Raw genomic sequence first — 249,409 nt, 5'->3', positions numbered from 1 at the left:
ATAGCAGCAATCTCTCTCTCCCTCATTAGTCTAGCAATCTCCCTCACGTCACCTAGCCCACATTACACTGTTACATCATAGTGACCTCCCCTCCTGCATTCTGCAGGAGACTCCCTGACATAGAAGCGATCTCCCTCTCTCCCTCATTAGTCTACCAATCTCCCTTATGTCACCTAGCCCACATTACACTGTTACATTGTAGTTACCTCCCCTCCTGCATTCTGCAGGAGACTCCCTGACATAGAAGCAATCTCCCTCTCTCCCCCTCATTAGTCTAGCAATCTCCCTCATGTCACCTACCCCACATTACGCTGTTACACCATAGTTACCTACTCTCCTGCATTCTGCAGGATACTCCCTGATATAGCAGCAATCTCCCTCTCTCCCTCATTAGCCTAGCAATCTCCCTCATGTCACCTAGCCCACATTACACTGTTACATCATAGTTACCTCCCCTCCTGCATTCTGCAGGATACTTCCTGACATAGCAGCAATCTCCCTCTCTCCCTCATTAGCCTATCAATCTCCCTTATGTCACCTAGCCCACATTACACTGTTACATCATAGCTACCTACCCTCCTGCATTCTGCAGGAGACTCTCTGACATAGCAGCAATCTCCCTCTCTCCCTCATTAGTCTAGCAATCTCCCTCACGTCACCTAGCCCACATTACACTGTTACATCATAGTTACCTCCCCTCCTGCATTCTGCAGGATACTCCCTGACATAGCAGCAATCTCCCTCTCTCCCTCATTAGCCTAGCAATCTCCCTCATGTCACCTAGCACACATTACCCTGTTACATCATAGTTACCTCCCCTCCTGCATTCTGCAGGAGACTCCCTGATATAGCAGCAATCTCCCTCTCTCCCTCATTAGTCCAGCAATCTCCCTCATGTCACCTAGCCCACATTACACTGTTACATAATAGTTACCTCCCCTCCTGCATTCTGCAGGATACTCCCTGACATAGCAGCAATCTCCCTCTCTCCCTCATTAGTCTAGCAATCTCCCTCATGTCATCTAGCTCACATTATGCTGTTACATTTTTGGGGAAAAGGAATGAGAGATAGATACAGTTACATTAAATCATCAGCACCATTTCCCAGCAAGTATAGAAGTTCTCAATAACTACTTTGGGGCTCATCTATATTTGGATATAAGTCTCAAATGGAAAATGTGGTAAAACCCCGGTATCGGTACCTTTGGGTGGCGATACCCTATAGAAGCCTATGGGCTTCTTTTCGCCGCCCGCCGCGTCGCCGCAACCTAGCCGCCTCGCCGACCCCCCCACCCTTGGGCTTACCTTCTTGCAGGTCCTCCTGGACCCCGGAAGGTAAGCCCTTCCTCCCCCTATCAACGCAGCCAGACGTCCTTCCGGCTGCAGGGGGGAGGAGGAAGCGCCGGGGACAGCCTGCTTAGCTGTCCCCGGCGTGAAAGCAGCAGAAGCCGGCTGGGATCTGACGGAGACCCCCCGCAGACCACAGTACAGGTATCGCGGGGGGCCTCCGTCACCGCATCGCGATGCCAGCCACATATGTTAGTACATATGCGGCGGCATCGCGGCGGGGGGGGGGGGCGAAGGGCGGCGATGTATTTTAATACATCCCGCCCCATATATGGAACTAGACACACCCTATGGGTGGAGCATGACACACCCCCTCAGTGGGGCACGGTGCAAAATTCTACTACCAACTATAATCTCCCTGAAACTAGTTTTCAAACTAGGCAAGTATGCTCCATCCCCTCCAACCGCTGTGTTCAGTCCCCACAGTCCTCTCTCCCCTCCAGCCGCTGTGTTCAGTCTCCCCAGTCCTCTCTCCCCTCCAGCCGCTGTGTTCAGTCCCCACAGTCCTCTCTCCCCTCCAGCCGCTGTGTTCAGTCTCCACAGTCCTCTCTCCCCTCCAGCCGCTGTGTTCAGTCTCCACAGTCCTCTCTCCCCTCCAGCCGCTGTGTTCAGTCCCCACAGTCCTCTCTCCCCTCCAGCCGCTGTGTTCAGTCCCCACAGTCCTCTCTCCCCTCCAGCCGCTGTGTTCAGTCCCCACAGTCCTCTCTCCCCTCCAGCCGCTGTGTTCAGTCTCCACAGTCCTATCTCCCCTCCAGCCGCTGTGTTCAGTCCCCACAGTCCTCTCTCCCCTCCAACCGCTGTGTTCAGTCCCCACAGTCCTCTCTCCCCTCCAGCCGCTGTGTTCAGTCCCCACAGTCCTCTCTCCCCTCCAGCCGCTGTGTTCAGTCCCCACAGTCCTCTCTCCCCTCCAACCGCTGTGTTCAGTCCCCACAGTCCTCTCTCCCCTCCAACCGCTGTGTTCAGTCCCCACAGTCCTCTATCCCCTCCAGCCGCTGAGTTCAGTCCCCACAGTCCTCTCTCCCCTCCAGCCGCTGTGTTCAGTCCCCACAGTCCTCTCTCCCCTCCAGCCGCTGTGTTCAGTCCCCACAGTCCTCTCTCCCCTCCAGCCGCTGGGGTTCCAGTTGATAGATCTACAGGTTGAAATTGACTAAGCTGGGAGTTCTATTTCACATGGGATGTTGCTATGGATAACCAATCAGTTTCTATTATCTTCTAGAAGGTGCTAAATAAATAAGTACATGACAGGGTATTGTCTAATCGCTGTGACCCATACTTCCTTGACCCCACTTACCCAAAAATGACACAAACACTCCTGTTGGATAAAATTGGCCACAGCGGCCATCTTTATTGAAACAAACAAGTTTAACAATAACCAAAGACATTCCCAACGGAGGTGGTCCCCGAGGCCCCCAATAAACCTATCCACACGTTCAAGCACTTCCAGGAGTTCTTACCCCCAGCCGATAGCGATTGGCTCGGGGGCACCAATTGTCAACACCCAGTGCTCATTACTTAACCTCACCCAGGGGAGTCCAGCCCCCTCATGGTGCCCTCCCCGCCGCATAATTAAGCCTCAATGTCACTAACCTCGAGGACCCCCCTCCGCCCAGGCCACTGTGACAAAAGGACATCCTATAAAATTATCTACCTAAAACCTTATAAAAACAGGGAGGGTGGGTGGGAGCTGCTGTAACAAATCACCCAGTGTCCCCTTTTCCCGCCTGAACCCCGCTTATAAACCCCTCCAACACCCTGTTAAGCCCCTCCCGCTATGACCCTCTCTTCTGACAACCCTTCTATGACTACCCTGCTAATCAGCTCCCTACAAACCCTGTCAGGGGAGCCTACCCCTAGGCTTTGCCTCAAGTCCGGCCCCTACATGACAGGGTATTGTCTAATCGCTGTGACCCATACTTCCTTGACCCCACTTACCCAAAAATGACACAAACACTCCTGTTGGATAAAATTGGCCACAGCGGCCATCTTTATTGAAACAAACAAGTTTAACAATAACCAAAGACATTCCCAACGGAGGTGGTCCCCGAGGCCCCCAATAAACCTATCCACACGTTCAAGCACTTCCAGGAGTTCTTACCCCCAGCCGATAGCGATTGGCTCGGGGGCACCAATTGTCAACACCCAGTGCTCATTACTTAAACTCACCCAGGGGAGTCCAGCCCCCTCATGGGGCCCTCCCCGCCGCATAATTAAGCCTCAATGTCACTAACCTCGAGGACCCCCCTCCGCCACCAAGCACGGGATTAAACCCTTAACCCCGTGCGCCCCCCCCACATCCGGAACGCTGTTTCCACTCCCTCTTGTAGACCCAAAGACCAAATATCTATCCCTACAGCATTCAGATGTACACCGTCCCCTCTCCAAAATGCCCCAGCACCGGACTCAAGTTCCCTGTGCCTCACCACCACTGCCCCATTCCTGGCCATAAAACGCCCAATCGCCCTGTTAACTTTAATCCGTGCCTTGTTGAGCTTGTCAGCCGACCTTGCATCCCTCCAAAATTGACGTGGCACAATATCCGACCAAACCGTGATCACCTCCGGAAACATTGCCCACAAACGCAGGAGATCAAACTTGATATCCCGTATCAATTCCCTAAATGGTCTGCCCCCAAGGTCATTCCCACCAACGTGTAACACCAATATATCGGGAGCCCTATCGAGCCGAACAAAGCGGTGGAACTCTTGTAATACTCCATTCCATACCATACCGCGCTTCCCCAGCCAGCGGACCACCGCCTCCTTTCTATCCAAACCCAGCTGGCGGCCATTCGGTCTCACTTCAGCCCGTAACGCTCCCCAAAAGACATATGAATGTCCTAAAATCCAAACCAGGCACGGAGGCCGCCCTAGAACAGAAAAACACACAGTCAAACCTCAACAATCCCCTAAACGCACATAAGAACGAAAACGAGATGATTCCCACCGCCCAATACGCTTGATTAACTCATCACCAAACCCCATTCTAGCAGCCTCTGTTGCGGCCCCAATGCGGAAAGAGTGCCCAGCGTATTCCTCCCCTTTGAGGCCCAACGTCCGCAGGACTGCTCTGAACACACTTGTAAATTGGAATCGCGACAAAAAAGACCCATTTGCATGCACCAACAAAGGATCACTTCCCCTGCCAACTCTGACTTCCCTAAACTTCCTCAGTCGTGCCACCGGGCACATATCCGACCCTGGTACAGAGAAGAGGACTACCCGCTTCCCCCTCCCTAACTGATCCGTCTTTGACCTCCTAACCACTAGTTCGACCCTGTCCGAATATAGATCCACATCCTCTTCCAACAAGCCCCCCGGCCTGGACACGCTTGGACTCACGAGCTCCCCTATCCGCATTGCCCCGAAGAAGGCAAGCAAAAAGGCTGCCCCGAACAACCTTTCCTCAAAACTGGAACTACAAACCGCCCTTAACTTCTCGCCCATATTTTGCAACAACTGAAAGGAAACCGGCCTTCTCTGATCCTGGACCACGTGGCCTTTCCTCCACCCTTTCAATGCTTGCAAAATCAGAAAATTCTTCGTGACATCCGGCCTACCACCCGAGCGGAAACCAAAAGCCAAACCCGCCATGCAGCGAGTGATTTTTGCCACTGACCACCAACCTCCTTACAATGGCCTATATATAATAGAACAGCCAATTCGTCATCATTCTCCAGCAAACCTGCCACCTCGCGCCATTCCAACCAATTCCGCCAATCCTGATTATACGCCGACCATGTATTCAGGGCCAGCGACTCCCTGATGAGCTGGTCAACTACCCGTCCAGCAGATCCCAGAGCCGACTCGGGCACTCGGTCCCCTCCCTGTCCGCATCTGGCGCCAGCTCCCGGAAACGCTCCCACTGTGAACGAGATAAAGAATCCGCCACACCGTTAGAGACACCGGGGACATGCCTCGCCACCACCCACAAATTCAACGCCAGACATTCCAAAACTAACTGCTGCAAAATAGTGACCACCGGCGGGGAAGAAGCCGACAATTGGTTGATGGCCATAACGACCCCTAAATTATCGCAATGAAAACATATCTTCCTATTGCGGAACAACTCCCCCCAAATCACCACTGCAACTAGAATAGGAAACAACTCCAACAGAGCCAAGTTTTTTACCATGCCTCTCTTTACCCAAGACTCCGGCCACAGGCCCGCGCACCAATGTCCCTGGCAATATGCCCCGAAACCGACACTCCCAGCCGCGTCCGTGAAGAGGTCTAGCTCCCTGGCCACACACGCGTCTGACATCCACAACGCTCTGCCATTAAAAGCCTCCAAAAATGCTGCCCAGACACGCAAGTCCCCTTTTAATTCACTACCTAACCTGACAAAATGATGAGGAAGAACCACCCCCGCTGTCGCTGCTGCCAGCCTCCTGCTGAATATGCGGCCCATAGGCATAATGCGACACGCGAAGTTCAATTTACCCAACAAGGACTGTAACTCCCGCAATCTAATTTTTTTTTCAACAGCAATGCCCTCCCTATTTCAGCCTTTAACCCCACCAATTTATCCTCGGGCAAGCGGCACTCCATATTCTCGGTATCAATGACAATACCCAAAAAACTGATCACTGTAGCGGGGCCCTCTGTTTTACCCGGTGCAAGCGGGACCCAAAAGTCCGCCGCTACCCTTTCAACCGTCCTTAAGAACAAGTCGCAGACCCCGGTCCCCCCCGGACCAATACATAAGAAGTCATCCAGGTAATGAATAACTGAACTGCACCCAGAGACATCCTTAACCACCCACTCCAAAAAGGAACTAAAAGCTTCAAAGTAAGCACACGACAAGGAGCAACCCATCGGTAAACATCGATCAACAAAAAACTCCCCGTTCCAACAACAACCTAACAAACGTAAACTGGTCGGGTGAACCGGCAGCAAACGAAATGCCGATTCAATATCAGTTTTTGCCAACCGGGCCCCCTTTCCAAACCGCTTCACCCACTGAACGGCCGCGTCAAAAGATGTATAAATCACCGAACATATGTCGGGGTCAATGCCATCATTGACCGACGCCCCTTTCGGAAAAGACAGATGATGTATAAGACGAAACTTGTTCGCCTCCTTTTTAGGCACCACCCCCAACGGTGAGACTATCAAATCCGGCCATGGTGGAGACCCAAAGGGCCCAGCCATACGACCCAGCTGTACCTCTCTAAACAGTTTATCCTGAACCACCTCTGGGTGCTCCCTTGCCGACTTCAAATTCCTCTTAAAGACCCCTGAGACCCGCACTTCGGAAGGTATCTTGAAACCTTCACCAAACACCTCCTCCAACAATGCGGCTGTCTGCTGATCAGGATATCTACGCAGATAACCCAGCATCCTTTCCAGCCGTACCGGCGTCTCCCCCTTTGGAATTACCATCCCGTGACTTCCCCCTGAAGCATTTATTCGCACCATGGGTCCCTCCACATGAGGAACATTCATGCTTAAATTTACATTTTGCCCCAAACCGGCATGACCCGTCGTTGAAGGCAAAACAGAGTCCCTTCTGCATGGCCGTTCCATTTGTAGCCTCCCTCGGCCCCCCCCCCCATCCCCACGAAAGGGCTGCCCACTTTTCATGGGCGCCGTAACCTTCAGCCATAAAGCTATGTCCTTATGGTCCCAGCGCAAATTAGGACGCACCGCCTTCCTCTGTCTAAACTGCTCATCGTACCGTAGCCAAGCCAGGCCCCCATACACCCGGTACGCCTCCCCTATCGCATCCATGTAACAAAACAAACCTGAACAATTTTCAGGTGCCTTTTCCCCAATCACGCTAGCCAAGATAGCGAATGCTTGTAGCCAGTTCGTGAACGACCGCGGTATCAGCCGATACCGCGGCCGTTCTTCCTCCTCCTTCTTCTCCTCCTTACGGGGCCTATACAGATTAAAACGCTCCAAAGGGAGCAATGAAAATATATCCACATACTCCCCTTTCCAAATCCTCTCCCTCACTTCCTGCTTTAAGTGGGCCCCCAAAGGCCCCTCAAACCAGACATACACCTCCCCTTTTGCAGTGTCACTGAGCCTCCCTACCTCCTCTTGCGTCTCCCCACTGCTCCCTTGTGCCCCCACACTACTGCTGATTAGCGCAATACCGGCTGCCGGCACCCCGCTGCTAACTGGCACCCCACTGCTAACCGGCACACTACTGCAAACCAGCCAACCAATCTGCAAAACCACTCAATAATTCCGTAAAACCCCTGCTCATTTCCCCCTGGAGGGCTGACCCTCCCACCCCCTGACTCTGCGCTAATGTATTAACAGACATAGAGACAGACTCACCAAGCTGCCTGGGGGCTGTGAACCCAGCAGCCGCAGTTCCAGCGTCCTGCCGAGCCCCAGCATCTGTGGAAGGACCAGGTACTTCTCCGTCTCCCGCTGTCGATGTCATCTCGCTTCCCCTGGCATCGCGACCCTCAGGGACAGCGCCAGCCGGCGTGACCTCATCGGAGGCGGAGCCAGCTGGGCGCTGCTCGTTCCGTGTACCAGGCCTGCGTTCCTCTGCCCGTACTTCCACTCCCCTGGCACGGCTCACCGCGCGCCGGGCAGCAGCATGCTCCGCATGCCCCACCGCTCCAGGTCCAGTACCCCGCACCGCCGGATCTTCTTGCACGGGGGGGGAATCCCCCCGCGCGGAGAGTTCCGCCTATTAGCCGGATTCCTCCCAGACCTGGTCCTGCGGGCGGAAGGTGCCCGGCCCGCAGCCCGGCCTGGAGGGTCCCTGACGGGGCTCCGAGAACGGCGCTGAACCCTAGGGGACACAGATGGGCTGAAGCGCTCCGGAGGCCTAGACCTCCGAGGCCGTGCACCCGCTGGAGCAGCCACTTGTGCTGCTGCTCCCAGTCCCCCCAGCAGACCGGACAACTGCTGCTGTAGCCATTCCGCCCCTTTAGTGCCCGCTGCCTCCCTAAGGGAAGCAAGCGCAGCGGATACCCCCGCATCAGCATCGCCTGGGGAAGCCATGGGGAGATGCAAGCTGCTGTAACAAATCACCCAGTGTCCCCTTTTCCTGCCTGAACCCCGCTTATAAACCCCTCCAACACCCTGTTAAGCCCCTCCCGCTATGACCCTCTCTTCTGACAACCCTTCTATGACTACCCTGCTAATCAGCTCCCTACAAACCCTGTCAGGGGAGCCTACCCCTAGGCTTTGCCTCAAGTCCGGCCCCTACATTCTGATTGGTTGCCCATAGCAACATACCATGTGAAATAGTAAATCCCCCCCTTCCCACAATGTCACTGTTGTGAAACTACAAGTCCCATCATGCCTTGCCACAGTTTTGTTATTAGGGAATGCTAAAACGATGGCAAGGCATGCTGGGATGTGTAGTTTCACAACAGCTGGAGGGCATGTAGTCGCATTCCGTTAGTAAATATCCGCATCCTGGAGGCAGATGCATACGGAGCTATATACTGACACGCTGTATACAGACAGTGAGTCACATGACCCATTTGGGGACTGTGTGTAGCCTCCAGCAGAATTCTTTCTAAAACCAGTTTAACTATATTGAGCCCATAAATCACTGTGTCTATATAGTGGTAGTTATGGCGCTGTCATAGCTGGTCCCGGAACGAGCAATGTGGGGGGCTGCGCCATCTATTGGGCAATTTTTGGCCCAAAAAATAGTATGTAACAAACCACTAGCGCATCATTAGAATATTATTGCGTGTTCCAGCAACATGTCACCGGTAACATACAGATAATTATTTTGGTCATCTTTTATATACATATTTTTGTTGATGTCAGCAATAAGATGAGTGGGTGCTGGATAATATCATCCCAGTAAATGAATACTGCGCCTTGGGCTTATTTATGACAAAACAAATATTGATTATTGATTGATTGTTATTGCACAATGCTGAGTTATTTCCTGAAACTAAATTATATAGCTGGATGATGTATTAAGGCACAGCAGGAGCAGAAGCGAGGGATCATGGGAAACCTACTGTATGCACACAATAGATGCCCAGGAGCGTCCAGTAGGGTTAACCATCGGTGAGTGGGCAACAAGGAGAGCTGGGGGCGCCTGGAAGCATGAGACAAGGGCAGGCAGCAGGAAGGGTGGGAGATTGGAGATTGGAAGCAGACAACTAATCAGCTGGGCATCCAGCATGGTTGCTCTGGAGGGCAAGAGGCTTGTGAGGAGAGGCAATGGAGGGCCCTGGCCACCACCTGCCAGATTATGGGCAAGAAAGGGGCCACCGCACCTCTGAATCAGCCGCCACCATATACTCAGCCTCCTCGTCCCAGCAGCGGTTCTCCAGTCGGTGCATCTGGCTGGTCAGGGGCAGCTGCTGCCTATTCTTGGCAAGCTTGGCCTGCAGGCCCCTAAAACCTAACCCTAAGCCCAATACTTACCATTGGGATCCATCAGGATTCGGATCATGGACCTCATTCAGGGCAGACCTGCCGATTATTGATGACCACACATGTGCATAGTAAGCATGTGCGTCCATGCGAAGACAGCCAGTGATGGATGACTGACACCATGTGACCATTTGGGGGCAGTAACCCAGCGTGTTATGGGAGTGTTCCAGAAAACGCAGGCGTTTCCCCAGCTGTTTGGAGAGAGGGCCACTGACATAAGTCCTGGCTTTAAACAGAGGGGAAAACTGTGGTGGGTGATTGCGAATGGTTTTCCCCTCATCTGCACGACTGGGAACACGTGGGTGGGAATCTGTGCGTGAGGGGAGGCGTGGGGTGACATTTACTTGCTCGCAGCCCAGCCTTCAGGTTTGAATCGGACCCCCAGGCCGGTTGTTTCTCATTGGTGATGGCCTCTGTCTGTGAAAAGTGGGCGTGTCCACACCGCATACTTGCCTACTTTGGAAAACTAGTTACAGGGAGATTATAGTTGGTAATAGAATTTTGCAGAGCGCCCCATTGAGGGGGCCTGCCATGCTCCACCCAAAGGGTGTGGCTAGTTCCATATATGGAGAGATTGTAAAAAGAGATTGTGAACCTGGCACCTAGAAGCGTGGGTGTGTACTGCTACATCTGAGGGGAATCTTTTACAATGACTTAGATCCAAATGTAGATGAGCCCCAAAGCAGTTAGTAAGAGCCACTATGATGTAACAGTGTAATGTGGGCTAGGTGACATGAGGGAGATTGCTAGACTAATGAGGGAGAGAGGGAGATTGTTGCTATGTCAGGGAGTCTCCTGCAGAATGCAGGAGGGGAGGTAACCATAGGCGTGCGCACAGGGGGTGCCAGGGGTGCACAGGCACCTCCTAATGACAGCATCCCCCACGAGTCTTGACTGTCAGCAGCAAGGAGGATGCAGCTCGGCCTGGCTGGCTGCTGACCAGTGTTGCAGCGAGGCCGCCAGTGGCGGAAGAACCGCTTGTACAGATGGTGCACCGCAGATTTAAGCTTTTATTCTTAAGTGTGATGCCAGCGTGAGTGCGCGGGTATGCAGCGGGATGCTGATAACAGACCTGCGGGCAGGATGTTCCTCCTTTTAGTCGACATAGCAACAGGCAGCCAATCGCGAGGCTGCCTGTTGCTGAATGGGGGGCAGGCCAGAAGACACTGCTCAGGCACGAGTGATCTGAGCAGTGAGGAGCCTCATAAATGACGCTGGGAGCAGCAAGTCCAAGCCAGTGACATAGGTACAGTAAACTATTTTAAGGGTAGGGGGAACGGGGTACGAGGGTTGTGCAGAAATATCAGACCATATGATGTAACCGAAAAACTGAATTATCTGCGGTGGGGTGGGCATCACAATTGTGAGGCGCAATGTGTAATGGGCATTACAGTGTGTGGCATAATGTGTAATGGGCATCACGGTGTGAGGCAGAATGTGTAATGGGCATCATAGTGTGAGGCATTATGGTGTAAATTTTTGGCGCGCACTGTCCCTCATTTATTCTTAATTGCATATACATAAATAAGTCACCGTTTATTAAGTTTGCATTGATGCGCTGATGGACACGCCCAGTAGGCGGTGATAGACACACCCCTCCAATTGTGCACCCCCTAAGAAAATAGGCTGCGCACGCCTATGGAGGTAACTGATGTAACAGTGTAATGTGGGCTAGGTGAAATGAGGGAGATTGGTAGACTAACGAGGGAGAGAGGGAGATTGCTGCTATGTCAGGGAGTCTCCTGCAGAATGCAGGAGGGGAGGTAACTATGATGTAACAGTGTAATGTGGGCTAGGTAACATGAGGGAGATTGGTAGACTAACGAGGGAGAGAGGGAGATTGCTGCTATGTCAGGGAGTCTCCTGCAGAATGCAGGAGGGGAGGTAACTATGATGTAACAGTGTAATGTGGGCTAGGTAACATGAGGGAGATTGCTAGACTAATGAGGGAGAGAGGGAGATTGCTACTATTTCAGGGAGTCTCCTGTAGAATGCAGGAGGGTAGGCAGCTATGCCACACCGTTTAGAGGGTGGGAAGAGGACAGGGACCTTCGCTGTAGGAAGGGAATTTCCTGACCTCTGGCACGACCACAGGGGTGCCGCAAGCCGTCCGATGGTGTCATAATGATCCTAGGACGCAGGTAGGATCATTGTGCAGGAAGTGTCTGCTTATAATAGGTACCCCCTTCTGCATTTACATACCATGGGTGCCAATAAACCCTGCACCGGCCCTGTCTCCTGAACCACTTCTGCCGTCCTCCCATGAGATCCAGTTTGTACAATCTGATCGTGGCGCTGCTCAGGGCATTTGCTGCCCGCTGCAAACACTGTGGCCACCAGGACTACCCCAGCTGCCAATAAATACATGCACGCTCATTGCTGTATTTTCTGCAGGGATACCAAGGTCAAATATGGAGCACAATATATAACAGGAATATATGACTCTTTTGGCAGCAAATACCTGGTGTAGAACATGTCACAACGATTTCTCCTTCACTAAAGGGGAAGAATTTTATTTAGCAGAAGACAATGGGGGCACTGTGTATGGCATTCACAGCTGTAGTGAAAACATTGTTATTACTTTATTGTGTGGTTTTTGTATTACAAGGTCGATGCAGCTCAAGGTCACAATGCAGAGGGGCCAGGAGCCTGCTGTCACAATATTTAAAGGGACCCTGCTCTAATCACCATGGCTGATTTCTCATTTCTGTCCTTATGTGTAAACATGGATTTTACAGGGAACCTTTTTTTTTTTTAATTTACTAGTCCACCCAGCTGGTTAATTGATTAATTTGGGAACTCTGGCTCGTGTATTTCTTCACACAGCCCTGCGGGGTTATAAAAATAACATGTGAGTTGGGGGCCAATGTAAATGTGGATTATTTATTATGACTGTACTTATTCATGCTGCCAACAGGCTTGCAGCTACCTGAATTGCCCCAATCTGTAGAAGAGATAAAGTCCCTGGCAGTCAGCCCCTAACTGCCATGCTCCAGGATTTGTTTGGAAAGGGGCTGCCACTAACCCTCTGCATGAAGAGGAAACAGCCATCAGCCTGAGTCCCTGCACCTTTGAAATGGATCCTGCAGGTGCTGGGTCCAGCGCATGGGTACACACCACTGTGTGACTTTGCATGCACATACCCCCAGCTTTTATGGACTGCACCGATCGCAGCCCATATAACCTGTCTAGTGCTGCATGGTAATCCACAGAGCGGTGTCCTACTGTAAACCAGCTCTCTGCTTATAGCAACCTGGACTAGCAGTCCTGGAGGCTGCAGGAGTGAAGGGTTAGTGTGTGTGCGGGGAGGAGGTTAGGGTTAGGCTGCAGGGAAGGGGGGGGGGGGTAGGGATAGGTTTAGTCTGTTAGGGGAAGATTAGGGTTAGGCTGCGCAGGGTAGGGGTGTTAGGCTGCGTGAGGGGCAGTTTAGGGTTAGGCTGCGCAGCAGGGTAGGGGTGTTAGTCTGCGTGAGGGGCAGATTAGGGTTAGGCTGCGCAGGGTAGGGATGTTAGGCTGCATGAGGGGGACGTTAGGTTACGCGGAGTGCTGGGGACATTAGGGTTAGGCTGCGCAGGGGGTTTAGTCTGTTGGGGGGAGATTAGGGTTAGGCTGCGCAGGGTAGGGGTGTTAGGCTGCGTGAGGGGGACGTAAGGGTTAGGCTGCACAGGGTAGGGGTGTTAGGCTGAGTGAGGGGGACGTTAGGGTTAGGCTGTACAGGGTAGGGGTGTTAGGCTGAGTGAGGGGGACGTTAGGGTTAGGCTGTGCAGGGTAGGGGGGTTTGGCTACGTGAGGGGGACGTAAGGGTTGGGCTGCACAGGGTAGGGGTGTTAGGCTGAGTGAGGGGGACGTTAGGGTTAGGCTGCGCAGGGTAGGGGTGTTAGGCTGTGCAGGGTAGGGGTGTTAGGCTGAGTGAGGGGGACGTTAGGGTTAGGCTGCGCAGGGTAGGGGTGTTAGGCTGCGCAGGGTAGGGGTGTTAGGTTAGGCTGAGTGAGGGGGAAGTTAGGTTAGGCTGAGTGATGGGGACGTTAGGTTAGGCTGAGTGATGGGGACGTTAGGTTAGGCTGAGTGAGGGGGACGTTAGGGTTAGGCTGCGCAGGGTAGGGGTGTTAGGCTGCGTGAGGGGGACATTAGGGTTAGGCTGCGCAGGGTAGGGGTGTTAGGCTACGTGAGGGGGACGTTAGGTTAGGCTGAGTGAGGGGGACGTCAGGTTAGGCTGCGTGAGGGGGACGTTAGGTTAGGCTGAGTGAGGGGGACGTTAGGTTAGGCTGCGTGAGGGGGACATTAGGGTTAGGCTGCGCGGCGAGTTTGTCTGCAGTAACAGAAGGTTGGAAGGTACAGTGGTAAATTTACCCCTATGACTTTCACCTGCTTTCTTTTACAGCATTTCCGTTGTGCCCTATTGTTCTGTGACTTGGCACCGTGACAACATAGAATAATAGGGCACTTGATAAGGTATAGGAGAAACACTTTTTGGATTTGGGCTGAATTTTGATTTATGTGCTACAAAGTATCATGTACAAGCCTCTATTAATTATTTGGCTTGGCAATTAGTCAGCAATGTATGATATGATGTCATGCACAGTGCATAAGGACCCATGATATGATGGCATGCACAGTGCATAAGGACCCATGATATGATGGCATGCACAGTGCATAAGGACCCATGATATGATGGCATGCACAGCGCATGAGGACCCATGATATGATGGCATGCACAGTGCATAAGGACCCATGGTATGATGGCATGCACAGCGCATAAGGACCCATGGTATGATGGCATGCACAGCGCATAAGGACCCATGATATGATGGCATGCACAGCGCATAAGGACCCATGATATGATGGCATGCACAGCGCATAAGGACCCATGGTATGATGGCATGCACAGCGCATAAGGACCCATGATATGATGGCATGCACAGTGCATAAGGACCCATGATATGATGGCATGCACAGTGCATAAGGACCCATGATATGATGGCATGCACAGTGCATAAGGACCCATGATATGATGGCATGCACAGTGCATAAGGACCCATGATATGATGGCATGCACAGTGCATAAGGACCCATGATATGATGGCATGCACAGTGCATAAGGACCCATGATATGATGGCATGCACAGTGCATAAGGACCCATGATATGATGGCATGCACAGTGCATAAGGACCCATGATATGATCCATTTATTTTGCCAGTATTGTAATATTTGATGTTATTATTATTATTGTACTTGCCTACTCTCTGCTCAAGCCCCCACAGAAATGTAGGCATATCACCTGGTTAACTGCAGCCATCCTTAAAACTGCAATATTTATAGTCCCACCCCCTCTACTTTACAATGTCAGCGATCTGGTATTGAACAGAAGGGGGCAGGAACATGATGGCACCCCCCCCCTCACTCCACCTGATCTATCCACTTGTTGATATCACGCCTCCTATTTCACGACTTCTATATTAACTGCGAAACATACAAACTTCACACAGATGGAACCCATACCTCCTAGCCCCTTGCCAATGGTATTATTTACCAGCATGATTCACCAAACAAAAGTGTGCCTGTGTGGCGCTGCTGTGCAGTGGGTCTCCAGGGCATTTTACACAGCACCGCTGTCAGAGTCTCTCAGCCTGCAGGGATGCTATATGAGGAGAGAGGGGGGAGAGAGAGGTGGGGGGGGGGGGGGGGGGTGTGTCACAGTGAGTGTTGAGTTTGAAGTACCAACCAATCGTCTCCTGTAATTTAGAAAAATGTCAGTTAGGGGCTGATTGGCCGGGACTTCATCTCCCACCACTTCGTATGTCTCCAGCTTTGTTACATATGCCCCTCAGTGTGGCCCTCCTCTTCTCTCGCTGTTTCTGCTGCGCTTTCCAGAATCCTTGGCGCAGGTCGTGATCTCAGCAAACACCGAGCCTACTCCATGTTCCCTACAATGTGCGCGTACAGATGGACAGGCAATTAGCATCTATGGGAGCAGAGGGTGCAGTGTGGTCCCCCTGGAGCTGAGGGCTGTGTGCAATGAATATCCTGCAACCATAGGTGCGCGCAGCCCATTTAATTAGGGAGTGCATCATTGGACGGGTCTATTACCGCCTACTGGGCGTGTCTATCACCGCCTAATGGGCGTGTCTATCAGCACCTACTGGGCGTGTCTATCACCACCTACTGGGTGTGTCTATCACCGCCTAATGGGCGTGTCTATCACTGCCGACTGGACGTGTCTATCAACGCCTACTGGGTTTGTCTATCACCGCCTACTGGGCGGGTCTATCACCACCTAATGGGCATGTCTATCACTACCTACTGGGTGTGTCTATCACCACCTACTGACAGGGCCCGATTAAGATTTCTGGGGCCTGGGGCACTTTAGACAGTCATTACTGGCCACAAACTGCACGGGAGAATATTACTGTCAAAACACAGAGTAAAGGCAGTATAAATTTGGTCAATGGGTAACTGCAGGGGGAGGGGGATTAATATAAACGTACGTAAATAAATAAATGTAATATATATATAAATATACCCCATGAAAAGTCTGTGTTTGTCCCTCCTAGATAGAGGGGGCCCCCCCCTTAATCCGTCCCCGCCTACTGGGCATGTTTATCACCGCTTACTGGGCATCAATGCAAACTAAATGGAAAACGACTTATTTATGTTTATGAAGATCAGAATGAATCATTGCCCCCACTGCCCCCATATACACATAACTGGTAATAGACAAATCCATAAATAAATGAATCTGATGATGAAGAAGTGATGAAGTAATGAAGAAGAGGATGATGATGGATTAGAGGATGTGGTGGTGAGAATGATGATGATGATGATGATGGAGGAGCCTGTCCCTTTAAGAGCCAGGAGCTGTGCGTGTCTCTTTAAGAGCGGGGGCGTGTCCGGTCGGTGAGTGACGGAGGCGGTGCCTGGCTGGGGCTGGGAGTAGAGCGGCAGCAGCAGCAGCAGCGCCGGAGCCGGGAGCGGGTCACTCGGAGCTCTCATCTCCCGCACACATTCCCCGGGGCCCGGAGCTGCACACCCCGGGGGGAACACCCACAGCCGGCCGGGGTAAGTGTAAGCGACACCGCCCTCACTCCACTCCCCACCCCGGGCAGCACATGTACTACAGGGAGCAGCATGCCCTGCCAGCTCTCAGCCTGCTGGCACCTGTAGTCCCACTACTAGTGAGTATAGAGGAGCATAGGGGGGTGCAGTGCAGTACAGACTGTTCCTCTATTAGTGTTCTAGTGCACAGATAAAGGGCGAGCCTATGGGGGTACAGTGCAGTATAATATGTTATAGTGCACATATAAATGGGAGCCTATGGGGGTATAGTGCAGTATATTACGTTCCTATGTGTGTGTATAGTGTCAGTGCACAGATAAAGGGGGAGCATATGGGGGTATAGTGCAGTATATTATGTTCCTATCACTGTGTATAGGGTCAGTGCACAGATAAAGGGGAGCATATGGGGGTATAGTGCAGTATATTGTGTTATAGTGCACAGATAAAGGGGAGCATATGGAGGTATAGTACAGTATATTATGTTTCTCTACCTGCACTATAACACTAAATGCACACAAAGGGGCGCATATGGGGCTATAGTGCAATCATAGATAAATGGGGGAGCATATAGTGGTATAGTGCATAGATAAATGGGGGAGCGTATAGGGGTAAAGTGCATAGATAAATGGGCGAGCATATGGGGGTAGAGTGCGGTGTATTCTGTTCCTCTATTTGTGTGCACAGAGCTATAATGCACACATAAAGGGGAGCAGATGGGGGTATAGTGCAGTAGATTATATTCCCTTGTGTGTGTGTGTATATAGTGGGGGACAATATGTGGGTGCAGTTTAGTATATTATGTTCCTCTGAGATAAAGGGGAGCATATGGGGGTGAAGTGCAGTAGATTATATTCCTGTGTGTGGGTGTGTGTGTGTATATAGTGGGGGACAATATGTGGGTGCAGTTTAGTATATTATGTTCCTCTGAGATAAAGGGGAGCATATGGGGGTTAAGTGCAGTTCATTCTGTCCCTCTATCAGTGTGTGTGTATAGTGTGTTACATGGCATATATAAAATTGGAGTATATGGAATCATAGTGCAGTATAGTCTGTTCAGCCCGTTGTACAGTGCACATATAAGGAATGGGTATATGGGGCTACAGCACAGTATTTTCTGTGAAGTATATTCTGCTGTAACTACAGTACTGTAGAAGAATATCCTGTGAAAGGGGGCATAGTGCAGTATATTATCATCAGTGTGGCACTTGGGCCAGTATAAGGGGGCATAGTGCAGTATATTATTATCAGTGTGGCACTTGGGCCAGTATAAGGGGGCATAGTGCAGTATATTATCATCAGTGTGGCACTTGGGCCAGTATAAGGGGGCATAGTGCAGTATATTATCATCAGTGTGGCACTTGGGCCAGTATAAGGGGGCATAGTGCAGTATATTATCATCAGTGTGGCACTTGGGCCAGTATAAGGGGGCATAGTGCAGTATATTATCATCAGTGTGGCACTTGGGCCAGTATAAGGGGGCATAGTGCAGTATATTATCATCATCAGTGTGGCACTTGGGCCAGTATAAGGGGGCATAGTGCAGTATATTATCATCATCAGTGTGGCACTTGGGCCAGTATAAGGGGGCATAGTGCAGTATATTATCATCATCAGTGTGGCACTTGGGCCAGTATAAGGGGGCATAGTGCAGTATATTATCATCATCAGTGTGGCACTTGGGCCAGTATAAGGGGGCATAGTGCAGTATATTATCATCATCAGTGTGGCACTTGGGCTAGCATAAGGGGGCATAGTGCAGTATATTATCATCAGTGTGGCACTTGGGCCAGTATAAGGGGGCATAGTGCAGTATATTCTGTTATAACCAGCGTGGCACTTGGGCCAGTATAAGGGGGCATAGTGCAGTATATTCTGTTATAACCAGCGTGGCACTTGGCCGGTATAAGGGCACATATTGCAGTATATTCTGTTATCATTAGTGTGGCTCTAGGGCCAGTATACGGAGGCATAGTGCAGTATATTCTGTTATCACCAGCGTGGCTCTTAGACTGGTATAAGGGGGCATAGTACAGTATATTCGGTTATCAGCGTGGAGCTTAAGCCGGTATAAGGGGGCATAGTGCACTTTATTTTGTTACCAGCGTGGCGTTGAACCGGCATAAGGGGGCATGGTTCAGTGTATTCTGTTATCCTCATCGTGGCACTTGGGCTGGTATTATGGGGCATAGTGCAGTGTATTGTTATCACCAGCGTGGTATAAGGGAGCATAGTGCAGTATATTCTGTTATCACCAGTGTGGTGCCTGGGCTGGTATAAAGGGGCATAGTGCAGTATATTGTTATCACCAGCGTTGTGCCTGCTCCGGTATAAAGGGGCATAGTGCAGTATATTCTGTTATCACCAGCGTGGCGTGGAACCGGTATAAGGGGGCATAGGTCAGTGCTCTCATTCTATGACTGTTTCTCTGATCACTGCTGGTAACTTGCACAGTAATGACATCACTCATGCTCTGAGCTCTGGCCATGCTTACACACCATCCTATACAACGCATGACACTACGAGTGCTTGGGCCGGTATAAGGGGGCATAGTGCAGTATATAGTTACCACCAGCGTGGCGTTGAACCTGTATAAGGGGGCATAGGTCAGTGCTCTCATTCTATGACTGTACCTCTGATCACTGCTGGTAACTTGCACAGTAATGACATCACTCATGCTCTGAGCTCTGGCCATGCTTACACACCGTCCTATGCAACGCATGACACTAGAAGTGCTTGGGCCGGTATAAGGGGGCATAGTGCAGTATATAGTTACCACCAGCGTGGCTTTGAGCTGGTATAAGGGGGCAAAGGTCAGTGCTCTCATTCTATGACTGTACCTCTGATCACTGCTGGTAACTTGCACAGTAATGACATCACTCATGCTCTGAGCTCTGGCCATGCTTACACACCATCCTATACAACGCATGACACTACGAGTGCTTGGGCCGGTATAAGGGGGCATAGGTCAGTGCTCTCATTCTATGACTGTATCTGTGATCACTGCTGGTAACTTGCACAGTAATGACATCACTCATGCTCTGAGCTCTGGCCATGCTTACACACCGTCCTATACAACGCATGACACTAGAAGTGCTTGGGCCGGTATAAGGGGGCATAGTGCAGTATATAGTTACCACCAGCGTGGCTTTGAGCTGGTATAAGGGGGCATAGGTCAGTGCTTTCATTCTATGATTGTATCTGTGATCACTGCTGGTAACTTGCACAGTAATGACATCACTAATACCCCGAGCACTGGCCATGCTTGCACACCATCCTATACAACGCATGACACTAGGAGTGCTTGGGCGGGTATAAGGGGGCATAGGTCAGTGCTCTCATTCTATGACTGTATCTGTGGTCACTGCTGGTAACTTGCACAGTAATGACATCACTCATGCTCCGAGCACTGGCCATGCCTGCACACCATCCTATACAACGCATGACACTAGGAGCAGCTGTGCGTCCCCAGCCAGCAATGTGACTTATTGCATTGCAGAGCCGGCTTTGTCACTCGCAGAGGTTATTATTAATTCCCAGTATCCTGTGCACGCAGGGATATTGCCTATTCTACCACACGTGACGCCATAAATGCTCGGCGGGCACTGGGGTGGATGCCACTATATGTTATTAAATAGGTTTCATTCACTAGACAGTTGTCTGGAGGATTTCACTGTCCACGTGCTCCGGGGGATTATCTGCTTCTAAATATGTACCCAGCAGGGAGAATGTAAGGTGATTCTGCAAAGCCCAGGGCCAACCTTGCCATCAGGAGGCTGCTGCCGGTGCTGGACACTGTTCCCCTTATGGCACTGTCCGGTGACATCTCCTGCTGTCTGTGAGCTGCTGCAGATAGCAGCTGGTGTCCTGTAGCGTTCTCCGCTATAATGAAGAAATTCTCTGTCCCAAATATACTGTAAATGCACTTTTCTCCAGGCTGAACTGATGCTGAACAATCCGAGTGCAGAGAAACCATTGTCCTCTGGCGCAGGGATATTGGTCCCGTCCAGGGTAAAGGTGACACCCTGCGGGTACGTTGCCGGGAGGGGAAAAGTTGAACCTTGTGTCGTGTTATCTGCTTTTCCATGTTAAATATGGGAATTGGTGCATTCAGTTGTTGTATGATACTCTGGGTATACGTTATAGGGTCGACACAAGCACTAGGTCAATAATGTTGACAGCGAAAAGGTTGACATGAGTTTTTTTCCCGAATGTGGACATGGACACCGTCAAAGTGTACCACTTCCCCTTGCATGGGTCGCTGTGCTTGCCATGCTTCGGGCACGATGCCACGCTACGTTCTATTCTCCCTCCATGCCATAGTGCAGCATCATGGGGGGTGGGGCGTGGGTGAAGTTTTGCTATCTGTATAACCATGATTATCTCACATCCATTTACCACACGCAGAGATCGTCAGTGGTGGGCGCGACGCGTTTCGCTGAAATTTCTTCTAAATCCTGCGACAGGATGGTACCCAGTTATTGTGAATGTCTATAAGGAATACAACACCTCTTACCATAGAATATACCGGATATTAGAAGTCACCATCGGACCTTCCGCTATGTGCGGTGCATTCCGTTCTGTATGGGCGCCGCGGCGCTAGATACAAATTTACAATGATCTATTCGCTTCTGATCAATGGGGAAGGAGGCGAGAAAGCCGACCGCGCCAAAGATAAATGACTTGCAAAGACTCTGAGAATACATTTCTAGGGCTGACGCGGTTCCGGCGGTGAGAGTGAGAATCGCGCTTCCAGGGAACGTGTGAAATGATATGGGAATATGCTAATCTCCCTTATATACCTGTTATAGCTTTATAAAACAACAAACAAAGCCCCATCATCTGTGTTCTGTGCTGTTTGACTCGCTCGTGGCAGAACGTGGGTGGGTATCTGCTCCGAATGTCCACAGGTTCCGAATTGTTATGGTCAGAATCTAAATGGTGGAATTAAGATCATTGAGAAAGATGTCAACATGGTTAAGTTGCATGTTCAGAATGTCTACATGTCGACAACAGTGACGTCACTGACTGATATCGTGCGTATGTACTAGATCGTTCTTCTGCGGCGCTGCCAATGTAGTTAACTACATCGCCGCCCGCAGGAATTGCCCACTGCACACAGAGCATGGATGTCAGCGTTCTGGTATTGACATATTCGTGTTGACTATCGTGTTTTGCCGGGTCGAGGCGTAAAAACACCAAACCTAATAACCCAGGTAGACCAACCTGGTAATTCAACCCGGGATATAAGAAGGGTTAAACCCGGGTTTGTGAAAGTGCCGGAGGTCCGACGTGGAGATGCGCTGTGAAAGCGGTATACCTGTGCTGGTTTGTATTGCCCTACCTGATGTTCTGATCATCCGGGTGATATCTGCAGTGTAACTTGATGATCTGTCGACCCAGGAAAAAGTTGACATGAGTTTTTCACCATTTTTTTGGGGGGGGGGGGAATTTTGCAAACTTGAACATTCACGTGGACCCGAAGCATGGCGCGCTAATCGCCACACTAATTGGGGGTCCATGTAGACCAATAATATAAAAAGTGAAAATGTCTTGTCGACCTAGTAGTGTGTGTCGATCGTTCCATCCGCACCCTAGCTGGACACTTGCACATAGGACGGGCACCCACACGGCTGTCCCCTACGGTATACCCATTATTATCCCGCTGTAGAATGCAGATGAGGCTCTCCGCAGCGCCGCGATGTCCCATTGGAGGGTTTTGCAGCGGATGGAATTATATATCCAACATGTTGAGACAGTTCCTCAGCAAGCTGCTATTTATAGCCGAGTTAAACGTCTGCTCCCTGGGTGTAATGTTTAATCTGAAGGCCGCTGCTAGGCTTTGGCAATATATGCATATATTTTACATTTCTCACTTTCCTCTGTATATATTGCGGCGCTGCGCTGCCGAGGGGCCCCGTAGGATGCTGCAGGGGGGGGGGGGGGGGTTCTGCAACGATTCTTCATTTATTGCGTACAGCGATTTTATATAAATCGGGCAAAGCATGGTTTTCTTGTTCTATTTTGGATTATTAAAATTCCTTCTGACCTTCGCTGTGAATCTGCTTCCCGACAGTCAGTAGACCGGGGGGGAACGTCGGCCCCTCGAGGCTGCGTCTGACAAGTTTTAAAACGCCGGCCAGAAATCGGGTCCGTGTTATTAAGCCGCTGTTGGCCCAAGAGACCGGTTCTGTTTTTGCTGAATCCTAGGAGAAAGGGAAAGAACAGCGCTCGCCCCATTTAGTATAATGTCTCCCTAAGAGGAGCTGTCACTTCTGTGCTACAGAAATATCCCCCCGGGGCGCAGCTATCTGCCTGGTCAGGCGTCACTGAGCACGCAACTGACGGAGTGCCTGGTGGAACACGATATAAACCTTATTAGCCGGCGTACTGCTTGGAAATTCAGCCTGTATATAGGACATGGTGTCAAATAGATTTTCGTCCCACGGTATCCCAAGGAATTTTGTGGTGCTTTTAAGGTCTGCAGGGAATCTCTGGGGCTACCCCGAACCGGTTGGCAGTGCCCATTGCAGGGGGGCTGCTGTATTTGGGTCTCTATCATTGCCTGTCATGGAGGATAAACATTACACCCCATGGGGCATTGGCAGTCTAAGCAACATTGAAGGTACACTTCAGAGGTGCTTCTAAGTTTCCTTCATCCCTAGACAGATGGTTACAGCGTACGCTGCTTATCTGTTATATATGACCCCCACCTCTATATAACTCTACATGAGCAGCTGCTGCGCATTGTATGCAGTATTTTCTTCAAGAGAAGTGGTGCTGTGCATTTGCCCATATACTTACATTACTAACTGATGGCAGAAGTGACACCTCGGCTACAGAAGTGGTGCTGTGCATTTCCACATCCTCCACAATAGTTGTACTGTGCCATTATGGTTGTTAAGAATGGACAACCACTTGCAGAAGCAGATCATCCCAGCCTGCAGCTGACCTTGCAGTAATATAATTCTCTTTATATTGGTTATAAATGACTGGAGTTCTGGGCCATCCTGGCTGGTACATTACATTACATAGATCATTTTGCCATATAAGTATTCTGTTGATCAATTGAAAATCTCTGGGTGGTGATTCTCTCCCCCCCCCCCCCCCCCCAATTCCAAATTTAGACGAGAGGAACCCCTGCATAAATTTATATAGTCATGTCATTTGTGGGGTGGGGCCCCCTGAATTGCTCTGAATACCTACTTGAAGGCACCACAGTGCAACGATTATCTTCAGCACTTTATAACACTTCTTTTTAATCCTATGTAACATTTCACACCTTTTCTCCCCTGTAGCACTCTCCTCGTGTAGTAACTGCAACTTACCTAACACTCCATAACACTTAACTTTCCCCTACACCCTACACTTGAAGCCCTAGATCGTTACTGATGTTCCCTATATATGTGGTTACTGGGGCATGGGGGGTAAGCTGGTAATTTTGCAACAAACCTCTGTTTAATGGTAACACTTATTGCAAAATTATTATTATTAGAAAATGATGAAATAGTGCACCTGCATTCATTCTCTCTGTGTGTGGCACTACAAGGCTCAGCAAGGTGTCAGTCGATGGCCACTTTCCCATATAAGCTCTTTAAGAGTCCTCACTACTTACATTTAAGCTGTAATGTGTATTGATCTGTGGCGCTCTTTATTTGTACTGTATTTTTGTTATTTATTCAATGTTATGCCAAGTTTTGTCTCCCTGTATTGTTCCTTTGTACGGCGCTGCGAAACACTTGTGGCGCCTTTTTATAAATAAAATTCTAATAATATGGCCAGAAACCTGCACCTGACTACCCACGGGACAAACATCATTGTGATGTCACTTGCGGTTTGTGGAATGGGTATGTAATACAGGTGACTGACCGTCCCCGGAACTGTCCCACGCCTTGTTACATGTGAGAGATATGAGATGATCTTTCCTCTCTGGGATGTGTCTCTGTAGAACATCAGCCCGGACAGAGAGGGGATCTAACCAACGGATGAGCCCCCTTGTCTGAGTAACTGCTGGTCAGTATACGGTATGTCCCAGGTTATATGTTGTCTCCTTCCATCGGACTCCCCCAGCCTCCGTGTACTTGGCGGGCTCATTCTGCCTGTAGTCAGCAGCTTGTATGACCGTAACACGCGTGGGATGTATGACTGTAACACGGAGAGCTGACAGCAGCAGCTTGTAATGTCCAGTTATCCCCTCCTGTGGCTCTCCTCCTATGTGGTGGGGAGTGAAAGTAATGTTCCTCTTATTTGTCTTGTCTTTGCTTCGTTCAATGGCAAAAGGTCAACATGGGGTGGTCAACACATGACAGTGTTGACACCTGAACTCGCGGACCCTAATTTGTGTAGCGCACGACTCCCTTCGCTCACCATGCTTCCGGTGAGGTGCCTCGCGTCGCTCGGAACCCTTTATTGTTCATGTGGATGATAAAGCGTGAAAAAATCATGAAAAACTCGTCAACATTTTGCATGTCGGTCTATCATCTGGATCATCTCACCCATGTTCTATGGCATGGTATGTACGGGTTACTCTGCCACTGCCTGCAGAAGCTTCAACGCCCGCCTTGCCAATTGCCGCCTCTCCGTGCTGCGGTTATTGGTGCGATTCTGCCCTGTCATGGGGATCGCTGACCCTCAAATGTCTATATCTTACTAGCTGAGTGAATGAATGCTATTGGCTGGCACTGCCCAGGTGGCCAGCGCATTGGGTAACAAGACCCGATCCCTGAAGGGGAAATAGTTTGGCAAGCGAGGTACTGCATGGGTGGTCTGGTCACAGAATTTAAATGACCTATTTCTGAGCGGGCAGCTGGAGGCTGGCACTAACTGGTGTCACCACAGGGCATTGGGAGTTGTTTATGCTGAACATGGTTCCCTAATGGCAAAATAATAAAATGCGCACCTCTCTGAGGGTTATTCCCTCCCTGCGGCCCACGGTGGGACTATATGGTTATTTCTGGAGACAGCCACTGGACATGTCGGCTTGTGTTTGGCTTGTACTGCAGCCCGCGTCGGCCAGGACAATCCTGACGTCTAATAAGCCATTGCTGGGTGTAATCCGCAGCTTAAGCTTTCTTCTAAACTGCGCGTCAATAAGTCTTCAGCGCACATTGATCTGCATGTCCCAAGGAAGCTGAGTGTTAGGGTACTGATATAGCCCGTCCCCGCAGCCAGCGCGGTCCTGCCCTTCCTGAGAGCGCCGCTGTATTTTGCATTTTAATTATCTGCAGAATTGGGCCTAGCACAGGGGAACATAAATATCAGATGGAGAATCCCTGCAGGCATTATAGAAGGGTCTTCTCCTGGTCCCCCCTGGGGTGTGCACCTAATGAGCATTTCCATGTGTGACTGCTGCAGGCAGCGCTGGTACCGACATGACGTGGACGCGGGTTATAAAGTCCGTTAGCAGGTTTATTCCGGTATATATACTCTGCTATGTTTTATGTGAGCCAATTAGAATGGCTTTGTTGGACCGCTTTAGGAGGAGAGAATGCGGAAGAGAAGGCAAACTATGCAACTGCACTGGATGCAAAGTAGCATTCTGAGTACCTTTCTAGGGAACGTGCTCCACAGGCTACCCTGAAAGCAAGTTTTATTATGCCGGGACCCTCGTTCGGGGTGTAGTTGTGCATTATGCCACAGACCCTCGCCCAGGGTGGAGTTGGGTGGCGTTGTGCCCGGGACCCCCACGTACAGGTTTTCCACATGGTCTGTTCACCTCAGAGACCATATTAGTTACCAGGCATTGCTGTGCGTCATGCTGGTGATATGGATGTGTGATCCCCAGGAGAGGCCTCAGCAGGAGGAGACCTGGATATGAATAGTGCCGCTGGGGACATTTGCAAGGGAAATGTTGAGGTGTGAGAGGTAGTGCGGCGCCTGCTCCCAGCACTTGGCTATTGCAGAGTTAGGAAACGTGATTCTTTGGCTGACAGACCTGTATCTGGGGTGTGGGCGGCAGTGCATATGTTGTCTTGTTTGTCACATCTCTAGTTGCAGTTTATATATCGGTGGATTAGGATATTCATGGTGTTCTATTCCAAAAATGTATTTTTCTAAAGACTCTGTGCATTGGGGATGCGGTCATTTGGTCTACAGCATGATTGTTGACACCATTAGGTCGACATGGTTCTAGGTCAACGGGTCATTACTTCGACAGTGTCTAGATCAGGGCTGGGCAATAGTGGCCCTCCAGCTGTTGATGAACTACACATCCCAGGATGCTTTGCATCAGTTTTGCTATATGGCCATGCTGAAACTGATGCAAGGCATGCTGGGATGTGTAGTCCATCAACAGCTGGAGGGCCGCTATTGCCCAGTCCTGGTCTAGATCGACAGTCAAAAGGTCGACATGTGGTTTTTCACTTTTTTGTGCCGACAGGCGGTATTTCATGCCCTACCATCCACTAGGGCAGGCATGTTCAACGTTGGCCCTCCAGATGTTTTGAAACTACACATCCCAGCATGCTTTGCAATAGTTTTAGCATTCTCTAATAGCAAAACTGTGGCAAAGCATGCTGGGATGTGTAGTTGCACAACATCTGGAGGGCCAATGTTGGACATGCCAGCACTAGGGCATTGTGGGATAATAAAATAGTGTAGCGAGGCACCGTGCCCGAAGCATCGCGAGTGCAGCGGTGCACTTTAAACTGTGTCAATGTCGACTGTGTTGACATTCGGGTTAAAGAAAACCGTGAAAAACCCCATGTCGACCTTTTGACTGTCGAACTAATGACCTTTCGACCTAGAACCATGTCGACCTTTTCCCATGTCGACCTAATGACTGTCCACCAATTGATCCCAACCCGTGCAGTGGGGGGGGGGGGGGGGGGGCCCTTCCTCCTGAGGCCTGGCGGCTCTGTACAGTGGGGGGGCCCTTCCTCCTGAGGCCTGGTGGCTCTGTGCAGTAGGGTTCCTTCCTCCTGAGGCCTGGTGGCTCTGTGCAGTAGGGTTCCTTCCTCCTGAGGCCTGGTGGCTCTGTGCAGTAGGGTTCCTTCCTCCTCAGGCCTGGCGATTGTGCAGTAGGGTTCCTTCCTCTGAGGTTTGGTGGCTCTGTGCAGTGGGGGGCCCATCCTCCTGAGGCCTGGCGACTCTGTGCAGTAGGGTTCCTGCCTCTGAGGCCTGGTGGCTCTGTGCAGTAGGGATCCTTCCTCTGAGGCCTTGCGGCTCTGTGCATTGGTGGGGGGTTCCTCCTCAGGCCTGGCGGCTCTGTGTAGTGTGGTGCTCTCCCCCCGATTTCCAGCAGCCTTGTGTATTTGGGTGCACTAAGGCCCTGGCTCTCCAGAAAAATGAGTTGGTATAACAGAAGCATTGTCTCATGGGAACAGTGACGAGAGATATAAGACTGGGCAGGAGCCAGGTAGCCAAGGCCCCTAGATCATGGCCGTTGCCCTTTCTACTGATCCCAGTGGGTGCACCCCCACTGTATTAGGCAGACTGGCTTCTGTGTTGCTATTCTGCTTTTCTAGTTTGTGCTTCTTCCTTTGTATTCATTTTAAAGTAGAATGTAAAATACAAATATAATAGGAAAAGGCCTTGAAAATCCTCTGCTCTGTTTACAGCTTCAGATTGTATTCAGGGTGTCAGCCAGATGCCTGTTCTCCTCTGGTACCGCATCAGGTTCCGTTATCCTCTCCCACGTTGCACCCCATGACTCGCACCCATCCGCTGCCACTTGGGAATTTAATCTGTGCGACTACACGTGGTTTCCTGTCTTGCCCACCTAATTAGTACCCGTCTTACACCAGCCAGGTGCATCCAAAACGGAAGTACCGTGCTGTGATTGGGTACAGACGTCGGTAGGCACACCTATGGCACAATTCCATGTCTGTGTGATTGCTTGGTCGCCACCGCCCATAAACGCCCATTTATCAGATAGCAAGGTACGTGGACAGAACATTTGGCGTATGCGTAGTATTCGGAGACCCGTACGCATTGCGATTTTAGTGCCCCTCAGAATCATCCGTATCGGATGTGACTCTGGATTGTGCGTTCAATACTTTTCCAAAAGATTTAAGGAATTCCTTCGCTGTGATGCGACAAAAGCGATTCACGAGACTGTATTAATATACCTGCTAAGCGCCACTTGTGTGCGACCGAGTGAATATGTACGCCTGCGTTCTATCCCGCCCAGTTCCATTGTGCTTTGTATACGGAATCCCTTGGGCGCTGATATATACGTGTCTCATAGCAAACGAATTGTGCAGTCCGGTGATACGGTATCATCGCCCTGTGTGTAAGACAGGCGCTCTGTGCCAGCGGAATCGCCCGCAACCTGGCAGGTGCATTGTGGGACTGCAGCAATAGTGTATAACACATCTGTGTACCCTCGTAGGGTATTGAAGAATTAATGATACATGTAAATATTTGAGACCATTAGACCAGTCGTTTAAAGGTTCATCCCAACTAGCACCCCTTCTGGCGTCGGTTGGATTCCACTATAATGAGTTCTGTTATTGTAACCAGATAACGATTTTCCGTTTTCGCTCTTCAGTGTTCTGCTGAGCGAGTCTAAGCACCGTTGTTTCCAGAGCCCGTACATATTGTACTTGATCAAGCAACATGAAAAACCCCCTGAACAAGAGAGCATTGAATAGGTTTCTGTACAGCTCAGGTTTTCCACAATTGCCGGCTGCAGACACGTGACCACACCACAGAATTCTCCTGACACTGTGCGTGCATACAGCTGTGCGACAGCAGCGCGAGACCTCTGCTCACCTATTCACTACAGCGGACAGGTGAAATATGTCCCCTTTTCTGCGAAAAACCCTCTGATGACCCACATACATCGCTGTGTGAGAACACGGGGTTGCGTTGTGTGATGGAATGCCGGTTTATAAATAAACCCAAACTTTCAGGTCATTGAAATTCACGTTCCTGAGGTAATTACGTTTCTCACTGACTAATGGCTGCTGTGAGAGTTTATAGGAATGACAGCTGGAACAATAAGCCGCCTGTGTTTTCATGGATCCCGAATCTGCTGTACCTCAGCGTCCCCGTCTCCTCCACACACACACACACACACACAGTGGGGGCAGATGTTTTGTGGGCTAAAGCAAATTTCTGCGTATTCATTAACTAGGTACAAAATGACATCGCCAAAGGGTTATTCACATTAGACCATAAGATGACTCATTATATACTGGTCATTGTCACCTGGTGAGGCCACAGGTTTTGTCATCCTTTAGGGCAATGCACGAGCCCTCCCAGTCGGGCGACGCATCGACCATGTTTAACAGTATCCTGGTCAATGGTCTAGTTTGACTGCTAAACTTGGTGGATGACGTCTAGATAGACAGTGGCACCATATCGACGTAAGTGAAGGACCGACGGGAACGTGGTCGACAGCAACAATGTCGACACGAGTTTTTCAGTTTTTTTTTGGGGTGCCGGTCCACTTGGTTCCGACTTTACTATAAATGTGGAGATGGTTACATTATAATACTGTGCTTGAAGGATGGCGAGCGCAGCGAGGTGTCAACCTTGCTACTGTCGACCACATTCCCTTTGAGTGTTCACTTGTGTCGACCTAGCTCCACCTGTGATCATTTTTTTATTTTTTTTAATGTGTCAGTGAATGAGTGCACCTGTCAGGTGACCTGGAAAATGTGCACTGTTGAGGTTACTTGGGGACCGAGGTTGAGAACCACTGGTCTAACTAGCGGCCATCGGCCTAAACATGCTCGTTCCTCTATCCCAGAACCCCTCACAGCTCTCTGTGATGCAGTTTTTGGCTGAGAAACGGATTGCGGTGCTAGCACACAATCCATAATCGCCAGGCCAAGTACCGTGTGACTTTTTTTTTTATTTTTATTTTTTTTTGTTCTCAAGGGAGTTTTTCATCCAATGTAGGGTAAAGAAGAAAATGGAGGACAGATAATGAGCTAAACTCGGGCAATGGAAAATAATAATGCAACAGTGTGTGGATGTAGAAGGGGGGACAGAGATGAAATGTATTTAAACGTAAATTGTAGCACCATTCTCCTCATGTAATACCCATGCCGTGTGTGCTGGTGACCATCGCCAGGTGGTCCTTCCTCCCTCTCTCTCTCCCTCCCTCTCTCCCTGTATAACGCAACCTTATTTCTGAACCTCTGCAGCTGATGAGACACAGCTCCTGATTACTTTAATGACTCGCGTACGTTTCGTATAAAGAAGCCAGCAGCCGGCCAATGACAGCTCAGCGTGTACAGGGCTATAATTTGCCTGTTCCTCTGATTCCGATGTGACAGATGAATGGGCCACGCGGTTCACTGAAGAGGTTTTCAGGTGGTAATAACGGGCGCTGTAGTAACAAGTGTCTGCCTGGGAACGGGAGCATTAGTCGGAGTAATGCGGAGTTATTACATAGACATTATTAATGCCATTACCATCCGCTACGAGTTAATGTTGTGTGTTCAGGGGAGATGGGGAATTGGAGCATTAAATTTGCATAGACTGGCATCATGTTAATGTCTTTTTAGTAAATAATATGGTAATGAGGTTTTGATGATCTTACAGTTGTGGGTCGGGGGCTGGCTGATCTTCCTCTGAGCTAAGAAAATGGTGTCCTCTGTGTATAGAGTGTAAGCTCTTCTGGGGAGGATGTAATATGCTCTCCTTGCTGTCCCCTTCCGCTATTGTTACCGCTGCTTGGTACCGAATCTCGAACCTCCTCTATATACTCGTTTTACCGTTCTTTATTGCAGCGATCTTTTATGGGGGGAAAAAAACCTCTGACGTCAAGTGGCTTCAAAATCCAATATCCTAGGTACCAACCTGGGGATTTTGGGTAATGTTCCAACATGTTGATGTGGTGACGACGTCCCTAAAAGTAGCAATTGTTTTTCCGAATTTGGACCCTGTTTTACGGTGCATTCCCCCTGCCGAGCGATCTTGGTAATGGGGTTAGCGTCTCCCAATCGTCTCCTATCCCAGTGTGCCCCAACGCCATCCTGCGCACGTACCGATAGAGGTCACTGGTTGGCTTATCAGGGTGAGTGGAATAATGGCCGTCATCGTGCTCCATGACCCAGCTTCCAGCTGGCCTAACCGTAGTCCTTTCGGCTAAGGTTTACCTATGACTTATACCACAGGTTCTCAAACTCTGTCCCCAGGATCCCCACACACAGCGCATGTTCCTCACAGAATCACAAGTGAAACACTTAGCTCCACCTGTTCCTCTTTCAAGATGTGTCAATGAGTAATGAGTGCACCTGTGCAGCTGCTGGGTGAACTGTGTGGGGTCTTGATGACTGAGTTTAAGAACCACGGACTTATTCAATTGAACCGTCACAAACTGTAGGCCGACCAGCAGAACTTCCCTAGGGGACACTGCAGATCTGCAAATAGCTATGCCCCCAGGGTCCATTCCGCAGATGTATTTGTGGTGGTCCTAGAGGGTGTGAGTTATTAGGATGACCACTATTGGTCAACACATGGTCTAGGTCGACATTGAAAAGGTCAACACTGGAAAGGGAGTAAGTAGGTTTTAAGAAAAATCGTGAAAAACTCATGTCCATTATTGACCTTGTTGAGCATTTGCTTGTGTCTACCTTTTTGTCAATATCTACCTACTGCCTGTTGACCCATCAAGCGGATACAGTCATAGATGACGCACAACATTCATTAAAGAAAGCGGTGATGTACTGTATTTTAGGGTTACCCTGCTCGCGCCCCCCCATTACATACAGACATTTTCACATGTTCGTCATGCCGACATGCAGCAAGTCAACACGCTTATACATTTCTATGGTAATGCTTACGAGTATTGACATTTTCACTATGGTGCTATATCACACATTTTGGTGTCGACAATATTAAAATGTTGACGTGTGTGTCCTCTGTCCACCCTGTCATTCCCTTTTTTTATTTTTTAACCCTCCTCTCCCTGTGTCATTTCATATGCATGCTACATGGAAATCGCCGGCATGCCGACTGGCGTGTGATCCTGTCATATTGCGGCCTGTGTAATGTCCCCCGGGGGGTCCCTTTGGCACAGCGGGGGGCTGGAATAGCTGTCCAGGACTGTAACGGGACCTGGGATTGTGGGTGTTGATAAATGAAGGCGTATATTTACCTAAGATTCTAAAACTGGTGTTCATGTCGACTTCCGGGACAAAAAAACATGAAACCGCATGTTGACCTTTTGACCTTCCCATTGTCTAACTAATGCTTGACCTTCTGACCCTGTTGACCTTAGCCGTGTCAACCTTTATGAAGGTCAACCACTAGTGTCGACCCGATGACCCATACTCGAGGGAGATACTCTCCACCATATGGCAGGGTTCAGTGAACAACTAATATGTCTCTCGGTGAGCAGCGAGTGCAGTGTGTCCAGCACTTTGATTTATATTGTAGTTCCTGGGGAGAGGGGGCCGGCGTCTCCAGCTGTTCCTCTGTTGTGGGGGGGGGGGGGTTTCTCCGTGACGTGCAAGTGACTTCATGTTCCTGTTGGCACCCTGGCATCTGCCAGGGGGCGGATTAACAAAGCCGAGAGAGGAATCTTGTAAATGCCCTTTTTCCTTGTGGAGGTGGAAATGTAGGATTAGCGCAGTGCCACAGCATTAACTGTTACTAATGGCAGAAGGTGGAAACGTTCAGTATACAGTATGGGAGAGATAACGTACCGGCCTACCCACTCCTATCTGACACGTCACAGGTTGTGTTCAAAAAACTGCAGGAGCTGGTTGGTCAGTGATTAAACAGCCAGCCAATCCGCTCCGAACTGCCATGTTACAGGCTGGGTCTGAAAAATGACAGTTAGGGGCTTGTTTGTCACTCTCCGCAAGGCTTAGTACATCTGTCACACCGTGAGGTCAACATATAGAGTACTAGTTAAAAGCCTGTTAAACGCTGGGGGGCCATGAGTTTGACACCACTGGCCTACACCGAGAATTGCCAACGATGGGAATTGCGTATTGCTTTAATTTAAACCCAATATACAGGATAGTTTTGTTGTTGCAAATGGATGTAGCAAACTGGAAAGGGGTATGGGGTTATTGGATCAGCCCATTTTAGTTCACCTCTGTATTGGAATATGCCCTGGACATGGGGAACAGTTGTGATGGCTTGCACAAGAAGTGCATGAACCTTATTAATTAAGGACATGGAGGGTTAAACTGTAATGAGAGTATAGGCGGAGGAGATTTGTTTGCATTCTATTAGTCAGACTATGGTAATCCGTGCTATGCTTTGCAATTTCAGCTTTCGCTGCCTGTGATATTTGCTAGTCCTTTGGTAAAAAGAAAGCCGTCTTCCAGATTTCAGGTGAATCTGTCCTTTTGTGATTTACCGTTCTTTTATTCCCTAACGTTTTCTCTGAAAATATTTACTTTTGCGTTTTCCTTCATACTCTGTCGTTTTTTAAGCGCTGAGCTTGCGATACTTTATTCTGTATCTGACAGCCGGCTAAGGGTTTGTGTTGCTTGCGGCTGTGCGGTGAGTAACGTATGATGTACTTGGCTGGGTGGTCTGCACTAAATCTCTTAATACAGTGGAAAAATCACTTTTTATTTCAATACATTCCAGAGAGAGGAATGTTTCCCGGCTGCATGGTTTTTTGGCTTGTCCCTAACACCATGTATTGTAGGTCAAAGTTCCTACTGAAGTAGCAGGACAACGAGCTGAAATAATGAAGCCGAGTCTGTCAGTAATGCGTTCTCACTAAAAATGCCTTAGCTACAATTCTGCAGTTGTCTTCTGAAATTCTGCATCCTCTTGTCTGAAATGGATGCTTCTACCTCACGTCGTATTGTAGAACTGGGTCACAGTAGTTCAATACATATATAATGATATATATATCTATCTATTGTCTGGTTCTGTTAGATTCTTCTGTTGTGTTTGCTGTCTAGGTCAATAAGTGGATCCATCTAACAGGCGGAAGCTGTACGATTCCTTGGCGCATCTGGCGACAATGGGAAAAGGGGGTGAACGCTAGACAGTGATTGAAGTCTAATTGGATCTGAAATTGCATTTGGAAATGAAGTTTAAAAGGAACCTATTTTAGGAAGCTCTGTGAAGCTATTACAAGGAGAAATGGTTAGGAAATATTAGCAGGAAATGCAGTAATTTAGTGTCCTTACCATTTCCCACAACACCCCCAACCCCCACCCCCCCCCCCCCCCCCCCCCCCCCATCGCAGTGCGGGCTGAATAACCGGTGTTTTGTCCTGTGAGGCGACGCACCTGTCATGTTGGAAGACCGACAATAATGAAATCTCTCACCGACACTGATACTCCTGCATTCTCTTGTTTTTCATGTAAATTTGCATGTTATGCAGGATTGCAAATGAGCCCACCCGGACCGCGCACTTGCCAAAGGTGGCATCTGCCAATTTATGCTTTGGGAGCAGACACTAAATTCCAAAACAACACATTTTTATAATGAGGCAAAAAAATGTCAATTTTCCAAGTATATTGTTTTCATTGCAGCCTATCAAGTCGATAATGACTAATAACCTCACCACGGTACCTCACGTGGTACAAGGTGGCTTACGCAGCGGTATGCCCGCTGTGAGTGGGTACATTAGTCTCTGCTACCTAGGGCTTGAGTTAGAGGGGGGCGTAACTGGATGCAGTGGGTCTGCTCAAATATGCTAATGAGACAGACGCAAGGATTTGTGCAGAGATTACCCACAGGTGGCGACTCTAATTCGGTGCTTGCGTACAGAGATACAACATTGGTCGCACCATCGGACAGATGTTCCGTCGCAAGTAAACCGCCAAAGTCTTTAACAACCACCAAACAAAGATTCTGACGTACGCCCCTGAAACGGTTGCACCCTGACTGCGTTTGACTCTCCACCCCTGCTCCCCATTATACCCCACAAACGCTCACTATCAATCAATGCACAAATTTGCTGTGTAACAGAAATCGCAGGGCCATTAGGAAGCGTGCGCCGTGCAACATTTATTCTCCAAACTGCACAAACATTTGTATTGCACACGCTGTTGTGTCCACATCAGAATCTGGCACTTGGTGGACAATTACACCACCCGATTCAGGTCTGTTAGGCTGCAATTTTTGCAGATGGACAAAACCATGCTGCGCTGCAGATGGGGGCAGATGTAACCGGTACAGAGAGGGTTAGATTTGGGTTAGGGGTGTTCAAACTGAAATCTATATTGCAGTGAAATAATCAATCAGCCAGTATTTGCTCTGCACAGAAATAAAATAACCCCGCCCTCTCAATATAACTCTCTGCACATGTTACCTCTGCCCCACCTGCAGTACAGCACGTTTTTGTCCTTGCCAACATGTTTGATCAGGCCCACTGTTACTAGGATCCACCACTTTCTGCTTCATTCAGATGTTAGACATAGGGGTCTAAGTACTAAGCCTTGGAGAAAGATACAGTACCAACCAGTCGGCTCACAACTGTCATTTTTCAAACCCATCCTGATTATCTGGTACTTTATCTCTCACCAATGCTTAGTACATAGCCTCCTTTGGCTGCACTAGCAGCGTGGCTGGCTGAGTCGCCCACTCCAGAATTATTCTGAAGTAATTGCTGAAATAGAGAGTTCTTGTGCCGGGAATTAGTAATCTCTCACTTCCACCTACACAGAACATGGTGACACAGGAAGCAGGAGTTGGGGTGGGACTGTCCTATGTTTTCTTAGTTGGGGTCCTTCTCCCGTCACCAGATATGTGGCAGGGTCACATGCAGGGATATGTACGCGGTGGTACTCTGCTGGCCTCTGAAGTGGTGATGCTCTCAGCTCCTGTGATGGCGAATGGTAGTGTTACTGCAGGCGTGATGGGGGGAGGATGGAGCTGCCCATTTGTTTTTTTTAGTATGGTTTGCCCAAATTCCCAGTGTGGCCAGTCCTTGTAAGCTCTTGACCCATTTCTAATAGTCCCCTGATTTTTTTATTTTTATTTTTGCATTGTTTTTTTTTATAAGCCCATGATTACACATGAGCATTAGTGACGGGTATTTGTTTATTGTTCAATATGTACCTTTGCAGACCTATTTATTAATTGCCGATGGTCGTCAATTACAGTCTACAATTAACATAATTTGCTAAAATGATGCCGGGCAGCTGAGTGATTCCCAATAATGCATTCTGACAATACAGTAATGCTGCACTTATTGCTACCAGCCTTGTCTGGATACAAGTAACTCTGTTATTTACTATATAACAGTCTGTGGCTGCTCCCTCCATTCCCCTCCTCACATCATGTCACTGCCCCTGTCACATGCAGCCCTGTCCTCACTGACACATCACTCATCTCCTGACATACTCTGTGCTGCTGGGGACCCTGCTCCTCCCACTATATAACTCAGCCTGTGGCTTCCTGCGGCCCTCATTCCCAGCCTCACATCATGTCACTGCCCCTGCCACATAGAGCCCTGTCCTCACTGACACATCACTCATCTCCTGACATACTCTGTGCTGATGGGGACCCTGCTCCTCCCACTATATAACTCTCAGTCTGTGGCTTCCTGCTGCCCCCATTCCCCTCCTCACATCATGTCACTGCCCCTGTCACATGCAGCCCTGTCCCCACTGACCCATCACTCATCTCCTGATATACTCTGTGCTGCTGGGGACCCTGCTCCTCCCACTATATAACTCAGCCTGTGGCTTCCTGCGGCCCTCATTCCCAGCCTCACATCATGTCACTGCCCCTGCCACATGCAGCCCTGTCCTCACTAAGGGCGGGATGTATTAATAAACATCGCCGCGATGCCAGCGCATATGTACTAACATATGCGGCTGGCATCGCGGTGCGGTAACGGAGACCCCCCTCGATACCTGTACTGTGGTCTGCGGGGGGTCTCCGTCTCCTCCCTGCTGCCTACACGCTGGGGACAGCTAAGCAGGCTGTCCCCGGCGCCGCCTCCTCCCCCTGCAGCCGGAAGGACGTCCGGCTGCGTTGTTAGGGGGAGGAAGGGCTTACCTTCTTGCAGGTCCAAGGGAGGAGAAAAGGGGGGGTCGGCGAGGCGGCGGGGTTGCGGCGAGGCAGCGGGCGGTGAAAAGAAGCCCATAGGCTTCTATAGGGTATCGCCACCTTTGGGTGGCGATACCCTGCCTGGCGAAATCCGTGCGGCCGGGTAATAGTAAATAGGAAAATGCGGTAAAACGGGCGTTTTACCGCATTTTCCCTTTAGTACATCCCACCCTAACACATCCCTCATCTCCTGATATACTCTGTGCTGCTGGGGACCCAGGTCCTCCCACTATATAACTCTCTGTGGCTTCCTGCTGCCTCCATTCCCCTCCTCACATCATGTCACTGCCTCTGTCCCATGCAGCCATGTCCTCACTGACACATCCCTCATCTCCTGATCTACTCTGTGCTGCTGGGGTACCCTGCTCCTCCCACTATATAACTCTCTGTGGCTTCCTGCTGCCTCCATTCCCCTCCTCACATCATGTCACTGTCCCTGTCACATGCAGCCCTGTCCTCACTGACACATCACTCATCTCCTGATATACTCTGTGCTGCTGGGGACCCTGCTCCTCCTACTATATAACTCTGTCTGTGACTTCCTGCTACCCCCATTCCCCTCCTCACATCATGTCACTGCACCTGTCACATGCAGCCCTGTCCTCACTGACACATCACTCATCTCCTGATATACTCTGTGCTGCTGGGGACCCTGCTCCTCCTACTATATAACTCTCAGTCTGTGACTTCCTGCTACCCCCATTCCCCTCCTCACATCATGTCACTGCCCCTGTCACATGCAGCTCTGTCCTGACTAGTGATTGGTTTCTCACCCTCTTCTATCCAATTTCCCACAAAAGTGTTTTCTGACCATTGGCGGATGCATAAGGGGTGCAGGGGGTGCACACACCGCTCACCCTGCAGCCATTCACAATACTCCACTCTTTGTAGGAGCAACAGATATCACTGGGAACGTGGCACAGGCAGCATGGATCTGCAGAAATAGCTGGGAAAATGGTGCCTGTACCACTTTCCAGAGAGGTGCGTGCACCACAGTGAAGCGTGTCCGTGGAAAGGGCACATATGGCAGCGAGAGAGGGGGTACTGTACAGAGACCGCCCACGTCACCACCTCTCTCCCTTGATCCACTCCAGGCTCTGACCACAGTCAAATACTTTTTTTTTTTGGATTTTATTTAGTTGTGAACATGTATTTATCATTTTAAATGCTGTTTGGGAAATGTGTCACCAGCAGTAATTGGAAGAACTCTTGGTACAATGGGACCAGCAGTCGGCTGAGGCCGCGACATTTGCAGAAAGCAGGAACCTGTTTACTCAACAAAATCAGCTTTTCTTTCCTCTCTTCCTATCAGGGTTTCCTCCCCACAGCCTGTTCCCACCAGATTTAGGGTTTTAATCTGGTTCACTCGCAAAGGCACAATCGCTCTCTAATGGACAAAGCCATATGCAGTGCAGGTGGGGCTGATGTAACATGTGCAGAGAGTTAGATTTGGGTGTTTTATTGTTTCTGTGCAGGGTAAATACTGGCTGCTTTATTTTTACACTGCAATATAGATATCAGTTTGAAGTACAAACCCCACCCAAATCTAATTCTCTCTGCACCTGTTACATCTGCCCCACCTGCAGTGCGCATAGTTTTGTGCCTTTGTGAGTGAACCAGAATAATCCCCTTAGTGTGTGTACACTTAAAGCGTCTGACATTTATTGTCGCACAATAAATATGGATACGGCCTTTATTTCATGAAATCGACATTTCGCTCTCGCTTGGCTCCCAATATGCAATCATTTCATTGGATTTAACATTTGGCGTAAGTTGGATACACACTGGAGAGACGGGCATTCGCTCCGACATCTGATGCCCTAGTTTAGGACCGAGCGACCGCGTTCTGTTCTTCATTAGCATAAACAAGTTTGCTAGCGTTATCAAATGTAGCAACGCAAGTACGTATGACTATATTCTGCCCTCACGGTACCTCCTGTTAGGCTGTATGGGAAACGGTCATCTTTCAGAAGAGACTTAAGTCGACTGTCATTAGGTCAACATGGTTTTCGGTCGACATGAGTTTTTCACAGTTTTTTTGTGCTGACAGGCGGTATTTCATGCCCTACCATCCACTAGGGCGTGGTGGCAGAATAAAAAAGTGTGCTGTGCGTAGCGAGGCACCGTGCCGAAGCATAGTGATCGGCTGCGGTTCAACTCCAACTGTGTCGATGTCGACTTTGGCGACATTCCGGTCAAAAAACAGTGAAAAACCCCTGTCGACCTAGACCCCTGCCGACCTTGGGGCCAGTCGACCTTACGGGGTGGACCTAATGACTGTAGACCTAAGTCTGTTCTAACAGATGTACCGATTCTGGCTATATACGATAACCTGCGACATTGGGCCAGGAGCGGGGCATCTTGTGCCTCAGTTGTCAGCGTTTCTATTAATAACCTTTTATTTTAAGCTGCGGAAACAATACACCGTTGCCCAATCATGCCAGGAAGCGGGGACACAGAAATCAGCACCGATATTGATCAGACGTTGCGTCACCCGCTCCGTGCAATGCCCTGTAGGCTTCCAGTAAATAGTTTGTGTTTTTTTTGTGTCTTTGTGTCAGCCGTAGCGTCTCCCCAGTGTGGCGCAGTCAGCAGGAAAGTGGCACAAGTGGGAGCTGTCGCCTTCCCAGGGATGATGTTTCCACCGCCTGTCATTGTATGGATGATGGGAGCCTGGTCCAGGACACGTGACCCATCCGAACCAGGGATCTCTAGGCATGCATACTGGTGATACAGCTGTCTCCAGTACACCTGCATTACCCCAGATTCTGGTATTATGGGAGAGGAGATGGGTCGGCGAGATCAGATCGGACTACAAAGCACCATGTAGTGTAAGTTGCAGCCAGCTGCCCATCAATGGGACTTTGGGGCTCATTTACCCACAAGTGATTAAAACGTTTTTGTGAATGATAAAACTAATTCCGTATGAGGGCTCCATCCAATCTGCTCCCATCTGTCGTGTTCAGCTCCAAACTGTTGTGTGTTTGAAAAATGACAGTTGGGGGCTGATTGGCTGAAGCCCCGTTTATCGTAGAGGAGTTTTTATCGCGCATAAACCGTTCTATCACTTGCTGATAAATAGGCCTCTCATCGTTTTCGGCTGCTCGTTATCAGATATTTGTAGCGCAGGTCTCCTCGCCTGCTAACAGTGTCGTCCTGATTTAAGAGGTTGGGAAAAGGGTTTAATGTGATCTCAGAATCCTTCAACAAATAAAAGTATTGATCATGAACTGAATTTGGCATAACTTCAATAGACTGTCAGGAACCAATGCACGCCAGCAGCGCCTTGTGGATCTAATCTTTACAATCCAGCGTATGGTGTCTGCGGATCCCTCAGTGGGCATTCCTAGCGCCCGGGTCGTCTTCTATATTGGCACTGTAGACGAGGCTTAGTGCCCCGCTGTAGTCAGACTGTGACCCCACATAGTCACCCGCACCGCAGCAAAGGGTATTTAAATGCTGCAGATGTAGTAACGTGCGATCAATACCGGGAATGGTCAGACTAAATGCCCGCTCGGAGGAGATGGAAAGGGCACCGCCGTGCTCGGAAAATGCTGACATTTATTACTAAACACATTAAAGAGACTCCTGTGCGGTTGCCTTAGGTCTAGTTTGAACTTCCAATTTCAAATCTATTAAAAATTTTATTGAATTTTTATTTTATTTTTTATTTTGCACATGTTTATAAAACCTAATAAACCCCACAATGAGTACAGCGTCCGCTCTTCCATAGGTCAAATAGTAGTTTTCTGTGGACTTTGTTTCTCGGTTGCTGATGATCATTAACTTTTAATGCTGCCCTATCACATCTGTACCGGTGCCAGTAAGCGGGATTATGATTTAAGAGATTGGTTCTCCTGCTTAAACCCCTCCCCCCTTCTTCCGCCACCGTGTTCCAATTAAATTGATTTGCTGATTATGGCAATGTTCCGGGAAATGCAAAGTCCTGTGTTAAAAACCGCCAAACTTAGATGTGTCCTCATACATCATAGCGGCTGCTGAACCAAATATCTGCGGACTTTTCCCATGTTAATTTCTGTTGTACAAGTATCGCATCAAATTACACATTTTCAAGTTGAAATATGTGCCAAAAATGGCCGGTGTTAGCAGAACCGCACGGTAGCTGGCGACTGACTCGTGTCCCATGGTGTATTGAAGACTTATCTGTAAATATTCAAACCAACCCCTCCCCTCCTGCCTCCCCAAAAACACAAAATCAAAACAAATGGTTGAATAGATTTTCTACTGGCATATTGAGATTTTATGGGACCTTGTGCCCAGGGAACCAAGGCGCGCAGCCAAGATGGCCGCAGCCCCGTCATTTAATGCAGACTTTAATTTAATAGTTGGAACTGGATAGAAAGAGCTGCTGTGGCCCTCATAAATATACAGTATACCATCTTGTACGTCGTGGGGTTTGTGTGTTGATACCACCTGTATGTTGTGACACTCGTCTCCTTTAGCGATGTACTTGGAGCAAAATCACCATCTTGCTTTATAAGCCGGCATCTGCTCGTATCCCGCGACCACTGAATAGCGCTGTAGACTTGCGGTTGAGCGCTGTGTATCCGATGCAGCACTGGTCTATAGTAAGTGACCAGTGGGTGATTGGCTGTCACCACGGGAGGGGTTACAGCTGTGTCCACACAGATGACCGCAAGTAACAGTTTGAGGTGATGGGGATTTGGGGGAACAACAACGGAGTGGGTGCCTGGGGGAACAACAATTGAATCGCACCAGTACAGTGTCTGGAGTTCCACACAAAGGCGGCGGATGTTCTGGTTTGTAACGTATATAAATATCCCTGTTCGGTATAACAATGCTATATTGTTTTATATTTCGCTCAGAGCTGTAGCACGGATTGATTATGCAACGTGCTGGGTTTCATAAAAAAATAATCGTCCAAAGGAATAATAGCCAATAATCTAATATTAAAGCAGTCTTTTTAAACTGGTTTTCATATCCTATCCAGGCAGAGAGGGCGATTCTGGTTGGTTTGCAAAATCCTTCTTTTAATGTGCAAAACCGTGCTGCACTGCAGGTGGGGCAGACGTAACATGTGCAGTGTGTTACATTTGGGTTATTTTTGTTTCTGTGCAGGGTAAATACTGGCTGCTTTATTCTTACACTGCAATTTAGATTTCAGTTTGAACACACCTCACCCAAATGTAACTCTCTCTGAACATGTTACATCTGCCCCACCTGCAGTGCAGTGTGGTTTTGTCCATTAAAGAAGGAGTTTGCTTTTGCACACCAACCAGAGTCTGTTGCAGGTAGTGGGGTGCTGTGTACGGTGCAGTCAGTGGGTGGGGGTAGAGTATTCTGTATATACAGGTTGTGAAGTCTTCCCTGTCTGTATATAACATAAGGCAGCGTTGGGGTACAGCTTGTGTCTGTATATAACATAAGGCAGCGTTGGGGTACAGCTTGTGTCTGTGTATAACATAAGGCGGCGTTGGGGTACAGCTGGTGTCTGTGTATAACATAAGGCGGCGTGGGGGTACAGCTTGTGTCTGTGTATAACATAAGGCGGCGTTTGGGTACAGCTTGTGTCTGTGTATAACATAAGGCGGCGTTGGGGTACAGCTTGTGTCTGTATATAACATAAGGCGGCGTTGGGGTACAGCTTGTGTCTGTATATAACATAAGGCGGCGTTGGGGTACAGCTTGTGTCTGTGTATAACATAAGGCGGCGTGGGGGTACAGCTTGTGTCTGTGTATAACATAAGGCGGCGTTGGGGTACAGCTTGTGTCTGTGTATAACATAAGGCGGCGTTGGGGTACAGCTTGTGTCTGTGTATAACATAAGGCGGCGTTGGGGTACAGCTTGTGTCTGTGTATACATAAGGCGGCGTTGGGGTACAGCTTGTGTCTGTGTATAACATAAGGCGGTGTTGGGGTACAGCTGGTGTCTGTGTATAACATAAGGTGGCGTTGGGGTACAGTCTGTGTATAACATAAGGCGGCGTTGGGGTACAGCTTGTGTCTGTGTTTAACATAAGGCGGCGTTGGGGTACAGCTTGTGTCTGTGTATAACATAAGGCGGCGTTGGGGTACAGCTTGTGTCTGTGTATAACACAAGGTGGCGTTGGGGTACAGTCTGTGTATAACATAAGGCGGCGTTGGGGTACAGCTTGTGTCTGTGTTTAACATAAGGCGGCGTTGGGGTACAGCTTGTGTCTGTGTTTAACATAAGGCGGCGTTGGGGTACAGCTGGTGTCTGTGTATAACAAGGCGGCGTTGGGGTACAGCTTGTGTTTGTGTATAACATAAGGCAGCATTGGGGTACAGCTGGTGTCTGTATATAACATAAGGCGGCGTTGGGGTACAGCTTGTCTGTATATAACATAAGGCGGCGTTGGGGTACAGCTTGTGTCTGTTTATAACATAAGGCGGCGTTGGGGTACAGCTTGTGTCTGTTTATAACATAAGGCGGCGTTGGGGTACAGCTTGTGTCTGTATATAACATAAGGCGGCGTTGGGGTACAGCTTGTGTCTGTGTATAACATAAGGCGGCGTTGGGGTACAGCTTGTGTCTGTGTATAACATAAGGCGGCGTTGGGGTACAGCTTGTGTCTGTGTATAACATAAGGCGGCGTTGGGGTACAGCTTGTGTCTGTGTATAACACAAGGTGGCGTTGGGGTACAGCTTGTGTCTGTATAACATAAGGCGGCGTTGGGGTACAGTTTATATGGCTCCTGCATAGCAGTTATCAGGGTTATTAATATGTTATCTCCTAGATGCAGTGACCTTATCTTACAGATCCTCATCCTCTGTAACGCCGCTGAGCGCTTCGTGTGGCCCCGTAGCGGTGTCTGCTCTGGGCCCAGGAACCGGTAGATCTACATGGATAATCTCTGCTTCCCCGGGAGGGTTATGGATCTGCCAAAATAAACAGGATGTATTGCCAAAAAGAACGCTCCCGTGGGTACATACCTCTGGCACCACGGATAGATGACGAGCACCACGGATTAAGGCCTATTGTGTACATATGGGTTGTGTCTGTGTGTTCCACGATGTCCTATATAATAGTGTATACATACTGAATATACGGAGATTCAATAGTAATAATATAGATTGTGTGCTGGATGGGGCGCAAGGATGCCTCTCATTGCCAAATACAGCCGTGTGTGCTTCCGATGGGATGCGGTCATTTGGTCTACTGCATTATGGTCGACAGTCATTAGGTCGACATGCTAAAAGGTCGACATGACTCTAGGTCGACATGGGAAAAGGTCGACATGATTCTAGTTCGAAAGGTCATTAGTTCGACAGGTCATTAGTTCGACAAGGTCATTAGTTCGACATTGTCTATGTCGACATTCACAAGGTCGACATGGAGTTTTTCACTGTTTTTTGTGCCGACAGGCGGTATTTCATGCCCTACCATCCACTAGGGCGTGGTGGGAGAATAAAATAGTGTGCCGAGCGTAGCGAGGCACCGTGCCCGACGCATAGCGAGCGCAGCGAGCGATGCGAGGGGATGCAGTGCACTTTAAACTGTGTCCATGTCGACTGTGTTGACATTCAGGTAAAAAAAACAGTGAAAAACCCCATGTCGACCTTGTGAATGTCGACATAGACAATGTCGAACTAATGACCTTGTCGAACTAATGACCTGTCGAACTAATGACCTTTCGACCTAGAATCATGTCGACCTTTTCCCATGTCGACCTAGAGTCATGTCGACCTTTTAGCATGTCGACCTAATGGATTCGACCTAATGACTTTCGACCATAATGCAATAGACCAAATGATCCCAACCCCTTCCGATGAGGGAACTAGATTGTAAGCTCAGCTGGCACAGGAAGTCCTATACCTAGATGATTCTCCTGATCTATTCTGTGGTGATACAAGAGGGGATTTATGTAACCATTGGGGAGAGGTAAAGTACCTACCAACCAGCTCATAACTGTCATTTTTCAGTCTGTAACATGGCAGAGACGAGCGGATTGGTTGGTACATTATTGCTTTCGACTTCACCTTTCTTCAAGCTTCTCCACCCCTCCCCCAATGTTTTGAACCCGTGGTGTTCCAGTGTGTTGGATGGGATTTATTTATAATCTGGGTTCTGGGGAATAGTCTGCAAAAAATAATCCGCGATAGAGCGACAATACCTGAGAGTCCGGGATAAGTTCTGGATCCCACGTGTTACCGCTGCTGCGATGGCTGCAGGTGCCTCAGACACCCACGGCGTAATCCCCAATAAGTGCTGCATATGGGATAGTAGCTTTCCCCTTTCCCAATCATTGGACTTTTACGATAAAATGGGTTTAGATCCATAAACACGGTGGCGGCCGGAGCGACGACTCGGAGAAAGCGGATACAGATGGAACAAATGGTGCATGGAATTGTTCGGGTTAAGGCGCCCACACGCAGTGTGATTATCGCGTGTATTTGGAACTGTTCAGATCACAACGCATCACCATCACATTGCACAGCGTTCTTTGGCCTGTATGTGCAGGCAATATCACATCTGGTTCAGATCACGTGGTGTTTATTGTGCCTTACGATGCGCGCTCCTGTGTAGTCCGTATTGCGAGGAAGAATAGTACGCACAGATTGGGATCTATAAACTACATCGTATCGTGTCCAGTTCACATCGCACCCTGTGTCGGGAATCTTATGCGATTTATGTACTTTACATATTGTAGTCTAGTCCAAATTCTTATGTAGTTCAAATAGCACAGTGTAATCAGTCCAAATTGTACAGCACGTATCACACATCTCACTGTGTGGGCACCATTATGCTGTGTGAACACTGTTGCGATTTGTGCCATCGATTTTGACTAGCGTAGCGCATAGTGCAAATCGCACCGTAGAATGCAGCACCCGAACCAGATTCTATACCGATATGCAGCATCCGAATCAAATGTCGAAATAGACCGTGCAGCACCGCCTACTTCTACTATCTCAGAACAAAGGCCCCGCTCCCCTGCCGCGCCGTCCCTCCCTCCCCTGCCAGCCAATGACGGCAGCCCATCATGGCGGTCACAGATATCGAATCGTTATCGGGTGCCGCTTAGCCAACGAAATGACCCAACACTGTGATTGAAGAGAAATGATGCGTATGTATTAATGTGCGTTATATGTATCCTATATAATAAACGTCTGAACTCCTCACCTCTATGGGGGGAATTCAAGTGTAGTGCGCATCGACTGCTGCAAGAAAGCGCCTGGTGGAGCAATTCACGTGTTTCTCTGTTCGGGACGTGCAGACGCTCAGCGCACTATTCTCTTCTCCCGCCATCACCCTAGTGCAGGCATGTCCAAGCTGCGGCCCTCCAGCTGTTGTGTAACTACACATCCCAGCATACCTTGCCATAGTTTTAGCATTCCCTATTTGCAAAACTGTGGCAAGGCATGGTGGGACTTGTAGTTTCACAACAGCTGGAGGGCCATAGTTTATACACACCTGCCCTAGTGGATGGCAGGGCACGAAATACCGCCCACCGGCACATGTCTGCTCAAAAAAAAGCAAAATCACTTGTTGACCTTTTGACTGGCTTCGATCTAGCCATTGTTGTCCAAATGCTTGTATCGACCTTAGCCGTGTCGTCTTATATCGTGTGTCGGCCTTCGGGGTCTACCCAATTCATGTCGACCTAACCGTGTGTATAAAGTGTAGGCTTTCAGAGAGAAGTACCGTGATTAGCGTAAGTATATGCTGTTACTGTGCTTGGGTATAATAGGATATATTTTTGACTTCAGCAACAGTTGGCTGAACAGATGAACTTCATTATAAAAAATGATTCAGCCAATTTGTTAGCAAATTAATTGGCACATGAGCGACACTCACCCACAGCCGCTGACAAGAATTCCTGGCGGAGCGTCTGTTCCGGGGGATGAAGGCGGTCTGTGCACAGATACTGTATCTGCCCAGTACAGGGGGGAGCATGTACTGGAGATAGAACGGCGTATTCTGCGGTATTAGTGACCTCCGAAACCTGTAATAACTGTATAATGATTCAGCGATTCCGTGCAACAGCGATGAAGATGTTCTCCCCCCCCCCCCCCCCCCCCCCCCCTTTTTCTTATCTCTGTGCATTATTTAGGCTACAAGGCGGCATTGTCTGTGTGCCTCTTGCTGGGGATCATCAGGTGCTTGAAATGTTTACTCTTCCTATTGAGCAACGTGATCTTCTGGCACAGCTCTCTCCTATTGTGTAACGACATGCGGAGGAAATGGCGCGTCGGTGATAGGGACGGAAGGAATTCCGAGCATGTGACTGATATCTCTCCTATCTGGAATCTGGGAGAACAGAATGCTAATGGGTGTCTTACGCTAATGACGAGCCTGGAATCTGCACCGTTCCACCTTGTGCTGCCATTGCTTCGTCCTTGGGATGGTTTTATGTTCTAAAAAAGGGGCATTTAAGAGGTGGCGAGTCGCCTGTTCCTCAGCTGCGACATGCAGAAAGTCCCACCAGGGTTCCGGCACTCCCGCCTACGACTGTCCTTGTTATTGACGTGAACGCAATTTCCGATAATCCGGTGTCTGAATACCTTTAGCCGGTCATAACGAGAATCCTTGCTTGCAAACTTGTTATTGCGGTGAGAAAATAAGTTTACATTAATATAGGATTATATATTGTGGAAAGGATCACATACGCGGGGATTCAAATGAAGACTTTGAGGTTTATTTTGAACAGCAGGTCACCGCATACCAGATTAATGCCACAGGCAAGCGTAGTTACAGGCAGCAGCATACAGGTAATCCAACATAGACGCTCCAGTGGTCCCTACCATTGCCCACACCCCGGCCTATTGCTTGGGCAGATAATCCACCATCAAAGGCATTTACCCTTTGCCCTGGAAACCCTTTCATAAGGCAATCACAGGTGCTGCTGATTACCCAACCTTGCTCCAAAACCCGGTCTGGATCCTCCACATTACTCTCATGGTAGTAGATATGCTGTCTCTGCCGCGATATGCTATACTATATTACTGTGGCCTGTTTACTGGTCAGTGAGGGACTTGCTAAGAAGGGGCTATTGTGGGGGGGGGGGGGGGGGGGAGTGTACTTCCCCCCCCAATGCTGACATTTATCCCCCAGGACTGAATGGCCTCTAAAAGTGTCCCTCTTTGCCCTATAAATATGCCCTGGTGGCCTAGTGGGGGTGCGGATGAACCAATCGGTAGCCATATTGCTTTCTGATAACGCGTGTCATCGTGATCACCATAGTGATGTTTCCATAGTGATGGTCACGTGATCAGGGAGGCCACGAGCACTTCCCATAGTGATGGTCAACGTGATCAGGGAGGCCACGAGCACTTCCCATAGTGATGGTCACATGATCAAGGAGGCCATGAGCACTTCCCCTAGTGATGGTCACGTGATCAGGGAGCCCATGAGCCCTTCCCATAGTGATGGTCACATGATCAGGGAGGCCACGAGCACTTCCCTTAGTGATGCCCATGTGATCAGTGAGGCCACAAGCACTTCCCATAGTGATGCCCATGTGATCAGTGAGGCCACAAGCACTTCCCATAGTGATGGTCACATGATCAGGGAGGACACGAGCACTTCCCCTAGTGATGTCCATGTGATCAGTGAGGCCACGAGCACTTCCCATAGTGATGCCCATGTGATCAGTGAGGCCTAGGGTTACCACCTAGTCCCTTTAATTCCGGACACATATTAATTACACAGGTTCTGTGGCTGGCTGACTTCAAGACTCCACTTCACCTGATTTTCTCCTACCGCAGCAGGGGACACTGCAGTACTGACGTATGAGATAGAGTGGGTGCGTAGGAGGAGTCGGCACTTAAGTGAGAATTTCGTCTGTGGCTGGCTCCTCCCCCCTCTATCTCCCTCCAGACCCCAGTCTTAAAAAAGTGCCGGAGGAGTCGGTCTCCTCGGCAAGGTCTCCTCAGGGAGACTAGGTTTTTATTTGATTATTTTATTTTAAATAGTTGCGTTTTTTAGTGAATATACAGGCAGTCCCTGGACAGGGTGCCTGCTTTACTGGAGGCTCTGGAGGGTCTGGTCGGTACTGCATGCAGCTCCCTTCCAGTACCCAGCCACCGGAGCATCGGCTCCGGGGACCCGCCGCAGCTGCTTGCGGCTAGCGTTACGGGTCCACGGCGTTTTCCCCCGCTGTCCAGAGCAGGAGGTGCGAGGCACCATGCAGGGGGCGGCCATGGAGCGCGCTGGCCGGGCAGTATCGTCGCAGCGTCAGCGCGACGATGACGTCATCAGTCTCCGGCGGGCGCGGGAAGAAAGGCTTGTGGGAGGTCCTTCTTCCACACAGACGCCATCGCAGAGGAGAGGTGACTGCTGCTACAGAGGTCTGCAGGCGGTTTTCTACTTTCCTGTGCAGTCTTCAGTGAGCGCTGTCTTCCGTTTCTACAGGGGTACTGTAAGTGACGGAGGATTTTACACACACACGCATTGGGAGGGTTGTGGCTCCTCTCTCCCTATTGACAATCCAGGCCCTAGGCTTTCTCATTCAGGAGATTGTGCTCTAAGGGGTGTTGTTTGTTTCTGTGTGTGTGTGAGGGTGAGCCTGTGTATCTTTGTGTTTCACTGGGACACCTGTACTATTATGGCTGGAAAGGGTACTTCTTCCAAGGCAGCTGTTAAGCTGTATGCTTGCAAGAGCTGCAAGGGGCAATATACACAGCACACTAAGGGTGTTTCACTCTGTGCTCCCTGTTATGATTTATCAAGGGCTTCTGCATCTGTAGTTTCTCCTCAGGCTCCACAGCCTCCTGTGGATCCCATTCACAGTGTGTTAGCAAGTTTAGCTGCTGAACTGGTGGCCTCTAGGAAGGACAGGGAGCTGATGCAGTCTCAGCTTTCCAGCATGGCTGCAGCAGAGCCTGTTTGGGCCAAGACACTTATTTCTTCTGTGGATTCTCTGTCACAGTCACTAGCTGGCACTTCACAGAGGAAGCCTCCTTCACCGGTAGCTACCAAAAGGAGGGCAGGGGTGTCTTTGGCTATTCCGCATCATTCAGATGATGATGATGATGGGCTAGAGGTTTTAGAGGATGGTGAGTATGTAACTCCACAATTTCAGGAGTCTCCTCAGGAGTTTTTAGATGAGGAGGACGCTCAGGGTGTAGACGGCCTTATCAGGGCAGTTAGGTCTACTTTAAATCTAGAAGAAACGAGGGCTCCGCCTCAGGTTTCTATTTTTGGTCGGGTACAGAAGACGCCAGTGTATTTTCCAGACTCGGCCGAGCTGGATAACCCGCTGTTAGATATCTGGAAAGTTCCTGATAAGAAATTTCAAATTTCTTCTCGCATTAAGTCTCTCTATCCTTTTTCCCCTGAATCCAGGGAAAAATGGGAGGCTCCGCCTACTCCGGATGTGTCTCTTTCTAGGCTTTCAAAGAAGTCGACTCTTCCAGTCCCGGGGGCGGTCGGCCTGAAGGAGGCGCCAGATCGGCGGTTGGATACTACCTTAAAGTCTATCTTCTCCACAGCGGGGGTTTTGTTAAGACCTGGGTGGCTCGGGCCATGGAGGTATGGGCCTCTCAGCTTGTGTCTGGCTTAGAGCAGGACAGTCCTAAGGAGGATTTATTGTCCTTGGCTGAATTCATCAGAGACGCGTCCACTTATATAGGGGAAGCGTCTGCAGACGTGGCGTCCCTTGGAGCAAAGGTTTCGGCTTCAGCTGTTGTGGCCAGAAGGGCCGTTTGGCTACGGCCGTGGCAGGCTGAGGCTGAGATTAAGAAGGCGGTTGAAGCTCTGCCTTTTTCAGGTGATATGTTGTTTGGTGCGGAACTGGACAAACTTATCGCCCAGGCTACGGGGGGCAAATCAGCGTTTTTACCCTCCTCAGCTCCGCCTCCAAAGCGCCAATTTGTGGCACCTTCCTTTCGTGCCTTTCGTGGCCCATCAGGTTTCAGAGGTAAGGCAAGAGGGGGCTTCTCTTCCTTTAGAGGCCGTAGAGGAAGAGGTGCCAGAGTGGCCCCTACTGCGGCCGCCACTGCCCGCAGGCCAGATCCCAAGGCCACTGACAAGCCAGTGGCATGACGGTCTCGCAGCCCACGTGGGGGATCCCATTGTGGGCGCGCGTCTGTTGCAGTTTGTGGAAATCTGGAGGTCCCACTGCAGGGATGCATGGGTTCTGGAAAGCATCTCCCAGGGATACAAACTGCAATTCGCGTCGCCTCCCCCCTCAAGATTTTTTTCGGATAGGTCTGCCAAGGAAAGAGGAGGAAAGTCAGGCTCTACGTGGATCCATCCAGGGTCTTTTAGACGCAAGAGTAGTGGTTTCAGTTCCTGCATCACAGCAGGGCAGAGGTTTCTATTCCAGCGTCTTTGTGGTGCCCAAGCCGGACGGCTCGGTGCGTCCTATTCTAAACTTAAAAGACTTAAACCTCCATGTTTGTTATCAGCGGTTCAAAATGGAGTCCATTCGGTCCGTGGTGGCGTCTCTAGAGAAGGGAGAGGTCTTGATGTCGTTAGACATCAAGGATGCATACCTGCACGTTCCAATTTGGGAACCCCATCAGTGTTTTCTGAGGTTTGCAATAGACGATTGCCATTACCAGTTTCGGGCTCTTCCATTTGGCCTGTCCTCGGCTCCCAGAGTTTTTACAAAGATCATGGCGTGTATGATTGCAGCACTCAGACTCCAGGGAATAACAATTATTCCGTATTTGGACGATTTGCTGATCAAAGCGCCAAGTCGGGAGAAGCTGGTAGAGCACGCCATGGTGACTTGCAAATTTTTGGTAGACCATGGTTGGGTTCTAAATTTCAAAAAGTCTCATCTAACTCCGTCAAGGAAGCTAAAGTTCCTGGGGCTCATTTTGGACACAGAAAACGAGACTGTCTCGCTTCCCTTGGACAAGGTGCGAGCAATTCAAAGGATGGTGCGACACGTTTTGTCTTTGAGAAGGGTGTCAGCACACACATGCACGCGTTTACTGGGAATGATGGTAGCCTCTTTCGAGGCTCTACAGTATGGTCGTTTTCACACAAGAACTTTCCAAGAAAATCTTCTGTCCCAGTGGTCGGGGTCCCACTTGGAGATCCACAAGAGAATTCTGCTTTCAAGGGAAGCGCGTCTGTCTCTGAACTGGTGGCTCTCAACTTCTCATCTTTTGAAGGGCCGAAGTTTCAGACCCTGCACTTGGACTATTCTCACAACGGATGCCAGCCTGAGAGGTTGGGGAGCTGTGACCCAGGGCTATACTTTCCAGGGCCGTTGGTCTGTCCAGGAGGCCAGGTTATCGATAAATATTCTGGAGCTCAGGGCCATCAGGTTGGCATTCCTTCAGGCCCAAGTCCTGCTCAGGGGTCTGCCAATAATGATCCAGTCGGACAATGCGACCGCGGTTGCTTATATAAACCGTCAGGGCGGGACGAAGAGCAGGGCAGCAATGAAGGAGGTTCGTCCGATTTTGCAATGGGCAGAAGCTTATGCGTCCAATCTCACAGCAGTGTTCCTTCCGGGAGTGGAGAACTGGCAGGCAGACTACTTAAGCCGCCAGGATTTCCATCCAGGAGAATGGACCCTAAATCCGGAAGTTTTCCAACTCATCACGCGTCGGTGGGGGACTCCTCAGATCGACATAATGGCGTCCAGACTGAATCACCAACTTCCTCTTTACTGTGCCAGATCGAGAGATCCGGGAGCCTGGGCGGTGGATGCATTCTCGATCACTTGGAATTTCGACCTCATCTACATCTTCCCTCCGTTTCCCTTGTTAGCACAGGTACTCAAACGGATAAAAAGAGGGTCAGCTTCAGTGATACTAATAGCCCCAGATTGGCCGAGAAGGGCTTGGTATTCGGACCTGAAGCTTCTTCAAGCCGACGTTCCATGGCGTCTTCCTTTCAGGGAGGATCTGCTGCAGCAAGGACCGTTCGCCTACCCAGGCTTGACGCAGCTACGTTTGACGGCGTGGCTGTTGAAGCCGACCTGTTAAAAAGGCGGGGTATTCCAGTGACAGTAATCCCCACCATGCTCAGGGCTAGGAAGGAGGTGACTTCCAAGCATTATCATCGTATTTGGAAGTCTTATGTGGCATGGTGTCAGAGGAAGAAGGTGGAAAGAGCGGTTTTTCAGCTGCCTCGCCTTTTGGAATTTCTTCAGGCAGGTCTGGACAAGGGCCTTCGGTTAGGTTCTATTAAGGTCCAAATTTCCGCCTTGTCTGTTTTTTTCAACAGAAAATTGGCACTCATTTCGGAGGTGCAAACGTTTCTTAAAGGAGCGTTACGGTTGCAGTCTCCGTTTGTTCCTCCGACTGAGCCTTGGGATTTGGAGCTCCTGTTGGAGTTTCTCAAATCTGAGTCTTTTGAACCACTGGATTCAGTGGACTTGAAATGGTTAACATGGAAGACCCTGATGCTCTTGGCATTGGCTTCGGCCAGGAGGGTTTCAGAGCTGGGGGCTCTGCTTTGTCGTCCTCCTTTCTTGGTTTTTCACAGAGACCGTGCAGAACTAAGGACTAATCCTAAATTCCTTCCCAAAGTAGTCTCTTCCTTCCACGTGAACCAGCCGATCGTGGTTCCGGCCCTGTCTGGGTCTTCAGAGGATTTGGATGTCGTAAGAGCCTTACGCATTTATGTGGATAGGACTGCTTCTTTTCGGAAGACGGAATCTTTATTTGTTTTGTTTGGGGCAGAAAAGAAGGGTTGGCCAGCGTCGAAGCAGACTCTGGCCAGGTGGTTGTGCCTTACTATTAAGGAAGCGTACGCAAAAGCCCGCGTTCAGGTTCCTCCAAATATCACTGCCCATTCTACCAGATCGGTCAGTACTTCCTGGGCGGCTGCCAGGGGAGTGTCACTGACTCAGGTTTGTAGAGCTGCCACGTGGGTAGGCTCCAACACCTTTGCTAGGTTTTACAAGTTTGATAGGTTTGCCAGGGAAGATTCTTCCTTTGGCAGAGCTGTCTTACAGGATCCTCAGCGCTCGCCCTCCCGGGTGTAGTGGCTTTGGTATCATCTCATACGTCAGTACTGCAGTGTCCCCTGCTGCGGTAGGAGAAACAAGGAATTTGGTACTTACCGATAATTCCCTTTCTCCGAGGCAGCAGGGGACACTGCACGCCCGCCCAGCGCTTTGGTCCCGTTTAGCAGTCCCGATCCTGCCATGATTGTTTGGGGGTCCTGCTAGTTCTGTATTTTTACAGATTGTATTATTTATCTGAGTGTTTGGTTTCTAGAATGCATGACTGTTGGTTGAGGTGTTTACCTAGTATTCTTTGTTTTCCAGTCTGTGGTTCCGCTTTGCCTGTCCCCTTCCTCTCTCGGTCACGTTTTTTAAGACTGGGGTCTGGAGGGAGATAGAGGGGGGAGGAGCCAGCCACAGACGAAATTTTCACTTAAGTGCCGACTCCTCCTACGCACCCACTCTATCTCATACGTCAGTACTGCAGTGTCCCCTGCTGCCTCGGAGAAAGGGAATTATCGGTAAGTACCAAATTCCTTGTTTAAACTGCCACAGAACCTGTGTAATTAACATGTGTCCGGAATTAAAGGTCCTAGGTGGTAACCCTAGTGAGGCCACAAGCACTTCTCATAGTGATGGTCACATGATCAGGGAGGCCACGAGCACTTCCCTTAGTGATGCCCATGTGATCAGTGAGGCCACAAGCACTTCCCATAGTGATGGTCACATGATCAGGGAGGCCACGAGCCCTTCCCATAGTGATGGTCACATGATCAGTGAGGCCACAAGCACTTCCCATAGTGATGGTCACATGATCAGGGAGGACACGAGCACTCTCCACAGTTGCAGTATATTATACAGTGACACTCTGTGGAAATGGAATTAGTATTATCCCTGATTTGCAGTCAGCTGGAGAATTGTCTTCGCTGCGGCTACAGAGCTGTTTGCCTTTTGCATCCTGACTAATTCATGGCTGATTATTGCCCTGTGTATTGATACGTTGTAACCGGTTTACAGAAGCACATTACGCCTAATTACTACTGAAACCACATTCCCTTCCTGCCTAATGAGCACTAGGGAGAAGACACCATGGATTTATTGGCGTGTTAATTTGCCAGTAATTGCACATGCTCCGCTAATTATTTTCCTGTTCAAGTGAACCCTGTAAATCCAGGGGTTTTGTGGTGATTGAATTATTCAGGACTAAAATGCGAAGAATTTCCGTTCGTGAAAACGGCTGTAACATAAGCTGACCTACATATAGGGGCTTCTAACCAATCGGAGCCACTCTCTCACACGGCCCATCTCCTGGCCTGCCATTCATTATGTTACTCTGCTGTAATTGTGCTTTCTGGCAGTGGCCTGATTTTGACTAACCCTTCACGCCCGCTCTTTAATCCGTTATTTGCTTTTACAAATATTAAATGACTGTTTGGATGACCTTGCTCCACCAAGCGATCAGATTTATGTCTCACTGGCTGTTACTGGTGACTCCCATTGGGCTGTGGGTGGGTCCCTATCTGGCACCTGTATTCGCCTACTTCTGGGTATGTGTTGGTGCAGAACACACCCCCTAGGGGTCGCTGGGCTCAGTGCACAAGAGCTGGAGAACCGAGAAGCATTTAACGTTACTCTTGGTAATGGCAGGGTGCTGAAATCACCCCGTGTGTATGCCCCTTATACTAAGCTGGCATCTCCGGAGGCATAAACGGGTCCTGTCGCTCTCCTATCCCGCCTACCGGGTGTGCCCAGCGTTATTCCCCCTCTGGGCACAGAATTCTGCCACGGCCTCTCTGCTTCAGCAAATGTTTTCGTTTAAAAATGAAGGAGGTCTGCGTGACCTCGCCACCTAATTAGAAGAGTAATTTGTATGCAAATTAGGCTGCCCATTGAAGAGTAAAGGAAGATGGGGACGATCTATCCTGAAAGCGTTCTACAAATAGACCTGAAGAAATCTCTGTTATAATCAGAGAATGTTTTCTGTAAGTGCATATATTAAACGTCTTCTTGTACCGTTAGCTTATTTTTAGACTTTTTTTTTAAATAAATGAAAATAGTTGATCTCTGTGCAGCTGAGGCGTTTTTTCCCCTGGTGGCGGCCATTTTGGGGCTTTACTAATATTCAGCCTATGGGTTCACGAGCAGCTACGTTGAGCTTTCATGATGTCACAGGCTCCTAATGACTTCATGGCTATACCCTAATGTGTAGATACACCTAAATGGGGAATCTACACATTATTCTTCTCAATAACGTTGCCAGTATATCCTCTCGGTAGAGGCCCTGACAAGGTAGTTGCTCTGGGGCCCCTACAAACCTTAATCCAACTCTGTTCGGGGTGGAAGGACCCAGTGATGTAATATTCATGAGTTCTTGATTGATTAAAGTTTTTTTTAAGTCTAGACATTGGGAGGGGAGGTTTTGTTTTTGAGACAGGGTTAGGCTGCTGGAGAGGAGTTTTGGGTTAGGCACCAGAGGAGGGTTAGGGTCAGGCTGCGGGAAGGGAGGTTAGGGTAAGGCCCCTTTCACACGCTCCGGCTCCTGCCGGGCGGCGAAATCCAGCACGGCCAGAAAGACATGAAGTTGATAATGGACATGATTGTGTCCATTCGCACGGGACGACAGCCGGATGTCACCACTGGAAGGGACGGCTGCTGGGCTGTGGCCATCCCCACCATTCTAAGCGTCAGTGTGCGGCACGGCTTCTGAGCCGGAGTGCGTGAAAGGGGCCTTATGCTGCGGGAGGGGAGGTTAGGGTCAGACTGCAGGAAGGGCAGTTTGGATGAGGCTGCGTGAAGGGCGGTCAGGAGTAGGCACTATTGGGGGGGGGGGGGTGTGGACGGTTTAAATGCACATTTAGTTATTGTTTAGTTATTACACTAGGGCCACTGCTTTCGACAGGTTATATGCAATTATTATTATTATTATTTTTTTAGCTCTTTATTTATTTATTTATTTACTCCCAACTCTAAATCGGCCCAATAGTTTTAATCATACAATTAGAAATCACAATTAAACCTTCTTTATGTTCTGTTATTAAATCGTTTTTTTAAAGTATTGAAGCCACCTGTTAAGGAACCTTTTAGTATACGCCCACACTTTTGGATAGCGGTTTCCCCCATTGTGGTATCTTGTTTGACCAGTGATAAAACCTTTAGATGTTAATGACCGCCTTGTAACGTGTCCGCATTCTGTTTGCAGCCGAGAAGGCCCTGATGGATGTTTAATGCGCGGATGCTGAAGAGCTGGCGAGAGTATGATAAAGCACCAGCCGCTACAGTACTACGAGCCTCAGTTATGCCTGTCCTGCCTGACCGGGATCTACGGCTGCCGATGGAAGCGGTACCAGCGGTCACATGACGACACCACCAAGGTCAGTTCTCCGTCCGGTCACCATGGATACGTGCGTTACGGTCTGTGTCTGATGTAAATGTGGGTACAGCTGGGCATTGAGGGGGACTGCGAGCTAGGGATGACCATCGATGATTCAAAATTGATGCTTCATGGGCGATATAGAATAGTTTTGACATGAATGGGGGAGAACTAGATGGTTTCCCTCCATCGATGTCCAGCATAAACTAATCGCCCGTGAAGCCCCACCCCCATATTTTGATTGGCCCACAGGCCAATCAGTCAAAGAACTTTAATAACCGTCCTTTATGCACGCCGCCGGTGGCGGTTTCCTGCAGCGGTTGGTGTGGGGGGACAGCGCTAGTAGCGGTGACAGCGGGCGAGAGGCTGATGCCTTTATATCTGTATGTTAGGAGCAATGTGAGCACTCGAGGTGTATGGAAGATCTGATAGAAGTGCGATTACTGGGCAGATGGTGCAGTAGTTGGCTGTGATTTATCCATCTGCAGTGTGATCAGAACCGGCCGTGGATCACCGTGTAATTGTCTCTAGGTGACGTACTCAGCGGCTACAACGAAATAACCTGACAGATTGTCTGCTGATCGCACGGGGAGACTCGGAGCGCAGCAGCTTGTGAGATGCTCTGAGGAGTCTATGGCTGAGGGCCGGAGCCCACGGCCGCCCTGTGTCTGCTGTGTTTGAGGTCCGTTACCGCTTCCAATTCTCACGCTTCGTCCTCAGTATCTCAGTGCCGGCTTCCCATCCTTACCTGGGCCTCCTTCTCCTGGGAGACTCCGCAGTCAGACGTGTCTATGGTAGAGGGGGCAGTGAGCCATCAACTTGTCGCTTTGATTCCCATTTAAATATATGCGGATAGAGCGGAAATCCCAGTGGTCAGGTTTGCGGGCATCGGAGCTTTATACATTTTGTATCATTATTTTTATTACTAGATAAAAACCCGTCAAAATGACAACTTCTGCAATGTGCTGTCACTTTTGAACTGTGACAGTTTTTACTTTCACTTTGAGCTGTGACCGTTTTTAGCCCACAAACTCTCCACCCCCAGTCCCTACTTGTTTCTACCTCCAATCTGTCTTGACAGCTCCCTCTCTCCATACGCAGCAAGTTTGATACAGATTAGTGTCCCTGCAAAAATTGCTTTCACTTTCTGTTAAGACATCTTTTAGGAATCAAAGAAGCAATTTGGTCCATGGATTTATTAAATCTAATTCTCATTTATATTTATTAGCATTATTTTATGAGCGTTTGATTTATTAATTTATTTGTATCCTTTTATTTATCGATATAGTGTGTGTGTGTGTAGATGGGCCACACACACCAGTACATCTACATACCCCCGTGTGTATGTACAGTGTTGGGGCCTGTTTTGAGGGGCAGCAGGCATGAAATGTATACTCTGCATGTTCCCAGGCTCCTCATATAATTGGCAATCTGTTATCGGCACCAGCGCTGTGTGACATATAATGTTACTGTGTACGGACATTCTGCATCCAGCCTTCTAGGAATGATCCCACACCGGTCATGCTCACTCCTCCTTAGTACCTAGGGGTCAGTGACTAATCAACATGGACTGTTCGTAGCCGATTCAGTGGTACAGACCGGAATGGGTAATCCCTTATTGGGCCGTCATTGGCTTATGGGCCGCTTCCGTCTATATCCTCATAGAACATCTCTAGGATAATGGTCGCAGCACAAAATACTGCCTGATACTATGCACGGCACTGCTGTAATACTGCCTGCTGGTATGCACGGCACTGCTGTGATACTGCCTGATACTATGCACGGCACTGCTGTAATACTGCCTGCTGGTATGCACGGCACTGCTGTGATACTGCCTGCTGGTATGCACGGCACTGCTGTGATACTGCCTGCTGGTATGCACGGCACTGCTGTGATACTGCCTGATGGTATGCACGGCACCGCTGCGATACTGCCTGATGGTATGCACGGCACCCCTGCGTTACTGCCTGATGGTATGCCCGGCACCGCTGTGATACTGCCTGGTGGTATGCATGGCACTGCTGTGATACTGCCTGCTGGTATGCATGGCACTGCTGTGATACTGCCTGATGGTGTGCACGGCACCGCTGCGTTACTGCCTGATGGTATGCGCGACACCGCTGTGATACTGCCTGATGGTATGCGCGGCACTGCTGTGATACTGCCTGCTGGTATGCATGGCACTGCTGTGATACTGCCTGATGGTGTGCACGGCACCGCTGCGTTACTGCCTGGTGGTATGCGCGGCACCGCTGTGTTACTGTCTGGTGGTATGCACGGCACCGCTGTGTTACTGTCTGGTGGTATGCACGGCACCGCTGTGTTACTGTCTGGTGGTGTGCATGGTGCCTCTTTCATTATTAATATACAGGTTTGCATAATGCATTAGCCACATATGAAAGTGATCATTTTACCCGAATGTAATAAGAAGCCAGAAATGATTGATTACAGTCCGGCTCTGGCAGATCTCATTGGATTATATATTATAATGCGCTGCCTTATTCTGGAAGGTTATTAACCCGTCCTTGTTATACGCACAGTAACGTGCAATGTCCCTGCCTGTAATAAATGGTTCCCAGTATCCGGAGTCTGATTCAGAACGGTATCGAGACGTGACCTCACTCGCCATACAATGGTGCACGCTACACTTATTGGGGCCCAACATACGCAGGTGTCCACATTGAAACATAAAAATATGGAAAACTGCATGCCGGCCTTTTAGTGTCAACCGATTCACCATCGACCCTTCAGTCCACACCAAGATTCCTGTTAGGAGCATTTCTATCTATGACACGCATTCGCTAATATATATTAAGCTGTCAGCTGCCGCCGATAGGATGGGCCTAGCACTGATTATCAGTCAGGACCCCGGCAGGTGATCGGTTTACAGATTAACACCTTGTGCGCCCCCTGAGCTGCTTATACCTAAACCCAGGGTTTCTGGTAAATGTAGTCCGTCATAAATGCATTATCTTTTTTTTTTTTTTTTTTTTTTTTTTCATAAACCCACTTGGCAATGCCGGGTGCACGCTGGGGAAGGATCTGCAATGAACCCTTTCAGGTTCAACGTCTTGTCAGGCTCAACAGCCCTAGCACTAGTAGCAGACCCAATGGTGGGAATAAGAATGTTAACATCGTTCAACATTGAATGTAGACCATTTTTTTATAATAATAAAAAATTACAATTAATTGAAACCAAACTATTCAAGTTACAAAAAAAAAATTTGGACGGCAAAGGGTTAAAGAACCTAATTTCAACCACCAGTAATGCTACATGTGAGATGCATACATGTAAGACCTATGGTTTCATATGTACCAGAGATTATTAGGTCACTCCTCCCACGGAGGCAGCAGAGTGGGGGCAGTGCCACTCAAATCCAGGGAGTAAAATCTGATAGTTGTTCTGTCCAAGGCTGTAACGAGTGCCCATTGAATGCATGCCAGTAGCGGTTCGCCCAGCTTCTCCTTCTTTGCCAGGTGCGCTGCTTCTAATATACATTGCAGCGGGCAGTAACTGCCATGTTCTCTGCCTCTCCAAGCTCCCGCAGTGTATGCAGGACAAAACCTCCTAACGCCAAGAGTCCAGACTCCCCCACACTGTGCCCTGCCAAGGAGACACTGCTTTGGTCAGAGTGGTACCCCTTCTGTGTGGGGATAATGTGTAAAGGACACTACAGCTGTGCGGGTAGAATTTGTATGGGGCACTACTACTACTTCTGTGGCCATAATGTGTATTAGGAGTACTACTATGCGGTGTAATTTGAACTAGAGGTACCATTGTGTGGCCACACCCCTTACACATAAGACCACACCCCCTTTCTGTGCTATGTTCGGTTGGCACGGAAACCTATGAGGGATGCGGCTGTGAGCGGAGCAGGAGGGATCGGTGACTTGTGCTGCGATCCCTCCTAGATCCATATCTGCGGCTGACCCGGAAAACTGTTATTAGCTGCAAATATCCTGTAGTAACTGGGCCCTATCACAATTCTACAGTAACCGGTGATATGACGGCAGGTTTCCCCCTGTAGCGGGAATATCCGTATTGTCTGTGGTGTCTTCCATCTCTCAGACGCGGCTGCCTGCACTAGTAACCAGCCTGCCGTCGGTCCTTAGGGCTAGCACCGCCGTCTGCTCATCATCTTCTCTCAGACTTGGCTGTATAATTGCACGGCTGCAGGGCACAGCAGCGGCGCGCCGGTGTAATTACTAATTATCGGCACAATTGTGTTTGCTCAGGAAATAAAATGTGCTGTTATTGATGTAGGTATGGAAGAGGCCTCAGCCCGACATCCTGGGCTAATCCACCCACATGCAGATATATTCACTGCTGACTACGGGAGTAATGCTGTCCTCACATCTATGGGTGTGTACAGATGTGTACTCCTGCCTTATTGCTGCACTCACACCAAACCGCCCCTCTTGGTACCCCAGGTTTCGTGAGACTCTGCCGCCGCCTCGCTTGAGTGATATACCACCCATGTGCACAGCTGAAAATGCAGTCGCAGCCGTGCGAAGAGGGGGAAATTCGTACGATTATTTAATTCTCCCCCCGCCCCCCTCACTCCGGTAACAACTGGCGTTATGGGCCTAAATGCCTGCCACCTGTCAATCAAACTAGCCATCGTTGGCTATGATCGCAAGGATTTGGCTCCTGGATGCGCACTGCGTACATCGGAATTGCTTGTGCCTTATGTACTAAGCCTTAGACCAGGCCTGGCCAACCTGTGGCTCTCCAGATGTTGTCAAACTACAAATCCCATGATGCCTTACCACAGTTTTGCTAAGGGAGTGTTAAAACTGTGGCAAGGCATGCTGGGATTTGTAGTTTCACAACATCTGGAGAGCCACATTTGGCCTGTCCTGCCATAGACGGCGCTAAAGCACCAACCAATTGGCTCTTTACTGCCATTTTTTCAAGCACGGCTTGTAACATGGCATTGTGCATCTGATTGACCGGTACTTTATTTCTCTAAACTTGATTACACTTAGTAAATCGACCCCAGAGTTCTTGAATCCCTGTACGTTTTTTTGCACACAAAGTTTGTTTGTGCTTTTGTGTATACTGACGCATTGGCGCACACAGGTACTAAAGTGTTGCGTCACATTAGTCAGTGCAGTCGTCTTGTGCGTCCTAGTCAGGAATTTTCAGGTGAAAGATGAAAACAAAAGGCGCCCGGACACAGCAGAGGCGCACAGGACATAGTTCTATAAGGGCACATCTGTGTATTACTTGCACTGGGCGTTTGTGTTAGTCTTCCCATATTATTGTATTCTCTGGTTTCTGTCACATAAATCTCCTGTAAAATGGCTGCCATTTTCTGTGTTGCACCAATACTCTGGAGAAATCCATCACCGTCCTCACTAGTGATGTACCACAGGCATGAATCACTTTGTGTAGCTGTCGTTACCAAGGAGACTGCAAGGCATCCATATACAAGAGCCCTGTAGACATTTTTTCTTTCTGAATTTATGACCAGTTTTGTCATTGAAAAAGAACAACGTTCTGCTTTATTAAAATGCTATACCCAGACTGTGCCCAGATGTTTGGGTGTGCCGTCCTTTTTAATAAAGGTGAAGTAATGCTGCGGCTTGCGCTCAGCGGTGATTTACGGCGCAGGGCTCACCGCTTCCATGCAGATCTGATTGCGCAGCACAATTGCCGCGCAGCGTACTTGCCGAGTGATCCTTCAGAACACTTAACGCTACGTGTGTTTGCAGAAAGAGCCGAAATACGCTGCTAATAAAAATTGATTGGCGCGCGGGCAGTAACGGGCTGTTTATTTCCCGGGACCGCTGCCAGGGCAGCGACTTGAAGCACTTTGTATTCCTGCGGAGATCTGGGCCAGCAGCACGTGTTCCCGGCCCCTGTGAGGACAGACACATTGAATAGATTTATTCCACAGCGCCCCTACGGTGGCAGAGATGGATGAGGCGTCACAGAGTTACATCGCTGAACGGAGGATACTGGTTCCTCCGACCACACGCTGTGTTGGCTTGCCCACCTGCCGGCGTCGTGTATACCCCACGGTGCTCCTGTCACCGTGTCCCATCGCTGCACATCCAGCTGGACTTTGTCAGTTATATTAATGGTATTCTCTGTGTATATCGCACGTGCGCATCAGGTGCTGTTACATGTGGAAGCAGATTATTCATACCGGCAGCGGTTCTATTATTCATAATGCCTGGTACTCGCAGTGCTCTGCCGGCGGCTTTCCTTTAATAATTTGTAGCATAAGCCTAAAATATACTAAATGACATTTAAAAACGATCCCCGTAGTACAATATACTAGTTCCCAGCATGTCAGAACATAGCAGTGATGTCCGCGCCGGTGGCTCTGTGCGGCCGAATGGAGGAAGTCTTTCATCGCTCCCACAGACGCCATCTAATGGTCACCAGCGCACAAAACACTTGAATTCTCCCCATAGAGGTGAGGCGCAGCGTTGCCCTTTTATTATATAGGATGCATTGTACACGGAGAACCTTGTGTGTATTCCCTATTGGGTGTGAAGCTATTGGTGTGTGGTGAACCGGACAACACTGACCACTGCTACAGTCTCTGTGCCCGAGGTAAACTTACCACAGCTTCTAAAAATGAAAGTGGGGAGGTTTCCCATAGCAACCAGATATTGCCCAACATTTCTTTATGCATCCTAGAAAATAATAGACAGGAATTTGATTGGTTGCTAAGGGCAACATCACCCATCAACCCCTTTTTTTTTTTTTTTTTAAAAGCTTTAGTAAATCTACACCTCCAATGTTTATAAGGGAGCAGAGTGGGCCACACGTGCACACTGTTTTTCATATTTGTAGGGGTACGGTCGATTGGTCGACAGGCTGTAGGTCGACACTTGAAAAAAGGTAGATATTGACAAAAGGTTATCAGGAAAATGGTTGACGCATGGAAAAGTCGACATAAATTTTTCATGATATTTTTTCTTTCTTAAACCACTAACTTCACGATCCAAGTGGGCATAGATTTTGACACCCCAAAAAAAAAACACAAAACATTTGTATGTCGACATTTTTGACTATGTTGACGTAACCAATGTCAACCTTTTTCCAATGTCGACCGATAGCGGACAACCTATTGACGATCTAATTAAGGTCAACCTAATGATCCGCATTAGGCCACTTCGGTTTTGTGTGTGTGAATAATACACATTGGAAAGGGAAAGTGGCCCGGGGCACAGGGAGGGGCTGCTTGCTGCCACAGAGGTCACCGCTTATGAGGACACCGCCGTCCTATCCCAATGGTCATGTTAGTGACACGCACAGATCTGCATGCCTGACATGGGCCGCTCGTATTGCCTCGGATGGGTTTCAGATATGGCGACCGCTCAGATAATTGCGTTGTGGATTCCCGAGGATCATGCATCCTGCTGGAACATCCTTTTTTTCATTAGAATTGCGGAATACGGTCATTTATCAGGAGGTATCGACAAATCCTCTTAAGGCTCCTTTCAGCGGGGAAGGTTTAGCTGCGTTACCTTCTCTCCTCCCGCATCATGTTAAACAGGGATTTCAAATCCACACAGAGCCATCTGCCAGCGGCTCATCTGGGCATTTCCGCCTGGGATAAATCTGCAAGTGATTGTTCAGTATTAACCTGTTGGGCTCCGGATCCTGCTTGTGCCATGTTCCTGTGCTCGCGGTGCCCTGGTAGTGCCCAGCTTTCAGTTCTCGGACATGTATGTGATATTATCTGCAAGCTGCCGTTATCTGTTCATTTTATATTGAATGTTATTTTTCGTCCTGTATAGTGATCTCAACCATGTTTCCCATTTGTGTTCTGCTCACCTTGTGTGTCCATCATAACCCAGGGGCATAGACTATATGATATAGACCGCATCAGTAACCATAGAGTTCTCCTGTGACCCTAAGCATATACTGTAGGTGTGTTCACCACTGATGAGTTTCCCAGCCTACAGGCAGTAACTTGGGACCTACAGCCATAACCTGGCTGGAGCCCCAGGGGGCGAGGGCCTGCGCTTGCTTGCCCTGGCTGGAGCATCAGAGGGGGCAAGGGCCTGTGCCGGCTTGCCCTTGCTGGAGCCCCAGAGGGGGCAGGGGCTGCGCCGGCTTGCCCTGGCTGGAGCCCCAGAGGGGGCAGGGGCTGCGCCGGCTTGCCCTGGCTGGAGCCCCAGAGGGGGCAGGGGCTGCGCCGGCTTGCCCTGGCTGGAGCCCCAGAGGGGGCAGGGGCTGTGCCGGCTTGCTCTGCCTGGGCCTAGGTCTCTTGGCACCATTGGCAGTTTTTTCACCTCATGTGCCACATGCCCCATAACTGGCCTGTGTTGGTCAATTTTTAGCTCCCACTAGAAAGTTCGGCAGTATGACACATTGTCAATCATATATAGATTATACCGACCATCATCTCTTAAGCACACTGGTTGAAATCTTTTCACTTATTGAAGCCGTACATACAATGAAACCTGTTCTGTAAGCAGAAGAGATGGATGATAAATGGCACATTATGTAATGGTTGTATTTAGCCTCTGTGGCTGGTCCTCCCCCCGGTGCTGCTGCAGAGGTCAGCGCATTGCATGGCCAGAACCACACCACACGTGCAGAGGAAGCGCCCGGCAGGTGGCCATACCTCCTCGGTATCCCACTGCTGCGCTTGCTGTTCTAGAACCCTTTGATCTCAGCGAGGGAGTCCGTTAGCACAATAATAACCAGAGGATTTCCTGAGTACAGCGCTTCTGAGAAAGGAATGGGGTTTTGGGGAAGTCAAGACGCAGGAAGTGGGGGAAAAGTTCAAACTCTGCGGCCTGATGGAGGAGATCTGGTCCTGCTCTGTACTGTACAGACAGTGCATGGAGCCGGGCAGCCTGATCTGTGTACTCACCGGGGTGTCTGTTGCACCCCAATCCTGCTTGTACCCATAGCCTACGATTCTGCTGCCTACACAAAGACCTGCGTCCTAAAAATGGCAGAGCCGCAAAGATCCGGTGGTGGCAGCTTTAACGTTGGGTGACCTCAACCCTACAAAATACTTTTTTTTTTTTTTTTTAATTCAACCTGTTTTTTTAATGGTGTTGGAGACACCTGGCTGGGATTTAATTGGTTTTGTATGGCATCCTACTGGTTAGGAAATGAACCAATTATAATTTAGTTCTGTTGTGATGTCTTTAGGCCGTCAAGGTCGACAGAAGGTTTTTTTTTTTACAACTTTTTTCTTGATTTCTTAACCCCATCGACGTAATGATGGCCTAGCTAGACCATGTAGATCTTTGATACCACACCCGGATTACCTGTGTGATAGAATCCCTTGGTATCCAGTTAGCGATCCGATCTGTGGAACCGTAGGGCAGGGTTTGTCTTACTGGGGGCTCCGCTGCCAGATCCGGATCTACAATGTTTGCGTTTTAGCCCCCAGTTTACCAGGACGCCTACAGGTCAGACGCCTCTTCATTTGTGTTTGTGGGTTTTTATTTAAAGGATTGATGTCTTTCAAGCCATAGTTGCCATTTGGCCCTGTTCATACAGCCCTACCGGGTGTGGATTTTTTTTTTTATGGGTCCCGGGACTGATTTTTTTGTCTGGGCCCCCCCGGGCACCGTGGATGAGCTGTCAGTGCAGGAGGTAGCGCGTGGACCTCAATCTCTTCCCGCCCCCCTTCACTTACCACCTGACTCAGCAGGTCCCAAAGCACAGCCTGGCTTCATCAATGCAGGACGCCGGCGGCCAATTAAAATGCAGCACCGGCGGGTGCGCCACTCATAGCTCATGTACCAGCTAACGGTACACAAGCTCTGATTGGCTCAAAAGCCGGTGCAGCATTTTAATTGGCTGCCGGCTTCCTGCATTAAAGAAGCCAGGCTGTGGTTCGGGACCTGCTGAGCGCAGGCAGCACAGAGCGGAGGGTTGCTGTGCGCAAAATGGGCTGCTGGGGCCTGGGACAGCTGTAGATACAGCACCACCCTGTCGGCAGCCCTGGTATCAACCTAGTGCGTGTCGACATAGACATTCTGTGGCATGGTATAGTGCTGCTATCTGTGACAGAACTGACCTTTGTTGTGGGCAGTAACAATTTACTGTATGTACACAACGTGTTTTATCTTCTGCACTGGGCAAAGTTAAAGCCCCGATTTCCTCAGTAATATCAGTGAAAACAAAATGGCCAACCATGCGTTCAACAGTATAGCGTCTCATAGCTGCACTGGAGGGGGAGGGTTCTTAAGAATCCAGTCACAGCTGTGTTTCATGAGGTAAATCACTCTGGTTACCTCGTACCTAAGGGAGGTACGAGGTAAAACTCCGTGCCAGCAGGGTGCAATATGCTGCTCCGGTACAGCCAATATCATCAACGTATGGGATTGAATCCTTTCCATGGAGGCGTTAACTTTTCATATACAGCTTTACAGATTTTGGTTACCATGGTAACCACAGTCAGCAGGCATAAAGCGGCAAAATACAGGTACCTAAGGTTCACAACTGAGAGCTGAAGACCAATTCTTTTTCTGTAGATCATAGGTTATAATTTACAGCAGTAAAAACAATAATGCACCCACATTATTGTTTGTATAATATGACCTGTGTTTTGAACCCTGAAATGATGACCTCAGGATATTATGGAGAATTGCAATGCAAAAATATAAGCATATTAGAAGTCACCAAAGTGTTTTGTATCCTACTGTATATAAAGGACAATATAAGTTCTTTACGGAACCTGTATTATCTGTTTTATTTTGCGGCACAACGTAATTATTTCTTAACCTTTGAAATATATATGGATTTGAAGTCAGTCAGTATTTTCTTGCCAGCTTCCCAGATGTCTCTACACCGCAGCTCAGTAAAATGTATTTAAAATAAACAAGATTTTAATTCTAACATTTTCCGTGAGCAACACTTGACTGACAACAGCGAGGATCTGACGGAGCGTGTAGAGAAGTAAATAGAGCAGTTGAAAGGATATATTTAGTCCTCATGAATATGTATCGCGCTGCAAACGTCCTCCCGTTCATCAGGGGCAATTCATCGTTTTTCCAGGCCAAGAGGAGATTTCTCATTAAGGAAATTCTGAGTCACATAATTGGTGGCAATAAGACGGATTAGCACGTGCTGGCACATGGGGAAGATGACAAAGCTCTGCGGCTGGCGCGGTCTGGCCTTGTGCCGGCGTTACACGCAGGAGGCAGAAGCACTCACCTCTCCTGTCATCACTACTGTCCACAACCCACACCTTGCCGCTGTGTCACTATACAGCCTGCCACTAGTGTATGTAACAGTACTGTGGTAGGTGTGCTTAGAGCAGGCATGTCCAAACTGTGGCCCTCCAGCTGTTGTAAAACTACACATCCCAGCATGCCTTGCCATAGTTTTAGCATTCCCTAATAGCAAAAATGTGGCAGGGCATGATGGGACTTGTAGTTTCACAACAGCTGGAGGGCCATAGTTTGGACATGCCTTATTATACATGAACAAGTTTGGGGATACAGGGGGGATCCCAACGCAGCTCAGAATGGGAGTTCACATTGCATGTGCCGTTCCTAGATAAAGTTCTTGAAAACTATACACCTTTTATATTTGGAAAGTAATGAAGTCACTCCCCCTGTTTCTTATGTGTTTGACAAGTGCTGTTTCAGGAGTACTGAAACGCGTAACTGTTCATGAAGGTGAAACGCGCCTTGATGTGAAGTTTACATTGAATAGTTTTGTTTAAAAGTGAATAATTAGCTCGGATAAGGACTAATGCTGCTCCTTCAGTGACCTCTGATATATAAGGGACCCCAGAATATGATCCTGAAATATATTAGAACATTTTTATATTTGTATATTTTACAGTAGGACGTTAACTGTGCTGCTGGTTATTGGCAATTGTGTCTGGTATTCGGAATCCTCCAATACTTATTTCATTGTTGGCTGGTGCTGGCCATAGGAACAAGTCACACGTCTGCTTTTATTGGCTATAGAACCGCAGGTACGTTGTGACTCCGGTTGCTATCGGAAACACCACCTTTATTTCTAAACACTAGTGCAAAAATAAAAGACTTTCATTGTACCAGATGTTAGACTGCTGGATCGAAGCATTGTTTAATGTTTTTTACGGTCTCTCCTGAACAGTTAACGTTATACTGGAGGTTGGAAGCAAGCCTGGATTTTTATGTAGGAAATGAGGCACTTGTCCGAGCGCCTCCCTCCCCGTACGCCTGTTATTGCAAATTGTCAGCAGCTTGCATTTATCAGAGTTTCCACCCGTGGGCTTCTTGTGTGTAAAAACAGCCCCCTTCCCCTGGGACGGGAGGACACGCTTGTAATGTGCACACAGAATTAATGGGCACATTTTCTGCAGTTTTATGAGTTATATCATTTAATAATAGTTCTCGTTAAATGTTTCCCGTTGATTAAAAAAGAGCGCTCTGTTCATCCAAATGCTGCTTTTATGTGCTCGACTTTGTAACCGAGATATTCTAGCGTCTAACACTCACCACGAAGACGTCCAATGTTCTGTTCTAAAAATTGCTGCATGATACACAATGTGGGGAAAAACAACGCACTTCATCTGATCTATAGGCGTGTGTATCGTGTTCTCAGGGGGGCTGTGGCAGAACATTGGAACCTCTTATTTAAAGGGCTCCAAGGAAATGTGGGTTGTTTTTTTTACTTTTAATAGTTTTACTAATACTAATCCCCCCCCTCATCCCAATAAATAACACTAAATAAACAATAAATAATAATCTTATGCCATTGATTGAACTCGGCCCAGTGACTATAAAGAACTGAAATTACAGCAAAATGAATCTACTGATATTGACCAAAGTTCACGCGTACAGATTGTTTATACAGATGTGTCCACCTACATGTTGCACAGTAAACATCCCTTTTTAGTTATTCCGAGAGCCATGAACATAAGATGCACAAGCAGCTTTTGCTGATTAAAATATGCAGCATGCCTATTTTTCTGTGTACGACCGTGCCTGTATTTTACTGGAAAACCATGTAACCTTCGATTTTCATATGCAGAGGTCGTACACAGAATGTTTCTTGCCGCATATAATTTTAATCAGCATATGCTGCTTGTGCGTTTCATTCAGGTAGCAATGCAATGAAGATGCATTTTTTTGGCAAGAAAGACGCCTGATTATGACTGAGTTGCATGGGGACCTGTTGGCATGTAAACCGTGTTTTTTTTTTTTTTTATAAGAGTATATTAAGAGTTAACTCAAAACCTAACATTGACATTCTGAATGTTGGTATACGTATTGCACACCCTTTTGGTAAACTCTCTTTAAAAACCCGATCTGCTCCCGCGTAGTGCAAATAGAAGTGCTACAGGTGATGTGATCGAAGAAAATCGTGTGCTACGCTGCCAACACTGACGGTCGGCACCCTACTAGCGCACCATCCAAGGCCCACGTCTGCCTGTTCTGCAGAAAGAACCTCCGTTGCCGTACAGGAGGCAGAGACTGTCTGTGGGATTCCAGAATGAATCCGCCGTTACTTCTGCTTTCCTAGAGATGGTATCACTGTATTCCTGACACATCTGCCCCTTTGAAGATTATCATTGTTTTTGCTTACGAACGCCGCCCCTGGCATCGTCTTCTGAAAGTCCTTTTGTGAATACTCCTCGCACAACTGAAATGTTGCCTAGTAATAATTCATTGGTTTTCCGTGTACTGTTCGTTACCGGATACTCGCACGTGGTGGTTTTGTTACAGTAAACTAGGAAGACTGAATTCATTAGGACCCCAGTAGTGCGTTCCACCAGGAATTCCCCTCACGTTCAGCGGTCACCATAATATGGCTGCGGCCTAGATACAGGCAAAATGCTTTAGAATTGAGGTTACAAACCGGTTTCTAGAATGCGGGCCGTTCATTTTGAAGGATCTCCAATTTAAGTGACTCGGGTTTTTTTTTTTTTCCGGAAAAAAACAGGAGATGGCAGGACCAAAAACCCAAATGATTAACCCTAGTGTGTCAGTGTGATGGTAAATAGGGCCTGGATTTAGATTTGTACCCCATTGACATTGTGGTTTTCTAGGCAAAAATAATAAAAATAGATGGCTCGAGTAGGTCTACGGCTGCGCAGGTGGGATGTAGCGGTGGATGAGCCGTTCTCTCCACACAGCTGTGTGATCGCAGTGGTCGTCATAAGTCCCCTAAGCGGTCACTTCCTGTTACTCGCTCAGCAATGAAATCCTCCTTGCAAGCTGACTCTATCAATTGTTAAAACATCAGCATATCTTGCAACACTGAATTAGGCCTATAGATTGTAAGCTCCAGTGGACCAGGGACAGATGTGAATTCCTGAAATATGTTCTGTATAACACTGGGATGTGCGCATCTGGATAACCCAGAAATAATGGCTGTCCAGGTCTTCTAGACTAGACGTGCACCACCAATGGTGGCCTCCATCAACCCATATCTGGCTCTGATGAAATACAACAAAGTATTAACCATCCGGTGGACCGGTGTCCGTCTACGTTTCTACTTCAGGAGAATAGAGGAACAAGCAGATCGACAATAAGAGGTGGTGAAGAATGTATGGTTCAACGCACAGTATCGCCATCTTTCCAAATAATTCAATAATCGGCTTAGATGGGGTCAGCTGCCAAACCGCTGCCAACAACTGGAGGCTTAGATGGGTGGGCACCTCAAGAACTACAGCAAGATGGCCTCCGTTGTCACTCTTGCCCACAAAACAATGAGTGCATTTGCAATAGGTGGGGGGTGGGAACTTCCTAAGAGGCAAGAGAACTCCCAACCAGGAAATCCTAATTATATACCCACAATTCTTCCCCTTACCTGTAATAGAACTACACACCTGTCCACCCTCATCGCGCCCACAAACGGGCCGTGTGTATGCACGAGTTGCCATTGCATGTAGCCGCGACCTGTTCACCTGTGTGTGCAGTGCATCGGCACACCCGTGGTCTCACTGCTCACCGCAAACGGGTTGCGATTTTGCTGTGTCAAGAGGCAAAGATTATCTTAGACTCCTGTATGTCAATCTGACCATAAAATGTGGCTCTCGTTAAATGGTAAACCCTTGCACCTAAATGTCCTCTGACGCAGCCTAGCACCTTATATTCCTCCTGGCACATCCTATTCCTCCATATGTCGTGCAACCAGTCAGCCTGCAGGCTGGAATAGTCGCCGTGTGCACGATCGTGATCCGGATGCTCAATGCATGGTTACTAGAGGGCAAGCGTGAGGTCATTACGTGGATCGGTTATGCTGGGTACACACCTATAGATTTATCCATCCAATCTAACTGGTGGGTACAAAAACTTGGAAATGTACAGTATGGGAGCAATAAGCTGGGTACACACTAGTAGATATATCTGCAGATGGATCGGGCAGTGCGCTCTCCATTCATACTGCCCGATCCGTCGGGACAGGCTTCACAACTGGGCGAGTGCATTTGCAGGCGCCAACCCACTGCCAATTACTGGCAGCTCCTGGCATGGCTCTACAGGCGGTCGGCAGATCGCCCGTACACACAGCACGATGCACTGATATCTCTAGATATATCGGGCATCGGCTGTGTTGCAGAGTTAACTCACTATATCGCTATTCAGATATATCGCTTGCACACACTGGCCGATGGTGCATTGATATTTCTGCCATCTAATGAAATTGCCACTATACCGGGTATCGTGTATGCACCTTTAGGTGTTTAGCACGTGATGGAAGCATCCCTTATCCCAACGTTGTACAGCAAACCTGGATTTTCTGCACGGCGTAGACTCGTACACCGTGGTGACTTACGGCGCATCATAATCACGTACTGTACAGCATTGTTTGTGATTCATGTCAGGATTTCACAAGGAGACCGCAAGTAAGAGTTCTGATAAATGAGATTTTCCCAGTGATTTAGTGCGACCTCTGCTGCCCTCTGCCAGAGTTCAGGGACTGCTAATGGCTTACTGTATGACGTAGCCGCTTCCATCCCTCTCACTGTAAGGCCACTCGTACCATAATCTCACAGCGTTTTGCAATAAATTTGGTTTTATTTCATCCAGAGACAGTTTTTTTTTTTTTCTATCTTTAGAGAGAAAACGTCCTTGTGTTGTCCATTTTATTTATTATCTTATTATATGCAGAACCGGGGATGGAGGTGATTTTCTCCGGCCGCTAATTGTGCACCTGATCTTGCAGATTGGTTATGTGCTTCAAATAATGTCTAAGGCAGTGGTTCCCAAACTGTGTGCCTAGGCTCCCTGGGGTGCCTCAGGACACTTGCAGGGGTGCCTTGGGTTGGTGGACCAAGATCAATTCATATTATAAATGGTAAATATAATGTAACAGGTAAAACCAGTGCTGGTGGCTGCCAATCATAATATATGTGGACAAACAGGAGCAAATCCTATCTCTAACCAGATAACTGTGACATATAAACACAATGCACTTCATTCAATATTTTTTTTAATCTAAATTTCTCAATAAGAAACATTTGGCCTAGGTGTGCCTTGAAAACTTTTTGATGCTCTAGGGCGCCGTGATTCAAAAAAGTTTGGGAACCCCTTTTCTAAGGTGCATAGGGGGTCTATGTACGAAGCACTGGAGAGAGAAATTGTGGTAGGAGATAAAGGGGTAGCTGTAAGATACTCTGTTATGGAGGGGGGGGGGGTGGTAACGGCGTTCTGGTCGCTGATATTGCTTCTTCTTCATGTAGAACCGCAGTAAACTCCAGAAAATGACCGGGGTGCTACGATCTTTAAGGTAATGACTGTAGGAACGGTCATTGACACTGAGCGCTACACCCCAGTTTGTTGACAATTTGGACTCCTAGATCCTTTCCCAGTTCTGATTTACCCAGTGCCACCCCACTTAGGTTATGATTAGCGCACTAGTTATGTCTCCCTTGCATTTATCCACATTGAACCTCATTTCTAATTTTTTGCCTCCCCTTCGAGCTTTAGATCTCTCTGAAGCGTGGAGACATCCTCGTCTGTTCTAGTTACTCTGCTCAGTTTCGTGTCATCAGCAAAGATGGGAACTTCGCTGAGTAATCTCCCCCCAATATAGTTAATGATTATACTGTGCAGCTCTAAATGTTTTTGGAAAACATCCCTTAAAATTCCCTCAAATAATTTACCCATTATTGATGTTCAGCTCACAGGTCTATAATTAGCTGGGTCGTCCCTTTTTTCCCTTTTTAAATAATGGTACTACCTCTGCTATTCTCCAGTCCTTAGGCACCTTACCCACGAATGTCGACCTAGTCAACATGGACACCATCAAAGTGTTCCGCGTCCCCTAACATGGCGTGATGGGCTCGGTATCTTGCTACGCCTTAATAGATGGTAGGGCGTGAAATTGTCGACCTTCCAGCCCTGTTGACCTTCGCTACGTCAACCTATTTCACGTGTCCTCCTAAGCAATGTCGGCCTTCAGTGATTGACCCAATGCATGTCGACCTATTCAGGTCAACGTAATCCTCATAAGACATTATTATTGTGTAACCCTTCCTCCCGTGGGTCTGTAGGTTTTTATAAAGGGCAATGTTTATAAATGTTTGGGAACCTCATAGAAAACGGTTACTAATAAGTCTTTCATTTGTTTTATAATACCCGTAATGGCATTTGCTGCTGTTTAATATAATCTATTTTAGAACCTGAGTAGAAGTACGTTATTAAGTGTAACGATTATATTACAGTGAAATCTGCTGCGCACAGAAACCGGTTTCTCAGCTGAATGTCAGCAGCCGCGCTCGCGTCTCCATTCATAGGCAGCAATTTACGTCGGCAATTTCCAGCCTCTCAGTTAAATGACTGCGCTCGGCTCCTGGAGAGCCGCTACGTGTTCGCGGTGTGCTGCTCACTGGCATTTATGTGCCAAACTGATGCCTTTCTATGTACACACGGCGCAGAATCTACCATAGGGATCTGCATGGTAACTATCTGGTATTATTACAGACTTCATCAGTGGCCTGGATTATGGCCGACTGGGCTGACCTGATCAATGCTCTGCGATCAGACAGCCGCACGGTCAAAGTGAAATTGCAGCTGCACAAGTCCATAAAGACCTACATGCCTGCGCAGCTGCAAACAACTGTGTGTAGTCCAGGACTGGCGGCTACAGAAGCTGTCCAATCGGAATGTCACTAGGTTGACCCTTTGCCATGTCCACCTATCTCGATCTAAGCCATGTCGGCACATACCCAAATAACCACCAATGTTTGACCTATGTAATGTAAGATGTGTTTATTATTTAAGATCAATACAAGCCTGTTTGTACCAAGGACCATACGGAGAAGACTGGAAGCTGGGACATAGGGAGGGGATCTTTACTGTAAAGGCGTTAAGCTGTGAAATTCCTTACCCCTCGAGTTGGCAATGACAAATTAACAAACCGTGATATTTCTATTGGCTGCTTTCCCTAATACAGAGGGGACCGGAGCAATTATCCAGGGAATTATCCGATTACAATTTTTTGGAGGGCTGGGAAGTGGTTTAAAAAAAATAAACAAAAAATGTATATTTGCAGAGTCCCGCCTGTCACCCGGTCAGTTACGATTTCCTGTGGTGCCTACAGACCTGTGCTTGGATCTGTTTGATGCCAGCGCGACACCTCTTGCGCAAAGTGGCGTGCTCTGTTACTGACGCCATCTCGTTTTGAGGTTTCACAAGTTTATTTTCACACCGCCGCGCTATTCTTGGCATAACACTTTGAAACGTGAACATTTTGCACACAAGCGGCGAGAAACTTCAACAGATGAAAGAGTCGCTGATTTATTAGTGAAACGGCAGCAAAGATTGCGGGCAGTCAGTGCCACGCTCTGTCCGTAAGGCCGGCAATAGGGTTGTTGGCCATGTATGGTCGTAGATCGCTGCCTTCTGTCTGCAGTAAGACTCTCCCCTGGTGTTCCTGCATCGTTTTGGTTCTGGATAGGCCATGTGAGAACTAACTAATCCTGATATCAGTACAGTACAGTATATCTTGCTTTAATTGCTATGATATATAACATAGACCCTAAAAATTTAGATTTTTGAGGCAGCCTATATACATAATAGATCCTTCTTTTTTTTTTTTTTACAATCAACTTTATTGACACATTGCACCAAGAGCATTCAAACGTTTCCAGGACATCTGCTTTTTAAAAAAACAACAATGGGCACTGAGTGTCATTTTTTGAGACTTGGGGAATGTTTGCCACCGATATTTTTTTTTTTTTTTTTAAGGGGGGTGGTATTGGAGAGCTCCCCCTCCTGTGTTTGGATGGACATTCTCTTTAAAAACTTCATAGTAATCATTGCAAAGAATTGCCATCAATGCAGTGGTTAGTATGGCAACCACTGAGGTAAGGGGTGGAGCTTAAAGGAAACTCTTCTCGTTAGGGTCAGGGATGGGGGGACATTTGGCTCCCAGCTATTGTTGAACTACACATCCCAGCATGCCTTGCTTCAGTTTTGCTATTTGGCCATGCTAAAACTGTTGCAGGGCATGCTGGGATGTGTAGTTCAACAACAGCTGTGTGCTGGATGTGCTGGTGTATACCCTTGCAATGCAGTGAAAGCTCAGGCAGCGATTGCAACATCCCAATAAAATATATTTTTCAGATTCCGTTACAGTATATGTTGTGCCTACATCTGGTGTTCTGTGTCCTGCTGTATTACTCGCTCTCCAGCCTTGTGTATCCTGATACCCTGTAACTCTCTCCCCGCGGCATTGTGCTGGCTTTCCCCTCTCCTCCGATCACTTTCACTGAGGCCTTTATGTCCTTGCCTCTTTCCCGGAGCCTTTGTTTCCAGTAGGGAGACGTCAAACGTCGCCTGATACGAGAGAGTGAGTCCGCGGGCTGCCGACACGCTGGCTGAGCTGTGTAAACACTTCCTGTTGCCGCATCTACCTCACGATTCTGCCGGCATTACATGACTATATAAACATTGAAAAATCAGAGCACGTTCTCTTAATGTATCGCGATTTAGTTCTTGCTGTATGAGATGCAGTCGGACGGTCGACAATAAAAAGGTAGACAATCAATAAACTGACCACTGTCTGTCGTCATACCATAGTTTGACACATGATAAATGACGACATACTTTAGGTTGGCACATGGGAAAGGGCGGCATAAAAAAGTTAGTTTTTCAAATCCCCCCCCCAAAACAGGTGGTTTTTCATAGTTTACTAACCAAGTAGGAGTAGAGTCAGATTAAAATAGCTAATGTGCCGGAAGCATGGCGAGCGAAGCCTACACTTATATGGTGTCCATGTCGACAGGTAACAAAAACCGTGAAAACCTCACGTTGACATTTTCCGGGTCAATTTGCATGTCGACGTATTGCTAGTGCATAATTGTTTGTGAGGTCACTGGTCCTTGGTGATTTTACGGACCGCAGGCAGCCCACAGAACGGCGGCCTCTGTTGTAAGCAGCGGGTGCGGTTTTAAATTAAAAAGTCAGCTCTTAATCTTTCTGGAATGTGCGTTTTGATATGCTGTATTTATGTCTTCTTGTGCAGCAAGTGGCACTAACGTAACGTTAATGAATTGTGTTTTTTTTTTTCTAAGCATTCCTTTTAGCGTTAAACCCAAGCAAATCATCGGAATAAGGACTCATTTCCTAGCTGTGTAATCGCAGGGAGCTGTACAGTCCTGACTCAGCACATGAGACTAATTAGTCCTTGGCGCGATCTGCCGGTCGGCTGCGTTTCCTGAGCAGCTAGCTGACCCGCCTGGCCCAAGTGCTCACAGCTGGAAATAAAGTGATCGTTTAATGGCTGTTAATTACAAATAATCTTCCTCGGCAATAACATACAGTGAAAGGCAGCTAAAGAGACCCGCAAGCTGAGCGTATTGGCATTGTATTGTGAGGCTTATTTCTGGCGTTCAATCCAACATGCATAGAATTATCAAAGTACAAAATGTTCCTCTTCATGTGAATTTGCTGCCTAAACGTTACTGGATTATGAGCGCCGTATTTTTGATGCATTTATTGATCAATTTGTATAATATATCTATATCGCTGCAGCTAGGGATGCCAATACCAGTATCGGCGGGATCCCGGGATTGGATCCTCCAATCCGGGGGTCAGGAATGAAATGCGCAAGAGTTTCTGCTGAGCTCCAACAGCGCTCAGATAAGGTGCTGCCCGGAAAACGTGGTTGTGCAGCGCGATGTTAGATTTCATGCTGGCCAGCCATGCACCGGCCGCCCCCTCCACCAGCCCTCTCTCCACCATGTGTTCCCTGCCGTGTCCACCTGCCCACCCTCGGCTGCTGCTTCCACCCAGCCTCCTCATCCGCTCACCGAATGTCTGCAGTGTCAGATGGTTAATCCAGGATTGTAAAAAAGGCAGAGGATTGGCCTTCCTAAATGCAGCACTCCTGGAATTAACCATAGAATGAACACATTAGGGTAAATTTACTTGTACCGCTTTCTCATCACAAATGCCTGGTCACACCTGGGATTTGGACAATGGTCCGCTCAGGGGAGATCTGGCATTCACGATGTTTTGCGGGTGACGTCAGACGGGGCGGGGCATCAGGGGTGTGTGAGAATGCAGCAGTAGGAGCTGACAGTGTCTCCGAGTGCTGCCGCCTCCATAGTGTGAACAGGTCCCAGGATGCTCGACTTGGGTTACCCCTTTTACACTGCACAGCAGCCCGGGTCCGACTTGGGATCAACCCTTCTTTTAACCCGGATTGGAATGCCAGGTTGCTGGAACCGGGAAATGTTAAAAGGCCCTTTTTGAATGACCTGGCAGAGTTACTGGGGTTACAGTCCATGTCGGAAGATACATAGCACATAATGACATGTTGCTGAGTGACCTGGCAGAGATACCAGGGTTACAGTCCATGTGGGAAGATACATAGCGCATAATGACATGTTGCTGAGTGACCTGGCAGAGATACCGGGGTTACAGTCCATGTCGGAAGATACATAGCACATAATGACATGTTGCTGAGTGACCTGGCAGAGATACCGGGGTTACAGTCCATGTGGGAAGATACATAGCGCATAATGACATGTTGCTGAGTGACCTGGCAGAGATACCGGGGTTACAGTCCATGTGGGAAGGTACATAGCGCGTAATGACATGTTGCTGAGTGACCTGGCAGAGATACCGGAGTTACAGTCCATGTGGGAAGGTACATAGCGCGTAATGACATGTTGCTGAGTGACCTGGCGGAGATACCGGGGTTACAGTCCATGTGGGAAGGTACATAGCGCATAATGACATGTTGCTGAGTGACCTGGCAGAGATACCGGGGTTACAGTCCATGTGGGAAGGTACATAGCGCGTAATGACATGTTGCTGAGTGACCTGGCAGAGATACCGGGGTTACAGTCCATGTGGGAAGGTACATAGCGCATAATGACATGTTGCTGAGTGACCTAGCAGAGATACCGGGGTTACAGTCTGTGTGGGAAGGTACATAGCGCATAATGACATGTTACTGAGTGACCTGGCGGAAATACCGGGGTTACAGTCCATGTGGGAAGATACATAGCGCGTAATGACATGTTGCTGAGTGACCTGGCAGAGATACCGGGGTTACAGTCCATGTGGGAAGATACATAGCGCATAATGACATGTTGCTGAGTGACCTGGCAGAGATACCGGAGTTACAGTCCATGTGGGAAGGTACATAGCGCATAATGACATGTTGCTGAGTGACCTGGCGGAGATACCGGGGTTACAGTCCATGTGGGAAGGTACATAGCGCGTAATGACATGTTGCTGAGTGACCTGGCAGAGATACCGGGGTTACAGTCCATGTGGGAAGGTACATAGATACACCATTCAAGCTCCTTGAGTTGTTTTGGAGAAAGAGCTCTACTATATAAATAAAATTATTATTCGCCCATAATAAAAGGTAACTGCTCCATCTGCTACCAGAATACATACTGTAAATAGGAATAGGAAGGACACTTCTCAGGGCGCACAGGAGACAACTTGAACTTCCTGTATCAGCGATGATTATCTTTTCAGAAAGTCATTTTCTTTTAAAGAGGGTTTCCTGGAATGATGACTTAGTTTGCATATGACAACATTTTTTTTACGTGTATTAGGAAAGTTATTCCTGTCCCATAGAATAAAAGGAGAACTGGTGTAAAGAGATGTTGGGCGTACCAGTCCCACAGTAATTAAGGATGACTTCAATCTCCTAATGGTTTCTTGAGTCAACCGGAAATTATTTTTCAATGTTCCGTCATCCCGGCAAAGTTCTCGAATGGTGCTCCAAATATAAGAAGAAATATAAACGATATCCAAACGATGTGTAGATTAGTTTGAGACGTAACTTAACAGTGAAGATTACGTGAAGCAATTCATTTGGAAGTGTTGCTATCCACTTCCACAGTGTACCTCAATCACCTGCTGTGGTGCAGAGGAAAGTGTATAAAGGTATCTTTATCCAAAGTGCTAAAAAAACAAATGGTGGGCGTACCCCAACTCACATGTTCATATAAGGGTTTCTTTATGATCAGTGTATTCCTTTCGTGGACGCCTGTGTGCCTGTATGAGATGGTTCTCTGTACCCTATGTGTTCCACTCGTCTTCACCCCTATTTCTCTATCATTCATATGGTATACTGGGTCCTCAATACATTGGGGAAGAAGAGGTCCTCCGCAGGAAACAGGCACATAGAACTCTTTACAGTGGGTGTACTGGCTCCTCCCCTCTACTTCCTGCTCCACATCCTCAGTTTAGAAAAATGTGCCCTCGGAGAGGCTGCAGTTACAGAGCTCCTGAAGAGCATTTTTCTTCATTTAATTTTGTTTGTTATTTGGGACTAAACCGCTTCATGGGAAGCCAGGGGAGGGTTACAGTTGCTGGCATTTCAAGTTACTGAACTGTCCCTGCTTCAGGACCACTGTCCTGTGTGGGTGATTGTCGTGGCGGACATTGAGCTGCAGCGCTTCACACCCCCAGCTTGCCGCACACCCCTGGCTCAGTCTGAAGATGTCTGTGGTGAGTGTTACCCGGGGTCTCCTCTAGTGGGGTACCCCGGTTGAGGTGCGGCATGATGGTGGCAACGGCGGTGTCCCTGTACGGGATCCTCACAGCCCGCTGTCCACACTGGATGCTTTACACTGACTTTGGACCATCAGGGCAGGTGTTGTGTTTGCTAGGAATAGCACCAGCGCCATTGTAAGGGGCGGGCTTAACTCAGAGTGGGGACACAGCTCTCTGGCACCAATTCCCTGCTTCTCTCTGCATGCTTCGGGCGCCATTATACTGCAGCAGACACTCCTCAGCGGCGCTGGCAGCTCCAGACTGGGTGGAAGTGAACTTCAGCAGAGACAGCAAGTGAAACTGAGCTTATAAAATGCTCATTACAGTTTTTATAGCCCTGCACATACTTATATAGATATTTACTATCTGTATTTATATCTATTACTGATCACCAGCTCCTCAATCTGGGAGCTCAGATTAAGGGTGTGCTGGTCTCCCCAATATTTGAGTCCCTTTACCACTTGCTTCTTAAGCATTACTGGACACACATATAAGTGTTAGAGACTTCACATAGCTTCTATACACTTCACACTGACTCTGATTATTTGGTGGTTTACTGTGTGTGTGTGTGTGTGTGTGTTGTGGTGTGATACCTTTTTCTAAAATGGTTTTGATTTGCAGCACTAAGTTTGTTCCTGCATCCACTGTACAAGTCAGTTGTGAACACTGTATGTCACCCCAGACTAGTGGGGGGTCTCCACAGCTCAGTGGTATCCCCACACAATTGTGTGGAGGATCACAGGGGGACTCTCAGGAACCTGCCTGGGCAAGCAGCATTAAAAGTATGCTGGAATCTGTGTCCACTAAGCTGACTGCAAATACCCTGCAGACTCTGGGGTAGATTTATTATCTGGCGATCAGGGGAATACTGTATGCGCTATCCCCGTGCCTTAAGGCAGGGGATAGCGCTTCCCCTGATCTATCACACCTGCTGGCCGGGTACTTTATCGGCGGCGGTGTGGGGCAGGAGGCATAGCGCAGCTACGATATTTCGTGCTGCGTGCCTGCCTCCTGTCCCTGCTGCTGGCGCTGAGCTGCACTGTGAGTAGCGAGATCCTGCTCATGTGAGTAGCGAGATCCCGCACATGCGCAGTCCAGCCGGCGGGGGGGGGGGGGAGAGGAGACAGCGCGTCAGTGTTAACTGACGCGCTGACAGCTGGAGGGGACATCGTCGGAGGGGGGAGTTAGCGCTCCCCCGCTTCGGCGACAAGATCTTAGTAGATCTTGTCGGTGTCCCCTTCTGCTTCGCCTCGCTAATGCAATAAATCTACCCCACAGAGAGTGCAGCAGGATGTAACTGTCCTTTCTGCCAGGGTGGACATTCTCCCGTGGGTGGCTTGTTACGCAAATGTGGTTTAGCTGCTATGGAGCCTGACTTTGAGGAGGAGGCTGTTGAAGATGGGGAGGATGTGGATGATACATAACCAGGTTTTCAGGGGTCTCAGTCGCTGTTACAGGGGTCTGAGTCTTTAATACTGGTCATAAGTCCTAGATCTCCCTCTGGCTGCACCTGTTGATGGAGATCCTTTTTTGTGTCTCAAAAAAGGCAGGATGTGGTATTCCCTGAACAGGCGGATTTGGAAGATGCTTTCAAATCTGCTTGGAAAAATCCTGAAAAGAGATTTCAAGTGTCCAAATGCTTAAAGTCCACTTTCCCCTTTGATGCCACTGGCAGGCGGGTGTGGGAGGAGCCTCCAGTTGTAGATGATTCCATGTCCGGTTTTTCAAAAAAGATGGTACTCTCAGTGCCCGGGACTTCCACACTCAAGGATTCAGTGGATAAAAAACTAGATGGTACCCTCAAGTCTATGTATACGGCCAGTGGGGCGGTTTTGCGCCCGGTACTTGGTAGTTGCTGGATGGCAAAGTCCATTCATACCTGGGCGACCCAAATCCAAGAGGAATTGCTGGGCGATATGTCCACGGCCCAGGTGGCTGATTCACTGTCACATATAAGATGTGGCTAAGGTGCGTTGTGAAGCAGAAAAGGAGGTGGGCGATATTAATGCGCGTAACTTAGCCATGGCTGCAGGGCTCTGTGGCTGCGTCAGTAGTGTGGAGAACCTTCCATTCACGGGAGAATGCCTTTTTGGTAAGGAGCTAGAGGAGTTGTGTTGATTTCTGCAGGTACTGTCTTTGCATGGGTGGATTTTGAATCTGCAAAAGTCCTCACTGACCCCATCCAGGCGTCTCCAGTTCTTGGGGATGATTCTGGATACAGTGGAATAGAAAATGTTCCTGCCGGAGGAAAAGATGGTGGCCATTCAACTGCTGGTAGTGGCAGTCCTTACACCGGTTCTGGTGTCAGTCCATCAGTGCATCCAACTACTGGGGAAAAATGGTGGCCTTCTTCAAGGCGCTCCAGTTCGGGAGGCTCCACTCCCGGACTTTCCAGTTGGATCTTTTGGCCAAATGGTCGGGTTCCCACCTGCATATGCACGTGCAGATACTTCTGTAGGCCCAGGCAAGGCTGTCCTTGCAATGGTGGCTTTTCTCCCGCAAAACCTCTTGGCCTGCAGACGTTTTGGGATCCAGGATTGGGTCCTTCAGACTCCTCAGCTGGGGAGCAGTGACGCAGGAAGACGTTTTCAGGGAAAACGGGCTCTGTGGGAGTCCAAACTTCACATCAACTGTTTGGAACTCCGAGCTGTCTATTATGCACTCCCTTGTTGCAGAGCCTGACAATCCAGGTTGTCAGACAACGCAATGACTGTTGCGTACATCAACCAATAGGGGGGGACAAAGAGCAAGTCCTGGATGAGTGAGGTATGCAAGATCTTTGTTTGGGCGGAGGCTCACGCCATGGCTTTGACGACCATATTCATTCCGGGTGTGGACAACTGGGAGGCGGACTTCCTCAGTCGTCACAAGTTGTGTCTCAGTCCCCAGGTATTTGCACAGATTGTGGATCGGTGGGGATTACCACAGATCGACCTGATGGCGTCCAAGATCCACAAAAAGGTGGACAAGTATTGCTCCAGGTCCAGGGACCCCCAGGCAGTGGCAGTCGATGCACTAAAAATGATTTGGTCGTTCAACCTGGTTACCTGTTTCCTCTCATTCCCTTGATAAGTGGCGTGCTAAAAAGAATTCGAGGCCAAGGAGTGGATGCAATTCCGGTGGCCCCTAACTGGCCTCGAAGGGCATGGTACACAGATCTTCAGGGTCTGTTGTGGGGACCCCATAGCATCTACCTCTCATAGTCGACTTGCTCACTCAGGGGACCTTCGTTTACCATGACTTACGGCGGCTTCGTTTGACGGCCTGGCCTTCATTCTTCTGTCATTTCCACTGTGACCCAGGCTAGGAAACCGGTGACGGCTTCCCATTACCATAAGATCTGGAGAAAGTATGAAGGCTGGTGCAAAACTAATTTGTTTCCACCTGCGGATTTTAAACTAGATGGTTTTCTATGATTTCTGCAGTCAGGCTTGGACCTGGGCCTACGGCTAGGTTCCTTGAAGGTACAGATTTCGGCTCTTTCCATTTTCTTTCAAAGGAAATTGGCTAATATTCCAGAAGTACAGACTTTTCTCCAGGGGGTTTTGAGGATTCAACCCCCTTTGTGCCATCTACTGCTCCCTGGGACCTTGATGTGGTCTTACAGTCCCTGCAGTCGTCCTGGTTTGAACCAATGGCGTCAACTGATTTGACTACCTCACATGGAAGACTGTGGTGCTTCTGGCTCTGGTGTCGGCTAGACATGTGTCCGACTTAGGTGCTTTATCTGGTGTTTCACGCAGATAGGGCAGAACTGAGAACAAAACAGCAGTTCTTGCCGAAGTTTGTTTCGGCTTTCCATCTGAACCAGGCTATTGTGGTTCCATCTTGTGTGGGTCACTCTGGGATTCTGGAATCCCTGGATGTGGTTCTAGTGCTGAAGGCCCATGTTGGTAGAACGGCCGGGCTATGCAAGACTGATTGTCTTTTGTGCTTTATGATGCCCAGAAAAAGGGTTTGCCGGCCTCGGCCTCAAAACAATCTATTGCACGTTGGATTTGTGCTACCATTCGTCAGGTTTATGGAGCGGCTGACTTATCGGTTCCACCTCTGTGAAGGCTCATTCCACGAGAGCGGTCGGCGCATCCTGGGCGGCTGCTCGCGGTGTGTCGCACGTATTCCCCCCTTTCTGGAAGCTTTGGGACATCCCCAATGTTTTGAGAACCCAGTATACCATATGAATGATAGCGAAAATACGATTTTAATACCTACCGGTAAATCCTTTTCACAAAGTTCATATGGTATACTGGGAACCGCCTCTGTGCGGAGCTGTACTGCATCTGATTGTCACTTCAAGGTGTGATGTAGTTTGGCTTGTTGCCTATGTTGTCACTTAGGTGATATTTGCTTGTAGTGTTCTACAAGTTAACGGTTTTATTTACCAGTTTCAAATGTTTAAGGGTGTGCTGGTATGAATCTCACCGCACTCACATATACTTATATCCTTACCTCACATACGTTCATTCTCCTCGGGCACAGTTTTTCCTTAACTGAAGATGTGGAGGAGGAAGTAGTGGGGAAGAGTCAGTACACCCACTGTAAAGAGTTCTATGTGCCTGTCTCCTGTGGAGGACCTCTTCTTCCCCAATGTATTGAGTACCCGGTATACCACTTCGTGAAAAGGATTTACCGGTAGGTATTAAAATCCTATTTTTACAAACCTGATGTCATTTCCATTAAAGTCTGCGGGATACATTTATTAAAGGTTCTTACTTATTCTAGGATGCAATAAAAAAAAATGATAGCTAGAATTTGGTTACTATGGGCAACATCTCTACTTAGTATATTATTCTTGACATATCTGAGTGTATCTTACCATACCAACCGCTGACCCAGCTGAAGCTCCCACTGAGCTGTCCAAAGTGCTGATCACCGGCCACCTAGAGTTCCTGCTTGCGGTTGCGGTTGTGCAGCCAGTAAATCACTGGGGAAGATGGGTACAAGGCACAGGCACATCTGTAGCCTTTCAGGGGGGAAGTGCTGCTGCAGAGCCTTAGTGCTGAGCCATATAATTACATGGCATTCGCTGCTCTGCCGGAAAAACAGATCACTATAATTCCCAGGGTTTTTCCTGTTCATTGTACTGAAGGCATCTGCATCTGGATTACTACGGGACAAGTCACTTACTGTACATTCATCAGTCAGCAGAATGTTCCATGACAGGCGGACGTTATGTTCCAGTCGGGATGTCCGGTATCTAAATTGAAATTGAAAACTGAATAAGTAAAATAAATGCATTTATTCATAGGAAGGAACGTGCAATGTAAGCTTTCACTATTACAGTACAATGAAAGTGAATATTGTAAGGTTTTGTATTTCTGTATTATTGAGGGGTAAAATTCTCTTATTTTTTCATTTGTGAGCTGCCGGCCCCATCCCTATCCCCATCCCCATCCCCTCTGTCTCCTGTGAACCTACATTGGCCCTTATTCTTGTTCACTGGCAAAGGCAAATTCCTTCTCAAATGGACAAAACCATGTGCACTGCAGGTGGGGCAGATGTGCAAAGAGAATTGGATTTGTGTGGGGTTTTACTTCAATGGGCGGGATATACTAAGGGAAAATTGCCACATTATACACGCATTTTCACAAGGCTGGGTATCGCAACCTTTGGGTGGTGATACCCTTTAGAAGCCTATGGGCTTCTATCGCCGCCCGCTGCAGACTTCTATCCCCCTCCCCATCCTCCATCAAACTCCTCCTCCCCCTAGCAGTATGTCAAAGCCGGATATCCTTCTGGCTGCAGGGGTGGAGGAGGTGCCGGGGACAGCCGCTGAGCTGGGGATGTGATGGAGACCCTCCCTCACATCACAGGTATCGTGGGGGGCCTCTGTCACAGTTTTCCCTAATAAAAATGCCCTAGCATCGCTGTGGCGGGGCGGCAATGTATTTTAATACATCCCTCCCAAAGTGAGATCTATATTGCAGTATAAAAATAAAGCACTATTTTCCCTGCACAGAAACAAAATAACTCCCCCAAATCGAACGCTCTTTTCCTCGAATAATATTTAGGGGGTAATTCAAGCCTGATTGCTGCTGTGCGAAGTCACAGGCCGATTATCGAAAGACTGCTTGATGCAGTTCATAGAACACGTGGACGAGGCTAAACCACAGCAAAAATCAGTGATTACTCTATATGCAACCCATTCGTAAGCTAATTGACAGGAAGCCGCTGTCTGGTAAACGGACATTTTCTGGAAGTGTCAGAAAACACAGGCGTGTCCGAGCCGTTTCAGGGAGGGGGTGTGATGTCCGCTCCGGCCTCGACCAACCTGATTCTGTTGCACAGTTAGAGCAGGTTCTGGGTTACACACAGGACAAACCATTCGATAGTGAGTTGCATATGGATATGCGCAATTCCAAATCGGGCCCTTAGTATCTTCTCTGACAACACGATCCTAAACGTATAACACATACAGGCGCTTTCTGTTAGAGTCCAAACCAAAGTTGGGCTCTGCAAACTAAAAAAAAGTGTTTGGATTTGCATAATCCGCATAATTAAACTCCGGATGGGAGTCACTGATTTGATGGTCCAGAAGGAGCTGACTTACAGAGGTTTTTGCATTGATGAGGCGCTGAGAGGACCCCTCTGTGAGCAGTCACTTCCTCCGCAGCCACTTGAATTCCGGCACTGCACAGAACATTAATCTAAGTGAGCAGTCTTAAAGCAGCTTTAGGCGGCCTCGCCAATCCTGAGAACAAGTGTCTCGCCATCTCCGTGCCAACCTCATTAAGTCCAGCAGCTGGAGATTCTAGTAGGCTGCGTGTTCCTGGCCTCGCTCCAGCCAGCAGATGGGAGTCGCGGGCTCCAGACCCCACTCGCTGATGATAGATATTCAGCCAGTGGTGTAAATGGTTAATAAGATGTACTGTATGTATGTATGTATGTATGTATGTATGTATGTGTGTGTGTGTGTGTGTGTGTGTGTGCTCAGTAATAGATGTTTTGTGTCAGCTTTGTATGAACAGATCATTATAATATTATAATATAGGGTAACAAACTTACTAAGATGGGATGTTGCTACGGGCAACCAATCAGCATCTACTTTTTTATTTAGCACCTTCTAGAGCAGGCATGTCCAAACTGTGGCCCTCCAGCTGTTGTGAAACTACACATCCCAGCATGCCTTGCCACAGTTTTAGCATTCCCTGATTGCAAAACTCTGGCAAGGCATGATGGGAATTGTAGTTTCACAACAGCAGGGAGGGCCATAGTTTGGACATGTCTGTTCTAGAAGATAATAGTATCTGATTGGTTGGCCATAGCAACATCCCATCTGAAATCAAATCGGAAAAAGGAAAGCAGTCACGCAGTACCGCGGACATCCTGTGATGGCGCTGTTCTGAGTGCTCCACTATAAGCAAGGTGCTGATCCGTGTGGTTCAGCAGCAACTAGTGAGTGGGGCGTCTCCTCGCGCAATCAGTGTGTGCTGTGTGCAGCCACTGGCACGTGTGATTCCGTCGGCTGCTGTTGTGTCAGCACCTCCGAGATGTCAGTGCTGGGGTATGCAGTCCCTGGGTCGACAATGTCTATGTCATCCACTAATGGTCGACACCTGGAAATGATCAACATACCATAGTTCAGCATTGACAGAAGGTCGATGCATGCTTAACGTCGACATGGATGTGGTCGACACTAGTTTTTCACGGTGTTTGGTGTAGTTTTCATACTTTACTTTCCAAGTTGGCTTAGAGAGAATATAATGATGCCTGAAGCATTGGAAGCAGACGCTGTCGACAGAGACAACAGAAAAGTGTTGACTTTAATCTTGTCGATCTATGGTATGTCGACATTTTCAGGTGTCGACCCTGTCACTTTCGACCATAGTGACTGTCGCCCTAGGCATTATCAACAGTCTATACCGTAACCCAGCGCTGGAATGAGCGGAAACTGTAAACCCCGGCCCTTCTTTAAAGAGCCCCTTAAGTATCTCTCCTGCATCCGTTCTCTTCCTAATTGGAGTACAAGCAGCGGGACTCTCAGCGCCGCGCATAGCGGTTGCACAGATTTGCTTGTTAGCGTGCCCTGGAAAGCGCAGTCGGGAATCGTTATTAGAAATAGGAATCCAGCATCCAAATAAAAGCCAAGCGGCCTAATCCGACTCTAGGTGAGAAGTCCCTCTCTGACCTCTGAATTGTTCCGCTTATTTCTCCTCCAAGAACGGTTTATCCTGATTGTTCTGCAACCACAGAATTCTGAAGGTTATGGCATAACTTGTCGACACAAGCAAAAGGTCAAAGATTTCATCACGTGGCGTCCCCTTGCGCGTAAGCCCACGTGTACAGTAAAGTATGAAAAACATTTTACTTGTGTCCGTGACGACATGACTATCGACTGGACACCATTCTGAATGACACTGGAGCATTCGTCGGCCCCAAATTTTTGGGCGCATTTGCAATGAGCTGAGATCCAAGCGACTCAGAATCCAGCGCTCTGTATTGTGGAGGAGCGGTCCAGTGTTTCTCCGTAATCACCCGGTTGGGGAAACCTCTCCTACAGAGGAGGCTTTGTGTATCGCTAAGCTAAATATTAGTGGATGGCACTAACCTTCGTGTATACTGTCCCCTTAGTTTCCACACACTTGTCAGTGTACAGAGTTGTGTGTACAGTATGACATTACTGATGACCTAAAGCCGAAAGTGCAGTCTCCCCTTGTTTACGGATGAGCGATGGTGGGAGTATACGGCTCGTGTAGGGTTTTGGCCGGCACACTCATTGCAGCAGTAAATGTATATACAGTGGCTGTATAAAAAGTTCTTGCACGTTTTATTCTCTCATGTTATGACCGGTTATTTGGTCGATTACCTCTGATTAACACCAAATCCGGCCTTTAAAAAAATAGAATTGGCTGTTTTATTACAAATAAAAATACTATAATCTATAACTATCATAGATTATATAACCATAATCAATCGCTTAAATATTCCCCCCTTGTAACCCCTTCTAGTCACAGCACGACACATCTGGGTACCCCAATTTAAGTCTTCTCTGCAGTCGTCTTCCACCTCCATAGAGCTGGAGATTTTGGTGAGCCAGAAAGTTATCCCACGGGTCACTCCAGGATTGGTTAGGATTTGGGCCGAAAGCTTCTCCATTGTGGCTTTTTGCTGTATGATTTGGACTGTTCTGTGATTGGGGCACACGGGTGCTTGTGGCGTGTACCCATGTGGGAAATGCATTAACTGTGTGAGGTCTGTTTGGGATAGGGCCTCCTGACAGACAGGAGTACTTCTTTTTAAATCACTTCAACCCATTTAATTAGTAGACTTTAAACCATGGGTCTTCAACCTGTGGCCCTCCAGATGTTGTGAAACTACATGTTCCAACATGCATTGCCACATTTTTTCCTATAAGAGCATGCCAAAAAACCTCAGGGCATGCTGGGACATGTAGTTCCACAACATCTGAAGGGCCACAGGTTGAAGACCTGTGCTTTAAACTGTGTGATCCCGGATGGTGAGTTGTGTGTACCTTTTTTGAAGAAAGAGGTAAAAAAATTCTACCATAATGTTTATTTTTGTATGCTTCAATTTTTTTTCTTTCTTTTTTTAAGTATTCTATTTAGCAGTTTGTGTTTGTATTAGGAGTATAAAGCACTGACATATATATCTTGCAAGTAAATATGATCTGAACTACTACAGAGGTCAGTCCTTATAGCCATTATATACAGTATATTGATACTACTTCTGCGGAAATGAAGATCTTATCCTCTGGAGATGGCCTTTAGCCATACTTCTGCCTTCTCCGCTCTCTCCCATTATCCTTCATATCCGCTGCTATGATAACGATGCTGGACAGAAGATGTTTCGATTTCTGCGCATACTATATCTCATTCTGTCGGGGAACGCTACTCCTACAGAAGCTGATATTCCCCAGTCCGCCCTACAGCATGCACAGTTACAGTAACGATAGACGTGATTCTTATCATAATGGAGTCCTTTTCTATTTTGAAAACAGGGACGTTTCTAGCAGAATCTGCAGGCCCTTGTATACATAGTAACATAGTAATTAAGGCTATCAACCTATTTGACTTGTAACTACTGACTTGAGTAAGTAGGATTCCCTTAGTGGCCAAAATTGCATCCAGTTTTGATTTAAAATCATTAACAGCAGTTGCTGTAACCACCCCACCGGCAATGAGTTCCAGAATGTTACTGCTCTAATGGTGAAGAATCCTCCTCTTAATTCAGTAGGAATTTATTTTCCTCGAGCCTCAGTACATGCCCGCGTGTCCTAAGTATAAGCCTGTTACTGATCAATCATCTCCCAGTTCCCTATGATTCCCAATCCGATATCTGAACATAATAATCATATCACCTCTAAACCTCCATTTCTCCAGTGATAATATATTCAGCCTGGTTAGCCTATCTTTGTATTCTAGTGATTCAAGACTTAAGGCCCCCATACACTATACGATTTGGGCACGATTTCACCCGATTCGGATGAATCGGGCCATGAAATCGGGCCAAATCGCATGGTTTGACAGCCCCCCCGATCCGATGCGCGGTCCCGTGCGCATCGGATCGGAGTCGGGCAGTCGGACCGGCTGCACATAAGATTTCCTAAATCTTGTGTGCAGCCTCCGGGCGGGGGACGCCAGAGCCAGGCAGGGTCAGAGCGGGCAGCGTCAGCGGTGACAGACGCTGGGGAGGGCGATGCTGGAGAGCCGGGCTGGGGACACAGGCAGCAGCGGGCGGGGGTGGACGCCGGTGAACGGAGCTGGCCGGGCGCAGCATGACCGGGGACGGGGAGAACGCTGCAAGAAAAAAAAAAAACATTACAAATGAATTGGAAGCCAGTGATTGGCTGAGAGAGCTCTCTCAGCCAATCAGCAATTGGCTGAGAGAGCTCTCAGCCAATCACTGGCTTCCAATTCATTTGTAATGTTTTTTTTTTTTCTTGCAGCGTTCTCCCCGTCCCCGGTCATGCTGCGCCCGGCCAGCTCCGTTCACCGGCGTCCACCCCCGCCCGCTGCTGCCTGTGTCCCCAGCCCGGCTCTCCAGCGCCCCCCCACCGCCCGCTGCCTATTTGACAGCTACAATGCCCGGCTCCCCCCCTGTTGCTCCCCAGTGTCCCTCACCCCGCTCTCCCCCTGCAGCTCCCCGGGAGTTTTATATGATAAATCGCATGGCGATTTATCATATGCACAACTTGGCACATCAAGTGCCTTATCATGATGGAAACCTCCCGGGGAGCTGCCGGGGAAATCGGGTCCGACTTGTCCCTAGGACAAGTCGGGCTAATGTATGGGGGGCCTTAGTCGCCCTTCTCTGTACCTGTAATTGATGTCCCCTCAGATCCGATGCGCGGTCCCGTGCGCATCGGATCTGCGTCGGGTGGTCGGACCTGCTGCACGTCCGACCACCCGACTTGGGACCTAGTGGGGCGGTGGAGGGAGCAGGGGGGGCTGGGGACGCTGCGGGGGACACGTCTGTGTCCCCCGCTGCTGGGGACAGCGTCTGTGCGGCGAGAAGGTAGAGGGAGCAGGGGGGGCTGGAGACGCTGCGGGGGACACAGGCTGCATAGAGCCGGGCAGGGGGAGCCGGCCGGGAGCTGTCAGAGTGTCAGTAATGAATAAAAAAAAAAGCCCATACAATGAATGGGCAGCCTGTGATTGGCTGCTGAGCGCTCTCTCAGCCAATTGCTGACTGGCTGAGAGAGCGCTCAGCCAATCACAGGCCGCCCATTCATTGTATGGGCTTTTTTTTTTATTCATTACTGACAGCTCCCGGCCGGCTCCCCCTGCCCGGCTCTATGCAGCCTGTGTCCCCCGCAGCGTCTCCAGCCCCCCCTGCTCCCTCTACCTTCTCGCCGGTAGCGGTTTTGGCTGGTTGAGGGGTATCAATGCAATATTAGTCAGAAGATTTTGACGTTCTGGCTGATGGGTGACGATAACCTCTCTTGGGTGGCCATATGGTGGCGTGAATTGTAACATTTATCTGTTTTAGGAGTTGGATTTCAGGATCTGACTGCGGCCCCCTTTCCCATGTATCTGCTTTCCTGTTGGTTTATATTTAGAACCGGGCAGTATATGCTCTATTCCCATACAACAGGGGGTAGCTGGGGAGGGATGATTTGATTTATCAGACGATGAGATGATACCAGGGAGGTCAGCAGTTCAGATGACAGCCGGTAAATCTGTGCCGCGATCGGGTAAATAAGAGATGACGACCCGTCCTACTGTGAATTATGTTATTACAATAAATCTGCCGGATGCCGGTTCCCGGTAGAATATTGCATGCCTATACTTTATATTTCTGGAATGTGCAGCTTCAGGTCCTTGGGGAACAATGTAACAGAGATGAGGTGGTGATCTCAGCCTCCCAATCTGTTTCCTAACTTCTCTTTTAACTCTTTCTTTGTAAATAAGCTGCTGTTTTATTCTTTGTGTGTGCAGACTTACAAACTACAGGAGGTATCACAAACATGTCATGGGGGGGGCATTGTTCTGATACATTGTACACTCCTACAGTACTGTCTCCCATGAGTGTTGAGCAGGGCTGGCCAAACTGGACCTCACTGTTTACCAACAGTCCTTGTTTCCAGTCCACCTGTAGATCTGTAGAATGTGTCTGTTAGTAATGAATGCAGCAAATGTTTGAAAATGTGAGTAAGTATTGTCTGCATCTGTGCCCCAGCTAGTTGGTCTGGGAAACGTGACAGTAATGACTGCACCTGTACACCAGCTAGGCTCTCTGGGAAATGTGACGGTAATGACTACCCCTGTGCACCAGCTAAGCTGTCTGGGAAACGTGACAGTAATGACTACACCTGTGCACCAGCTAGGCTGTCTGGGAAACGTGACCGTTGGTAATGACTACCCCTGTGCACCAGCTAGGTGGTCTGGGGAATGTTATCGTTTTTAATGACTGCACCTGTGCCCCAGCTAGATAGCCTGGGAAATGTGACAGTTAGTAATGATTGCACCTGAGCACCAGCTAGGTAGCCTGGGAAATGTGACAGTTAGTAATGATTGCACCTGAGCACCAGCTAGGTAGCCTGGGAAATGTGACAGTTAGTAATGATTGCACCTGAGCACCAGCTAGGTAGCCTGGGAAATGTGACAGTTAGTAATGATTGCACCTGAGCACCAGCTAGATAGCCTGGGAAATGTGACAGTTAGTAATGATTGCACCTGAGCACCATATATTATCATAAATAATCTTATGTGGGTGCAATTGGTTTAATATAGTTGAGTGTAAAAATAACTTTCATGAAAAAATATATACATTTATTTTTTTTTTTTCAATTTGTATTCTAGACTTTTATACGTCTGGTGTTTGTTCACCAGTGTTTTTTATTTGTATATTGAGGATGCAGAAACAGTGGTTTGGGCCTAAACCGCCTTTCCTCCTTTTTACTTTCTGTTTTTCTTTATCCTTAAACCTTTGCTGTCCAAATTTTTTTGCAATTCAAACAGTCTGGTTTAAATTGTAATTAAAAAAAAAAATTATTAAAAAATAGTCTACGTTGAACGATGTTAATGTTTTTATTTGAAAGTGACTCCCCATTGGATCTGCTACTAGCACTAGGGCTGTTGAGCCTGACCAGACATTGGACCTAAAAGGGTTAAAGTTTTACCCTGTACGTCTGTACCCTACTATTGGTGCACATTGCTTTGTGGATCTCTTATATCTTCCACCACTTTTGTTGTAATTTTAGTTTACAAACATTATCTCCTTGAATAAGTGAGGAGGCGGTGCCACAATAGTTTTGGGAAACGGTCATTTGGTCTACAGCAAGGTGGTCGTCAAAAGGTCGACATGGGGTTTTTCACAGTTTTTTTGAGCCGACGGGGTATTTCATGCCTTACCATCCACTAGGGCGTGGAGGGAGAATAAAATAGTGTGCTACGTTTCAGTGTCCATGTCCACTATGTCAACGTTCTGGTGGAAAAAAACAGTGAAAAACCCCATGTCGACCCTTTGACTGTCGACCTAGACCCATGTCGACCTAGTGGTGTTGACCTAATGACTGTCGACCATCTTGCTGTAGACCAAATTATCCACACCCATAGTTTTGGTGCCTCATGAACAGTGGTAACAGTTACGCCAAATGGGGCTTGGGTGGGTACATGACGGGGGGGGGGGGGGGGGGATAAGCAAATATTAAACAAACAAGTTTTGGGTGCCTTCTACTGGGTGTATAAATGAATGGGTGTCTATCTGAGCAGTTCGGTCGGGTGCCTTGTACTGGGTGTATAAATGAATGGGTGTCTGTCTGAGCAGTTCGCTCGTCCAGCTCAGGATGCAGCAGACTGTATTTTGGTGCGAATAACGTGTAAATCGTATGGGAACTTTATACGTTTTGCCGCATTGGGCAGTGCTTTGACGCTCATTAAATACCAATGGCGCCCATTTGTACAGATGACCAGCAGGGCCTTTCCACAGTCAATCGCACCAGCCCTATGGCAGGCACAGAATGGCCGCCAGTGCACCTGTTACCTAGAGCACCCATGTCAGTCCCCCGGCAGTAGCCATCACATACGCAGCGGGCACTTCTGAATGAGACCCGGTATGAACAGTCAGACTAGGGATGAACAACCGCCGGCAGCGTATCGATAATCGGAATCGATATGGGATCGGCACATGCAGATCAGACGGGCTATAATTGTGCTTCCATCTTCTCTGCCGGCGTAACACCCTGCACACAGAACCATTGTGTCACGCCATAGTCTATGGTGGTGGTATGTAAGGTGTAATGCACATATGGCACTTCTGGTCTCTGTTCTGGGAAAGCCAATGTCCTGCACCATCGGTCAATGGGATTTATCATGGACACAATTTAGCCTTCATTACCTGACAGGAATAATTCATCATTGATATAAATCGATAATGAAAATGGACAGACTGGCCGAGGGCTGTGGCTCTGTCAGTCAGCAGGATGACTGTATCTCGGGGTGAATGAGGGGGGTTGGATCCCCAATAGTAATGACGTGTGACGAGACATCGCTGTGTCAGGGCAGCGGGTGGGAGAGAGGGAAAGGGAGATATTCGTCTGTCAGCCCCGCTTCAGTGCTCCTGCTGACAGGCCTCCCAGAGCGACGCATCTCCAGCTGTCAGCAATGTCGGGGTAGCGTTTCCTCGGGAAGACCTTGGCGGATTCCTCCCAGTCTGCAGAAAGTGACAGTCCTGGTGACAATGCACGATTCAGGGGGTGTTGTTGCTGGGGGGCTGCGGAGGGTGCCCCCCAGCAATGGAAATGTAATATTGATATTTCAGTCGCTTCTCCATTAGACTTAACACTCGAGCTTCCCTGAACTGTGTTTCCAAACATCTGTATGACTGGAATACCACACACTGCTGTGAAATGGAAATTTAAAATGGTCTACTATGATGGGAAAGGCAGGTTGGTGTATTGACCCCTTCACGGAGGAGGATGACTGGAGCGCATCTGTCTGACCTCGGACAGTAGAGAACCAGACCCACTATCTCTCCCACTACCTGTTTCCTTCCCAGCATTCCATTCACCCATCCTACCTGCACCTGTAACCTTGTTAGGACCCATTAACTCCCGACTGACTGGGCCAGGATCCTGAGGGAAATCCTTAAGCTCTGAGCTCATTGGCGCACCCCAGGTGCCTGCACTGTAAGCCGCTGCCCCCCACCCACCACGCAGGGGTCAGAAGTCAGTGTGGGCTCACTGAACGAATGAGTAATGAGGCGGCACTAGTGGGGGGTCCCGTGAAGACCACTCTTTGTGCAGGCAAAATGCCAGAGGTGAGCGGCTGGAAACTGCTGGGGTCTCTTCCTGAGGTGTTAGAACTATGCCCTAGTGTCATTGGCATCCCAGCACCGAATCTGTGCAGGTCCTGAGCTGTCGCTATCTGCTGTGGTCTTCTAGCACAGGCTGGCCTGTATTTCAGCTGAGATACAGGTTGATCTGTGCTAGAAGCACCAAAGCAACCCAGGCAAGAAAGAGGAACTGTGCAGGTTTTTGAAAGGGCGCTAGAATGATCACTATGTCCTCCTCGCATTGACTGCCTGGTCGACATGAGTGACTTTTTACATGGACTACCGCTGCGCATTTTATACATACACCTGACTTTCAGCCTAGATGCTGTAGAGGGATCGTCTGGATATCCTGCCATGTTGTGCCCTTCCAGACGTGAGCAAAGTCTGGGTGCATATGCCTGTGCCCAGTGTTCTGCCCATGTGCAGTGCAAAATCTATGTGGGTACGATACACCAGCAGGTGGCGCACTTGTCCTGCAATACCCCCGAACAGTGGGAAGCTTTTTTAATTTGACAATATCACCCCCTCCCCTAATACAAAGCCCCTACCTGCCACACTCATCTGTTCCCTATAACATACCTCAATCACACACGCGTACGGTTCACTGCTGACCATAAGGTCAACGCCTCCTGAAACACACTGTGCTGCAGTGAGCATTGTAGCGATTTTATCGATTGCTGGTGGTTCCGTTGTCACCCACTACAAAACTAGAGACTCTGATGAAAAGGAGATGGATCGTGGAAAGGTTCTCGTCAGCGTCTGTGCTGTACCTGGTACATTAGATCACCAGGGTGAGATTCTCCTCCTCCTGCTTCCTCTCCCTTCCCCGTATATAATGATCTATACACAGCGCGCAAAAATGTGACTTCCAGTTTCAGATCTCTTTATGGGGCTTCATTCTGCCCCCTGTGAAATGCCACATCTGGCTCATGATGTTAGAGATGTATACGGACGGGGATGTTACTAAATGGATGTATCACTAATTACACTCAGGAGTGAATTGTGAGAGGCGATTAATGCAGCGAACCAGGAGCTTCTCGATAGGGTGTGTGAGCCATTTATTGAAGACCACAGTTTTTAAACCTATTTTGAACCGTTTCTATTCATGCACCGCCCCCTTCCCAAGTTGTGTTCATAGGTTGCTATGGCAACCATAGCATGTTTTTTTGGGGGGATACGACCATTTGGTCTACAGCATGATGGTCAACATGGGAAAAGGTCGACATGTTTCCAAGTTGAAAGGTCGTTAGTTCGACAGGTCATTAGTTTGCCAATGTCTAGGTCGACAGTCAAAAGGTCGACATGGGGTTTTTCACTGTTTTTTGAGCCATCATGTGCCGACAGGCGGTATTTCATGCCCTACCGTCCACTAGGGCATGGTGGGAGAATAATATAGTGGGCCAAGCACAGCGAGGCACCGTGCCTGAAGCATTGCGAGCGATGCGAGGGGATGCGGTGCACTTGAAACTGTGTCCATGTCGACTGTGTTGACATTCAGGTAAAAAAAGTGGAAAAACCCCATGTTGACCTTTTGACTGTCGACATAGAAATTGTCGAACTAACGACCTGTCGTCCTAGAACCATGTCGAACTAATGACTGTTGACCATCATGCTGTAGACTAAATGATCCCAACCCGTTTTTTCTGTGGGGTTATATATAAAAAAAATAATAAGAATTGTATCGGGAAAGTCCAGAAACTCATTAGTGCTGGCTTGACCAGAATGCTGTTTTTTAAATGGAAATTGTTTGTGACCACCGCGGAGGACACATTGACAATTATAGCTTCCGTCAAGTGATTTACATCTCTGCCTGGTAACTAAATATCGCACTAACTATTCTTTCTAAGTACTGCACCTGTCAAACCTTCTGTCATTACCAGCTTTGGAACTTAGGGCCTGATACTTAGGGTCCAATGGTGGAGGAACTGCGCACTTGCGGGACTCATTCTGCGCATTTGCTGGACGGGTCCTGCGACTGCATGATAATTGCATAGAGAAATTGCAAAGGCTACTGCGGCCAATGGCTGCGATGTTCCTTTTTAAACTGTCATTGCATCGCAGTTCCTCCTTGTATTTTTTAAGGACCGCATATGCTAATTGTGGGGGCGTCCATTTTGTGGCAGTGTAGCTTGTGCATTCGCTGGAGACCATTACTTCCGAAAATACTTTTTTTTTTTGAGGCGATACACTGTATTTTTAGAGAGACGTTCCAATCTCTTCATATGTTTTATCAGCGCAGTCCGTGAAGGCCGCGGATAAGAGCGTGTGTTTTGCTAATGCAATGTAACCTCGATTTCTTATCTTAATGATGTCCCGGTCAACTAAACGATTGATATCTGTGCTTGTAGAGACGGAAAAGAATGTTAATTTCAAGTTGCTGAAATATTTCACATCCCGTCTGACGTCCTACAAAATTGGGGTCACATTCACAGAGAGCCGAGGCTTTCCGCCATTAACCCTCTGTTACTTGCCACCTAAAATGTGGTTTTATTTTGCACATTTCTTTATTTTAGAGTGTTTTATTAATGACTTCCTCCACACGCGCAGATATTTTTTGCTTTTTCTATCTTCCCAGTCAGTTCAGGGTTAATATGCTCCATTTTGGTTTAAATACAGCACTTCTCAATTCCGTTTTACATGTCTTTGTACCATTTTCTATTTTCTTTGTCAACCCTATGACCCCTACCGGCCCTCTGTCAGCCTGAAGATCATCACTGCTGATTTAGGGATTGGTCAGCGTTAGGTTGTAAAGTGTTTAGCCCTCTTTAAGAATACAGGCAGTAACATTGGCAAGTGCTGGATTTTAGCCATATGGAATCTGGGATTTTTTTCCGATCAAGCTGAGAAACGCCTGCAGCCATTGCTAGGTGTAGTGGCAGGCCAAGTCAGTACCGTCCATTCCACTCATGGTCATTTTCATCTCTTTATACCAACAGTGGGAACGTCTGTGGTTTGTGATCCTCACCTTCACCTTCTTCCTCACCCTCACCTGGTTTTATTTCTGGTGGGCAGTTCACAATGACTACAATGAGTTCAACTGGTGAGTACATTTACTGCTTTCATCCCCTGTACGCCATAACTTTACATCCGGCAGAGGTAATACACAGTGGTCCGCTCCTAGGGGGCGGTGGCTTCGGTACTTGTTTCCTAGCACGGCCACAAATCTTGGCCATCGGGGGTAATTTGAGTGGCCTGCGACGCGACTGACGCGATGCCCCCGATTTTTCCATTGAAATGCATTGAAAACAGTGAAAAATCGGGTCGGTCGCGTCGTGTGCGCCTAAAAATGCTTAAATGGTCCACCCGCGATGGCCGCGATTTCCCCATAGGGAACAATGTTAAATACCTCAATTTACCCGCGATGACCACGATTTCCCATAGGAAACAATGTTAAATTGGTCAATTTACCCAAATCATCATAGGGAAGAATGGTAAATGGGCCAGAAAGCCCAAAAAAAAACCCTGACCAGTGAAATGTCCCCCCAAAAGTAGTTCACGCCACCCCGCGTTGAACGTCAACCCGAAGCGTGGCGAGCGGCGGTACGCGTCCTCCGACCTTTTCATACCCCCACTATCCACTAGGGCATGGAGTGAGAATAGAATAGTGTGGCGAGCGCACCGAGCCCGAAGCGTGGCGAGCTGACGCGGATACCTTCACAGGTAAACGCGTCCCTTCGCGGGCTTCACAGGTATCCGCGTCCCCTCGCGGGGCTCGCTGCACTCGCCACGCTTCGGGCTCGGTGGCTCGCTGCACTCGCCACACTATTCTATTCTCACTCCACGCCCTAGTGGATAGTGGGGGTATGAAAAGGTTGGAGGACGCATACCGCCGCCCCTCGCGGGCTTGATGCGCTCGCCACGCTTCGGGTTCACGTTGATCGCGTGGTGGCGTAAACTACTTTTGGGGGGACATTTCAATGTTCAGGGGTGTTTTTGGCCCATTTACCATTGTTCCTATGATAATTTGGGTAAATTGAGCCATTTCACATTGTTTCCTATGGGAAATCGTGGTCATCGCGGGTAAATTGAGGCATTTAACATTGTTCTCTATGGGGAAATCGCGGGCATCGCGTCTGGCCCATCGCACCCGATTTTTTTTGCGCATGCGATGGCCCCGATTTTACCCCCGATGACCGCGATTATGATCGTTGTGGCCGTGCTAGGAAACAAGTACCGTGGCTTCTATATGTTCTAGCTCAGTGGTCGCCAACCCGTCGCTCGCGAGCTACCGGTAGCTCGCGGCAGCGATCCGGGTGGCTCGACCACTCTGCCCCTGCCAGCCGCCCGCCACTCCCATTATCCAGCCAGCTGCCCGCCGCCCGCCCATTCCTTCTCCCTGTCTGCTCTGAGGGGAGGAGAGCGCATCCCGCGTCTCTCCTACCCCTCACTGTGGATTCCTTTGACTGTGCCGTCTGCGGATCAGAACTCGCGGGCCACCAGCCAATCAGGAGCCGGCGCGCGAGTTTTGATTGACGGACGCCCAGTCACAAGGAAGTGAGGGGAAGGAGAGTCGCTCGGTGCTCTCCTCTCCTCAGAGAGGAATCAGCAGCAGCGGCGGCGGCGACGACGACAACGATGACACGATGACACCGGACACAGCGGACTTAGACAGCAGCGGCACAGGGGGACAGCAGCACTGGTGAGTCTGCTGGTGCTGGGAAACTGGCACTGTGGGGGCATACATGTTCCTGGCACTGTGGGGGCATACTTTTTCATGGCACTGTGGGGGCATACTTGTTCCTGGCACTGTGGGTGCATACTTTTTCCTGGCACTGTGCGGGCATACTTGTTCCTGGCACTGTGGGGGCATACTTGTTCCTGGCACTGTGGGGGCATACTTGTTCCTGGCACTGTGGGGGCATACATGTTCCTGGCACTGTGGGGGCATACATGTTCCTGGCACTGTGGGGGCACACTTGTTCATGGCACTGTGGGGGCATACATGTTCCTGGCACTGTGGGGGCATACATGTTCCTGGCACTGTGGGGGCATACTTGTTCCTGGCACTGTGGGGGCATACTTGTTCCTGGCACTGTGGGGGCATACTTGTTCCTGGCACTGTGGGGGCATACTTGTTCCTGGCACTGTGGGGGCATACTTGTTCCTGGCACTGTGGGGGCATACATGTTCGTGGCACTGTGGGGGCATACTTGTTCGTGGCACTGTGGGGGATACTTGTTCCTGGCACTGTGGGGGCATACATGTTCCTGGCACTGTGGGGGCATACATGTTCCTGGCACTGTGGGGGCATACATGTTCCTGGCACTGTGGGGGCATACTTGTTCATGCCACTGTGGGGGCATACTTGTTCATGCCACTGTGGGGGCATACATGTTCCTGGCACTGTGGGGGCATACATGTTCCTGGCACTGTGGGGGCATACTTGTTCCTGGCACTGTGGGGGCATACTTGTTCCTGGCACTGTGGGGGCATACATGTTCCTGGCACTGTGGGGGCATACATGTTCCTGGCACTGTGGGGGCACACTTGTTCATGGCACTGTGGGGGCATACATGTTCCTGGCACTGTGGGGGCATACATGTTCCTGGCACTGTGGGGGCATACTTGTTCCTGGCACTGTGGGGGCATACTTGTTCCTGGCACTGTGGGGGCATACTTGTTCCTGGCACTGTGGGGGCATACTTGTTCCTGGCACTGTGGGGGCATACTTGTTCCTGGCACTGTGGGGGCATACTTGTTCCTGGCACTGTGGGGGCATACATGTTCCTGGCACTGTGGGGTATATGTGTATACCCTTTTCCTCTGTCTTCAGTGTTGGGAGGTATGTTTTTGACACATTGGACATTGCAGTGTGTGGCATAATGTGTAAAGGGCATTTTTTGATTATTATGCAGATTTCTTGTTTTTAAAATTTTTTAGTAGCTCTTCAGGCGGTTTATTTTGTCTCGAGTAGCTCCCGCCCCAAAAAAGGTTGGAGACCACTGTTCTAGCTGGTCATTGGGCGACTTGTCGAGATGGCTCCAGCTGACGTCCTCACTGAGGCCAGGAAGAAGAGTTTCCTCAGCCTCTCCTTTACCCGGCCTGTACATCGATAGAAGGACTGTTTGGGCCTTTCTTGGGCTCATCAGTATAAGGTTGGCTGCATAGGACTTCACATATGAGTGGAACCCACAGTGAGGGTCTTTCTGAAGGTTGGCGTTCTGTCCAGCTGTGGCCCATGTTATGTGATGCCGACCCATATTAGATTACCATCCATTGGGTCACACATGACATAGGTAGACGGTGGTGAGGTCGGGTTGGGATCATTTGGTCTACAGCATGATGGTCGACATCATTAGGTCGACATGGGTCTAGGTCGACATGGGAAAAGGTAGACATGGTTATAGGTGGAAAGGTCGTTAGTTCGACAATGTCTAGGTCGACATGTTTTTGTTTTTTTACCTGAATGTCAACATAGTTGACATGGACACAGTTTAAAGTGCACTGCTGCGCTCGCAATGCGTTGGACATGGTGCCTTGCTACGCTCGTCGCACCATTTTATTCTCCCACCACACCCTTCTGGATGGTAGGGCATGAAATACCGCCTGTCGGCTCAAAAAAACAGTGAAAAATCCCATGTCGACCTTTTGACTGTCGACCTAGACAATGTTGAATTAACGACCTGTTGAACTAGAACCATGTCGACCTAGACCCATGTCGACCTAATGGTGTCGACCTAATGACTGTTGACCATCATGCTGTAGACAAAATGACTGCATCCCGTGAGGTCGACCGGGTTGGAAGGTTGACACAAGCATTCGGTCGACAGTCAAAAGTTCGACCTGAGTTTTTTCATGGTTTTTTTTTGTCCTGAATGTTGACATAGTCAACATGGACACAGTCAAAGTGTAGTGCGTCCCCTCGCCATGCTTTGGGCACGGTGCCTCGCTGCGCTTGGCACACTATTTTATTCTCCCACCTAGTGGATGGTAGGGCATGAAATACTGCATGTCGGCGACAAAAGAAAAAAACACGTGAAAACTCATGTCGACCTAATTATTGTGTCGACCTTGGAACCCTGTCAACCTTTACCCATGCAGACTGATTTTATGCGTTGACCTTAAGTGGTCATCCAAAATACCTAAATAGGTTCAACCTAGTGACCCTGTCCTGTTCTGGATGCCCATTGGAGGTACGATAGGATGCCTCTGTACTGTGCGGGTGTTTCCTGCTAGCAGTACCTAGGTATGGCCGGTCCGGATGGGGTGGGATGTAGGTACCCGGATTCCTGCTAGCAGTACCTAGGTATGGCCGGTCCGAATGGGGTGGGATGTAGGTACCCGGATTCCTGCTAGCAGTACCTAGGTATGGCTGGTCCGGATGGGGTGGGATGTAGGTACCCGGATTCCTGCTAGCAGTACCTAGGTATGGCCGGTCTGGATGGGGCGGGATGTAGGTACCCGGATTCCTGCTAGCAGTACCTAGGTATGGCCGGTCCGGATGGGGTGGGATGTAGGTACCCGGATTCCTGCTAGCAGTACCTAGGTATGGCCGGTCTGGATGGGGCGGGATGTAGGTACCCGGATTCCTGCTAGCAGTACCTAGGTATGGCCGGTCCGGATGGGGTGGGGTGTAGGTACCCGGATTCCTACTTAGCAGTACCTAGGTATGGCCGGTCCGGATGGGGTGGGATGTAGGTACCCGGATTCCTGCTAGCAGTACCTAGGTATGGCCGGTCCGGATGGGGTGGGATGTAGGTACCCGGATTCCTGCTAGCAGTACCTAGGTATGGCCGGTCCGGATGGGGTGGGGTGTAGGTACCCGGATTCCTGCTAGCAGTACCTAGGTATGGCCGGTCCGGATGGGGTGGGATGTAGGTACCCGGATTCCTGCTAGCAGTACCTAGGTATGGCCGGTCCGGATGGGGTGGGATGTAGGTACCCGGATTCCTGCTAGCAGTACCTAGGTATGGCTGGTCCGGATGGGGTGGGATGTAGGTACCCGGATTCCTGCTAGCAGTACCTAGGTATGGCCGGTCTGGATGGGGCGGGATGTAGGTACCCGGATTCCTGCTAGCAGTACCTAGGTATGGCCGGTCCGGATGGGGTGGGATGTAGGTACCCGGATTCCTGCTAGCAGTACCTAGGTATGGCCGGTCCGGATGGGGTGGGATGTAGGTACCCGGATTCCTGCTAGCAGTACCTAGGTATGGCCGGTCTGGATGGGGTGGGGTGTAGGTACCCGGATTCCTACTTAGCAGTACCTAGGTATGGCCGGTCCGGATGGGGTGGGATGTAGGTACCCGGATTCCTGCTAGCAGTACCTAGGTATGGCCGGTCCGAATGGGGTGGGATGTAGGTACCCGGATTCCTGCTAGCAGTACCTAGGTATGGCCGGTCCGGATGGGGTGGGATGTAGGTACCCGGATTCCTGCTAGCAGTACCTAGGTATGGCCGGTCCGGATGGGGTGGGATGTAGGTACCCGGATTCCTACTAGCAGTACCTAGGTATGGCCGGTCCGGATGGGGTGGGATGTAGGTACCCGGATTCCTGCTAGCAGTACCTAGGTATGGCCGGTCCGGATGGGGTGGGGTGTAGGTACCCGGATTCCTACTTAGCAGTACCTAGGTATGGCCGGTCCGGATGGGGTGGGATGTAGGTACCCGGATTCCTGCTAGCAGTACCTAGGTATGGCCGGTCCGAATGGGGTGGGATGTAGGTACCCGGATTCCTGCTAGCAGTACCTAGGTATGGCCGGTCCGGATGGGGTGGGATGTAGGTACCCGGATTCCTGCGGGTTTATGCTAAATACATCATTGCCACAATAAACAGACTTCAATCCAATTCTGCGTTTGGAACAAGTAAGCGCTAACGGACTATGGGGGTCATTCTGATCTGATCTGCACATGTAATGATTTATGTTCCTGTGCAGGCTCTCTTGGCAAACGGATTGGGCGACTTGCATAGTGACCGGGCCGTTCGCACGGAGCAGGGTGTGGGGGCGGCGGGCCCAAGTCGCATCCATGGAAACACCCAGCATTTCATGAAAACACGGGACGGTTCCCATGGGATTGTGGGCGGGAGGAGGAGTGGTGGGGGCGGCTGATCGTCACATGACATCAGCCTCCCACCCTGTCTTCGTCCCACTGCCCACAAATATACATGCGTCTCCACGGACTTATATTTGCGAAGGCTGGAGACCGCATTCGCTGCGGGCACATGCGAGGGGATACGGCGGGCGGCAGCGATGCAGGCCCTCAGTTTAGAGTCCACCAGAATCAGGTCCTTGGTTCCCTCCTGGTGATGTTATCGGCTGAATAGCCCCAGTTCAGCCCACACAGCGTCCTCTGTCATGGGACGCAGATTATAATGACATAAAGGACTATTCTCCCCATTTGACACTGCAAAACGACTCTGAAACCCTTTGTCGGTCATACAGCCATGATATCTTCCTATCTATAATATAACAGATGTGGGGGGGGGGGGGGGGCTTCCTTTCTTCCGCTGGTCTCCTCAGTCTGCCCTCATTTGCATAAAGTGCCTCAGGCACTAGGACCATATTCATAAAGTAACGATTTGCTACAACAAGGCAGGTTAGTGATACTAAGCTAATGAATTAGACGTTTGATTACACTTTGCATGAGATTAATTCTCTATCGTAGTTACACTGAGGTGGGGTTTTTAATGGTGCTGATCAGCCAGCGGCGCGCTCTGCGTGGTATTACGACGGGAACGCTGTAGATTGAGCTGTGATATATATATAGAACGTCAGGGGTGCTCCCCAGCGGAGATGGCGCTGGCTTCGGATGAGTGATTGGGAGATGGATGGGGGCTGATTAATATTCAGACACGCCGGCCAGCGTTGCAATAACCGGTGAGTGATCTGCAGCGAGCGTCCCTGAGGAAGGCAGGACGTGGCAGCAGACGGGGCAATGCCGCTGGGGGTGGATTGTTGTATAGTGTAGGCACTTTTTTTTTTCTGTATTTCTGCCAATTGCAAAACTTTTATTCCTGTTGGGAAGTAGGCAGCATCTAGCAATAAACCCATCAAAACCATTGCAAGGGGCACGTTCTTGCTATTGGCACACATGAAAGAGGCCTAAAAAAACTTGAAGCACTGCAACTCCCAGCATGCCATGTTTGCTGAAGTTTTTTTTCCCATTTTGATATTTATTTGCCCTAAGGCCTAGAGCAGGCATGTCCGAACTATGACCCTCCAGCTGTTGTGAAACTACAAGTCCCATCATGCCTTGCCACAGTTTTGCTATTAGGTAATGTTAAAACTATGGCAAGGCATGCTGGGATGTTTAGTTTCACAACAGCTGGCGGGCCTAGAGAATGGCAGCTCACTCACAGAACCGGGTGGTCACTACTAGATAATAATAGGGGCCATACAGCGACTAATCTTAAAATGTGGGTCTACCCCTGAGAATCGGGACTGTTTTATTCCTCTGAAATTCTGCGTACGTTTCCCCAATCTGGTGGCACCTTTAGATTCTAAGGGGTTTATTCACCAAGATGGGAGTTTTCAGGTGGGTTTTCACTATGGGCAACCAATCAGAATCTACTTTATTTAGCACCATCTAGAAGATAACCAATAGAATCTAGTTGTCCATAGCATTTGTAGTCCAGCGCTGTTTTGGTGATGCTCAAGAAGAACTTTTTTTATTATGAAGGCAAAAAAAATTAGCCTAGTGTATACAGTATGTGTCTGTGGTAGGGGATATAGATTGCAAGCCCCCTGGGTCAGGGTCTGCGGTGAAATACTGACATATGGTCTGTGAAGTGATTATGGTAATGTTTTGTATTGTTAGGCGCTGCGGAACCCTTGTGGCGCCATGTAAATAAACCATGATAATTGGGCATATTGTGTTCTGTTCTGTTGATGTACTGTTAATAAATACGAGGTAATCACACTTTAATGTATCCTAGAATCACATTGACAAACACGCTCTATGGCCCTTATTCAGATCTGATTGCAGTACAAATTTGTTTGGAAGATGGGCAAAAACATGTGCACTGCAGGTGGGGCAGATGTAACATGTGCAGAGAGTGTTACATTTGGGTGGGGTGTGTTGAAACTGAAATCTAAATTGCCGTGTAAAATAATGCAGCCAGTATTTACCCTGCACAGAAACACAATAACTCACACAAATCTAACGCTCTCTGCACATGTTACATCTGCCCCACCTGCAGTGCACATGGTTTTGCCCATTTTCCAAACAAATTTGTACTGCGACCAGATCTGAATAAAGGCCAATGTCCGCATATAGATTACCTGCGGGTGCATCGCTGGCGCCAGGTTACAGGAGCTACCGAAATCAGTGAGATTGTACGCTGGGCATGTGGTTTGGGAGAAATTAGGTATTTAACCAATCTCGCACCCCAGAGCAGTTGTGTTTACAATCGTTTTACAGAGATTAGTGTGAATGTGCTATATGTAATACGGCTATTACACAGGGGAATAAGGTGGTGTTTGTACGCAAGTTACGTGGACACTCCTGATATATTCCCAGGTTAATTAACAAGCCAGCCAGTCATCAGGGACTTGGTCATGAGTACAGGGGTATCTGCTAGGAGCGCTGTATAATATGTCTGCCCTATATAAATAGCAGCTAACCTCTGACTGAAAGGTACCGCACTGCCATGTGCGATTCGGCGACCAGTAACTCTGCTCTTGGTTATACCCGGCTGTCCTCTGTCAGGCCCACAGTGACACAAAATAGGTCTGCTGCGTTCCAGCCCTGGGACATTCCTGGAAGCCGCATGTTCAGTCACACTATGTATACAACGTGTCCGTAACCGCTGGGCTGCACCGCAGAGAAAGGGGGCGGGACAGGGGACAGACTGACCTTGTCCAGGCCTGTTTACTAGAAGATTAAATTCCACCCAGGGCCCATTTTAACAGAGCATCATTTTTCGCTCTCACCGGGGAGAGATGTTACTGACGGAGGTTATGAGCGGATCTCTGACCCCAATATACAAATTATGGATTTTTCAATAAAAAAGAAGTCTCGTGAGTTTTTTTCAGAATCAACGCGATTCAGAATTTACATATTAATCTTTGTTTAGCGCGAACATATTAAGGTTGAGTTAATTGATGTAGAGTTTTTAGAATGGGACCAGTCAATCATTCAAGTCGACTCGCCTCGGCCTGAAATGGCTGATAACAGGGAACAATAGCTTGCATTTAGATGCACGACAGCTGTAAATACAACAAAATGCAGAAGGTCTTTATGCAAATCCTCGTGATCAGCGCAGACTCCTTGATGAGGAGTCTCACAGGGCCCTGCTGTGCCGGGGAGGGTGGATTGGCGCGACCGCAGCAAGGTCACCCTCTCCGCAGCATTCCACGGGTAGTACATCTGCGTGCACAAGTAGAAAGGTAAGAGGTGACGTCCCTCTGCGTAATGGGGACACTGGTTGTTATTGTCTTTGTGTGACAGAACACCAGACACCTGCAGCGCCTGATCCCCTGGCTGCGTGCCGGGGCATATGCCAGACTTGTTGTTTTGCTGGTATTTTTATATATATAGAACAGTCACATGAGTGTGCGCAAGACACGTAATCCTGACAAAGGGAACAACACAATGCATTTGTGGCCTGTGCAATAATAGCACAGGGTGCTCACGTGCTACCCACATTCATAGCAGCCAGAGACAGGTCTGTTCTGTCACCATCTGGAATGTGGAGCTTTGGGGTAAAAATGTATGAAGCGTGGAGAAGTGATGTCTATCCCCCATAAAGAACAAGGTGATCATGCACCAGCCAATCAGCTCCTTACTGTCAATTTACATATTGGTGCTGATTGGCTGGAGCATGGGGGGTGTTATACTGTAGAGTCAGTCACCATGTAGTGTATATTATTATCAGGTAATATTTCATGTGTCCTGTGCCCTTGTGCCGGCAGGAGCCCAGCAACCCTAACCGGAAATGTTATGCATTGCGTTGTAATATAAAGACTCCGAGCGGGGAGGGTGTGGTGTAGATTAGGTCTGTAAAAAGTCGACACATTAAAATGTCAACATGAGGTTTTTTCACGTTTCTTATTGTAAATGTCAATGTCCACACCTGAGCACGTGGACCCCTGATTAGTGTACCGCAACCCCTTGCTATGGGCCATGTGCCTTGTTACCGTTCCCAATAGGAGGCCACGTGGATGGTAAAAAATGAAAGAAATCCCAAATAAAACTCATATCGACACTTTTGCTTATGTCGGCCATAGCCATGTCAGTATTTTGCTTGTGTTGACCTTATGGCCACCGACCATATGCTGTCGATCTATTGACAGTCGTATGTTGAGTATTAATGGCAGATATGAGTGTTCCTCTGCAGCATATTTAATGTCCGTTGAAGTGTGGCAGCACGGTGGGGACTTGATTTGATTCCCACCTGTGTAGCGTTTGTGTGGTTTCCCTGCATGTCCTCTAGGGGCTGCTGTTTCCTCTCCATCACTGGTATTTGAACTCCCAGTTGACACCTCCACTTCCTGTCAATCGCTCATTGATGACATCATTGTTGCGAGACTGCAGTGGCAAATTTGTGCGTTGTGATTGCAGCACAGGAGCGGTCTGACGATTAAATGCTCCGTTGCATGATAATCGCCCATTGCATACAAACATGAATTAGCCCATAGTTTTGGGTGTGAATAGTACATTGAAGGGCAGCTCAGTGGTCAGCATTGTTCTTTCACAGCACTGGGGTCAGGAGTGTGGTTCTGACCAGGGCCCTATTTGTGTTGAGTTTGTATGTTCTCTCAGCGGTTTCTCGCAGGTGCTCCGGGGTAATCTCACAGCCAAAAAAACACACCGGCAGGTTTGTCGGCTGCTAACCCTTAACATATATGTGTCTGTTTGGTATAATTTTGTCTGCAGACCCCAATGGGGAGAGTCTGAGGTAAATTATCTCATTATATGGTGTAAAGCGCTGTTTATGATGACGCTATATAAATAAGCCACCATAATATTGCCATTTAAAATTGGATTATAAAAACTTTTTTTTTTGTCATTGCCCTGAACTTGATGATATATTTCTGTCTTCTAGGTTTTTATATAACAGAACAGGACACTGGGATGATTGGTCCATTCCAATACTGCTAACTACTGCTGCTGCGTTCACCTACAACACAGCGCTCCTGGTAAGTCCGCCTGCCGTGCCTGCCCTGTGCTTGCCGCTGTGGGTGGGGGTCATGGGACTTGTAGTTGTCCCTTTTCTCTATACACAAGGGGTGTTTTATTTATATTCGGTCGGTACCAAAAGGTCAACATGCACAAGTTCAAAGTTGGGTAAAGTTTGACACATGAAATTATTATTATTTTTAAAAGTGTTATTATTGGTGTCATTGTCGACACCTGCACAACGTGGAGCCCCAGTGCACCGTGACCGCTACCAATCGGAGTCCACATATATGGTAAAGTGTAAAATAAAAAAATACCTTTCCTTGTGTTGACCATAGTCATGTCCACCTTTTCACCATGTCCACCATGTGTACATCGTTGTCGCAAAAGAGAAACATTTCGTAGACCAGTGATTCCCAAACGGTCTTGAGGTCACGCTCAGCGTTTCATTCTACGGGACTTATCGGCTACGCGCTATATATTGTTAACGACGCATGCTCCTGTGGGTCATTATCGAAGCCCTCCGTCACCAATGACCGCACATTCCGGGATGTGGCCACTGAACGATATCCGTTTTGTATGTCTGCTGTATCGTTTCTCCAAGAGTTCCAGGCAGAAGGGAAAACTTTAGCAAGATCGTTTTATCTTTTTTTTTAGAACATTTTTAAAAAAAATATTAAAACTAAGTAAATTCAGTAAATTGCCCCTGCCACCCTTATGCTGGCTGATGGATCGGGCCGATAAATTGTTCTGTTTTTTTGTTTTTACATTATAAATGTGTTCCCCCATGGAAGTGCTATACGCAGCGTCATTCCTTACAGTGATAAATAACATCCACGTATTTGAAATAACATTTACTTTTTATTTTGCTGCGCTTGGACCTTGAAGCTTATTTAATCGTTAATATTTTATATTCATATAATGTTCAGCAATCTCCTACTGTAATTATTCTGCCTTATTTTGTCTCGGGGGCTTGACCACGGCTGGATTAAACCTTTGGCGGAAAACATTTTTAGGTACTTATGTAGTATCTAGGCTGCCGATTTAGAAATCGGATCGGATCGCATCGCATCGTATCGCATGCGACCAAATCGTATGCGATGCGATGGTCAAGATTTTTCCATAGGATTCAATGTTAAAATGGTCTGAGTCCATTTTAACATAGAATTCAATGGGAAAAAGGGGTCCTTTTCCTTTCCCCACTATCCAAGTGGGCATGGAGTTGGATATAAACCTGTGGCGAGCGTAGCGAGCCACCGAGCCCGAAGCGTGGCGAGCGTAGCGAGCCCCGCGAGGGGACACAGAATACTTTTTAAGAAATATGCGTCCCCTCGCGGGGCTCGCTTCGCTCGCCACGCTTCGGGCTCGGTGGCTCGCTGCGCTCGCCACGCTATATAAAATCAACTCTATGCCCACTTGGATAGTGGGGAAAAGAACAGGACCTTCTTAACATTGAATCCTATGCAAAATCGTATCGAATCGCATCGCATCGCATCGCATCTGATTGTATGCCTTAAGGTAAGGCATACAATCACAAAATCGGCAGCCCAGATACTACATAAGTACCCATTTTTATTAGAGCAATTCATCAGCCGCTGTCATAAATATTCATGTGATTATTATGGCTGCTCACATGGTGCGTTTGTATCTGATTATGGCTATTGGGGAGGGTCCCGAGGAATTGGAGGAACACGAAAAGGTCACTGTATACCGAGAGATTAATAACACTTTCCGGGTCTTACCATATTAAAGTAAGCGTGCTGCATTTTGCAACACTTAATGATTGCAGTACCTGTGTGCATCCTCTAGGAGTGCTGCACAGCTATCCTATGGTGCTGCACAGCACCCCTATGGATAATGTGAGGGTACTGCAGTCTGTTGGCGGCATAGCGCTACTATGGATCGAGTGAGGGAACTGCGGTCTGCTGGAGGAACAGCTCCCCTATGGACAGGTTGGGGGTACTGCATACTGCTGGTGGCACATTCGATGTAAAACCAGCTTTTAGGAAGAAAGCCTTTTCTTAAGTTTTGAATGGTGAATTCTAATCGGAGCGCTCCATATATTGTCAGTGCTGCTCGCTGGTAGGTTTGTGCTAGTTGTGTGTGTTTTTGTGTTGCAGATCCTGGCACTATGTCACGTTGCTGTGGGGCAACAGCTGAACCTACACTGGCTTCACAAGGTAATTCTCTGCCTGGTGGAAGCGATCAGGAAAAACTGGTAATTTATCACGTTAGCCATTAATTCCAGCTCCTAAGAAGCAGATCAGTCACTGACGTCACCACCGAGCTGTCCCATGCACTACCAATATAGGACATATTATTTTGTACAGTAATACGCAGGAAAAAGCACGCAAAATAAATATTTTGTAACCTACAGTATAAGTCTAAGTGGAGAATAGGGATGTCACAGTATTCCGTAGTACAGAGGTGTTTTCCTACATACTTGCTGCAGATGCATAAGAAAAGCTAAGTTAGTTGCTTTACTAGAAAAAAAAATGTAGCATAGAATTTCATATACATATTCATACATATACATATATAGGCATGCTGCATATTTTAATCAGCAGTAGCTGCTTGTGCTTCCCCCTTTTTATGGAGCTTGTGAAAAGCGTGCAGGAGATGCATAGACCCACTAACCAGTAATACGTTGCCACATACCTTTCTTGGAGCTTGTGAAACGCGTGCAGAAGATGCATAGACCCACTGACCAGTAATATATTGCCCTTCGTACCTTTCTTGGTGCTTGTGAAATGCGTGCAGAAGATGCATAGACCCACTGACCAGTAATACATTGCTCCTCGTACCTTTCTTGGCGCTTGTGAAACGCGTGCAGAGGATGCATAGACCCACTGACCAGTAATATCATTGTCCCTCATACCTTTTTTGGAGCTTGTGAAACCAGCACTGACAGATGCAGACGTTTCACCATAAAGCCCTTTCCTCAGCTGATTTTCTGTCGTGTTTTGCAGGCTTGCGTTGTCGTTATTCTGATTGCCACGGTCATAGCCATGGTGTCTATAGAACAGATGTGGCAAGAAGAGTGGGGAGTCCTATTCATTTCCTTCCAGGTAAGTTCTGTGTACACACCAGATAAACCGGAGTAAGACAGAAGAACCTGGGGCACCGGTCACATAGAATCTCTGATCCCTTCCAGTGTCATGTTGTCATGGCTACATCTCCCATAATTGAATGGCCCCCTGGGTGACTTTATGTATGTTTGTGAAACCAGACAATTATTTGTGACAACTGCTGTTATATTGTTTCCTGCCCCCCCCCCCCCAAATAAGTGGCGAGTAAAGAGAGCTCTGTTTCCTTCTAGGCCACCGCGCCGTTCCTGCACATAGGGGCCCTGGTCGCCATCACTGTGCTGGCCTGGATCATCGCTGGTCAGTTTGCAAGATCAGAAAAAGCCCGTGAGTATGCAGCAGTCATTAACCTTCCTCTAGGCGCAACGAACTACTCACAGGGTGGGATAAGAGTCTAGAGCAGGCATATCCAACGTTGGCCCTCCAGATGTTGTGAAACTACACATCCCAGCATGCTTTGCACAGTTTTGCTATTAGAGAATGCTAAAACTATTGCAAAGCATGCTGGGGTGTGTAGTTTCGCAACAGCTGGAGGGCCAACGTTGGACATGCCTGCTCTAGAGCAGTATGAGCGCCAAATGCTGTGGTAATCTGACGACTGTATGAGAATGCAGCCGATTCACTAGGCCCGTATCTCATCCGTCACACAGCCTTTGTGTCTCTGCGATTATCATTACTTCCCTTAGCATTGGTTGGTTGTGTATTGATGGTGCCCTCACGTATTCTACCGCAGGCCTGGTCAACATGGAGCTCTGTTGTTCAACTACAAGTCCCAGCATTACCTGACACTGTCCCAGCAAACCTGTATCAGGGCATGCTGGGACTCGTAGTTGCACAACAGCTGGAGTGCCACATGTCTGACGTACGACGTGCAGGTGACAGACGCGCAGTAATCTGATATTAATGGTTTGTGCAGTGACAGACATGGTGTAATATGTATATTATATAATACATTATCCGCTCTCTCCAGTCTTCCAGGTCTGTCTAATCCTGGCGTACTTGGCTGTAGTACTTACACTGTATTTCATTCCCCTCACCATATACTCGCCCTGTATAATGCAGAAGTACGAGCTGGGGCCCAAACCTCGGATTATTGGTCATGGCGGCGCACCTATGGTAAGTAACACCTGCTCATTAGGAATGACTGAATGGCACATCCAAACTTAAAATGATAAAATGGAGAGTGATTAACAGGCAGCCAATCAGCTCCTCCCTGCCATGTCACAGACTGAGTTTGGAAAATGTCAGGCAGGAGCTGATTGGTTGGCTGTTGATCACTCCATGTTATCAGTTTTGAAGCTTAGTGCATCTGGCCCAGTGTGTTTATACAGAAGTAAGTCGCACTATGCAACAAAACGGCAAACTATTGCTCTAATGTCACAAACTAGGGTTTTTCAGGAGATACCGGTGATATCTAAGTGCACAGGAAGGGTGATGGTGCCACCTAGAGGGTGTGGTATGTACTGCAATGTAAAATTAAGTTGGCGAGTTCAGCCTTAAGGTGCCCCAACACTAGTACGGTTTGGGGTTTTTCTACAAAAATTTGACACATAAATCGTTTGAAAACTGTCAAATTTTATGTCATTGACTTACGATTCCAATCCAAAGATACATCCTATCCTGGAACCGTGGAAAATGACCCCCCGTACCTCAACATAGTGTATGAGGGCGTTTAAAACCAGGGCTATTAAATGTGTGTTTCCCATTGTTTCCCTAGAAACACACAACCTATATTTGGTATCTATTGCATTTGTGACCTGTTTTTACACCGTAGAAGATATCTTATCCCAAAGATATCTTCAACTATTTCCCTTTAAACTTTTGGGCAAAATATATAGTGCAGACACACTGAACGCTGTTAACGATATTGTTAAGTGACATCATCCTGTCACACTCCACACATGCTGTCATTGACCATATAGTCAAAACTGATCTTCATGTACAGATTATTGTTTATTTCTTTACAGTTTATTATATAGCGCAGCAGATTCCATTGTGCTTTACCATTGGAATCAACAGTGATCAGACAAACTGGGTGATTACAGACAGACATAGAGGTTGGAGGGCCCTGCTGCAAGCTTACAATCTATAGGGACATGGGCCCTTATTCAGATCTGATTGCAGTACAAATGTGTTTGGAAAATGGGCAAAACCATGTGCACTGCAGGTGGGGCAGATGTAACATGTGCAGAGAGAGAGTTACATTTGGGTGGGGTGTGTTGAAACTGAAATCTAAATTGCACTGTAAACATAATGCAGCCAGTATTTACCCTGCACAGAAACAAAAAAACTCAAACAAATCTAACTCTCTCTGCACATGTTACATCTGCCCCACCTGCAGTGCGCATGGTTTTGCCCATTTTCCAAACAAATTTGTACCGCAATCAGATCTGAATAAGGGCCATGGCGCCGATCCTTGTGTATTCTTCCTATCTATAGCAGTGATAGCCTTGACACTCCAGCTGTTGTTGAACTACACATCCCAGCATGCCCTGCATCAGTTTTACTATTTGGCCATGCTAAAACTGGTGCAGGGTATGCTGGGATGTGTAGTTCAACAACAGCTGGAGTGTCCAGGTTAGCCATCACTGATCTATCGCATAGCAGTCCCAGCTGATTGCAAAGAACAGTCCTGATTGGATGTAATTATAATGTATCACAGATGGCTGAGGACGATGTTAATGATGTTGAGCACTGGACGATATTACAGACTCTATCGCTGAGAAGGGCCAAAATGAGCGATATCTTTTGGAATATCACTTAGTGTGTAGGGGGCTTGCTATGTATTGTTGGTAACCATGTTGTAGAGTGCAGCCCAGAGCTCCAACTAGATGTAAGTGTAAACGCGTCTCCACTCCTGTAACTTCCATGGTCTGAGCAGGACGAGCTGGTTCCCTGTAGTGGTTGCCCGGAACGAGCCGTGTTGGAGGACTCTGAAGTCCTGATGATTTAGTACTCAGCCCTGTCCCTGGTTTATATGTTCTCCTAGACACGGGCCACCTGTGCGTCCCCCCAATTGGTGGCGGCTGCGCATCGCGTTCCATACAGTGAAAGTCGCAGGCCTTGGCAGTGATCTAACACCTATGGTGCTCAGGGCCGGTGCAAGGCACCGGAGCGCCCCAGGCGAGTCGGGGTGGGGGCGCCCCGGTGCCGGGGGGAGGGAGGAGGGGGGGTGGTACCTGTGTAAAAAAAATTGCTGCCCCGGCGTCCCTGCAGTGCTGGGGCGGTCAGGGGTGTCCGTGCCGTAGGGGTACCTGCGGCTCCGTCATGTGTATAAAGCTGGCTGCGGCCGGCGGGGTCCCTGTAGTGAATAGCAAATAACTAGCGCTTCCCGCGCCGCCGCGCGCATAGTGCTAGTTATTTGCTATTCACTACAGGGACCCCGCCGGCCGCAGCCAGCTTTATACACATGACGGCGCCGCAGGTACCCCTACGGCATGGACACCCCTGACCGCCCCAGCACTGCAGGGACGCCGGGGCAGCAATTTTTTTACACAGTTCGCTGGGGGTGAGGGGCGAACTGCCGCCCTCAAGGTGCCGGCGCCCTAGGCAAATGCCTAGAGCTGCCTAGTGGTGGCGCCGGCCCTGAGGTGCTACCACACGCAGCTCCCAATCCTCCACAAAGCAAACTTCTGACAATACAGCACATGAGTGTTTTCCACCGCGGGAACCGAGGTTTGTGACCCGTCCTCAGTGACGTCGCTCGTTCCTAGTAAGTTATTAGGCTGCGTCTCTAATTGGCAGCCCCCAGTGAGAGCGTTTTCCCTCTATTTATAGACCCGAATATAAAGTGACGGATGCCACAGTGGATGCTAGGAGGTTTTAATGAATTTTAAATGATGTCAGCAATTAGCAGCGCGCGGTTGTACCGCAGCGCGTGTGTTCTTGATACAAGCCTCAGGGGAGAGCCAGCAAAATGCCTGTTTGATTTATGTGGATGCGTTCCCCGCCTCCTGCAGCCTGCTGGGGAAATGATTGTCTGAGCCGCACATCCAGGGACCGGGTGCTGAGAGCCGCAAGCGCTGGCCGGTGACTAAGACTAATGACACCATGCACTGTATTGCCACTGGAGCGAGGTACGTATCCCATATACTGGGGTCTCGCTGTCACCCAGGTCGCTTCCTGCACCCGGCGCAGTGCTCTGTATTTTCTGTTGTCATGGGACAGTGCTCTTATTGCATGGTTTTGCCCCAAATCTGTTAAACTCTGCTATCCCATAGTCCTGCCTGCTATGCAGTTATCATACTGGAAAAAAAGTAAATTAAGTTTACAACTGTCTCAACTCCACAACATCTCTAATTTCCCGGCCCTTTCTCACACCTGATGCCACCAGCACATCCTCATGCTCAGCCTCTACCGCTGTAACATCCTCCTCTCCCACTTCTCCCTCATTCACCTGTTCCCCACTGTGTTATACAAACGCTGCTGCAGGTCTCCTTTTCCTTTCTACCGGTCAGCTGTCCCCTTAGCATGTAAGCTCTCGCAGGCAGGGCCCTCTGACTTCGTGTTTTTCCAGTCACTATCCTGACTTCCTCTCCTCTAGTGTTCAAGTCCCGTTCAGTGACTCCAATCCTGTGTTCACTAGGATACCGTCTCATTGAGTGCTGAGCGCACGTCCGCTCACGGTGACTCGCACCCACTCTTCCGTTAAGATGCAGGGAGTTCCCCAGCCCCCTCACCTTTCTCTGCGTCCCGTATAGTCTCTGTACTGTTCTATAGCTTAGTTACCGTACCATTTCTGTTCAGTTTTGTGGTTCTAGTGTAAATACCATATACGGCGCTGCAGAACTTTGTGGCGCCTTAAATTTAAAAGCTACTGGCCAACTGGAGACTGAAAGGAGTTTTGCACTTTACGCGATCAGTCTTCAGTTGGCCAATAGAGTATTTTTATAGAATAAATATAAAACACTTGGTAACCCCAGATCTCTATTACATGCGTCTAAAGGTGCTGCGGGTAATAGACTTTTATGTACCATGCAGAAATGGCCTGTATGCTAGGCCAGTGGTTCTCAACCTTAGTCCTCAAGGACCCCCAACAGTGCATGTTTTCCAGGTCACCCGGCAGGAGCACAGGTGCATTCATTATTCACTGACACATTTTAAAAGATCACAGGTGAAGCTAAGTACTTCACTTGTGATTCTGTGTGGAGACCTGGAAAACGTGCACTGTTGGGGGTCCTTGAGGACCGAGGTTGGGAACCACTGTGCTAGGCTACAGATGTCCACAGTGGTGGCTGCTTTCATCAGGGATGACCAATGGTTGTAGGTGTGTAAAGATGGTAATCCTTTAAAAATCAATAGTCTTCATTAGCCTGTCTGCATTTACCAATAGATATCATTAGTGCCAAACACACCGTGATATAGGACCAATCGTAACACAGCGTGCGCTGCGCTTTTATACATTCTTCATCAGGAGGGCATCCTAGCGGCGCGTAAACCGGAAACTTCAATTCAAATCTATATTGCCACATTTGAACCGAAGCCTCTGTTGTAATACTTCAATCCTGACCCTAGGTGGCACCATCACAGGATTCCAGAAATTCTTATGTCGGCAGATTTCTGTGTCCATTTACATCCTTTAGTGCAGGTTTTATATGATGACGTCCAAACACGCTTTGTGCTGCTTTACTTTCTCAGTAATATTACATTAGAATGAATTGATGGAAACTCTCCGACACTGGGGGTTAGTACATCCCTATGGGCCAGGGCAGATACCATACATTGCATTTAAGCTTATTTACTAAAGTGGAGAAGTATGGGTCATTGGGTCGACACCTGAAATACGTCAACATGGTTGGAAGGTCAACACAAGCATTAGGTCGACAGTGGGAAGGTTGACATGAGTTTCTCGTTTTTCGGATGTCGACATAGCCGACATGAACACTGTCTGTGTCCCACGTCCCCTTGCCATGCTTCGGACACACTATTTTATTCTCCCGCCGCACCGTAATGGATGGTAGGGCATGAAATACCGCCTGTCGGCTCAAACAAAAAAAAAGACTTGAAAAACTCATGTCGACATTTTTGACTGTTGCTCTTCCCCTTGTCGACCTTCCGACCCTGTCTACCTATTCCAATGCATGTCAACCTTAATAGGAACTTATGACCGTATCCCGATGGGAGTTCTATTGCAGATGGGATGTTTCCCATAGCAACCAATCAGATTACTTATTTTGCACCTTCTAGTAGGAGATAGATCTGATCGGTTTCCCATAGCAACATCCCATCTACACTAGTACTCCCATCTTCTTAAATAATCCCCTTTGTGTATTTAACTATAGAAACGTATTAGTCTGGTGGAAGCCGCCATATTGCGAGCTGGTCTTGTAGACTGACTTTGCCGAATGTCCCCCCAATATGTGACGTACCCCTCTTCCTAATGTCTCCCCGTTCTCCTCCGTTGCAGCTCGCACCAGAGAACACGTTAATGTCTTTCAGAAAGGCGCTAGAACAGGGGACGTCGGGGCTGCAGACAGATGTCATGGTAAGGTAAGGCAGTACATCCAGCGTGCTATACATCCTATAATACTACGCAGTTCTGTGTATGGCTATGTCTGGTATTTCACCCATACACACAAACAGATGGGAGTATATGGGCGCCCGCTCTGTACGTCACCGCTGCACAAGGATAACCGCCTCTCGTCTAGTCAGATTAGCGCAGGCGAATGATGACCACAAATCCTGGGCATGCCAGCTGTGATGTCATTTCTCCTCACATTTCCCCTGAATCTTCCTCCCCCTAGTGTCAGTGCATGTCCTCGTGTTCTGCTGCTCCTCTTCCTGTGACTAATGTCTCCCACCTGTACCTTCCTCCCTCTAGTGTCAGTGCATGTCTCCGTGTTCTGCTGCTCCTCTTCCTGTGACTAATGTCTCCCACCTGGACCTTCCTCCCCCTAGTGTCAGTGCATGTCCCCGTGTTCTGCTGCGCCTCTTCCTGTGAAGATTGTCTCCCACCTGTACCTTCCTCCCCCTAGTGTCAGTGCGTGTCCTCGTGTTCTGCTGCTCCTCTTCCTGTGAAGAATGTCTCCCACCTGTACCTTCCTCCCTCTAGTGTCAGTGCGTGTCCTCGTGTTCTGCTGCTCCTCTTCCTGTGAAGAATGTCTCCCACCTGTACCTTCCTCCCCCTAGTGTCAGTGCGTGTCCTCGTGTTCTGCTGCTCCTCTTCCTGTGAAGAATGTCTCCCACCTGTACCTTCCTCCCTCTAGTGTCAGTGCATGTCCTCATGTTCTGCTGCTCCTCTTCCTGTGAAGAATATCTCCCACCTGTACCTTCCTCCCTCTAGTGTCAGTGCATGTCCTCGTGTTCTGCTGCTCCTCTTCCTGTGAAGATGGTCTCCCACCTGTACCTTCCTCCCCCTAGTGTCAGTGCGTGTCCTCGTGTTCTGCTGCTCCTCTTCCTGTGAAGATTGTCTCCCACCTGTACCTTCCTCCCCCTAGTGTCAGTGCCTGTCCTCGTGTTCTGCTGCTCCTCTTCCTGTGAAGAATGTCTCCCACCTGTACCTTCCTCCCTCTAGTGTCAGTGCATGTCCTCATGTTCTGCTGCTCCTCTTCCTGTGAAGAATGTCTCCCACCTGTACCTTCCTCCCTCTAGTGTCAGTGCATGTCCTCGTGTTCTGCTGCTCCTCTTCCTGTGAAGATGGTCTCCCACCTGTACCTTCCTCCCCCTAGTGTCAGTGCATGTCCTCGTGTTCTGCTGCTCCTCTTCCTGTGAAGATTGTCTCCCACCTGTACCTTCCTCCCCCGTGTCAGTGCCTGTCCTCGTGTTCTGCTGCTCCTCTTCCTGTGAAGATTGTCTCCCACCTGTACCTTCCTCCCTCTAGTGTCAGTGCATGTCCTCGTGTTCTGCTGCTCCTCTTCCTGTGAAGATTGTCTCCCACCTGTACCTTCCTCCCCCTAGTGTCAGTGCGTGTCCTCGTGTTCTGCTGCTCCTCTTCCTGTGAAGAATGTCTCCCACCTGTACCTTCCTCCCTCTAGTGTCAGTGCGTGTCCTCGTGTTCTGCTGCTCCTCTTCCTGTGAAGATTGTCTCCCACCTGTACCTTCCTCCCCCTAGTGTCAGTGCCTGTCCTCGTGTTCTGCTGCTCCTCTTTCTGTGAAGTCTCCCACCTGTACCTTGTTAAACCCTTGATAAATGTGATAGTTTTCTATCATGTTCCACACATCAAACTATACATATTGAGACTTTTTAGTCTTTCCTGGTACGTTTTGTGATGTAGGCCATGCACCATTTTAGTTGCTCTTCTTTGTACAGTCTCTAATGTATTTATATCCTTCTGGAGATATGGCCTCCAGAACTGGACACCGTACTCTAGGTGAGGTCGTACCAATGACCTATACAGTGGCATACTTACTTCTTTCTTTCTACTGCTGATACCTCTCCCTATGCAACCAAGCATCTGACTTGTAACCTCACAGCACTGAGGCCATGAGCTCAATTCCCAGCCATTACCCATCTGTGTGACTAGTTCAATTCACAGCTATGACCCATCATTAGGGTAATTGGTTCTTTTGCCTGCGTTAGAACTTCACATGTCAGCGGGACGAAGATTATTTACCTCACAAGTTATGACAAACACGGACTGTGTGAATTGATAATTCTGTACTATGTAACCCCGCCAAAATACCACTACATCCATTTTGTTTTATTATTTACATTATTTTTAGTGCCTTCTGATCTTTTAGCTCATGTTTCTGTATATAATATACAATAAGAAAGCTGAATATTGTGTTGCGGTGCGATGGGTCTGTGTGCTGGGGTTCTAAGGAGCCCCTGATGGGCATTGTGACACTGTGTGAGCTGATAACACAACCTCAGGGCCTGTTCTGTCTTTTTCCTGTGTCCCCAGTCTTGACGGAGTCCCGTTCATAATGCACGACGATACGCTGCGGCGGACCACAAACCTCGCACAGGCCTTTCCCGAGCTGCTCTACCAACCCTCCTCCATGTTCAACTGGACCGACCTAGAGAGGCTTAACGCCGGGGAATGGTTCCTGAAGGTAAGAGACTTGTATAAAACCCGTCATTGTGAATATTTATTTTATTAATAAGCCACCAAGAAATTGCAGGCATATAAATAGTTTTACCGGCTACAAGAATTTACGGTAACCTGACCAGTCATAGCTGCGTGTGTGTTTTTTGCAACTTTATTTATACTGTGTGCGCATACATTGTATTTTTAATTGCAACACTGATCATGGGACTTTACAGTACTGTACATGTAGATTTAGGTTTCTGTGTCTCCTTCGTGTCATTAGAGTAATGCATAATTTGTGTTGCATTTTCCAAATCTTTCCATACATTTACACTAAGGAACCGAAGCTGGGAATACAGAGCATGTGCCCTGCTGCATCCCTCGTTTCTCTTCACGGCCGTATATGGCTTGTTCCTAAGCAACCGACTGTCTCTTGTTGAGGTTCATCCCTGCAGAATGGGGCAGATTGGCCACCATTTGTACTGTTCCGTGATCACAGGGGTCTTGCTTCTGCCTGTGACAAATGCGGTCCTGAAAATGTGACAATCCTTGTTCTGCATCGTGGCATTATTCATCCATAAGGCCTTGTCTGAACTGCGTATCCTCAGATAGGCCTGATTCATAGGAAGACACCTGGCGTGACTGAGACCTCCCCCCACGACACTGGTAGACACGCTTGATGTTCTAGAGCCTGTTAATAACCTTTTACTGTTCTCCCAAATGTATAACACAAGCCATTCTATATTTTGTACTCTAGACCGACCCTTTCTGGACCGCGGGGTCACTCTCTTCAGCAGACGCCACTGAGGCCGCAAACCAATCCATCTGTAAACTTTCCGATGTGTTAGAGCTGGCGAAGGAACACAATACTTCCATCCTGCTGAAGGTCCATCCGCTACCGGCCGACCACCCGCAGTACGGCAATTACATCAACCTCACCGTCCACACCATCCTGCAGTCCACAATATTACAGCACCAGGTGGGGCCTGCTGCTTATTCTGTGCACCAGAATAAGGTGTTGGAGTTGCTTGAAATGTGGCGTATTGGTCTAGCCACATGTGTGGAAGGGTAGGCTGCCCGATAAAGGGTTATCAAGGGACACAAGATGGCCGCACTCTGGCTGATATGACATTGCCAATAATTTTACCATTCTAATTAATACTTTATAAAGCACCAGCCAGCACAGCAGTGTATCGGCAACTCTGGCAGCCAGTATGTGGTGCCTCATTGTAACCTGTCCTCTCTTACTCTGTGCCACTGTATGGTTACATTGAGTGGTTATAGCCTGATAATCCAGCTTTCCGTGGGCGCCATTATTGGCCATGTTGGTGGATGAACACGATGGGCCTGGCACAGTGTAGGTCCCGTTGTTAGAGTCCCCGGTATGACCGATGTGTAATGTCTCAGTAGCACTGTCTCTGTTCCCTGCAGGTGATATGGCTCTCGGACCACCAGAGACCGCTGGTACAGAAGCTGGCTCCAGGCTTTCGGCAAGCCTCAAGTATCAAGAGAGATGCTAAATACGTGAAGGGCATCAGTTTACTGAGCCTGAGGTACACGGAGATCGTCCAGGACGAAGTCAGGTAAGGAACCTGTATTCCTCCAGGGAGTTTCCAGTCTCACCATATCTGGGGGCTGTCTGATTATTCAGGGATGTCACAGGGAGAATTGTCAGGGTCATGTCACTAGGACTACGACATGTACTTTACTCTGTGTGCGGGATGCAGTTATAATCCCAGCTGGCGCCAAAACCCAGACAGTTGGAACCTGAACAGAAGTCTGCCGGGGAAGTGTGGGAGGTGTTAAGGTGGCCATAAACACACAGATTTATCTTCAGATCTGTCTGGTTGGAGCAAAATCCTAGTAATGGATGAGAGCAAATGACAGTTGACCATTTGCTTGGAAATGCTGGAAAACTGACAAACTGTAACTCATCCATAACCAGGTTTTTGTTCCAACCAGCCAGATCTGAAGATAAATCTTACTAGTGTATGGGCACCTTTAGGATAAGGCACTTAGGGGGGGGGGGGGGGGATTGGGGGGCTTAGGCTGCAAAGGGGGGTTAGATTTAGGGGATGCGGTCATTTGGTCTACTGCATTATGGTAGAAAGTCATTAGGTCGAATCCATTAGGTCGACATGCTAAAAGGTCGACATGACTCTAGGTCGACATGGGAAAAGGTCGACATGATTCTAGTTCGAAAGGTCATTAGTTCGACAGGTCATTAGTTCGACAAGGTCATTAGTTCGACATTGTCTATGTCGACATTCACAAGGTCGACATGGAGTTTTTCACTGTTTTTTGAGCCAACATGTGCCGACAGGCGGTATTTCATGCCCTACCATCCACTAGGGCGTGGTGGGAATAAAATAGTGTGCCGAGCGTAGCGAGGCACCGTGCCCGACGCATAGCGAGCGCAGCGAGCGATGCGAGGGGATGCAGTGCACTTTAAACTGTGTCCATGTCGACTGTGTTGACATTCAGGTAAAAAAACTGTGAAAAACCCCATGTCGACCTTGTGAATGTCGACATAGACAATGTCGAACTAATGACCTTGTCGAACTAATGACCTGTCGAACTAATGACCTTTCGACCTAGAATCATGTCGACCTTTTCCCATGTCGACCTAGAATCATGTCGACCTTTTAGCATGTCGACCTAATGGATTCGACCTAATGACTTTCTACCATAATGCAATAGACCAAATGATCCCAACCCAGATTTAGGCACTTAGAAGGGGGGTTAGGCTTCGGGTGGGGTGTGAAGGTTAGCGTTGGGCACTAGCGGGGAGAGGGTTAGGGCCCTTACATAGCCCCTGTCAGGATTCTCCGCAATAGTGTCGGTCTTTTGACCACCGCCGAGATCACGTATGTATCCCATGTGTTTGCCTTATACGGGTACAAAACGGCACGGGTCCTTACTGTCTTACAAATCTGAGTGTGCCCAGCCAGATGAGAGCAGGAGATATTTCCGCCCTTGTCATGGCTCAGCTTTCCTGCAGGTGTAAAACATTTCTTTTTTTTTTGCAGAGTCTAGTGATATGTTCTATGACCAAAACCATGTTGTTGCTTCCTCTGGGCAGTGTGCCATTATCACTAGCATGTGTTGCTCTACAAATGTGTCCGATGTGTTTTGCGTACGCCGTGCACCATTTTCTGGGCCTAATATCGACGCTGTGTTCCGTCTCCCCGGCAGGGAGTATACGTCAGAGAACCTGACAGTCAACACATACACCGTGAATGAACCGTGGCTGTACTCGGTGCTGTGGTGTTCGGGGGTCCAGTCTGTCACGTCCGATGCATCTCAGATCCTCAGTAAGGTGCCTTTCCCCATCTGGTTACTGGTAAGTGACCGTGTGTGCACGGCTGTCCTGTCAGAGTAACGTTACTGCTGTGCCTGGGAGTAACAACGTTTCCTCCATTCATAGAGTGTGTGACGGCAGCAGGAAGGAACTGCTAGTCCCTCATATTACATAACAAATGTAAAATGGAACCAGTAGGCATTCTCGTATAGGGGGGAGAGATGGTGTCAGCCAATCAGCTTCTAACGGTCATGTTACAGGCGGTGTCTTAAAAATGAGCTGCTCTAATTGGTAGTTTCCACGTTCTCACTCTCCAAGACATAGACACCTGTGCCTTCCATCTCCTTGCAGGGAAGTCTGTTCATTGCTTGCAGTTCCCTCCAGCAACCAGTAGGTGGCACCCAAGGACACGATGTCTGTGTACAGCCCTTGTATAGTGCAGCCTTACCTAATGTATATCATTATACCTTGTATAGCACAGCCAATGAACTCCCAACTGTCTTTTTCAAACACAGCTGATTGGCTGGTACTTTATCACCTTTTACCTTTTCTCCGCTTTATCTCCAGTTTATCTCTTCCCCAAGCTTAATAAATCTGCCCCTGAGTGTCTGGCAGTATATATGGATACTGGCAGGTGACAGGAATATTTACAGACTAGTCCCTGGCCTGTCACAGTGAGGGGACACCATAGCAGTAATATCAGCGCCGCCGGCTCTGCGTGCTCCGCCTGGCGCACAAACCCCTTGAATTCACCCCCGTAGAGATGAGGAGCAGCCTTATCTTATTATCTTATAGAATAATGTGGGCTAAGTACTAGGATAATTAGATATTTGTATTTATATTGTATATTATAGTAATGTGACAGTTTGTACCTAACCTGCGCTCTCCCGGTTGTCTCTTTCAGTCTCCGGATGAATATTCGATTATCTGGATTACGGCTGATCTCATATCATTCACTGTAATTATAGGAATATTTATACTGCAGAAGTAAGTGTCGTATTATGTTATTCCTATTATCACGCTACATTTGGGGCATTTATCTCTGTTTCCCGCCTAAGCCGGGGACCTGTTCTGTGTTGGTTCATCTGGTACAGCTCTTGGTGTGGCCATAACTAACATCGCCTGTACCTGTAGCGCTTGTGTATGGCAGGTTCCTTATATTCTGCTTACATTATATAGCCCTGCGGCCTACTACACCCATCGTGCCCTGTTAGCCTTGGATTCAGGGCTTCTGGCTGGCAAAGCATGTTGGGATTTGTAGTCCACCTACAGCTGTACAGCCGCGGTCTGCCTGCGTCCTCTATAAATCATTGCACTCTGTGGTGTTTGTGTACAGTAGGTGTTATAATAGTGTTAGATGTGTGTACTGTTGTATACACACCTATGTATGCGTTATACTCCTGTAATGGTAAGAATACAATGTGTCCCATACAAGGCGTATAGCCGCAGGGACCGGACGGGCCAGATTACCTACAAGGGTACGGCGTTGGCAAAATCCGCCGAATCCGTTTCCGTATAGAATTCTACATACTGTATCTTTCACCATAACAGAATAACAAATCAGAGATATTTGGGGCGCACCCATTGGTCATTTCCCAAACTGCGCAACTCATTTGTGACTAGCTTCACGCACATTAACCCGTAACGAACTATAAATGGTGAGCCGTTATTGAGGCAGGGTGGAGGTTTTTGGCGTTAAGGGTTCTCGGCCTACCTGAAACCATTGTTCTCGCAGCGTGACGGCTCCTGGACATGGCGACATATTGTAGACTAACTCTCTGGAAGTTCAGTAACATCTACAATACAACCCTTTCAAGGGTTCTGGGTTCGGAAGGCTTCCAGCCAGTGGTATTCGTACCAGTTTCCATTGCAGTTGTTCATTTAGAAATCCTCTTTCTTTATAGATGAAAGGAAAACAAAATGATGACTTTATTTTATTAACCATGACTATGAAGTCCGGCCTCATAAATATCAGATCGGATCTGGGTGAGGCCCATTGATAGGCTGGACAGACACCCGGACCCTCATAAAATGCTGCCCGCACCTGGCAGACAATCCCACCTGACTTGTATATAACATAAGTAGTAAACTGGCCCAGACTGTGTAGACAGAGATAGGATCAGAGGGAAGTGGTTCGTTGTTATTCTGCTAGTGCCCACCCACAACGATGAGAACGTATAAATGTCTCTGAGTATAATTACCGGGGGGGGGGCGTAGACACAGTGAAGCTGCTGAATGGTTCTTTCCAACGTGGCTCGGTTCCTGTGGCTGAGCCTGCTGCAAAGCTGGAGGATCTACTAAAGGGGCGGTCCTTTAATACATTACCCAGACATGCCGAAGGTCACTGATGGCAGCAGGGTGCAGCCTATCCTATTTACCCCTGGGTCATGTGTTGTCAGGTGGACCAATTGTGAAGATCTTCCCAAGCATTTTCCAAAAGTTTCCAAGCCTGAATAACCCCACCACCACTTCCAAGGCCATAGTTTTGCTACTACTACATATTATGATCAGACATTTTCCTGGTCCACTTGACCCTCAATAACTCCCCATTTGGTTTACGTACTTTCATTTTTAGAGAGCCAGTGTCCATTTTATTAATTGTCCTGTCTTGCCGTAAGGGGCTGGTAGTCCTCTTAAGCTTAGGAGTCAGACCACTGTCCCCATTTAACCACCCACCAATTTACAGTCTATCGTCCTTTTCCTCCCTACGCACACAGTTACCCAAATCACGTCTGTAAGAATCTCAATGTCTCATTAATAATCTGTATAGCGCATTGCTTGAACGCAAAGCTGACAATCATGAATTGGGTGACTCTCCCATTCCCACTACCTTGACTCTAGTAGATAAATGCAGTCCCTCAGCTTTTCCTTGCACGTTTCGCAATCTGACTCAGATTGCACGTTTCACCGTGACACCCCTGGATCTCTGTCGCTTTACTCGCTCTACAATTAGTGTATCATTCTGGAAGCTCCTGTATATTGCATCTAAACTCCTCGTTACGGGAATGGACACTTGCCTGTTCATTATTATTTTTTAAATTGTAATTAAAGGAAGAAGCCTTAAAAAAAAAAAAAAAAAAATCTTTAAGAAAGAAAGACTGCACACCCGTTTCTTTTACACAAAAGCGGGCGGATTCTTAGTCAAAAGTGGGCAAACAGATTTATCGCTCTACACTAAAGCCGGATTCCTTACGCCTTTAATCATGTAGTCCGCTGTGGGCTGGTGTCTGACTCGGATTAATACTTTGATTTTTTTTTTTTTTTTTCATTTTTGTTGCATTTGAGAAGTATAATATTATGTATGATCTATCCCCTTTTATACTGTAACGGTTACCACACAACCTCTTCTGATTGCCTTGTGATTGTTATATAATGTTCTGGGAAAAGAATCAGTCTTGTGCGCAGATATCCAGAACAGCGATTGGTTGATCACTTCTAAGAATATATTGGGTCCATTCGTTGATCGGCCTTCTCGTCAATATATTAATACAGTTTCTTCCATCTGAAGCGGCCATTTTGTCTGCTTGAACAATATCTGTAGGGATGGAGGCTTTTAGTGCAAGGAACTTCTGATATCTCATTAGTACTTCCCAGAAGCAGCATATTCCCGGGGCATCTGTGGGGCCACTGGTTCTCAGTGACCCAGCAGCCATCTTCCCATGAATATTGGCTCAGTCTACAAAATGGCTGCCTTTGCTGTAATACGCATCAAGTCTACTTGTAACCAGATCAGTTTGTTGGTTGTACTTTGGTTATCTGTAATGTATTGTGAAGTATATGGCAGCAGATCATACAGAAATCGTGTAGAAATTCAGACTCCTGTCTCAAGCATTGTATATTATCCACCTCTGCTTTCTACTTGTTCCATGGTCCGAGGGCGTAATGTTATAAGTACTACTAATCTCTTATTATTAGCGTGTTTTCTATCATAACACTTTGCATGTTCCTCCTTTCTTTCTCTGCTGCATTCTGGCATCTCACAGCTATCACATAATCAGGTAATTCTGCCGTCCTGCTCCTCCGTCCACCCCTGTCTGTCTGACTCTCATCCATCATGGCGGAAGTGCAGGAAGAGGGGGCTCTGTCTCTTTAGAATTAATGGCTGACAGGCCGCCCTAACTAATTTCAATTCAAAATGCGTCCAGGCAAAGGGTTTTTTGTTCATCATAGGGATTACCGCTATCCGTATTAACCAATCGGTGCACTACAATGCAAGTCTCATGGGGCAGGCAGCCATTTTGTGAGGGAAAACCATACACAGGCCTGAGGGAACAATGGCTGCCTGTGCTGAGGGGACAATGTAGGGTTTAAAGGCTATTGTAAATAAAGAAAACACGTCAAACCTAATTGTGTATATATATGATCATGTATAAAAAAACACTGATGTGTATTTTTAGAACCTGTTTTGCATTTGCGACATGGGGATATGTATGGTCTGTAAGTCATACATTGGTCACACATGACGCAAATGTGGCGCTTTTGTTGATGGCATTGTAGCATAAGGTGCCTGTGGCACGGCATGCTGGGAGTTGTAGTTTGAGCCCAGGAGGAAAGCCACAGGTTGGCCTGGCACAATATGATGGACAGCTTATACTTCAGCTGAACATTTATTTGATTGGTTTTTCTGTAGAAATGTTTCTCGTTCCTTCTCCCAGTATTGGATTTCCAGTAGATTCCACCTGAGCAGATCAGAATTACCTCACTACAGCACCCAATGTGGGCAAACGTGGGCCTTAATGAGAACAGAGGGATTCTGAATGATAGAAATCATCCATAAACCCATTTATTAATGTTCCGAGGACTCGTTCTCGCCTGGTATGTTGGTTGGCAGGGCATGCTAGAGCATGTGGTCGCACAACAGCTGGGGGGTCCAGTCTGCATGGGGTTCTACAAGTGGTAAACTCAGTCCATTCCTGATCAAGGAGAACAGACTTCTGGGAAATATCATTTGCATGGAAGCCACCTTGTGTCATTGTACTGCTCACTGGGGTTATGGTGTATGGCATGCTCCTGTACTGACACAAAAGACTGTTTCCCCCCTTGCTGGGGCTCATCAGTGCAGGAAAGGATTCTCCGGCCAGTATGGGACTCACTGAAGAGGTTAGACCTCAAGGCCGTTTCTAAATAGCAAGTGGCATAATTTATCAAGGGGATACCTGAGGAAGATGTAAAAATTTGCTTCTGTAAATCACGTTGTCCCCTAAACAACCTGAAGGGTTCTTGTTGTGTACATCTTGCTGTACGTGTCAGGACGCAGTCTGCCCATTGTCTGCCTTTTTTTGTTTTTTAATATAAAAAATAAAAACAAGGAAGTGACCGGAATCAGGATAGAAAGTCATTTTTCCAGCATATATCATTTGTATAAAATTGGTTACCATTCATTACCAGTAGGCTCATACGTGGCGGTCACAAAATGCCACACATTCTAGATAGGAGATGGACAATAAGCAGCCCTCCCAGCTGTTGATGCACTACAGATCCCAGAATGCCTTGCCTTAGTTTTGCTATTTGGCCATACTGAAACTGATGCAAGGCATGTTGGGATGTGTAGTTCATCAACAGCTGGGAGGGTCACTTACTGCCCACCCCTGTTCTAGAAGTTGCTGTAACGAGTTAGATGTGATATCGATCTCCCTAAATGGTGTTTATTTTACCTCAGGCAGCCACATAAAGGCTGCTCCAACTGCATGTTCAGACTGATTGCACGCCATGTTTATGTGTGGGGCACCTCACATTTAATGTTGCTATGTTTGCATGTAATACAAAATGGCGTCCTACAGCTACCAAGTGACCTATATGTGATGTCTAGAATGACTAATGGCTTGGCTGGGATTATACTATGGTTTCTGCGTAATAAGGATGTGCAGCCTTCATTGTATTGTCCGAGGTTATGATGACCATAAATTCGTAAAAGAACATGGGGATTATTTGCGTACAGAAACTGGTTCCATGTTGGATTTGGGCAATGAAGCCCAGTTGCCTGATGTATTGGTATATCACCACAGAGCTTATTGCTGTACCTGACAGGAGCATGCTTAAATTCCAATATTAAAGATTTCACCTTTATTGTATGTCCCTATGTGACAGTCTGGGCTCCGACTGTTGCGGATATAACCCATAATACTGATGCAGGGTTATTGCTGACAGCAATTGTGTGACTGGTTATACAGCACCTTGGAGGCTAAAATACAAAAAACAGGATACAGGTGCCACTAATCAGGCAGGTCCATTAACAGAAAGAAACTGATTCCAGGCTGCAGGTGTACGCTGGTACTACAGCGGTACAGAACCTAGCCGTGTTACCTTCAGTGTACCCAATATAAGAGCCCTGCACCTTGCACCCCAGTCGGTCACCCATCACTTCTCCCGTACCCTCTACTGACCCGTCCCATCCCCCACGTACACCTGTACCCTCGCAATCCTTGTGCACTGAACCTGTTTACTTGTAAATCAGCCTAAACACCTAGTTTGTGATGTTCCTAACTGACCTTGTCTGCTGTGTTCTGGTTCTGACCCCTCTGGAAGGCTCTATGTTACCTGACCAACGCACGCCTCCTAACCACAGTCTACCTAACCGTTTTTTTATTCCCCAGATTGTGGGACGGAGTTTCACAATGTTCGTTTTGTTGCAGGTGGCGACTCGGAAGCATCCGGACTTACAATCCTGAGCAGATAATGCTGAGCGCCGCTGTGCGCAGGTCGAGCCGCGACGTCAGGATAATGAAAGAGAAACTCATCTTTTCCGGTGCGTTGGTTTGTGTTGAGCTTTCTTGGGCCTGCACAGCTTAGAAATGGTTCATGTTATGGGTACGAGCGCATCTACTGATATTGTTACTCGGATGGTCTTCTGTTGGCCTACCTGTCTGATATTGGCCAGTAATAAAGGTCTATGGGTGGAATGTAATAAAAAAAAAAAAAAATGAAGTAAAAACCCTTTTTCTGGAGGTTTTTCATATTTACTAAGCCAGGGTGGCCACTTACCGCTGCGGAGGGTAATGCTGGTGTTACCCTATAGAAGCCTATGTAGTTCTTCCACATAATGCCACTTCAGCAGCCCAGCACCGCTCACTGTTGCCCCCCCATCCTCCTGGATCCCCCCACCGCCGCCTCCCCTAGAAACACAGCCAGCTGTCCAACCCCAACTTTCTGGGTGCAGGGAGGAGCCCGGGAGGAGCTGCAGATGTCACCACCAGGAGGCTACCGGTAATAGGATGTGGAGGAAACCCCGCAGACACCCTCTCACCCGGCGGCTGTGGCTTTGTAAAGGGCTGTTCTCAGATGAACTGTCCTTTGTAATACAAATGGCGTATGTTTAGTATAAATGTGAAGTTTGCCGGAATGTACTCCGCACCCTTTGTACATCTCACCCTATGTGCGCATCCCCAAGCAGCGACATTCTCTTCCCACCAACCCAAGTGCTGGAATAACTGACTGTCCAATGTAATATGCCATAGATTATAGAGATTGACCTGGATATCAGGCTTCATAGAAGACGGTAGGCCTAATTTCCGTGAGCTTGGCCCTTTTATTATGTGACCAGGATGTAGTCAGAATGTGGACATTGCAGAGATGGAGGTAGGGCTATCACAGTAGAAAAACGTGCCAGAACTGAGCACGTTGCCCTTCGGAATGTAAATATTTTGTACCATGGTGGAGACATACGTTGACCACCATTGGCTTATTTATTTTATTTTCCCATCCTCTAACTTGTGACAATGGGCCACTATACCTCAAGGGATGGGCCCAGTATAAGCTGCTGGACACCTTTATGATGCAGCTAATTGGATCCTAATAGAAATAATACTTTCCTTTTTATTCCTCTCATTATAGCCAGGGCTATTTTTATGTTCCTGTACTATAGTCTCAGCTGAATTGTTTCAGTGGTCGTTATTAGCAAAAACAAAATCTAATTTTGTGTGATAAAATGGCCTAGAGGTAGTTTTGGATGCGATGTGGATGCTGAGGTAAAGTTCTTTTAAAGTATATTTATAAATAGTTTTGAACATTAAAATGCTATAGTAAAGGGTTTACTTATTTTATTAAAGCCTGCCCATCATCTCAACATAGTAGAGGCAGCCATTTTGTGGGGTGAACCTATATTCTGCCTTTTGTTTCCTCAAGAAATGGTAATGTCACTGGATGTAAGGGCAACACAAAATGGCCGCTTAAGCTATTTTGGCATTGAAGTGTATGTATGTTTAATTCCTGTACTTTGTTTTCCATTAATCTACCCAACAGAAATCAACAATAGCATGGATACAGCTGACGATCTTTCCCTGTGTTCTCAAAATCGATACGACTGTTTCGCCAATGATGCCATCAGTCCAACACCAGATGGGAAAACCAATACGAGCTAGAGATACGGCGAGACGCAACAGAACAAAAGCGCTACAACTTTTTACAATGAAACGCAGAACCTCTACTGATGTCTACACTTCCCAAGTTTGGGACATTTTACGGGACTACTTAAAGCCAGGATTTTTTTTTCATTATTTTCGATTTTAGTTTTTTCCTTGTTGTATAATCTGGACTGTGAGTTGTATATATGTAGAAACATATTTGATCCCCCTTTTTTGTTTGCCCTTTGTGTATTTTTTTGTGAGTAGGACACAAGCAAGTTCTTGTGTAAACTTTTTGAATGGGCCGAGAGAATGTTGACCATGCAGCCTGAGGAAAGTTTAGTTTATCGTTGGCCACATTAGCTGGTCCCTATTTGCTTCACATTTTTTCTAATGTACATACCTTGCACTAGGAGCTTTTTGTTGTCTGTAAGAGGACCGGTGTTCTTCTCCAACCTGAGGCGGCCATTTTGTGTGCTGAACCAATATTCCAGCAAATTCAGTTCGTCCCTTCACCAGGAACTGCGGCATCGCAGATCCACAATCTCTCTGACTAAATATTTCTGGTACTAGTACCTAGTGAGTCGTGGGCCGCATTCTAGCGGATAATGGCTCACACAAAATGGCTGCTTACACTATTTGTGTGTGACTGGTGCTAATTAGGGAAGTAGCTGCAGCGTTTTCCCTCACAGGTTAAGCTGTATGTGGCCCAAAGACTGCACTTATTCACAATACTGAAATTCACAGAAATGTTCTGTGACTCTATGATTTTAGACCTTGTATTTCCCACAGGCCACTGACCTGTACTGTACAGTGACTACTAATATTCCTGTATGGTATAGTAAATGTATACCCTTTATAACGCGTGTATGGGATATTGCAATTCATACATTATGGATACTAGGGGGGCTAATTTGTTAAACAGCGGCTTGCAAATACTACCGCTACCCAACCTGTTTTGCTATAAAAAGGATGTTCTTTTTAAATTTTGGGCTTTAACGCAGAACCCGCCACTTGGTAATTGAACCTCTTAAAAGCCGCCATGAAAGTCATTTGAGCATATAAAATCCCAAATATTCAAATATCCCTATAAAACCCCAAACTGATGACATCACACTCACGAGTATTATAACTTTCCAACCACCACTTGATCTCACCGGTTTAGAAGTATAATAAACGGTAAACGATAACAAAACCTTCTGTTTAGTTTTATTACCTTGTGGCCTATCAGTATGTATGCAATAAGGAGGCCCCGCCCATGGTTAGGATGACCTCACACACCGCGCTCCTCTTTCGGGTTTCTATACCTCTGCATTTTATTTCTCGCAATGATCCGTTAAGGGAAATGCACTACTTTTTCTTTCATGATTCCTATGAACTTAACAGGCACCATTTCCGTGATTTCTTCAGTGGGCTTCAAAGCACGCGGAGATAGCCGTTGCCCTTGGTAACCACTAGTCTTTCCCAAGTAAGTTAGATTGTGTCATATGCTGTCCCTTCCTCCTGTCTGTTTGCGTTCACAATGTAACCAGTTAGTAATAAGATAATAAAAGGTTGTGTAATACTACTGGCCGAATAGTTTCCCAAAAAACTGTTTTTCTGTCTCAAAATCCAGTATAAATAAATGTAATGTCCGTGTTATTTTAGGCTCTCAGCACTTCTTACACTAAGGGAGAGCTAAAGTTTAACCCTTCGATGTACATATAATTTATAAATTTAGGCAAATAAGGCCTGAGTATTTACTTTATCAGTTATGTGTTATTATCCGGGAGCCTGGGATTCAGAATGCAAGAGTACCCATCGTCTGCCACATGGTGGCGACAAATCTCAATGGTGAAAATGAACAGCAGTCCAGTCTAAGAAGATACATTTACTGTACAGTGATTTTGAATGACCAGATCTTTATTAACAGTTTAGGGGACGTTAACGGATACAAATTTACTCTCCCTGTCTGTGCTGGCACTGAAAGGGTTGATAACCAGGATTTCATGTTATTACCCAACTTTGCTGCTCTCACCTTATTGCCCACGGTTTATGCCACCGTCCATTACTGGGCTAAGGCCTCGTCACCGTGTTCCCTGGTCTACCTGCAACTATCCGCAACCGTCCTTGCAAAACAGTATTTATTTCGGTGTCTTCTTGAAACAGGCTGTATGTAAGATAATGTACATGTCGTTGTATTTTATTGGAGAATAAATGAATTTCCTATGGTTTCCTACTATCATATTTGTCTTTTTTTTTTTCATTGGTCATTCATTTTGTTCCGGTTACAAAATCTGGATCATGATGGATAGACAGGAGTTCCAAATGTTGCACTTGGAACGGAAGTACACCCCCCTCCTGCTCTGTAAACCACAGATGTGGAGACTGGCAATCGTCACCACACTAGCTATATGTGGAGAATATTGGGAAACGCTTCTGGTGCAACACCTTTATCCGAAGCAGCGATGTAGTATCGGCATAGGCACAGGAGAGAGTAGTCCAGCCTACAATGATCCTTCTTGGTGCAAAAATGATATAAAAATACATTTAAATGCAGATATATCAATATCCGTTATTACTGACCTAAATAATATACCCAACATGACCGAAAAGTGCTATAAAGACCACACAACTGTGAACATAACTTCCCTGTCTCAGCTTTATTGTTTCAGCTTTTTGTCCTGTTAGAATCACGTACAGGTTGCATTAAAACGGTGTATGGTTACTGCTGTGGGGGTCTGAAAGGGAGTAAATTCTGAAAGATTTAGCAAGGTTTTGGCCTAGATCAGGCTCCCTGATGGCGAATTCACGGAGGGTGGTGAATGTAGGGTTCATTGAGAAGAAGGTGTAGATGAGGTCTTGGAAGTGTAGACTGAACAGAGGGTGAATTGAGGAGTTCAGTGTTTGCAGACGGCTAGATCCTACTAGGTGACTTCCCTTGTGAGTGAGGACCCCAATTGACTTTGCGGTCGGCCTCATTTGCCGGTTCTGACCATAGACGTCTATGTTAAAACTTTAACATAGGTTGTACTTCTCTTCCTGACAAACCCTAAGCACACCTTGACTCCACTCTTGAATATCATCCAAGAATTTTCAAGAGTATCATATTACAAACTGAATACAAATAAATCTGAAGCTCTTCCACTGAATCTCGAGCCTAACCATCGAGATTTTCTGAAAGAAAGATATAAATTTAGATGGAAAGAGAACTCTTTGCAGTATTTAGGTGTCCAATTGGTATCTAACGAAAAGAACCTGATAGATTTTAACTATACCCCTCTTCTCCACCAATTAAACACAAAAATTAATAACTGGATGAATATAGAAGTATCAGTATTGGGTAGAATTGCTATGTTACAAATGTTCTTCCTCCCCAAGGTACTATACTTATTTTGCGCCATTCCAAAAGTACTCCCCAAATATTGGGTGGCTAGATTTAATAGCATATTCAACAAATATATCTGGAGGAATAAACGTGCTAAAATAGCGAAGAAATATTTAATGCTCCCTAAAGATAGAGGTGGCCTTGGTCTTCCGAACCTAGAAATATACCAATCGGCTACGTTAATTGACCAAATTAAGTCAGTGTGTGGTCCTATCGGACAACATGCCACTAGTCCCCTTCGATTACTTACTATGGCTCCCGCCTTCAGTTGGAAGCCGTTGTAGCGAGTTATCGAAGGGTATGAGAGACATACTCCAGAATTGGTATAAATTTCTAGAAACAATAAATCTTTTGGGTTCCCCGATAGGCCACCTACCTTGGGTGCCTTAACAAAAATAATCCCAAATCTCAATTTGGAATTATGGGAAAAGCTTTCTATAAAAACACTTGCAGACTTGTTTGATAATAGACAATTAATGTCATTTGATCAAGAATAAATTTGGAGTCCCAAACGCAGATTTTTATAAATTCCTGCAGATTAGGCACTGCTTACAATCTGACATCTTTGCCTCAAGTGAACTGACATCACTCCCTATAGAGTAGGTACACCATATTTATGGGTTGAAGAAGAGGGGAGGAATTACCTTTTGGTATATATAGACCCCTAACACAAGAAAATGGAGAGTACAAGAGGAAAACTATATGGCAGCAGAAGTGGGGAAAAATAAATTGAATTTTGAATGGGACATTTGGCAATGGTCACAATTATTTAATACAGTTAATCATATGTCCAAATCCATATTGCATATCGAAAGGTACTTTAAAATTTTCTATCAAACCTATAATACCCCAGCTAAAATCAATGGTTTCTCTCCGGATCACCCAGATGGGTGCTGGAGATGTGGGGAAAGAGCGGATATAAAACACATCTTCTGGTCTTGTGTGAAACTAAAAGGCTTTTGGGCTGATATTAAAATATTGCTTGCTGAGAGTCTGGGCGTAGCAGTACAATTAACACCACATTTGATATGATTACATATCTTTCCATCAAGCCTAACTTCTTCAAAGAAATACCTCTTAAATCAAATAATTTCTGCAACAATCGCTACTATTGCCCAACTATGGAAACAAGAACGAACAGGCACCATCCTCTCAGAAAGTAATAAATAAGATCGAATACAGCTATAAGATGGAAACCTTAGGGAAAATCACGGCGATAGAAATGTAAAATTATGGACAGACTGTGAAGCCTTTCGGAAGAGAACATTAGATGGGAATCCCTTAATACGTTGTATATAGAAGAGCGCCAGGGGTAGAAACTCCCATATTGTTGCATATATATCTACCTATGAAAGTAGTAAAATGAACTCGGAAATTTACGTTGAAGATCAATAATTAAGATATTAAAGCGATCCCCCCTGTCAATAATATTTGTAGTTTGTATAGGTGTATAATTGTTGTAAAATTGTCTGTATATGTTAATGTCAGTGTTGGACTTTGTGTAATGTACTTTTTTCTTGGTGGGCCAAGATTGGACGGTTCTCGTTTGTCAGAATTTTTTAAAAATGCAAATAAAAATTTATATTAAAAAAAAAAAAACATAGGTGGCTGTTGTGCGGCTCCATAGACAATCAGTGGTGGACTGACAATACTAGTCGTCTCGGGCGGAGCTGCTCCTGTGTGCAGGCAGCTCCTCAGTCTCAAGGGTTTTTAACCCGTGGATGGCTGCAGGAACCAAAGTGGAGCGATCTACACTGGAGGGCAGTGAGTATAAAAAAAATTCAAAGGTAACCATTGTGGATTACTACTGGAGAAGAGGATAGGCCTACGGGGAACCCAATGGGTGTGTATGTATGGATGGTGTGTGTAATACAGTTTTACTTTAATATGTGTGTAATTTATTGGGGTAGTGGTTCTGCTTGCTGGGACAACGGTATCAGCCCGACACCCACCACCCAGGGACAGCCCCTGGCTTCAGTCCGGGTCAGGGGTACCTCGGAAGGGGGGGGGGGAACCCTTTATTGGGGGTCTCCACTCCCCAGGGACCCGGCCAGGGCTGACCAGCCGAGGTTGGCAGGCGGGGAAAAAAAATGGGGGACCCCTATTCTTTATGCCCCCATTATTTTTGTAACCGGGACTGACCCAAGAGCCCAATGTTGGTTTTGTAAATGCAGGCCAGATTGTAAATGCAGGCCCCCGTGTTTTGGCAACAAAGAGCCTGTGGCTGGTTATACTGTTGTGAAGTTTTTATAATTCTATCCGCCGCTGCTTACCACCCGGCCCCACTGTGCCTGCACACGGCGTTTGATTTGTGACTAGGCATGGATACATTGGACAGTGTGAGTGTTGTGCAATTCATTACTATATATACACACACACACACACACGAACACACAGGCATACTCCTATTTCTGAGGAAGAGCATGGTAGAAGATGCAGGCATGTCCAAACTGGCCCTCCAGCTGTTGTGAAACTACACATCCCAGGATGCCTTGCCATCATTTTAGCATTTAGTAATTGCAAAACTGGCAAGGCATGCTGGGATGTGTAGTTTTACAACAGCTGGAGGGCCATAGTTTAGACATGCCTGCTCTAAGACCTTGAGGATGTTGCAGAAGTACAGGGAGAAAACAGAAGGCAGCAACACTAGGACAAACCAGGATATGGGCTTGGGGTATGCTGGACTGAGGACCAGGCGACAGGTAAAGGACTGTGTCTGGTCTGTTGATACGGGTTGCAAAAATATTGGTTATCTATGGTTTAGGACCAGGAATTTGGACAGGAACCAGCAGCTAACGCGGCGAGCGTAAGCAACAACTGGCAAGGCATGCTGGGTCAGAGAGTTGTACTGATCCAATCATAAAGGAGCAAGCCAGCCAGGTCCCTAGGACTAATTATAGAAGGCAGCTGCTTTAGTGTCCACCCCTGAATGCGCGAAATTGTAATGAAACTGTGGCCGCCGGGTAGATGCATCCTGTTGCCAGGGAGACGCTGGGCAGCGGGGTGAAAGAGGCCTGAAGTAACATCCCTGTCCATATCGGCGCTGCTATCTAAATGATAGCAGGCCGAATGTATGAACGGTCAGCATCGCTGCTGTTTTTGGTTTCGCCAGCAGCAGGCTGGTGAAGCCCTATCTCAACAGCAGGGACAGCGCTGTGCCTGCTGCTGGCTCTGGGCTGCGCTGGGGATCTCGCGTGAGTAGCTGGCCGGGGAGAGGAGTGTAAACTGATGCGCTATCTCCAGGAGGGACATGCCAGAGGGGGGAGTTAGCGTTCCCCCCCCGCTTCAGCAGACAAGATGTTAATACATCTTGTTGGTCTCCCCTCCTGCTTCGCCTCGTTAATGAAGTGAAGCAGGAAGTATTATAGCGGCACGATAAGCGCTGATATAATTCTGCCCCAATGTCTAGGAATCAGGGGAGATGAGTTGCAGCTGTGTCTTTTCTTCACCCAAATATCCCCCATTATTATCATTACATTTTATATATAAGATGCCACAAGTGTTTGGCAGTGCTGTACAGAGGACATACACTAGAACAGTACAGGGAGACTGAACTTACCTGTATTTTATTTATTTACTGTAATGTTAACAAGAAGAACTACAATACAATACACAATATAGCTTATAGATGGAGAGGGAGTAATCAATGTACAACTAGGGGCTGGTGGCCATATATGGAGATGAGCCTTTACCGGCAGGAGAGGGCCCTGCTGTGCGGAGGTAACAATCTAGTGGGAAGGGGCGACAGATGACAGGTGGGAGGTGGTCTGATATCAGCATGTAAGTAAAGCAGAGATGGACAAGGCATGTGGCAGGGGTCGGAGGAGCAGCCTCAGGACTAGGTTATACAGTGGAAGGGTACGCTTTGGTGAATAGGTGAGTTTCAAGTGCTTGTTTGAAACCTTGAAAAATCTAATGGAGTGAGGGAGCACGTTCCACCAAAGAGTTGCATGAGAATGAGAACCGCCAGCGTTGGTACGTTTTATTTATACCTCTGCCCATGTTTTATTGTTGGGATAAAATCTATTTTGAAACCATTCATGCACTATCGAGGGCACGTTTCTACTTTTTCACTATATATATATATATATATATATATATATATATATATATATATATATATATATATATAGTGTCTGTGAGACTCTGAAACACCGCCATCTGCTGGCAGAAGCTGAACCTTCATCCCTTGCTCACACGTGCACAAGCTTTTGCTTTGACCGGGCTTACTAGTATAAGTATATGTGTTTACAAATGTGTTTCCCACAGGACTTGCTTGTATAATGTGCTTATGGTTTACAGGATACATATATGTACTTGTACACTGCCCTTGTTTCTCCAACGGCCCTTTTCCAGCCACTGCTGCTATTAATAACAAGAAGCCTTATAGTCCTGTTTAGTATCGCTGCGTGTCTTATTACATTGTATATATGAAGTAGTGAATTGTATCATTATAGCTTGTTTAGTTTTATAGTTATAGATTAAACTGATGGTAGGAAGTAATAGGAACTGTATGGAGGAAAACCCCTGCCAGGATGGAATGGGATCATTCGTCAGACTGCATTTAGGTCTACAAGAATTAGGTCTACACCATTAGGTCGACAGGTGTCAGGTCGACAGGTCATTAGGTCAACAGTGAAAAAGTCAACATGTTTTTTTTTTTTTTTAAGCGTCAACACAGTCAACATAGCACCGCTGCGCTCGCCATGCTTCGGGCACGGTGCCTCGCTACGCTCGGCACACTATTTTATTCTCCCACCACGCCCTAGTGGAGGGTAGGGCATGAAATACCGCCTGTCGGCACATGTTGACTCAAAAGTCAAATGACTCCATGTCAACCTTTTGCCTGTTGACCTTCCCCATGTCGACCTAATGACCCTGTCAACCTTATAAAAGTCGACCTAATGAACCTAAATGCTGTAGACCAGTGGTAGCCAACCCTAGCCTACGAGAGCTACCAACAGTTCACATTTTCCAGACAACCTAGCTGCTGCACAGCTGCACTCATTAATCACTGACACATTTTAAAAGAAACACAGATGGAGCTAATTAGCTCACTTGTGATTCTGTGAGGAGACCTGCAAAACAGGGATTTTGTACTTACCGTAAATCCTTTTCTCCGAGTCCACAGGTGTCACTGGAGTTACACTGGGGAATAGAAGGCGACCACAGGGAGCATGGGCACTTTAAAAAATTAATCAGTGTGACCAACTCCTCCACTTCCCCTCCCAGGCAGTCATAAAGATCGTGCCCGAAAGGGAGCAGAAAGATATAACACACATCCGAGAGGAGGTTCATCACAACATAACATCATTCAATACTTATAGTAGAAAAAGAAGATATAAATGAAAAACAACCGCACACACAGAGTCAAACCAGACGAGACAGGTGTGTAATAACCATGTTTATATAACCCTGACAAGGGAAAACTCCAGAGGTTACCCAATAGGAACCTAACACTGAACGTAACAGGTGGAGAACAGCGCTGAGGTGGGCGTCCAGTGACACCTGTGGACTCGGAGAAAAGGATTTACGGTAAGTACAAAATCCCTGTTTCTCCTTCATCCACTAGGTGTCACTGGAGTTACACTGGGGACGTCCCAGAGCTTTCAACCCGGGTGGGTGAGCGCTGAGATCCCCTTAAAACAGAGCGGCCAAACTGAGAAGCTGGTGGCGCAAAGGTATCAAACCTATAAAATCGCACAAAGGTGTGCCGACCTGACCATGTCGCAGCACGACAGAGCTGTTGCAGGGAGACCCCACGGGCAGCCGCCCATGAAGGACCCACCGATCTGGTGGAGTGCGCCCCTATGTTAGCAGGAGGCGTCTGAGCCTCAGCAAGGTATGCCTGACGAATTGTCAGACGGATCCATCTGGCCAGCGTTTGCTTCGAAGCTGGCCATCCACGACGCACCGGGTCGTAGGTAACAAACAAGACATCCGTCTTGCGAAAAGAAGCCGTGCGAGAGACATAAATACGCAGGGTCCTCTCCACATCCAAAGGCCTATCCTCAGATTAAGCCTCTGTGAATGCTGGAACCACGATGGGTTGGTTCACGTGGAACGCTGAGGCCACCTTTGGAAGAAAAGAAAGACTGGTACGGAGCTCCGCTCTGTCCGGGTGAAACTGGAGGAACGGTGAGCGACAAGAAAGCGCACCCAATTCCGAAACACGTCTGGCCGAGGCCAGAGCCAAGAGAAGAACCACCTTCCAAGTGAGATATCGAAGATCCACCTCTTCTAACGGCTCAAATATCGATGATCTTAAATATCTGAGAACCAACTCCAGGTCCCAGGGAGCCGTAGGTGGACGAATGGGGGGCTGAAGCATCAGCACCCCCTGGAAAAAAAGTGTGAACTTCAGGAATGAGGGCTGGACGTTTCTGGAAAAAAACTGAAAGGGCTGACACCTGCACCTTCAGGGTATTCAGCCTAAGTCCAGAGTTCAAACCCTCCTGTAAAAACAGGAGAAGTCGAGCCTCCTTGAACAGAGTAGAGGACACTCTGCGTCTTTCGCACCAAGCCACATAGGATCTCCAAATCCGATGATAGTGTCTGGAGGTGACTTCCTTCCTGGCCCTCATCATTGTATGTATTACCGCCCTAGGGATACCTGCATGTCTCAAGATGGACCTCTCAGCAGCCACGCCGTCAAATGCAGACGTCCTAAATCTGGGTAGATGAAAGGACCCTGACTGAGGAGGTCCTCTTGAGGCGGTAGCGGCCATGGCTCGTCGATCAGAAGATCCGTCAGGTTGGTGTACCACGAGCGCAGGGGCCAATCCGGCGCTATCAGAAGCGCTGTTACCCCCTCCCTGCGAATGCGTTGCAATACCCGAGGTATCAGCAGAAAGGGAGGGAAGAGGTAAACAAACTGAAACGGCCAAGGAGCGACCAGAGCGTCCACCCCTGCGGCCTGAGGATCTCGAGTCCGCGCAAAGTATATTGGGAGCTGGAAGTTGTGGCGGGACGCCATCAGGTCCGCCTGAGGACAACCCCAACGATGTATTAAGGTCTGAAATACCTGTGGGTTGAGGCACCACTCCCCCTGGTGGGCATGCTGCCGACTTAGAAAGTCGGCCTCCCAATTGTCTACTCCGGGGATGAACACTGCTGACAAAGCCTGAGCATGGTTATGAGCCCAGAGGATGATCCTGCTTACTTCCTTCATCGCCGCCTTGCTCCGAGTGCCGCCCTGTTTGTTTATGTAGGTGACGGCTGTGGCGTTGTCGGACTGGACTCTGATTGCTCTGCCCCGCAGCAGGTGTCCCGCCTGTAGAAGAGCATAGTAGACTGCTCTGAGTTCCAGCACATTGATGGAGAGTAAGCTCTCCTGCCTCGTCCATAAACCCTGGAACTGGTGTTCCAGCGTTACTGCTCCCCAGCCTCGAAGGCTGGCGTCTGTGGTGAGGAGAATCCACTCCCATATGCCAAACCTCCTGCCCCTTTGCAGGTTTGCGGAGTTGAGCCACCACAGCAGGGACAGACGGGCTCGAGGAGACAGGGTCACCCGCTGCTGAAGATACAGGTGAGACCCTGACCACTGGTGAAGGAGAGACAACTGGAATTGGTGCGAGTGGAAGCGGCCGTACTGTACCACCTCGAAGGAGGACACCATCTTCCCCAAGAGTCTGGTGCAGAGGTGCACCGATACCTGTGGATGTCGCAAGACTGACCGGACCAGGACCTGCAGGGACTGAATTTTGTCGGGCGGCAGGAAAACCTTCATCTGCTGGGTGTCCAGAATCATCCCCAAAAAGAGAAGACGTTGAGACGGCTGTAGCTGAGACTTTGCAAAGTTCAGAATCCACCCATGACTGATGAGAGTCTCCTGGGTGAGCCGTATATGTTGGACAACAGAGCCTCCCTTGAACGATTCTTTGGAAGAAGATCGTCCAAGTAGGGGATGATGGTAACCCCCTGAGGACCTCCATCATCACCGCCATCACCTTGGTGAAGACCCTGGGGGCCGATGAGAGACCAAACGGCAGGGCCTGGAACTGCCAGTGTTGGTCCTGTATAGAGAACCGGAGGAAGGCCTGGTGAGGAGGCCAGATAGGGATGTGCAGGTACGCGTCCCTGATATCCAAGGATACCAGGAACTCTCCCTGTTCCAGTCCCTGTATCACCGACTGCAGGGACTTCATTTTGAATTTGACCGCCTGTAGGAACGGATTCAAATCCCTTAGATTTAGAATGGGCCTTACAGAGCCGTCCGGCTTCGGTACAAGGAACAGACTGGAGTAGTATCCCTGAGTACGCTGATCTTCGGGAACTGGTATCACAACTCCTGTTGTCCGCAGCTTGTTGATTGCTGACAACAGAAGTTGCGCCTTGTCTCTTGAGAATGGGAGACCGGTCTTGAAAAACCTGTTTGGAGGGGGCAACCGGAAATGGATCTTGTAACCCTGGGTTACCAGATCCCTTACCCATGAGTCCTGACAAGACTGCAGCCAGATGTGACAGAAGGACAGCAGTCAGGCCCCGACCCTGGGATCCCCCAGATGAGGCCGTGGACAGTCATGCGGCTGGCTTGGTGGACTTGGGCTCCTGGACAGCTGCAGAGGCACCTCTGCCTCGTCCTCTGGAACCTCTAGATGGAGTTCCGCCTCTGGAACGACCTCTGAATCTGGCCGTAGGCCGAAAGGACCAAAAGGAGGGCCTTTGAGGGGTCCTGCGTGTAGACGGTGGAGCCGCTGAGGAAGTGGGACTTACCTCCAGTTGCTTGGGAGATCCACTTGTCAAGCTCTGGCCCGAAAAGAACCTCCCCATTGAACGCCAGGGCCTCCACCGCACGCTTGGACTCTGCGTCAGCCTGCCATTGGCGTAACCAGAGAGCTCTGCGAGCTGAGATGGATAAGGCCGAAACCTTGGCTGCAACCATGCAGACGTCAGAAGAGGCTTCTATTAAATACATGGATGCCTCTTGGATCTGTTCAGCAAGCTGAACAATGGAGGCAGGGTCAGATCCCTCACGAACCTCTGTTAGGATCTGAGAGGCCCATACCCCCATGGCCTTATTTACCCAGCATCCGACCTGGGCCGGACGCTGAATAATTCCAGCTGCAGAAAAAAGGAGAGTTATGGTAGACCTACCTTTGTTAACTCCCTTTCCTTGAAGTCCATGGGAACCACAGGGGACATCGGGGTTGTAGGCGGATCCAGGGGGTCCGAGGCACCAATCAGCGAAGCTCTTAAAGGTTTTACCCAGCATGCCCGGGCCCTCTCCCCTACAACCCCGCCTCCAGGCTACTGCCGCCAGTTTTTGGTAACAAGCCGAGAGCAGGAAGCGGAGAAGAGAAGAGGACAGAGAACACATATGCCCAGAACTCATACATACATAGCATGAATATGGAATGGTCAGAACGGGTCACAGTATCAGAACATCACATAAAGGTGAACCTCAGTGGCAAATTTAAAAAGGGTGGGCGCCCTGTGGTTCCCATGGACTTCAAGGAAAGGGAGTTAACAAAGGTAGGTCTACCATAACTCTCCTTTTCCTTGTCAGGGTCCATGGGTCCCACAGGGGACATCGGGGATGTCACAAGCCGTAATTAAGGGAGGGAATTTGTCTGAGGTGTTAGCAGAACCCGACGACCGAAGGAGGCATCCTGGGAGGCGAACGTGTCAAAGGCGTAGAACTTAATAAATGTCTGCACGGATGACCACGTTGCAGCCTTGCACAGCTGTTCGGCAGAAGCACCCCTGCTTGCTGCCCATGAAGGACCAACCGCTCTAGTAGAGTGTGCCTTGATAGCAACCGGGATGGGCCTGTTAGACAGAAGATATGCCTGTTGTATAGCCATGCGGATCCAGCGGGCAATGGTTTGTTTACCCGCTGGCCAACCCTTTTTGTGAAAACCATATAACACAAAAAGGGAATCTGATTTCCTGACCGATTTAGTGCGGTCGATATAGATGGTCAGAGCCCTGACCACATCGAGCAACTTTTCATCTGGTGAGAGATCATCTGAAGTGAATGCAGGTACCACGATCTCCTGGTTCACGTGGAATTTTGTCACAACCTTTGGCAGGTGAGAAGACTTCGTCCGTAACACTGCCCTGTCACTGTGGAACACCAGGAAGGGTGATTTATACGATAGTGCGGATAGGTCCGACACTCTGCGTGCGGAGGCAATGGCCAGGAGGAAGACAGTTTTGACTGTCAGCCATTTAAGCTCCACTGATGACAGTGGTTCAAACGGTGGTTTGGTTAGAGCTTGAAGCACTAAAGATAAGTCCCACGGATTCGTGGGAGGAACAAAGGGAGGCTGTATGTGTACCACTCCCTGTAAGAATGTGCGAATGTCAGGTAAGAATGCAATCTTTCTCTGAAACCATACTGAAAGGGCTGAGATCTGGACCTTCAGAGAAGCCAGTCTAAGTCCTAGGTCCAATCCATTTTGAAGGAAGGCCAATATCCTGGCTGTTTTGAAAATCTTGGGATCATATTTATTAGAATTGCACCAAGAAAAAAAGGAATGCCAAGTCCGGTAGTATATCTTTGAAGACGCTGGCTTGCGAGCCTGGATCATCGTCTTAGCCACCTTGTCTGAAAAACCCTTGCTCTTTAATAAGGCAATTTCAAGAGCCATGCCGTCAAAGACAGGCGCTGAGGGTCTGGATGAAGACATGGCCCTTGACTCAACAGATCTTGACGAAGAGGCAATGGCCAGGGGGGCTGATGTGACAGTTGTTGTAGGTCCACGTACCAGTGTCTGCGTGGCCAGTCTGGCACGATGAGGAGGAGGGTTCCTCCTTCTTGCCTGAACTTCCTGATCACCCTGGGGATCATGTTTATCGGAGGGAACACGTATGGGAGGTGAAACTTCCACGGTACGGACAGGGCATCCGTGAAGTAGGCCTGAGGGTCCCTGGTCCTTGCTCCGAAGCATGGGACTTTGAAGTTGTGTCTGGACGCCATGAGGTCTACGTCTGGCGTGCCCCAGACTTGCGTCAGACTGACAAACACCTCCGGGTGTAGGGACCACTCTCCCGGGTGGATATCCTGTCGGCTCAGGAAGTCCGCTTCCCAGTTCAGGACTCCTGGGATGAAGACTGCCGACAGGGCTAGGAGATGTTCCTCCGACCAGGTGAGGATCCTGGAGACCTCCCGGAGAGCGGCGACACTTCGTGTTCCTCCTTGGCGGTTTATGTATGCCACCGCCGTGGCGTTGTCCGACCTGATCTGAACAGGTTTTCCCTGTAACAGATCCTGAGACTGAAGTAGGGCATTGTAGGCTGCTCGAATCTCTAGAACATTGATGGATAAGCGAGATTCTGGTGCGGTCCACACGCCTTGCAAGGACCGGGATCCTACTACTGCCCCCCAGCCTCACAGGCTGGCGTCTGAGGTTAGTACTATCCATTCCCTGAACCAGAATAGTCTCCCCTGGTTTAGGTGGTCCATCTGTTCCCACCACAGAAGTGAATCTTTGACCTCCTGTGTGAGGGAGAGAAACGTCGACTTGACGTGTTGTGGTAAGCCATCCCATTTCGCCAGGACAAGACCTTGGAGTGGACGGGAGTGGAACTGGGCCCACTCAACCATGTCGAATGTGGACACCATCCGTCCCAATATTTTCATGGCCCAGTGCACCGAGACTCTTGGTCTCTGCGCAAAGGTCTGAATTCTCTGTATTAGATCCATGGCCTTGTCGTATGGGAGAAACAGTCGCAAGGCTCTGGTGTCCAGTAGGGCTACCAGATGCAGCATTCTTTGGGAGGGGATCATGGAAGATTTCTCCCAGTTGAGGAGCCACCCGTGAGCCTGTAACATGGAGATCGTTGTCTGCAGGTGAAATGTTAGGACCTCTGGTGACTTGGCTACAAGCAACAGGTCGTCCAAGTAGGGGAAGATCCTGATTCCCTGCTTGTGTAGGAGTTCCGCCATTATTGCCATCACTTTTGTAAAAATCCTTGGCGCTGTTGCTAGGCCGAATGGAAGGGCCTGAAACTGGTAGTGGCTCTTCAGAATCGCAAAACGCAGATACTTCTGATGGGCCGGTAGGATGGGGATGTGGAGGTATGCGTCTCTGATATCTAGAGAGACCATGAAATCCCCCTCCTCTAGAGCCAGGATGATGGTCCTCAAGGTCTCCATCCTGAACTTTGTGACTTTTACCACCTTGTTCAGAGCTTTGAGGTTTAGAATGGGACGGAACGTACCATTTGGTTTTGGCACCAGAAACAAGGTTGAGTAGAAGCCGAGGCCTCTCTGGTGCCCTGGCACGGGAACAATGACCCGCGACCGAAGTAAGTTCTGTAGAATGATCCTCAAATGTTCTGCTTTGCATGGGTCTTTTGGGAGACCTGTGCAGAAGAACCTTCTTGGGGGGGGCTTTGAGAAGGATATGGCGTACCCCTGCGACACTACCTCCCTCACCCAGGCATCCTTTGTAGTGGATAGCCACTGGTGAGCGAAGTACAGGAGTCTGCCTCCCACTTGGGGGTCCACCTGTGGGAGGCTGGCCCCGTCATGCGGAAGGCTTGTCGGCCTTGGGAGGAGCCTGTCTGGCGGCCCAAGGCTGCTTGGGCTTGGATTTGCCAGGCTTATGGGCGGGCGAAGGTCTGGTGTAAGACTGGCCTCTGGCCTTGCCTTGGGGGCGAAAGGGCCGAAAGGACTGGGTCCTAGGCCTTTGAGGTAGAGCCGTAGGGAGGCAGGCTGTCTTAGCTGACGCCAAGGAAGCCACAATTTTATTTAACTCCTCCCCGAATAGGTTTTCCCCTTTAAAGGGTAAGAGTTCCAGAGTCCTTTTTGACTCTAGGTCCGCCTTCCATGACCTAAGCCAGATAATCCGGCGTGCCAGTACTGAACTAGCGGAGGCTCTGGCAGCTAGAGTGCCGGCGTCCGACATAGCATCCATAATATATGTTGCTGCATGTTTAATGTGTTGCATACACAGCCTTGCATCCTCAGATGCGACTGGGGCCAATTCGTCCTCTATTACCTGTAACCAAGGTGAAATGGCCTTTGCCGCCCAGGTAGCTGCAATGGTAGGCCTCTGAACTGCCCCTGAGTAAGAAAATGCTGCCTTGAGAGCATTTTCCAGTCGTCTGTCTGTCTGGTCCTTCAGGGCTGACCCTGAGGCTACCGGGAGCACTGACGGTTTAACCAGCCTGGACACGTGTGCGTCCACTGTGGGGGGGATTTCCCACGGGGTACAATCCGCTGGAGGGAGCGGGTATCTAGCCAACATCTTTTTAGATATATTGGCTCTCTTCCCCAAAGCCTCCCATTGATCTCTCCTGATTTCTGACAAATGATCAGAATGAGGGAACTGGGCTTTAACTACCTTCTGCTTTTTAAAGACGTCCCTGGTCTTAGCAGTGGGTTCAGGTTCATCTGCGTCTGACAGAAGAACCTCCCGGATAGCATAAATAAGGCCTGCTATGTCAGGGGTCTCAGCCTGAGAGGCGGGAGGATCAGTATGCATAGGGTCATCCTGATCGTCATCTGGTATGATGTCATCTGCAGTATCAGGGTCTACATTATCGGGGTCATCCCCGCCATCGTCTGTGTCATCAGAGCCATCCCTGGTTACCGGTAGTAACGGATTTATCAAGGATCTACTGGGTTGTGCAGCATGTGGCAGTAGCTTCTGCATAGCTGCCGTAGTCTGCTGCAAGGTCTGCACCGTGGTCGACAGAGCATCCACCCATGGAGGGGGGGGGCTGTACTACCGGGGGTGCTACCGCATTAGAGAGACGATCCACCAGGGTGCCCAACAGCTGTTGAAAAGCTGCCCATGGTGGTTGAGGGGCCCCCGAGGACTGGGGTTGGTCAGAAGGGGTAAAGCAATTGACACATAGCCCATCCTGGATGACATCCATGTCAGACAGACCTGCAGCGCAGCTCTTGCAAGACAAGAGCAAGGGAGATTCTGTCTGGTTGCGCCCCCGTTTGGACATGGTGTGAACACTCCCAATAGGGGGGATACAGTGCACAGTAGGAAACTCAGTATAAGAGGACCTAGAGTGATTCACTGACAGTATGTGACCTCTGAGGTAAAAACCTCACTTAGAAATAAAGTGGATAGTTTAAGAAAAAAACTGACAGAGAAAAAAAGTGCTAGCACAAAGTCACATACACACTATATTAAGCCATATAGATAAGCTAACACACCCTAGATCAACCACAGTACTCTATAGAGCAAAGGGGGAATGAGGGTGGCTGTGAAAAGTACTACTTAGCCTGTAGCCGGTTTCACAGGGGAGAGAGATGTGCCCGATCTCTGGAGACCTGCGTGCTGCTGCAATGGCGCTGGTCCAAGAGAGGGGGGGCGGGCACAAACGGGTTCAGCTAATGGACGGCAGATCTTCGAGGAGATTGGCGCCAAAGCTGGGGGAGGGACTGCAGGCCAAGCGCCACCTCCCCTTGCTGGACTTCCCCCACCGGAGCTAAGAGCCAAGTAAAATGGGTCCCCCCAGACCCAGCCTGCCGCTCTGTCCCCGGTGGTCTAGTGGGGTCCCTAGCCGCAGCGAGTGCCCACGCCAGCTACCGCGGGCGTCTCCCAGCGCACCGCGGTAAGACAGCGGTTTGTGCTTCCAAAGGAAGCCTTACCTGCTCCTGGTCCGGCCACGCTGTCAGGGGAGAGACGTCCGGCGGTGCTAGGCGCTGACGTCACCCCCGCCGTCTGCCTCAAGATGTTCTGAGGAGGTCGGCGCCGGGAGGAGTGATGGAGACGCTCACTCCGCCGTCAATCACTGACAGCGGGGAGCGTCTTCTGCCGCGAAGCGGCAGATTTAAAAATAAAAAAGAAAAAGCTTCGTTTGGAATCACCTCAAAGAGGTGATTCCTGCTGATTAAAGGTGCGTCTGCTTCCTGCAGGCACCAACTAAAAACTGGCGGCAGTAGCCTGGAGGCGGGGTTGTAGGGGAGAGGGCCCGGGCATGCTGGGTAAAACCTTTAAGAGCTTCGCTGATTGGTGCCTCGGACCCCCTGGATCCGCCTACAACCCCGATGTCCCCTGTGGGACCCATGGACCCTGACAAGGAAAATGTTCTTAAGGGTTACCTCCAACTTACGGTCCGAAGTATCCTTAAGGCCGGTTTCACACACTCCGGCTCCTGCCGGACGGTGAAATCCCACACGGCCAGGGAGCCGTGCCGCACTCAGCAGATTACAATGGTGGGGATGACCACAGCCCGGCAGCCGTCCCTTCCAGTGATGGGATCCGGCTGCAGCCGTGCGGCCGGGCCGTGGCCGTCCCATGTGAATGGACACAATAGTGTCCATTCACAACTAATGTGTGCGGCACGGCTTCCTGGCCGTGCGGGATTTCACCGTCCGGCAGGAGTCGGAGTGTGTGAAACCAGCCTAAGAGTCGTTGCACCCGGCACAGGGAGAACAGTCTTTTTAGACAGTCGTGAGACTGATGAGTCCACTACTGGTGGTATCTCAATCCTCTTTCTACCCTCTGGTGGAAGAGGATAAGCAGCCAGAAACTGCTGAGGTACCTGGAATTTTTTGTCAGGGTGATTCCAAGCCTGCAAAATATGTTCATCCAACTCCTCCGCTGGAGGAAAGGTGGGCGACTGCCTTTGTCTCTTCCCAAAGAAAGAGGGACGGGCAGGAATGTCTGCGTCATCTGACACCTTGCAGGCAATCTTAACCATGTGTATAAGGTCCTCCAAGCCTTGAGTGGCTGGGGCCGGCTCTTGCATACACAACGCCTGAGCCTCAGGTTCCACATCATCATCATCACCTAGAAGATGAAGCAATGGCACCCTCTGCTGTGGTCAAGGCTTTAGTTAAACTCTGCACAGCAGAAGCCAAGGATGCCTGTTGAGTTCTGAAAGTCTCTCTGTCCTTTTGAGCTGCTGAGAGCTCGCAAGCTAAACGAGACATTAACAGGGGTATGCACGGGGGACTCTGGAGCTGGGGGTAAAGCAGTGCATTTATCACATACAGAGTCTCCCTCCTTAGAAGGTGTAAGTTTTACAGCACACTTCTTGCAAGTAACCCTCTTGGAGCTACCCCCTGCCATGGTTCAACAGAACACCGAGTAATCACCACACACTACCACACTGAACACAGATAGTAGGTATAGGATAGGCAGCAATATATACTGGAAGGGAGAGACAGTAAAAGAGCCGTCACAGAGCTTTGTACAGCGCTATGGCATATACCTAGGAGCGCTATAGCTCTATTTGAGACACAGCCCAAACTGTCTCCACCTAGCTCTAATCCCCACTGTAACTCACAGACCGGATAGAGCGTTCAGCAGGACGGTCACCAGGGGACAGGGATCGCCCAACTGCAGTCTCAGGATAGATCTGCAGCGCAACAGTGGAGCCTCCAGCAGTGTGTTCAACGGCGCCAAATGTCCAAGATGGCCGCCGTGACTTGCAGGAACGCTGGGGTATGCCAAGGCCTTCTGGGAAGTACCGCGCGGTGACTCCACCCCCCGCCCGGCAGCTCCGTCACCCATAATGGCGCCAGGTTTTAAAAAACCCTCTGCTGCACCGCCGTTTGTTTCCCTGACCTTCCTCTAACAGGAAGGCAGGGTAATACTCACAGTGCTGCGGCCATGCCGTCGGCGGTGGGGCTGGGGGAGGATCGGGTGCACGCTGCGTGTGAGCGGCGCCCTTTACAGCTCCAGAGACGGTGGTCTCTGTCAGCCAGGGAGCCGGGCGCAAACCCTATAAGCAGCAGCCGGCTCCCTCCGGCAGGCTCCCACGTCGCAGGCAGATAGTAGCAGCAACTATCTGCCTGTCCTCAAAGGCAAAACTTGCTGCTTTATGCCCTAATTACAAAAAAAAGCCCAGGAGATGAGCCAAATGTGACCTGCTCCCTTTTGGGCACGATCTAAGACTGCCTGGGAGAGGAAGTAGAAGGGGAGGAGTTGGTCACACTGATTAATTTTTTAAAGTGCCCATGCTCCCTGTGGTCGCCTTCTATTCCCCAGTGTAACTCCAGTTACACCTAGTGGATGAAGGAGAAACATGCACTGTTGGTAGCTCTCGAGGACTAGGGTTGGCTACCCCAGCTGTAGACAATATGACCGTATCCCGCCAGGATTCGGGAGAACCTGTATCCAGCGTGCACAAACAGAGCTGCCATCCAACTAGCAGTTGGCTACCCAGGATGCATTGCGTGAACTGACCAATAGAAGACTCTGGAAATGTGACCTCATCACCCTTTGTTTCTCCGTTAATTGAAGCTGCTACTCTGGCCCCTGAAGGGTTGCTGGTGTATAAGTACCGCGGTGAGCCTGTATCTTACAGCTGTACTCTATGGACTAAACCTTCTCCCTGTTTGCCTGGAGTAAAACCTTAATTTGCGCCTAACACTTTGTGCCTGGAATTACCTTTTACTTTAACTATTGCAGCAACATCTATTGCACCATTCACAAAGGAGAAGCAGAGAAGTCGCTCTGTGATTTGTCCGAAAGCCGGTCATCGGTGACGATCACCGGAGTGGAGAGGGAGAAAGCCAGATTGTAGGGGACCTAGGATGGAGTTGTCAGAGAGGGAGCTGGGGAGACACCTGTAAACCAGCCAGACAAGCAGTATGGAGGCAAATAGGAGAAGAGAGATGGGGCAGCAGCTAGTGGGGGATGACGGGTCGAGGGTTTTTGTTTTAGAATAGGTGAGACCAGAGCATGTATGAATGGTGAGGGAGAGATGCCAGCAGAGTGATAGGTTGAAGAGGTGAGGAAGGCGGAGCAACCAGTGGAGGAGACGGGAAGGGAGGGGATCCAAGGGGCAGGATGATGTTTGCAGGGTGATTGATGCCCTGCAGGTGTTTGCAGGCATGCCACTGGTGTTTTGTGGGTGCTCGCCGGCCATTGATAGTGAACCATCACACACCCATGTTTTCCACCTGTGATATTGTATGTGAAGTGATAACTGTCTGCAGCATAAGCTTCCACAATACACAGAACACATTAGTTACCAGTAACTTATTAGCAATATATGTTACCCCATAAGACACTGGCTGGTAATGCTACATTTTCACATCCATAAAACTAGGCTTGAACATATGGAGCCCTGGTAGACTTACCACGGAGCACCAGTTAAACTTTTTAGTCCCAGAATGCTCCAGTCCACCTCCCGCACACCCCGCCCCCTGACATCTAGTTTTGTAAGTAAGCCCAAGGCAAGTTACGAGATTAGCTCATTCAGATAGCTGGGACTTTGCTGTACACCATGTAAGGATAAGGAATATTGGGCATGATGTGTGTTCATATGCAATGAGACCCGATTGCAAATTAAAATTCAATGTAGAAAACCCAGTGCGAGGCAGGTGGCTAGTAGGTTATATGGTGAAGTACGTGATGGTAATTGTACTGTATCTGCAGTTGCTAAGGGGAATTTGTCACAATAGGTGTGAAATCGGCCGAGCAAACAGTTAATCATAATAACAAGTTACTGTTCCCTTATATAGGAAATAATTTTTTTTTTTTTAAATATTTTTTCATTTATGTAACAAATGTGAGCAGCGCTGGCATTTTAGCAGATCTTTTGCGCATCCCACAGAGATTAGGGTCCTCGAGAGCTACCAACAGTGCATGTTTTGCAGGTCTCCTCACAGAATCACAAGTGAGCTAATTAGCTCCATCTGTGTATCTTAAAATGTGTCACTGATTAATAAGTGCAGCAGCTAGGTTGTCTGGAAAATGTGAACTGTTGGTAGCTCTTGAGGGCTAGGGTTGGCTACCACTGGATTAGGGTTAGAGAACATAATTGAATAACTATACCCAGGTTATATCTTCATTATGGGACAAAGAAAACGCAGAGATTGTTACCGTGCAATAAAATCATTTTATTATGGTGCATCTGTACTGAATTTTTAGTATTGTTGAAATGCTATACAAACTGCAGTACTGTAGGCAACAGAGCACTGTGTATAGAGATGATCCTTAATATGTAAGTCTCAGATCTTCTATCCACTGTGTACAGGCTGGAGCTTCCTGTGACTATCCTGAATACCTACCTGAGTAATTACTTCCCTCCAGTCACTATTACAGGACCTCCTGGGTACAACACAGTGGGGCAGATGTATTAAACCGTAACAAGAGATAAATGCCAGGGTGATAAGGAGAGATAAACGTCCAGCCAATCACCTGCCATATTACAGGCAGTGTTTAAAAAGTGTCAGTAAGGAGCTGATTGGCTGGACATTTATCTCTCCTTATCACCCCTGCATTTATCTCTTGTTCTGCCCCATTATATGCTAGGTAGCTAGACAAACTGCCTCAACCAACACATTGGGGTGTATTCAATGCTTTTTGCGAGCTGTGACAGTGAGCAGTGCTGACTGCACGCTGTCACAGCTCTCAGAGTCCGTATTCAGCAGACCCCCCTGAACATGCAGTTTCCCCCTTGCTAGGTTTTTGGAGCGAGGGGGAAACTGCACATGCGGCCGCTAAAACAGCAACGCTCGCGGCTGAAACCAGTGGGCTCCCTGCATTAGCCGCAAGCATTGCTGTTTGGGGGTAACCCCATCACCAGATACGGTCCTTTATCTGTGGTAACATCCTCCATGAGGACGGATCGCTGACCAGTTGCGCCCAGTTCCTAATTACTGATGTTCATAAACTGGGAACATGACTCAGTAACTACTGGTTTTATATCTCCATATAACAACAGTATATTCTTTAGTGATACACAGTAGGGCAGAACACTGACCAGTTAGGGGCATTGGGGACCAGGTTTAGGCACCACTGGTCTATACAGTGGCTAGTAAAGTCAATCTGTTACCCACAGGATTATGATGCCCTTTACAAGCCAAACGTTCTATTAGAATAGAACGTGGAGTAATGACAGGGTGCAGAATGGAGTCTTACGCAGGTCCCTATTGTACAGCCAGACATAGAAGCGCTACATTGTACAGGACTAACGCTTCTTCCAGGTCTTCAGACTTTATTCCCCGAACGTCTTGAGTCCTGGTACAGACACCCTAGGAAATAAACAATCATTTAGAGCGCAAAATTCTGTGATGAATAAATGATGCAGAATAATAGAGGAGCCCAACTAAAGGGGGTGGTCAATACTGTCGCCCATAAAGTTACAGCTTTATCATAAGAGCTGTAGAAGACGTAGGACGCACCGTGACATCAGTGCACAGGAAGACCTCTGCCCAATTCTCAGTACATGCATTTATTTCCCTCACCGGAGGTAACTACCAGACACCTTCTCAGACAAATGCCTCAAGGACATCAAGTGACGGGCGACCTTGCCTCAGTGACCCAATGCCTACAGCACAGAACGTGAGGCAGGCCGGGGCCACTGGACAAGGAGTTACCCATTCAGACTCGTCATCGGATCATCACTGAAGGATCATTCTATATACATACACTCAATGCCATGTACTTACCCATTATGCGGTGGGCACAGGCTGGGGCATGGTGGGGGCTGTGCCTGCTGCTCTGGCTTGGCTCCTTTCTGCTCAGAGATGGGTTGTTGGCAGGATCTCCTTATGGCTCCACAATGCCGATGTGGTCGGGAGCTGGCTTCTTGGGGCCGATCTTCACCTTGATCCCCAACACCTGCAGCAAATACAGATTTCTCATTACCCTTTAGCAATTCATCTGGATCAGGGAGAAACTGGCTGCAGTGACCCCGGGCCTAGCCTCCTATCACCGGCCCCTCCGGCCTTCTCAGACAAATGCCTCGAAATCAATCATGAGTTGGGACAAGTCTCCGGTAGAGGAACCAGGTACATAGACACAGAACGTGACGCTGCACAGGAGCCTCTACCAGGAGCGTCCCCATCTGACTCGTCATCGTATCATCACTGAAGGGTGGAAGTGCCGACAACGTTAAACACACGGCTGTACACTAACTACGGAGACCGGTGTCCGTGTATAACTGGTGCCCATTACACAGTAACCAGCTGTTCTCAAGAGGAGCGTAAGGCACAAACTACAGTAAGTTTCCTAAAGTTAGATGACTGTACCTGGGAGTACTGGGTCCACGGGTACTTGAGCAGAACCTTCCTTCTCAGCTGTATCCTGACGTCCTCAATAGCAACCAGATCAGCTGCTGGAACTGGAGTTTAAAAAAAACAAAAACAAACGTCAATACAATCGGACTGATACAGGACCATGGCTCGGCCACCGGACATAATAGAATTAGTTTTCTGGGTCTGTTTTCAGTGTAACGCCTCTATGTACATGACCAGCCTATAGTCCAGCTAAGGGTCTAGATCACGCAGGATTCACATACCATTATTAATAAAACAGGCATGTCAGAACTATGGCCCTCCAGCTGTTGGGAAACTACAGGTCCCATCATGCCTTGTCACAGTGTTATTAGGGAATGCTAAAAATGTGGCAAGGCATGCTGGGATGTGGTTTCACAACAGCTGGAGGGCGATAGTTTGGCCATGCCTGTCTTAAAAGGTTCAATATAGGGGGCTCTTGATGAAAAATGAAACCAGATCCATTACATAGCATTGTGATGTCTGGTGAATCTATACAGTAACAGTGCTAAGAGGAATAGAGGAGTAACGCATGCTAAATATACAGGAGGCCAGGACCCAGGCAGCACCAGGAACATCTACTTATAATATAGACTAGGGAGCAGAATAAAAGCTGGGATAACCGCAAAGATAAAGACCATCTAGAACAATCCATGTTGCACTGCAAGGGGGCAAAAAAAATATTTTTGAATGCACGTAGCCCACACATGCCGGACAGCTTTATTGCACAATGCAATTCAGAATTAGAGACTATATTGTCAGTGTTCCCCCTGATTTAGGAGAACCTATTGCTAGGACCATACAGGTGACGTCTTATCTATAAGCCTTATACCTTCTCAGACAAATGCCTCAAGGACATCAAGTGACGGGCGACCTTGCCTCAGCGACCCAATGCCTACAGCACAGAACGTGAGGCAGGCCGGGGCCACTGGACAAGGAGTTACCCATTCAGACTCGTCATCGTATCATCACTGAAGGATCATTCTATATACATACACTCAATGCCATGTACTTACCCATTATGCGGTGATGGGCACAGGCTGGGGCATGGTGGGGCTGTGCCTGCTGCTCTGGCTTGGCTCCTTTCTGCTCAGAGATGGGTTGTTGGCAGGATCTCCTTATGGCTCCACAATGCTGATGTCTGGGGCAGGCTTCTTAGGTCTGATCTTCACCTTGATCCCCAACACCTGCAACATACAGATTTCTCATTACCCTTCAGCAATTCATCTGGATCAGGGAGAAACTGGCTGCGGTGACCCCGGGCCTAGCCTCCTATCACCGGCCCCTCCGGCCTTCTCAGACAAATGCCTCAAAATCAATCATGAGTTGGGACAGGTCTCCGGTAGAGGCACCAGGTACAGAGACACAGAACGTGACACTGCACAGGAGCCTCTACCAGGAGCGCCCCCATCTGACTCGTCATCGTATCATCACTGAAGGTTCCGGCAAAGGCAGACACAAGGATGTACAATAAATGAGTCTCACTGTCAGTAAGGAGACTGGTGACCATGTATAACTGTTATACATCTGACTACAGAGTGGAGACCATAAACCCATTAAGTAGCATCGTCCTTACCTGGGAGGTCTCACAGCACTGGGTCACGAAGTACTTGAGCATCACCTTCCTTCTGAGATGTATCCCGATACACCCAATAGACAGCCAGCCTTGGATTGAGACAAAACAAACAGAATTAGTTGACTATACATCAGTGACTGTAGTGTCAAACATGGGAAACATTGGAGTGCATTACCGTCCCCACTGTCCAATCAGATTCTAGAGCATGAAGGGTACTTAGCACGGGAAGGGACCAGAACTTGGCAGACTATATTCAGTTTTTTTCCCCCCAGAGACATCAGGTTTACCATGTAAAACCGGTATACCCAAAGAGTTTCCATACAGCACCTTTCAGTTTGTTAGCACGGTGAAATGCCATCTAGTGGTGGGCCATGGGGGGGGGGGGGGACTGAAATTCCCATTTGGGGACAGATTCCAAGTTGGGAGAAAATCAAAACCATATCTCTATCTGGAACAAGCCAAGAGGAGGGGGTGGGTGGCAAATACAAGATTTTTGCATGCAGGGTAAATACTGGCTGCTTTTGCATGTAGACCATATGCTAGAAAGCTTTATTTTTATCCTGGAACTTTAGGACAGGTCCTGCCCGCATCTGTTCATTTACCTCAGCTATGTTCCGGACTGTGAATGAGCCAGTGTATCAGTGTCCAGTGTTTAATCCTTACTGCGTCCATGTCTTTCCATTTGTCCCCCGACATTACTCTGTCCTTATACCACAGATAATGAGATTTATGTCTTACCTGGTAAATCTCTTTCTTCGAGGACATCAGGGGCCACAGCGTTACAGTGGGTAGTAAGGAGATGGGAGAGCACCAGCACCCTAGAGGTTAAACTTGAACTGCCTCCCAGGCAGCCGGGCTCCTCCCCTCCTCTACCCCGCCTCCAGGCCAGGAAGCTCAGTTTTTTTAACAAGCCAAGGCAGGAGACAAGATAGAAGGAAGAGAAGCACCACACAGAAACACATTCTGAACATGTTAGTACCCTCAACCGAGGGATAATATAACATAATCATAACTTAACCATAACGGAAGTAAAGCAGGCGCGGCAGGGAGGGATCCCTGTGGCCCCTGATGTCCTCGAAGAAAGAGATTTACCAGGTAAGACATAAATCTCATTTTCTCCTTTGGGAGACATCAGGGGCCACAGCGTTACAGTGGGACGTCCTAAAGCAGCCACCTATGGGTGGGGACGCGCCTGTGCCGCAGCCAACACACTCTGGCCAAAGGCCGAGTCCTGGGAGGCAAACGTGTCAAAAGCGTAAAAACGCAAGACAGTAATGGCGGACGACCAAGTCGCCGCCCTGCAAATTTGCTCAACTTTAGCACCGCCTCTTACAGCCCAGGACACCTCCACAGACCTAACGGAATGTGCCTGAATCCCTGCCGGAACCGGGAGGGAGGTGTCCAAATATGCCTGCCAGAGCGACTCTAGCGGGCAGTAGTTTGCGTAGAGGCGGGCCACCCTCTCATCCGAACACCATATAGTACAAAGAGAGAGAGAGAGAGTCTGACTAGTGCAACAGCCTAGAACGGTGCACATAGCACATAAATACGCCCCGGCCGGACAACGTCCAAGGAGGACCAAGCCGTAGTAACAACAGACTGTCTAAATGCCGGAACAATAATGTCCTGGTTGACCTGAAAGCCGGACACCACTTAAGGTAGTTGAGAAGGGACGGTAGGAAAAACCGCCCGGTTATAACCAAGAACCAAGGACTTACAGGACAGAGCTGACAGGTCAGAGACTCCCCTGGCCAAAGCTATCGCCAACAAGGAAACAATCTTCCAGGCGAGTCAACACAGGTCCACCGACCGCAAGGGCACAAAAGGTGGGCCCTGAAGAAGTCAGGATTAGAGAGATCCCAGGGGGCAACTGGGGTAACTAAGGGAGGCTGGATATGCAAGACATCCTGCAGGAATGTACAGACATCCATCGACAGGGCCACCCGTCGACAGAACAAGATGTGCAAGGCTGAAATCCGAACCTTTAAAGATGATCAACGCAACCCAGCCTCCAGACCCTTCTGCAAGTAGAACAGAACCCTAGCCAGGTAGTAAGTCCCGGAATCTGAAGCGTAGGGTTCGCAGCAGGAAAAGTAAGCCCTCCATATGCGATGGTACACCCCATCTAGGGAGGTTTCCTCGCCCTGAGCATGGTGGAGTGAAACCCGCTGGGTCTTACCCGGGAGGTCTCAACAGCCACCCCGTCAAAGCCAAGTGCCTCAAAGCCGAAAGAGAGAGAGGCGGACCATGAGAGCCTGCCTGTGTCCAGGGGTAAGCGAATAGGAGGGGCTACTGACTGCAGATCCGAAAACCAGATCCGTCTGGGCCAAGGTGGAGCAACCAGAATCAATGTGCCGCCCTCCGGCTTCAGCTTGCGAGACATTCGCAAAAGGAGGAAAGTGGTGGAAAGGCGCCATCAGTGTGGACGGCCACGGAGCGGACAGGGCGTCTACCAGGCAAGCCCCCCCCTCCGGGTCGCAAGACCAGGACCCGCACAGTGGTGGTTTGAGGGTATGGCGAGAGGCTGTCAAGGCCACCTCGGTTGGGCCCCACCGTTGTACCAGCATCTGAAACATCACTCTAAGGGGGGTCAAGTCGTCGGCATCACAGGTCTGACGGCCGAGGAAGACCGCCACCCAATTCTGGACTACCAGGATAAAAATTTCTGAAAAAGCAGGGATCATCTCTGAAAGATGCCGGATGCTTCTGTCATAGTGGGCTGACAACTAGTGCCACCCTGGTGGTTAACATATGCCACCCTTGTCGCAATGTCTGACTGGACTTGCACCGGCCAACCCCTAAGTTAGGGTTCCGCCAAGCGGACTGCCCGGAAGATTGTCTTTAGTTCGAGGACGATGATGGAGGGCTGGGCCACTAGAGTGGTCCAGAGACCCTGGAACGACCTTTGAGAAGTGACCACCCCCCAAACACGGGAGGCTAGCATGCATGGCTCCAGTAGCGAGGTCCCGTCCAGAAGCCCCCAGGAAAGGGGGGCCCTGCTGGAGACCAGGCGAACTTCTGGGCATGGATATTGTGGGAGGAAACCGGAGTACCAGGAGTAAACCCATGCAAGTCTGGGGAGAATATACAAACTCCGCACAGTTAGGGCCATGGTGGGAATCGAACCCATGACCTCAGCGCAGTGAAGCAGTAATGTTAACCACTACACTATCCGTGCTGCTCCTTGGACAGTATTGTAGAGGGTTGGTATGGAACTGAGCCTATTCTGCCAATTCGAAGGCCGATCCACCAACCCCAGGGACCCCACGCAGGCATGCACAGACACCTGCCAGGGGGACAAGAGATGTCTGATCCTGGACTGTAGAGCCAGATGGCAATCCCCCAGAAGGGATATCCTCTGCCGAATGGTATCTAAACCGGCCCCCATATTTGGCACTGGCCCAAATAAAAAGGAACCCTCAAAAGGGACTTTGAGTTCAGGCCTTCCAAGAGCACAGACACTGGTATGTGTGTGCAGCTATGGCCGAGGGTGACCCTCTGGAGGCGATTGGTGTAATTTCCAGAGCCGTCACCCCCAGGTAAAGTGTCACCTGATACTCAATAGAAGGCAGCAGGGTTTCCTCCGACACCCCTTATGCAGCGTCCGCTGTGAGAGAAGTTGCTCACGCAACTAAGGCCTTAGCCACCCAAGCAGATGCCTGGGGCAGGAGTGCGTCCACTTTAGGGACAGTCTCCCAGGGGACTATGTCCTCCTGTGGAAGGGGGTAAAAGGAAGGGAAACCGCCGATGGCAAGCTAAACTTCCTGTTAGGAATCTCCCAACTGATGACCTTAGTCGAGTTCACAGATTTACGGAATAAACCCAGAAAACACCTAGGGAGACACCCAAAGGTGTAGGCGGCTCAGCGGGGTCGTTTAAGGTAAGGACCTATTTGACAGCTGAGACCAAGGTCGGCACCTCAAGACGAGGTGGGGGGGATTCACCTTATCACAGGCCCCCCATCTTCCATACCGTCGTCGACGGTCCCCTCTAGACAATGCTAATCCCAGGTGTCCTCCTCTCTGTGTCTGCTGACGGAGGAGTCTGGATGACGGGGGTATCTGCGTCTACCTGCAGGTACAGAGCGCTTCCACTGTGCGGGGAGCTACACCCCCCAAGGATGGGGACGGCATTTCTGGGGACCTTGTCTGGAGGCAGATAAGCACTCAGCCAAGGGATGAGGCTGCTACTGCTACTAGCTGCACCGGCAACGGAGTAAAGAACGTGGCCCAAGCAGGCTCCTGTTTTCTAGAGGAGGCTGTACCTGTGGGCATCGCCCAGGCATTGTAGCAGCCTGCGTATAAGCCGTACTGTACTAGTAATGGGGGCATAGGCCAACATTACAGGATGTACAAGACATCCGCGCCGGAGCCCCAGAGTCACTGGGACTGGTACTCCTGGAAGACGTTGCAGTATTATAGCACTGTGAACCGGCTGCTAAAGCACAGGTAAGACAATGTACTACAAGTATAGAAGGCATACAATGCCATAGAATAGGCGGGTAGCCTATATGGTACCGCTAACACAGTATTCTCTGACCAACAGAGATAGTGTTCAAGCCATACACCGTAAGCTGGTACTACGTATACCTTGCGGTGGCGTAGACATTTGGCCCATATGTACGGCTAACACAGCATACTTCTGTTTTAAATTTTGCAATGTGGGAAGAAACCGGAGTACACGGAGTAACCCCACTAAAACACGGAGAGAACGTACAAACTCTGCACAGTTAGGGTCATAGTGGGAATTGAACCCACGACCTGAGCTGTGCTGCCCCCACAGTACGCAGTAAGCTAGTACTAGGCACATATAGCAATCATTGGCAGGCAGCCTTTCTGACAGGCAGTGATAGTGTTACACAGTGCACAGCCAGCCTGTGATATACATACAATGCAGTGATATAGACAGTGCAGTGATATACATACAATAGACAGCTGCCGTGATATAGACCGGCAGTCTATACGGTACAGACAATGCAGTATGCATCTGAGCCAGCTTGTAATAGACATACAAAGCAGTGATATAGACATACAGTGCAGTTATATATACACAGGTGCAGTGGATATACTGGCAGTCTATATGATACAGACAACGCAGTCTGCATCTGACAGCCAGCTTGTATCTGACAGGCAGATAACTGCAGAGTTTGGGTCATGTTGGGAATCGAACCCATGACCTCTGCACTGTGATGCAGCAATGCTAACCATTACACCATCCGCTCTGTCCTTTATGCTTCCGACAGGCAGTGATGGTGTTAATTCACAGGATACAATGTTGCACTTGGCTCTGCTGTGCCCAGAGATTGAACTCTGTCTGCTCTGTAACCTGACTCCTGGAGGAGATTATTACAGGGGAGCCCAGGCAGTGAAGGAGTGGAACCCCAGACTGGCTTGATAAGCTCTCTGTGTCCCTCCACACATGTTAAGTCAGCATGACCTAACCAGCAATACATGGCCATATAGTACAGTGTAACACAGATTAAACTGACAGGCAGCTAAACTGTTAACAAACAATGCAGCATACTGTACAAGGGCAATGCAATTAATGGCACAAGGCTCCTTTCAGAGCACAGTACTGTACAGTTTCCCGAAGGAGGGGTACAGGGGGGACATGCCCAAATGACCTGGCAGTGAAGGAGTGGAACTCCGGGTGGCTATGAGCTCCTCCGTGTCCCTCCTCACATGTTGCAGGCAGGAAGGGATCTCAGTGGCGGGAACTCTGTGTGATAAACACAGTTCCCTGCCTACTGTCCCCGGGTGGAGAGGCTGATGTGGGGGGAGCCTTCTCCCCCTGCTGACAAATGGCCCCCAGGGAGGTGTCCACATGCGGCGCAGGTAAAAATGGCAGGGGTCCGGCGCTACCGGGCGGCCCCGCATACCTGGCGCCGCTGCCCACAAACCGTTTCCCTGGTGGTCCAGCGGGTGGCGAACCAGCCGTCCGCTTGTCAGCGGTCCCCCCCGCCGAACTGCTGCCGCCGCAATCCGCAATCGCGCGCGCTCCCAGCGGGGAGCGCGTTACCTTTTGTCAGGTCCCCGGCGTCCGGTGGCGGCTGTGGCTCCCCCGTGCCTGGGGGTCGCTGCAGGTCCCCACCCTCGAGTGGCGATGCAGCTCCGGACCCGGGTGATGGAGCAGCAGCGCAGGTGTCTGTGCAGACCCCCAGTGCTGCTGCTCTGTCACTGACACAAGTCAGTGTAAAAGAAAAATGAAAAATAAAATATAAAAATCAAGTTAGGCTGCTAAATAGCAGCCCCTCTATTAGGTGCATCTGGCTCCTGCCAGCACCCGAAAAAACTGGGCTTCCTGGCCTGGAGGCGGGGTAGAGGAGGGGAGGAGCCCGGCTGCCTGGGAGGCAGTTCAAGTTTAACCTCTAGGGTGCTGGTGCTCTCCCATCTCCTTACTACCCACTGTAACGCTGTGGCCCCTGATGTCTCCCGAAGGAGAAAGTAAATGAGCAATCACACTGAACAGATTACGCTTCATTACCTGGCATTTGCAGACATGTCTGCCTCGTGTCCTGATGTCACGGAGAAGGCAGCCTTTGTAGTGGATAGCAGAACTCTGGAGATGCAGTTACAGAATCCATCATGCGTCAGCAGCTTGTGATGTCTGACCAGGTCACCTATGCACCGTGCGATGACAGACTTCCACCTCTAGGTGACCTGTTCTTCCTTTAAGCCTCAGATTTTTCTTGTTTTCGCCATATAAGTAAATCCATCATGTACCGTTCCCAAGCCCATTGCTGTAACCTCCTCCCATAGGTCACTCTGCAATTACTGATTAGTGTTCTGTTGTGTATTAGTTATTACAGCAACTCACAATACAAGATGCCATACACAACACAAGACTGGATGCGTTGGCACAGGTCCACACACCTACCGGTGTGGCCGAACTGTAACCGATCTTATAGACAGATGCTGGATTCCACTAAAGCTGGTTACAGACTTTTAGAACAATTGTAGTGAACGGTGTTGAAATGTCCAGCGTGCACCTATATAGCAGACTATGCATGTTCCCATGTGTCAGGGACACTCTGCATGCGAGGACCATGCTGCCAAATACAGCACATCTCTGGGGAGCTGGATGACCTCCGGACGATCAGGTCAGTGGACAGTTGGGATCCCGACTTACAGGGGCTATTCTCCCTTGCAGAGTGGAGAGCCTGCTAGGGGCTTCTTTGTACTCGCCCTGCTGAGTGCTGGCAGTTGGGAATCACTGTCTGATTCCCAGATGTCAGACCCCCATAGCACACCAGTCTCCTGACGGCATCAGCAAGTGTATGCACATGGGAACACAGTGGCTATTGTGTACCAAGCTCAGTCTATTGTGAGTTTCCCTGTTCTTATAACATTTACACTATAGGAACAGATGTCTGACCAGGCAGAATACTGTATATACAAGCCCAGTATCTGTGCACACGTTACACTGCAGCATAACTCTGCACCTGGGTAATACCATGTGGTACGGGGCAGTTACATGTGGGGTGCCACTAAACTAATCTACATTGCAGAGCAGAATAAACCAGCTGCCCAGCGTGTGCTACATGCCAAAGCAGCCAGTATTCACCCTGCATACAAACATATTTGGCCCCCATACTGCAGCATGGTTCACCCTGAAGCAAAGTTACTTGCTTACTGTTTTAATCAGAATCTATACATTTCACCATCACCGTACAATATATTTCACGGCAAATAAACTTTGGGCAGGAAAATGCCTTAACGCTGATCAGTCTACTGCACGCCAAAACTGGCTTTACACCATGTAGCAGAAGGGGACACTGGGCACAAAGCTGGGGGTCCATCGCACAGTAGAGTAGCGACCCACAACGCTCACTGGGTGAAGCTTTGTACACATGGGGGCGATAGGGGCTGAAATCGCTGGAAATATGGTCGCAGGCGACCATATTGCTAGTGATGGGAGTATGGCCAGGTGCGCGCTACCGTTTTCAGCCCCATTCTAATCGCTGGTCGCAGGACCAGCTGATTACCTCTGCGGCACCGCCTGGCAGAGGTTCCCTTTCATCAGCGACCATCTCTGGTCGCTGATGAAAAGGAGGGTACTTCTGTACTTTCACGGCGCCAGCATGGCGCCGCGCGTCAGAGTCCCCTTGCGGGGCTCGCTTCGCTCGCCCACGCTGCGGGCTCGGTGGCTCGCTACGCTCGCCCACGCTGCGGGCTCGGTGGCTCGCTACGCTCGCCCACGCTGCGGGCTCGGTGGCTCGCTACGCTAATTAAAATCAACTCCATGCCAACATGGATAGTGGAGGTATGAACTATCCATGTTGGCATGGCGTTAACTTAGTTTAAGTTACTTAGTTAGTGGCGAGCGTAACCCGGAAGTACGCCTGGCGCCGTGAAAGTAAAGAAGTACCTAAAGGAGAAACTGAGCAATATATCTCCCCCGTGTATACGGGGCTTTAGACTGCAACACACCCGCAATAATTTAGTGCTGTCCGTTCACATTCCGAGGTCACAATGGCAGACAGCTGGTTGTTTGTGGATGCTGCGCCCCATAGATCCAGCCTCTGGATAAGCACCCTGCTAGCCTCAGATACTGCACTGTGCTGGCTGTATAAGAACATATTGCAGAAGTATTAAACTTGGAGAAGTGATAACACAGCAGCCAATCAGCTCCTAACTCAGGTTACAGGCTGGGTTGTAAAAATGACAGGAGCGGATTGGCTGTATCCTATGTAGTGCAGCATATTCCGTTGCGCTTTAGTCATCACTGGCGACTATAATGTCACCAGGCTTAATACATCTGCTCCACAGTGCTGATTACACCGCCCTCTCCTGGGCTCACATACAAAGCTCTGGGAGCAGCAATACACGTTACCACCTAGTGATAGTTCCCTCGTGTACTACCTACGGCCAAAGGTCCTGCTCCATCCCACTGACTGTCCCAGGGCCCCCTCTACCTCCCCGATATGGAGGTAACCGCTTTACATCACCAGATCATGCCCCAGCTCTGCGCTATGTACATAATGCCCCAGCTCTGCCCTATGTACATAATGCCCCATAATAAGAACAAACCAAATACAAGTATAAGGTTTTTTTCTTTATTTTATAGAATTTCTGAGCTGCTGGTAATCAAAAACTTCTTTGTCCTGGTTTAGCATCCTAGGAAAGAGGAGAGAAGGTATTTCCAATCAGTACGGAACATTACCCGTATTCATGTTACATGTAATATAAATGTATTTATATAGGACCAGAGGCTGCCTACAGCGCAGTACAGGGACTATACCATTATACATCAGCACAGGAGATAATGCAGCATGGAGGATGGGAGAGGTGAAGGTGCAGCAACTCACTGATGAACCAGTACATAAGGGATCGGTCACTAGCGGCAGATGGGAACAGACACAACCTGGTGGAAGGGATCGTGGTAGGAGTGTAACAGGGCACTGAGCGTGAGGGAAGGCTGTAACCAGGAAAGTGCACAGAGCATGGCGGAGAAGTGTCTCAAGGGCTCACATGGACGTGTGGCTGCTGGTAACGTTTGCTATGGTGAGGTATTGCATTTGGTTTTGGACCTTTCTAGGTTAAGAAAAGGCAATTGGACATCTAGGAAAGTCTTAAAAAGCATTTGAAGTATAGGTTTTAGGGATGCCTATGCTTGAGCACAGATGGTCAATTCAATGTAAGTCACGTAGCTTTCCCTACTGAATTCCCAGGTTTGAAACATTCCCAAATTGTCAAACCTGGGAGAGCCCCATTTCCTGATCCGGGTTATTCCTGGATCAGAACCATTCGCATTGCCCACAAGGGCAGTAGTGTACAACAGTCTCAGCTGCAGTAACAGTGGCTATGCCCCCTGGCATCACTGGTCCCGCCCTGGAAGTGTCATCACTGCAGGAAGCAGCCAAAGTGCCTTGCCACTCTACCCATGCTATGTACTGGTCAGAGACCCGGCTTACCCATTTACACTGCCCAATAAGCAGGGAACAACCCTACAAGAGTCAATTTCTCGTGTCAGTACACCCATTTTAATCCTTTACCACTGAGCTGTGATAAGTGGTTATTCCGTAAATAACCCATGTAGTAGAGTGGTGGTAGTAGTCACCTGTGCTCAAGTATAACTATCCTTGTCGCCTGGATTGTCAATGTGCCTTCTAGAATAACCGATCCGTGACTACACATTACTAACAGGTGACATCTATAAGCCTTATACCTTCTCAGACAAATGCCTCAAGGACATCAAGTGACGGGCGACCTTGCCTCAGTGACCCGATGTCTGCAGCACAGAACGTGAGGCAGGCCGGGGCCACTGGACAAGGAGTTACCCATTCAGACTCGTCATCGTATCATCACTGAAGGATCGTTCTACCCATACACACACACACGTGCCCTCAGTGTACTTACCCATTAAGCTGTGGGCACAGGCTGGGGCATGGCGGGGGGCTGTGCCTGCTGCTCTGGCTTGGCTCCTTTCTGTTCAGAGATGGGAGTTGTTGGCAGGATCTCTTCTTTGGGCTCCACAATGCTGACGTGGTCTGGCAGGGGCTTCTTGGGGCCTATCTTCCCACTGGGATCCCAAGGAAGCATGATCTTCACCTTGATGCCCAACACACCTAGAAACATACAGATTTCATTACACCTCAGCAACACATCTGGCTCACGGAAAGCGTTGGCTCAGGCCTAGCCCCCGATCACCGGCCCCTCCGTCCTTCTCAGACAAATGCCTCTAAATCAATCATGAGTTGGGACAAGTCTCCGGTAGAGACACCAGGTACAGAGACACAGAACGTGACGCTGCACAGGAGCCTCTACCAGGAGCGCCCCATCTGACTCGTCATCGTATCATCACTGAAGGGCGGAAGTTCTGGTCATCGCACTAATGATAAAGCCCACAAGAAACCAGACTGAATCTAGATGCCAATTATTCCACCATCCAGATTACAGTCCATAAAGCGTCAGCTTGTATGAAGTGTGAAACCTCACAATACAGGGCATATAGCAGAACGCTGAGGTATTCTACAAATCATAAAATAACCTATCCACCAAATCCAAGACACCCGTGACCCAGACGTGAACGGACCCTTCATTAGCTTTACAACACTAGGACATCAATGATTCCAAGGTCCTTTGAAGACCATGCTTCAAACCTTTCAGTCTAGTTCACAAGTTCTAAAAGTCGATTCTCAGGACCCCCCACAGCGCATGTTTTGTAGGTCGCCTTACCGATTCATAAGTGAATTAGCTCCACCTGTGGATCTTTTAAAATGTGTCAGTCAATGAGTGCACGACAGCTGGGTGACCTGGAAACAGTGAACTGTGTGGGGTCCTGAGGACAGAGTTTATGAACCACTGGTCTAGTGCCCCAGTGTAACCATGCCAACATCTCCAAAAGGAACAAAGGTGGTTTCCAGCCTTGTAGCAGCTTGTACATCAGCTGTAAGCATTACGGTTCCTTTCACTCTCCACAAGTACAATAATGAGGGGTGGTCAGAGCTGCATAGTAAGTAGTAAACACAGAAGAATCCAAAGCTTGGACCAAACCATCAGCTCACTCTGGATGAAGCCACAAATGTCTGGTCAGAACAGAAGCACAAAACAAATCTATAACTCTAGATAAGGCCTCAAGGTAGGTTAAGAAAACCCTTGGGTTTCTTAACCTATTTCAACAGAAGTAAATGAGGAAACTCTTGAACCAAGAAGCAGATATCTGTAGTCTAGTACTTTTAAAACCTAGGAATGTCCACAAATATTGATAAACCTGGCCCCCATTAACATGAGAGAAATGCCCTGGACGTAGTGAAGACCTATTGAGCAAACATTAACGTGAGCATTGCTCTTCATGGTTCCCTAGGGCAACAGTTACAACACAAGGCATCTGCCCGGAGATGTAGGAACACGGGGGGACATCTCACCCTGTCTGAGCAGTACGTGGCGGACCGCTGTGTCCACATAGTAGTTGACGGGATCTCCGCTGTGGATCATTAAACCATCCACGAATTTCATGGACTTGGCTCTCTGGCCTCGCAGTTTGCCGGACACAACCACCTCACAGCCCTTGGCCCCGCTCTCCATGATGAAACGAAGGACACCATAGCAGGCCCTGAGGGAAGAGATTTTACAATTAATAATCTGGGCAAAGAGCTACTGTACAATATACACAAATCCGCATTTTATCTACAAATCTGGGTTATATGGCACATTACAGGGTATAGTATGTTTAGTGGTAAAACAAACAAAAAAAATATTCCCTACATACGTCTTTTACCCATCATAGTCATGACACGGGGCTGCATCTGCAGTGACGTAGCCAGGGACTCGGCAGCCCACCTACTGTGCCAGTTAGATTAGGATGTTGGGTGGTATGGGAGGAGACTACAGATTTTGCTACACTGCACTTCTCAGACAAATGCCTCGCAGTTCGTCTTCAGACAGCATTCGGACCATGACCGGGAGTTAGGCCAGCATGCAGAACGCAGCGGCCGATACTACCCGGACATGACAGAATGACATTAGACTCGTCATCGAATCATCACAGAAGTGGACACTTTGGTGGCAAACTTGCTGCAAATGAGAATTCTGGAAATAAAAGTTATGGGTGAAATACAGCAAACGGTTTTCACCTCCTCACCGCCAGACCTCCGAGTAGCTTGTAGCGCAGGGACTCTGCCTGGGCGATGGCGCACAGCCCCCTTGTGGCGACTTTCTCTGCATACAGCTGAAAGACATGAACATAGCTGATAGGTATGCAGGTCCGACGAGGATACCCCAATGTGCATTAAACCAACCACAACAAAGGTATTTTACACACTTAAGGGTCAAATTTGACCAACAATTACCAAATCTGATACAACTATGAACATAGTTGGATCACTACAGTCTAGCACACCATGAAGCAGGAACTCACCTCAACACTGCCCTCGGGAAATCCGAACCTCTTCTGGACAACTGCAGTCAGCTCCCGGATACGGCGCCCTTTTTCACCAAGGACATTCTGGGTCCTGGAAGGGGATATAACCTGTTATCACAGTGGTGTAGTCATGTGCTGCCTTAACACATCAAACAATCTTCAGTTGCTATAAATGCATGTGATCAGCATCAGTATAATGCAATTACATTCTATTACCACCCTTACTGTAACCCTGCAGCATGAACCTGCGGCCAGTGGTACCAGCAGGGTAAGCTCAATTCAGCCTTGAAGCACCAGTATACCGCAATATTGGAATTGCCAAAAACGCAGAGCCAACAAAGTGCCTAGATTACCTGGTAGCAAGAATGATGATTTCAGTCCTGGTTGGGGTGACTCGGACCTCAACCCCGGAGTAGCCATCTTCAGCAAGCTCACGGGTCAGGAACTCATTCAGCTCAGCCTTGAAGATGCCATCAGCAACAAACTGCAAAGAAGACGCAAGAGTTACATGATAGTGCATCTAGGTAATCAATCAGCAGCAGGGTTTACAGATATACCACCACCAAAATGTATCCTTTTCCGCATAAATAGTCCTCAAGCAGCTAAAACACACAATTTTTAACATCTTGGTTGGGAGAATCTGCTCCAAACTGTAGTCATGGTGCAGAGACCCAGGAATTTGGGAGAACCCGGCACATTCCCAGATTACAGTTCTTTAAGTGGCATCTTACAGTTCTAGCCTAAAGAAGCACTGCCCAACCTACACTATACTTCCAACCCAATAGCCAAATTACAGCAGCCACATCATGCCCGTAACAAAAACCTGTGCAAGTATCCAGAATAGATACTTTACCACTCGTGTGGTGGATTCTGATTGGTCGTCAATACACCAGCACATACACAGTTGTGTTTTCTAACAAATAGAGTAACTTGCAGCGATACATAACCACCCACAATGCAGACTATAATAGACTATTTGACTGCAGATAACCACTTGGACCATCTAGTAAGTCAGACCCCACCCCTAAGCCTTGCGTTAACCTCAACCCTATTTGATCCTTAGTTCTTTGTAAGGGTATTCATATGCCAATCCCAAGCAGGTTTAAAATTGCTCTCCTAGCCTCTGCATCCACTGCATAAACTAGCTGGTTCTCCGACCCCTTGTCTGTTTACATCCTGCTATCTAGCCACCACCCACTTGCACCTCTTGTAATCTCTGTCTCCCCTTCCTACTAGAACGTAAGCTCCTCCGAGCAGGGCCCTCTTCCCTCCTGTTGTCAAAGCCCTCTTCTCTCCTATACTCAAACACTCAGTGACCATCTTCGTCCACATACTCATCTCCATCATTGGCCTCAAGTTGTATGTTAATTGAGTCCTCATTACTTATATTTAAGCTGTAATGTGTATTGAACTGTGGCGCTCTTTATTTGTACTGTATTTTTGTTATTTATTCAATGTTATGCCAAGTATAGTCTCCCTGTACTGTTCCTTTGTACAGCGCTGCGAAACACTTGTGGCGCCTTATAAATAAAATTATAATAATCCACTGATGGGAGGCTACTCCAGTTGTCCACTACCCTTTCTGTGAAGACATTTCCCTTGAACCTCCCGCCATGCGGTGTCAGTGCATGTCCTTCAGTTCTAATACTTCTCCTGTTTCCCTTCTGTACCTTGCTAAAACCCACTACTCAGCTATCAACCTAGTACAGGAATTCCCAACCTCAGTCTAAAAGGAAGACCACCAGACCAGGCTCCAGTGATATCTGTGCTTGATCCCAGGTGACAATTAGTACTTCAATTATTTTGATGCATGCTGCAGCCTGGAAACCACTGTCAGTGTGACCAGGGGAATAACTGTCTTAGTACAACATAATACACCAGCAAATCAATATTAACACTATTCAGATATAAAGAACCTGTAAAAACATGAGGCATCACATATGAAGCGGCTACTGAACTACATGTCTCAGCAACACCATTGCGGTGCTTAAGTCAGTAACTCACGTTGTTTCCCCGGGATCAACAGAACATGTAGCTGTGTTTTAAAGATGCAACACAGGATGTGGCCATGTAGCACCAGTTATAACCAGCTGCTTACTCTCGCACTGACGCTTGGCCAATGACACCACAGAATGGGCAAGTCACAGGTTCAAAGACAGTGCTTATATTAGTACAAACCAGTTATTACTATTCAACTAACCCATCACTAATGTTGCCTGTTGGCGCGAGTACCCTCTGGTAACCAAACATGTCACTTCCTGCCGCTTGAGTAGGAGTTTGTGGATGTGATCTGCTGCGTGCGCTGGTGCCGGACAAGTATCGGCCAGTAAGACCAGGTTCCCATCTATGTGAGCAGTGCACGTGTGTACTTCTTACCTTAATTAAGCACCAACACCCTAAGGTGCTTAATTAAGATTGAGGACCAGTTACATTGGGATATCAGTAACCAGATTACAAAGGTGCACAGTTTCCATGTAATACAGCCCTCAGATAGTTACTGTGCAGGGAGCATTGCTGCAGGGAACAGTTACACATGTAGCACATCAGGCAGGGTTAGAATGTGAGGACGACCTACAGTATGGGATGGTGAGCTGGGAGCCAATGGTAAACAGACAGAATAGTATGGACAATGTATGCATGGGGTACCATAATAAGGACCTACTAGTGGGTACTGCTGAAAGGGAAAGTGGTGGGGTTACTGCTGCTACAAGCACGGGTGGAGGTATATTGGGGCACTGCAGAAGGCCAATGGGCATGGGGGTACAGCATAAGGCAGGGATGTCGATCTATGGGGGTACAGCATAAAGCAGGGTTGGCAGGCTAGGGGGGCACAGCGGCAGGCAGGGCAGGCTAGGGGGGCACAGCGGCAGGCAGGGCAGGCTAGGGGGGCACAGCGGCAGGCAGGGCAGGCTAGGGGGGCACAGCGGCAGGCAGGGCAGGCTAGGGGGGGGCACAGCAGCAGGCAGAGTGGGAGAGGTTATGGTTACTGTCACATTACACTAAAAATTGAGAATTATACCCCTGAGCAGTACTACAAGTTCGAAAACACTACCATACCCTGAACTGCTGGGCATGCAGTACTACCCGAGTGCCCGTGGAACGGAACTCCTGCCCGGACCCACAGACACATATACAGCGGCCATGACAGCCCGGCGCTCCGGCCTCACGCGATCCACATCCATCCGCCCCCAGGAACCAGCCAAAGCCACCCAGCCTGAGCTTCCTACACCCAGCCGGTCCCCGAGCACCCCACCACACCGATATCCCCCCGCTGCACCCACAGACAGGCCGGCTCCCCGCTCACCTTCCTCTTCTTAGAGATTTGCACCGCCATCTTCCTGCTGGCCGCTGAAGGGAAAGGGAGGGCACTTCCGGCGGAAGTGGCTATAAACAGTCAGCGGCGGGCGCAGGAAGTAACGTGACACCGGGCGCGGGGCATCACGGGAAGTGTAGTCTTTCCTAGCTGTTCTCGTGTGATGGGCGATATAATGGTTCAGAAGCACAACCAATGGCCCGACAGCTGCCCTTATAAAACTCATAACAATAATAATAATAATATTAATTGGTACTTGTGTATTATCACGGTGCCAGTACGCTATTTTATTAGCGGGCTATTCTGCGTAGTGAAATCGCTTTGCATTGCATAGCACTTTTTCGTTGCATGCGATGCAATCTCACTAATTTATTCACTGCACCGTGTACAATTTTTGCATCGCATCGCACCGCATACCATAACACAAAAAAAAAGTATGCCATTGCATGTGATTTTATGTGTGTTGCGATTTTACACAGAACACCCTGTGTGTATGTGATGCTAAATACCTTTTCATACCCCCACTATCCACACCATCCCAAAGCGTGGTGAGCGCAGTGAGCCCCGCGAGGGGACGTGTTGCGCGTCCTTCCGACCTTTTCATACCCCCACTATCCATGTCAGCGTGGAGTTGAATTTATATAGTGTGGCGAGCGCAGTGAGCCATCGAGCCCGAAGCGTGGCGAGCACACGCGTAATACATGTTAAGTAATCCGCGTCCACTCGCCGCGCTTCGGGCTCGCCACACTATATAAATTCAACTCCACGCCGACGTGGATAGTGGGGGTATGAAAAGGTCGGAAGGACGCGTGAACCGTCTGCTCGCCACGCTTTGGATTCACAATAAATAATTACAATGATAGGAATCAATCAAGAATAGCAACATTAATGAATAAAAACTGGTGTTTACAAGAATAACAACATTAATGATGAAAAGAATGACCCCAAAAAGCGTCAGCGCGTGTAGGATGCGCTGAAATGGCTTATCTGCACCCAAACTTTTCTGCCACATAAACTCCTGCAAATAGGACTGTAAATGGTGACGTGCTATTCCTCTTTGGCGCTTGTTCCGCCATTTGCAGGAGCCCCAAAGCTGTTTCATGGTTTGCGTGTGCACACCTGTATCGGGGTCTACAAAGTTATATCTGTGATTGAATCTGGCATGATTATAACCAGCCTGTTCCAATTGGTCTGTGCTGTACGCCTGCCAGCAATCAGAATAAATGGTTATGCCTGGCTCACTGTTCTCATTTATGGCCGCCATAAGAGTGGTGGCATCACGTTTCGGCACCTCTGTAATAAAGCACTGGCCACTTTCTCGTGAGATCCCACCAAAAATCCATTGTTGAGGTAAAATGCAGCGGACATTGCTTTTTCTCTTTACAAAAAGGCTCTCATCGACCTCAACAATCTGGCCCGGTCCACCGATACGGCGCTGCGGCTGTGCCATCAGGTCCATGGTACAGGCCTCCCGCATCCATCCATTGTACAGGACCCCAGTTTTGTTAGACATTTGGAGCTCACGCTGACAATAATCGATTGATGTCAGCTCCTCTGCCCACGAGTATATGAATCTTATGAGAGTGAGGAATGATAAGCGGCACCCCGGAAAAAAATGGCCCGCTCTTAGGCTCACCTTCTGTCAAGCACATGGGGTGCCCGTTTGTGGTGCAATTCTGCGTCAGCAGCAGCAGATGATGGTGCTGAAAGAATTGGACAGTCTCCTCCTCCGTCTTATGGTGTGTACACATGGGGGCGATTTTGTCTAATATTGCAGGAAATATGGTCGCTGAGCAACCATATTTCCCGCAATGGGAGTGTGCACCGGCGTTATATATCGCCGGGTGTGTGCTCCCATTTTCTCCCCTGTAGTGATCGCTGGTCGCAGGAAGGGAAACAGTCATCTGTCAGACCACACTTAGGTCGACAGTCATTAGGTCGACCCCGGAAGGTCGACTGGCCCCAAGGTCGACAGGGTTAAATGTCGACATGGGTCAAGATCGACATGACTTAAGGTCGACATGGGCCAAGGTCAACATGGGTTTAGGTCGACAGTCATTAGGTCGACATGAGTTTTTCACTGTCTTTTGAGCTGACATGTGCCGACAGGCGGTATTTCATGCCCTACCATCCACTAGGGCCTGGTGGGAGAACAAAATAGTGTGCCGAGCGCAGCGAGGCACCATGCTCGAAGCATTGCGAGCGAAGCAAGCGATGCGAGGGGCTGCGATTCAACTCCAACTGTGTCCATGTCGACTGTGTCGACAGTCGGGTAAAAAAAGCGCAGTCGGAAGGGGACGCGCGCGCCTCTCGTGCGCGTCCCCTTCTCGCCATCGATATGGCGCTGGCGGGGGATGGCGGCTGGCATCGCCAGCGCCATCCCCTGCAAGGATGGCCATACTCCATCTGTACTTGCCTACTTGACCCTCTCCTTCAGGGAGAAAATTGCCAGCATCTGTGGTGACACCTTTGTTATCAGTTACCTAGCTCCCCACAGGTGATGGCAACCCTACATTATCCATACCTCCCAGCATGCCCCTCTCCAGGAGGACACAATGCTCTGCTCCTGGGCTTCCCTGGTAATGTATGATTGCCAGCATCTGTGGTGACACCTTTCTTATCAGTTACCTAGCTCCCCACAGGTGCTGGCAATCCTACATTATCCATACCTCCCAGCATGCCCCTCTCCAGGAGGACACAATGCTCTGTTCCTGGGCTTCCCTGGTAATGTATGATTGCCAGCACCTGCGGTGACACCTTTCTTATCAGTTACCTAGCTCCCCACAGGTGCTGGCAATCATACATTATCCATACCTCCCAGCATGCCCCTCTCCAGGAGGACACAATGCTCTGTTCCTGAGCTTCCCTGGTAATGTATGATTGCCAGCACCTGTGGTGACACCTTTCTTATCAGTTACCCAGCTCCCCACAGGTGCTGGCAATCATACATTATCCATACCTCCCAGCATGCGCCTCTCCAGGAGGACACAATGCTCTGCTCCTGGGCTTCCCTGGTAATGTAGGATTGCCATCACCTGTGGTGACACCTTTCTTATCAGTTACCCAGCTCCCCACAGGTGCTAGCAATCACACATTATCCATACCTCCCAGCATGCTCCTCTCCAGGAGGACACAATGCTCTGTTCCTGGGCTTCCCTGGTAATGTATGATTGCCAGCACCTGTGGTGACACCTTTCTTATCAGTTACCTAGCTCCCCACAGGTCAGTGGCGTGCGGTGAGGTCAGTGGCTGGTGAGGCACTGGCTAGTATCAGAGCCAGAGCTCGTGGTGGTCAACTTGGACCTTAACCCCACACATACCAGATGACTAGGGACACCCACAAACTGACCTGTCACCTGCCAATATAGTCAGCAGTTTAGTACTGTCCCACTACCTTCCTGCCAACTTCCGGCTAACCACAGCCCCAATGTCCCAGGGCCGGCGCATGCTTGTATTTTGTTAGAGAAAAGTTTCTCAAATCAAATTTTTTGTACTTTTGTCTTGTAGAACAAGAAACTTTGTATTGGCTGTTGAAAGGCCACTGTGTTTCAGAATTGTATCTTCCAATGGAACAATGTTTCTAGTTACACAGAGGAATGCACTCATCAAGTGTAACTGTCCTTTGTGATTCAGAAAACATTATTTTTATTAGCCCGATGATGGGGAAAATCACTGGGATGAAAAATGCTCAGTGAATACACACTGAACGGTTTTCGCCCTCAGCGATTTTCCTCTGGGTGGATGACTTTCCATAGGAGAATGCTATGGAAAGCTGTCCACCTCGCCACTCATCTGCTGGTAACACCAGCAGATAAGCGTCTGGACCAGAGATGATGCGGGAGCATGCATCTGCGCTCACCTCTCATTGCTGCCCCATACACACTGAGAGGTTTTCAGCTAAACGTCGCCCAGTGTGTATGGGGCTTAACCCTGTCACTAACACAAGATTTAAGTTGGCTTATGATTACTCAGGACACCCCAGCCACACACTGGGTAAGTCTATTCTGAACTGACCCATATACACACCTATCACCACCCCACACACCCCTTATAAATATGGGTATATATATATATATATATATAGCCATCACCCCCATCCCTTATATACATATTCTGACTATCATCCCCCCAACACCCCTTATATACATCTGTACACAACCATCACACCACACCCACCTCTTATATACATCTACCACACCACACCCACCCCTTCTATATATTATATACACACTCACACATCCCTTATATACATCTATACACACCTGTCAAATCACACCCATCACACCACACTAACCATATAAAATACATATATACACACCAATAACACCCCCCACATCCCTTATATACATTTATATACACTTATCACACCACACCCATCACTTATATAAACATATAGACCTATAACACGCGCACATGCCTTATATACATATATATACACCTATAACACCCCCACATGCCTTATATACATATATACACACCTATAACAACCCCGCATGCCTTATATACATATACACACACACCTATAACACCCCCACATCCCTTATATACATCTATACACACCTATAACACCCCCACATGCCTTATATACACACTTATCACACCACACCCACCACTTATATAAATATATACACCTATAACACCCCCACATGCCTTATATACATCTATACACACTTATCACAACCCCACATGCCTTATATACATCTATACACCTATAACACCCCCCACATGCCTTATATACACACTTATCACACCACACCCACCACTTATATAAATATATACACCTATAACACCCCCACATGCCTTATATACATCTATACACACTTATCACACCCCACATGCCTTATATACATCTATACACCTATAACACCCCCACATGCCTTATATACATATATATACACCTATAACACCCCCACATGCCTTATATACATCTATACACCTATAACACCCCCACATCCCTTATATACATCTATACACACCTATAACACCCCCACATCCCTTATATACATCTATACACACCTATAACACCCCCCACATCCCTTATATACATCTATACACCTATAACACCCCCACATGCCTTATATACACACTTATCACACCACACCCACCACTTATATAAATATATACACCTATAACACCCACACATGCCTTATATACATCTATACACCTATAACACCCCCACATGCCTTATATACATCTATACACCTATAACACCCCCACATGCCTTATATACACACTTATCACACCACACCCACCACTTATATAAATATATACACCTATAACACCCACACATGCCTTATATACATCTATACACCTATAACACCCCCACATGCCTTATATACATCTATACACCTATAACACCCCCACATGCCTTATATACACACTTATCACACCACACCCACCACTTATATAAATATATACACCTATAACACCCACACATGCCTTATATACATCTATACACCTATAACACCCCCCACATGCCTTAAATACATATATACACCTATAACACCCCCACATGCCTTATATACATCTATACACCTATAACACCCCCACATCCCTTATATACATCTATACACACCTATAACACCCCCACATGCCTTATATACATCTATACACACCTATAACACCCCCCACATCCCTTATATACATCTATACACACCTATAACACCCCCCACATCCCTTATATACATCTATACACACCTATAACACCCCCACATGCCTTATATACATACATATACACCTATAACACCCCTATCCTTTCCCCACACAAACAGTAAACACTAATAAGTGCACATAATAAGTTAACCTACTTTTTTGGGCTGGCAGACGGTGGGAGGATTTGAGCACGGACACAGAAGCTCCTGTGCTCCTCTGAGGTCTGACTGTGAGCTCTCCCTTCTAAAGTGCAGGCAGAGCTGGATGAAGAGGAAGTGCAGCACGGCAGGGGAAGCTGGATAAGTTCACTGCTGCAGGGAAGTCTCATTTCCTCCCTGCTTAGCACCCACTGTGACTGTGAGGCTCAGATGGGCTGACAGCCGCAGAGCTGGAGCAGAAGGCAGGCACTGTCAGTGCATCGGTGGGTGATGGCTTCCGTGAGACAGACTCTTCTGGGCCCGCGATGTCCACCTATGCCCGCCTTCTGCCATTTCTGCGCCGGGACCCGCTATAAAAGGGGAGAAAGCCCAGACCTGGACCAAGGTTTGCCGGGCAGCCAGAGATTCCGGTCAAAAATGGAGGTAGGCAACTCTGCACCCACCCCCTGCGTGAGTGTGTTGGACCTAATGGCCAATCACATTTGCCTGGCTCGGTGACAGGGTCACTCGTCCCAGTCACTGAGGCACTTGTATAGGTGCCGCTTCTCCAGCTTATTTAATGGGCTTTTACAGCCTGATGCTTGGATCCCACCCACTGCCCGGCTCCTGCCCGTCCCCCTGTTTCAGTTCATTTACTACCGACAGCAGGAGGCACCGCTCTTAGTGCCTCCAAAACAACAACAAAAATGGATTAATGATGAATAAAATAATAGAAAGATATACTTATGACAGAATATGTGTCATAAGTATTTTCATTGTATTATTTTATTATGTTAATCATTTATGACAGGGGAGGCACTGCCTCCCCTGCCTCCCCTGACTGCACGTCCCTGCCACAGGTGATGGCAATCCTACATTATCCATACCTCCCAGCATGCCCCTCTCCAGGAGGACACAATGCTCTGCTCCTGGGCTTCCCTGGTAATGTATGATTGCCAGCATCTGTGGTGACACCTTTCTTATCAGTTACCTAGCTCCCCACAGGTGATGACAATCATACATTACCAGGGAAGTACAGGAACAGAGCATTGTGTCCCTCATGGAGAGGGTCAGGTAAGCAAGTATGGTTACCACCCGTTCTGTTATTACTCTGGACAGTCCCGTAAATAGGACCAGAGTCCATAGGGGTGGCGTCTGACTATAGGCCTGCTTCAGAGATGAGCGGCAGTGGCCAGCGATGATGTGGGAGTGCGCACCAGCGCTCACTGCTCATCGCTGCCCGTACACACTGGGCAACTTTTGAGCTGAAATCTGCTGAAATGACAAATCAGAGCTGCTTTCAGCTCAAAGTCGCCCAGTGTGTATGGGCCTTAGTGGTGGCCATACACTAGGTCGATTTGGACCCTTTTCACACAATTTTGACACATGTAGATGATAAATCATGTGAAAAGTGTCAAATTGTGTATGTGTCGATCTGATATGCGGTCCTGTGTGCATCCAATCGGATACAGAGATCACCATGGCTGCCACCAGAATTTGTCCTATCCTGCAGTTTTGAATGGAATTGTGATACATCGTATGCAAAAGGCCTGCATGCGGTGTAAACATGCGATCAGTATTGCATACGATAATCTCGCACTAGTGTATGTGGGTCTTTAAGCCCCCATACACACTAGACAAGTTTTAAAAAGATACTGCTCAGAAGGGCTCTTCTGAGCGATATGTATGCTAAATGTCGTTAACGATGCCATCGTTAATTAAACTGCCCCCCACATCGTCTGTGGGGAACTGAGTGATGTCACTGAACGATATTGGTAACCGATATCATTCAGTGTGTATGCACTCTCCCATTTCACCTATTATCTTTATCAGCAGTGTCGGTAATCGGCTAGTGTGTTCAGGGCTTAAGTCAGACGCAAGTGGCAATGTGAAGAAGAAAAGGACCAGTGGGCGCCTTCTGTATATTAAAAAATATATTTATTACACAAATAACAAAAAAGCATAAAATAATATAAAACAAGATGCAATGTAATATAAAGCAAGTGGCAATGTGATAGCAATGTAGTGACTGTGGTTCCGTACTCGGACGTCACTTTTCTATACTTCTACACTCACAGAACGCACATGATACAGCGGCCAGATCATGCCGTCGCATATTGCAGAGACAGTAAATTACACGTCATTGCTCCCGGCCAGTACCGCCAGGGCCCAGTAAGCCATATTATCCCTCCGCGATTCATTTATAGCAGCGATGAGATAAAATCAAATAGGTCAAGAAATGTAAATATCAAAAATTCTCACAGATTCTGTTATGATCTGAACACAGCGATGAAAAGCGGGACTGATGGTGACAGCAGCAGGTGTGTACTACCGAGGCCAGACGTTACAGTCAGCAACACGTACATGAGGGAATGCCACCAGACCACAGATTTAGGCTATTAGCGGATTCCCTCTTACTCTCAGTAACCGCCTGATACTGACTCCACCCATTGTGCAGTGGGTTGGTATTTTACTGTCACCACCAGGCTTCTTCAATCAGCAACTGGAACAGCTTACAATCAGGCTCCTACCATCGGCACCTGAACACGGCCTACTTCTGTGTATGTCTGGACAAGCTGCCGATGAATATAATAGTGTTTTGCGCATTTCTGTTGGTCGCAGGATACAGCAGATGAAGATTTCTTGACGGAAGTAAATGTTCAGAATTACTTACCTGGCCTCCCGCTACCAGCGCCGGGCTTCTGTGTCTTACACATACGCGTCGTCCGATGTGCGCATGTGGGTGACAGTTTCATTAAGTGGGGACCCAGCAATGTCTGCAAAGGCAGCACTAAGTTCCCATTGCCAACAAAGGGAACAGTATCGCTATCACCATCTATAGATGCAAACGGCGGTAAACCTAGTATACTGCTGTTGCATACTGAAAGGACGACATAACCACTTTAGCAAGTGCTAAAAGGATTATGGGCCTTATTCAGATTTCATCGGTACTGCGCGCATTCGCACGCAGTACCGTTGTTGTGTGTCTGCGCATGCGCAGGCGTGTTTCTGCGCATGTGCAGGCGCATGGTGCGTGCACCCACGGCGACCTTTCGGGTCGCCGGGTGCACGCACCCATGGCAGCGGGGGGGGGGGGGGCGGAGATGGGCGGGGAGCGCCGGGCTGCCCCATTACCATATGGGAACGCTGCCCGCCCATATCACGCCAGCGTGCACGCTAAACTAAGTAACTCAAAAGTCACTTATATAAGCGTGCACGCTAAACATCATTCGATGGGCGGATGTTCGCAGCCTTGCAAATCAACCTGAATAACCCCCTATATCTCTCATGGGGGCAGATGTATTAAGCCTTAACAAGAGATAAATGCAAGTGTGTTAAGGAGAGATAAACGTCCAGCCAATCAGCTCCTTACTGACTTTTTTCAAACACAGCCTGTAACATGGCAGTCGGCAGGTGATTGGCTGGACGTTTATCTCTCCTTATCACCCTTGCATTTATCTCTTGTTAAGGCTTAATACATCTGCCCCAGAGTTCGTATACTTAATGCGATCTGGGCGGGATGTTACCACCCAGGATCACATTGCAATATGCGATCCTAATGGCGGGATGTAATATTCTGCAGACGCAGGAACAAAGGGTTCAGAAAGGAGCATGTCCCTACGATCTGCTCTGCAGGGTGACAGGAGGTCTGCGTATGACCCCCGGCTGACTGTACCGGAGAGCTAACACCTTCCGGCTACAATGGGGTACCACTCTGGGATGGCAGTACCTGGGTGAGTCGGTAAATTGAGCAGCATGGTGCGGCTACGTGAGGGTCTGGAGGGATCTCCGACACCTGCTGCAGTATTCTCTACTTACATATGGGGAATAACGAATGTTTGCGGCGATGTAATGCCATTTTTCTGGGGACTTGCACATGTGCACTAGTCTCTTGTTGACCCTAGTGCCCAGTGTCTATTGCCCTGCTGTCTAGAGAGGGAGACCCTGTTCCCCAGACTCCTAAAGGTGGGTTACAATAAGGTCCCGCCCACACGGATTCATTACTCTTCAGGCCCTCCACACTTCAAAAAGTGGACTACTACCTGGCCTATTTCTACACAGACTGACCTCTGGAAAGTTAAGAGTGACTACCAATAAATATGTCTGCTTTGCTTGATACCATATGTTTTTAATGTTTTATTTTTACTATTAAATCCATTTTATACTTCACACACCTGATCATTCTTGTGACCTCTTCCTATTGTTTATCTATTGTATTGGGGCTGACTACCCCTTTTCTTTGATTGCTGCTAGGCTACGCACACTCTTACCTAAGCGCCTTAGTGATATTTTTATATCCTTTTTCTGCCATTCCGACATTAAGCTTTCTCACTTCGGGGGATATTCTCTAAACTAAAATTGCCGTAAAAACCCCATTATCTGGGTTTTTACCGCATTTTGGGATGCGCATTTTGGGTTACCGCGACGGGGGGCATTGCCAGAAAAATGTGGCGATGCCCCAAAAAAGCCTTTGGGCTTCTACAGCGACCCACTGCCGCCCCGCACCGACCCACCGCCACCCTGCACGACCCCTGCCGCCCCGCACCGACCTTCCCCCCTCACCTATGTTCGGGCAGCACAGAGCTGTGCTGCCCGGACCTGTGACCGCCTCCTCCCTGCACTATGATCCTCTTCCGGGTGCAGGGAGGAGGAGAGCCCGGTGCAGCAGCAGCGCCGGGTAAGGGAGGGAGCCGCCGGGACACGATGGGACCCGTTGACTCACCGCAAAGGACAGCTCTTAACGCAAGAGCTGTCCTTTGCCATAATTATCGCATATGTTAGAGCATATGCGATAATTATGTAGGCGATGGGCGGCGAAGGGGGGCGGAGCTGGGCTGCGGATGTTTGAACATCCCGCCCTTCGACAGAGCAAAACTATTGCACTCCAATAATTATAATACATCCTGTTATCCCCTAGCTCTGATAATTAACAGCTTAATACATTTTTTGTATGTTGATGTTATAAAAACATTTCCCAAACTTTATTATTAGAATTTTTTTTAACATATCAATTTTCGGTACTTGTGTAATATCTGGGCGCCCGTTTTTTTTCATTGTATTGCATCGCATCGCACTCCTTAAGGCATGCAATGTAATGTGATTTTTCATTGTAAAGGCCAGATTTTTAATTGTATAGTCACCCATGGGTGATTTCATACCCCCACTATCCAACTACGCATGGACTTGATTTTATATAGTGTGGCGAGCGGACGCAGAATACATGTAAAGTATTCCGCGTCCCCTCGCCATGCTTCGGGCATGCGTAGTTGGATAGTGGGGGTATGAAATCACCCATTGCTTACTATATAATTAAAAATCGGGTCTTTACAATGAAAAATCCCATTGCATTGCATTGCATTGCATGCCTTAAGTAGTGGCATACAATGAAAAAATCGGGCGCCCAGATAATACACAAGTACCCAATTTTCTTATTATTATTAGTAATTATTATCCCCAGTTTCAAAAGCAATGGCATTTTATTAACAATATAATGCAAAATTACATTTGACAAAATAGCCGTACTTGCAGCCACATAACCTAAAATAGCCGCTTTCTCCTGACATTTTTCAGTTGTGATGTTAATTCTCACGAGGGAATTTAATTCAAAAGGTCAATTTCTCTTGATTCAAGAGTTCAATTAGTGGTATTTACCTTAATAGTTACTGTAATAATGGCTGGAATTACAATGTTTATGGTAGTATAGGGATGATATACAGGGGTGTAACGTCCAGAGGCAATGGAGACTCCTGCCTCTGGGCTCCAAGCCCATAAGGGGCACCTGCATGCACAGCAGTACCCGTGGGGTTCACAGTGGGATCCAAGTGTGACCAAAGCTCTTCCACTCTTCCAATGGAGCTCTGCCGTGAATGTCATGAGTCTGACCCGGCGGCCGTTATCACACAGTGGAGCTGGAGCCCAGCCAATCCACTGTGGGCTCTGGACGGTCCTTTCTTAATGTGTGTGTGTGTGTGTGTGTGTGTGTGGGGGGGGTCATCAAACTTCAGGTTGCCTCGTGGTGACTGGGATGAACTTCCGCCTCTGATGAGATAGAGTCATTGTGTGTAGGACAGGAGCCCTTACGTTACGTCTAAATCTCTTTGTCCGATTCCGTACTTGTGGAATCCTTCCACACTATATCTGTTGATAGATTTCCCTGATATATTTTCACAGGTGCATCTTCAATGGACCCTTTCTGACCGTGTAGGGAGAAAAAGGTTTCAATCACCTCGTTACCCTTCCACTTCCTGCCTATCGAGTACAAGCCGAGTGTGCCATCTTCAAAACCGATACAGACCATGCTATCGTCTTCGGACACAGTCATGGCACGTGGTACTTTCCCAAGGTGGCACTGGCTGATCTTCTCTCCATTGAGGACTTCCCTCACAATAAGGACAGGGTTCCTGTGGTAATCACACCCGCAGTGTCTACCACGACCCTGACACACATAAATGAGATATTTGCCATCTTTGGTCAAATGTTGATACAAAACGGCATTGGGCATGTGCAAGATGCCAAGTTTTCGTTCCAGCATGCTTAACGCATGGACCGCCCCGCCCGCAGTTATGATTATGACGTTCCCATTAGAAGATGCTTGAAAGAAACAACAAGGGAGGGAAAGCTGGACAGACAAGCTGTAGTGGTGGCAAACTGTTTCTTCCACAACATTCCATGTGAAGAGATCTCCGTTTGAGGTCATCGAGACGATTATATCTGGGTGGCTGCTCAGACATTGAAAAGCCACAAATGAGCCAGATTGGTTACGACACTGGAACTGCTTACCGACATAACCGGACCACAGACTGACGGCTAAGAGTCTGCTACCATTCACACCAATGACGAAGGTGCCGTCATTCGTTACGACCGCCTGACTTAGTGGAGTATGTATCTTACATACTGAAGCCCCTGTCGTGGGTTTAAAGACCCTTGAAGCTCCATTGTCACATAGAGTAACCACAAAATTGTTGTTCGGTACTATAAGCATCTGGGAAACAGTGTTAGTGGGGATACGAAGTGTGTTTATCCCAGTCTCCACTTCCCAGACATAAAGTTCTCCAGACATCACTGATGATACAAGAAGCACGCCATTTGAAGTTGCTTTAATAATTTTTACAATACCTCCATGCTGATAAAGGGCTGTAATCCTACATCTAGGTATATCCCATTTGCACACCATATCCGAACCATCTGAGGTATATGCACTGCCCCCGAGAGGGCAGAGAAGGATTGATTGAACAGGTCGCCCCGTTTGAGAGTAAGCTGTTGGACTGGTAACTGATTTCAAGTCCCACAACATTATCGATTTACGTTGAGTTACTGCTTGCAATAAGTTCAGCTGAAGACTCTTGGTCATCAAAGTGAGTGCACCAGGTTCAAGGGGCACCACTGAAATGCATTGTCCGCTCTTCCTGCTCCAGACAAAGAGTGACGTCACATTCTCTACGGAAGCAATGATCTCTTCGCCACTATAGGACAAGATACAAGAAATAAATTTCTCTTTTAGTCGAATGCAGAAGTTATTTTTCTCCCAAGTCAACGTTTCCCACACGTCAAAAGTTGTTGATCTGCAAATGAGAATAAGGTCTGGGGAATAATCTGTGGACAGCACCTCATCCTGTCCATCGACAGAATTTACAACACGCACAAGTTGAGGCTTAGTAGGATCTGTTATGTTCCAAATGATGATATTGCCAGCTTTATCAATGACGTATACATTAGGCCCTTGTAAATAGACAACACATATAACATTCTTGAATTGGTCCATCTGTAGCACAGTTTTCCTGGAGAAAAACTCATTGTTATAAATGATAAGTGTATTTGTTTGCCCTAGAATTGTGTATTTTCCATTGTCAACAACTTCAAAATATGTCAACTTTTCGGCAAATGTGATTTCTTGAAGGATCTCACCAGAAAGAGCATTGAAAACTCTAACAACTGGAGTATTCTCAAAGCAAACAATGAGCAGTGCATTAGACAGGTGGTAACCCTTAAGCATAAAGTCAGAATCCTGGGCAGAACCACTGATTTCATTAAGACGAGTCCAGGTAAAGCAGTCAAGAAGGACGATTGACCTTTGGCGAGTGGAAAGTGCCAAATATCGACCTTCATTTTCCAAGGTGGCACTAATGATTTCTATGCGGTTGATTGGCTGATATTCTAAGATCAATCCTTTTCTCCTACTCCAAGTATAAACGGAACCACACTGTAAAACTACCATTAGCTTAGATTTTGTTCTCATCTCCAAGAGGCTGACAATAGTTGATGGTTCTTTGAACTCGATTTTAATCACCGGCAATTTCAAAATGGCAGAATTCAAAATAACCAAAAAGGAATTCTGGATACTTTCAGAAAATAGTTGCTTGGCAAACGTCAAAAGACAAGGGTATATAGATAAAAGTGGTATCATCTTGGACTGCATGATCATCTCAAGAGCATCAGGAACGTCATTCAGAAGACACCTGGTTTCTTTAAGCAGTTTGCAGAAAAGGTAGACCTCTTTTTTACCCATTTGTATGGTTGCATCTTCCATACTATGGATCAGTGAATTTAGGTGGCCAGATTTTAAGAGTATTTTGTAATAAGGCAATGCCATTAAAACATCAGTGTAGAGGATGTCCAGTTTTCCACACTCCTTCAGATTATAAGGAAGGTCAAGGGCCTTTCTTACATTACAGATATCTATACGTCCTAAGTGGCCACTAAAAGACCATGGTTGAGATGGGAGCCGTCTGTCAATGTAAATCTTGGCTAGTGGATTGGACACTGTAGAATCTGACTTTAACTGCTGTCTATCACATTGTGAATGGTCGTTTGGTTTAGCAGATATGAACTTTGATCTTCCACTTGCCCAGCAGCCACTGAAATAGTTGCACATATGTGCATGTAACTTCTGAACTACTTCTGGACTTTGGAGATACTGCTTAGTAACAACTTGTTGATAAAGCCTGTTTGTCCATGTTATTAAATGGTAACCCGCGACCACCCGATAAGCTATGCAGCCCTCAAGGTCGTGTAAGATGTTTGCAACTAGCCAGTCTGGAACTCTCAACATGTCCAGGGCTTCGTGTACATGATACAGCTGGTCAAGTACCACGTCATCTGCTGACAACAAATCTACAAGCTCAGCTTCTCCAATGCCAGATCTTGACAATGTTAGGTAACTTAACGCCCTGAAGATAAACTCATAGCTATATTTGTTTTCCAGTTTATGGAGTAGTCTTTCGATTGATTGGTAGGCACTTTCTCCAAGGGGTTGATCGCCAACGTCATGGTGGGACTTCCATCCAGTGACTTCCTTATACAGCAGTAGTACCTGCAAAGGGGTACTGCTGCTTCCCAAGGATCGGTTCACATAAATCTGTTGGCCTGACGTAATTTTTCGTCCTTCTTTCAAAAGTTTTATCTTCAAACTGTCAATGCATTCTTTCCTTGTTGGCGTCAGCTCAAGTAATAGGACCTGGTCGGATTGCCAAGGCTGGTTTTGGTCTCCAGGGGTTTCCCATGTGGAAGATACAATTATTTTAGTGAATTGAGGAATAGGAGACGGTATCCACCAAGACAGTTCTCCACTGCATTCACAACACATCAAGTTATCCACGGCATCCAGTATCAGGACCAGTGGTCTTTGTCTGGTGGATACTGACAGAAGGCAGAGAAACCATTTTTTTAACACTGTGATGTCATCATCCTGTGGAGGCATTTGTTTGCTGAAAATATTGGCTAATTGCTGGCACAGTTCCCTTAGTAATCTGGTCAAAGTCAGAGGCTCACCAAATGGAGGCACAAAGCGAACTACTATTGCTGGGTCAAAGTCTTTAAGCCATAGATGTACCTGCAGAAAAAAACAAAAACAACTTAGTTATCTTGTAATATTATATATTTAGCCAGATCTGTCACTCATCCTCTGTGCATATAACGTTCCCGCCCAGCGGGATACACAAACCCGCACCCCAAGGGAAAAGACCAGTGTTCTATGTGTATAACTTTCCCGCCTAGCGTTATACACAAACCCGCCCCCCCTAAGGAAAAGACCAGTGTTCTACTCACCACACCCCCTTGACATCACCTCCCCCCGCCCAGCCAGAGCTACAGTACACTCCCACAATCCACCATTTCTCCACAGCCACCATCCACCATTACTCCCGCACCCCCCCCCCTCTGCCAGCAGCCCCCCTAGACACCTGCGACCCCTCCCACGATTCGCGGGACCCCCGCGACCCCCCCTACCGCGATTTGCGGCCCCGCGCAATCCCCCCTCCCGCGATTTGCAGGCCCCCTCCCACGATTTGCCGTGCCCCCCTCCCACGATTTGCGAACCCCAGCCCCCTCTCACGATTCAAGGCACCCCCCGCGGACCCCCTCCCGCGATTTGCAGCCCCCCACAATCCCCCCTCCCGCGATTCGTGGGCCCCCCGCAATTCACGGCACCCCCCTCCTGCGATTCGCCACACCCCCTCCCACTATTTGCCGCGCCCCCCTCCCGCGATTTGCGAACCCTAACCCCCTCCCGCAATTCACGGCACCCCCCCTCCTGCGCCCCCCTCCCTTGATTCACGGCACCCCCTGCGCCCCTCCCGCGATTCAAGGACCCCCACAACCCCCCTCGCGCAATTTGCGGACCCTCCCTTCCCGCAATTCAAGCCCCCTCCCGCGATTTGTGGGCCCCCGCCCCCTCCCGCTAATCGCAGATCCCCGCACCCCCCCTCCCACAATTTGCAGACCCCCCTGACCCCCTTCCGGCAATCCCCCCCGCAGCGGACCCCCATGACCCTGCTCCCGCATTTCACATACCCCTGTGAGAATAGGGGATCCGGTACCGCCACAAGCAGGTGCCGCCCCTAGGTGGGAAATCCGTCTGTAGCTGCCGCGCTGCAGGTTCCCCCACTGCCAGAAGTGTCCCCACGGTCCTCTGCACCAGCACCACAACTTTTATCAATGTCTTGCCCACATACCACTATTATACAGCCTCCTGCTCTCATACACCCCCTTACTCCCTCCCAGTGCGAGGAGACGCTCACCCACTGCCGGGAGCTGCATACTGTCCCCCACCCTCTTCCAGTTCTAGGGATGCCCATCGACCATCAATGATTTCAAATCATCGATGGTTTATGGCCGATGTTGAATACTTTTGCCATCGATGTGGGAGGACCAGATGGTTTCCCTACATCAATGGCAAAGAAGAACCAATCAAGTTTCACATTTTTTAAGGTGCCGGGACACGGAGCATAGCTCCGCTCCCCCACACCCGGAAGTCCCGCCACCGAGTTCTGATTGACCCACGGCCTATTCAGTTGGATATAATAGATGACCATCGATAGCTACAACAATCGATGGTTATCCAAGTAATATGTTACATCTGCACCAATGCCCATCCCTACTCTGCAACAGCCAAAAACCTTTACTACCCCTCATGCCCACACACCTCTATCACTGCCCTGCCTCCTGTTCTCCTGCCCCGTAACTTCCGCCAGTGGGGACCCGCTCACCCTGTGTTGCCCACATTCCCCTATCATGCTTTACCACCCAGCCTCCTGCTCTCATGCACCCTAACTCCCACCCAGTAGGAGGAGACACTGACTCAGGGCCATCGTCCTGTGCTGCCACGCTGGACCCTCACCCACTGCCAGAAGCTGCACAGTGTCCCCCACCCTCCTCTTTAGTCCCCCGTATGCCCACACACCCCTATCACTACCCAGCCTCCTGTTTTCCTGTGGGGAGCCGCTGACCCAAAAACACCCTACTATACTATTGCACACACACACCTAAACAACCGCTTTGTAATTAAACAAAACAATACACACCCCCTTCCAAATCATATGCTCTCTATTTAACACATTTCACCTATAACCCAAGTTGCAATACAGGCATCTTACATACAATTCTAACCATATTTCTCACAATACAAACGTTCACAAATTAAGGGTGAAGAGCGCCCGTGTGAAGCGCGATGAATCACCTAGTCTTGTAATATACATTTATGGATGCCATCACAATGTACCAGATGGACAGGTGTAAGGTGGGCATTAGGGGGCCTGTAATGATGTCCTACAGTTGGCCTGCAGTGATGAGGCTTCTAGTCTCTAGTGGGAAGGTGGCACATTACAGGGAGAGGTCGGGATCCTGACTGCCTGGTCTCAGACAGCGTGGCCAGCGCAACAAAGCCCCTTGCGGGCTCACTGCGCTAGCCAATGCTGCGGGCACGGTCGTGGACCCCCACAAGGGAAAATAGATGACGGCCGTCGGGAACCCGTCAGTGCTAGGTGATTGTTCTGTGATCCTACTCTAGTACAAAGCTGACATAGATTTGACAGAGACATTGGATCTCCCAATGCTGTCTGACTACTCTCATATTTGCCTCCAATCTGGATTAAATGTTACTGAGTTGGTTTGTTTAACCGCCTGCTAACTTTCTTTACTCTGTACTAAAAAATGTACATGTCTCAGGATATTGTTTTTGCCTCCTCCCTGCCAGTTATTGTTTCCTTCCCGTGCACCTGACCAATCGCCTCTTATTTGTCCCTTGCTTGCATTATCCTTGTCTGAAGATTGTGGCTGCCTAACGAGCATTGGTTGCCTACAAGACAGGTGAGCAACATTTAAAGACATATAATAGTGTGGTTGCTCACCTTACGCTGCCATACTTCTGCTAAGTATCTTACATTACAAAGGAGGGTAATGAAACCTAGTTACCTGTAACAGTCAAGGCGTTGGGAGGGGGAGAGCAGTTAGTAACTACCCATCTTGTTTTAGGACCTGGCAGTGGACTTGGCCAGTATTAATTTTGTACTTTGGGCAGATGTACCACGCCCCCAGGATTTGGCCTACTCCATCGGCCAGGCCCACCACTGCTCTCTATGGCCCTGTTGACATTGGTGCTCGAAGAACAGGGGTATAATTGCCACATGACACATCGGTTTCCTCTATAATAAGCAATCCACTAGCATTTTACCTTCTTTGCACAAGAAGCCAGGAGAACGGTCTTTCCACAGCCTGGTTCCCCCAGCACCACCATGGGCTTACGGGAGCCATCATGGAGAAGGTAGCGTTTTATACTCTCGGCCTCTCTGGACTCTTCTTGCTGGAGGTTTGCATACATGGTACATAGAGAGAGGTGCTCCAAGACTTCGGCAGTCCCATTTCTCAATGGCCCCGGGTGTCTACATGTGTGACGATCCATAAACGCCACCATGTCCGCATAAAACTGTCCGCACAGGCCTTCCACGTACCGTTGCTTCTTCTCTTTTGTGTAGCCCACCTTAATGTCACACGTCGTGTTGGTGCTGTACACATGGAGACCCCCAGTGCGGGACAGGGCTGGGATGAGAACGTCCCTGAGGCGCCGGAGCCTGGCGTAACCATCAGCTAGGAGTCCCTCCGAGTGTTCTGCGTTCCCCCGCTGTTTGCGTAACGCCTTATAAGGCACTTTGTGTATGTAGCAGACGCATCTTTCCAGCAGGAGCGCACGGCGGTCTTCTAACACAAACATTAATTCTTCCTCCAGGGCTGGGGGGAAATAACAATACAAGTGTCAACAACAATTTAGAGTTTGTCTTTAACAGGTAAATATATATTTGGTGTGGTTTGTGCTGCAAATCTAAATCTATATTTTTGTTCTCTAGTTAAGGTGCCCACTCACTAGAAAGATCTGCGATCTGTTCCTACGGATCTTTTGCTAAATCTTCTGATCTTTCATGCAGCATGTAAGATCAGAAGAGTTAGCAAAAGATCCGCGGGAGCGCGCATCTGACCGATATTGGTCAATTTTCGGTCGATTATCTGTAAAAATCGGTTGATTCGTCGGCCGATCGGTCGGAAATCGGCCAATCGCCCCCCAAAAATTGTTCTAGTGTGTGCGCACCTTTAGATGTGGGAGGGGCATATGTGAGTGGTGCAGAGAGTTAGAAGTGGGAGAGGCAGATGTAATATGGGCAGAGAGAGTTAGATGTGGGAGGGGCAAATGTAATATGGGCAGAGAGAGTTAGATGTGGGAGGGGCAGATGTAATATGGGCAGAGAGAGTTAGATGTGGGAGGTGCAGATATAAGATGGGCAGAGAGAGTTAGATGTGGGAGAGGCACATGTAATATGGGCAGAGAGAGTTAGATGTGGGAGGGGCAGATGTAAGATGGACAGAGAGAATTGGATGTGGGAGGTGCAGATATAAGATGGGCAGAGAGAGTTAGATGTGGGAGGGGCAGATGTAAAAGGATTACATGTGGGAGAGGCAGATGTAAGATGGGCAGAGAGAGTTAGATATGGGAGAGGCAGATGTATGACGGGCAGAGAGGGTTACATGTGGGAGGGCCGGGGCAAACGCAGGATTTTCAGAAGGGGGTTTCCAGAGGGGCGTAGCAAAGCCGGGTCAGTTAAAGTATTATAGATAGACCAAAATGTATATAAATAATGATAATAATAAATATATATATAGTGGAGTGGGCTTATTATTCATAATTTTCTGGTGGGAGGACAGCTTGCTTGACTGCAGATATCCCCATTTCTCGAAAATAGATTTCTTAGATTTTAATGAAATTAAAAACTAGAGAATCCCACCTACCAAATGGTATTAGGGGACTAGGGGATCAGAGTTCAGGAGGCAGAGCAATCTGCCAATGAGTATATAAAACTGCATACCAGGTGTGTGGAGCTGGAGCAGATAACCAGCTGCTGGAAGGCTGATATCTCTGGTTCTGGGAAGAGTAGGGACAATATACTAATGTCCCTCAAAGGGGGAGAGTCCCAGACAGAACCTGAAATATCTGACTGGGAAGAGCAATTAACAGGCTTGGATGGGGACCACTGCTTTGAAGTCAGATATCTCCGGTTCCCAAGGGCCGATTTTTAAAATTCTTGGACCCATGGAAAGAGGGGACTCTCAGCTTAGACTCCTGGGGGGGTTTCTGGGTACTCAGAAACCCCTCCTGTGTGTGCTACTGGAGGGGCAGATGTAAGATGGGCAGAGAGAGTTAAGGCCCCCGCAGCATCGTCCGCCTGGCGGCACGGGGGGCTTTGCCTGGGGCGGGCGGGGGGGCTTGCACCGGCCCTGGGTGGAACGGGGACCCTCTTAACGATGCGCTCCCTCATTTGTACATGCACAGACGGGGTGTGGCGTTATCGTTATCATGCATTGTTTGTCTGATATGGCATACACACTGGCCGATATAATGAACAATTTTGGTGCAAAATGAGTGATATTGTTCATTATATTGTCCAGTACGTACACACCTTTATAGATGGGAGGGGCGTGTCCTGGATTAATTTTCAACTTCAAAGCATGTTTTAGCTACATGCAAAAGCAGACAGTATTTTCTTTGCAGGAATCAGTTTGCCTCCCGCATTGCAGTGTGGTTTGTGCTATGGGAAAATCGCTCCTCATTTTCTGCTTATTTATTCTGAATCATATCCTCAATGAGAGAAGAACAAAGAAGAATCCAGGAACAAGCAGTTCCAGCTGATGCACCATACAGTGACAGCACCAATGTCTTGTTTCTTAAGTATACAACCTATTGTAGGCTGAAAGACAACAATTACACATAATGGCCACATGGTGGCGCACGTTCGCTTCCAGTAGGTGACTTTTCTGCATTTCTAGACTGACAAGACCAATGCTTAATAAACACAGGGGTAATAATAATCTACTGAAGGGTTAATTCAGTCTTTAACTATAACAAGTCAGTCGCCACGGACTTGATGCAGTTAACATCATTATTTTTATTTAGAGAGCTCCACAGTAGAGTTTGCAATCTTGCATTTGCCCGGCATGTATACACAATCACTTCATCTGTTTTTATTGTAGCCTAGGTGCAGTAGTGCATCTAAAGCAGGGGTGGCCAAACCTGTCCTCAAGATCTACCAACAGTTCATGTTTTCCAGGCAACCTGTGGCTCTATAGTAGGAATGAATGCAGCAGGTTTTAAAATGTGACAGTTAGTAATGACTACAGCAGCTGTGCACCAGCTAGGTGATCTGGGGAATGTGACAGTTAGTAATGACTACACCTGTGCACCAGCTAGGTGATCTGGGGAATGTGACAGTTAGTAATGACTACACCTGTGCACCAGCTAGGCAGTCTGTGGAATGTGACAGTTAGTAATGACTACACCTGTGCACCAGCTAGGTGTTCTGGGAAATGTGACAGTTAGTAATGACTACAGCTGTGCAGCAGCTAGGTGATCTGGGGAATGTGACAGTTAGTAATGACTACACCTGTGCACCAGCTAGGTAACCTGGAAAACGTGGACCGTTGGTAGATCTCGAGGACTGGTTTGGCCACCCCTGATCTAAAGGGTCCTGTTGCCCCCTTGGCGCTGCGCTTTTCATCCACATTGGAGTCCAGAGCCTGGCGGTCAGAGCAGAAGGCAGTTCTAGGCTAAGGGGTGCTCCTCCATACCGCCCAACATCTGAAATGTTGCAATGGAGATGCCTATGTGCACCAAAGCTGCCTTGTCCCAAAAGGGGTGTGGCCTTGTCAAAGGGGCACGGCTTTACAAAAACGATGCGATCGCAAGTCACACCTCCCTACTTTCCCAACACTTGTGGGCAGGGTTGTTTCTAAACAATTCGGCTCCCAGTGCAAACAGTTAAAATTACATCAGAGAGTGAATCTGATCATCGCTACTGTATATATAATGTCATTTGTGGCACCTGAAATAAAACATTGTTAAAAAGTTTACACCCTTTTGGGATTTTTAAAATAGAAGATCCAGTTTCCGCTTATTCTATTCTCTCCCTATTTGTAAACCTTCAGCCAGAAGGTCCTGCCTGTGCTCGTTGCGTCCAGCGAGACTCTGGCGGCCGCTCGATGTGGCCAGAAGTTGCCAGGAGTAGCGTAGATATCGGGAGCCGAGGTTTTGAATGCGGCAGTTGGCAGCGGTTCATGTCACAGGTGGGCAGCCGGTGGCAGGTGGACCTCCACGAGGGAGAATAGCCCCTGTAAATCGGCATCCCATGTCTACTAACTGTCGGAATCCTGTTGGGAGGCCATCCGGCGCCCATTGACACAGCTGGAAGTCATCTGGGTCCGATTCAGACCTGATCAAATCGAAATCTCAAGGAGACCGACTAAGGAACGAACAACTGCGCGGGTGTACAGAACATAGCGCGCATGCGTGACGCCAAACAGCGTCAAAATCCAGCAATTATTGTGATCGCTAGCTGTTCGCAAGTTTATTGACAGGAAGCCGGAATTCGTAGGCGTCACCGTCCAGAAAACCGCAGGCGTTCCTAAGCGTTATCAGGGAGGGTCTGTGACGTCAGCTCCGTCCTCCATCAGCCGGATTCTATCGCACAGTTATAGGGGGTTCTGGGTTACGCTGCAGTGTCCCGCTGGGGGGAGGGGAGGGCAGTTGGCCGGAGTCAGAGATCACCGCTGCTCCTCTCACATTCTGTCTATCTGTTTCAAGGATGCACAGCACAGAAATGATAGATAGAATGTGGTTGCTATGGGCAACATCACTTATCCATATTCAGAAGCTTTAGTAAATTGACTAATATGGAAGTTTTATTGAAGATGGGGTGTAGCCCAATGCTCATAGCAACCAATCACATTCTACTTATTTATTTAGCACCCTCTAGAAGATACTATATAGAATCTGATTGGTTGCTATGGGAAACATCCCCACTTTTAGAACCTTTAGTAAGTTTACCCATGTCCATCATGCGCTCTGTCCATCCCCTGCTGCAGGTGAGGGGAGAGCACATTTCTCTATTGCGTCCTATAAAATGACAGACAGAATCTGATTGGTTGCCATGGGCAACATCAGCTCTTTACATTTTTTAAAGTTTTAGTAATGAATGCAGCAGGTATCGGAGATCCCTATATTCCCCCCTGCAGCCGCATACCCCAATAGTTTGGAAACACCTCCAAGCAATATAAAGATTTCATAGCTATCAGTTCCCCAATATGTAACTGCCCTTTTATAAAAAGGGAAGCTAGGCCCCGGCATATGAATATAACATACGTTTTCAGTTCCTCCCTAGCCTCTGATGTGGGGCAGGAATGTAGCAATAGCGCAGTCGGTCAGTCAGGTGACCCCCTCTGCGGTCACAGAAGGGAGGAAGCTGAGAGGATCATTATTGGGCATTGTGGTAAATGTGGTAGGAGAATGATGACGCTCATTGGTCCAATAACAAACATCTTCCCATGTACTAAATAATAACCGGCCAGTTTCTATATGACTGGATTTTGCAGGTACATACGATGTGGCTGTGACTGCAAATTGACAGCTGCTAAATGGGCATCCAGTCTACACGTCGGCAGTGTCTACGTTGACAGTAGGTAATCACCATATGTTTGGCATGGACAGGGGTCGACAAAGACAAAAGGTTGATACAAGAAACGGTCGCCGTGGCAATAGTTGGCATATGAATAGGTCGACATGAAGTGTTTTTAATTTTTTTTCCTTTTCTTGAACTGTTTCATACTTTTCCATCAGCGTGGACTCGGAAAGTAGTAAAGTAGCCCAAAAAGTGAGCTTTGCGGAGGGACGCTGTGCACTAATTTGGGGTCTATGTGATGAAATCTACAATTTTACACAAAAAAAATATGAAAAAAAAACATGTCGACCTTTTCATTCGTCAACTATTTCCATGTCGGCAATTTGCTTGTGTTGGCTTTTGTCTAGGTCGACTTTGTGTATGTGGTATAGGTAACGCCAATCTAGCAGATTATTTACAGCCCCATAAGGCTAAATCCAAAAATTCTGAAATCCATAGTGGGAATGGGCCGTGAGGAGGGGAGACTTGTAGTAAATTGGCGGGAATGGGCCGTGAGGAGGGGAGACTTGTAGTAAATTGGCGGGAATGGGCCGTGAGGAGGAGAGACTTGTAGTAAATTGGCGGGAATGGGCCGTGAGGAGGGGAGACTTGTAGTAAATTGGCGGGAATGAGCCGTGAGGAGGGGAGACTTGTAGTAAATTGGCGGGAATGGGCCGTGAGGAGGGGAGACTTGTAGTAAATTGGCGGGAATGAGCCGTGAGGAGGGGAGACTTGTAGTAAATTGGCGGGAATGGGCCGTGAGGAGGGGAGACTTGTAGTAAATTGGTGGGATTGGGCCGTGAGGAGGGGAGACTTGTAGTAAATTGGTGGGATTGGGCCGTGAGGAGGGGAGACTTGTAGTAAATTGGTGGGAATGGACCGTGAGGAGGGGAGACTTGTAGTAAATTGGCAGGATTGGGCCTTGAGTAAGGGAGACTTGTAGTAACTTTGGGGGATTGGGCCGCGAGGAGGGGAGCTGCAGTTTCTCAGCGGGATTACAGATTCTTATATAGCGCAGCAGATTCCGTTGCGCAGACAAACTTCCATATCCAAACTATCCTGATCACCGGGCCCTAGAGCCACCGCACGCGCCCTCCAGCCACCACTATAGTTCTGCCCCGTCATCTCTTACCTGAGGTAAAATACTTCCGTGCTTGCTCATCTCCCAGAATCCCTCTCTGCACGCACAATGGAACCACGGTGTCAAAGATCTTTCCGATCTCACAGGTCACCTCACACATCCAGTCAGGACTATCGGCTCTCTGCATACAGAAACAACACACGTGTCTGTATATCAGCTGGAAACAGCGACCTTATTCTGTATGGATTCATACATTGGGTTCAGATAGTACAGCTTAGCTTCACACAAAGCTAAGAATGATGGCATTAAGGGAAGTGCAACGAGAAGCACAGCTTGGAGAGAGATAAAGTACGAACCAATCAGCTCCTACAGCTGGGTACGCACTGGGCGACATATCGTTAACAATATGTAGTGCAAAACGCTCAGTGTGTACCCACTATATCGTTAACATTATATCGCTTACCGCAGCTGCAGCAAACAGAAACAATGAGTCTTGATTACCTATGGGCCGTGTCATCCCAACCTAGGGAATCGGTAGGCACCCCCCCAAACAACCACCCCCCACCCCCCGTCCCACTGCCTGAATTGCCTCAATAGTATGTGAGGGGATGTGTACAATAACTCATCCCCGCAACCTTATTGTGCATGGGTGGGGCTTAGCTTGTGCATGGGTGGGGAGGAGGAGGAGCCCTAGGCTCCAACTCCCCTGCAGGACGACAAACAGATGGGACATTACCGGTACCTGCTGCCTGGCGCAGTCTAGCAGCTCCTCACTGTCCAGCAGACTGTAGACCGGTGGGATGGCATTCTCATCGCGGTGGTACCATGTCTGGAGGAGCTTTGTGCAGACTTTGTGCTCCTCGGCCGTCTGAACAATATTCTCAAACTCTTCGCAGTTTATCAGTGTCGGGAGACAGCACTTTCCATATTCCTCCCCTATGAGAGCCTGGAAAACACAACATAACTGTCATCTACATGATCTGATCTACTGTCCATTGCCACCTATGGGTAATACCACTTACTTCTCCAGATTTCCTAACATTCTGCCCGGTGTCACCCTGTCATGCCCAGTTTTTTGGTGGTGCCAACATGTACGCACAATTGGCTGTGTCTTCTGTCTTCAAGTGTGAATTTAAATGTGCGCTTGGTGCCAGAAGTGGGATTATTGGCAGGGATACACGTATTGCTGCTATTGATGCCAATTACAGACAAGGCCAGTGCATGATCAGTGACATTTCTGTATGGGCTATGAGGTTATATGGAGGTATACTGAATATATGATGAGATGTGAGGTTATATAGAGGTATACGGATTATATGATGAGATGTGAGGTTATATGGAGGTATACTGAATATATGATGAGATTTTAGGTATATATGGTGGTATTCAGATTACATCAGGAGATCATGGGTTTGATTCTAACCAAATCTCAAATTGTGTGGAGTCTGTATGATCTCTCTGTGTTTGCGTGGGTTTCCTTTGGGTACGCTGTTTCCCTCCCACAAGACGAAAACATACTGTTAGGTGAACTGGCTGAAAATCACTGCAGAAGATGTGTGAGCTACATAATAACTATAAATGAATAAAAAAATAGACAGAAGTTGAATAGAACATAGAATATTATATAATAAAATAAAATACACCTGTATGGGTGTTTTGTGCACCTGTGGCCACTAGATGCCGCCACTTCAATTGTTGCTCCATACAGTTGCAGGCACTGACTACTGTGGTGTTCCGTCATTTTGAGGGGCTGGTAACTAGTTTAATATGGGATACGGTCATTGGGTCTACAGCATGTTGGTTGACAAACATTGGGTCGACACAGTTCGGTCGACATGGGGATAGGTTCTAGGTCGACATAGGTCAAGGTTGACATGGGTTTAGGTCGACAGTTCATTGGGTCGACACAAGCATTAGATCACCAGTGTCTCGGTCGACAGTCAAACGGTCGACATGGGGTTTTTCACTGTTTTTTGAGCTGACGTGCTGACAGGTGGTATTTCATGCCCTACCTTCCACTAGGACATGGTGGGAGAATAAAATAGTGTGCCGAGCGGGATGCGGTGTACTGGAAACTGTATCCCTGTCAACTGTGTCGACATTTGGGTAAAAAAAAACAGTGAAAAACCCCATTGTTGACCTTTTGACTATTGACCTAGACACTGTCAACCTAATGCTTGTGTCGACCTATTGACCTGTCGACTTAAACCCATGTCGACCTAGAACCACGTCGACCTTTCCCCATGTCGACCTAATGGTGTCATTTATTTATTTATTTATTTACAGTTTCTTATATAGCGCAGCAGATTCCGTTACAGTGTCTTATATAGCGCAGCAGATTCCATTACAGTGTCTTATATAGCGCAGCAGATCCCGTTACAGTGTCTTATATAGCGCAGCAGATTCCGTTACAGTGTCTTATATAGCGCAGCAGATTCCGTTACAGCGTCTTAAATAGCGCAGCAGATTCCATTACAGTGTCTTATATAGCGCAGCAGATTCCGTTACAGTGTCTTATATAGCGCAGCAGATTCCGTTACAGCGTCTTATATAGCGCAGCAGATTCCATTACAGTGTCTTATATAGCGCAGCAGATTCCATTACAGTGTCTTATATAGCGCAGCAGATTCCATTACAGTGTCTTATATTGCACAGCAGATTCCGTTACAGTGTCTGATATAGCGCAGCAGATTCCGTTACAGCGTCTTATATAGCGCAGCAGATTCCATTACAGTGTCTTATATAGCGCAGCAGATTCCATTACAGTGTCTTATATAGCGCAGCAGATTCCGTTAGTGTCTTATATAGCGCAGCAGATTCCGTTACAGCGTCTTATATAGCGCAGCAGATTCCGTTACAGCGTCTTATATAGCGCAGCAGATTCCGTTACAGCGTCTTATATAGCGCAGCAGATTCCGTTACAGTGTTTTATATAGCACAGCAGATTCCGTTACAGCGTCTTATATAGCGCAGCAGATTCCGTTACAGTGTTTTATATAGCACAGCAGATTCCGTTACAGCGTCTTATATAGCGCAGCAGATTCCGTTACAGCGTCTTATATAGCGCAGCAGATTCCGTTACAGCGTCTTATATAGCGCAGCAGATTCCGTTACAGTGTTTTATATAGCACAGCAGATTCCGTTACAGCGTCTTATATAGCACAGCAGATTCCGTTACAGCGTCTTATATAGCGCAGCAGATTCCGTTACAGCGTCTTATATAGCGCAGCAGATTCCGTTACAGTGTCTTATATGGCGCAGCAGATTCCGTTACAGTGTCTTATATAGTGCAGCAGATTCCGTTACAGCATCTTATATAGCGCAGCAGATTCCGTTACAGCGTCTTATATAGCGCAGCAGATTCCGTTACAGCGTCTTATATAGCGCAGCAGATTCCGTTACAGTTTCTTATATAGCGCAGCAGATTCCGTTACAGCGTCTTATATAGCGCAGCAGATTCCGCTACAGGTTCTTATATAGCGCAGCAGATTCCGTTACAGTGTTTTAAATAGCACAGCAGATTCCGTTACAGCGTCTTATATAGCGCAGCAGATTCCGTTACAGCGTCTTATATAGCGCAGCAGATTCCGTTACAGTGTCTTATATAGCGCAGCAGATTCCGTTACAGCGTCTTATATAGTGCAGCACATTCCGTTACAGCGTCTTATATAGCGCAGCAGATTCCGTTACAGCGTCTTATATAGCGCAGCAGATTCCGTTACAGCGTCTTATATAGCGCAGCAGATTCCGTTACAGTGTCTTATATGGCGCAGCAGATTCCGTAACAGTGTCTTATATAGTGCAGCAGATTCCGTTACAGCGTCTTATATAGCGCAGCAGATTCCGTTACAGCGTCTTATATAGCGCAGCAGATTCCGTTACAGCGTCTTATATAGCGCAGCAGATTCCGTTACAGTTTCTTATATAGCGCAGCAGATTCCGTTACAGCGTCTTATATAGCGCAGCAGATTCCGCTACAGGTTCTTATATAGCGCAGCAGATTCCGTTACAGTGTTTTAAATAGCACAGCAGATTCCGTTACAGCGTCTTATATAGCGCAGCAGATTCCGTTACAGCGTCTTATATAGCGCAGCAGATTCCGTTACAGTGTCTTATATAGCGCAGCAGATTCCGTTACAGCGTCTTATATAGTGCAGCACATTCCGTTACAGCGTCTTATATAGCGCAGCAGATTCCGTTACAGCGTCTTATATAGCGCAGCAGATTCCGTTACAGCGTCTTATATAGCGCAGCAGATTCCGTTACAGTGTCTTATATAGCGCAGCAGATTCCGTTACAGTGTCTTATATAGCGCAGCAGATTCCGTTGCGCTTTACAATAGTAGACAGTGATAAGACAAACTGGGTAACAACAGACAGACTTGGAGGTAGGAGGGCCCTGCTGCAAGCTTACAATCTACAATCTATAGTGTTGACCTAATACTTCGACCAACATGCTGTAGACCAAACGATCTTAACCCGTCTGTAATACCTCTAATGATGTATGACTGGGCAACGGGAAAACCGACGCACCCGCCACAGACTCTGACGCTGTATTTAAGTGGGATATGACATTGTATACATTACCAGGCCTGTTTTGCATTTGGTGTTATTACCCCTTTAAATCCAGACGCTGAAACTGCCGAATATGAGCTGTGAAAAGCAGCACTTAGTAAATCCACCTCTTAATGTGATGCCTCGCCGGTGCCCATGGGAAGCGTTAACGTCCCATTTACAGGGAGATCTCGCTGCTGCTGCTGTGATGTATCGGGTTTATATTTACAGCGGGGATAAAATCTGTCAGCTGCGGATCCGCACGTGCACTGCGTGGGACATTTATCACTGCGTTTTATTCCTCCATTCATCACCGAGCGGACGGCTAACACATTTCCGTGGACATTGGCGCAGGCCGGTAAATCCCTGGTGCTGAGGCCTGGGCTGTAGTTGTATTGTGCGCTACACCCTGCTCGTGTCTTGGTGTAATAGCTCTGAGGATAGAGGTCATTTGTTAAAGCACTTACCATAGATCAATACTCAATTATACAATCAAAGATTTGGGAAAGGTCGACAGTTAAAAGGTGGACAGAGGTTTTCACGTTTTTGTCCCGAATGTCGACATAGTCGTCATGGAGACCGTATCGGGGTACCGCATCCCCTCTCTTGGTTGCTGCATTTGCCATGCTTTGGGCAAGATGCCTCCCTGCGCTTGGTGCACTATAATATCCTCCTGCCACGCCGTAACGCATGGAAGGGTATGAAATGGCGCCCGTCGGCACAAGTTGGCTCAAAAAACCATGAAAACCCCATGTCAACTTTTTGACCTTCCCATTGTTGACCTATGGCTTGTGTCGACCTTCAGACCCCTTTGACATGTTGACCAATTTTAGGTGTTGACATAAGCCCTGTCTAACTTCCATGGTCAACCAAATGTATGTCGACCTTCATATCCCAACAGTATCCCCTGTCTGTAGCCCAAATATTTTTATGGGCACATATTCCAAGATAAAATCTCTTTTTTAACCTATCTTGTATCTCTGTCTTAGGAAAATAAGGACACTTGGCGACACTGATTCCACCTCCTCCCCCCCCCATGGACAACCAGCTTCTATTATGACCAATCAGTGCTGCCGCATTCATTGCTATGGAAAGTGTCAAGTGACAGCTCTGGAGGCTGGTGGGTGGGGGGCAACACCAACAGCAACCAACTGCCAACTGCTATTCCAAACTGACTCACTGGCAGTGGGTGTGGCTCCCCTATTTAAATTTTGAACTGTGCTGCAGCCGCTCGTCTCTTGAGCCACCAGTGAACGTGTCCCAGTGTGACCTCTCATTCACGACGGGGTCCCAGAGCAGCAGTATTTTGTCAGATTGGGGGATGCTGCATGAACCCAGTGGCGTAACTAGGATATTTGGCCCCGCCACTATCGGCAGCGCCGCCTACCCCTCCCCCCCTCCAACCGACCCACCCAAGTAAAGTTAAACACGACCCCTAACCCCTCCGCATGTCGCTGCTGCCGCGTTCAGGGTCCCGCAGCGCAGATATCCTCGTGGCTCCTGCAGTGCTAATGAAAAATGACCATCACAAAATGGCTGCCCCCTAATTGCTAGAGGAGGCCACCTCCTCCTCTAGCATCCTTAAAAAACTGTCTGCTGTATGGGGGCAGCCATTTTGTGAGGGGCGGTTTTAATTAGCACTAGGGGGAGGGGGGCGTCGCTGCCGATATGTCCCGGCCACACAGACGCATAGTAACCATAGCCCTGCAGACCAGTGCCCACGGTTACTCAGCGGCGGCTGCGGGGCTATAGTTACGTCACTGCATGAACCCCTACATTGTGTGTGGAAAAAATGGGTCACAGGTGGCTGCATTGGGCTGGTTATTCTTGGGGAAAAGCAGCGTGCTACTGCACTTTATACCTACTGTGTGTGTATACATGGTGGCCAAGGGAGGCAGAGGGAAATGAGTTCCGCCACCTCTCCAGAATAACCACCCTGCTCCACCCTCAGGGTCTCAGCGTCATCCTTACCACAAAGCAGGGTCCGACCGAGGACAGAACACACTCCTCCAGCAGCTTCATGCGGGTCCTGCGGACACTACTGCTATACAAGTCATCGGGGTGGATTCCGTCATAGCCGTCCAGCACCTAGGTGACAGCGGGAAGGATATACGCTCATATTGTAGGCTATAAAGCTCTATATATATATATATACTGTGTGTTTGAGACTGGCACTCCAAAAGAACAATATGCAGTGGCCCTGGGTGGGAGGGGATATGCAGAGTAATCTACGGTGCTGGCGGCACTCCAAACAGGGAATACTTTTCAATGGAAATGAGAAGCTGACAAGACAAGACAAATACACTTACCTAAATAAGCTCCCACACCAAGCACCCTCACCGTGATCCCCCGTACACCGATTCGACAGCTAATTGGCGGTAGATATCTTTTTTGTAATGGTCCAAATCCATCACCACTACCGCACCGCCCTTATCTGCTGGTCTCACGATAATATCCTCTTACTGGCTCAGTTCATTGAGAGCTTACCGCAAACTGCCGGCAGACCCAACCGCCAATTTAAAAAATGAATTAGACCGTATCCTTCAAACTGCGGTTCAGGACAACATAATGTCTCAGTACTGCATGGTAGCACTCACAGTCACCAATCCCAAGATTCCTCTGTTGTATACCCTTCCCAAATTACATACAGATCCTGTATATCCACCTGGCCGCCCCATAATATCTGCCAGGGGATCACTATACTACTCCATCTCACAATACCTGGATGCCGACCTTCAACCAGTGATTCAGGAACAGCCTGCATATCTCAGGGATACCACCAACCTCATATGTAAACTCCAGCAATTACCAGCATTAGCACCGGATTGTATACTCTGTACCATGGATGTGGTCAGTCTATACACCAATATACCTCACCAGAGAGGTTTGGCAGCCACACGGAGACTCATTATGAACAGTAACAAATACAATGGACCTGACATTGATTTCTATCTACAACTCCTTGAATGCACACTCACCCGCACACTCACCCGCACACTCACCCGCACACTCACCCGCAATTATTTTCAATTTGATGGACAGTTTTATTTACAACTCAAAGGTTGTGCTATGGGTAGTTGTGTCGCTCCGACCTACGCAAACTCCTTCATGTTTGAAGTCGAGAGAGACATATTATTATCTAAACCTGATCTGGCCAAACATCTAGCCCTATACCAGAGGTATATAGATGACGTCCTATTGATTTGGACAGGTCCGCACGATCTACTACTCAGCACCCTGGACTCTTTGAATACAGCAGACGAAAATATCAAATTTACATCAGAACACAGCTCTCAATCTATACATTACCTTGATGTGTGCATCAACATAACAGAAACGGGCCTTACCACTACATTGTACCAAAAACCTACGGACCGCAATAATCTGTTGGCAGCATCCAGTCACCATCCCCCCTCTTTAAAGAAAGGCCTCCCCTTCTCCCAATTCCTCCGAGTACGCCGTATCTGCAGCACAGACACAGATGCAGAAGAAAAGATGAATCAGATGATGAAGAGATTCATAACAAGAGGATATAACCTTGAGCAACTGGTTAGGGCGAAATAAAAAGCCATGGACATCCCCAGAGCTGAGACCCTTAGACCCAATGGTGCCCGCAAAACCCAACTAGGTCGCATTCCGTTTATTAATGCTTTCTCAACCCACAGTAAGGAGATGGTTGACACTGCCAAAAAATTCTGGCCACTGGTATCGGAGGACCCCGACTTGCCCCAATTGAGATTGGCCACCATCCTACCCTGCTATAAAAGGGGTCGGAATTGACGTGACCTTTTAGTGAAAAGCGATGTTGCTGGCATGGGGAAGAGGCCGAACACTTACTTCCTCAGTAAAAAACCTGGCAACTATCGCTGTACGGGTTGCACCACATGTCGCTACCTAGAGACAGGTAACTCGTTCAGACATCCGCATTCGGGCCGCATCATCAAAATCCACCAAGTCCTGAGTTGTAATTGCAGGTTCGTGGTTTATGCTATCCGCTGTCCATGCGGACTTCTATATGTGGGTAAAACTTCAAGAACATTTAAAGAGCGTATGGCCGCCCACCGTTCATCGATTAAACTGGCACTTGAGGGGGCAGTATGCGATCAACCCGTACCCCGCCACTTCAAAGATCATGGACATACCCTCCCATCACTGAGATATTGGATGTTGGAACAGGTATCCCCCCCGAAGAGAGGAGGTGACCGACATAAACTGCTGCTGCAGCGGGAAGCAGCCTGGATATACAGACTTAATACCATCGCTCCCGCTGGACTCAACGAGTACCTCTCGTTGAGTTGCTACTTATAAGCATCGCTACAGCATCCCCATTGCCCTTTCGTTATATTTGCCGTGTTGTATTTACCATGCTCTTCTCTCTTTTCTTCGCTCCTTTCCTACGTATGGTCATTATGATGCAATTATGTTGCTCTTTTCCTTAAAGTGACTTGCCATGACCCACATCGTTATATTGTCCATAGACATATTGCTACTATACCTGCTACATTACATTGTATTGTATGTATTTATCATCGTTACGTTTTTTCCCTAATGCGGTTTCCCCTTTCACTTTTCTTTTGTTGTTTTAGATCCCTATGGCAACCCGCTCCGGCTGATGCGGGGCGCGGTGCCGATGACGTCACCCCTGGTCACCGGGACTGGGACGCCGGGGATCACGGTGAGGGTGCTTGGTGTGGGAACTTATTTAGGTAAGTGTATTTGTCTTGTCTCTTTGTACTCTGATGAAGGAGATTACATTCCGAAACTGTTAGCACTGAAGTTGCACGGTGTCAGCTTCTCATTTCCATTGAAAAGTATTCCCTGTACGGCCAGCACCGTAGTTTACTCTATATATATATATATATAATGTCACACCTCATATATAATGTCATACCTCACAATGCCCAGCCCTCCCAACTTTTGAGTGAAGCGAGGAGGGATAGTGCGCAAAATCATTTGGGCGTGGCTTATACCGGTGATGCTGCCGTGAGGCCACGCCCCAGATTTCGCAACTGTGGGGGCATGCCCAGCAACTCTGTGAACTGTGGCTATGCCCAACTGCCCCCCGTCCACCATGGGACACTTCTGGCTCCGGGCAGGATGCGGGAACATCCCAATAAAACGGGATATTCCTGCGAAAAGGATGGTGGTTGAGAGGTATACAATGCCCCAGACACAATATGCCACACACCACAATGCCCAACAATATGCCACATCCCACAATACCCCCAACAATATGCCACACACCCCAATGCCCCAACAATATGCCACATCCCACAATACCCCAACAATATGCCACACACTTCAATGCCCCCGACACAATATGCTCCACAGTAAGTCTTCCAATTAATTTAAAATGACCTTCTCGTTGCCAGGGTATAAGCTGCATCTTCTTGTGGTGTCACTGTCAGCACTAAGCGCTCCCGAGTCCCGGCAATTCCAGGTACCGCTGTGCAGCATCAGACGCTAGAGGTCAAAATGCCCTCTAGCGTCTGCCTCCTCCTGTGGTACAGGCTGTCAGGGGGAATGAGCGGTAAGAGCGGAGGTACAGGGTGGGCGGGCAGAGCAGCCCAGGCGGGCAGGTAGCGGAGCAATACGGACGGGCAGAGCAGCCATCAGAGGTCGAGCTACCAGTAGCTCGCGAGTGATGGGTTGGCGAATCCTGACCTAGACAATCTAAAATACCATAACCTATACAGACACAGGCTCTCAGCTCTCAGTATGACATGTGGAAGAAGAGGGAGGGGGAATAAGGACAGGTAGGATGTTACAGTACAGATGGGGATCAGAGGGGCATTCCTAAGCCTCTCTGCTCACTACATTAAGTTCAAACCAAGCAAACTTTCCCACCACAGTCCTTTACAGTATGTTAATTGCTGCATTAACCCCTTCCTGACAGAGCCAGTTTTTGCGTTCCTGACAGAGCCCTTTTTTTCAAATCTGACATGTATCACTTAAGTGGGGATAACTTTTTTTTGCTTTTACTTATCCCAGTGATTTTGAGATTGTTTTTTCGTGACACATTGTACTTCAAATTAGTGGTAAATTTGGGTCGATACAGTCTGTGTTTTTTTTGTGAAAAATACCAAAATGTCGTAAAAAAATGGAAAATTTAGCAATTTGCAAAATGTTAAATTTTCTGCTTGTGAGACAAATAATCATACCACTCAAAATAGTTAATAACTAACATAGACCATATGTCTACTTTATGTTTCCATCATTATTTCAACTTCCTTTTAATTTTTTTGGACACTAGGAGGCTTACAATATGAATAGCAAATTCTCAAATTTTCAAGAAAATTTCAAACACTGATTTTTTTAGGGACCAGTTCAGTTCTGATGTGACTTTGAGGGACTTGTATGTGAGACACCCCCATAAATGATACCATTTCAAAAACTGCACCCCTCACAGTATTCAAAACAGCATTTTGGAAGTTTGTTAACCCTTTAGGTGTTTCACAGGAATTAAAACAAAGTGTAGGTGAAATTTCAAAATTTCATTTTTTTTGCAGATTTGCAATTTTAATACATTTTTCTAAGGAACACAGTACATTTTACTAGAGAAATGTGACTAAAAATTGATTCCCCCAATTCTTTTGTTTTCATAAATATCCTATATGTGGCCCTAGTGTGCACGTTGACCAAACCACAGGCTTCATAATAGAAGGAGCACCTACTTGATTTTGGAGCCTCCTTTTTATGAGATTATTTTTTAGGCACCATGTAGGTTTCTAGGCACCATAAGATGCTAAAATTTAGGAACCCCCCCACAAGTGACCCCATTTTGCAAACTACACCCCTCAGGGAATTCATCTAGGGGTATAGTGTACATTTCAAACCCCCAGGGGTTTCACCAATTGTGGTACAACTGGGCAGTGAAAATGAAAAATTAAATTTTTTACACAAAAATGCAGTTCTGGCTCAAAATTTTTCATTTTCAGAAGGTATGAAGGAGAAAAAGCACCCCAAAATCTGTGCCCCAATTTCTCCCGAGTACGGCAATGCCTCACATGTGACCAAAAAATACCATTTGGGTGCATGGCAGGACTCAGAAAGGAAGGAGTGATTTTTGGATTTTGCAGCTCAGATTCTGGTGGAATGTTGGTGGGTGCTATGTTGCATTAGCAAGACCCCCCAAGCACCAATACAGTGGAACCCCCCACAAGTGACCCCATTTTGCAAACTACACCCCTCAGGGAATTCATCTAGGGGTATAGTGTACATTTCAAACCCCCAGGGGTTTCACCAATTTTGATACAACTGGGCAGTGAAAATGAAAAATTACATTTTTTTACACAAAAATGCAGTTCTGGCTCAAAATTTTTAATTTTCATAAGGTATGAAGGAGAAAAAGCACCCCAAAATCTGTGCCCCAATTTCTCCCGAGTACGGCAATGCCTCACATGTGACCAAAAAATACCATTTGGGTGCATGGCAGAACTCAGAAGGGAAGGAGTGATTTTTGGTGGTGGAATGTTGGTGGGTGCTATGTCGCATTAGCAAGACCCCCAAAGCACCAATACAGTGGAACCCCCCCACAAGTGACCCCATTTTGCAAACTACACCCCTCAGGGAATTCATCTAGGGGTATAGTGTACATTTCAAACCCCCAGGGGTTTCACCAATTTTGATACAACTGGGCAGTGAAAATGAAAAATTACATTTTTTTACACAAAAATGCAGTTCTGGCTCAAAATTTTTCATTTTCATAAGGTATGAAGGAGAAAAAGCACCCCAAAATCTGTGCCCCAATTTCTCCCGAGTACGGCAATGCCTCACATGTGACCAAAAAATACCATTTGGGTGCATGGCAGGACTCAGAAGGGAAGGAGTGATTTTTGGATTTTGCAGCTCAGATTCTGGTGGAATTTTGGTGGGTGCTATGTCGCATTAGCAAGACCCCCCAAGCACCAATACAGTGGAACCCCCCCACAAGTGACCCCATTTTGCAAACTACACCCCTCAGGGAATTCATCTAGGGGTATAGTGTACATTTCAAACCCCCAGGGGTTTCACCAATTTTGATACAACTGGGCTGTGCAAATGCAAAATTACATTTTTTACACAAAAATGCAGTTCTGGCTCAAAATTTTTCATTTTCACAAGGAATGAAGGAGACAAAGCACCCCAAAATCTGTGCCCCAATTTCTCCCGAGTACGGCAATGCCTCACATGTGACCAAAAAATACCATTTGGGTGCATGGCAGGACTCAGAAAGGAAGGAGTGATTTTTGGATTTTGCAGCTCAGATTCTGGTGGAATGTTGGTGGGTGCTATGTTGCATTAGCAAGACCCCCCAAGCACCAATACAGTGGAACCCCCCCACAAGTGACCCCATTTTGCAAACTACACCCCTCAGGGAATTCATCTAGGGGTATAGTGTACATTTCAAACCCCCAGGGGTTTCACCAATTTTGATACAACTGGGCTGTGCAAATGCAAAATTACATTTTTTACACAAAAATGCAGTTCTGGCTCAAAATTTTTCATTTTCACAAGGAATGAAGGAGAAAAAGCACCCCAAAATCTGTGCCCCAATTTCTCCCGAGTACGGCAATGCCTCACATGTGACCAAAAAATACCATTTGGGTGCATGGCAGAACTCAGAAGGGAAGGAGTGATTTTTGGTGGTGGAATGTTGGTGGGTGCTATGTCGCATTAGCAAGACCCCCAAAGCACCAATACAGTGGAACCCCCCCACAAGTGACCCCATTTTGCAAACTACACCCCTCAGGGAATTCATCTAGGGGTATAGTGTACATTTCAAACCCCCAGGGGTTTCACCAATTTTGATACAACTGGGCAGTGAAAATGAAAAATTACATTTTTTTACACAAAAATGCAGTTCTGGCTCAAAAATTTTCATTTTCATAAGGTATGAAGGAGAAAAAGCACCCCAAAATCTGTGCCCCAATTTCTCCCGAGTACGGCAATGCCTCACATGTGACCAAAAAATACCATTTGGGTGCATGGCAGGACTCAGAAGGGAAGGAGTGATTTTTGGATTTTGCAGCTCAGATTCTGGTGGAATTTTGGTGGGTGCTATGTCGCATTAGCAAGACCCCCCAAGCACCAATACAGTGGAACCCCCCCACAAGTGACCCCATTTTGCAAACTACACCCCTCAGGGAATTCATCTAGGGGTATAGTGTACATTTCAAACCCCCAGGGGTTTCACCAATTTTGATACAACTGGGCTGTGCAAATGCAAAATTACATTTTTTACACAAAAATGCAGTTCTGGCTCAAAATTTTTCATTTTCACAAGGAATGAAGGAGACAAAGCACCCCAAAATCTGTGCCCCAATTTCTCCCGAGTACGGCAATGCCTCACATGTGACCAAAAAATACCATTTGGGTGCATGGCAGGACTCAGAAGGGAAGGAGTGATTTTTGGTGGTGGAATGTTGGTGGGTGCTATGTCGCATTAGCAAGACCCCCCAAGCACCAATACAGTGGAACCCCCCCACAAGTGACCCCATTTTGCAAACTACACCCCTCAGGGAATTCATCTAGGGGTATAGTGTACATTTCAAACCCCCAGGGGTTTCACCAATTTTGATACAACTGGGCAGTGAAAATGAAAAATTACATTTTTTTACACAAAAATGCAGTTCTGGCTCAAAATTTTTCATTTTCATAAGGTATGAAGGATAAAAAGCACCCCAAAATCTGTGCCCCAATTTCTCCCGAGTACGGCAATGCCTCACATGTGACCAAAAAATACCATTTGGGTGCATGGCAGGACTCAGAAAGGAAGGAGTGATTTTTGGATTTTGCAGCTCAGATTCTGGTGGAATGTTGGTGGGTGCTATGTTGCATTAGCAAGACCCCCCAAGCACCAATACAGTGGAACCCCCCCACAAGTGACCCCATTTTGCAAACTACACCCCTCAGGGAATTCATCTAGGGGTATAGTGTACATATCAAACCCCCAGGGGTTTCACCAATTTTGATACAACTGGGCAGTGAAAATGAAAAATTACATTTTTTTACACAAAAATGCAGTTCTGGCTCAAAATTTTTCATTTTCATAAGGTATGAAGGAGAAAAAGCACCCCAAAATCTGTGCCCCAATTTCTCCCGAGTATGGCAATGCCTCATATGTGACCAAAAAATACCAGTTGGGTGCATGGCAGGACTCAGAAGGGAAGGAGTGATTTTTGGTGGTGGAATGTTGGTGGGTGCTATGTCGCATTAGCAAGACCCCCCAAGCACCAATACAGTGGAACCCCCCCACAAGTGACCCCATTTTGCAAACTACACCCCTCAGGGAATTCATCTAGGGGTATAGTGTACATTTCAAACCCCCAGGGGTTTCACCAATTTTGATACAACTGGGCAGTGAAAATGAAAAATTACATTTTTTTACACAAAAATGCAGTTCTGGCTCAAAATTTTTCATTTTCATAAGGTATGAAGGAGAAAAAGCACCCCAAAATCTGTGCCCCAATTTCTCCCGAGTACGGCAATGCCTCACATGTGACCAAAAAATACCATTTTGGTGCATGGCAGGACTCAGAAGGGAAGGAGTGATTTTTGGTTTTTGCAGCTCAGATTCTGGTGGAATTTTGGTGGGTGCTATGTCGCATTAGCAAGACCCCCCAAGCACCAATACAGTGGAACCCCCCCACAAGTGACCCCATTTTGCAAACTACACCCCTCAGGGAATTCATCTAGGGGTATAGTGTACATTTCAAACCCCCAGGGGTTTCACCAATTTTGATACAACTGGGCTGTGCAAATGCAAAATTACATTTTTTACACAAAAATGCAGTTCTGGCTCAATATTTTTCATTTTCACAAGGAATGAAGGAGACAAAGCACCCCAAAATCTGTGCCCCAATTTCTCCCGAGTACGGCAATGCCTCACATGTGACCAAAAAATACCATTTGGGTGCATGGCAGGACTCAGAAAGGAAGGAGTGATTTTTGGATTTTGCAGCTCAAATTCTGGTGGAATGTTGGTGGGTGCTATGTTGCATTAGCAAGACCCCCCAAGCACCAATACAGTGGAACCCCCCCACTAGTGACCCCATTTTGCAAACTACACCCCTCAGGGAATTCATCTAGGGGTATAGTGTACATTTCAAACCCCCAGGGGTTTCACCAATTTTGATACAACTGGGCAGTGAAAATGAAAAATTACATTTTTTTACACAAAAATGCAGTTCTGGCTCAAAATTTTTCATTTTCATAAGGTATGAAGGAGAAAAAGCACCCCAAAATCTGTGCCCCAATTTCTCCCGAGTATGGCAATGCCTCATATGTGACCACAAAATACCAGTTGGGTGCATGGCAGGACTCAGAAGGGAAGGAGTGATTTTTGGTGGTGGAATGTTGGTGGGTGCTATGTCGCATTAGCAAGACCCCCAAAGCACCAATACAGTGGAACCCCCCCACAAGTGACCCCATTTTGCAAACTACACCCCTCAGGGAATTCATCTAGGGGTATAGTGTACATTTCAAACCCCCAGGGGTTTCACCAATTTTGATACAACTGGGCAGTGAAAATGAAAAATTACATTTTTTTACACAAAAATGCAGTTCTGGCTCAAAATTTTTCATTTTCAGAAGGTATGAAGGAGACAAAGCACCCCAAAATCTGTGCCCCAATTTCTCCCGAGTACGGCAATGCCTCACATGTGACCAAAAAATACCATTTGGGTGCATGGCAGGACTCAGAAAGGAAGGAGTGATTTTTGGATTTTGCAGCTCAGATTCTGGTGGAATGTTGGTGGGTGCTATGTTGCATTAGCAAGACCCCCCAAGCTCCAATACAGTGGAACCCCCCCACAAGTGACCCCATTTTGCAAACTACACCCCTCAGGGAATTCATCTAGGGGTATAGTGTACATTTCAAACCCCCAGGGGTTTCACCAATTTTGATACAACTGGGCAGTGAAAATGAAAAATTACATTTTTTTACACATAAATGCAGTTCTGGCTCAAAATTTTTCATTTTCATAAGGTATGAAGGAGAAAAAGCACCCCAAAATCTGTGCCCCAATTTCTCCTGAGTATGGCAATGCCTCATATGTGACCAAAAAATACCAGTTGGGTGCATGGCAGGACTCAGAAGGGAAGGAGTGATTTTTGGTGGTGGAATGTTGGTGGGTGCTATGTCGCATTAGCAAGACCCCCAAAGCACCAATACAGTGGAACCCCCCCACAAGTGACCCCATTTTGCAAACTACACCCCTCAGGGAATTCATCTAGGGGTATAGTGTACATTTCAAACCCCCAGGGGTTTCACCAATTTTGATACAACTGGGCAGTGAAAATGAAAAATTACATTTTTTTTACACAAAAATGCAGTTCTGGCTCAAAATTTTTCATTTTCAGAAGGTATGAAGGAGACAAAGCACCCCAAAATCTGTGCCCCAATTTCTCCCGAGTACGGCAATGCCTCACATGTGACCAAAAAATACCATTTGGGTGCATGGCAGGACTCAGAAAGGAAGGAGTGATTTTTGGATTTTGCAGCTCAGATTCTGGTGGAATGTTGGTGGGTGCTATGTTGCATTAGCAAGACCCCCCAAGCACCAATACAGTGGAACCCCCCCACAAGTGACCCCATTTTGCAAACTACACCCCTCAGGGAATTCATCTAGGGGTATAGTGTACATTTTAAACCCCCAGGGGTTTCACCAATTTTGATACAACTGGGCAGTGAAAATGAAAAATTACATTTTTTTACACATAAATGCAGTTCTGGCTCAAAATTTTTCATTTTCATAAGGTATGAAGGAGAAAAAGCACCCCAAAATCTGTGCCCCAATTTCTCCTGAGTATGGCAATGCCTCATATGTGACCAAAAAATACCAGTTGGGTGCATGGCAGGACTCAGAAGGGAAGGAGTGATTTTTGGTGGTGGAATGTTGGTGGGTGCTATGTCGCATTAGCAAGACCCCCAAAGCACCAATACAGTGGAACCCCCCCACAAGTGACCCCATTTTGCAAACTACACCCCTCAGGGAATTCATCTAGGGGTATAGTGTACATTTCAAACCCCCAGGGGTTTCACCAATTTTGATACAACTGGGCAGTGAAAATGAAAAATTACATTTTTTTACACAAAAATGCAGTTCTGGCTCAAAATTTTTCATTTTCATAAGGTATGAAGGAGAAAAAGCACCCCAAAATCTGTGCCCCAATTTCTCCCGAGTACGGCAATGCCTCACATGTGACCAAAAAATACCATTTGGGTGCATGGCAGGACTCAGAAGGGAAGGAGTGATTTTTGGATTTTGCAGCTCAGATTCTGGTGGAATTTTGGTGGGTGCTATGTCGCATTAGCAAGACCCCCCAAGCACCAATACAGTGGAACCCCCCCACAAGTGACCCCATTTTGCAAACTACACCCCTCAGGGAATTCATCTAGGGGTATAGTGTACATTTCAAACCCCCAGGGGTTTCACCAATTTTGATACAACTGGGCTGTGCAAATGCAAAATTACATTTTTTACACAAAAATGCAGTTCTGGCTCAAAATTTTTCATTTTCACAAGGAATGAAGGAGACAAAGCACCCCAAAATCTGTGCCCCAATTTCTCCCGAGTACGGCAATGCCTCACATGTGACCAAAAAATACCATTTGGGTGCATGGCAGGACTCAGAAAGGAAGGAGTGATTTTTGGATTTTGCAGCTCAGATTCTGGTGGAATGTTGGTGGGTGCTATGTTGCATTAGCAAGACCCCCCAAGCACCAATACAGTGGAACCCCCCCACAAGTGACCCCATTTTGCAAACTACACCCCTCAGGGAATTCATCTAGGGGTATAGTGTACATATCAAACCCCCAGGGGTTTCACCAATTTTGATACAACTGGGCAGTGAAAATGAAAAATTACATTTTTTTACACAAAAATGCAGTTCTGGCTCAAAATTTTTCATTTTCATAAGGTATGAAGGAGAAAAAGCACCCCAAAATCTGTGCCCCAATTTCTCCCGAGTATGGCAATGCCTCATATGTGACCAAAAAATACCAGTTGGGTGCATGGCAGGACTCAGAAGGGAAGGAGTGATTTTTGGTGGTGGAATGTTGGTGGGTGCTATGTCGCATTAGCAAGACCCCCCAAGCACCAATACAGTGGAACCCCCCCACAAGTGACCCCATTTTGCAAACTACACCCCTCAGGGAATTCATCTAGGGGTATAGTGTACATTTCAAACCCCCAGGGGTTTCACCAATTTTGATACAACTGGGCAGTGAAAATGAAAAATTACATTTTTTTACACAAAAATGCAGTTCTGGCTCAAAATTTTTCATTTTCATAAGGTATGAAGGAGAAAAAGCACCCCAAAATCTGTGCCCCAATTTCTCCCGAGTACGGCAATGCCTCACATGTGACCAAAAAATACCATTTGGGTGCATGGCAGGACTCAGAAAGGAAGGAGTGATTTTTGGATTTTGCAGCTCAGATTCTGGTGGAATGTTGGTGGGTGCTATGTTGCATTAGCAAGACCCCCCAAGCTCCAATACAGTGGAACCCCCCCACAAGTGACCCCATTTTGCAAACTACACCCCTCAGGGAATTCATCTAGGGGTATAGTGTACATTTCAAACCCCCAGGGGTTTCACCAATTTTGATACAACTGGGCAGTGAAAATGAAAAATTACATTTTTTTACACATAAATGCAGTTCTGGCTCAAAATTTTTCATTTTCATAAGGTATGAAGGAGAAAAAGCACCCCAAAATCTGTGCCCCAATTTCTCCTGAGTATGGCAATGCCTCATATGTGACCAAAAAATACCAGTTGGGTGCATGGCAGGACTCAGAAGGGAAGGAGTGATTTTTGGTGGTGGAATGTTGGTGGGTGCTATGTCGCATTAGCAAGACCCCCAAAGCACCAATACAGTGGAACCCCCCCACAAGTGACCCCATTTTGCAAACTACACCCCTCAGGGAATTCATCTAGGGGTATAGTGTACATTTCAAACCCCCAGGGGTTTCACCAATTTTGATACAACTGGGCAGTGAAAATGAAAAATTACATTTTTTTTACACAAAAATGCAGTTCTGGCTCAAAATTTTTCATTTTCAGAAGGTATGAAGGAGACAAAGCACCCCAAAATCTGTGCCCCAATTTCTCCCGAGTACGGCAATGCCTCACATGTGACCAAAAAATACCATTTGGGTGCATGGCAGGACTCAGAAAGGAAGGAGTGATTTTTGGATTTTGCAGCTCAGATTCTGGTGGAATGTTGGTGGGTGCTATGTTGCATTAGCAAGACCCCCCAAGCACCAATACAGTGGAACCCCCCCACAAGTGACCCCATTTTGCAAACTACACCCCTCAGGGAATTCATCTAGGGGTATAGTGTACATTTCAAACCCCCAGGGGTTTCACCAATTTTGATACAACTGGGCAGTGAAAATGAAAAATTACATTTTTTTACACATAAATGCAGTTCTGGCTCAAAATTTTTCATTTTCATAAGGTATGAAGGAGAAAAAGCACCCCAAAATCTGTGCCCCAATTTCTCCTGAGTATGGCAATGCCTCATATGTGACCAAAAAATACCAGTTGGGTGCATGGCAGGACTCAGAAGGGAAGGAGTGATTTTTGGTGGTGGAATGTTGGTGGGTGCTATGTCGCATTAGCAAGACCCCCAAAGCACCAATACAGTGGAACCCCCCCACAAGTGACCCCATTTTGCAAACTACACCCCTCAGGGAATTCATCTAGGGGTATAGTGTACATTTCAAACCCCCAGGGGTTTCACCAATTTTGATACAACTGGGCAGTGAAAATGAAAAATTACATTTTTTTACACAAAAATGCAGTTCTGGCTCAAAATTTTTCATTTTCATAAGGTATGAAGGAGAAAAAGCACCCCAAAATCTGTGCCCCAATTTCTCCCGAGTACGGCAATGCCTCACATGTGACCAAAAAATACCATTTGGGTGCATGGCAGGACTCAGAAGGGAAGGAGTGATTTTTGGATTTTGCAGCTCAGATTCTGGTGGAATTTTGGTGGGTGCTATGTCGCATTAGCAAGACCCCCCAAGCACCAATACAGTGGAACCCCCCCACAAGTGACCCCATTTTGCAAACTACACCCCTCAGGGAATTCATCTAGGGGTATAGTGTACATTTCAAACCCCCAGGGGTTTCACCAATTTTGATACAACTGGGCTGTGCAAATGCAAAATTACATTTTTTACACAAAAATGCAGTTCTGGCTCAAAATTTTTCATTTTCACAAGGAATGAAGGAGACAAAGCACCCCAAAATCTGTGCCCCAATTTCTCCCGAGTACGGCAATGCCTCACATGTGACCAAAAAATACCATTTGGGTGCATGGCAGGACTCAGAAAGGAAGGAGTGATTTTTGGATTTTGCAGCTCAGATTCTGGTGGAATGTTTGTGGGTGCTATGTTGCATTAGCAAGACCCCCCAAGCACCAATACAGTGGAACCCCCCCACAAGTGACCCCATTTTGCAAACTACACCCCTCAGGGAATTCATCTAGGGGTATAGTGTACATATCAAACCCCCAGGGGTTTCACCAATTTTGATACAACTGGGCAGTGAAAATGAAAAATTACATTTTTTTACACAAAAATGCAGTTCTGGCTCAAAATTTTTCATTTTCATAAGGTATGAAGGAGAAAAAGCACCCCAAAATCTGTGCCCCAATTTCTCCCGAGTATGGCAATGCCTCATATGTGACCAAAAAATACCAGTTGGGTGCATGGCAGGACTCAGAAGGGAAGGAGTGATTTTTGGTGGTGGAATGTTGGTGGGTGCTATGTCGCATTAGCAAGACCCCCCAAGCACCAATACAGTGGAACCCCCCCACAAGTGACCCCATTTTGCAAACTACACCCCTCAGGGAATTCATCTAGGGGTATAGTGTACATTTCAAACCCCCAGGGGTTTCACCAATTTTGATACAACTGGGCAGTGAAAATGAAAAATTACATTTTTTTACACAAAAATGCAGTTCTGGCTCAAAATTTTTCATTTTCATAAGGTATGAAGGAGAAAAAGCACCCCAAAATCTGTGCCCCAATTTCTCCCGAGTACGGCAATGCCTCACATGTGACCAAAAAATACCATTTTGGTGCATGGCAGGACTCAGAAGGGAAGGAGTGATTTTTGGTTTTTGCAGCTCAGATTCTGGTGGAATTTTGGTGGGTGCTATGTCGCATTAGCAAGACCCCCCAAGCACCAATACAGTGGAACCCCCCCACAAGTGACCCCATTTTGCAAACTACACCCCTCAGGGAATTCATCTAGGGGTATAGTGTACATTTCAAACCCCCAGGGGTTTCACCAATTTTGATACAACTGGGCTGTGCAAATGCAAAATTACATTTTTTACACAAAAATGCAGTTCTGGCTCAAAATTTTTCATTTTCACAAGGAATGAAGGAGACAAAGCACCCCAAAATCTGTGCCCCAATTTCTCCCGAGTACGGCAATGCCTCACATGTGACCAAAAAATACCATTTGGGTGCATGGCAGGACTCAGAAAGGAAGGAGTGATTTTTGGATTTTGCAGCTCAGATTCTGGTGGAATGTTGGTGGGTGCTATGTTGCATTAGCAAGACCCCCCAAGCACCAATACAGTGGAACCCCCCCACTAGTGACCCCATTTTGCAAACTACACCCCTCAGGGAATTCATCTAGGGGTATAGTGTACATTTCAAACCCCCAGGGGTTTCACCAATTTTGATACAACTGGGCAGTGAAAATGAAAAATTACATTTTTTTACACAAAAATGCAGTTCTGGCTCAAAATTTTTCATTTTCATAAGGTATGAAGGAGAAAAAGCACCCCAAAATCTGTGCCCCAATTTCTCCCGAGTATGGCAATGCCTCATATGTGACCACAAAATACCAGTTGGGTGCATGGCAGGACTCAGAAGGGAAGGAGTGATTTTTGGTGGTGGAATGTTGGTGGGTGCTATGTCGCATTAGCAAGACCCCCAAAGCACCAATACAGTGGAACCCCCCCACAAGTGACCCCATTTTGCAAACTACACCCCTCAGGGAATTCATCTAGGGGTATAGTGTACATTTCAAACCCCCAGGGGTTTCACCAATTTTGATACAACTGGGCAGTGAAAATGAAAAATTACATTTTTTTACACAAAAATGCAGTTCTGGCTCAAAATTTTTCATTTTCAGAAGGTATGAAGGAGACAAAGCACCCCAAAATCTGTGCCCCAATTTCTCCCGAGTACGGCAATGCCTCACATGTGACCAAAAAATACCATTTGGGTGCATGGCAGGACTCAGAAAGGAAGGAGTGATTTTTGGATTTTGCAGCTCAGATTCTGGTGGAATGTTGGTGGGTGCTATGTTGCATTAGCAAGACCCCCCAAGCTCCAATACAGTGGAACCCCCCCACAAGTGACCCCATTTTGCAAACTACACCCCTCAGGGAATTCATCTAGGGGTATAGTGTACATTTCAAACCCCCAGGGGTTTCACCAATTTTGATACAACTGGGCAGTGAAAATGAAAAATTACATTTTTTTACACATAAATGCAGTTCTGGCTCAAAATTTTTCATTCTCATAAGGTATGAAGGAGAAAAAGCACCCCAAAATCTGTGCCCCAATTTCTCCTGAGTATGGCAATGCCTCATATGTGACCAAAAAATACCAGTTGGGTGCATGGCAGGACTCAGAAGGGAAGGAGTGATTTTTGGTGGTGGAATGTTGGTGGGTGCTATGTCGCATTAGCAAGACCCCCAAAGCACCAATACAGTGGAACCCCCCCACAAGTGACCCCATTTTGCAAACTACACCCCTCAGGGAATTCATCTAGGGGTATAGTGTACATTTCAAACCCCCAGGGGTTTCACCAATTTTGATACAACTGGGCAGTGAAAATGAAAAATTACATTTTTTTACACAAAAATGCAGTTCTGGCTCAAAATTTTTCATTTTCATAAGGTATGAAGGAGAAAAAGCACCCCAAAATCTGTGCCCCAATTTCTCCCGAGTACGGCAATGCCTCACATGTGACCAAAAAATACCATTTGGGTGCATGGCAGGACTCAGAAGGGAAGGAGTGATTTTTGGATTTTGCAGCTCAGATTCTGGTGGAATTTTGGTGGGTGCTATGTCGCATTAGCAAGACCCCCCAAGCACCAATACAGTGGAACCCCCCCACAAGTGACCCCATTTTGCAAACTACACCCCTCAGGGAATTCATCTAGGGGTATAGTGTACATTTCAAACCCCCAGGGGTTTCACCAATTTTGATACAACTGGGCTGTGCAAATGCAAAATTACATTTTTTACACAAAAATGCAGTTCTGGCTCAAAATTTTTCATTTTCACAAGGAATGAAGGAGACAAAGCACCCCAAAATCTGTGCCCCAATTTCTCCCGAGTACGGCAATGCCTCACATGTGACCAAAAAATACCATTTGGGTGCATGGCAGGACTCAGAAAGGAAGGAGTGATTTTTGGATTTTGCAGCTCAGATTCTGGTGGAATGTTGGTGGGTGCTATGTTGCATTAGCAAGACCCCCCAAGCACCAATACAGTGGAACCCCCCCACAAGTGACCCCATTTTGCAAACTACACCCCTCAGGGAATTCATCTAGGGGTATAGTGTACATTTCAAACCCCCAGGGGTTTCACCAATTTTGATACAACTGGGCAGTGAAAATGAAAAATTACATTTTTTTACACAAAAATGCAGTTCTGGCTCAAAATTTTTCATTTTCAGAAGGTATGAAGGAGAAAAAGCACCCCAAAATCTGTGCCCCAATTTCTCCCGAGTACGGCAATGCCTCATGTGTGACCAAAAAGTGGCAGGACTCAGAAGGGAAGGAGTGATATTTGGATTTTGCAGCACAAATTCTGGTGGAATGTTGGTGGGTGCTATGTCGCATTAGCAAGACCCCCAAAGCACCAATACAGTGGAACCACCCCACAAGTGACCCCATTTTGCAAACTACACCCCTCAGGGAATTCATCTAGGGGTATAGTGTACATTTCAAACCCCCAGGGGTTTCACCAATTTTGATACAACTGGGCAGTGAAAATGAAAAATTACATTTTTTTACACAAAAATGCAGTTCTGGCTCAAAATTTTTCATTTTCAGAAGGTATGAAGGAGAAAAAGCACCCCAAAATCTGTGCCCCAATTTCTCCCGAGTACGGCAATGCCTCATGTGTGACCAAAAAGTGGCAGGACTCAGAAGGGAAGGAGTGATATTTGGATTTTGCAGCACAAATTCTGGTGGAATGTTGGTGGGTGCTATGTCGCATTAGCAAGACCCCCAAAGCACCAATACAGTGGAACCCCCCCACAAGTGACCCCATTTTGCAAACTACACCCCTCAGGGAATTCATCTAGGGGTATAGTGTACATTTCAAACCCCCAGGGGTTTCACCAATTGTGGTACAACTGGGCAGTGAAAATGAAAAATTAAATTTTTTTACACAAAAATGCAGTTCTGGCTCAAAATTTTTCATTTTCATAAGGTATGAAGGAGAAAAAGCGGTACTCTTTACCTAGAACGGCGCCCGCGATTGAAATCGCGGGCGTCGGGGGTAAAAATCGCGGTGATCGCGGTCATCGCGGGTAAATCGGGATGACCGCGATGGCCGCGATGACCGCGATCACCGCGATTTTCCCATAGGGAACAATGTTAAAACGGCAGATTGACCGCGATTTTACTATTAAATGCCTCAATGGACCCGATTTGGGGCCAAATTAACCCTTAAATGGCCCCCCAAATTTGTAACGCCACCCCACGATCCACGCCAACCCGAAGCGTGGCGAGCGCAGCGAGCCCGCGAGGGGCGGCGGTACGCGTCCTCCGACCTTTTCATGCCCTACTATCCACTAGGGCGTGGTGTGAGAATATAATAGTGTGGCGAGCGCAGCGAGCCACCGAGCCCGAAGCGTGGCGAGCGCAGCGAGCCCCGCGAGGGGACGCGGATACCTTCACAGGTAGACGCATCCCCTCGCGGGCTTCACAGGTGTCCGCGTCGCCACGGACACCTGTGAAGCCCGCGAGGGGACGCGCATAACTGTGAAGGTATCCGCGTCCCCTCGCGGGGCTCGCTGCGCTCGCCACGCTTCGGGCTCGGTGGCTCGCTGCGCTCGCCACACTATTATATTCTCACACCACGCCCTAGTGGATAGTAGGGCATGAAAAGGTCGGAGGACGCGTACCGCCGCCCCTCGCGGGCTCGCTGCGCTCGCCACGCTTCGGGTTGGCGTGGATCGTGGGGTGGCGTTAAACATTTGGGGGGGCATTTAAGGGTTAATGGGCTCTGTGGCCCATTTAACATTGATTCCTATGGCCAAATCGGGTGGATTGAGCCATTTAACAGTAAAATCGGGTCCATCGCGCCTTTTAACATTGATTCCTATGGGAAATCGGGAGCATCGCGTCGCGGGCATCGCGGGTACATTTATGTGCGGCCGCGACGCGACCGACACGATTTCCATGTTTAACATGGGTTTCAATGGGAAATCGCGGGCATCGCGTCGGTCGCGTCGCAGACGCACATAAATGTACCCGCGATGCCCGCGACGGGCGCCGTTCTAGGTAAAGAGTACCGAAAAAGCACCCCAAAATCTGTGCCCCAATTTCTCCCGAGTATGGCAATGCCTCATATGTGACCAAAAAATACCAGTTGGGTGCATGGCAGGACTCAGAAGGGAAGGAGTGATTTTTGGATTTTGCAGCTCAGATTCTGGTGGAATGTTGGTGGGTGCTATGTGGCATTAGCAAGACCCCCGAAGCACGGTGAAATGATGAACCTAATAATCCATAGATGTGTGGTATATTTTAAAACACTCCTTTATACATAGGCCGGGTTTGTCGGGGCAAGTTTCACAGTGGAAAATAGTTTCCTTTTTTTATTCCCTTTTTATAGCAAACTTTGCACCTTTTTTGTGTCCTGCCCTTTCTTGCAGTGGAGGGGATTTCGTTCGGAAAATGCTGCCCTGGTACAATACGGGGGCCAGTACTAGAAGTACTGGGGCCCTCTGCCTGCTGGTTCCCAAATACTAGGCCCTTTATGACTTCCTCTTGAAAGTGCATAAATGTCCCCCTCTGGCCGGTAGAACGGAATAGCACGTAAGCGTTATACAGTACCATCTGGATGATATACACGGCCAGCTTCTTGTACCAGATTTTTGTTTTCCGCAGGGCACTGTACGGCTTCAGTACCTGATCTGAAAGATCCACTCCGCCCATGTACCTATTGTAATCCAGGATACAATTAGGTTTTGAGGTGTGGGTACTGGTACCTCGTACAGGGACGGAGGTGGTACTGTCTCCGTGAATTGTTGTCAGTATAAGGACATCCCTCTTGTCCTTATATTTGACCAACAACATATTTTCGGTGCATATTCCCCTGCTTTCACCCCTTCTCATTACTTGGGCAATGTGCGTTTTTGGGAGGCCTCTTTGGTTCTTGCGCACAGTACCGCAAGCTGCTGTACCTCTTGAACCAAGGGCCTTAAACAGGGGGATGCTAGTGTAAAAGTTATCCACATAGAGGTGATAACCTTTATCCAGGAAGGGGTGCACTAAATCCCAGACAATTTTTCCACTAACACCTACGAGGGAGGGGGGGCATTCTGGTGGTTCAATTCTTGAATCCTTCCCTTCATATACCCTAAACCTGTGAGTGTACCCTGAGGTGCTTTCACACAGCTTATACATTTTTATGCCATACCTTGCCCTCTTACTGGGAAGGTACTGGCGGAATTTAACCCTTCCTTTAAAATGTATAAGGGACTCGTCTATGCAAATGAATTTATCTGGGATGTACATCTCTTCAAATTTGGCACTGAAATGATCAATGACCGGCCTGATTTTGAATAGCCGGTCAAAGGTGGGATCATCTCTGGGTGGGCACTGTGCATTATCGTTGTAATGCAAAAATTTAAGGATCGTCTCAAATCGAGCCCGGGGCATGGCCATACGGTAAAATGGGGTGCTGTACAGAACATCTGTACTCCAATATTGCCTAATTTCTGGCTTTTTTACTATGCCCATATGAAACACCAGACCCCAAAACGTCATCATCTCTACTGCATCTACAGGGGTCCACCTAGCAAATGATGACGTGGGGTTTTGAGCAATAAACTGCTGGGCATATAAATTAGTTTGGTCCACCATTAAATTTATAAAATCATCAGAGAAAAATAATTTGAAAAAGTCAATTTCTCTGAGACCTGTGGAATCAAATTGGATTCCTGGCATGGCCAAAAACTCAGGAACCTGGGGCTCAAAATTGTCTGGTGGTGGGGTCCATACGAGATCAATTATTGGGGGGTGGGTCTCAGCTGCTCTACGGGGGCGTCTTTGAGGGGGTCCCTCATCACCAGAGGAGGAAGAGGAGCTTAAGACGAATCCTTCAAATTCCCCGCTTGCATCACTGGCTGTGTCAGAGTCAGAGGCAAGCATGGCATATGCCTCCTCCGCTGAATACATTCTTCTGGATGACTGGGATGACATTTGGGATGACATTTGGGATGACATTTGGGATGACATTTTTATTTTTGTGTTACTGGTAGTGAAATGTTTCAACACGTGTATAGTGTAGGGGGGGTACAAACTTTATTTCAACCCGGGGTGTATGTAGTGTGTAGTGTGTATGTAGTGCAGAAAAAAAAAAATACTTTATACAAAAAAAAAAAATTGAAGGGGTTAAAAAAAAAAAAAAATTGAAGGGGTTAAAAAAAAAAATTGAAGGGGTTAAAAAAAAAAAAAAAAAGGTCCTGCGCCAAAAATTGAGCACAGATGTTGGTCAGTAACGTCCGTCACTGAACAGCGCTCAAAGGCAACAGGAATTTGATAAAAAAAAAAAAAAAAATAGATCAACCCTGTGCCGAAAAAGATGATCAGTGATGTACGTCACTGATCAGCGCACAGTGGCCACAGGACACCCACAAAATCACAGTGTGTGTAAAAAAAAAATTAAAAAAAGACCCCACAGCACCCACAAAAAAAAAAAGGTGATCAGTGATGCGACACTGATTACCAGTGAGGGGCAGCAGGTGCACAACCTTTGGTGCAACTGACAGTGCAACTGGCAGGTATATATATATAAAAAAAAAAAACCTCTGCACCCCCAAAAAGTTGCTGATCACCTCAGATATAGTGATCAGCACAAAAGGCGGGGGCAGCAGACACAAAATTTAGCACTCTCTATCACTCTCTATCACTCTCTGTCACTATTTCTCACTATCTGTCACTCTATGACAATGCAGCAGCGGCACTGACAGTTATATATATGAAAAATAACCCCTGCACCCCCAAAAAGTTGCTGGGGGTGCACAAAAGGGGGGCAGCAGACACAAAATATAGCAGTCTCTATCACTCTCTGTCACTATCTCTCTCTATCTCTCTATCTCTCACTATCTATCACTCTATGACACTGCAGCAGCAGCACTGACAGGTATATATATATATATATATATAAAAAAAACCCTGCGCCCCCAAAAAGTTGCTGATCAGTTAATTTATACTGATCAGCACAAAAGGGGGGGCAGCAGTCAGTTATATAAAAAATATATAGCACAATCTGTCACTATCTCTCTATCTCTCTCTATCTCTCTCTCTCTATCTCTCTCTATCTCTCTCTATCTCTCTATCTATAACTCTATTACACTGCAGCAGCACAAAATATAGCACTCTCTGTCACTAGGCCTCTCTATCTCTCTCTATCTCTCTCTCTCTATCTCTCTATCTAATAACTCGCAGCAGCACAACACAGCACAACACAGCACAGGATGTCACAAGAGGAAGCAAGATCCAGGCAGTGATCAGGTAAGTATTTAGCAAGGTTCTGGTCAGTAAATGGCGACAGCTGGGCACGGTGACCGCACTGCACGCTATTCCAGACCGGAATGGCGTCTGCAGTGCAGTCACCGTTAGTTTAAACCCCCCTCCATGGCTGTGATTGGTCCGTCGGTCCGACGAACCAATCACGGCCTTTGGGGGCGGGCGGGGTGAGGTGGGGTGACACCAGTGTCACCCTTACACCCCGCGGTGATTGGTGCTGTACTTTACAGCACCAATCACCTCCGATCCCGTGTCACCGGCGAACGTTATTCGCCGGTGACACAGAAAACGCTGTGAATGGCTGTTCACACTGAACACCCAATCACAGCGATCGCCGACGGGGGGCGGCATCGCAGCCCCCCCTGGGCATGCAGGGACATGTCTGCTGTCAGGGACAGCAGACATCGTCCCTCTGTCACTGCGTCTCTAGACGCAGTGACAGTTTGAAGTCATGACGTATATATACGTCATGTGTCGGGAAGTACTTCCCGGCCATGACGTATATATACGTCAAATGTCGGGAAGGGGTTAAGTAAGCAATATATAATATACAAGTTTAGTTATTTTATTAGGGTATCTTCAAATATCTTGCAATGTGAACATGGAAGGAAGTTTACCAAAAGTGCATTTCGTTCAGGTTGGAAGGGAGTCATATTAGATGTTCTCTGACCATTTTGCACCTACTGTGGTAAAATAGGTCTACACATTGGGGTGCATATACAGTATATATGTTTATTACTACAATACACTGAGCACCACTTGCTGCACCCACCTACCTGAATCTCCAAACCATGGACACGCCTACAATACTCTCTTAGCTTGGGGTACACATCTGTCCGCAGGGCAGCTCTCTCCCTCTCCGAATCTATGGGAATGGAACAATGAATTACACCTTCTGTTCTTTGTAACATATGGCGGAGACGGTTCATTTGTGAGCTCAAGTAATATCATGACAAATTCCCAATGCAGCCAATGAGTTGTGCAGTCTATGCAGTCACTAGGAGGTGGAGCCAATGACAGCACTGAGAATAGAGGCCTATCCACTCACTAGGAGCAAGTGATATCACTGAGAATGTAGCCTATCCGTTCACTGGGAACCAGTGACATCACTGAGAATAGAGGCCTATCTACTCACTTGGAACCAGTGATATCACTGAGAATGCAACCTATCCATTCACTGGGAGCCAGTGACATCACTGAGAATGCAGCATATTTATTCACGTTAAGCCAGTGACATCACTGAGAATACAGCCTATCCATTCACTGGGAGCCAGTGACATCACTGAGAATGCAGCATATTTATTCACGTGAAGCCAGTGACATCACTGAGAATACAGCCTATCCATTCACTGGGAGCCAGTGATATCACTGAGAATGTAGCCTATACGTTCACTTGGAACCAGTGACATCACTGAGAATGCAGCCTATCGGCAATCCCAGGCCTGGGTAAATAGTGCCGGCACTGCCATCTACAACACAACTCACCCATATGTGGGGGCAATGTATGAACAGTCATTGGCACTGACTATTCCAATACCTGCAGCTATTGATATTGGCAGCTGTTGTTGAACTACACATCCCAGCATGCCCTGCTACATTTTTAGCATGGCCAAATAGCAAAACTGTGGATATGTAGTTTAACACCAGCTGGAGGGCCAAAGGTTCCCCATCCCTGATGTAATATATGGCTGCACCCACTTCACATAGACCCCTGAATCACAGCATTACAGCCAGAAGGAGGCGTGGATCCAATGCACTGTGGATACAGACGCATAGCTGTATCAATCGTTGGAAAAAACTCTGCTTGTCAGGGGGAGTTTATGGGTACTCATCCCCCCCCCCTGTGTGTGCCAGTTGATAATAAAGTTGTATCTGTTGGAGTTAGTTGCCCTTTATGGGTGACTTATAGAGGTTTGGAGTCAAACAACCAGCTCCTAAAAGTTTATTTCAACGAGAGATAAAATAAACTGTAAACTTAAATAAACAGCTGATTAACTTATGTGTTCATTATGTTTCCATTTACCTTCCTTATCTCAGCAGTCAGCTGCCACCTGTAATCGCTCAAGGGCATAACAAGGCGGCACGCCCGTGCCAAGGGCTCTCCGCATTACAGATAACAACATTGCTGCCAATCAGAACCGGATCTAGAAGAGATGTTGGGCCCGGACAGCTGAGGTGGGCGGCCTGTGTGCATTGGGAGCCCATTGGGATAGCAGTGCCAGCCCCGCCTTTCAGTACGGCGGCTACGTGTAACTGAAGCGGAAATGTTTTCCCCACCCCATATGTGCCAGTCCTTCTGTATGAATGCAATTACGGATCATAGAGTCGACGGTGTCTACATTGACAGTCGACACCAAAAGGTTGACGTGCATAAGGTTGCCACTGGAAAAAGGTCAATACAAGCGGAAAAAGGATGACACGTGAATAGGTGACCTGTTGACTGTTGAGCTTTCGTCCAGATCCCCAGTGACAGATGTAATAAGCCTTGAAGAGTAAAACGAGGGTTTATGACCAAACAATAAACATCATAAAATTAGGCAAGGTGGGGGTGGCTATTACTGGTGCTCCTAGGGCACCCTCACCCCTATACCCGCCCTGGGAGGGAGCATGTCAGAATTGTCATGTCAGTAAACTATACCACACCTGTGAATTGCAGCTTGGCTTTAACCTTAATGTCCAGCAAATGACAAAGCTTCAAAAGTGATAAAATGGAGAGTGATAAACAGCCAGCCAATCATCTCCTGCCTGACATTTTTCAAACACAGTCTGTGACATGGCAGGTAGGAGCTGATTGGTTGGTTTTTATCACTCCATTTGATCACTTTTGAAGGTTAGTGCATCTGTCCCCAAATATTAATTCAACCTTTTCTTAGCAGTGATGACTCCCCGGAGTGGGAGGATGTAACTGCTTTGCGTGGGCTGCAATTTACAAGTAAATACAGTAGGGATGAACCCGGCGTAATCCGGGCACCTGCAGGAGAAGGTGCACTGTCATTATTACTCATCCCAAAATAGAGGCCTATTCCTGGGGGATAATCTCTGGTTCTGCGTTTCTCCAGAGGAAATGTTTCTGTGACAGTGTTATCTTTAGGTGGCTAATTTCACCTTTGCAATGTTTTGTTACAAAAATACACCCATGGATTCTGCCAGCTGGCATCTAAAGGCACCGTGCCCACCACTAACAGCAACATAATGCAAATCAATTTAAAAGAGTGAAAAGAATCCATGGTAAAACATTTCCTCTCAGCTGTTTCTGGGATGCCAAGTCTCGGTGCAAGACTCAGCAAATTCACACAAAGGGGATTATTCAATAAAAAATCATTGACATATTTGCATTTAAATGGGAATTTCAGTTAATAATAAAAAGGTTCAAAATAAATATTTCAAACATTATGCAGAATCAGCTCCTATTTGAGATCATTTCGCATCTCCTGTGCTCTGTGTGTACCCAGCTGTAATGTGTGTGGGTGGAGCCATGAGTAACCAATCAGATCACTGGAATGCGCACAGCAGCACAGGTGTGAGGAGGAGGGCCGTGTACAGCCTCCTCTGCCTTGGCCCCTCCTCTCAGCGCTCCACCGTGCAATAGAGTCTGAGCATGCACAAAACTCCGGAAAAATGGCGTGGTGGCCATTTTGGCAGAGATTCCATCAGTGCTTTACCATCATCGCGGTACTCCAGAGGAGTATTATAGAAATGGCTGTAGTGTGGGCTCCCGTGGGACTCAGGGGCCCGCATGCACCGCGTACATTGCACCCATTATAAATACGCCACCATCAGAACATGGGGGCGGGGCTTCATAGGTGTCAAGTGTCCTGGCACTTTGGAAAAAAACAAACAAACATCGGTTTTAATGCCAACGATGCCATCGATGGAGGGAAGCCATCTCGTTCTCCCCCACCGACAGCAAAAGTTCAACATCGGCCATAAACCATCAATGATTTTGAATCCTCGATAGTTGATGGCCATCCCAAGCCTTTAAAATCACAATTGGATGCTGACTGGCTGGTACTTTATCTCTCTCCACTTTATCACCCCCCAGGGCTTAGTACATCTCTCCCACTTTATCTCTTTACACTTTGTCTCTCTCTGAGCTTTGCCACCACCAGGGCCGTTTCTAGAGGCGGACAAGCCGTGCAGCAGCCCGGGGCGCCGCACGGCTTGTCCGCCTCTAATAAACAGCCGGGGCGCCCGGCAGCAGCTCCCCCCAGCGCTGCCTCCCTTCCTCCCCCTCTCCGGCTCAGCTCTCACCGCACACCGCCGGCGCCGCGCTGATTAATTTCCATGGGGAGGGGAGGGAGCGCATTGTGCGTCCCTCCTTCCCCTCTCTCACTATGTCACTGGGCTGTCAGCCAATCAGGAGACAGCCCGCGATGTATGAATGGCTGACAGCTCAGTGAAGGGGAAGGAGAGACATGCGATGCGCTGCCCTCCCCTCCCCAAGGAAGTTGAAGAAGAGGCAGCAGCAGTGGCGATGGCAGCAGGGGGAGGCACAGTGAGTTACTGTATATGCTGCTTCTGCACTGTGGGGCATATTGGCACTGTGGGGCATATTTGGCACTGTGGGGGCATATATCTGTTGCACTGTGGGGGGCATATTTGGCACTGTAGGGGAATATATCTGTGGCACTGTGGGGGCATATTTGGCCCTGTGGGGGCATATATCTGTGGCAAAGTGGGGGCATATATCTGTGGCACTGTGGGGGCATATTTGGCACTGTGGGGGCATATATCTGTGGCAATGTGGGGCATATTTGGCACTGTTGGGGCATAGCTGTCACTGGGGGCATATATGTGTGGCGCTGTGGGGGCATATGTGTGGCACTATGTGGGAATAGCTGTCACTGTGGGGGCATATATGTGTGGCGCTGTGGGGGGCATATCAAGCACTGTGGGGGCATATATCTGTGGCACTGTGGGGGCATATATCTGTGGCACTGTGGGGCATATTTGGCACTGTTGGGGCATATCTGTCTCTGTGGGGGCATATATGTGTGGCGCTGTGGGGGCATATGTGTGGCCTTTGAGGGAATAGCTGTCACTGTGGGGGCATATATGTGTGGCGCTGTGGGGGGCATATCCAGCACTGTGGGGGCATATGTGTGGCACTGTGGGGGCATATTTGGCACTGTGGGGGCATATCTGTGGGGACATATCTGTGGGGGCATATTTGGCACTGTGGGGGCATATGTGTGTCACTGTGGGGGCATAAATGTGTGGCACTGTGGGGGCATATCTGGCACTGTGGGGGCATATTAGTAAATGGCATCAGTTGTGCGGCAGCGGCTCGTGGGGCATAATGTGTAATGGGCATTACGGTGTGGGGAGTATTGCGTAATTGCCATCCCAGTGTGGGGTGTAATGGGCATCACGGTGTGCAACAAAAATGTGTCATTTTTATCACGGTGTGCGGCGTAATATGTAATTGGCATCACAGTGTGCGGCATAATGTGTAATTGTCATCACAGTGTGTGACGTAATGTGTAATTGTCATCACAGTGTGCGGCGTCATGTGTAATTGGCATCATGGATAAATAGTGTATAATGATTTAAGTAGCCTGTCATTGTTTGGCCTTGATCCGTGAGGCGTACTAGTTCACTGTGTGGGCCTTTATGTTTTTTATGTCACTGTGTGGCCTTCAGCCCGCCAACTTAAGTGCAGGAGGACAATGACAACTCCTGCGGTAACCAATGTCTGGTCACGCAGGTCGCAAAAGTGTGATGTAAGGTAATTGTTTTCCGGCTAGGCCACGCCCTTATATTAAGCCACACCCCTATTTTGGCGCGCGCAATTTCTTCTGTGCCATGTTATGTATTGGGGGGGGGGGCGCATTTTTTTTTTTTGTCTAGAAACGGCCCTGGCCACCACATAGGGAGCGCCACAGCTGCTGTGCCAGAGGCACCTAGTCATGTGTCCCAGCTTCCCGGTTCTGCGCAGCGCAGAGCACATGATGTCATGATGCAGTGGCACTTACAGTGAGTAGGTCAAAGAGAGCCTCCAAGACTGCAGAGGTCATAGAGAACCATGGAGGAACCCCAGGGAGAACCCCTAATGGTTACTTACCCAGGGGGTCCGCACACAGGAAAACCTTCACCGCTCCCCTGTTCTCTTCTGTGGGGATGCGGTCAAAGTCCCCACTTAATATAGCCTGGTTGATGACGTGTTCATCCTCCATTTTGTTGTAGACCTAGAGGACCGTTACTGGAGTACCGGAGTCCTCCCTGGCCCATGTGTACTGGGGGGAGTATTGGTTCCAATGTCTGTATGTTCCACTCCGGCTTACCAGCCCCTGTCTCCAGCATTTCCCTCTCTTACTGAGGATGTTTCCCAGGCTCCTAACGGGAAATTCTCCCAGAGTCAGGAAATGTTAATCCTCACGTCCCCTCACCCTCAGCAAGGCCTCATATCACCGATCCACAGTGTTACATGGAAGCTGGGGGGGGGGATGGCTGCTGTTGCTCTGGATTTCCTTCCTCTCTACGTCAGGCCATAGGTCAACACATAGAAAAGGTCGACATGGCTTATGTCGTTTTCATGTTGACCTTTTTCCTGTGTCGATGTTTGACCATGTTGACCTAAGGTATTTCAACCTTTCTGATGTGTTGACCTATGGCCTGTCGTTCAAAAGTGGTCAGCCTAATGACTTTAAGCGTCTTCTCTCCGGGAGAAGCTTTTTTGGGGGGGGGCTTGCCATCATGAGGTCCCGCCCCTTTTCCGGTAAATGCAGCCATTTGCGGCTCTTTGGGGAGGGGGTGGTATCAAATGACACGATTTGCCTCATTTTAGCCCCTCCCCGAAGAGCTGCGAATGCCTGTACTTGACTGGCAGAGGGAGGGGGTGTGGGACTGATGCTGTGGGGCCCTGCTAAATGTGGGAGGCTTGCCCACGCTTCTGGGGGACAGGGGGGGGGACCCGATTATCGGGACCCTCCCGGCCATTCCGGAAGGGTAGTAGTGGCGGGAGTTCAGCCAAGAAGTAATCTGAATCTTGGTCGTTGCTATAGGCAACACTATTGGGCCTAGGAGCAGTCTCCATAATGACACTTGTAAATCCCAGTTATATTGAATTAACTCAAGTGCAAGAGCTCAAATACGGTCCTAGAATATCATTAACAGAACAGAACGTGACGGCAAACAAAAACCACAATAAAATATTATTACCGTTAGCAGAATTAGGGGTCTATGTCCTAAGCCGTGAAAAGAGATCATCATGGATGGAGATAAAGGAGCGGTCAATCAGCTGACTGCTATCCTAACTGCCACATTACCGGCTGTGCTTGACAAATGACCGGAGCTGGTTGGAGGCTCAGTATTGACTGAGTGTCCCTATATAATCCTGTGTTATAGCAACCAGGATTCTGCCCCTTTGTTAGCACACCCAGGGTCATCTTAACGTATAGACACACTGGGCAGCTGCCAAGGGGCTCCCAGATCTAGGGGCCTCCGAGCAGAGGCGGGCGGTGGTCACACAATCAAAGCAGTGAGGCAGCAGTCTCTACCTGCCTTGCAGTCAGACAGTATATGACTGCCGGCATGCTGATTGGTGGAGGGCTGGGGCTATTTACCAATCAGAGTTATCAATATCGATAATAAATGTAACTAGAAGGACAATAAGTGAAGTGCGCAGTTTACGTACTCTTTCCGTAACCTGCTTACCCTTTAAACCTAGCTACGTGCGAACAAAGCGCAACGCAGCGTAGCGGACCTTTTCTGTGTATTGTACAGGCTAGATCGACACCAGTAATTGAGTATCCCTTCGCAGTACTTAGTACCTAAACTGCGAATACCTTTAAGGACAATGTCCGTAATACACCTTTATCGCTAGATGCCAATAATAGACGAGACCAGGATATAACTCAAAGTGAGGAGATAGATTCTCCAAATAGTGTATTTTAGTCCCTAGCGGACAACAGGGGGTTACAGAAAGAAGGAACACAGTATAACACGTGATACAGTTAAATTAACAATACTAAGTACCCTTTAAACTAACAGGGGAACAGGAACAGATACAGAATATAATCAGCCACATTACATAAACAGGAATACAAATGTTACCGTCATGGAATAGAACAGCGCAGTCCGGTCGGAGCTCGCTATGTTCAAACTGAACTTAGCCCGGTCAGGATGTAGGGAGAGATGCAGTGCCAAAGTGACCGAGCCAGCTCAGGGATAGCTATATTTATAGGGTCCAAGAAGGGGGGTCAAAGGCCGTTACAATTGGTCAAGGGTTCAAATGTCCAGTCCTCAGTGATTGGAGCAAAGTATTACACTTGATTTGGATTGGTGCAGGGGGAGTGTACTTTGGTGTCCTTTGTGTGTTGGCATCGTCGTCGGGGTCGTAAAAAGCAACAAGAACCGGTTATAACTTGATTCCTTTGTCTCACACAGTTCTAACAGAAATAGTACATGGAATATGGATTTTGTCCGCAATTATCGGACCTTATGAGTTGCGAAGTTTTCGCTACGACCGGAGTGCTGCGCATGAGAAACGGAACATAAAGATACTAAACATTATACAGACATAATTGTGTATTGCTGATTAACCTATGTGTGGTGCACTAAACCTTTAATTAACTATATTTTATTTGGTGTAAGTATGGTATTATGAATTTATGTGTAATAGTATGGCTGCGCTTATGGTCCACTTCGCTACACAGACTCGGGTGTGTAGGTGCCCCAGTGATTTGCTTTGCTCAGGGCCTACAATCCCAGGCCACATCCGGGATGCAATGCGTTAAATCCAGCTCACGGCACAATTCAGACTCAGCAACGACTGACTTGGTCTGCAAGCGTGGCCCCGGCTCTGGTGGCCCTAGCGTTCTCTCAGTGGCATCTGTAGCGATGCACATGGTCTCTCCCCAGAGTGTCCTCCTCACACGGTGTCTCCTGCAGCACGGAATCCCAGGCTCAGAAGCTCCGCCAGGGAATTGCCTGGTGGGACCGGCTGTTCAGGGTTTCCACTGGGCTCTCCTGCCTCCCACGTGGACCCAGTGCATGATGGGAAAAGTAAAAAACCCAGAAGTGGTTCAAGCTGCAACCATCCCCTAGTCCCCTGTATCTGTTCTCAGCACCAGCCGGTGTCTGCAGGGTCCTAGAGCCCAGCAGCAGGTGCTGGATATCACAGGTGGAATAAGCAACGTTGTAACTGCGGCCACCTCATCTTCGCGTCCTCATGTGGCTGGAGTACTACTGTCGGCCTGGTGCCAGTGTACTGCCAGTGTGAGTGGTGCCAGTGTGAGTTCTATAGTGCCAGTGTTGGCATCCTCACCAATATCAGTCTCCTGGTTGTATCCAGGATGCCGACATCCCATCTTGTCTACATGATTCCCTTTGCTGCCTGAAAAACCAAACTGCAGCCAGGACGCAAACAAGTCCCCCCCCCCCCCCCCATATGAGACAGCGGCCTACAGAAAACCTAACTGCTACCTCCTATGATTTCTATAACTGCCCAGAAAACGAGGACCTGCCCGCTCAGGTGACACGTTCACCCCAACTCCAGTTATTTTTCTATTTCTTTTTTTATTTGATATCTCTTTATGTCATTGTGAATGGAACGTCTCTAACAAGGCTGCAGACGAGCAAAACATCCTTTTAATTAGTCCGGAGACAAAGCGAGGTCTTGCCGTGGGTGATATATGCCAGCAGATGGCCCACTCGCCAGAGGGGATGAACATTCCAACTAATCCTTTTTACGGCCGGGGGGAACCGCGAGCCATTGTCCTCTCTAAAGGTCTGAATTTAATGTGAGCAGATATCCCTTTGTCTCACACACAATGGAATACTGTATGGACGGAGAATCTCACGGGCCGCCACAATGGACTCAGAAATGGGGAAAAAGGGTTTTCTTCAAATAGCAAAACTGCAGCCCTGGAAGCGACATCTCCGCGATAATCCAGGGACTTTACTGGCTGTATGTGGCCTGTTGCTATAGGAGAAGGAGCGAGACAGACAGTAATCCCGCAGCGGCCTACTTTGTTCCCTCCGCCTGTGTGATATTGCTCGGAAATTATTTGCTAATAGACTTTAGCATTTGCCCGATCTCGTTCTTTGGTTGGGAATAATAAAATTACCAAGGTTCTAAATGTTCTAAATGCAGAATACGGACCTGCGGGGCTGACAGAGGCTGGGGCAGATGTATTAAATGATAATAATCGGGTCCCGATTCTCCTGCAATAATGTGGAGAATCGGGCACCTGTATCACCTTAATGTATTAGGAAGCCCCTTTCCAATAAGGAGAGCCGTTATATCCTCAGTCCGGGCTGTCCTCAACGGCACCCCTGCCAGGACTGCGCATGAGCCTTTAAAAAAATAAATAAAAAAAAGATACCCCCCCCCCCCCCTCCCGGTTGGGCTGGCTGTACCCCCAGGGGGAAGTGTAGCAAAACTTGGAGATAGAAAAAGTAGAGAGATAAAGTACAAGCGAATCGGCTCCTAACTGCCATGTTGCAGGCTGTGTTTGGAAAAACAACAGTTTCTGGCCATTTCCCTCATGATATGCGCATGTGCAATAGAGGTGTCCTCAGGTATGTGACGCGGGAGACATGTTTCTGGAGACCTGCACATGCACAGTAGGGTGTAACACAAATGCCAGAGTCTGCTGCACCGCGGGAGGGGAGAGGAGAGGCACCGCTCCTACCTTAAAGCTCCTCTGTTTGGTACTTCACTCCTCACTCTTCAAGGTTTGATAAATCCCCAAAAGCCAAAATATTACCTGAACAGTTACCAATTGCGGTCCCATCCCAGAAAATATTTAATTAGTTGCAGTTTTGGTGCAAGGGCGAACTTGGACCCCAAATCCCCAGCAGTGTATTATGGGTGCCCTTCTGTGTGCACCACAATTACATCAATGTTTCTTCTCAAATATGTTGAGGTAATGGTTCTGGTTGGAAAAGGTCACTAGTTCAACAAGCATTAGGTCAACATGCATGAAGGCCGACGGGGACATTAGGTCAACATGGGGTTTTCACTGTTTATTTAGACGACATGCGTCGACATATGGTACTTCATGCCCCACCATCCATTAGGGTGTGATGGGAGAATAAAATAGTGTGCTGAGTGTAGCGGTGCACTTTTTTTGTTGGTGTCCATGTCGACTGTGTCGACATTCGAGTAAACAAAAACGGGAAAAACCCCATGTTGACCTTTTTCACTGTCGACCTTCCCCATGTCGACATAATGCTTGTGTCTACCTATTGCTTGCTCCATACCCTTCTGGTCCCTTGCTGTACTTAGTATTTACGTCAGTTACTTTATATGACCTGTAGGTGTCACCGTTGGAACAGGTGTGAATGCAGAGGTCCAGACCAGTGATTCCCATCCTCCGTCCACAAGGCCCATGTACAGTATTATCATTATTTTCACTGAAGTAATGTCAAAAAGGGTGTTTTGGTTTCACGCCCTTTTCACATTATTTTCACCTGAATGCATTAAAGGTATTTTGGAGCAGTTATTTTTATTTAGTAACCAGATCGCATTTCCCATAATTACAGTGGGAAATGCGATCTGAATGAATTTACAAAAGAAATGTATATATATATATTTAAACTCACAGTGAGCACTGTGACAATAACGGGGTGAATCGCAGGTCTCGCTGTGAATCCAGGCTTCTGCAGAGGCTTTATTTGCCCCTAGGCAGGGCAAGTGTGATCAGCTGTGTGGTGCTGTAAAAGTTCAACTTTACAGCTTCGGGGTCACAGAGGACGGGATGTACTAATATACATTGCTGCCCGGCCGCAGCATATATGTACTAACATATGCGGCTGGCATCGCGGTGCGGTGACGGAGGCCCTCCGCGATACCTGTAATATGGTGTGCGGGGGTGTGTGTCTCCGTCACCTCCTGGGTGCCTCCTCCTCCTCTCACACCGGGGACAGCTAAGCAGGCTGTCCCCGGCGCCTCCTCCTTCCCCCTGTATCTGGAAGGACCTGATGCAAGGTAAGCCAGAGGGAGGGGTAGAGGGGGGTCGGCGGAGGTGTTGGGCGGCGATAGAAGCCCATAGGCTATGGGTATGGCGATACTTTGCCCTGCGGTAACGCGGCGGTGGGGTTTTAGTGCATATGAAAATGCGGTAAAACAGGGGATTTACCGCATTTTTGGCTTAGTACATCCCACCCAGAAGCAGCAAGACAGGCAGCGCTGCAGGAGCCGATCCCCGGAAGCTGGTAAATATTAGCAGTGCTGTGGAGTCGCGGCACAGGGAGGTTATCATGACAGGGAAGGGGGATGCGCACCTCATGTCTGGGGTATATTACCCCAATATTGCTGCGGAGAGCCATCGCAGGGACAGAGCTTTATCACAAGCTCCGCCTCTGCCTGCGATAACTGATACATCCATGCGATGTTGACAATTATCGCATTAAGTAGCCTCATACCATAGCACACCTGCAGATGCGGGTGGTGATCAATCGGACCGGTAAGGTGTGCACAGCTGATCATTCTAAATAGCTGAGGTACTAATTAAGTCACCTGTGCAAAAGGCTATCCTGAACACCTGGACTTGTAGTGTGCCTTGCGGACCATACCCGGGAACCCCTGGTCTAGACTAGGACGAGGGTTCTCTACAACAGCAATATACTAAGGTGTGATGTCAGCATATAATCAGTGACGACGCAGCTTGCAGTGTCATCTCTGCGTATGCTTAAACAGACTTTTGCTGACAGTTCTCCTTTAAAATCCCTGGAAGGACGACAATCACCTGTGAAAGCCTGGGAACGCCACTTTCGTTAATGTACGTAATGTAAGCTGCTATTTGTACCTGGTCTTCTATCAGACAATAACGAGACGCCTCCGTCATCCATAATTCAGGGTGGTAATCACCCTAGTGCTGCACACCATGATCTCCTGAGTAATAGACACACAGAACAATAATAAAGGCCGTGAGGTCATCCAGCAGGCCCTGTAATTACACATGGGCCGCCCCGGGCTGCACGGATCTCAGCAGAACCTTTGTGCTTTCCAGAATAGACATCTTGCAGATTGCTGAATTTTTCATGTGTTTATAGGGATGGGGGAAACAATTATCCTAAGGCCGTCTGCTGCTGTCATACAGGTAATGGCCTGTAACTCACACACCTGTGCATCCTGCCCACTCATACTACGCTACAGCACCTGCGGGAGGGATGAGGGGTCCTGCATGTATACTGCATGCTCATTATAGCATCTGTGGAGGATGGGGCCTAGGGTTACTGTACTGCCCACTCATACTACGCTACAGCACCTGCGGGAGGGATGAGGGGTCCTGCCTCTATACTGCATGCTCATTATAGCATCTGTGGAGGATGGGGGCCTAGGGTTACTGTACTGCCCACTCATACTACGCTACAGCACCTGCGGGAGGGATGAGGGGTCCTGCCTGTATACTGCTTGCTCATTATAGCATCTGTGGAGGATGGGGGCCTAGGGTTACTGTACTGCCCACTCATACTACGCTACGGCACCTGCGGGAGGGATGAGGGGTCCTGCCTGTATACTGCTTGCTCATTATAGCATCTGTGGAGGATGGGGGCCAAGGGTTACTGTACTGCCCACTCATACTACGCTACAGCACCTGCGGGAGGGATGATGGGTCCTGCCTGTATACTGCATGCTCATTATAGCATCTGTGGAGGATGGGGGCCAAGGGTTACTGTACTGCCCACTCATACTACGCTACAGCACCTGCGGGAGGGATGAGGGGTCCTGCCTGTATACTGCATGCTCATTATAGCATCTGTGGAGGATGGGGCCTAGGGTTACTGTACTGCCCACTCATACTACGCTACAGCACCTGCGGGAGGGATGAGGGGTCCTGCATGTATACTGCATGCTCATTATAGCATCTGTGGAGGATGGGGGCCTAGGGTTACTGTACTGCCCACTCATACTACGCTACAGCACCTGCGGGAGGGATTAGGGGTCCTGCCTGTATACTGCATGCTCATTATAGCATCTGTGGAGGATGGGGGCCTAGGGTTACTGTACTGCCCACTCATACTATGCTACAGTACCTGCGGGAGGGATGAGGGGTCCTGCCTGTATACTGCATGCTCATTATAGCATCTGTGGAGGATGGGGGCCTAGGGTTACTGTACTGCCCACTCATACTACGCTACAGCACCTGCGGGAGGGATGAGGGGTCCTGCCTGTATACTGCATGCTCATTATAGCATCTGTGGAGGATGGGGGCCTAGGGTTACTGTACTGCCCACTCATACTACGCTACAGCACCTGCGGGAGGGATGAGGGGTCCTGCCTGTATACTGCATGCTCATTATAGCATCTGTGGAGGATGGGGGCCTAGGGTTACTGTACTGCCCACTCATACTACGCTACAGCACCTGCGGGAGGGATGAGGGGTCCTACCTGTATACTGCATGCTCATTATAGCATCTGTGGAGGATGGGGGCCTAGGGTTACTGTACTGCCCACTCATACTACGCTACAGCACCTGCGGGAGGGATGATGGGTCCTGCCTGTATACTGCATGCTCATTATAGCATCTGTGGAGGATGGGGGCCTAGGGTTACTGTACTGCCCACTCATACTAAGCTACAGCACCTGCGGGAGGGATGAGGGGTCCTGCCTGTATACTGCATGCTCATTATAGCATCTGTGGAGGATGGGGGCCTAGGGTTACTGTACTGCCCACTCATACTACGCTACAGCACCTGCGGGAGAGATGAGGGGTCCTGCCTGTATACTGCATGCTCATTATAGCATCTGTGGAGGATGGGGGCCTAGGGTTACTGTACTGCCCACTCATACTACGCTACAGCACCTGCGGGAGAGATGAGGGGTCCTGCCTGTATACTGCATGCTCATTATAGCATCTGTGGAGGATGGGGGCCTAGGGTTACTGTACTGCCCACTCATACTACGCTACAGCACCTGCGGGAGGGATGAGGGGTCCTGCCTGTATACTGCATGCTCATTATAGCATCTGTGGAGGATGGGGCCTAGGGTTACTGTACTGCCCACTCATACTACGCTACAGCACCTGCGGGAGGGATGAGGGGTCCTGCCTGTATACTGCATGCTCATTATAGCATCTGTGGAGGATGGGGGCCTAGGGTTACTGTACTGCCCACTCATACTACGCTACAGCACCTGCGGGAGGGATGAGGGGTCCTGCCTGTATACTGCATGCTCATTATAGCATCTGTGGAGGATGGGGGCCTAGGGTTACTGTACTGCCCACTCATACTACGCTACAGCACCTGCGGGAGGGATGAGGGGTCCTGCCTGTATACTGCATGCTCATTATAGCATCTGTGGAGGATGGGGGCCTAGGGTTACTGTACTGCCCACTCATACTACGCTACAGCACCTGCGGGAGGGATGAGGGGTCCTGGTTGTATGCTGCATGCTCATTATAGCATCTGTGGAGGATGGGGGCCTAGGGTTACTGTACTGCCCACTCATACTACGCTACAGCACCTGCGGGAGGGATGAGGGGTCCTGCCTGTATACTGCATGCTCATTATAGCATCTGTGGAGGATGGGGGCCTAGGGTTACTGTACTGCCCACTCATACTACGCTACAGCACCTGCGGGAGGGATGAGGGGTCCTGCCTGTATACTGCATGCTCATTATAGCATCTGTGGAGGATGGGGGCCTAGGGTTACTGTACTGCCCACTCATACTACGCTACAGCACCTGCGGGAGGGATGAGGGGTCCTGGTTGTATGCTGCATGCGCATTATAGCATCTGTGGAGGATGGGGGCCTAGGGTTACTGTACTGCCCACTCATACTATGCTACAGCACCTGCGGGAGGGATGAGGGGTCCTGCCTGTATACTGCATGCGCATTATAGCATCTGTGGAGGATGGGGGCCTAGGGTTACTGTACTGCCCACTCATACTACGCTACAGCACCTGCGGGAGAGATGAGGGGTCCTGCCTGTATACTGCATGCTCATTATAGCATCTGTGAAGGATGGGGGCCTAGGGTTACTGTACTGCCCACTCATACTACGCTACAGCACATGCGGGAGGGATGAGGGGTCCTGCCTGTATACTGCATGCTCATTATAGCATCTGTGGAGGATGGGGGCCTAGGGTTACTGTACTGCCCACTCATACTACGCTACAGCACATGCGGGAGGGATGAGGGGTCCTGCCTGTATACTGCATGCTCATTATAGCATCTGTGGAGGATGGGGGCCTAGGGTTACTGTACTGCCCACTCATACTACGCTACAGCACATGCAGGAGGGATGAGGGGTCCTGCCTGTATACTGCATGCTCATTATAACATCTCTGGAGGATGGGGGCCTAGGGTTACTGTACTGCCCACTCATACTACGCTACAGCACCTGCGGGAGGGATGAGGGGTCCTGCCTGTATACTGCATGCTCATTATAGCATCTGTGGAGGATGGGGCCTAGGGTTACTGTACTGCCCACTCATACTACGCTACAGCACCTGCGGGAGGGATGAGGGGTCCTGCCTGTATACTGCATGCTCATTATAGCATCTGTGGAGGATGGGGCCTAGGGTTACTGTACTGCCCACTCATACTACGCTACAGCACATGCGGGAGGGATGAGGGGTCCTACATGTATACTGCATGCTCATTATAACATCTCTGGAGGATGGGGGCCTAGGGTTACTGTACTGCCCACTCATACTACGCTACAGCACCTGCGGGAGGGATGAGGGGTCCTGCCTGTATACTGCATGCTCATTATAGCATCTGTGGAGGATGGGGCCTTCCTGCCTGTACTGTACAGTATGTACTCTAATGAGGTTATTGTGTTTCCTACATATAACTCATACAGAGTCCCTGCAGGGTAACTGCAAGTCCATACAGAACCTCTAGGGTTACTGTCCTGCCCGTCCATACAGAACCTCTAGGGTTACTGTCCTGCCCGTCCATACAGAACCTCTAGGGTTACTGTCCTACCCGTCCATACAGAACCTCTAGGGTTACTGTCCTGCCCGTCCATACAGAACCTCCCCCCCAGTATATCAGCAGTCTCAGGGGGTGCCGGACGGGTTCCCGACAGTCGGGATCCCGACAGTCATTTACCCGACGTCGGGATCCCAACTGTCAAAATGCCGACAGCCGGACGGACACCCGCTATTTTCCCTCGTGGGGGTCCACGACCCCCATAGAGGGAGGACTCCGGCCAGTCGGGATCCCGACGTCGGGATAATGACTGTCGGGATCCCGACTGTCGGAGTCCCATACCACACCCGTCTCAGGACCCTGCCCGACCAGGACAGCACAGGATCAGATACCTGCGGCTCAGGGGAGGTGGTGGGCCGGTAATGCGGACTCTGTGCTGCAGCAATATTAACCGCACAGGACAGCGCGGCCGATTGGACTTGATGTGCATCATGTATTGCATATTCCATTATATAGATCTTACCCTTATAGGATGCATTCCCGTGTTCATATAGGCCATGTCCATTAACAATTAGTCTCAGCTCTTTCAACTTGCAAAATGAGGACTTCCAGGAGTCTTACTGACATCCGCCTGCACATGCGTAAGCTGAAAGGGGATGGAGAGGGATCTTAAAAATCCCTCACCAGAGGGATTTCTGCAAAAAAAAGTCCATAGGAGTCTATAAGGACTGGAATAGACCAGCAGT

At 48.2% G+C, this 249,409-nt stretch overlaps 3 protein-coding genes and 7 non-coding genes across 12 annotated transcripts; 1 reads left to right on the top strand and 9 right to left on the bottom strand.

The window, feature by feature from the left end:
- The first annotated feature begins 16,618 nt into the window (after positions 1 to 16,618).
- Positions 16,619 to 137,548, top strand: GDPD5 (glycerophosphodiester phosphodiesterase domain containing 5). Of its 3 annotated transcripts, XM_083170394.1 has the most exons (17): positions 16,619 to 16,777; positions 57,762 to 57,933; positions 100,511 to 100,614; positions 111,559 to 111,652; positions 113,753 to 113,812; positions 114,602 to 114,700; positions 114,952 to 115,045; positions 115,689 to 115,834; positions 121,125 to 121,207; positions 123,562 to 123,712; positions 124,445 to 124,666; positions 125,119 to 125,270; positions 126,883 to 127,030; positions 127,893 to 127,975; positions 130,972 to 130,986; positions 133,621 to 133,733; positions 135,227 to 137,548. In XM_083170394.1, exons 2-17 carry the CDS (start codon positions 57,817 to 57,819, stop codon positions 135,343 to 135,345), a joined length of 1,800 nt encoding a protein of 599 aa, XP_083026520.1. In that variant the 5' UTR covers positions 16,619 to 16,777; positions 57,762 to 57,816; the 3' UTR covers positions 135,346 to 137,548. The 3 variants fall into 3 exon arrangements, with proteins under 3 accessions (XP_083026520.1, XP_083026521.1, XP_083026522.1); XM_083170395.1 differs by lacking the exon at positions 130,972 to 130,986; XM_083170396.1 differs by lacking the exons at positions 16,619 to 16,777; positions 100,511 to 100,614 and having other exon boundaries at positions 57,768 to 57,933.
- A 21,284-nt stretch (positions 137,549 to 158,832) lies between these two features.
- LOC146061810 (small nucleolar RNA SNORD15) lies at positions 158,833 to 158,978 on the bottom strand. The gene has a single exon (XR_014471260.1). It is a non-coding gene; the product is annotated as a small nucleolar RNA SNORD15 (small nucleolar RNA).
- Positions 158,979 to 159,295: 317 nt separating this feature from the next.
- LOC146061813 (small nucleolar RNA SNORD15) lies at positions 159,296 to 159,443 on the bottom strand. The gene has a single exon (XR_014471262.1). It is a non-coding gene; the product is annotated as a small nucleolar RNA SNORD15 (small nucleolar RNA).
- A 1,011-nt stretch (positions 159,444 to 160,454) lies between these two features.
- LOC146061809 (small nucleolar RNA SNORD15) lies at positions 160,455 to 160,600 on the bottom strand. The gene has a single exon (XR_014471259.1). It is a non-coding gene; the product is annotated as a small nucleolar RNA SNORD15 (small nucleolar RNA).
- Positions 160,601 to 160,914: 314 nt separating this feature from the next.
- On the bottom strand, positions 160,915 to 161,062 carry LOC146061812 (small nucleolar RNA SNORD15). The gene has a single exon (XR_014471261.1). It is a non-coding gene; the product is annotated as a small nucleolar RNA SNORD15 (small nucleolar RNA).
- A 9,178-nt stretch (positions 161,063 to 170,240) lies between these two features.
- On the bottom strand, positions 170,241 to 177,495 carry RPS3 (ribosomal protein S3). Its single transcript, XM_083170393.1, has 7 exons — positions 177,365 to 177,495; positions 174,414 to 174,544; positions 174,058 to 174,151; positions 173,774 to 173,868; positions 173,066 to 173,253; positions 171,558 to 171,766; positions 170,241 to 170,315 (listed from the first exon to the last, which is right to left on the bottom strand). Exons 1-6 carry the CDS (start codon positions 177,392 to 177,394, stop codon positions 171,561 to 171,563), a joined length of 744 nt encoding a protein of 247 aa, XP_083026519.1. The 5' UTR covers positions 177,395 to 177,495; the 3' UTR covers positions 170,241 to 170,315; positions 171,558 to 171,560.
- Positions 171,366 to 171,511, bottom strand: LOC146061808 (small nucleolar RNA SNORD15). Its single transcript, XR_014471258.1, has one exon. It is a non-coding gene; the product is annotated as a small nucleolar RNA SNORD15 (small nucleolar RNA).
- Positions 171,861 to 172,007, bottom strand: LOC146061814 (small nucleolar RNA SNORD15). The gene has a single exon (XR_014471263.1). It is a non-coding gene; the product is annotated as a small nucleolar RNA SNORD15 (small nucleolar RNA).
- On the bottom strand, positions 176,088 to 176,224 carry LOC146061846 (small nucleolar RNA SNORA50). Its single transcript, XR_014471291.1, has one exon. It is a non-coding gene; the product is annotated as a small nucleolar RNA SNORA50 (small nucleolar RNA).
- Positions 177,496 to 188,622: 11,127 nt separating the features above from the next.
- On the bottom strand, positions 188,623 to 207,356 carry LOC146058233 (NACHT and WD repeat domain-containing protein 2-like). The gene is made up of 5 exons (XM_083170392.1): positions 207,107 to 207,356; positions 203,234 to 203,437; positions 202,543 to 202,672; positions 196,109 to 196,662; positions 188,623 to 192,991 (listed from the first exon to the last, which is right to left on the bottom strand). The coding sequence occupies exons 3-5, from the start codon at positions 202,649 to 202,651 to the stop codon at positions 189,251 to 189,253; spliced, it is 4,404 nt and encodes a 1,467-aa protein (XP_083026518.1). The 5' UTR covers positions 202,652 to 202,672; positions 203,234 to 203,437; positions 207,107 to 207,356; the 3' UTR covers positions 188,623 to 189,250.
- Positions 207,357 to 249,409: the final 42,053 nt, after the last annotated feature.

The sequence above is a fragment of the Crinia signifera genome, chromosome 2, assembly GCF_055691185.1.
Source record: "Crinia signifera chromosome 2, ASM5569118v1, whole genome shotgun sequence".
NCBI lineage: Eukaryota > Metazoa > Chordata > Amphibia > Anura > Myobatrachidae > Crinia > Crinia signifera.
The sequence above is the reverse complement of the archived record's forward strand: the minus strand, read 5'-3'. Positions and strand labels throughout refer to the sequence as shown.

Bases quoted from the DNA above. Each gene is read 5' to 3' on its own strand.
- GDPD5 (XM_083170394.1), top strand. From the start codon at position 57,817: ATGATAAAGCACCAGCCGCTACAGTACTACGAGCCTCAGTTATGCCTG. The intron at 115,046-115,688 runs GTGAGTATGCAG...CGCTCTCTCCAG, and splicing joins TGCAAGATCAGAAAAAGCCC to TCTTCCAGGTCTGTCTAATC. The intron at 123,713-124,444 runs GTAAGAGACTTG...TTTGTACTCTAG, and splicing joins CCGGGGAATGGTTCCTGAAG to ACCGACCCTTTCTGGACCGC.
- RPS3 (XM_083170393.1), bottom strand. From the start codon at position 177,394: ATGGCGGTGCAAATCTCTAAGAAGAGGAAG. The intron at 173,869-174,057 runs GTGAGTTCCTGC...CATGTCTTTCAG, and splicing joins TTCCCGAGGGCAGTGTTGAG to CTGTATGCAGAGAAAGTCGC. The intron at 173,254-173,773 runs GTGAAAACCGTT...CTCTTCCCTCAG, and splicing joins GGAGGTCTGGCGGTGAGGAG to GGCCTGCTATGGTGTCCTTC.
- LOC146058233 (XM_083170392.1), bottom strand. From the start codon at position 202,651: ATGTGTGAGGTGACCTGTGAGATCGGAAAGATCTTTGACACCGTGGTT. The intron at 196,663-202,542 runs GTAAGAGATGAC...ATTTCCCCCCAG, and splicing joins ACGGAAGTATTTTACCTCAG to CCCTGGAGGAAGAATTAATG. The intron at 192,992-196,108 runs GTAAAATGCTAG...TTTTTTCTGCAG, and splicing joins TGGCTTCTTGTGCAAAGAAG to GTACATCTATGGCTTAAAGA.